The sequence below is a fragment of the Falco cherrug genome, chromosome 4 (genome assembly GCF_023634085.1).
Source record: "Falco cherrug isolate bFalChe1 chromosome 4, bFalChe1.pri, whole genome shotgun sequence".
In the NCBI taxonomy this organism is placed as follows: Eukaryota; Metazoa; Chordata; class Aves; order Falconiformes; family Falconidae; genus Falco; species Falco cherrug.
This window is the reverse complement of record NC_073700.1, coordinates 38,423,426-38,705,325: the sequence shown is the minus strand read 5'-3', so window position 1 is coordinate 38,705,325 and position 281,900 is coordinate 38,423,426. Positions and strand designations below refer to the sequence as shown.

General features: G+C 52.1%; 12 protein-coding genes across 19 annotated transcripts in view; 5 read left to right on the top strand and 7 right to left on the bottom strand.

The window, feature by feature from the left end:
* The window catches only part of ADCY9 (adenylate cyclase 9), a 102,292-nt gene extending 53,524 nt beyond the window's left edge, over positions 1-48,768 (bottom strand). The window contains exons 1-2 of the mRNA XM_055706628.1: positions 46,938-48,768; positions 274-446 (exon numbers count right to left, since the gene is read on the bottom strand). Coding sequence (XP_055562603.1) covers positions 274-446; positions 46,938-48,636 — 1,872 coding nt within the window. The 5' untranslated portion in view covers positions 48,637-48,768. The remainder of the gene's footprint in view (positions 1-273; positions 447-46,937) is intronic.
* Positions 48,769-67,441: 18,673 nt separating this feature from the next.
* On the bottom strand, positions 67,442-91,794 carry SRL (sarcalumenin). The gene is made up of 7 exons (XM_055708778.1): positions 91,734-91,794; positions 81,646-82,761; positions 79,821-79,919; positions 78,911-79,006; positions 70,659-70,775; positions 69,696-69,929; positions 67,442-68,921 (listed from the first exon to the last, which is right to left on the bottom strand). Exons 1-7 carry the CDS (start codon positions 91,792-91,794, stop codon positions 68,110-68,112), a joined length of 2,535 nt encoding a protein of 844 aa, XP_055564753.1. The 3' UTR covers positions 67,442-68,109.
* A 1,440-nt stretch (positions 91,795-93,234) lies between these two features.
* Positions 93,235-102,593, bottom strand: TFAP4 (transcription factor AP-4). The gene is made up of 7 exons (XM_055709739.1): positions 102,276-102,593; positions 98,124-98,289; positions 97,494-97,592; positions 96,787-96,957; positions 96,373-96,510; positions 94,704-94,862; positions 93,235-94,584 (listed from the first exon to the last, which is right to left on the bottom strand). The coding sequence occupies exons 1-7, from the start codon at positions 102,527-102,529 to the stop codon at positions 94,390-94,392; spliced, it is 1,182 nt and encodes a 393-aa protein (XP_055565714.1). The 5' UTR covers positions 102,530-102,593; the 3' UTR covers positions 93,235-94,389.
* Positions 102,594-106,526: 3,933 nt separating this feature from the next.
* On the top strand, positions 106,527-115,602 carry GLIS2 (GLIS family zinc finger 2). The gene is given in 8 exon segments (XM_055707848.1): positions 106,527-106,946; positions 111,116-111,491; positions 111,771-111,947; positions 112,580-112,713; positions 112,977-113,095; positions 113,226-113,863; positions 113,865-113,972; positions 113,974-115,602. Coding segments are annotated over 7 exon segments (1,578 nt in total). The 5' UTR covers positions 106,527-106,946; positions 111,116-111,131; the 3' UTR covers positions 114,016-115,602.
* PAM16 (presequence translocase associated motor 16) lies at positions 115,447-118,086 on the bottom strand. The gene is made up of 6 exons (XM_055707851.1): positions 117,954-118,086; positions 117,537-117,621; positions 116,825-116,964; positions 116,329-116,394; positions 116,058-116,188; positions 115,447-115,819 (listed from the first exon to the last, which is right to left on the bottom strand). Exons 1-5 carry the CDS (start codon positions 117,954-117,956, stop codon positions 116,102-116,104), a joined length of 381 nt encoding a protein of 126 aa, XP_055563826.1. The 5' UTR covers positions 117,957-118,086; the 3' UTR covers positions 115,447-115,819; positions 116,058-116,101.
* A 164-nt stretch (positions 118,087-118,250) lies between these two features.
* CORO7 (coronin 7) lies at positions 118,251-157,027 on the bottom strand. The gene is given in 29 exon segments (XM_055707845.1): positions 118,251-118,448; positions 118,531-118,617; positions 118,709-118,800; positions 118,906-119,041; positions 119,123-119,239; positions 119,340-119,429; positions 119,542-119,683; positions 119,760-119,845; positions 119,974-120,078; positions 120,175-120,317; positions 120,432-120,518; positions 120,620-120,728; positions 120,807-120,982; positions 121,071-121,203; positions 121,309-121,425; positions 121,511-121,606; positions 122,366-122,511; positions 122,608-122,665; positions 122,890-122,944; positions 138,969-139,051; positions 139,298-139,384; positions 148,232-148,282; positions 149,716-149,792; positions 150,443-150,545; positions 150,547-150,627; positions 151,007-151,077; positions 152,846-152,920; positions 153,219-153,315; positions 156,894-157,027. Coding segments are annotated over 29 exon segments (2,766 nt in total). The 5' UTR covers positions 156,954-157,027; the 3' UTR covers positions 118,251-118,442.
* VASN (vasorin) lies at positions 123,823-132,290 on the top strand. Of its 2 annotated transcripts, none has more exons than XM_055707846.1 (2): positions 123,823-124,636; positions 129,585-132,290. In XM_055707846.1, exon 2 carries the CDS (start codon positions 129,595-129,597, stop codon positions 131,605-131,607), a length of 2,013 nt encoding a protein of 670 aa, XP_055563821.1. In that variant the 5' UTR covers positions 123,823-124,636; positions 129,585-129,594; the 3' UTR covers positions 131,608-132,290. The 2 variants fall into 2 exon arrangements, with proteins under 2 accessions (XP_055563821.1, XP_055563822.1); XM_055707847.1 differs by having other exon boundaries at positions 124,582-124,641.
* LOC129735894 (uncharacterized) lies at positions 132,239-138,962 on the bottom strand. Its single transcript, XM_055707849.1, has one exon. The coding sequence runs from the start codon at positions 137,211-137,213 to the stop codon at positions 136,221-136,223; it is 993 nt and encodes a 330-aa protein (XP_055563824.1). The 5' UTR covers positions 137,214-138,962; the 3' UTR covers positions 132,239-136,220.
* Positions 157,028-158,194: 1,167 nt separating the features above from the next.
* Positions 158,195-170,052, top strand: DNAJA3 (DnaJ heat shock protein family (Hsp40) member A3). The gene is made up of 11 exons (XM_055709266.1): positions 158,195-158,398; positions 158,552-158,673; positions 159,050-159,133; positions 159,896-160,102; positions 161,219-161,371; positions 162,399-162,546; positions 163,374-163,438; positions 164,330-164,458; positions 164,916-165,031; positions 165,787-165,884; positions 168,956-170,052. Exons 1-11 carry the CDS (start codon positions 158,218-158,220, stop codon positions 168,976-168,978), a joined length of 1,326 nt encoding a protein of 441 aa, XP_055565241.1. The 5' UTR covers positions 158,195-158,217; the 3' UTR covers positions 168,979-170,052.
* Positions 170,053-175,447: 5,395 nt separating this feature from the next.
* NLRC3 (NLR family CARD domain containing 3) lies at positions 175,448-195,010 on the top strand. 3 transcript variants are annotated; one of them, XM_005436817.3, is made up of 19 exons: positions 175,450-175,811; positions 181,627-181,769; positions 182,259-182,519; positions 183,614-185,357; positions 185,619-185,705; positions 186,401-186,484; positions 186,773-186,856; positions 187,359-187,442; positions 187,537-187,620; positions 188,120-188,203; positions 189,029-189,112; positions 189,555-189,638; positions 189,745-189,828; positions 190,104-190,187; positions 190,464-190,547; positions 190,649-190,732; positions 190,961-191,044; positions 191,251-191,334; positions 191,806-195,010. In XM_005436817.3, exons 2-19 carry the CDS (start codon positions 181,763-181,765, stop codon positions 191,894-191,896), a joined length of 3,282 nt encoding a protein of 1,093 aa, XP_005436874.2. In that variant the 5' UTR covers positions 175,450-175,811; positions 181,627-181,762; the 3' UTR covers positions 191,897-195,010. The 3 variants fall into 3 exon arrangements, with proteins under 3 accessions (XP_055564903.1, XP_005436874.2, XP_055564902.1); XM_055708927.1 differs by lacking the exon at positions 175,450-175,811 and adding an exon at positions 181,286-181,451; XM_055708928.1 differs by lacking the exons at positions 190,961-191,044; positions 191,251-191,334; positions 191,806-195,010 and having other exon boundaries at positions 175,448-175,811; positions 190,471-190,547.
* A 257-nt stretch (positions 195,011-195,267) lies between these two features.
* Positions 195,268-263,999, bottom strand: CLUAP1 (clusterin associated protein 1). 5 transcript variants are annotated; one of them, XM_027801871.2, is made up of 13 exons: positions 263,786-263,995; positions 263,061-263,172; positions 260,981-261,065; positions 257,394-257,573; positions 256,183-256,278; positions 242,033-242,116; positions 239,852-239,985; positions 238,568-238,709; positions 217,104-217,176; positions 208,642-208,749; positions 198,344-198,399; positions 196,100-196,153; positions 195,268-195,574 (listed from the first exon to the last, which is right to left on the bottom strand). In XM_027801871.2, exons 1-13 carry the CDS (start codon positions 263,805-263,807, stop codon positions 195,422-195,424), a joined length of 1,299 nt encoding a protein of 432 aa, XP_027657672.1. In that variant the 5' UTR covers positions 263,808-263,995; the 3' UTR covers positions 195,268-195,421. The 5 variants fall into 5 exon arrangements, with proteins under 5 accessions (XP_027657672.1, XP_027657673.1, XP_027657675.1 ...); XM_027801872.2 differs by lacking the exon at positions 263,786-263,995 and adding an exon at positions 263,261-263,718; XM_027801874.2 differs by lacking the exon at positions 256,183-256,278 and having other exon boundaries at positions 263,786-263,999.
* A 16,443-nt stretch (positions 264,000-280,442) lies between these two features.
* The window catches only part of LOC102049055 (glucagon receptor-like), a 6,779-nt gene continuing 5,321 nt past the window's right edge, over positions 280,443-281,900 (top strand). Inside the window, exons 1-3 of the mRNA XM_055709112.1 lie at positions 280,443-280,546; positions 281,357-281,508; positions 281,744-281,840. Coding sequence (XP_055565087.1) covers positions 281,431-281,508; positions 281,744-281,840 — 175 coding nt within the window. The 5' untranslated portion in view covers positions 280,443-280,546; positions 281,357-281,430. The remainder of the gene's footprint in view (positions 280,547-281,356; positions 281,509-281,743; positions 281,841-281,900) is intronic.

Genomic DNA, 281,900 nt, shown 5'->3' with positions numbered 1-281,900 from the left:
TTGACCTCTCGGTCCTGAAATATAAAAAGGAATTTATTTGAAACCACCATTAAAAAGCATTCACCTTACTTTAGCGATTGCTTGTCAATTGGCAAGGCATTTCATTCTGTAAATTTTTTCATTCCTCAAAATACATGTTGTCACTATATGTATATATACATAAATATATATACAAACATATAAAGCAGTGCAAAAACAAACCTGTAAGCCCATCCACACATCGCTCCCTGGTTTGCACAGTCTATGCTGCTTGGCTTTGAAACAAAAGCTCACCTTAGGTTTTTCTGCATGTTTGAGAGTCTTTGTCAAGTCACCGGCATTCTCGACTGACGATGCTCCCTGTATCCTGGCTCCATCCCCAGACTCCAAGCCAGAAAGTAACGCTTGCGAACAGCTGCAGTGGGGCTCCTTCACCTTCTGACCAGAGATCAGATAGGTCTTCAAACCTACAGAAAAAAAAAAGAGTGAGAACTGCAGAAAGAAAAAACCCCACACTCCCTTGGACTTCTCAGGTATGAAATACAGGAACTATCAAAGCATTATCAAGGCTTGGGAATACAGCACACCGAAAAAGACAGCAGCTGGGAACAATCACCAGGAATACGAAGATGCTCTGTGTAAAGTGGCAATTAGGATTGTCCAGCACCTGCTGTCTCAAACACAAGAGGATACTCTAATACAGAGCAACAGCCAGGACTGACATGTACTTTCTTTATTCCATTTTCACTCATACATTTCTAAAAAATAGAACCAAGACCTTCTGTACTTGCTTCCAAGTTGTAATTTGAGCTCTCATGTTAACTCTTTACTTCTGGAAAGCATTTGCAGCCTGTTTTTCAGTGATACGTGTGTTAATATTCTACTTCTGAAAAATCAGCACATATTCCTCCACTTGCCAGAGAGATGTCGTGAAGATTGCCTAATGCTGGTAGCACATTGAGAAAGGAAGTGTGTTTAAGTGCTAGAAATTCTGATGGGTTTTCATAGTTAGAGCAGACTTCACAATTTTAAAGAACAAAATCAATCTTTCTCTTTTGCACGTACACCCACACACGCCCTCTGCAACTGTTGTATGAATTGAAGCATAATTGGAAAGCAGATCCAATACTAAAGGCCAGGCTGGTAAATACCATGTTGTATCAAGCTGAGCTGTATCAAAAACCTGTTCAAAACATAAAATATCTGAATTTTGTTTAGAATATTGCTTATTTTACTTCCTTGGAACTTTGCGTTATAATGTTCTGGGTTATTTCTAGGCAAAAAGACTAAGAAGGAGCTACTAATCACACTGCTTTCTGCATTCAAAGGAGTTAATTTTATTGCCACTGTATGGGAAATCTCCCACTCAGCAAGGAAGGTCACTGATATGCTCCAAAAAGCGTGGAGGTCAGCTCACAGAACTGGAAAGCCCTTGTTATTTTGTGGTACCAGAGACTGTTGTTCCATGCGATTCTGCAGCCAACCTCTCGCTGCCAGAGACTCACGGGGTGGCTGCTGGCTTTCTATCTGGGTCAGCTGTGCATCACCCCCCTCCCTTTTTCTGATACTTGTCACCAGTTGCAGCCAGACACATGACTGTCACAGCCATCAGCTGTACTCCTTTGCCTCCATCCATTGGACGAAAGCTGCGAAGAAGAATGTCAAGTTGCAGCCGTTGGAAGAGGGCAGGTTTCTGTCCCTTATGGATATGGTCAATGGCTTATAACCTTCTTTACAGAAGGAAAATCATATGCTCTAAACCTTTTTTTGTGTGTCTGTAATATGCAACACAGCCAGTACTTCCAATAAAAATAAGTTAGACACGGTAATAGCGATTTTGCAGTTTCTCTGTTTATTCTACTAGTAACTTAAGCTCCCAAACACTTCTATGACCAACGCAGAAAGCTGCATCCATATCAACCATTTCAACCTTGGGCTCAAAAGCTGCTGGGAAAGCTACAGTGCTCTCACATAGTGCTCCAAACCAGAGTGCTCGCTTGCGTATTTGAGATGTTATGCTATAGCCAATCTTTATTTTTATATCGTTTATAGTAGCGCTTGGATTTTATTTGGCAGTGCTGCTTAATAAAATCCTGAGCTGCTGCTGGCTTCCAGATGTAGGGCTGGTTCTTTAAAACTTATATTGACGAGGGCTATCATTTAAGGAATTCACCACAATCAGCTTACAATTATATGTTTACTGTGGTAAAAGCTGGAACATTAAGTTTACTGCTCCTATTTTTAAAAGCTACCTTAAAGCAATGGGATTATATTATCACTCCTATTATTCCTCTATTTTTTTCCTAAACAAACATTTTCTTTGGGTTTTTTTGTATTTTTGAAAAGGCACTTTTTATATCTTACTGTGCTGTGCAGCATAGTTATTTTGTCGGTCTGTTGCATACAGTAAAATTATCTCCCGTTTGAGCTCCACACTGAGGAAAAAGGGAAAAGGCCACAGTACACCAGTAATTGAAAACGTGTTTGTGAAAGCAGAACGCACCCTCACCCCAACCTGAAAGTGCACCAGGATGCAGCTTCTCCACCCCAGCCCACCCCTCATCCTTCCCATCCATAGCAGACGCCCCAGCCCACCACCACTGCCGCCATCGACAGCCGCTCGCACCTGCTCTGCCCCACAGGCTTGAGCTGCAGGGTTTGCAGTTGGCTAAAACGGCTGGTCGTTGGCACCAAGAACTGTAAAAATCTCCTGATTAACCTCCTCACGCTCGCCAGCCCTGCCACATCCGCTGAACAAGAAGTGTTACTTGAAATGGGTAATTCTAAAGTGGACAAAGAAAAGCCAGTACCCTGCAGATCACAGCACACGTTTAGTAAAAAGTCAGCAGGGCTATTCCTAGCGCTGAATGTAAGGTCAGGGTCTCAGGAGAGTAAATAAGGTTATTTTTGGAAAGTCTTTGGAAATTAGGAGGTGTAAAAAATCTTTCATCTTCACAGAACTTTACTAACGTTGTCTACCTAATACTTTGTTATTAAATCCTTCTCACGACAAGGAAAGTTCGATTTGCTTGAGTATTCCTTGCAACACTCTGACACTTCACAAAGCAACTCCTACGTTCAGTCTGAAATATTTTGGTAAAAAAAAAGGTCATTAATTCAGTAGAAGTGTATCGATGTAACTAAAACGTATTATACAAGTACAGCATTCTTTCTCCTTCTCCATCTCCAGTGAATTAGTATAATCAACACTGTCACTTACCATACAAACGGTGTACGGAGTGAAAAGCATTCACACCACCATGCAGCACGTTTAAATCATTTAAGTAATGCAACAATATGAAATGAATCAGCCAACAATGGAGGAGCTGCTATCTTATGTGAAAACCAGCAAACAGGGTGCAATTTTTGGCGTGTGTTGCTGTGCAACGATGGAACTCGAGACACGGCAATGAGGAAAGTGCTACGAGATGCTTATACTGTTATTTATAAAGGTAAAGCTCTCACCCTTTATTCCCCTCCTGCCATTCTCAGTCTTATACTCACTTCCCCCACATTTATTCAAAATAAATGCTGAAAAATAACACAACCTCAAACTGCCTGATAGCCAGTCTGCACTCTGGCAGGCTTTACCCTGCAGCGCATTTCTGCTTTTCCCAGAGATGGCTCTTGGAAGCAAAGACAGGGAACTGGCTACAACAACCCTCTCCCCAACGTACCAATTTAACATATATGGTATTTTCTGCCCTGGCAAAAAAAGGGGCTACATCGTTTATCTTTGAGAAACACAAGCTACTTCCTTCGCTTGTCTTCAAGTTCTAAAAATCTCTAGGCGCTGTAACAGCTCTTGCACGCTGAGCCAAAACACTCGCTTCTTGAATTCAACCATTTTGAATATTGACATGACAGTGTTGGTAAAGTGTATTTTTGACAAGATATTTGACAGGTAAGATCTTCATGGAACTACAGTGGGTTTATTAGTCCTACCACTGAATTTTAGAAACATTACAACATTTCTGTACTTGGTTCCTTTTTTCAGTTAGCTTTTCCTTTTATCAGTGGCATTTCTCTGAACTCAGGAAAACAGAAAACCATTCCCAACACTAAAAAACACTCCTAATCATAATAATAAAAAAATCATACGCATGCACTCCCACACAAATTATTTTCTGTATGCACAAAAATAAACAAAAGTATAAATAAGGCTGTATATAAACATCCCAGTCTTCAACCTGGGTTTGGTACCGTGAGAAAACCCTGCCGCTGCAGAGCGGGTGGGAAGGTCGGTGTGGCTGGGGCATGCTGCCCCCCTGCCTGTGCCCTGCCAGCCCCCCGGCGGGCAGCCCGCACCGCCTCTGCCGGAGCTGTGTCTGCAGGGAAAAACCTTCTCAGGCAATTAGTGGAAAGCCACTTACTGGGAAGGACTGGAGAAAGGGAGAGAAAAGGTCACCTGGCCCTTCAAGTCCTTATTTATTTATTTCCTTTATTTCAGCTCATTTATCCTCATGATTTCACACAGAAGTTGCTGTTATGCCAATCTAATCCGTATTTTACACTAGTAGAGGGTATTCCTGCATGCATCTTTTAAATATGGGATGTCTTCTCCTACAGAAGATCTCAAGAGATGGGGGATTAATACAAATACTGATAAGCAATTCCTTGGTAAAATAAGATTCCAGTTTTGATTTTTGATGCTTCACCTGTATAGAATTAAAACTTTTTAGCCCACTGTTGATAGCAGACAGGAAAATTACTTTCTCTCTGGTAAACTGAACATGTCATACTTCTCATGTCTCTATTTAATGAACTTCAAATGCTTTCAAAACCCTTTCAGCACTGAGAGACACCAAAACCCGATGGCAATATTTCAGTCGTGGTCTTACTGATTCATTTAATAAAAATATAATCCCAGCCTTATCACAGATCCCTGTTCCTCCCTCCCTGAATTGCTTCCCCTTTTTAGTTGCAGTACAGGGAAACAGCCTTTAACTAACAGGTGACCTTCCTTTTCAGAATAACTGCTTCCCAATATACAGCCCTCTGTTTTGGAAGACTAATAATATTCCTTGCATTGATGTAATAAAATCTAAATGGTACTGATTATGCCCCTTTTACCAAATAGCTTTGTATTAATGCTTTTCACTGTTTATCTTTCCATCATTTCCCTTAGAATCTACACACTTGAATCATTTAATCATATCTCTTTCCAAATAATTAAGTATAGATTTACAAAAGTAATTAAGCTCTATTTTCACAACCTTCTACTTTTGCAGTATCTTACCTCACAAAACTGGAATTTGCATGAAAACCATTTCATCGTGAGAACTGCAGTGACTGTCACTCCCACGTGAGGGCAAGAATTACTTTCTAGCTAGAAAGTGATTTTAATCACCTGCTGTAATTTGCTGTGATGAACAATGTTAGCTATTATCTTTCAATAATTTAATGTTATTTAATTATATAACTCTGATATAAGAAACTGGTAGTGGTATAACAAGGTCTTAAAAAAAAAATCTTTGCAGCTTTGCAGTTCAGGACTGGCTTTAGCTCCTGTCTTTCTGAACTGATGGATGATAACTCACTTTTAGATTATGCTTCTCTGCAATCCATCAGCTCTTGCTTTCTCTTTTTAGAACTACAATAAAAAGCTTTCTCCACGCCTTTTAAAGACATCATCTTTGCACTTTGCCAAAAATCTGGAAGTGAAAATACTGGTATTCAGCCACTGCCACTCCAGGGAAAGGAAACAGAGACTACAGTCAGGTTTCCTCATACAAAAAAATATGCTGCTATACAATTTCAGTAGATCCTGACTTGCTCTGTAAAATAAATTATTAACTGCAATTATTGGAATGTAATATGACAGGTAAATGCCAAAAAAAAAAAAGCAAAAACAAAAAACCACACAAAACAGGGGGGAACACACAACCAGAATTTTTTTTTTACTTCTTTTAACTAGTTTCTTCCTGGCATCTCTCTAGCTTCCCATATTGGTTGGTGGTTTTTTTTTCTCCCTTGTCAAAGCTTAAATAATTTTTCACGTACTAACCTAGCCAAATGTTTATGCAAGAATATAGTATACACCATGATTCCAGGAGCATCGGTATCCTTTGGGTCCAAGTTGTTGCTGAATCTAAAGACAATTTTCAGTAGCAAATACTCTCCCTCATTCTTAAAACTCAATAGTTGCCAAATCTGTATTTATAGGGACTATTTTCTCACTTTATTAGACCCATTCTGATAAAAAAAACCCCAAACCTCAAGACAGCCCATGCAAACCTCTTCCTCCTCCCCAGCGCAACGCTCTCACCTATTGAGCCGGGAACTGGTAGTTCTCACCACAACAAGAAACCTCAGAACCAGAAGAGCGCAGCAGGGCCACCGACTGCCGCAGCACTGCGCGCCGCTCCCCAGAGCGGCAACCGCCCGCAATACACAACTAGCACGTGAAATGCTGCTCAAAATACATAAACATTCTGAAGGACAGAAACTTTCACTTTGTATTTCGCTATTGAGGAAATCTGAAAACGGACGAATTAGAAATTCAAAATCCTTTTCCTAGCTGGACTCCGTAGCTAACATAATACAGATCAACTGAGGCATCCTCAAAGGGGTACTCAGTAACCAAGCTGAATGTGGTGCCAAGAAATGTGCAACTATATGTAAACAGGGGTTGTTACTAGCTGAATGTGGTGCCAAGAAATGTGCAACTATATGTAAACAGGGGTTGTTACTTCCACCATAATAATTTTTTCCCTATTCCGCAACATTTGTCAAAAGATTAGTTACACCTAAAAAATAACTTCAGAAAGTTTTCCCCCTTGAAGCTTTTGATGATTTCATGATTCAAGTACTTGTGTACACAGAAATGAAGAGAGAAGCAAAAACTCAGAGGAACATCCTTACCTGGGCAACAGCACCTGATAAATACAAACTGGATGATCAAAGGGGTTGTGATATCCCTGCAAAACACCTTTCAGTCAAGGGAACTGTCATAGTTGTGACAGCAGAAATGCAATGCTGTAGTCCTCGTCACCACTCAAGGAAGTCCCTCTGACTTTAAAGCTCAGCTTTAGGCTTTTGGCTTTCAGAAATACAGGCATGTAACGGCCTACAGGTACATTTTTAATTTCAAGGAAGCAACTGCATTGTAATTAAGATTGCCTGGAGAGAAAATTACAGTTAAGCATATCCGCAACTGGGATAAAATAGTAATAATAATACAAAAATAATCAATTTCTGCTTGAATCTCTGAAGCAGCCTGGAGGACTCTGCAGTGCCAAAGGCCGTGCTAAGAGGCCACGGACAGGACAACCCCCGAAGAGGCACAGGCGGACAATCAAACATCTGCCTGCCCATGCTGAACAGAGGAGAATGCAGAGCTTCCACGGCAGAACCTTACAGGCTCCCCCCAATGCATCATACCCAGGATGCAGAGTTACTGGCCTGATCTTAACTGCAAGAGGAGAGGCTTTTCCAGCAAGTTTACAAGATGCTCCAAGAGTGGAAACAATTGCCTAACCGAGGCTGCCAGCTGTGCCCGATGGGCTGTGCCAAACAGTGTTTATCTGATTTCCTGAAGGAACTACCAGCAGCTGTGGTTAAACAACAGTAGATGCAGCATCTAAAAACCTGCTGCTCTCCCTCACTCCTCAGGAAAGATCAGAAAGAAAAGAAGGAGCACTTGAGATTTTGTCTTTACATTTAATCTTTCCTCCAGCCGCAAGGCTATAACAGGTCCCACCTCACACATACCCATGGGGCACCACTTTCGCTTGCTTCTGACTACAAACTCACAGTTCCCTCATTTTTACTTTTTCTAGACCTTCTCCTTTTTCACCACCATCCCAGATAAACTAAACAAGATTTCCAGAGAGGAGCAGAACACATTTCCACAACCATGCAGCAAATGCACATTTACTTCATACTTTTAGACAACTTCCCCAGCACAACCGAGAATTACTTCTCTTTCAGGCACAGCATCCCTCTTGCCATCCTTCCTCCGGGTGCTAGGGGCAGCCCGACAGACTGCACCTCATCCCCAGCACACCACTGCAAATCCTGCAGGAAAGGTCAGTGCTGTGAGGTCTATCGGTCACAGGCTTACTCCTTGCGGACCACAGCCAGAGGTGTCCTCCGCTGCACAGGCCCTTTTCCCTTCCCATCCTCACGTCTGAAAGCAATCTGGTCCCTGCAGAGCCAAAGCCAACAGTTTTCTTCACATACAATTAAGGAAGACTTTTCTGTTAATTCTTATAACCCCTACAAAATGCTTGCAAATTTCTACAGCTTCTGCATGATGCATGGTTTATGTGTAACATTATACACCACAGCAGTTTACTGAACACTTCAATATTATGAAATACAATGTAAAGATCCCCACATTATGGTATACATCCTTCCTGAAAAACAGTGGTGGAAGTGCCAGGCAAGTCAGATGCAACACATCCTACCAGTCTGGTAAATGGCTACGTAGAATGACATTAAAAAAAAAAAAAATCATAAGGTTTGGGGTTTTTTTTTTTAAGCCTAAAAATACTCTTAAGTATCATCCTGCTGTTTTCCTGAATTTCAGCTTTTTATCTCCAGGTATTTCAGCAATACAGCTGGAAACCAAAAGCACATCACAGTCTTCTATATCAACAGGCATTTTCTGTCACTCACATTGTAGGACCGTGCAAGACAACACTGGATGACTTTACAAAAAAAAAAAAATCAAAGCAATTTTCTTCAACCTGCAAAGCTGCATTTCTGATGAAGCAAGTCCCCCCCTCTAATCCATACAAACCACTTCCAGCTTAGTGGAAACAAAAGCACATAACTCAAAAAGCCTGGATGCAAATGAACAGCCTACCTGGAAAAGCACTTTGAATGTATGGAGCAACATTTCCTGTGGCTAAAATGAGAAAGGGAATTTACGAGCCAACTTGTTATCTTAGGTCTCTGGAAAGCAGAAACAATGATAATAAGAAACAGAACTTTATAATAAACTGGAAACACAAAAGAAACTCTAAAAAACAAAACCCCAAACCTATCTTTGTAATCTCTAAAGAAGAACTGCAAAAAGCCAGAGAAACCAGAGGCATCTTCTGTATTATGGAAAACCACTGTTTTTCTTATGCCTCCTTTGTCAAGCAAAACACTTACTTTTGATCAGCTAACAGACAACAGTGGGTTTGGAAAATGCTGATCAACAACATATGTGTAATTTTGGTATTCAACATCTGACAGTTTTAAGGGGGAACCCTGTACCCAAACCCACAATCTACATTTACAGCTAAACTGCAGAAATACAGCTGCAGGCTGCTAGTTTACCCTCCTTCGGTCTCTTTCATTTCTTCTCACCTGTATAGGATTAAAAAAAAAGAAAAGAAAAAAAACCCCCAAAAAACAACCAAAAACATGGGGAAGAAAAAGGCCTAGGCAAATCCAGCACAGACACACAGCTCAAACACAAAGGTCTAGCTACCACTGTTAGCTCAGGAATATATTTACATATGTATTTTTAAACTCTACCAGCAAAATAAAAGATGGGCTGATGAGCAATACTGATCCCTATCCTGGGGTTTACAACTACCCTTACTTACTTTCTGCTCCACCAACTTTGCCTGTGTGCCACCGACCGCAGCCTGAGAGCCAGCTGCAGAGAAGCTGTCCTCTGGGATGACTCTCTGGGTTTTGAACTCATTTTTTCCCATCATTACAACTCATGGCTTGACACCTTAATAGGAAAGAAAAGTAGGTTTGAGTCAAAAGGTAAGCCTGGGATTTTTCAGTCTTGCCAGGGGAAACAGCGTGCTCTGCAAGGGAAGCTTGAAGTCCAGCAGATTTATTAACATGCTGCGGATAAAAGATTATCTCTATCCTAAGGGTTCCTCACAAAACCTAAGAGATATATGATGTTCCTACATTTAAAGCAAAAAGAGGGCCTAATTCCACCTCTAGGACATTTGGGATTAACTGGTAAAGATACTCTCTGGCTTTCACTCACACTACTCAATCCATCTGTAAACTCTCCTGCAGTCCTGCTCATGAAAACAAATTCCACGATGCAATTACATGAGTGAAAAAGCATCTGCTATAATCTTATTGCCATTATTTTTCATGTTTATTGACTATCCCTTTGCCCTCTGTGCTAATTTTAACACCTGGGAAGGAATAAGTGTGATGAGAGAAAATGAAATTTTTGAACAATGCAGCTGCCAAAACAAGTCAACCAAGCACATGGGGCACTGCATTTTCAGGGGGTTCAAACATCTTTGAAAATTTTAAGAGTCTTGTCACAGAATACCTTTTCTGGAAATACACCTAAAGAATAACAAATTAGAAATTGACTCTAACTATGAACACAGCCCTTTTAGAAATTCAGATTTGCTTCACTGGCTGGATTGTGAATGAGGTGCCAGCGCTGAAGAAACTGCAGAGGCAGAGGAGTACAAGGGATGCTTTGCAGCAGGCGTGACAACTAAGCAACCCCAGCACCAGAAAAGCCGCTCTCTAGCACTGCCCTGCTCACGACTATACCTGCTGTAAACTGTGAGCTGTGGTATGGAGACACACAGCCTGCTTTGCATGGCTGCAGTGATGTAAAGCAGATACAAATACATTTTTAGATATACAACATGCCTGTTCTGGCATGCTAGGGACTCTGTTCTTTAAAAAAAATTATAAGGTCACAACACTGACATTTGCAGACATCAGAGAGAGATTTCTTCTAGCTTCTTGTTTAGGGTGCAAATGTGGATTTACGTTTTTTTTCCCCACCTTCACAATTGACAAGGAAGTGCCTCGAAGTTCAAGAACAGATGGCTAAACCAATAACCAACCTCAACTTCTGCATAGTCCTCCATTTTAACAAATGCAGGTCCACGTACTGAGACCCAGGGGTTCCTCTGTAATGCACTTAGATTATGTGCATCCCTGTAGTCACACTAAATTACTGCTAGTGGCTGGGCCACAAAAACGGCATGGAAGTTGGCAAGATGATGGAGGAAGCCTTTGGGAGTAGCTTGCTGTACAGTCTTTTCAATCCAAGCTTTCAGTCAGGCATCTGTCGGCATTTCCCTGGTGAATTTGCACACATGGGAAGTTCTGACGTTCTGGATCACTCAAAAAGTACAATGATCCTTTGGGGATATGTAGCATATACTTCCAAAACTTCCTTTTATTATAAACAAAAAAGCGTTTCCAACTTAAAACTACATTTTAATGTGGGAGGGAAACAAGTGATCAGGAAACTGCATAGGGTATACCTCCAAGGCAAGGACTTAAAAAAATCTATTTAAACAACAGCATTATAAAACAGAGATTTATGGATAGGTAGATGTGGATTTTTCAAGAAAAATTCCACTCCTCTAGATGGGACAATTATACAAAGCCACAAGCATTCCAGAAAGACATCCTACATATTAAATTTTCTTCTGCCCACATACTGGCTGGCACCCTCAGGAACTACGGGTAGCCATAGCAGCCTCTGCTAAACACAGGTGGAATTTAATAAATTGGAGAGAGAGGCTCCAAGTGAAAGTTCTGTCAGCTCTAGGCTCTTGGGGAATGCGAATTTATTCCTTTTAAACCAAAAAGGCACGGACAGATTAAAAGCAGTTAGAAGTTTATTAGAAATCCCACCCAGGAAAATTCCACTCAAGACCAGAAGATGCCACCTATCTTTTCGATTGACATTTTAGAAATGATGAATAGCAAGCGTGCAGGATGCACGAAAGGATTCCAATAAAAAACAATAGTCTCATACAACTGGAGCCTGCTCCAGCCCTTGGTAACAGAGTGAGCCATTGTGGCTCTCAGTACTAACATTTTTTTAATAGAATCCAGACAAGAGCACTCACCAATTTAAACAAGACTTCAGAAGTCTATTTTGTTATACTGGTGCAATCTCTTTGTGTTGACAGGACTACAATCAGGCAAATTCTTTCCTTCTTGCATAATGCAGGTAGTCTGGATTTGACATGCTATATCAGCATTTTATTTAAACCTGGGCAATCCCACAGGCTAATTATGCCCTTGCACAGAGCCGTGCAACTGCACTGCTCTCTACGGACTTGCAGCAAGTAAACCTAAATCAGTCAAGAAGTGCGTACAAACCTACTATCAGTTGGTGGGCTCTGCATGCGGAACTTTTTTTGGTTGGTCATTGTTAAAATTCAGTCTGACATTTAAAAGGTAAAGTAAAAAACAGACATCATACTGTCATCAACAGTTTTCAATTGTTTTTTTCCAAGCAACTGATCAGATAATATTGAAAACACACATCACGTCAAAATGAAAATCTCAGGCATCTTTTGACCACATAGAAGAAAACTCTTAAATCACGTTTCCAAATATTCCATCACATACTGGTAAGAGTGACCCTTCTCATTTAACCTTTCCTCGGTATTGGCTAGCCACACGTGTAACTTGTCACCTCTTCCTATTACAAAAAGCAGTAACAAAATAAAAGCAATTATTCGAGAAGGCATGGCAGGGCTTTAGGAAATGCCTGCCACTGGTTCTGCTATCAACTTCACTACAAATCTGGTCAGCTTTGCCCCATGCCTGTTTACTTGCACTGGGGCATCTTTATAAAGATGCACTCTGCAAGTAACCCTAAATACTTAATTAAAAAGAATGAAACAGAAATATTCTCCAGACAACGAGAACGTTTTGTGAAATTTTACCGAAGTACATTCACTGTTACCTCAAGTAACACTTCATTAACTTGATTAGCCCAAGTCATTACTCGGAGAACATAAAATCTTTGTCCTTAAGGGACCAAATTAAAAGAAATAAATTTGCATATCATAGATAGTTCTTGCATCAAAAGTAAGAGTTGTTTTTTTTTTTTAAGTTACATCTCTGTACCAGTTTTCAAAGTAAAGAAAAAGATCATTGGGTTTTTTGCCTGACATCACAGCCTACCAGCACAGTTTGAAAAATTTATGTCAAGTGCTTGTTAAATATATTTTACTATTGTTAAATCAGTTAACAATGGTCTCCCCGGTGCTGGGGAAGGTTCTGGAGCAGATCATCACGAGTGCTGTCACACAGCACATGCAAGACAGCTGGGGGATCAGGCCCAGCCCACGCAGGGTTATGAAAGGCAGGTCCTGCTTGATGGACCTGATTCTCCTTCTACAAGAAGATGACCGACATTGTGGCTGAGGGAAAGGCTGTGGATGGTGCCTACCTGGACCTTGGCAAAGCCTTTGGCACCGTCTCCCACAGCATCTCCTGGAGACACCGGCTGCTCACGGCGGGGCCGGGGGGGCTCTGCGCTGGGTTAGAAGCTGGCTGGGTGCTGAGCCCACAGCGTGGTGGGGGATGGAGTCACATCCCGCCGGTGCCGGGCACACGGGGTGTCCCCAGGGCTCGGTGCTGGGGCCAGCCCTGGGTAACGTCTGTACCGACGGGCTGGGCGAGGGGATCGAGTGCCCCCTCAGTCAGGCTGCAGGTGACCCCCAGCTGGGGGGTGCTGGGGGGCAGGGGGCTCTGCTGGGGGGTCTGGGCAGGCCGGGCCGAGCGGCCGAGGCCACTGAGGTTCAACAGGGCTCAGTGCTGGGAGACGGTTTAGCAGTGGGCTTGGCAGTCCTGGGTTAACAGTTGGACTTGATGATCTCGAAGGTCTCTTCCAACCAAAACGATTCTATGATTATTCCCCCCACCCCCACCCCGCCCCCATCCAAGCTCTGTACTTTTTGGTCTGAGCTTTAGAACTACCTAGTGAGCAAGTACAACTTCCACAGAGCCTGCAAAAAGTGTTGCTCATCACATGGTAGACGGACTGGAGAGGAGCCAGCACATTTCAACAACATGGCAATCCAGCAATCCCCCTACCAGGATCGCTGGCTGCAGTAACCATGCAAACATCAAGATACTTACTCAAATGGGCTACAAGAAACTAGATAAATAGAAATGATATTGCACTACTGAATTCAGTCATTTCACAATTCCCCCAACACTGTGCCTTGTGCAATACAAACAGGCAGTTGTAATTCAAGGTAAGTTGTTATTCATAACTTATGCACCACTTGTTTACATGTGGTTGACAGTTTTAAATGGTTACTAATTCAGTACTGAAAAATAAAACTAATGCAAATAAAACTGCTGCAGGAGGCACTTCAGAATAACAATATATAGTAGTAGTATAAACACTGGTAAGATGGTAAAGGAGAAATTCCCAAGTGCAGCCACCACATAAGTATGCATCACTATACAGCTGTATTTTTAATTGGCAGGCTTCCACCACAGAGTATCTGCAGTGTCTCTAGCACAAAAGAAAGAATAATTCAAGAGCCACTGCTGGGAACAGCTACTGAGTGTTGTGTCTCCCCCAAGCAGAGTATCATTTTTTCAGTTTATATCCCCTCCTTAAGTAAAATATATAAACAAACAATCCCTCCCCAAAATAAAAAGAATCTGAAAGTTGCAAAACAAAGTTAAAAAGGAAATATTTCCAGAACTATGTTTATTCACACAGTCAAAACGTTTCTGAAATTCCTTCCATTCCCTCTGTGTATAACATTCAGACTACCTCTAGTCCTGACACGACACATTAACCATCCCCTTCCTCTTCACATGGCAGCCACAGTTCTGGACGCCAGGTCTTATCCACAGCACGGATCCCTTTTACCTCGGACACAGCACTAAACCCATCATGGAGACCATGTGTTGCTACACATGGAGCAGATCATCGTGGACACTGTGACTCCTGCGATGGCTGGTTGCAGGACGGACCCACCACCCTGCGCAATGGGCACCGTGCTTTTGGCTAGTTACACTGATGAGAAAGACACAGCCAGCTTCTTCCCTGGAAGAGCCTTATCTAACAGCTGATTCAACTGTTTTCAGACTGTGACCCTTAGACTCCGTGAATTTATGGAATAGTTATTATGGATTTGTGAACAAAAAGCAAGGAAACTGAGCCTGCTGAGAGCTGGCTTTGAGTCTCTAAGTATGTCAAAGCACCCATACTCACAGGAGTCTGCAAAGCAGAACAGGTTGAAAACCACCGGTACAAGGGATCTTCTAGGATATCTGCTACTGCCCTCTCCCATTATATCACTGTCCACCGGAGTATGCGGCATCTCTTATTACTAGAAAATAACATGATGGGCAAAAAGGGTGATGACACACATACCCCAATTACAAGGACAGAGAACAAACTGCCACACGAGTAGCTAAGGGTCTTCAGCCCATCACTCAAAGCTCCTAGCATACAGGAGCCAAACACCCAGCTCAGGAGACAGCGACCTCTGGTCCTGTGCATTCACTTCAAATGCTGTATCACTACCCAGTGTAGCAACTTCTACTTTCACCAAATAACGTAACAAAGTAGATTAATCATAACCTAGATGAAACATTCCCATAAAATACAGAATACATGTAATGAATTCTTTCATGTATCCAAATGGTAAACTACCTAGTTGAATGAATATTGAGATTTGTCACTTGTTTCATCATCATGTAATGTCACTAAATTTACTTAATGTAAATGACGTTAATTAACATGCAGTCAAATAAACATTCTCCAGCTGCAAGTCCATTGACAGGTTCCTTTTGTTTGAAATGAGTTAATCCCCATACTACGATCAACAAGTCTTTGCCCTAGGTTTTCAGACTAAAGGAGATACTAACACCACTGTCTGAAAGGAAGTAGAAGTCTTTCAAGTGACATAAAACAGATGCGGGTAAAATTAGCATTTCTGTTCTTTTAAAGTTTGAATATTCCACTAATCATCTATTATTATTCTCTACATTTGGACCAAACCTGGCAGCCTGCTTCATACCAAAGGAAGCCCCCAACAACCAGGTCCTCCGTCCGCTCATGTCCCATATTTGATTTCTTCATCCTTTGCAAAAACATTCTCAGACTTCGTGCTAATAACTAGCTGATTACATTTCAAACTTCCCTCAGGCTAAAAGTTATTACTGGGGAGTACAGGAATGTGTCTGGAATGCAAAAACAACCAGGGTGAAAATCAGTGGGCTCTGAGCTGCTATAAATACATAGTTCACTACAGAAACTCATCTCCTCTCAAAAAAACGAAAACTAGAAGACACTGGCGCACTATCTCCTCTATTTAATCTGCTGGTGAACTGATTCAGCAAGGCTCCTAGCTTCAGGCACAGGCATCTCACATCTATGAAAAATACAATATAAATAAAGTTTCTGTTATGCTTGTATGCTAGATTACTAACTGCCCTGAGTAATCTGTTGATAAACTGATGTAAGAGAGAGTAGTTTCAGGATATGCCAAATACTTCCCATTTTGGAAAAAAACAGGGTGAAAGTCCTTCTTATGGAAGCTTCCTTTACAGTTAAATAATACCACATAACAGGTTTAATGACAGGAAGTTTCTGTTATGCAAACTTAACTTTAGTCCATGCAAATTCCTGTATCACCCTCTACCTTGTAGTACCTGGGCATCTTCAAGCAGAGTATTAAACCATGACACCAGCACACACAGCATGAAGGTCTGTTCTCTTTTCCCAGCCTCTCCGCAAAGGCTGTTAAAGCACATGGCAAGAAAGCAGGTACCTATATAAACGGGTCCACCCAGGTATCTATGGAAATTAGGGTACCGGTCCCGCCAGCTTGATTTCTGGGGCTTTGGGCTGGTGGTGTGCCATACCTGCATAACTGAAATTCCTTCTCATTTAGATGTGGCATGATTCCTAATTGCTTTGAAGTAAAATGTAAAGGACACTGAGAAAAGTAAAGATCACATTTCAGGTCTCCAGAAGAAGTTTCATGTGAAAATGACATTATTTAATTGCAGCCATAACTGCAGAAAAAAAGCTCAAGAAAAAAACCTAAAAAATAAAAATGAAGTGAAAGCACAGAAACCCCCTTCCCCCTCCAAACCCTAAAAAAAAAGGCTCTTGGCTATACTTAGCAAAACTGAAAGAAATCCAACACAGGCTAAATATTTCCCTGACCCCTATATTTGCTTCTGTGCTGCTATTGCCATTTGCTGTCAGAACTCTGTTAGAGTTGGAAGGGGCACCTCCATGGTCCAATTTCTTTGTAAGTCTACCGAATCACTTGCCTAATGAAGTCTTTCATGATTTATTTGAAGATTCAAGTACTCAGAAACAAAATTCCTCAATGAAGAATGAAGTATTTTGTGGGATTACTCTTCCCCTGAGGTTAGGCATCAAGATTTCTGAGAAACTTGATGAATCACAGTGGTTTTAGCTTATTCATCTTAAAATGTGGTGTTTTTTTTAATCTGATAACAAGAAATTCTTTTTACAAAAGTATCTAAGAAACACTATGAGCTTACTTGAATGGGAAACTGAATATGCTTTCTGTTACCCTCACACTTGTATATAACCAACTGCTGAGTATGACTCCAACATAACTAGTATGATCTCTTGCTGGTTTTGAAGCAACAGTGTATGTATAGTATAGCAAGGCAGCTGCAAAACTCAAAGAGATGCACAGGGAGTTTCGAAACAGTAAAACTGACAATGTTAAAAGCGCCCTTCCATTTGCAGTGTCATCCTTCAAGGAAACTGAAATAAAACAACCAACAATGAAATTAAAGGTACTGGTATCATGAAATGATACCCATTTTAAAGAGAGTGCATGACTTACAGGTGAGTTCACAGGTTATTCAGTACATATATTCCCTGTCACTAATACCTAAACTTGCGCCATACAAGTCCACGTCTCAGTTTTCAAAGATTTTTTGTATACAGTGACATCTCTGCTCTTTATGAGCATTTTGCCCTCCTCCTGGGTGCGCACCTGACTGCACTTCACTCTTCCTGTTGCTCTTGCATACCCTCCTTCCTTAAGCAGCAAATACAGAAATTATAGAAGAATTTTATGTCAAAATAAAGATCGCAAATGATTAAATCTAAAAAGCTTTGTTAACTTGCTTTAATAAAACTTTATTTCTTAAAAAAAAATTTAAGGTCTTTTCCAACCTAAAAGATTCTGTGATTCTATGTCAGTGCTGTGGGTATATCATATAGAAGTGAGAGATTCTTCCCCCTTAGAAAGCATCATCATAGGGTATCTTAGAAACACCAGGAAATCGAATTCTAAGTATATTACAATATATACGAGCATGCAAATATACACTGTCAGTACAAGTTTTCCACTAGAGCTTGTGGAATGCTCACTTCTGCAGGAAAAAAAATAAATCAGAAGTTGTATCAAAATGGGCAAGCCAAAATTAATTGCATTATACAGTTAATAATTTTCAAAGAAGGTTTTGCTGATCTCCCAGTGCACAGCTGCAGCTCTCTGCTTAACAGAAAAAGACCCAACACGTTACACACACAGCCAGCAGTATTTGTTCCACTTGAGACACTTCCCTAGGCTGGAAAGCTCCATTCCTGTCTCTTATGAAAATCAAACTTCAAAATGAACACCATTATCCTCCTGCAGAGCACAAAATCCAACCTAAAACAAACTTTTTGCACTAAACCTGTAATTCAATGTCTTTTTTTCCAATTAGCTGCCTAGTCCAAAAAAGGACATTTTAATTTCTCATTGATCCAGGCCACTGGAATTTCATGCAAGAGTTCACTTGGGAAACTCGAACGGGAGCGTATAAACTTACAACTGAGAGAGGAAATACTTTTCTAATAGTTACTGGAGGGCTCCACTGAGTCATAGCCATCTACCAAAGGTATTACACAACAGCTGGGTGTCCTGTTTGTAGAATAATATATAGAATATGGAAATCACATAGTGTTTCTTGAAAAGAATTTTTTATACAAAGCATATACAGTTTTTATTTTTTAAAAAAGTTTAATTTATGAAGCTGCCACAACCTTAAGCAGCAAGCTCTAGTTTCCAAAGGAGGTGTGCTTTTCATCTTTTATGTCAGAAGCATAAAAGATGTTTACTTTAGAGGAAAACATTATTTTAAGTCTGCTCTCCCATTAGCACCCAAGCACAAGCAAAGCATTTGTCTTTTCAGCTGGAGCTGTGCGGAGCACACATCCAGGGTAGCTGCACTTTCTCTCAGAGGCAAACCAGCAGGCACAGAAGCCTGGAGGGTTAAAATAATAATAATAAAAAAATTATTAAAAAAGAGCTGTGCTCAGTGAAGCCTGAATCTGCTCTTTAGGTGTGAAGCCCGTGTTACTTTTAGATTGCCACTTTATCTACTGGAGGGTAGAGGAAGATCAGGAAAAGATTTGCCAACTGAAACAGGGAACTGTTGCCAGGACTATCACAACAGCTACGCTTTGTTCAAGATTAACAAGGTGATTTCAGGAGTTCAGCTGAGGTGCCCGTAGCAACATCAGAAATCAAGGAAGATCTCACCGAAAGAAAAAAAAAGAGCATTTCAGAAAGACACTGAATAGCCTCTGCTCTCAAAAACAAATGAATAAAAACATGGGGAACTGAAGTAAAGCTAAACCCATTTGTGCCCAATACACTAAAAATGCTGGGCAAAGATGTTAATGTCAAAAGAGAGGAGCATGCAATACAGAACCTGCCCTGAGAAACCAACCCTTCTAAAATGCTTCAGTTTATTCCCTCTATTCTAGGAAAGAAACTTAAGGAGGACAACATCTCCTTCTGGGCCAAAACAAAGAATCCACTGACCTCCCCAAAGGCCCTTCGTTGTCTTTATTAGCTGTGACAGAACGCGTAGCGAGAGCGGCACCCCCCCACCATGCCCCCAGCCCAACTCCTCACACCACTGCAGCTCTCACCAGCGCTGCTGCTGCGGCTCAGACCCTCTGGATGGCCACCACCTCCCCAGGCACTGCACGGCTGGACACAGCAGAGGACCACAGGCACAGCTCATGCTGTGCTCACAGTAGTGCCTCCGTGAGGAACCCCCTCGCTGCACTCTTCCAAAATTGAAAACAAAAGATGTTACTTCCCTTGCAACCAAAATGGATCTGCACATCTCTGTATCTGCATGTTTTTATCCTTTCTGTTTCTCTCATTCTAATGAGGAGGAGTCAATCTTGTAATTACATTTTGGAATATTTTTCCTGAAAAAAGGGGGGTAACACCACAGATTTCTGGTAAACTAAGCACAAAGCAGAACTTCCAAGTCTTACGCACACTCAAGAGAGAACGCAAGGCAGGTCCCATGAGAGAAGAGTCAGAATCAAGCTCTAAGCCTGGCAGTTCAAAGGGAACTTCTGGCCAGCTTCCTCCCTGGAGACAGACATGGACCAGCTCAGAACCACCAACAGGTTGGACAGACATCAGGACATGCTTCACAACCAAGAGGCATGAAAGTTCCCTGCTTTGCTGAGTAAGCTCAGCCCACCCTTCCACTGCACAGAGCCCCCAACTGCATCAAATGCAAGAGGTTTTGTGATGAAGTACCCCACCTGCATCCTGGAATCTTTCTCACATGATGAACCAGGTTTCACCAAAACGTAAGGAAGGGTCCAAGTCCTTGCAAAACAGGTAAAATTGCCCACACCATTTGCAGAAAGGGGGCAGGAGACTAACCTTTCCTCTCTCAGCCTCTTTATTATGCTTACCTCCACGGATGAGTTGCAGTGGTTACAGAGAAAGGAGTCCTCTTCTGCTTCTAACTGCCTCAACACAAAAGCAAGGTTTTGAAAGCAAGGTTTGGCTCTTCCCCCTCCCCATCCTGCCGTGCTTTAGAAATGGTCTGTTTTCTTGAAGGTGAAGAGGTAAAATACCAGAGATGTCTCAGATGGAGTTACCTGTCATCTAGTGCTCGTACACAGGTTTGGTCTGCCTCCTCTCTACAAAAAGCATGAACTCCTCCATCTGCAGATCTCACTTTGAGCAAGACAACAATTCTGATACCTTTGAGTTCAAACTGGGGGGGGGGGCAGGTCATGATGTCATGCTTGGATCAGTCAGTAGGCTGGCAGACCATGCAGTGAGACCTCAGTGACAACAGCATACCAGTGAGCACCTGAGATGGCGTTTGGAGAACCATGTTTAGTTTTGGGCTCCCCAAACCAGAGAGACACCTGACGCAGTGCAGATGCCAGGGAAGGCCACCACAATGATTAGGGGGCGAAAGCACACGATGTGCAAGCTGGGGTTCAGCAGCTTTGAGAGAAGACTGCAACTATCTAATGGGAGGGTAGAGAAGACAGACACAGGCTCTTCTCAGAGGTGCGCAGAGACAGGACAAGATACGATGAGGACAAGTTACAGCTGGAATACCAGCTCTAATTAAACCTCTTTTGAGCACGAGTTTGGACAAGACACTTTCAGAGGTTCCCTGAACAACCTAGGTTATTCTGTGAAGCCAAATGGCTGCCACACAGAAAACTATAGGAAAAGTTTTGTCTCAAAGACCTGATGTGTGCCTGTTTGGTTTAGATTTTCCTTGATTCAGCACAAAAATACATAGGCAAGAGGAAACTCCCCAAATTTTTCATATTTGATTTAAAAATTCCTCTTCATGCCCTCATCTTCACAAAGACAGGTCGTGCTAGATACATTTTTTTCAATTCAGGTAGATCTGAATTCATCATGAATTTTGTCTGATTGACTAAAACTGTGGGCAAACCCCGCTCAGTAACCATCATCACTGCTCAGAACAGCAGTCCTATAGATGTCCTGCATCTTCTAGGAAACCTTCAGTGCTGCAATAAGCATTATAGGCCTGTATATTATTAAAAAAAAAATATATATATATTTCAGCTGAGACTTCAACATGTTTCCTTTACATTTTCATCGCTATTTCTTTTGGAAACAACACTGACTAACATCAAGTGTATTAGAAATTCCCACCCTGTTCTCTGACTGAGGAACTTCCACCATAACCTCACAGGGCCTTGGAAAATGCTGACTACATACAATGAAACTGTATTTATGCACTGAAAGCCTCATGAAACATCTTCAGTGAGATGCCTATATGGGGCAAGGCCTTCTAAGTCACTCCTGATGTGCATGGAGAAACCGAATTTCAAGTCCTGTTGTTGAGAGAAGAAAGACTCAAGAGATGAACCAGTTCACCTGACTCAAAGCATGAAAGTTTAATCTGAAAAGTACCAATTTTAAATGCTAAAGTAGTTATTTTTATCACTCCCTCTCATTTAAATTTAAAGCAGGACAGCACAATTGATATTGTTAGGTGCTAGTGTTGTTAAAATGCAATGGGAATCAATAGTTTTTTCAGGACGAGTGAGTGTGGCACGGAGATGAGCAGTTTCAAGTCTCCTTCACCTCTGCCAGCAGCAGCTTCAACCACATCCCGGATACTCAAAACCCAAATTATCTCCAACACCTTACTTCTGCCAAATACACTAATTTTTCTCTCATCATCTAACAAGTCCCTAGCTCTCACATTCTCAACAGCTCTTCCAATACAAGTTAACATGATGAATAAAAAATATGTGGCATATTGAATTAAAAAAATCTGGGAACAGCTCTAACAGCTCTGAATCTGCTGTACAGATTTTATTACTCTTTTGCACAGTGAGGCAGAGCATACTTGCAGCAGCCGCCTACTTTCCAGTTCAAAAGAACACGAAGCTCTTATCAAGCATTACACCACACATTTCCAGGCTGAAGGAGAGTCCAGACCACAGTTTAATGAAACATGATTCCAATTGTCATTCTTCACACGTACCTCCATAAACTTCCCACTAAGGACACACATCACAGCAATATTCTTTCGGTAAACAATTTAGTTCTTATGTTTAAATTGGTTTCCTTTAGAAACTTGCAAAATTCTTGTGCATTGGGGGGGGTGGGGGTGTGTGTGGGAAAAAAGGTTAAAAAACCCCAGGGAACAAGAAAACTGCAAACACTGAAGTCATGTAAAACCTTCATGGCAAAATCATTTTGAATTCAAATTGAATTGGAATATAGCAGCCTAGGAAATTATGGTTCTAAACCACAACAAGCAAGGGAATGTTTAGTAACCCCAAGCAAAAATCCCCTGGCCTCTCTAGCTGCACAGTTCAAGCTTGAAGCTTTACATCTATTTATAGACCTCGGGCACATATCACTACAATAGCTGATTGTGCTTTGCAGCTGTTTTGTATATCTAGAAGGGCAGGAAAGAACAGACTGCACTTTGATCTTTCCCTTTTTTGGAGTATTAAAACAACAACAAAAAATGCCATTAGAAAGGACTCAGTATTTTTGAATCACAAGGGTACATGTTCCAAAAGCCACAGCTTACACTAAACATGTAGGACTTAGAGCTAACATGTTCAATTGTTTACCATTATTATAAACACAGGCTGCAGAAAATATTTATTCTAGAAGCATGCAAAGTACTTCACCTATCATGAAAACATATGCCAAATCTAATTATAGGAGCCTTTACTCCCCAAAGCATCTGTTGTTAAGTGACACACACATAAAATTAAGATTCAACCTGAATGCAACTGCATCATAAATTAGCACTTAGCATTTCTCAGGCAACAAAAGAAATTAAGCATTTTCTGAAGATATCATTGTGGGATAAGAATTAACTACATACAACCTTGTAAAACCTGTTGGTATCAAAACTTTATAAATTACACAAATGTATGGGAGCTAACACCACTAAAGGCAAAAATATGTACTTTTCATGGAAGTCAAATTAGTGATTCCTACCTTATGAAGCGTGCTGGCCCCTTCTGAGCTCTGAGGTTTGGGAAGGATCTATTGGCCACTTACATTCTTATTACACGTATCACTCTAGCATTCAAACAGCTGGATGATGGTCAGTACTACAGTGGGGAAAATCTAGAGGTTTTAGCAATAGAAAGGAAACAAGCCTAAAGCAAGCACCTTCAGAGACCTGACTGTACCATATCTACCCTCCCTGAAGAATATTTTTATTTGATTACTGATAGGATTTACAAAAGGCAATAAAACATAAAATGGGATATAAAAGTGCAGCTCACAACTGCTACCTAAATGAGTTTGAATAGCTCGTTTCCAAACGGCCATGCGAGCTCACGTACATGGGTATGTTTAAAACACAGCAAATGAGGAGCCTGTAGAAGTGATGGGGGAAAACCAAAAAAGCACCATTAGAGAAAAATAGAAAGTAAAAAGAGCTTGTGGTGGGCCCTGTAGTACCACAACCAGACCTTATAGACTGTGCAGTGTGGCTGGGTATCTTCCTGTTGTACAGCAGACTGCAGGCCAACCTCATTCTTCCATGCTTTCCAAATGTTGATTCAGGTATGTCAGAGAGCAAATAAACAAATCACAGAATTAGCGAGATGGAAAAGTAGCAGTAGGCTGCAAGAAATGCAGCAGATCAAATGGAGGAGAAAACAAATCTGTTAGAGGAAAGTTGGCAAGATCAGGCTGCTAAGTGCTGAACAGCCTCAGTTATCTGTATTGCACGATCAGCACAGCACATTTGATGATTATGAACAAAGCTTTTCGACTTTTAAATATATAAGATAGCATATTAGATAGTACATTTTAAAACCTCATTTTAAAAGAAAATATTTAGATATATTTACATCCGGAATACAGACTTATTCCTGCTGTGGCCTGTATCTCTCTGTTGCATCTATCTCATTTATTTAAACCTGAGTTCATCAGAACAGAATAGAGATTTTGGTTTTGTTGGGTTTAGAGCACTTAAGAGAATGTTCTTGATTTTCATTAGCACCATTATATAATTATCTATTAGATTAGACACCGATATATAAAGAATTGATCTAGTAAATTATTATTTTATATTAGGGTAATAATAAAAATGCTACTTTGCCACTCTGATCACTGGTATGGGAGTGGTAGAGCAAGTATTTATTGCTAAGATATAGCTGTGTTTCACTGTATACATCTGAACCACCAATAAATTAAAAAAATTGAGCCTTTTTTCTTTCTTGACCACAAAAGCTTTTACAAACCATCTGGTTTTTGACTGAGTGAGAATTACTGATGCAATTCAGTCAACAAACACCGCAACTACTTGGTGACATGTTTGTGTTGTTCCCAGTTGCCTTTCCTAATGTTACAACAAGCACATGACTTAGCTTAAATGGACACAGTTGCCCTTAATCCTCCTCTTGCTGGACCCAGCTAGCTGACACAAACCCACCCTTGCTATGAATATTACAACCCCATCACAAGGACAGCCTGGTACAAACAGGAGTTGTCCAGCTGCTGTCCCTGTACTGCTATGTGAAACTAATCGTGCATTGAGCTACCTTCAACAGTGACCAAAAATTCCACCCTGCCGTGAAGGCTGCAGGTGGTTCAGGAGGAGGAGAAGGGAAGAGAAGTTACCACCAGAAGAAGCTGCTGCTGGAGGAAGTAATGCAATATAGCGCTTCGCTGGTGGAGAGCTCGTGGTCCTGGAAAGGAGTCTCCAAACCACAACTTCTAAGTATGACTCAGTATTAGCAGGCAGTATTAAAGATAGAATAAACAAGAGAAAGCATGAGCTGACAAAGATAGCCAGCAGCATCTATGGAGACGATGATAATTAACATTTCAAATTGTGCATACCATGGACAAATTTATTAATCTGGTCTGCGCAAGCTATGTTTCAGAAAGGTAAGAAAATACTCTGAAAGGCTCCAGTGTATCCACATTCTGCAGTGCAATCCAAGACTGATTTTTTTCATTTTATACTCAGTATTTTAAGAGCTGGAAAAACTTAAATTTAGAAAGATCTCTCACACTATTCCCTTTTAAAACCTTTCAGTAAGAATACGTTTTACATACCAAATACAAACTTTACAAAGCAGATTTAGCTAGAATTATCAATGGAATTCCAGATGAGTGCTACCTGTTATCATAGTAACTCTTTTTCATAGAGGGATGCCTCCCTATAATATTATTTCTGAAGTAAAACACGTTAAACATTAAGTGCAAATGTCAGGTTGGCTCAGTCTGAGCTAAACTTTAGCTTTGAGTACAGCTGTTGTATAATGTCAAGGCACACTGAAAGCTTCCATCTCACTGGTTTCATGCCCATATGGAACCCATCCAGTCTTGATGACATAGATAGCATACAGTAAAGCTTGTATAATTACTACTAAACACAAGAACTGTGCTAAAACAACACTTACAATCTCCCTTAAGTCCACAAGAACAGGAAATCCAGAGGAGAGTCCCTTAACTGTGGGACAGCCATGGGACAGTATGTACTTCCACATACAAGGTATGATAAATACCCTGTTCTTGCAAAACACAAATGCTCAAGATAAGCTCCAAAGAGAAGGACAAAAACCAAATTCCACTTGCCTGGTGAGATGCCCGAGATGAGAAAAGTTAATTACCAGTATCTGTAAAGGGGCAGCACAAGCACCCCCAAGGAGTGCTGCACACACCAGCAGCCAGGCAGAAGCCCGAACTTCAAGCTGACTCAACGCTGGCATTTGACAAACCCAGCTCCTGCTGCCTGACCATTTTCCGCATTTTTGGATTAGACAGCTCCAAAATACAGCCTGGAATATACGAATAAACCTCTGAGAACGATAAACTTCACTGCCCATCAATTTGCGTTTGCTGACAAGCGGATCAGACCTTCTCAGGAGACAAGTGACAAACGTGTAAGGAATCTGAGGCACCACAGCTGTCAAAGATGTATTTGTCACCCATTTGAGATATACTTTCCAAAATACAAATGTAACTTTTAGAAAACATTACCATTTTAACAAGCAATGGTGCACAGTAACAGACCCCTAGAAATATTTTTACAATTGAAATATTACACACAGTAACTGCTATTTATGCTTCAATATGCCAGCCTTAAATATTTACTTTTCCATTCAGTTTACATGTTATGCCAACAGAGCATTTTCTCACATCATTTAAAGAGCTTATAGAAATTTAAAATTCTCTGAGCAGTAAATGCTATAAAATAATTCAAACTGAATGAAAAAAAATCTTTGATGCTTTTTATCCAAAATTTAATGCAAAGATGCATCATTTTTGCCAATAATGAGTTTGTTTGATATATTCCTCCTGATACAAGACTTTCTAGAAAGGCAAACTGTTTTAACTTTAAACCTCTACATAGGCTTTACATCACCACATGGCAACCATTCATCAGTCCGCAGCATTATGGTACTCCCCTGCCCTATGGATTCTGAAAAGTGAACAATTCTAGTTAAGAGTAAGTATATGTTTATACTTCAAAAGCTGTACCAGCAGAGTTGCTGGGCATTTTCCCCAGATCACAGACAGGCTGGGCAGCTGTATTTTGTTAAGAAATGTTGTTTCTTCTCACGGCCTCCAGAGTCAGTGGCTGTGGTCTGCGCTAGGGGAAGGCAGCGAGCATCCCATGCTTCATCCTATGGGACTGTTATCCCTGGGCAAGCCACTCTTCTCATAGTCATCCCAATTCTTCCCTTCCTAGTACTCTTTTCAAATGCAAAAGAGATGCTCCAGATAAAATATTGTTTTGCCCTATCGTAAATCCCATAAAATCAGTTAAACCTTTTTCAGACCAAGTAGGTAGTTTTATGGGTGCTTCCTAGTCTACCAGACAGGCTCCTTTCCTGCAAAGGAACCAACAAGGCGCTCAGCTACTCTGCCACTTTCTATGCCGTTTGAATCTTTACATTTTCATGTTACAAAAAAAAAACAGCTAAAGCATGTTTCAAAGAATGAATGGCCCAGAGATTCACTGCCAGTTCATCAACACTGAGATTGCACGATGTTCTAGATCACAGCCCATATAAAGTTAAAAGGATGACAATGATCATTTCCAGTCAAGTTTTTGGCTTTTTCTTTGGAAATTCCATGTTGATGGGCACATTAACTGGACAACTGCAAGGAAGGAAAGAAGAGACCAGAGGAAGTGGGAAACCCTTGTAGCAGATCTGCTGCAGACAGATGAGGAATGCTTGTCCAGTCAGCAGATGAACTGCACAGGTTTCCAATCAGCCTACCCCAGCCACTTACTCCCATTACTTCATTTACTCCCTTTGCTTCAGCACATCACTCCAGTTGCACCCAGTACTGAATGAGCCCTTTCTTGGGGCTTCAATCTCAGAGCAGAAACCTGGAAGGAAGGACTGGAAGGAAGGAAAGGGGCATGGGGAAAAATAGGAAGCTGGAGGTGGGGAAGGAAAACATTTCTATGATTTTACTAAAGAAGGTAAAACAAGTTTTCCAAACAGCAACTGTAAGTTCAGCAATTCTAGTTTACATGGAGGGGGGGAGGCCAAGAACCCATGCAGCCACATGAATACTGTCTGCCTCTCGTTACAAGCAGCAAAGCCTCATTACCTCCCCCCAAAAGCCCTTAACTTGCTTCTGCCCCGTCCCAAAACAAAGCAAAAGCTGAAATTTTGTATGAAGGCAAACTCCAAGCAGCACTTAACAACAAACTCTGCACTAGCAGAGAACCACCAGCCTCTTAAAATGTATGCATTTTCAGTTGTGTTTCCTTAACTTAATTTGAAGAAAAGTTACACTAATGGGGGGGGGGGGGGGGGGGGGGGGGAGCGCGGAGGGATGGCAAAGAAGGGGGCGGAAAGCCCACAGTGCAAGCAAGCAGCAGCAACCAAGGGACAGCGCCTGAGAAGCATTAACGCCAAGCCTGGAGGTCAATTTGTAGGGATGCATCCTTGCTGGTTAGGTATTTGCACAAGCTTATGGACATGGGAAAACTGCAGAACATTGGCAGGAAACACCTAACCTCCTGTAATAGAAAATCCTGCAGAGAAACACATCTTGGCCACTGCCAGCACCAGCTGAGCACCAGCCCTGTAGACATTCTCTTGTCCTTCAGCAAACAACGTCCAACTCCACAAATGCTGAAAAAAATGCATTTGGCAACTGGATGGAGGAGTTTAAAAACCTGTCTCCTTTCTGTCAATGGGCATGATTTAGAATACTGGACTAAATCTCAGATCTATCCCAATTACATCAATCCCATACAAGCGGGAGACTGGAGCAACAGGCAACCAGTTTGCCCTGACATTTCTTTGGAACGCACTGTATCGTACCAAGTAAGGGCTTCAAACTGCTCAGCAAAGCTTCTTCTCTAGTAAAACAGCCCCAGTGAGACCTGTGAAATATATTTATACTTTGCTTTTTTCCCCTCACCAGTTTAAAACTTGCTTTTCACAACCTGTAGATGGATAGATAAAAATGAGTTAGGGACATAGCTCCCACTGTAATTCGAAATTGCAAATTAAATGCAAGGTATAGCCTGGACAAGTCCAGGACTTGTGAAATTTCAATGTTGCAGAAAATGTTTAAATTGTAAGCAGGTTACAATGAGAAATTTACATAATTAGATCTGGCACTGTTACGTCAGACTTGAACAAAACGAATGACTCAAGTTTCAAACTCAAAAGAGAGAACAAATGATTGAGGAAACTGGATACAAACACACATTGGCAGCCCTTCTGTACTAAACACGGCCCTGTGCAATTTAGCAAGAAAGTTAAAGAGAGATAAAAATTGATAAAACAGATGCAAAGAAATCCTTAGGCAAGAGACCTGGTATAAATTGATTAATATAAATAACACAATCCTCTAAAACTTCTAAGACCCTTAAGAATATAGTACTTCAAGACAACAATTCTCCTGATTATGAAAATAAACAGAACTGATTTTAAAAAACCCAAAAAGCCAGACAAACCACAGAACACCAAAAAACCCCTAACCAAAGCACCATACAAAACCAAGCTGGGGCAGTGGTGGTGGAGACGGTCTCAAGTTTTAAGTACCTAAAAACAGCGCTTGAAGAGATCCTCCCCTAAGGATATTTTGATCTCAGTCACATGTTTTTTCTAAGGTATTTTTATTTAGTCTCCCTGTAGATAACTGCAAGGAGAGAACTGCTAACATGGTATTAAATTATATGATGTCTCCCCTCATAGCTCAGAGAGGCATTAAGGCTGAAATATTACCAATAAAAGCATTAGGCTCACTGACCTCAGAGAATGTTCTCACATACAAATATTGTTTCCATCACTTGCCAACTCTGCCTCAATCAAAAAATCAAGTTTAATTTTCTTAAGTTTTGATATAAGTACTTTGATACCTAGCTACCTATCAGTAAGCAAGCCTATTCAATTGTACCAGTAGATAAGAAAAAAAAAAAAAAAAAAAAGAGAGAGAAAATATTTGAGCACATTTCATGATACACGTGTGCTCTTGTTTACACAAAGCAGAAAGGAAGTGGATCTTTTACTATTTGCGGCTCATACTTTCACCCAAATCACCTATTTTTTCACTTTCATCATCCTGTTTGCAATTTAAATTTAGAAAATATACAGAAAGAACAGCTCACACAACAACCTTTCCAAATAGTTACATCTGGTTTGTTTTTGCAAGTTTAGACAGCATGAGTGAAGTTTCCAGTTAAACAGACCTGGAAATGTTACGGCAAGGCTGGCAGACCAGCACAGAATAAATTCCAACAACAAATACATTCGCAATCACAAAACCTTATCATAGAAGTGTACCCACAACAATAACACCTTCAGACCAAGAATCACCGGTGCTGCAAACCGAGGCCTGGCTAACCAACGTGGAATTGGACTCGGCTGGCCAAGGCAAACATAGATAAGCACAGAAAGAAAAGACACAACAGCCCAACTTGCTCACACATAGGCAACACTGACCCAGGCTGCCACATCTACCTGCCAGGGACACCGGCTGCCCCTGTCACAGCAGCACCACTTCACTGACAGCTAGAACCTATAAGAGATATCCAGCTCCTAGCCTGGCATTTTATATGGCTGGAGCATCCAAAGGTTTTCACATTAAAGCAAAACAAACTCCCTAAACATTAGTTTGCAATGTATTTTTTCAGTTCTGAATCAATGCATTTATTTGTATACCTACACCAGTGCATAGAAAGATAACAATTACTATCATTGCATGTTGAATTTCTACCAACAGGAAAAACTTCAGTAATGAGAAGAAGAGAGTGACCAAGTGTTGAAAAAGACAATAAAAAAAAAGGACCCTACGAAGCACCTTCAGTTCAGCAGCTGTCATTAGGAGGTAGGGCAAGTGTACAATTATCTGTTCAACACTATGTTTTCATTCCAGAAATGAGTACCACAGTATCAACATGCATCTGGGTCACCATCCTGCGACCTGTGTGGGCAAACCTGCACCTGTGTGCACCCCCGGGCTCCTCTGGGAACACGCAACTGGGCCAGATACTAAACTCTGGCAGAAAGGAAAGGCATAGCTTTAGCATTACATTACAACTCCTTGTTGTTTTTGATGAGAGCAAAGATCATCTCTATTCACTTCAAGTGGAGCGATTCTCTTTTATTCTATGTCCTGGACAAGCCAGACAGTTCACGATACAAAAAACCCAAAACAATCTCCCCCCTCTCCCCCCAGTGAATCAGTGACAGCTCTATGCCAAATCATTCAAAAAGAGGATTAAAATTCTTTTAATGCCATCGCGCTGAAATACTGCATCTTTATTTACAGTGGCATGGCTAAGCTGCTATAGCAGCAATCCATCACTCCTCACAGCTTTCTGATACTTTCTAGAAGGTGGTAAGTTACCTTCAGAGAAGTAATAAATGGTAAGGCTGAAAGGACTGCTGACCAGTCCAGCACGCACCTCCCCAAGGCCAGACGTCCAAAGCAGTCCCTACGGGTAATTCCTTAAATTCTGCTTAAGCTGTTGCTCTCCCCAGCCTGACACACCGAGGGCTTTCACAGCAACAGTACAGGGCTTATCGCTCTGCCTCCTTCCCTCTTCACCAGCAGCCTGCACCATGGCTGAAGACCACATCCATCTCTCCCACCCAGCTTTTTCCTCCAGACTAAAACTGCAGTTCCTTTGCTCTTTTCTAGACACCCATCTTGGTCACTTCTCTTATGGACTCCCTCCGTTTGGTTCCTATCTTTTTTTGCTTGTATTTCTGCTATTACTGAAACAAAATTCATGAGATTGAAGGACTAAACAAGAAACAGTCCACAAAAAGTGATTCAGGTTAGTTTTCTACAGATTTCAACTTCTTATAATCTCTTCCCTCACACTGTCACCCAACATCCTTTTTTTTCCTATTTCCCCACTGCCTCCCAGTTTTTCCAAATGCCACCACAAAATTCCTCTCTAATTTACTTCTCAGAAGATACAATCTAATGGGTAATTAAAAATACAAAAGAATATTTAGGAATTACTATTTTCCCTTAACAGCTTTCATCCCATTAAAATATTTTACTGCTATAATGCCTGCAGCTTATCTTCAGTTGCATGAGAACAAAGAAAACAAACACTGAAAATTTATCTAAATAAGCCACAATATTTTGAGAAAAGCTACCATGGTGCTATGAGACCTTGGAAATTTGCACAAAATATGTGAGATATTGCTCTGAATTAAGTTTTGTTCTTCAATTCTATGGCTAGGAACCACAATAATAACAGCATCTGTAAATCCTACCTTTCCTATCTCACATCAGCAAATTGCATTGGAAACACTATTACAACTCCCACCTCAAAAGTCTACCACTACCTCCAGTTGTTTGTGCTTTTGAATTATTAGCAAGCAAATATTAAAGAACATTAAAGTAAATAAAAAGGGGGAAATAAACTACAGCGTTAACATATGATCAACTACATTAAATTGTACACAAAAGTACAGAGTCATTTTTAGGGGGGGGGGGGGGCAGGGACTGCTAAGTGTTTATAAAGGAGTCTGGTTCTCTTCCAAGTTTCACATTCCAGCCTGAAAATAACTTCTTAAAACAGCTGTCAAGTTTAGTTGTTTGGTTTTTTGGGGGTTTTGTTGGGGTTTTTTTTGGGGGGGTGGGGGGGTGGGGGGTGGGGTGGAGGCAGAATGATCTACCAGCAAATACCATCTTTCTTTAGAACCACACAAGTTATCATTGGTAGCAGCTTGTGCTTCACTGAGAAAATTCAACTCCTATGCAGCTCCTAAAATCTGCAGTCAAGAATGTAAAAGAGCATCCAAAAAGAAAAACAGAGACTGCAGTATATGAGCTCACGAAATAGAGAAGCACCATCATCTCCGTGCTCAGAAGACCATGAGAACTAATCACCTCCCCACTGGACCAAAAGTCAGCCAGTAATCTTCCCTTCACTTCAGGTTCTTTTAAAACATTTCTTTTTCCCCCCAACTAACTTCTTAGTTAAGTAGATTTTTTTTTAATTAGTATTTTAAAATTAAAAACTGCAACATATTTAAAAATTAAGTAATTAAAGCTCCAAATCTAACAATAGTATATCTCAAAGGCAAACATGAAGGACCTCAGCAACCTACTGTAAACATTCACATCAGTGTTTACCTTTCAGACTTTCATGTATTATATACACTTGGTCTCTGCTGTCTTGGCTGATAAAACTGCAACTAAAAATTTGTAATTGTTTTTTGTACCATGTACACCGTTAATTCAAAAACTCCAATTTCTCCACACACGGAGACCCATTCACAACAGAAGCAGTATTCACTGAAATAGTCATGCTATGCAGTATCTCTATTCAAAACAGTCAAATACTAGCTGGATACATTTACTGATTCAATTGCTTCTACTCAGGGGACAAGTAGAGCCTCCTCCATGTTTTAAGTGTCTTGGAAATTACTTTGGGGACAGCTTATTAAAAACTAACAACAAAAACCATCTTGGCTATACTGTTGCTACTGCAGTATGCTTTTTCAGTCTCCAACATCCAAAAAGCTAAATTCTGTTTCAGGAAACAGCATGAATTGCCCCAAATGCTAAGCAGCATGAGAAAACTTCAACACCATTAAAGAATCACTTCCTTCCTCCCAAATAAATGTCACTTCAAACTCCTCTCTCTTCTAGAGCTACTGCAACATTGCAGTAAGGAAGATATATCATTGTCTGGTTTGTACTGAAGAAAAAAACAACCTACTGTAAAATACAGTTCATGACAACTTCTTTCTAGGTCTTGAGGCACCACACTCGGCCCCAACCACCAGTGCAGGAACTGAAAACCAAACAAAAAGATGCAGAGAAGCAACTGGGCAAACATCACTGATGTGTACCTGCCACCCTGGCACAGAAAACCAAAACAAGCACCAGGCTGCATGGTGAGAACATGCTGAAAAGATGAAGTGGACATTCTTCCTTACAAATACCACACCTACCCATTGCAGCGAAGAGATTTCAAATGCTGCTGGGCTGAACCTGCAATTTCTTCATCCTGTTTTTGAAACTATGATGCCTGGTATCTCCACAGTCCCCCTCTCACTTCTCACTTTAACGTCCTAATACAGATTTACCTTTTTAAGACCTCAAATTATTCATATTGCCATACTAAAAAAGGAAAGCAAACTTCTCCCCTATATTCCCCCTTACTTCAACATGGGGAGGAAAATGCTATAGGTAGAAAATGTGTGACTGTGATGGAATGTAAGAAAATATTGCCGTCTCAGCACAAAAAGAGTATTTGCAGAGAAATCGTGTCCAAGACAGAATTATCAATACACCCTGTGTCCCACGGAACAATACTACTAATTTTAACTACTTGCTATTTAGTCTATTTAATTCTGCTACAGTCGCAAGCACCTGGATTTCTGGACAAACCTTAAGTACAACATTCTGGGAATCACTGTCAATAAAGCATTAGCACAGCTTCTGATCAATAAATGAGCTCATTACCCTACCTCGGCACATACCAGCACGTCGCATTGCTCATTCTGCCACAAATACGTTTTAGAAGTGAACACATGTATGACTGCTAGGGATTTAAACCTGGTTTTAGGAGCCACACGGTAGAACTCTCAGTTACAGTAAGCCAACGCTTCATTGTCACATTCTCAGGATGTGTCTGGTAGGTTTCACATAAAAAACCCCCAACTTCCATAGCAGTACTTAAACTTCACAGAACAGGAAACTGAAATAAAACCATTCCAGAAGCTTTATTAGAGCAAGCAGGAACAGCACAGAACACAAATGTCAAGACACCTGACAACAGCTATAACTGGAGTTTGACTGGGGATGACTTACCTCCTCTGGCAGATTATTGAACAGGCACATCAGAAAAATAATGCATTCAGACAGTCAAATGTCTAGACAACTATTTTTCAGGAATGGGCTACACAGCTACAGACGAGGAGCTTATTCATTAAGAAACTCAAGATAGGGACTCCAGAGTTTTCAAAGCAAGCACTTGGCTCACTCTTACCATGGTATCCACATACCAGTAACACACACTTAACCCACACTAGTTATTCAAATACGCAGTGGTCTTTCCTGTTTGTGTACTGTGCCTATGCGGTAGATTTTTATCCCTTTTGAGTTCAAAAGCTCAAGCATATGGACGGGATCCTTGCTGGTTTTGTGCAATGTCGGCCCATCACTGAATTCAAGCTGCCATCCCTTCTTTCCTCGCTTCCCTAATGCACCTCCCCTCTGCCACGCGCAGCAGGACAGCACATCAGGCGTATGCTACTGGCTCACTGCTTTCTGCCTCCACTGGACGAGTGCACCTCGCCAGGGCTCAGCACCACCGGCTCCTCACCAACTGAGAAGCGCAGGTAGCAGCACAGACTTCTTAATTAATTCAATACCGCTTCGTGTCTGAGAAGTGCCTCATTCTATAAATAAAGATCAAAGGATGAACTGCTTCAATGACCATCTAATAACAGCTACGCTTCACTGGCTAATTTGTAAGATTGTTTTCTAGTAGTCAGCCAAGTTGTAATTTTACATATGCATTGAAAGGGCCATAAAAACTCCTATAAATACTCCAGGTGATCCTTCTGAACCCAAAGTCTGTGCTTATAGCTGTAACTCTTGTACTTTGTGTTCATTTTATACTGAATCACCTAAATACAGCAGCAAGGACTTTTAGAACACCATTCTGCTTTACTTGTATTTGTGAAAGTCACTTGCTACATTTAAAGTTGTCTTATTTAGATAAACTGTAACATACTCCATGTGTATTAAACGCAGCTCCCAAATTATGTATTTCCCCAGCACCGACTGCTGTGTTACCATAACATCCTGAAGATCACGTTTAACACACATGCACACGCAATCACATTATTTCCGCAAATCGATAATTTGGTTATTAAAAACAACCGGCTCTTCTTTGCAACAAAGCAATTATAACTGCAAACTTTAACAAAGACTGCCATTTGAATTAGGAGGATTTAGTGTTTAAAAAGCTGCACTAAACATCGGTGGGGCATGGTCCAACTCTTGCTCTAAGCAGTGCAAGAATTAACAAATCTTTTGCTCCAAACAGGTTAGACAAATAACGCACTGTCAGCACCATCTAATGCCACAAAGCCTTCTCCATTAGAGCACCAGCAGAACAACTCACACAAATTTATGACTGTATTGGCTGCACACTTGTCTATGGCTGATATTAGGCTCAAACATAATCTATAATGCAGTTTATTTATGTGCTTATCAAATACCCTACTTCAAAGAACCACTGGTAAGTGCAGAATCCTAGCAAGCAAATACCCTAACTTGGGAAAAAATCTTCATCTAAATTTTAAGACAATTTCCAACTTTGTCACCTCCTGAAATCTTGGAAAGAATTAAATGCTTAACAGATGTACTACATTTTAAATATAGCCACATCACGCACGCATTTTTTTATAACACTTAGAAAACACTGTGCCTGATCAAAAATGTCTTCCGTATGGTCTGATTCACTTTCAGTACCCAATTACTGACAGAAAACCATTACCAGCTCCTGAAGAGCAGCCATCACCAAACTGCCTCTATCTCTTAGCAGGGGAAAGCGACAAAGCACAATGGCCATCCCAGTGCTTCACCGGGGCTCAGGACCCAGCTCGGTAGCCTTACCTGCACATTTGAAAAAAATTACATCCTTTACCTCCTTTTTCCCTATTCCCTGCATCAGACAAAGCAAGAGGTCACGGGCTCAGTTACCGTGAGCACGCAGATCGTATCCAAACGCACCTCCACCACAGCAGCAAGCACCTTCCACTTCAGAGCCGGTCTCCTGCGTGCCGTGCTGCAGAGCTGGCCAGAGCCCACACCGTACCAACGCAATCGCAGCTAGAGACAAGTGCACTCTGAAAACCTCTCTTAGATGTGGCTCCCACCTTCTGTTATCAACAGGTAGGTTTTGTGATGCTCCCTAGTAAATACAGATAGCTAAGCAAAACTTATTAAAAAAAATCCACCCATTTGATGAACATTAGTCATCCATGCTACAAGAATTAAGCACACTTCCCAAGCTGATTAAACACAATTCAAGCATCTGATTATTCAGATATAATGGACTGCAAAGACAACTCCAAGTATTTTCACTTAAGAAACATCCTAAGGATGCACACAGTTACTGAAATGCTATATACACACATATATACGTATGTATAAAAAGCAAATAACTCAACAGCTTCATGTAATTAAGATTTTTGGACTCATTTGTGGAAAACTATCATTTAATACCAAATTGAAGTATCTGACACAGGTAAGAAAACATGACTTCAGTGAAGACTAGCAGATCTTTTGTTTACCTCTGTATCCACAGCAAATTCCAGCAGCAGCAACATTTCATAACCAAAGACGTATATGTTATTTTAACATCCTCAGCAGAAAAAATCAGTTACCGATCATTATGTATTCCAGAACCTCGGGTGAGGCATGGGGTGTGTGTGTTTCTCTGAAATGGTTTATTGGGATTATGAAACAATTAATAAATTTTCTCATCCTCACGTGGTATTTTTAAGAATGCTGTCTGCTTCTAGTTGATGCCACATTGCCAAGCAGCAAGTAAAACATTAAATATTATTCATATTGTCTCATCAGTAACTTATATGTACATAAAGATAGAATCTCTCTCACAACCTGCACCTTAGTAGCAAGGTCAGTCCCAAAGAGGTACTCAGAGCAAAATCCTTTTACGTTCCTACAACCTGTTGTCAAGTAAGAATCAAATTTTAAAAACTGGAAATAGATAGGAAAGGCTACAAAAGCCTTGGATCAACGTCTGATTATCTGCTGGTGTAACGTGGGTATGTGTGACACTACAGTCTCCATCTTTCTCCTGGAAGCTTGTGGCCATTTCTTCTCTTAATGCAGTCCAAACACAGAGCTCTTAGAAACCCAGACAGCTCTTACTAAGTATCACGCTATCTAAACAAAGGAAATTTGGAGCTAATGTTGTACCTGGTCTCTTTGCAAATAATGCCCTACAGGAACATTTCCTCATTACATCCTGTCTTTAACACCAGTCCCGTCAGGCCCTGAGCATTTCCAAAAGATTTATCTGTTGTACTTTCATCCAAATTGGCCAGAGGTTAAAGATACTTAGTACCTTACAGGATGGACTTCATATGTCCATTAAACAAGAGTTAAAGAATGCAAGAATTTGATTCCAAGGACTACTGGGAACAGCTATGCAAAAGCTTCCCAGGGAGGTCTTTTCAAAATAACATACCTAATGTAATACCCTGTAAACAAAAAAAAAGTAACTTCTATTCCACGTATTAGACACATGCACCTAAGTCAAACATCAAAGCTGCACATTTAAAAAATAAAAAATTCCATTTCTGACTCAAACATCATTGTTTATCTAATGGTAATGTAAAGAAATAAGCATCCAATATCAGAAGTTTTTCTACGCTTCTTGTGGGCTGAATCAACGTTTCATAGTGTGTTTTACTTCAATTTTAGAAATTGTTTTTGTCTTTTTTTTATTCTTATTGTGCAGTTGAGCACAGTCAACCAAACTATCACCATTTTGGCTCTTAAAACATACAAATAGCTTTTAGTATCATTGGTACCAGTTATCAATTGGCTTTGCCTTCCACTTTCTCCTCCTCCCTCTGTCTTGAGGAGGAAAGAGAGGAATTTTTCCATTAAGGCCTATAAATTAACAAGACTGAAAGGAAACTAAGTTTTATAGACAGCTGGATTTGGACGCTTTTTGGCTGTCTTTCCACGTGGCCCCTCTTCTCCCCTTGCAAGGGCAGGACTTCTGGTTCAAGGAAACACATGGCCAGCACAAGCTCCTGGACCTCCAGCCCATGACAACATCCACACAAATGGATTGGAGTTAACTTCAGCTGACAGCTGGAGGAAAAAAAAAAGCAAAAGGAAAGCAAACTGCTCTTTCACTAGTAGATAATCAAGATGTTACACATACAGCAAAAGACGTTTTCCTTTGCATGTTTCTGCATACGTTAAGCAGCAAGCAGAAGGAAAGGTCCCATTAGCAAGCTAGTGGACTTTTCTGCCAGTTCCTCTTGCACTGTGCCGATTCTGGAGATTTTATAAGTAATGCTATTTTATTACAATAACCTGATTTCTAGATTTATCAAATCAAGTTGAAGCAAACAGCTTTAGAGATGCAACATGAGGAACAGTAAGTGCCATCAGTGAAATAAAGACTTGCAATATAATCATTGTTATCTACACTGTTTGCAAAGAATTCCCATATGAAGTTACTGTAGCAAACAAACACAAAAAGTTTTCAGGCAATTTTAAGGGGCATTTTGAGTCCAAGGGATGTTAGCTGAAGAAATATATCCAGAACGCTTTGGTCCTCACAAAGTAATTTCAGAACCATGAAAAATATCTATCCCTAAAGCCTTATATCTAGTAGGCTTATGGCTGTACGTGAGAACAATCGGGGGTGGGGTGGGGTGAATGAAAGATAACATTCATTTGATGAAAACCATTTGGCTTGGAAGGGGGCTGCAGAGATTTCTGCTACAGTCCAACCCTGACAAATGCCCAGCAAGGTAAGTTAACCAGCCAAATCTGCCCTATTGCCTAAGACAGTACCAGTGCCCAGATGTGATGTCTCCATAAAGAAAAAGCTGTTACACTGTGGTACAATTGCCAGTCCATACTTCCTTCCCAACTGCCAGTTCGTATTTTCACAAATAATTACTTGGGAGCAAGCAGCTATACTTTCAAAACCTGCATGGCTTTGCTTTAAATCGAGTTCCAACAATCGCCTACAAACCTATGAAAGCACCATCACAATAACGCAAGCTTATATAACAGAACCTGTTAAAATGTGTTAATGAGACTATATTGACTAGCCGGCTTCTTTGCAATGGCAACTCCCACTGGAAATTAAAAATTAAAGGCTAGGGATTTTTTTTTCTTTCTTTCTTTTCAAAGGACAGAAATGAGATTGAAAATCATCTAAAAATAGCAGAGAATTTTCAAGTGTCAGCTGTAACGGAAAGAGGAATGGCTGTCTCTCCTTACAGAGCCAGGATGGATGGAGCGAGCTTGTGATTCAGAATCAAGAGAAAGACAGCTTACACACAAACTGTAGATGGGAGAAAATAATTATAATTTACTAATTTTAGTAATATTCCAGGACAATCTACAGCAACTCCAAATCCAATGAAATTGTACTTTATCTTAGTGGTGAATGTAAAGTCTTACATACTTCACCTGCCAGAAGGAAAAGTGAAGTACATATTGTGAAATAACTCCAAAAAGGGTTTTAAACAACCCATTGAAATCAGGCATCCTCCTCATGACAGAAGATGAATATAAATTACATGTCTTTGACTTTGTTTTGTCTTTTCCATCAATCTTTTTCCCCAAAAAGCCACTATGTCAAGGCTTTTATTTAAAGAAGTTGTCTTGCATTTAAATAGTCCCTCACCTACCTCTGAAGATTTACTGATGTGAACGGGTAGAAGGAAGAAGAGAGCTCAGATTTGTTATTTGTAGGGTACCTGTTTACACTGCAGCACCTGTATTTTGGGTAGCCAAAGAGAGAAACATAAATTAAAAACTCTGTAGATGATGGTCACAGAATGCAGTAGAAGCCATGGTGTTCCCCCAGTGCACCAGGGCCTCGGATTTCAGCACCCATCTTTCCCATGTTCTAGAATAAAGCTCCACTCCTGCCATGCTCACTTCAGCTCCTGTAGTATGTAAATATCTTAAGGGCTATTAAAACTTCTACTCCACTGTACAGTGCTTATATAGGGGTTAAACAGGCAGAGCTGCAACCAGACTGCCAATACTGTGTTAACTTATTTGTTAATTAGCATCAGGGCACGCTGTTAATTGAAACTGGAGCCCGTACTTGTTTAACAAAGTATATGGTTAGAAACAATCTCCATCCCGTACAAAGTGGAAAATCTTACATAGGTACGAACTAGGCTTATAAATTCTTTTTCACTGTACGCAGTAAAATTAGCCCTTAAGTATGTTATCAAAACTCAAAGCCTCAAAAGCCAACATCCAAGTTCCCTTAAATAACAAAAACAGCTTAAGTGTGAATATTTTTAAATTGAGATATTTTTCTGCTTGGTCTTGCACAAATAAAACCAAGAGCAAGTCAACAAATCTTCCTCAAAATTTGGAAAACTGTGACCTTCCTGAAGAGGTCACAAAACCTGCCTGGTAGTAAAGCTGATCAAGTACTAATGCACTAATACATAGGTTTACTTTCAGAAAAAGTTGTCATTGCATCATGTAAAATATTTGGAAAGCTGAACAATCACCAGGTTTTCTTACAAGTTTCCTTCTTTTGTTTACAGTGATGAAACACAACTTCACTATGTGAAGACAAGAACCAGTCTGAACAACTACATTCACTAATTACCTCCTCTTCTTTTTGCTATTACATGATAAAATTACAGATCACGTCAAAATGTTAAATTAATGTAGAATTTACTTCTTCCTGGCAATATGCCTTCATGCAAATTACCTCTAATTTGTTACCTGTCACTGAATACTTTTCATTTTTTAAATACAGGAGTCAAGTCAACCTGTGTATGGTATTTTATTTTCAATCTCACAATTGAAAATAAGATCATGAACCACTACCACAGTAACAACAGTTAATAGGTCAGGTTATATAAAACTGATAAACTGACTAGTCACTAAAATTTTATGCCTCAGTCAGCACTTAGGATTTTGGTTTGTGGGAAAGTGGAAATACATACACATGTAGACTTCATTACCACTTAAAAGAGACATTTGTTCATCTATCCAATGTTGCCTGACCGCCAGATCAGTATCAGAACACATGAAATCCAGAATTACAATGCCTGTCACAAATGAGTTCAATAAATATAAAAAGCCAGTATCTAAAGATTTACATTTATTGAACATGATGAAACTAGAGGCTGAGCAGGAAGACACGTAGTGCAGCTGGCAAGACACAACACAATCACCCCAACCTCCTGCACTCACCCCAAAAACACTCACTAGAGACTCAAGCTGCCCTTAGCCAAGCCACGGAGCAAAACTGAATCTGTGCAGAGCTGTCCTGCTGGCACAAGCACAAGCCCTCTAGATTTACACTATGCCCAGCAGGCTGGCCTCAAAAAGTTAAGGAAAACTTTCATCTTATCTTTCATCTACCTATGAACTTCCAGCAGCACGTTTCAGCTACAGGTCCTCTGTGCGCAGGGCTGGGAAAAGACAGAAAGACGAGGCGGGCAGGGAAGCCTTCACCACCATCACAGTGTAATTGTAGTCTCTCCCTGATCGGCCACAGAGGTGAGGAAGGGAAGAAAAAGTCAATGACTTTTCTCTTCATAACCTTATCTAAGGCTTTTGTCTGGCAGGAACACCCGCCCTGTGCTCCCTGTAAGCCAAACCTGAAGCAGCAGCAGAGTACCAAGTCACCCAGCAGAGCCGTATCCCATGGTCTGCCAAGGGAAAAGCATCCCGTGCGTCACAGGTTGCCACCATGTGAAGAGCTAAGCTATTTATGGAGAAATAATTGCCTTACATTATGTGAAGAGGTTTCAATATCAGGCAAAACACTGACTTTTATTACTGATTTGCTTTATTAAAAAAATGTTTACAAGTAAAGCAGATATTAAAAGAAACCTGGAGAACAGTGAAAGACAGTAAGCTGCAGATCTGTGATACGCTTTATCAGGAACAGCCACCAGTCGCCACAGGTGAACTGGTGGATGTTCGGGCAGTAAGCACTGTGAAAGCTGACCTCCCTCCGAAGCCATCAGCAACACGGTTTGGTTAGCCAGGTGACACACCACACAAGCTTACGTTTTTTTCCATAACGAAACAAACACCAAAAAGTCAGACAGAAAAGAGTATCTGTATCTTCCAAGGGCTTCTAACAGAAATTCCACAGAAAAGCCATTCCTTGAGGCAAACTGAACACAGAGGTGCCTTGCTGCAGAAAGTTCAGGAATTCTTTTAACAGGAACTTCAGTAACATTGATTCTCATTAGAGTATCAGCATACATACAAACGCCCCTGATGAAATCATGGTTCCACTGTGCTATGCTCTATAAACACAGAGAAAGCATTCTTGCCCCAACATGCTTATGTATTTTGAGCACTCAAAAAAAGGTGCTGGTGACCCTGGTATTTATGGAAGAGTTGCTGGCTGGCAAATAGCAATATTGTGACCTCCTCGGTAACAAGAAAGAGAAATCCAAACCACCAAGAACAGAACAACCCAAAAATATTTCCGTAAGCTGAACTTTTTATATCCTGAGTAGAGATCTCTGACTCTAGGGTTCAGAAGGGATGCATTAATGTGCGTTATGTGACTCAGTATCTCATAGTCTTCAAGTATCTCATAGTCTGCTAGGAAGCTCAGCAAGAAAAAGTGCATTGCCTCAAATTCCATGGCAAAATTATTACCGAAGATGCAACTGAACTGATGTCTAGGGGTTTATCTGTGGACCTCAAAAAAAACACCGCAACATTCCTCTGCCATGTTCCCTCCACATCCAAGGGGATCAGGTGCAGTGAAAACAGACAGCATAAGCAAGCAGTCAGAAGCAGGTAAAAATGCTCTAAGGTCACCAATGGCTCGCTCTCTTTGCTGATCTATTTTAGATGCCATCTACTTAATTCAGAAGTCAGAAACAGGAGGGAACACACCAGGGCCCCACTCCTTGCAATAAGGAGCCAAGGAAACAAAGGAGGAAGAAAAGATATTTCCATCCTAAGCTTTCAGCAAATCACAAAACAGCAAAGGGAAAGAAAAACTTAGTTTTGCCTCGTCTATTCCAAAAACCAAGGAGAACAGCACTCAGACAACTCAGGGTACATCTAGACTAGTATTTCAAATGGAATGGTAAGCACGGTTTTGAAGCAGTTTGCCCAATTCACTCCTACTTACCCTGCTCTGGTGCACACTGTAGAGTTGTACCTGGATTCCTTCTGGGTGAACCAAGCCAAGCGACTCGCTCCAGGAGCATGCCTGATGTGCTCCAACCACAGAGGTACTTTGGTTGAAAGACCCAGTCCAGAACCAGTCTTCGGCAGAAGTCCTAAGACATGCGTAATGTGGACACCGAGTCCTCGGCACCTCCCGTTTTGCTCTGTGAATGGTTTACTTCACCACATTGACTTAGCCTACAGAAAGATTGCTACGACTACTGCAGCAGCCCAGACAATTAAGAGATAACATACTAGATATACAACATAAAAAATAGGATATCATTAAGATATCAAGGCTTGAAAGGAAGCTGAGAAGCAAAGTGCTGGTAGGGAAACAAAGCTTATGTCTGTTATCTCTGCAGCACTTTCATAATTGAAAAGAATGAGACATATAACATAATTAAACAACCACAACAAACTTCCTCTTCTCTATCACTACTATCAACAAATTCTCAGGGAAAATAGCAGAGCGAAGCTTTGTAACAGCACCTCCGTTCACAAAACTGAGCAGTTGCTTGGCAGAGAACAATTAATTAAGAGGTGAAATCTCAGTTTATTCTATTAAATCTCAGAGCTGCTACTTAACAAAACCCTCCCCTGCAGCAGGTTCTAGATGCCAGCCTGTGGGCACTGCTGTTAAGAGTGCTTTTATCATTGCTTTTTTTTTTTTTTTTTTTTTTTTGCCCCTGCTGCCATTTACCTATCAGCCAAGTGATCTGACTGCGGAACAAAGTACTGAGGATACAGGAAAAAACGGGCATCTGCAGCATCCACATTTCCCTGAGGGTCTGGGCACGGGACGGACAAGAGACCATGTGTGCCACAGACCTTTGGATAAAGGCAGGTGTGGTAGAGGTCTGCTTGGTTTAAAAGTACACACAGACTCCTATTTCTATAACTATGTAAGACATTGATAAGAAATGGAAGCTAATTACAGTTCCACAACAAAATACAGAAGGGAAAGGGGAAAAATACCAGCCCAACCCACACTCCTTGTTAAAGCAATTCTTACCACATACTCCGGTTGCTTTCATAGCTAGGTTTCAGGGTAAGAAGAGACCATTAAAATATCAGTCTTCAAAGCATACTTCATCTTACCTAGACTGCATTTCAGTTTGTTCATCTGTAGCGCCCTGGCTAAAGCAGGACCTGTGAAAGGCATTCAGAGCTGCAAAACCTGAACCACCGTACTGATGAGACACAGCAGCCCATGCCCTCTCACAATAGATGTAACCAAGGACAGCACAGAAGTCTGAGAAAGACCATGAAAAAAATACTCCTGACATGGGGTATAATTGCGCTAGAGAGTGCTCTTGTGATCTACCAAATATAAAAAATAAATAAACAAAAATATTTAAGAGCAGTAACATCAGTCTCCACAAGTAAGTTCATGTCATTTTGTAATTAATGATATAGAGTACAGTTACAAATTCAGCAAAAATACTTAATTTAATTTGTTGCTACAATACAGCCTTCACACTGCATCTGGCTGTAAAGGTAGGTGGAAGAGAGAAATGCTGCAGGGTAGTTTCTCTACAACTATTCAATTTATTTTTCTCCAGAATGGCAAGATTCAACTTAAGAGTAATGGAGAGATTACATCTGATCCTTTTTTCTTGAAAGCACACTTCCACTGAAATAGATCAGTGTCAACAGTATTCAAAGAAATTAACTCAATTTGTATTTTTAGAAGCTGAACAGAAAGCCAAAGCCCAGGGACACACATCTGCTTCAGTTCTATGGCTTCCAGCCACCAATGTCACTGTCGATATTCTCCCTCCCCGTAAGCCTCTCATTTCAGCCCCACTGCCATATGCACGCAGACAGCTAGCTCACCAAAAATAAGTATTTGTGTCACATCAAAATAAGCACCTGCCACAGGCAAGCGGCCTGCCGTTACTGCTTCCACCACTGTTTTGCAATACTCTCCCCACCGTCCTTACTCACTGACCTTTCTACAGCCACCCTGGCCTTGTTTTGTATTTGTTGCAACAAATATCTCCTTCCTCCATCACAACGCTGTCCTACGACTCCTTCAGTTTCTTCCACTGTTTTCCACGCTTACTTTATAAAAATGGGTACATTTAGAAACAGAGCAAATAAAATCAGATAGCATAAAAGGGTTTGCAACGTATTCCACTCCCGTTTTGATCCATCTGCTCCCCACCTTGGGCTACAAGCACTGCAGCCAACCATACCTCCATGAGACAAAGGCACAGCACTAAAGCGACACAGCTCTTAATAAAGAGACAATTAAACCTCAGCATGTATGAGCCTCCTGCACACGCCTGTAAGTGCTGCTAGAAAGCAGTCAAAGGCTTCATTTCAAAATGAATACTCTAGAAAAACGAAAAATGGATCCTCAGCCAAGCCATAAAGGGGAACCGAAGAATCCCTCATTTTCTTTTCCTAAAGGCAAATCTGCAGTTTTATCCCCAAATCCTTAGAGCTGCAGAAATGAGAGCATCTGCCAGCTCACTGAACCACCTGAGTAACTTTTTCCAGCCTAACTTCGAACTACAGCAACTTGCTGTATCAAACTGCCAAATCTACAGTGCTCATTCCTTTCTGTGAATCCAGCTGTCATTTTTCCCAAATGCCTTCACAGTCCCAACTCTCCCAATGCCAAAAAAAACTTTTCACAGATATACATAATTTTGCAAAACACATATGCTCTATGTATGGCACATGAAGTCAATTAACAAGTTTACTTACTGAATTAAAGGATGACACACAACAGTAAAACAAAAACCTCTTGCAGACAGCAAACACACTAACCTTCTCCTCCCTACAATGTGATACTCTCACAAGAAGCGCTAAGGCGTTTTGAAGCCTATGCACATTTGGAGTACCCCAGGAGATCTTTCATGCTTATCTCCTTGGCATCTTTTATTCCGTAATCCCCATGGTGTTTGTAATCACCAGCACGTGGAGTTAAAATGTAGAACGTGTTCAATTTGCAAGTCAGCAAGCACAGAATATGCACTAGGGAAAATACATTCCCTCATACGAGAGAGGGAGGGAAAAAAAAAAAAAAGAAAAAAAAAAGACAGAGCACAATATAGAAGCACATACCTTTTAACTGGTCGGCTACCACACTCTGACCAACTCGCTCAATCACCTTTCCATCCTCCATTTCATAACGATCATCCAAGTATTTCGCAGTAGCTTCCGAAATATGGACTTTTCCAGCTACCCCAAGCTGCTCCATCAGATTGGCCAAATTGACATCATTGGACCACACATCAAACTTGAATCTTCTCATGCCCAAAATGCCACAGAGGACTGTCCCCGTATGAACACCAACTCTCATGTTTACCATTTCTTTTTTCTCTTGACAAAACTGCTCAATGGCTTTAATCATACCCAAGCCCATCTCAATGCAGCAGTAAGCATGATCTGCCCGGGGCTCTGGGCAGCCGGCTACGCAGTAGTAGCAGTCTCCCAAAGTGCTTATCTTCTCGCATTTAGTGTCCTCGCACAGACGGTCAAAACGTCCAAAGAGGTCGTTCAGGAGTCCCACCAGAGCATGGGCAGATTTATTGGCACTCATTTTCGTGAAGCCCACAATGTCTGCAAACAAAATGCTCACTTGCTCTATCTGCTGCATTTTAAAAGGACGGAATATTATGGGGGTTTTCTGTATGGAGGGTTTCTTCTTCCTGTTTTTGGGGCTTGAGGTGGAATGACGTTTGATGGAGTTTTCACTTTCATCATCCCCCTGCTTCATTAAGTCATCGGCTATTATTCTTGGCATAACAGAATGAATCATCCTCTCTTTCAGGGCTTTTTCCACTTCTAAGTCCTTTCCATGCATGATGGACTGCCCCACTTTCAGGAATGTGCTTCTCGATCTGACTTCGGACATGATAAATAAATGAATACCGATGGCGTGGATGCAGATGTGCAGGAAGGCTTTGCTCAACAGCTCCCAGTAAACCGCACCAGCTCCTAGAGGTGTAAAACAGTTCTCGTCGCGGAAGTGATAACCAAAGGTCTCGAAGAGGACTGAGTACGACAGTCCCAGGAACAAGCTTAAATACAAGGGTAAGTGCATCACCGTGTAAAGCAACAAGAGCACTTCAATACACATAGAAAAACTGCCTACTTGAGAAAGACAAGTGTCTGTGGGATCTGCCAGGGGAGTCCGATTGGACATGTCACCACTTCCTGAGATAGGTTTCAGAGCCTGGAACTGCGGAGCCAGAGTCAAAGCAAAGACCAGGAGGGTGAGTATCAGCGAAGTCCATACGTAATGGCGGGCATAAGTCTTGGTGAAAGTGAACACAAAAAAAGCTACACATACCAAGAGGAAGCACAAAGCCGGCACCATGAAAACAATCTGTTTCTCTCTCATGTGTATGCCGAAGTAGATGCCCCAGAGAAGGCAGGCCACGCCGATGTAGAAGAGGGCATAGCGAAACCTGCGCTGGGTCTGCGGGAAGCATCTCTCCATGCAAGCCTCCTCCAGGTTATTAGAGTCGAACTTGGGGTTCCACCACTTGGAAGAGGCCCTCTCGAAGAGCTGTGGCAGCTTCTTCTGCCGGCGGAGGCCGGGGCCGCCGGGGCCACCGCCGCCGGCTCGGCGGGTGCCCCCCGACTCCCCCGAGCTGCAGCTGGAGGAGATGCTGTACTTGCAGTGCTTGGCGGAGGAGCAGCCCTGGTGCTGCTTGGGGTTGATTTTCACCGTCACGCTGTTGCTGTCCCCGCTGGAGTCGCAGCTCACCTCGGTGCTGTGGTGATGCAGCAGCTGCTGGTGCGGTGGGGAAGCCATGTTGTCAATTCCTCCCGAAGAGCCCGCTCAGGAGTTGGGTCTCTCGGGCCGGGAAAGGCACCGGGGCTCCTGGCAGCGGCGCCTCTAGTCTCCTCCCGCCGCCGGCGCGGGGGGGGCGGCCGGGCAGCGCCGCGGCGCTGCGCCGCTCGCCGGGCTGGGCACACAGGGCGCTGGGACGCGGGCAGCCCCGCATATTCCCCCCGCCTCGCCCGCCTCCGCCGGCCGGGCAGGGCCGGGGCTGCCGCCCGCCGCCGGCCCCGCTCCCGCAGCCCCGCCGAGGCTCAGCCCCGCGGAGGGGACGCCGGGCCCCCGCCGGGAGGGGACCGCTCCTCCATGTCGCCTGCAGCTGGCCGCGGCTTCCTCCCCGCGCCCGCCGGGCAGCGCTCCCCTCGCGGCCGCCGCCAAGGGGCCGGCTCCAGCCGCCCGCCCGCCTCCCTCGCCCGCCCAGCCGGGACGGCACCGGCGGCCGCCCCCCGCCGGCCTGCGCGGCCCTCCCCGCCGCTCCCCGCCAACGGGGCCTTGGGCCCGCGGCCGCCCGCGCCCTGCCGGCGCCGCGGGCAGCGCCCGGGCGAGAGAGCGAGTGCCCCCGCGGCGTTCCTCAGCCGCGGCGCGGGGCTCGGCCGCCTCCGTCTCCTCGCCCGCCGCGGGGCCCGGCGGCGCTGGTCCCGTCACCCTCCCGGTGGGGTGGTGCCGCGCCGCCGCGGGGAGCTCCGTGCCCTGGCGGGGGCCGGCCCGCCCGCCTGCGCGCCGCCGTGCGAGGGGAGGGGAGCGACGCGGCGGGGGCGCGCTCAGGCCGCCGCCACCATCTTCCTCACGGGGGGATTTGGGACGGGGAAGGGGGGGGGCTGCGGGTGCGCGCTCCCGCTGGCCAATGGGGCGCGGCGCCGCGGCGGGAGCGCGCAGTCCCCCCCGCCCCGTTCCCGCCCCCCCTCTTCCCGGCCTGAGGGGCGCGGGGAGGGGGCGGCCCCCGCGGGCACTCGCGGCCCCGTCCCCTCCGCGGCGGCAGGGGGTCTGTCCCTCCGTGAGGCAGCGGCCGGGGAAGGGCTGACAGGGACGGGACGGCGCGGGATGACCCGCAGCCGGGCGGGTCCCTCAGAGTGGCCCCCCGCCCCGCGGCTTCTCCCGGGCGCTGCCCCCCCCGGTCCGCCGGCGGGTCCCGCTGCCGCCCTGAGGGCCCTGGTTGTTCCCGGGGGGGCCGGGGAGCCGCCGCTGGCACGGCTGACATTTGCCATGCGCAAACAACATGCACTCCAGCAAACAATTCAGCCGTTCCGCATCCCGCCGGACACTCGCGGGCTGCTTTTTCCTCCTCTTCCCCCCTGTTTTTTTTCCTCGCTTGTTTATAACTGACGCGATCCCGCCTGCCGCCTCCCTCAACGTTATTATCTCTTCCTCCCAGGCGGCCCGTATCTCCCTCCCTCGCAGGGTCCCTCCGCGGTCGCCTCAGCCTCTTCCCGCCCTCCGTCCCTCCCCCGGGCTCAGGGTGCTGCCCCCCCATCCCCCCGGACCCTGAGGCGTGGGCACGGCCGGGCCGCCCGGGACCCCCCCGGGTGCCGCCCCCCCGCCTGCAGCAGCGCTCCGCAGCAGCGAGCCCCTCCGCTGAAGACGGCAGCGTTCGGTAAAATACACTTTTTTCTTTTTTTTCTTAAATAGTACTAGAAAATACGTGGCCACACGGTTACTGGAACTGAAACCTGTAATTTTTTCCATTTCTTTTGTAAAGGTATCACTGCTCTGTAACCATGCCGAAAAATGTGTTGGTTTTTATTATCATTGTTATGATGAAGAAGACGACTAAGAAGAAATTTGCATTTCCTGAGGTATTTGATACCAAAATAATCTGTAATAAAAAAAGTCTTTTAGCAATAATTGTTTTGGTTGTGCTGTGACGTACCAGTCTCTTAAATTGCAACTACTGACTCATCTGATCAATATTTCATCGGGAACGCTGCTCGCCATGCCGCTTTTCCATAGGGATCGTTAGGGAGGAGGAAATCCCTGAGCTGACGGGGCAGAAGGTATGGATGGCCTCCCAGGCTTGCCTATTAATTGATACATTTACTAAGACATCTTTGCGACCTTTTTATTGATTATCTTAAGTGCACTTTACGTTACGTTTTTACTTCATAAAGGATGACGGATTTATTTAATTTGGAGGATTAAATGTGACAACTTCCAAGGACTCAAAGACACTGTAGAAACTTGGTGGAAAGAGGATAAAAGTTTATGTCTATGGCAAAGAATTTAAGGTGAAACTACCTGTGTTTTTAACTTTTTTTATGTAAACCTGTAAGATTTATCTTGTTGTAGAGGTTGGGTGATTTGAACAGAAGAGGTACTGAAATTCCAGCATCAATTTTTTTAGCCTTGCTTTATGATAGCACTAAATTATTATTATTGCTTATGACAGCCTTACTCCACAGCCACTCTGGGTCAGCTGCATTTCCTTAACACCCTTCCAAAAACTGTAGAAACTACAAAGAGCTAAAATGGGGGCAGGGAGGAGGGTAAACAGGAAATAATTTAAGCCCTTATTATTTCTAAGTAAATCAGGATGTCATTGAAAAGAACACCAGAGTACATTTTCCTCCAGTTGAAGATGTGAGTTTTCCCTCTAGTATGAACAAAGTCATGATTTCATTCAGTTCCTTTGGTCCAGAGTGATTAAGAGTGCATGGGCAGTAAATAAATAAATCATTGTTTGCCTAGAGTGTAGTAAAAGTTGAGGGCCTTCAAATTGGTGTTTATTACTGAAACTTGCTTGGATAGTCTTTAATTCAATTTTCACCTAAAATAAAGATGTGGGATTGTACCTTCGTTCAAATTAAAACTGTTAGGCAGCGGTGTGTACAGTTGTACGGAAGCGTGCAAGGAGGTGGCAGCTCAGGTGTGCGGGTGCTGCACAGAAAGAGTTCACGTGCACAAGTGTGCACACACAGTCAGAGGAGAGAGCCCACTCGTGTGCATCTCCCCTGTTTGCACATGGAAGATACCGACGCTTCGGGCACAGAGATACATGAACGCGGGAGGCAGAGGACCCGCAGAAGCAAAGCTCAGGCTGAGAAGTGAGAGAAGTGTGCCTTGTTCCCCCTGTGCTCAATAAAGCAGGACTTTGTGTGTTCTTAGAAGCAACAGAATCACATCAAAGATACTGGCTGCATCACAAGCTTTGACTGAGTGACCCACATGATCCCAAATTTTGTCTGGCTACTGGTCAGACACAGCTTTTGATCTCTGCTAATGAAGTAGTCTCCTCTTTCCCAGCTTTCATTTACTGGTTCGAAGGACAGTGGAATGGGACTGAAGAAGACATCCGACTTGTCAAACCCCTCCTTTGGTAAGCTTCAGATTGTGATTTTGAGATTGTTCAGAATCCTTGCTCTTCCAAGGAAGCTCCCACTAGGTTTGTTACCCATAGACTTCCACCCCACTCCTCCTCTTGATCTTTTGGGTGATAATGTCACCCAACATTCACCAGCCCAGCTGTTCCCCAGCTTCCTCTATCATGTTCTGTGGAAATGTATGCTGTGTATGCAGCAGGGAGAACAGTTATCTTGTGTTAGCTCTGTACTGGCTGGGAAAGACCTAATGCTACCTCCCAAAAGACTGAATTTTTTAAACTGAGCGTTATGTCACTGGCACTATTCTTTCACTTTGTTTGTATTGTGAAGATTTTTCTCCATTGAATTAAAGCAGCAGATTAAATACATGTAAGCAGTAATCAAGAAACACCGGTGATGCTTCTATTTATTTCAAGTCTGACTAATATTTGTCTCGGAGGGTGAGAAGTGGTTTGAACTTGTATCCATTACTTCCCCCCTGCCTTCTGGTTTGTTTTTGTCCAGGAGGAGTGTAACCCCATGGAATATAATGCAGTCAGCATGTCCCTCTGTGGCAGCATCTGAGGGGGTAATGTTTGTAGCATCTGTTAAGGAAGATGCTTCCTCTTGGTCACTTTCTTAGCAACTATGGTTAGCGCATCTCAGAAGAGCTGGCAGCTACCACATGGTATTGATGTTGAGTCCCAGGTTCATTTTGAGTGTCTGGTAGTTCTGGGTTGTGCTGTTGTCCTGCAGAGCACTCTGGTTATTTTCCAAAATATTGTGAGTGGTTTTGTTTCTCAGAGACCAGAGTTAGAGGAAATATTTTACAGAGCAATAGCTGGGCAAACGCATATCCTACTTGCGCATTTCTTTTAACTTCATGCCACTAAATATACATATTTAGTCTATAGAACTGAATTTACTTCCCTTCTCAGAGGCACAGCTTTGTCAGCTCTAATGATTGGCTTTTGTTTGATGTTCATAATATTGTACTTCACTGCTTATCTGATGGAGCTGTGCGAAACTATTTAGGGGGGTTCTGAAATGTGACAACCCACATGATGCTTTTTTAGACTTCACAAACCGCCTTCATGAGGCAGAAGAATATGACATGGGAACTGCTGGCTGGAACAACAGTGTATATTAATGCCAGTATAGTTGGTGTAGCTGGGGAGGAGGAATGCCATTTAGAAGTTTGTGGCTTTTATTGTATGCTGTCAAAGGCAAACTTAACAGCCTGAAAGAAAAGGCATCATGGATGCCATGGGTGGAGACTACTGATCCTGCCTGCCTCTGGAAACTGCATAAACATGGGAGGAAAAGGTGTTAAAACCCGTTTGGTCCATCCACAGACAGAAAGACTCAAGGGAGACACCCCAGATGCCCCGTTCCCTATGTTGTTACCTTAACGAATAGCAGGATCCCACCTTCTGACAGACTTCTGCATCTGCATCCTTCTGGCGTGTGCAGCATTCATTGTGAGTTTTTGTTTTGAATCCTGGTTATCTCTAGGTAAAAAAATTCATGTTATGGGTTTAAAAAAAATACAAATTTTCTGACTGCTGTTCACAGACTAACAGGCAAACATTAGAAAATATTTTGGAGGATTGTTACTCCATGATTTTTAAAATTAGAGAAGTATCACGATGTTTATTTCCCTTTTCCATAAAGGGGCACAAGAGTTACCTTTTGACATCTTTTCCTCATGAAGCTACAGAAGCTGGGTGAGTGGTGTGTTCTCCTCACTTCCATGGGGTAGCCAGCTTAGTTTTGCATTCTGTATTTTCATCCTTCTGAAACTGCAGTTTGGGATGTTAGCGTTACTGACATGATTTCACATCCCAGAGGAGATGCACAGATAAAATAAGTGAGTAAGCAGTAGAAGACCTTTTTATGTGACTTGGACCTCAAGAGGGAAGATAAAACCTGGTCCAGCTGAGTGGGAATCACCAGCTCCCATAGGACCAGGATTTTACTTGCAGGCTTTATGGTTCCCTCATTTGTGTAGCCTTCTACACTGAAAGCCATGCAGATTATACTGCTTCTTTGCCAGAACGTCTGCCACCAGGAGGTGGCTTCAGTCAAATATACATTTCTGTAAGATGAAGACAAACTTAAAATTTATTGCTCATTCCATTCATAACCAGAAGTTCTCCTGGCTTGCCAAGCTGCTGAATCGACTTGGGTACCTCACCCTTGAGTCAGAAAAGCCCAAAATAGAAACTTGCTCCATTTCCAAAGAGATGAAGTACCACTGTTATCTGCAAATACAGCCACATCTAACATGCTTTTGTAACTACAAACACTCGGTGGAGGAACCCAAGTGACACTCCGCTTCTTTAAAAAAATAAATTAAAAAGGGGGGGAAAAGGTATTTTCTTATTTGAAATAGGAGTGGTAAGATTGCTATGAATGGGACTGTCTGGGTGCGGAAGCACCAAGAAATCAGCAGCAGGAGAAGGACCGTGCAAGCGGCAGTCACTGATGTCACCTAGACCAGCCCAGCATCTAGTTCCCACTCCATCTACTCACAGCTTCTCAGGATGTCCAGGTTAGGGAGACAAGGGACAGACTACAGCCAGAGTACAGCAAAGTTTTGAGCCATTAAGGAATGACAGCAAGAAGATGAGGTAGAAGCTGTAGAACACCGGTTGGAGCTACAGCAATGCTCATCCAGGATTCACAAAGTAGAGTCAAGTCATTCTCTCTCCTGTGCCGTAACTCTGCTTTATAGCACAGCATAAAATAGCCAAAACCAGTGAAAGTGACCAACAGTTGCAGTCAAACAGAAGGAAGTGACATTGTAAAGTCACCAGCAGGACTTCTGCGAGTAGGTGGAAGGCAGTGAAAAGGCATGTAAAGATAGTCCCTATGTGATATAAATTAAGGGGTTTCTGTGGCGCCAACTCAGACCAACAAGTAGAAAAATAACCATAGCGTTAATTCACTGGATCTCCCCTTCTCACGTTGTTAGCTTATGATCTTGCAGATGTAGCATCAGTAATTTTTAGCATCCTACAAAAGGATGCCTGTCGCAGTACTACCAAAACTAGCCAGCTGCCACAAGGCTTTTACCACCCCGTAGCAGGTTAACTTCAATAAGTAGTTTCTGCACCTTGCCCCGGCACAGCCACCAATCCCCCACAAGGTTTCAACAGTTCATCTACTGTTTGTGCTGTTTCTTCGTATTCTTCAGGCCAGGCCACGCTGCTTCTCGCCTCTGCTGCATCCTTCTCCTTGTCTCTTCTACCTCCAGGGCACTCTCACCTCCCTCTGCTTCTTCCAAGTCTCTCTCCAGTCACTGCTCCTCTCTCCTACCCCTTACAGCTATTTAACTACTTAGCAGGAACCAGCCACAGCTGCACCTTATCCACACCAGCCAACCCACCGCCCCAAGCCAGCCCACAGCTGTATGTTATCAATGTTAATTAACCCAGCTTCATTCCTCTACAGACACCCACTAAAAAGAAAGTTTCTGAGGGCTGTCAAGCAGATGCTTGCTGTGTGCCACCTTCCTGTGAGCGCTCCTGGGTTTCCCTTCAGGTGTGCTGCAGGCTGGTCTCGCTCTCTTCCTGCTCCAAGCAAAACAATCTTCTGAACTGCCTTTCTTTCCCATAAAGAGCAGGCAAACAAGAATCCAGTAACCCCTTTTGAACCCTGAACAGATGAGATACACAACCATTACTGGGCTGAGGAAAAAAAAAAAACCAAAAAACAAACACCTTTGCCTTGGGGAAAGTCCAGATGTATTTTCTTTTCTCTGGAAACTTTTCCTCCATCTCCTCCAAAAGAAGGGCTGGATGCCTGAGTGCTGTTCTCCTGTGCCCCCCTGCAACCGGCTCCCCTCTAGTTGTGAAGATCTTGTATGTGCTCCTTTACCTGTATAACATCACAGCTTATGTGATCTTGCAAAATACAGTTTATGAAGCCAACACCGTAGAGAAACAGAAGATAAAACCTTTTCTTAGACAACATGTCTTCGTAGCAGTTTCTGTGGGAAGATCCTGATGGATGGGGCAGTTCTCTTTTACGGGAGCAACAAAAGCATGTTCAGAACTAAATTATTCTCAACTAGTCTAACTATTCAGAACTAAACTAGTCTAAACTATTCATGTAACCTGGCAGGCAAGTTTCCTCCTAGGGTGATCTTTGGTACCCCTGGAAAGGGTAGCAGAGAACATTCTTCTCAGCTGTACTGAGATACACTTCACACAGGTGAAGTGGTTGCGACTTGATGCGCCTAGGAATGTAGCTGACCCCCACTAGTCCAACTGGAGCAGATATATCCGAGCAATTTAGCAGTGATGTGACAAGTGTGAAATGGAAGATGTTGAGAAAGTATTACATCAATTTTTAGTTTGTGTTGAAGAGGGTTTCTATGCAGTTGTGTTCTACAAGATCAGAAAAAATACACTTCAGTCTGCAAACACAAGAACCAGTCATTATTTCAATTTTTTGCCATGCTGTTAGGATTAAGACTTTGATGAAACAAAAGAAAATTATACAGGGCAGTTTGACCCCTGTTATTGTTAGTGTGGTGACTGAAATTGGGGCAGCCCAATGCAGTCCACTGATTCTACTGCTATACGATATATTTAATGTTTGTATTGATTAAAAACTGATTTAATTCTAAACAAATCACTGCTGCACTTCACACTTTATGACTTAAAGATTTTATTTACACTGCACAAAGACTGTGTAAAATGTTATTGTTGAGGCTTCCAAATCAAGCACTTAAAAAATACGAGAAGATTTTTGCATTTTGACACTCTCAATATCCATGGAGTGCTTGATGCTCTCTGAATATTCGGGACATTTGCAGGGCTATTGATGGACCGCGAGTGCAAAAAGAGCAGTGAACACCTTCCAAACAATCCTGCGTAAAACTGAGGGTGAATGCGTGTTTCTGCCATCGTTCCGTTTCCAGGGAACAAGGCAGGAAGCAAATGGTGCCGAACACACTAACACAGAGATGGTTATTGCAGCTCCTAGTCGTTTTTACCTGTGTTGCTGCCCTGACAACTGCGGTATATTATGGAAATAAAACACAAAGTCACTTGGTTCTGAGCTATTGAAAACACAGCAAATATTTGTTCAAAAGAGGAGCTGGGGGGCAAAATAAAGTGGCATATAGAATGCAATGAAACATCACGGAGGGAGAATTTATATGGTCCAGCAATTACTGGCTAGATGCAATCGAGATTCATGAATGGGGCTCTAATCCTTTTATAAACCGGGAATCTGCTTGAATTGGGTGATGGGGGTGCTGACAGTCACACCTGATAAGCAAAAATCAAATAACCTTGGTGCTTCACAGCACGTCCTAAACCCTGAATGACAGGCAAAAAATCACCTGTCATGGGCTTTTCTGTAATTTCCCACCAAAGGTTTCTTTTGCAACTTTCAGAGGCTCCGCATGATATTTACCTGCGAGATCTGCTCAGAGGTTATGTCTCAGAAGATTTAGACAGATGACACGTATGGAAGGAGATCTCAAAAAGGAAATTTGGTGCAGACTGACTTGGCTGCTGTGCTGCTATGTGTGACCCCATCTTGTCGCTGCATGCCTGAAACTGTCCCACATATTGTCTGTTAGTTTGGTAAATTATTTCCTAGAACACTGAGAAAACAAAAGAAGGAGCTGAAATTGCCTGTCAGTATTTCTTCAGTGCAAACAAACAAGCAGATTGTGCATCTTATGTGTCTAGTCAAAACATCTCAGTTATTAATATTAAACTTCCTGGAGAACCTGCTCCTGAACAAGCTACAGAGCTGAAGCATGGCTGAAAATACTTTTAAAAAAAAATATTCCACCATCTTCAGCTGATGTTTCTGCAAGATGGCAAGAACAAGCCCCCCTCCGCCCCGTAACGAGGGGGTGTGCAGCAAGGCGGCGGAGGTGTGCATTGCACTGGTGTGTGCAAACATGCGGTGCCAGCTGCCAGTGTCTGCGCTCGCACCTCCTCGAGGGCTCTGTTGCTCACAGCCAGGCTGCCTGCTGCTCTGCCAGGGCCGCTGGAGGATGCTACACCCTCCTGCAAATCACTGAGGTGCTTTTGGGAGGCAAAGACGTGCGGCCGTAGAGAGAGAAGAGGCTCTGGCCGTAAACCAGGAAAGCGGGGGCTGAGAAGCAGATTTATTGCGCTAAGTGGTTTTTTCCTGTCTGCTCATTTCTTCTCTTTTACCATCCTCAAATCAGTTCTTTCCTTGGTTTTGGCTCCATGGAGAGCAGGGAAAATATTCTATTGCCCTTTCATGGTCATAACACATATCTATTAAATCCCATTTTATTGTAACACAAATAATGACAGCCATGCTTTATTTTTTATCTGGACCATTTAAGCTCTCAGTGAAGGATTTGCACTTAATCTGGATCTCTTGCTTCCTTTTCTCGCTGTGTTTGGTTCAAAGTCAAGGCACATGCTGTGTTCCTTTAGAGGCAGTTTGTCTTGAATAGAGGTGTGTTGATTTTTAACCAGATTTTTCATTCTGCCCTGTCTTACCTTCACAGCCACGCTGCTTAGACCAGGAGGCACCGAGTTTGTCACTTTGCTACAGCCCCAAACTTCTTACAATCCAGAAATTTGGGCAGGGCTCTTGGAGAGATTATCATCTTCCTAACCTCAGCCAGACTGCAAAGGTGCCCGTCTTCCCCTAGATGAGCAGTGTGCTTCGCTAACCACGGAAACATGGATGGAGTTGCTGCCTTGATTTGTTCCCAGCAAGTCAATGCGTAGCAGCAACGATTTAGTGGGTGGACATCTTTCCCTGTTACAGAACAGAGCTTCAGGTGGTCTCTGCCCAGAGCCCACCACTCCTAGCTGCTCAGCATCCTAGGAGAGGATAAACATGTAGAGTTTTTAGGCGGAGGTCTTTTAAGTTGTATGTTAGGCTGAAAAATGAACACCCTGTATTATAGGAATCAAGGATGCTCCCAGTGTGTACTGGTGCTGCAGTGGCGCGGGGCTGACAGCTGGGATGTTCTGGGCTGGCCAGGCTGCCCATGCATCTCCTGCTGCGCAGCATCTCAAGGCAAAGAGCTGGCAAACGCTGTGGTCCGAAAGATTTCCCTATCTTAAAGCCTGAAATCTTCCAGAAAGTGAGGAGATACAAGCAGGGCTGAAGAAACCTCTTAGCAGGCTGTAAATGTATTTAGTGTTTCTGCAGTGTAGGGAGAGCTCGAAGCTTTATTTAGCAAAAACAGCTAAATCTACTGTACTGTGGTGTTGGAGGAGTTTTTATGTATAGCAAATAATAACTGTTTTTAATTAGCTTTATTTACACAGTAGACGCCAATGGTGAGCTCTAAATTAAAAGGGCAGAATGTCCTTGCTGGGAAATGTGATTTTTGAAGCCCAACAACTGAAAAGCAGTGGGAAGGTTTTTGCTCGGACTGCCTGGGGAGAAAAATCACCTTTGGCTCAACAAAACCGGAAGGTTTGCAAGCCCACAGCAGAAGTTTTTCAAGAAACTAATGAAAATGGAGGATTATAGTTTAAACTGTTTTGCAATCACTGGCCTCAGTCCTGGAGACACTTTTCATACATGCTTAACTTCATATATCCTGATAGTTTTGCTGACCTGCCTGGGGTTATTCACACCTGTACACAGAAGTGCCGGAGTGTTTACGGAACGGAGTTTAAACTATAGCATTTGTTCCCAAAATAATGACGTTATGCAAGATCTCTATAACTGGCTCACTGAGATTCTTTATGTCAGGAAAAACAAAAAGGCTGAGAAATTCAGGAATTAAGATTCCTGAGGCGGTCTCAGATCTGCTGCCTCGTGTGAATAGGATCTTTTGTTGTGCTGGATCACAGCACTGGGCCACGGAACTTATTTAGCAGCTATTAAAAAAAACTCCACCTTGATACAGTTTGAATCTACTGCTTACAGGAAGATATTGTCTGCATTTCTTTCCACTCTCTGATGTATATCAAAGCTTAAAAAAGTACGTTTGGCCACTAGCTGCGACTGAAAGGTTTCCCCTCATTGATGGCAAGCAACTAATTGAAATATTTATAATTATGGTGATAGTATTTATAATTTTTTTTAATATTTTTTCTTTTTATAACATGGGAGTATATTCTGCCTGCCATGAAGGAACTTGTTGAAACCCCTGAACAGGAATAAATCACCTCTGCAAACTGTAGTTCTGCCGTTTATCGGCTTGTTTCTCTGCAGAAGCCAAACTGCCATTAAGCTGACTCACATTTTGGCATTTTGTGTTTATATACAAGATGACGATGTTTGCAAGCAGTGGGGGGGGGGCAAAAACCCTCATTCGTCAGCGCTGTGGTCCCAGCAGAACCTTTCCCTTCTCTGCTGCGTCGGCAGAGCCTGGGGACATGGCTGGAGCCCCGCTGCGGCATGGGAACTGTTGCCGTCGCTTTTTGCCATCCAGCACTGAGTGAAGTCGGGGCGTTCCTGCAATCCTCTGCATTGTGTCCCAGACCCATTGCTCAGCCATCACCACCTGCTGTGTCCGCAGCCAGCCAGGCTCAGGGGCTGCTGGAGTCCCAGATCTACCTGAATTCTGGCACATCTGGTGCCCCTCCGTCCCTCCCCATCCGTCTTCACCCCCCCGACTGACCCTGTGCGACTCTGCCAGCATCCTTCGTGGTGCTGAAAAGCCAGCTTCAGTTCTCAGGACACTTTTCATGGGATCTTTATCACACACAAAATTTTCAATGTAGTATTCCTGGTGCCAGTATTGTACTTGCCACAGGATTTTTACCTCCACCTCCCTTGCCCTAAGTCTTACCTTGTTTTCTTTGCCTTTCCCCAGCCAACGCCAGGGGTGTGAGGACCTGCTGTGGAAGGGATGGGGACACCAGCCACACTGTCACTAATTTACCGTGGCATGGCATAGTGGCTTTATGTTGCTGCCACTCCCACCGGTCTCTCCTGGCATTCCCTAGATTTTAACCACAGCTCCTGGCCATGTTGCAGCCCTGCCAGTCACTGGGGAGAGGCAGAGGAGGGTCCCCCTTCCCCCCCCCCGCCCCCGCCAACGTGCCTCCTCTCAGTGTCCCCTGGCGAAGGCTTGACTCACCACCACCAGCCTCACATCCCACCCTGCAGCATCCTGCCTCGTCCTTTGCCAGGGGAGAACCGCAGCCGGAATAAACCAGGCAGACAACACCATGGGAAAACCCTGTCCTGCCCTGCCATGTACCCCCTGCCCGTCCTGCTCTGTCCCATGGTCACGCGTGTCAGCACAGCGCGGCTCTGCCGCACGCCTGGGGCTGTGCCGGGCCCGGTGGGATCGATAGCTGGGCTGGCTCTCCGGGAGCGCTCGGCTGAAGCCAGCCAGCGCTGACTGAGGCAGGAGCAGCAGTTCTCAGCTGCTGAAAATCCCACCCAGATCTGCTGCAAGGTGGAAGTCATGCAGCAGAAAGCACCAAGCGTTCGGATTTCTGCCGATGGAGAGGAAGGGGACTCTGCAGGCACCCCCAGAGTTTCTAAATGCTTTGAAAACTCTTCCAACAAAAAGATTTGTTGAAGCAGGGTGAGGTCTTTTTTCTGGGGGTGCTGGCAAGCACAGTGTGCGGCAGTGCTGCCTATTCCCGGTATCCCCAGGGGATTCAGGGTCCAGTGGCACCTCCTGGCTGTGCCGTGTCCTCTGGCTGACAGAGCCGATGGGGCTGACAGACAGTGCCTGGATGTACAGTGCCAGCAGGGAGCTGGGCACCTCTCCTGCATTTCCCGAGGTCCCAGATCTCCCACCGTGGCAGGTACAGAGAGCACCCCGCACCTGATGGGCTGAGGAGCCCATCTCTGTTTCACTCCTGATTTTGCTGGGGTGCACTGTGCTTGTGTGCCTGGCTTTGCTGATGAGTCTCCTCCCTGGCAGAGCTTTAGCATTTCGCTTTGACTGAGTACAGCTTGCACTGTGCCTTGGCACCAGCTTCAGAAGAGCAAAGAGAGCATCAGGGACCAACTAGGTGAGCACGTACCCAGGGCACAGGCTTGAATTTGGCCAGGGCTGAGGCTGCAGCTGCAGCTGACATGAAATTTCCACCCATTGCAATGGGTCAGAGGCAGCTGGGGCTCCTTTCCTCCCTGCTCAAGCCTCCGCTGTTTGGGGCTGTGGGCAGGATTAAGAAGAAAAAGCAATGTATGGGTCATGGGAAGAGGGAAAACAGAAGCAGCTCAGCCAGCCGAAGAGGAAACGGTGGGACACAGATGTCCATGGAAAGCTGAAACCACTTACAGAGGATGCGTTTACTCGTATTTCCTTCCACTACGGCTTAATTGCGATGTTTTTTAATGACAGGTAGGACAGGAGCTGGGCTTCTGCCTAAGCACTTCTCCATCCTGCATAAAAACGCTGAATTTAATATTAACAACAATTAATCACAGCTACCAGGAAGCACCCGGCAGCATTCCCCACCCCTGGGAGCACTCGGTTTGCATGCTCAGCCCCATTAATTCCCATCTCCAGGCAAATGGCACCGGAAAGTCGCAAGGAAGCAAGGGGGCTGCCCTATGCCGCTGCATTTAGATCCAGAGCTGAAGCAGTAGCAGCACTGGTACCCCCTTCCCATCCCCTCTGCCAGCCTTTGCTCAGAATACGGGTGGTTGGGGCCGCCCCGTGTCGCTCCCGTGGGTAGGAAATGGCTGCTCGCTGCCAGCTCACCCACCCGCGTTTCATTTTCATTCCATGTGCCCTGAAAGGCCGCTGGGATCATTCCAGGTCATGGCTGGCCGGCTGAGTTTGCCCGGAGCTCAGGTTTGCCAGGACGTTGCTGTATTTTTCCTGTTGTTGGTCCTGTGACTACCTCTGTCATTAGAAGCACTAATTGCTCATTGCATATTTTGCATATGTATATTGGTATTTTGGAACAGCTCGTTTTTGCATCCTGTAATTAAATGACCGCTAATGAACGCGTTACAAAGGAGCGGCCAAACGAGATAACCCATGCAGGAGTGCTGGGCAGACGTATGCAGTGACCACATGGGAATTCGCTCCAGCGTAGCACCGGCTGCCTCCCGCGCTGCGCAGGCTCCGGGCCGGGAGGAGGCAGTGGGTGAGCACCCTGCAATGCCTCCGGTCCCACCTCTGCTTCAAGGCTTCCCCCAGGTCCTGGCCCACCACTCACCTCCTTCTTACCTCTTTCGCTTCCAGCATCCAAGCGAGCTGCTCAGTTGAGCCGCCCCACCACCAGCCCTCCATCCCCCCATCTTGCAGGGGTTACATTTGCTGGACACTCCGTGGGGTGAAAATAACCTTCCCAGGGTGCCAGGCTGCCCTGGCTCCTCTGCCTCTTGCCCTGAATGCCACCCAGGTGTGCTAAAGCCGCGTTCCCCAGACGTGGTTGCTGGTACCAAAGGCTGGTGCTCTGCCATGGGCTGGTTCTGTCTGCGGAGTTGCGGAGTTTGGCTCATTACCGCGGGGAGCTCTGACCTCAAGCTCGGAGTGGGAAACCCCGATCTGCTCAGGTACCCTCTCCTCTCTCCCTGCAACGGGCAGTGTGATGCCTGTACAAACCCGGGAAACGAATCAACATCGTTGCAGCAAGCCCCTGGGGTATGGGATATTTTCATCCATGAAATGCAGAGATGCCGCTGAGGGGTTGAGGTTGTGTAGGCTGACCAAAGGGGACTGTAATCCCCTTGGCTTGTGTTTGAATATTGGCAGTGCCACTGCTGGGCTTTGGGAGACCTTTGGGAAACCTGCTTGGGGCTCCTTTTGGTGGGAGCACTGCGGGCACAGGCAGGATCCTGCCGGCACCAGGCTCTCAGCAGCACCAGCAGCTCTTCCCCAGCGGTGCCTCTAAGACAAATGTTTGTCTTTTCCGTCCAAGAGATACAGCAAAGCCACTGCCAGCACCACGTCTCAGTGGAATTGGTTTTCGTTCTGCCAGGAGCATTACCGGCTCATGATTCACATCTTCGCAGCAGCTTTGGAAGGAAAATGTGCTTCTCGCTGGGCAGACCTTCACGCATGTCAATATACCACAGTTTTTCCAGACTTTCCAAAGGAGGCCATGGCCAAGTGAGACATTCCTACTCCTCTTCCAGCTTTCTTGGAACAACCTTCTTTGATTAGCGAGTAAGACAGATAGTTGGAAAGACAGACAGTCAGACAGGCCAGGCAGTAGGGTTATAATCAGCAGTTTGCATGAGCCCCAGCCTCCGGTGGGACGGTGCCTCCATCCGCCTCTCGCTGGGTGGCTGGTGGGAGCCCCTGCTGTTTGCCGGGGTCCCCGACCCCCTGTCCTCCTCCATGGCCCCTGCCCCGCTGCCCTCTGCTGGGGTCCTCAACCTCTGCCTGGTCCCTGACCCCTGCCTTTGCCCACCGTGGTCCTGGGGCAGGGTGGTGTACAGGCTGCGGTTTGCAGCACGGCTCCTGCCTGGCTGCCTGCACCTTTGACACCAAGGAGAGGCCAGAGGCCGCGTCCAGCACCGGCAGGGCTCAGCCAGGGTGTCCCTGCGGGGCTCTCCGCAAGACAGCGGCCAGGGCAGGTGGGATGCCAGCGGGATGCTGGAGGGAGGGAGGCAGCCGCTGTCAGAGCATCCCTGCGTGCAGCCAGCCCACCCTGCCGCCGAAGTGGGTGAGCCATGCGCGGCACCGCTGGCGAGGCTGAGTCACGGGGTGGTGTGCCTGCTGCGGCACGTGTGGGCCCACGGCCATGACTCAGCCTCGTGGCTGCCAGCGCTCAACGCCAGCCCCGCAGCTCCTGCTTCTCCCCGGGGCTTTGTGCCGAAGCCCCTGTGGGTGAATCAGCCAGTTTTGTGCCAGGCCCTGGGGACCAGGTCCCCGGGTGCAGGGGACTGCTAGCACGGAGGGGACCTCTGCCAGGGGAGGGGGAAGAGGGGGATCACACATAAAGGGGGCTTAAAGAGCATCTCCTGGTGCGGGTGGGAGCAAGGATCTGTCCCACCAGGGAGGGAAGTGCTGCCCTGAAGCACAAAACAAAGGAGCCGGGTTTTGCTTTGCCCGTTTGTGCCCACGGCACGGGAAGCCAGGTTGGAAAAAGCAACCAAATGGCTCAGGCATGGCTGGCGGGTCTGGTGCGATGGATGGGTATGAGGCCGGGTGTGAGGAAGAGGATGGGACCTCCTGCCTCACTCCCTGCAGCTGCAACCCCTCAGCCACCCCAGCCCCAGCACTTGCACCGCACTGGCAGGAGAAACAAAACAAACATCTCCAGGGAGTGTGTTTGGAAAATACCAGGTTTTATTAGACAGGCTGATGTTCAAGCTGACGGTTTTATCCCAATGCACACAATCACGGGCATCTACATGGGCCTGTGTCCCAGCTCCCTCCCTCCTGCCATGCTCTTGGGTGAGATGCCCCGGCCCCCCCCACCCCCAGCACTGCAGACCTGAGGGCTTGGGGTTTCTTGGCAAAATGAAAAGATCTCCCTGCTCCCCATTTCCACTGCCAGATTCCCAGAGCCCTCCTAAGAAAGATGGGAGAGAGCTGGGCTGGGGACTGCAAGTCCCAAGAGGACTGAAAGCCACTTGGATCCATGGGAGAGGGAGCATCTCCCCAGGCCAGCACGGAGCCGAGTCAGCGTGCATCACAGGGAGCAGGACACAGCCCCAGCTTCACACCACTGCTCCCATCGCTTCGGGAAGGGATCCCTAACATACAATATCGGGGTGGGGGTGGGGGTGGCTGTCACAGGGGGAGCCCCATCCAGGACATAGGCAGCAGGGCTTTGCACAGAGTGTGCAGGTGCTGAAGGGAAGGGAAGGGGGGGTGAGGAGGCAACAAGAGGTGGAGGATGAAGGAAAAGGAAACAGAGAAGGGATGGGGGGAATGACGGGAGCGGCCTGAGAGCAGAGCAACAGTGCCTTCAAGTTCATAAGGGAGAGTCAGAGCTCCTTCCTGGAATGGGGGGCCTTTCCCTGGGTACCCCAGAGCCCATGGGTTCTGCAAGAGCAGCAAGGGCAGCAAGGAAAGAGGTGGCACAATACAGCGCTTGTTCCGTTTTGTGCCAAATAAAATAGAAACGTTTGATGGCCTTTGCTTGCCATGACAGTGACATGCAGTGTGACAGCAGGCACAAAGACAATATTAGCCTGTTTCTGTTGGTGTTTCTATTCCATTAGCTCTTAAGAAAACCATGCAGACTAGCCCAGCGGAGGGGAGTGAGAGGCAAGGAGGAGTGGGTGAGACAGAGAGGGATGCTGATGAGCAACAGGATCGTAGACAAGAAAGAAGGAACGGCAGTGGAGGTGGGCAGCAGCTCTGGGGCAGGTTTGAGACCTCATGGCACTGACTCATGAGCACAACCCTTCTCTCCGAGCTGTTCTGGCTGCCGCTTTCTGACACGCTGCTTGCCTTCCCAAGGACCTCCAGTCCCCTCTGCGCTCGGGCAAAACCCCTCTGCCTGAGCCATGCCCCTTCCCACGCTTGGGCGTAGATTTGGGTCTCGTCTTCATTAGTTCAAATGCAGAGTCCTACCTCAAAGCAGAGGCAGGGAGCAAGTCCCTGGGGCAGCATCCCCCCACACTCACCTCGACTCGAGGGGATCTCTTCTTCGCACTGCCTGGCTTCAGTACCAGGGGATGTGGAGCTGCCATGGACCTTCTACCTTAGCTCACATCCTGTTGGGCATGTGGAGACGAGGAGCGCTGCCCTTCACAGCCTTCCCATCACAACAGAGCCTTCCATTCCCAGCTTTCTCTTTCATTCCTGTTGCCTTTTGCTGGCCTCATACGGCACTTTCACGTCTTCTTGTTCCTGTCAAAGGCAAGTCCCTCTGCTCCCGAGTTTCCTGGAGAGCAGCACTAGCTGTGGTTGTTTGGCAGGAGGAAGGAGAAAGGACGTGCGGCAGGTCCTTGGTGGACTTGAAGGCACCAGTCCCCATCCAGCACAACATCTACCTCTCGGTCGGTCTGTGCTCAGCTCCGCAGCCAGCCATGCTGTCCATGAGGGCCAAGTGATGAGGCCACCTCTAATGCCCTGGCTTCCACTGACAGGCATCAAGGTTGGCTGTCCATGGGGAGCCTCACCCTGCTCAGCTGCTCCCGAGGCAATACTCCTCCTCCCAGGGCTGGGCACTGATGCGCGGAGATGAGCCAACAAATGGCTAAAATGGGGGAAGCTTGGCAAACACGCCACAGAAACCTGCCTGGATTGTCCTAGTGAGAACAGACCAGCAGATGGGCAAAAACGTTGTGGCTGGTGACCCCCCCGTTTCTGCCTCCCTCCACAGAGTGCAAAAACAGGGGGGTCTGACTGAGAAAACAGCCACATGGACTTGAACAAGGTCTTGAACTTGAACTGCCAAACCTTTAACCCTCAGAGCCCTGCTGCTCCACAGGCTTGACTTGCCAGCATGGGGGGGTTGGGGTTAATGGCACACGCAGGCAAAAAATGCCCCCTCCCTGTACTGGCCCAGGGCGAGGAAAACCTGCTCAAGGCTCTTTGCGGGTTAGGGTGCTGGCCCTCCTCCTCCAGCACAGCTCAGCCAGTGCTGGCAGCTCCTTTCTAGCCCACTTCTTCCTCTGACACAGACTTGCAAATCCTATCACAGCTACCTGTCTGGAGCTACAAATGCCCCTGCAAAAGACCCCTCTTAAGGCAAACACCCAGGTGAAGGCTGCAGAAGTTCAACTCAGCTGTGAAATGAAAGGAGAACTCACTGGGTGACCTAAATTTCTTGGAAAGGAAAACAATATCAGTATTTGAAGAGGTCTGTAGGATGTTTGTGCTTGAAAACAACAGCTGGGACTTGGCCTCTCTTTTCTTGCCCAGCACTTTTCCCTGGGGCTCCCGGTGATGCCCCAGGTTAGTGTGTCTCCCCTGTGCTCTCATGTTGTGCCCTCATTCTCACTCTCTGCTGGCTTCGGGGACACGGAGGCTGAAATTCCTCTTCATGCACTCTTGGCACCAGTGAAAAAGCAGCTACAGTTCTAGCTCACCGTGCATTGCTCATATTTACAGCTTAAACATTGCCTTCTACTCGAAAGAACAAAGATAAAATGTCAGGAATTCACAGTTTTTATTCTCTTTCTTATGCCCACCCATCTTCCCCTGCCATCGATGTCAATGACTCAAAGTCCTCATCGTACAGTAGCCTTTGCCAGTGTGGCACTCAAAGGGTTAACAAACCACGGCTTCTTGGACAGATAAGACATAAGCTCATTCACTGGTAGGAACACATGGACGGTTACATTACAGAACACCTTAGGGTTTCCTGTAGCGATTCTTTGGGGTTTCGCCACAGCCAGTGACGTCGCAGGAGAGAATGTTGGGCTTCTTTCCCAAGCCGATGCTTCCCAAGAGATCGGGAAGCTCACGAGTGATGGCCTTCTCGATCTTCTCTAGGAAACACCCTCCCATGTAGGAACACTGCTGAGACAGCAGCTTAAAACTGGTGATGGGGTTGATGCCAAAGAAGTCCTTGTAAGCCTCGCGGTTGGGGAGGTCAAATTTGCTGACATTGGTCTTTGCCAGAATGGACTTAAAGATATAGAATTTGTCAGGATCTTCCACAATGTCCCTGAACACCAGTTCTCCATCACTAAAGAAGGTCATTTTGTCCTTGTAGGTCTGTAGATAGCGATCGACCAAAAGGGCGTGGATGCGCACCCGGATGGCGTGCTGGCGTATGAAGGCAATCTTATTTTCCATCCTGTTCTCGATCACCTGGTTGAGATCTTCCAGGAGCGATATCTCTTCTTTGAGGAACAGGTCTTTGTGGGTATCTGGATGGTACTCCTGGGGCCAGAAAGAGCTGACGTACACCCTGGGCGGCTCTGTGACATTGATGAGAGGAGCCAGGCTCCAGAACAAGGCACCGTAGACTCTCATGAGCTCCTGGGTGGCCAGGCTGTCGGCTTTGTTCAAGATGATTCGGATCTGAGACTCACGGCCCTTCAGCTGGCGAAAGAGCATCTCCAGCTCCAAGCCCACATCCAGCTTTGTAGGGTCAAAGACAACAAAGATGAGATCAGCTCTGTCAATGAACCACTGGCACACGTCATTGAACGGGTAACCTTGAGGAGAGGAAAGAGAGAAATCCAGCAGAAATGGCCAGCACAGGATGAGTGCCTTCAGGTCAAGGGCTAGATAAACCTTGAGCCTGCCATGCCTCATGCCCTGTCTGGGTTGGACAGGGTGTGGGACACAGCAGTCTTCCCATGCAGCCTAGAACCTGTTTCTCATGTGTGAAAAACACTTCAGTGTTTCTTGGCATGAAAACCCATCCCTGTGTGTCTGGGCCTGCGACTGCCTGTCTCCCTCAGCCTCTCCTCCCAGCCTTCCTTCTCCCTGCTGCTGGCCACGGATTCCTGCTGCTTCTGTGAGCTGCTGTTGGCTGCATCACGGCTTTTCCCAGTGGGCACCAAGGGCTTGTCTGTCCTGGCATCCCAGGTGCTGTGGGAATGGACTGGTGCTTCTCTGGGCACTGCTATAGCACCAGCCATTGGCAAAACCTCGCTCTGAGGGTGACACGCAGGGCATTATATGCTGAGCTGAGTCAGACAATCAACGGCCTGAGGAGTTTCCAGGAAACACCTTGCCAAGACGCCTGTCTGTCACACCTCCAAACAGCAGAAATGGCTGCTCTAGCTGATGACACTGGGGTATGTTCCCCAGGTCCCAGCTGCTGCCACCACAGCCATGGGCAGACAAACATCACCATCCCCTTCAATGCAAGACCCCGTTTGTAGCCCAGGGCTCGTCCCTGTTGTGCTTCAGCCATCTTTCTTGTCTCACATTGTTACAGCATCTTTTCTGGAGTCCCTTATATGAGCCCAGTAAACCCCTACCTCGTTCTTGCTGCTTGCGGTTTTCAATGATGCCCGGCGTGTCCACGAAGGTGACTCGCTCCAGCAGTTTGTGGGGCACCTCGATCCCTATCAGCTTCTCCAAGAAGTTCTGCCCAAACTTCTCCAGGGGTGAGAAGGAGCGGGCGCTGTCAGCAGCCATCACGATGCCCTCGATGGTCTTCAGCTTGGGGCCGTGCATGATGACAGTGAATTCGGAGGTGGTGGGTTCTGCCCCTGCCCAGCAGAGAGGAGCAGCAGAGCTGTGAAATCCATGCCGGGCAATGGGCACGACAGGGCTGGCCTGAGAGTAGCTGGGGAGCTCAGGAGCATCACTCGCTTGCCAAGAGATGCTGGGGGAAGGCAAGCAGTGGGGCTACAAAATTCTTGCCAAACCTCTTGAGAAAATGCCAGCAGGGCTGTTTTCTGCAGGGACTGGTTATTCTGGAAGAGGCCTGACTGCACAAGGCACCCTGGAGAACCACCTCCCGGGAGCCCTCATTACCGTGGCACAGAGCTGCCCACAGACATCTGCCCTCAGCTGCGAGATGACATCCGTGGGAGCAGGGAGGAGGGAAGGGGAATGGCTTTTCTCCTGGGAGGGTGAATTAATTGGCTCCGCATGAGGAGGGAAGGGCAGAAGACAAAGGCGAGTTGCCCTTGTGACGTGACTGCTGCTCTCGCAGTCAGGGTTGGAGGTGGTGAACCCTGTGCTGTGGGACGGGGATGCTGTGGGGACGGATACCCTCCTGCTCCTGGGGGAGGGTGGACAGGGCCTGAGCTGTGGTGGGGGACCTCTCCCTCCGCATGGCACTGCAGCCAGGTGGCACGGACCAGTTCACAACCCTTCTGCTGTAACGAGGGGGATCGAAGAAATGTGACCAGGAGCCGCTGACCACACGGATGCAGAAATGCAGGTGCCAGCATGCCCCTGGCAGAGCAGGGAGGGAGCGGTGAGTGTGCTACCTGTGTAGAGCTGGTAGGGAGTGTCGTCCAGCCCGAGGAGGTAGTTTATCATGGAGGATTTGCCAACGCTCCACGGTCCCAGGAATAGCACCATTGGCTTGGAAGTGATCTCCCCATCTGCGGAGAGGGGAAATAACAGGAGGAAGTGAAGAAACAATAGCCGCCACCACGCGATTAACTCCCCGCTGTAATGAGCATCCCATCTGAGCAGCGCGGTGATGCTGCCGGGGAAACAGCCACCCTTTTTGGGCTGCCAGCCATTCACGAGCCAAGGCATCACCCAGCGACGGGCCCCAGCATCTGCAGGAGCGGGACATCACCGTGCTCTGTGGGATGCCCCACCTCACTTGTCTGATGTCCTCTGAAGTGTGGCCCTTCCTAGGCTACGGGAGGACATGAAGGTCTTTTAAATCTTGTCTGGGTTTGGTGCTGGTTTAGCCAGGGTAATTCTGGGGCTGGCTGTGGGGGCGATTGTTGTTTAAAGGCAGCCGCCGCAAAGCACAGGACATGCGAAGGAGGTGGCCATGCCGCAACCAGGCGAATGCCTCGTGCAAAGGGAACTGCTGTGGTTTAAGGAGCAACACCAGCGCGGTGCTTGGCAAGCGTGGTGCGAGCCTCGTGCCAGCTGCCTGCAAGCCTTTCTACCATAGCCTCGCAGGGATCTGCCCCCGGGTCGTGGCTCCCAGCCCTCCCATTGAGCAGAAGGTCCTTGCCTACGTGAGCTGGCTGCCAGGCTCCAGCCCAGCACAGGGATGGCAGGTTGGGCAAACAGTCCTGCCACAGGCGTGGCGAAAGGCAGGAGCAGAACGAACTACAGTCACCATCCCACACTCTTCAAGTCTGGAGTTTGCTAAGGGCTCACGGAGGTGATGGGCCCACAGGGACCTGTCCCAGTGCCGCACAATTGGTCTGGGAGCACAGAGTTCCCTGGGCACATGCAGCCACGGCCCCCAGGAGCAATCCCTGCTCCAGCAGGACCCTGCAATCAGCCTGTGCCCGCTCTGCTCAACCCCTCCAGTCTCCCGGCCACTGGGCAGGCAGCCGGCAGAGCCAGAGGAGCCCCTGCTCCATGCCAGCCCCAGGCTGTGCCCAGGACAGCCAGCACCCTGCTAGTCAACACAAGCCCAAGTCAGGCCAGAAATGGAAGTGAAAACTGGACAAGTGAGTTCCTGTTGGTAGAAAACTTCCCCGTCCCCATCCTGCGCTCCAGGTGGGAAAGGGTCCGTCCCACTGCCACCAGCAGAAGCCCAGCCAGGGGAGGGGCTGGATGCCACTGGAGGCACTGGGAGCTGTTCTGTCTCAGCCAGAGCTAAGCCTTCCCCTTTGGCCCAGAGTGAGGAGATGTCTTTGGGGGACCCACGCTGCCCTCAGCACCCTCTCTTCAGCCCCACGCCTAAGGCAGAGCTATTTTCCCTACAGTGTCTGAGACCCCACTGCTCCATGGCTGCTGCCCATGCAGGAGCCAGCAGCTTTCCAGCTGGGGATCCATCTCCAAGGTGGGAGGAGCCGCAAAGCCCACATGGTGCTGAGCTCCCACTCCCGAGGGTGCCAGAGGGCACTGCATGGCAGCTCTGCAGTGAGCCCACCTGACCACGGGTGCAGGAGTTGGGCAGAGTGTGCCAGCCTCCTCCTGCCTGCATCTTCCCATTGTAGGGACACCATGTCACCCCTGGGGAAGGGCATGGGCTGGGGACATCTCTCCATGGGGCACAGAGCATCCATGCAGCTCAACCCTCCTTCCCAAGGCAGGGCAGCCACATCCGAAGCAGGGAGATGGCCCTGCCCGCTGCCTGCTCCCTGCCTGCGAGCCACAGGGATCCAGCGTTGTCTCCTCACCCAGGACAAAAACAAATGTTGAAACCTCCGACTTTTGTTTTTCATCATTCCTCTGTGCCACTCTATCGCTGCCGCTCTGTTAGCTTGCTGGCTTTAATTGGGTTTCGGATTATCATTAGTATTATTATTATTATCCCCTGTGATGTTGTGCCAGAGGTTTGAGGCGGGTCCCGGCGTGCTCTTTTGTAAGCCGTTCCCAGCCAGGTGTGGCTGTGTGAACGCAGGCAGCCCTGCGCCCCGGCCCTGCTTCACTGCCCACCTCCGCCCCACTCTGCTGAGGCAGGCAGCGATGCAGGCAGCCCCCCTGCCAGGTCACCGACACCTCGTACAGCCCATCTCTACCCCTTGCTTTGGGAGCGGGGTGCTGGCACCCCATGGGCTTTGGGGGCAGTGCCAGGCACGGGATCCTTGTGGCCCTCCAGGTAGGACAGCAGCTCCAAGGACGTGAGGCCGTGCATGGGTCCTCCTTGCTGCTGCCCAGCGTCTGGGAGAGCAGTGAGCATCTCCCACCCAGGAGGGTGCTGGCCTTGCACCTGTCCCTGCTATGTCCCCCTACCATGTCTGCCAGCACCGATTTGGGTCACCTTGATGGTCCGGCCAGGGGAAGAGCCAGTCCTTGCCGGCTGCAGGGCAGGGATGGCAGCAGCTCCACCACAGCGGCTCTCTCCAGCCACCCTGTGGCTGCTCACTCCCAGCCCAGCCTGCCTCACTCCCAGCTCCACCTCATCCCAGCTCCAGCCAGGCATGGCCTGGTGGCACTTGCAGCAGCAGTCGCATGCCGGTGCGTGATCATCGGGCCCTGCCTGCGAACAGGGGGGTCCTCAAACCTTGCACTCCCTCGTCTGTGGGCCTGCTTAAAACACAGCAGCTTAAAACGCAGCTTCTCTAAGCTGCAGAGCATGCTGCCATCCTGCACAGCACCTGGCAAACAAGGCCAGGAAAGTCACGTCTCTGTCCGCAGAGCCAGCATTTGTCTTGGACTGTTCAGCTCTGGGGGTAGGAGCAATTTGGATGTCTACATCATTATTTTTCCCTAAAGCAGTGGCTTTCCAGGAGGTTTTTCCATGTTGCTTGCAATGCCAGGCTGCCCTGGGGTGGGAGTGCTGCTGCTCTGGGGCTGGGATTAACATGAGGCCGGGTCTTCTCCCCCCTTGTCCTCAAGCCCAGCAGAAGTGCCTGGTGTCAGCCCACCCCTCGTGGTGCAAGTCTGTCCTGGGGATGCTGGCAGCAAAAGTCCTTCCTCTCCTGGTTCAGGCTGAGCCACAGGCACGAAGCTCCTGCTCTGTCTTCAAACCACCCAGGCAAGCTAAAACACCTGGAGAGACTCCCCCAGCAGTGCCCATGCTGCCACCCCATCCCTGTACCGCAGCCGCCACTGGCCACTCTGCCTGTGGCATAGGTGCACGGCCCGGCAGCCCTTGGAGGGCTAGCCAGCTTGCTCCCACAGCCTCAAAAGCCACAAATACCCACACAGCACGTGTGCCCACAAATGGAGGGACGAGCCACACGTGGCTGCAGGGTGCCCGCGCCTGCCTCCACGCTGCGCTGCCCGTGTACGTACGCCCACACAAGCGGCACACGTGTGTGTGCCTGCAGCTAGAGATGCAGATAAGGCAGCTATCGGAATATGCTATATATATCCACAACCCTCCCCGCTGCCGGCGCTCAGGCACCACAGGGAGCCAGGGACCCAGCAGGCACTGGCAGGGCTCTGCCATGTCTGGGGCTGGGCTGTGGAGATGCCCCTTTCGGCAGGCGCCAGCAGCGGGGGCCATGGGGGAGGACACGAGAACTAGAAGATAGCAGCAGGGACATTGTCCCCATGGCCCAGCACGCCATACCCAGGGGAAGGGCTGGGTGTTGGCTGGCATTTCTTGGCCTGTATCCCATCTCCTCCTTCTCAGGGGGGGGACCTGGCAGCACAACCCGAGCAGGACAGGCAGGGAGAGGAGCCAGCTCTGGCTCCTGAGGGGGCTGAGGCCGCCTCTCAGGGGCCAGCCTGTGTTACTGGGACAGCTGCTGCGGGCTCATCGGCTTAAACTGCAGCTGGAGGGGGATCAAGGGTGGACATTCACGAAAGTTTCAGCATGTCGGAGGCTGAAGGGTGGGAAGAGCTCTCCTCTGTAGCGTGGGCTATCTGCTGGGCTCCTCCAGTTCATGCCATGGGTGAAAGATCAACCCGCAGGTCCACCACAAATGCCTTTGAACCATGGCTAGAGGAATACACAGCCTCTTGAGTCTTAACCCAGGAGGGAAAGCTGCTAAAGCCTGGGCGAGGTGCAGGTTTCAGGAAGGAGGGGGCTGTCGGGACCCAGAGTCAGGCCTGGGACAGGGTGCAGTGACACACGTGCCGAGCTATGGAAGGGCTGGAAACACTGGTCCTGGAGGGTGCCATGGGATGCTGGGTACAAGGGTCTGCTCCGTGCCTGGGAAGTGTGGCTCTGTTGGGACAGGTGAATAGGAAAGCTGGAGGCCAGCAAAGAGCTTAGGCAGCGCTGGCAGCATGCAGGCAGCAGGCAGCAATACCAACCTGTGGCGGAGGAGCCCAGGGTGCGTCCGGGATAAGCTGTTAGCAGGGGACACGGGGAGAGAGAAAAGGTACCGTGAGTCGAAGGAGGGACGCAGCTGCCCGGGTCTGGCCCAGGCCGAGGAGGGAGCTGAAGACTGACCCTGGCCTTCTTGTGGGCAGGAAAAGCCAGCGACCGCCACATTCCCAGCAGGAGAGAAGGAGTTACAGTCTGTGAGCAACGAGACCCGCAGCTACCAGGACAAGCAGTAAACCCCAGTCTGCCCTGCGCTCCGGGGATGTGGCTTGGGGGAGCAGGCCCAGGAGAGCTGCCGCATCTGGGATGGCAGCTCAGCAGAGCTATGGCCTTCCCCAGCAACATTCACCGAGCAAACGGAGCCCGACAAGCCTTTGTTAGGACAGCAACCAACCCCAACAAGTGTCCTGACCACCCCAGTGGTGTGGTTACCGGTATCCACCCCTAGGGCAGCTGGGAGGTCATTCCTGATATGGGGACACTTGCTAATTGGCACATATACAGCAATTAGGGTCACCAGCACGCATTGCAAACTGGCATGACTTCACAGCAAGCTTCCCATCACTGGACTGGGAGAGTCCCTTACCCCTGAGCTAGGGACAGTCCCTAGATGGTGGCCACGCCGTGACCAAGCACACAGTGGGCCCAGCCAGAGCGTGCCTGCATCCACGTGGGATGGCAGAGCAGAGACGCAGGAGGGTGGCAGGCAGGGAAATGGAGATGGCACCTTCCAGGTTTAAACATGCTGTAAGCAGAGGGTGTGGGGGGAATTTTCTGGGATGCACCCCGATAATTCAGAGTCTTAGGCTGATGGCGGCAGTCACAGGTCCCCCAGGACAGGTAACAGCTCAACTACAGGGGTGTTTGTGGGAGCTGTGGGGAGCAGAGAGGCTCCTTGGATTACACCAGCTCCTGCGTGCAAGCAGAGTCGATGGCAAGGGAGACAAAATGGAGGGCTGCCGTGTAATGGAGGGGTGAAGGTGCTTGCGATGGCACCCCTCTATATTGGCTTACACCTCCAAAGGTCACACATATTCCATGACAGGCTTGCCCCGCCACTCTCCCAGCTGTCCCGCTCCTCCTGGCCAGCTGAACGGCAGCTCTGTGCCCTCCAGCCTCCCGCCTGCCGCAGGGGTGGGCACAGGGGGAGAGGCTGGGGGCATCTCCCAGCTTGCAGGGACACCACCAATGCAACGAACCCACTCCGGACAGGGACACCATGCAGAGGAAGCAGCTGAGAAAGCTCTCTCAATCCCATTATGCCCTCACCTGCTTTAGAAGGTCAGAAGGGTTCCCTGGGCCAACCCACTAACTTATTTGCAGGTTTCTCTAATTACACTGCTAATGAGGGATTGGGAAAAGCTGGATCTGTGAGTATTAAAGGCAAACTGCTGAGCTTCAGGTTTCTGGAATGGGATTGTATGTGCCAGGATGCAGTTAGGGTGTTGGAGATGCTTCAACAAGTTTGGCGGCAGGAGGAATATTTCTGAGAGGAGCATGGTCAGGGTCTCTCATGGCTGAGCCAAGGGCCACAGGCAATGCGGCATCCCTGGGCCCTTCCCTTGGGGCTGGGAGGCTGTGATTGTGTGACCAGCACTGGGATTGCATTGGCATAGCTGGGAGAGTGCCATGTAGGACGCAACAGGGTGTGCTGGGAGCTGACCTGGGGCACTGTCAGCCTGAGGGGGGGTTGTTCCTCATGGTAAAGTGGAACAGCCCCTGGAGTGTTGTGAGATGAGGCTGTGAGGAGCACCAGGACCTGCTGTCTGTGGTGGCTCCTGCTCAGGAGCTGGGATTGAGAGGGTCTTGGGCTGGGAAAACACAAGGGTTAGTGGTTTTTTTTCCTCAGAAGCTGGAGGGGAAGAAGCCAGCAGGGGCCTGAGAAACACTTGCTTCCTCCAAAAAAAGGGAGCAGGATCTTGGGCACGGGATGGCTGGAAGGCAGCGTGGGATGTTCTGAGCAAGGAAATGGGTTGTGGGCTGAGAACTGAGGCTGGGGACTGCATCCTCTGGCAGTGAACAGTGAAGTGAGTGTTAGGGGCTGGGAGCCCACCAGCTTCCCCTGTAACCCCAACTGTTCTCCTGAAGTGTTCTGGGTTGAGCTGACAGTAAAAGCAGATGCTTGCACTGCCACCAACACAGACCAAAGCAGCTTGGAGAAGAGGCTGGGGTGTTGCTGAACCTGTGAGCTCCAGGATGGAGTCAGCTGGGACAGGGCATGGCTGGGCCACCCTTGCTGCATGGCCCCACTGCTGGGGAGGCTGTGGGGATGCACACCGGGGTGCCAACCCTCCAGCTCCCAGTGCTTCTTTCCCAGGCACGCAGCAGTGCTGTGCTGGCTGTGTACGGGAAGGGACAGGCCAGCATGCTGGGTGGGTGGCAGCAGCTGTGGGGTGACGGTCTGTAGGGTGCTCCTCCCATGCTGCCTGCAGCATCGTGTGTGGCTGAGACCCCCTGTTACACTCCCACATAGCAAGCGGATCGTGGCCCCCAGCTGCTGGTGAGCAGCACGGAGCGAGGCAGGCAAAGGCAGCAACATGGAACTGGGTGTGGGAGGCAGCTAGGCACGGCTCGTGTTTTATGACACCCACAAATGCCCCCTCCAGAACCCCTGTGGGAGGGTGGTGGATGATGTCCAGGGTGCTCTGTGTCTTGAGAGGGCAGGACCTGTGCTGGTGATGAAGACTCTCCAGCCCTGCCCCATGGGTGGCAGCTGGAGGTGGGCTGGCTGGATATGGAGCTGTTCAAGCCTGCTTACAGAATGTCTGACACAGATTTAGGAGTTGCAGTGGGGCTGCCTGTAAAACAGGCGTTCCGCTCTAAGGAGATGCGTCCCCAGGCTTTACCCAAATGAACACGGGACCCCTGCACTGGCGGAGCAGAGTCCAGCTGCAAAAGGAGGGTCTGTGTGGAGGGTGTATCTAAGTTCTGCCTCACCAGGAGGGAGAGCATGGCTCCAGGGTGTGTGAGGCTTGGAGATGTGGGAAGGGAAGGGGGCGGAACTTCAGGACAAGGAGGGACCCTGTTAGGAGGCTGATGTGGGCAGGCAGCCCTGGGACACAGGCAGCAGGGACTCCAGCATCCCCTGCCTGCCCAGCCAAGGCACAGGGGGCATCTGGCCCTGACTCAGGACAGGGCTTGAGGTAGGGGTTCACAGGAGAGTTACCCCAATGAACAGGGACCTCGGACTTGGGCTTGAGCCATCTGTGCTTGGAAAATGAGGCTGCTTGTGTCATATGGGTCACAACAGCTTCCTGTAGTTTTGAGTGTCCTGGGGCCAGGGCTGTACTTTCCTCTTCTGGAGGGACACGTGTGCTGCCGGGGCTCAGCCCAAGCCAATGCCCATGGCCACAGGGACCTGCTCACCTGAACCAATGTGTCTGTAACTGCCAAGAGGTGGAAACTCTAACTCCCAGGATGAATGAAGGCTGCCGAGCTTGAGGGATACCCTGCCCACATGACAGTGTCCTGTACTGAGCAGGAAGGATGCCAGCTCCAGCCACCCCCAGGAAGCTCATCCCCAGCCTTGAGAGGTCCTAAGCTTCCTTGCCAAGCCTGTTTCGTTGGGCCGTGATCTCCGCTTGGCAGCGGTACAGGGCATTGATGTTGAGCAGGTGGAGGACCCGAAGCAGGCAGGGTTCAATGCTCAGCCTACACAGATGGTCCTGACAGCAGATGGGCTAAGGCAGATGCAGGAATGCCTGCCACTGGGTTCACTAGGGCATGTCCTCTAAGCCCAGCATGTCCATGGCCTTCTTGAGAAGCTGCAAAGGAAGACAAATTCTCCAAGCCTTTCCATGATCTGCTCTCTGCGCTGTTATCTGCATTCCAATGACCTGATGGTGCCGGAGACCCCAGTGCCCGTGGCATTACCTGTGATCTCATGCTGCCTCAGCTCGTTGTATCTGTAGGACTGCTCCAGGGGCTTGATGGAGGAGTGGTAGATCTTCCTCAGCCGCTGCAGTACTCCTGTGGGAGCAGAAGCATGCGAATGGGTGAAAAGGCAAACCCCAGCATGCTGATTGAGTCCCTCCTGGGTAAGCTGCTGGGCATTCCCTGCAGATCTTGAGGGTGATTCAGCCATGGATCAAGGGACTTGGCTTACAGTTGAAATCTTGGCAAAACTGATCCCAGTCATACATTTTGATGCTGCTCCCCTGCTAATGTTTCCTGCTGGGCACTGTCCCCATCCACTGCCAGTCTTGCACATGCCAGCAGCTGATGGAAGGAACACCTCTCATTAATATTTAGTACTCAACACCCATGATCTCAAAAAGCCCTGCACCATGGTGCCAGGGACCCCTGGCACAGCCCCTAAGCTGCTTGCTAGAAGAAGGAACTTTTTCCGTAGCAGCTTTTATACTTTTCTTTCCAGTCCAGACTGCCCAGGGGCCAGCAGAAATAAACCTTGTAAGAGCAAAACCCAATGAATAATTGGAATAAAAATCCCAACTCTTTTTTACAAGTTGCCCCTGGGTGCTGTGGGCAGGGATGTGGCTGCCTTGGGCTGACTGCAGATAGCCATCTGCATCTTCCAGCTTCTCTGCTCTCCTAATCCTTGTATGTCCTTGGGGCTGTCTTTAAAATAATTAAAATATGTTAACCCAAGAGCAGCAAAAGGGCTGTTATGGAAGACATGGTGTCGCTAGACCTACAACAAGTAAGGTTAAAACCAGAACACCCGAGGGAAGGAAAAGCCCATCCACACTCTTGGTGCAGCAGAACAGTGAGGAGCCTGTCCTGCAGGGATTGCACAGCTTGGTGCCAACCCAGGCCCCCTCACCTGAGAAATCATCAGCAGGTTTGTCCTCATTCAGCTTGAGAGTGTTCTCCAAGTGGGACCGGTCGCGCTTGGTCGGTTCGCTGGTATCTTCAACCTCTTCTGGAGGAAAAAGGCAAGGAGACCTGTTACTGCTGCAGAGGGGTATCCACACAGAAGCTCACACAAGCTGCCAGGGAGAGGGCGTGGGGGAGCACAGACGCCCCAAAGCCTGCAGACCTGCTCTGTGCCTCAGCAGCCACTGTCACCTTTGGTACACCACATGGTTTCTTTTTTGCAAAGGCTCCTGGAGGCTTGGCAGAGGCTGCCAGGGCTGCAGCTGCTGGGGGAAGCGTCGTGGGCAACTGCTTGGCTCCGAGGAGGGGCTGGTGAGGGAGGCACGCCATGTCTCCTGGGGGGAGCGAGGGCTGGCCGCTCAGGGAGAATGCGAAGGACGTGCCTGGAAGGGGCTCCTCGGGCTGGGGCATCATGCGAGCACGCGCGGCACCTGCCGCCTGACGGGGCCCCAGCGCTTCCCCCAGCAGCTGCGGCTCCTCCAGGGCTAAGCCCCCACTGCAGGAGCACTCTGCTCTGCCTCTCTGTCCGCTCCCAAAAACCCTTACGCATCGAGCCAGAGACATGAGAATGTGTGAGGTTGAGGCTGGCTCTTGAGAAACCAGCCAACCTCACCCATCCTGGCTTCCTCGCCTTTGCCAACAGGGTTGTTCCCTCCCACCTCTGCCCCTGTATCAGACTGGAGCCCTCTGCATGGGGCTGTGGCTTGGGCTGGCCCGGGGGACCCCATGGCTCTGTGCTAGGCCCAGGGAGCACGAAGCAGCTGCTGCCGCTGGGGGTAGGCACCCCAGTGTCCCCAGGCAGTGTCCCCAGGGAGACAGAGGTGTCCTTGCCCTGCCCTGGAGGTGCTGGCACACCAAGGACCCCGTGCAGCTCCAGGTGCTTTGTCAGGAGCTGGCTGGGTTGGGCTTTAGAGGGGGTCTGGGGACAGGTCTGGGGACAGGTGTGTGCTGGCTGGCTGGGCTGGGGGTGCCTGGGCCAAGTGGGGCACTTGCCGAGCCCTGGGACTGTGCTGTCTACCGAGTGTTGGGCTGAGGAAGACCTTTTGACTTGCCAAGTAAAGCCACAGAGACCAAACTGGGTTTCCATTTCAGTACAAATGGGAACTATTTGAGCTGGGACATTACAGTTGAAAGCAGAAAAAAACTCAGCTGGATCTGAAGATTGCTGCCCAAACTGTGGGCCAAAGTCCACAAGTGTTTCCAGGAAATCATGGCGGGGGGGGAGTCCCTTTTCCTTAGCTAGCCTTTCACTGACTGAACACAGCCAGAGCTGGTGCTTCAGCAACTCATCGGTCTGAATTACCTCTTCACGCCTTCCCTACGAGGCAAGAGCTGGTGGACAAGAGACCCACCAGCCCGGGCAAGCATCTTGCCCTTGTACCAAGAAAACTGGGGATCCAGAGGACTTTTGGGGAGGAGGAGCCTTTAAGAGGTCTGCAGGTACTGAAAGGGGCCTGGGTGTTAAAAATCTTATCCATGTCCACAGCCCAGAGGAGAAACCATAGGTTTAAAGTGCAGCAAGGGAAATGTTGGCCAGCTTTGGCATCGCTGTGGCAAGTGCCTGCATCACAGGCGTCCGTGGGCTCCTGCCTGCGCCCTCGATGCCCGCAGCCGGCCCAGCCGTGCAGCGGTTAGGGGCAGGCGTGGGAAGCAGAAGCGTTAGGAGAGGGCCATGCACTAGGTGCGGTTTAATGTGCCAAGCTCAGCTCCGCCGGGGGTTGATAGTAGGTCACTCTCGCCGCTACAGCACACCAACAAGAAAAGACTCCAACCTCTCTGGCTGTGCTGGAGCTCGGCGGCAGCGGTGTAGGTGCTGTGGCTGGGTGGGCTCTCTGTTTCTGCCAGCGATGGCTTGTCTGCAGGGGGGTCTTCCACCGCTGCTGGCAGGTCTGCTGCTGCTGGGGGGTCTTCCACCGCTGCTGGTGGGTCTTCTGTTGCTGGGGGGTCTTCCACCGCTGCTGGTGGGTCTTCTGTTGCTGGGGGGTCTTCCACCACTGCTGGTGGGTCTTCTGTTGCTGGAGGGTCTTCCACTGCTGCTGACGGGTCTTCTGCTGGTGGGTGGTCTTTCACTGCTGCTGGTGGGTCTTCTGCTGCTGGCGGGTCTTCCGATGCTGCTGGGGGGTCTTCTGCTACAGCCCCACAGGGTGGGTGATGGCAGATGACAGGGCCGTCCCTGGCTTCTCCCTTGCTGGCAGCTGCTGGTTTGCCATTGCCCTTTTTGCTGGAAGTGCTAGCCGCTTTCTTGCCACTCTCTTCAGCTCCATTCTTTGGCCCCGCTGGCCTGGCACCATCTTCCTCAGACTCTCCCTCTTCCTTGGACTCTCCTTCCTCCTCGGACTCTTCCTTGCCTCCATCTTCCTCAGACTCCCCTTGCTCGTCTTCTTCCTCTGAGCTCTGCTCATCCCCTTCCTCTCCCCCCTTACAAGCAGACACTGATCTTGGCTTCTCCATTTTCTCTTCCCCAGGCTGCCCTTGCTTCTCAGAGGCTCCTTTCTTGGCGCTGGGCTCCTCGCCCTCCTGGGCATGGAAGACATTTTGTGGGCCAGGCCCGTGATTCCCTTCCTGGTGCGCAGCCTCAGGAGTGCCCAACATGGCACCCTCCCCTGGGCCCTGTGCCTCGCCGGGCCCCTCCTGGCTCTTCTCTTTGGTGGTCTCCTCTGTCTGTCCGTGCCCTGGCCCCAGGTCCCCGCTCAGGCCACCCACCGGCTCTTCCTGCCCCTCTCCAGGGCCCTCCTCAGTGGCACCAAGCAAGGAGGTGTTGGCGGGGCCACCATCTTTGTTCTCCTCAGGGCTGCCATCGTCTGCCTTCTCCTCCAGCCTGGGCTCTGCAGCTGGCAAGGGGCTTTCGGCAGCACCACCAACATGGTCCATGCCAGGGGTGCGTGGCTCTAAACGATGAGAACAGCTCAGTCAGTCTTACCCGCGCTGGCCCACGACTACCGGGGCACCCACTGGCCACCCATCAGCGTCGGAGGGGGCCCTGAGGGACACTTTGTGGCTGTTACAAAGAGGTTTAAACTCTCTCCTAAACCTTCTCTAGTTCCAGCTCAATTGTCTGTCCCTGTGGCAAGAAGCTGGGTGCAAAGAGGTGTTTGAGGGGGCAGCAAAGCCGATGCAAGAGGGGGGCCCTACGGCTGCCCCAGCCATGGCTGCCTGGGGCTGCGACTGCCACCCGCCATGGAGCACTGCAGGAAGGCCGCAAAGCAGCCCTAAAAACTGCGGGTGAGGGGGAGAAAGGAACAACAAAAAGCATAGTTCGAGGGGCCGTGGGCACTTGGCATGTTAAAAGGGTCCTTCCCCAGCCCTGCCTCAGGAGAGCGTTTCACCAGCCATGGCGGGTGGCGGGGCGAGGGGAGGAGGACGAGGAAGGCTGCCCGGCATGGGGCACGGGCAGGGGCAGCAGGGCTCGGAGCTATTTATTGTGAGCATCCCTTCACTAGGAAAGCATTTGCTGCACTGTGCGGCTGGTGGGGACACAATGAGTTTGTTCGGCAGCCCGGGAGCAGCCATCCGGACTTTCCACAGACCAACTGCAATTTCACATTAGGCAGCGGGTGCCAAAAATAAAAGATCACCAGCTATACTGTCTCCGTTACAAACAGTTGCTGCTAGTCTAAATAATCCCCTGAAACGTCTAATGCCTGCATACCAGGGAAGCGTTTCAGAGGAAAATAATTCCTTTGTACTCCAGCTGGCAACCAGATGCCAACCAGGGGAAAATGCCACCTCCACCTCGGCTGCAGGGAGGCAAGCGGGCAGCACGGGCATGGGCAGCCAGCCCCTCTCCCCCAGCTCCCGTGCCGCATCCGTGCTGGCGAGCCGCGGAGCACCGGCAGGGCCTCTGCAAAGCTGTGGCACTGCAGCTCACTGGGCTTGGCTGCTGGGGACCGTGGTAGCCGAGCACTGCAGGAGCTGAGCCAAGACCAGCCCCAGATCGTTCAAGCTGGTTTGTTGTCGCCAGGGATGCTGGGCACTGGTTGCATCTCTATCAGCTCTGGTACCGGTACCGGTGGTGCTGTTAACCACGAGGCAGGTGGGAGCCTGCTCGTGCTGGGGAAGAGCCACACTGGTGGCAGGCGGCTGGGAGGGACAGGCTGCACCTCCGCCTGCCAGGGCTTCCAGTGGCTCTCATGTGCAGCCTGGCACGGTGGAGCTGCCGCCGTCACCGCGGCCCCTTGCCCTGCCGAAACCGGATGCGTGGGTCACCCCAGCTCTGCCCTCGCCGACCTGCCCCGTCCTTTGCTGGCACGTGGCTCAGGGGTGCCTGCGGGCTCCCGACACAGCTCCCAGCCCGAGGCAGAGAGGTCATGGGAAGCTCCCACCCGCCTCTCTCCCAGCCAGAGCACCCATCCCCTTTGGGTCACCTTCCCATGGGACCCCTCAGGGTGCCCAGCCTGCCAGGAGCGACTTGAAGGGGAATGTACTATGCCTGACCGGCAGAGCCCCAGGTGGCTGGGGGCCAGCACGCCCCTACCTGGCCCTGGTGGCCTGGAGACCAGCCTGGGTCTCCTGAGGGTCCCCTTGGCTGACAGAGTTAGAGATATTCTCAGTTTGGCCCCAAAATAGCTGGTGACCTGGAGGGCCGGGAGGGGAGTTTGGGTCCTCGGGCGGGTGTCTGGGGAGGGTCAAGGTGGTAGAGGGGGGGAGCAGGACCATGTGGAGGAGACCCTGCATGCCCCAAGGGCTTTGTCTGGGGTCCGTGTGTCCCCTCTAATCCAATGCAGGGGGACAGAGGAGCTGTCACCCACCATGGCAGGGCAGAACAACAACCCCAGTGCCCGCCGTGAGCCATCCCTTACGGGAAAAGGGAAATACTCCCCAGGTGCTCAAACTGGGATGTTCCTGCTGGTGTTCTGGTCACGGGCTTTATTTCCTGTGACCTTCAAGGTCTCATACAAAGTCCCTCTCCCCTCTCCACCTCCTTGTCCCTCCTGTTTCCCCTACATGGTCTCCAAATCCATCACAGGGCGAATTGTGCTGATCTGCAGATGGCCAGCCGATGAGCAGCGAAATGGACTGAAGGTTATGGGCTTAACACCCTCCGTGCATCCACCAGAGGCTAAAAATATGGCCCAGCAACTGTACGGGGGACTCAGAAGGAGCAGCTCGGCAGGCTGCGGACGGCAAAGCCCCAGCCCCTCGGCCGCTGGCCCCAGCCCCTCACCCTGCTGCCAGCCAAGGGTGACGTCTGCACCTGGGTCCCGTCCTGCGGGTCCCCGTGGGCTCCGGGAGGGAGCGGGGACAGCCACGATGTAAAGTGACACCGGGGCTCCCCTTGTTCGCACCCTGCCTTGTGCCAAGCGGCCGGGTGGCACCGGAGAAGAGCCCCTGCCCTGCTCCCCTGGGGGAGCTGCTCTCCCGGAGGGTGCCCGGCTTGCGCTGCCCCTGCCCACCCCGAATCTCACACCCGTCCGCAGGGGCTGGCAGGGCTGGCAGCTCCCTAGGGACCCTTTGCCCCACGGTGACAGCACCCTGGGGAACAGCTGCAGGGATGGAGAGCTCACAGAGAGGCTCTGTCTGCCACAGGATGCCTCGGCTGGTTTGCCCCAGGGAAAAGCCTGTGTGGACAGGCTAGGGATGGCTGCCAGAGGCTGAACGTGACCCTGCCACGGTGTTCCCCCCCATCCCCACACAGGGCCGCGTGGAACAGCAATGCCTTCATGCCCAAATGGGTCCTCCAGGAGGGACAGCCTCTGAGCTCTGAGGACAGCACTGGGGCTGGGGCAGGGGCTGGCCGGGAGGGACAGATGGGCACAGGTGGCCCTGGGAGGGATGCTCTCCCCCTCCAGCAGAAATAGGAGCCCCAAGCGTGGGGCCAGCGATGCGCAGCACTGTGGGGATGGCTTTTTGCACGCCCCCTTCCCCTGCTCGGATCCTGGCCCCAGCAGCACCCAGGGGAGTTATCCACTGGCTCCCGCGGGTCCTGCCCTCCCCTTGTGCTGCCAGTGGGGTTTCAGGACAAGCTTGCACCCCAAACGTCTGTCCCTTCTTTTTCAGGGAAAGGCAAGGCTGTGCTTTGCTCTGATGAAGCCCTTTAAAATCTCGCAGAAAATGGCTGCACCCAAAGGAGCTGTCCGGGACTTCCCCGGGATTTTCCATGGAAGACACCAGCTGTGCTGCTGGACCCGCTGCAGACCCCTCTTTCCTGCGAGACTCACCCCCATTTCATGGTCATGTCTCTGCTCACTGGGCTCTGTGGGGTCCCCACAGCCTCTGCTCAGGGACGTACCCTGGGTGCTGCTCCAGCCCTGACAGCCCGGGACTCAGCCTGGCTGGGGACCTGACACAAGTTTGCCAGGTCTCTGGTGCTCAAGCCACAGCCCTGGGACACTTGCCCCTGCCCTCGGAGAAGCAGTGCAGCTCCCGGGATTACGATGCTCTGCACTGCTGTCAGCCAGCACCCTGGCTTCTGGAAAAAGCTGAGGCGGATTAGACCTATGAACCTGACCTTTCTGCAACCAGTAACCCCTCACAAGTTGGGAGCGGGACCAGGGGAGCCCAAAGCTGGGGCTGTGCCCCTCATCCAGCTCAGGCCTGGGCATCCCAGCCTTGCACGCCCACCCCTGGGTGCTTGGACAGAGCGCAGCAGAGGACGGCATCTCCTCCCTGCTCTTCCCATGCCTCAGTTTCCCACTCTGCACCATGCCTGTGGAGCCCGGTGCCACTGCTGAGCTCTGCAGATGAAGTCCTGGTGTTTTATTGCCCACATGTCACGCAGCAGCCAGGGCAGGTGGGAGCTTGGCTCCAGCACCAGTTTGGAGCTGATGAGGCAAACACCTTCACCAGCTGGCAGACAGCCCAAGAATCCCAGAGGACACAGGCATGAGGGCAGCCAAGGGTGGGCTTGGCTCTCCAGACCCTTGCGCACCCCAAAGCCCAGGATGCCCAGCCACAGCATCCCATCCCAGGGGCTTCATGATCCCAAAGCACCAGCAAAAAGCAAATATTTTCCAGTTATTCAGTGCAGAGCCCATCAGGGCTATAGGAACCAGCTTTGTCAGCCTAACTTGACCTCATTTGTGGAGGAGATTTTAAGTTTATTTGAAAAAAAAATAAAAATAGATTTGATTTCTATAAATAGTTGGCTAGAACTGCATGATGTTTTGATTAAGAAAGGGTAAAGAAACCTCACCAGGATGCTCCAAAGGGATTAAAACCAGGCTTGGAGCTTTCTAAATATAGAGATGAAAACAGGGAATCACTTCTGCGGAGTGTTTTTTCAACTGTCTCCCCACAGGGCACCCACTCTAAAGATTTGGAAGAAAACCTGCACTCCTGACTTGCAGAAAATCCAAAGATCAGGACGGTGGAAGATGAAGCAGCCACCACTCATGGCCAGAGGAGCTCTGGGTCTGCAAGTGAGCAGAGAGCGAGAAAATGGCATTTTGGCACAGGCAGATGTCACACTGTACATCAAGGAACACCTACCCGTGGTGTGCCTTGTGGGATCCACAGCCCAGGGGGATGCTGAAGGACCTGGGTAGAAGTGCTGTGGTGTGGCTGGGGCTGGAGAATCCCCTTCCTTGAGCACAGGGGGTCATGCTGGTGGTGTCCCTGAGCCTCCAGTGACGGGAGGCTGTACCAGCCCACCCCAGGGCCTCCCCAGGTCCCCAAGGGACATCTTTCATGCAGTCATTGTGAGTCTTCCTGGGTGAAGACCCCCCATCCCTCTTCTTTGCTCATTCCAAGGATTCCTGGTCACCTGGGCAGGTCAGGGAGAGCCCCTGGACTTGTCAACCTGGATTTTAATGCCTGATGATTCATTGCCCCACAAAATGCTCAAATCCATGGGAATGGCCGGGCAGAGATGCTGCCTGGCTGTGCCAAGCAGTGGCACCCAGCCCCAGGGGTCTCACCCATACCCCCAGCAGAAGGACAGGGGAACCCAGCTCAGCTGTCACACAGGGATGGGGCCACGCAGCTCCAAGCCCCTTTCCACGGCACGCCCCCACGAGTGGGGAGGTGGGCAGGGTTGAGCCACGCACCCGACTGGCACCAGGGCTGTGCTGCTGCTGCCAACACCCCGGCCTGGCTCGGGGTGCCCAGTGGAGACTCCCCGGCCCCTCTGCCAGCCCCCACCAGCACACGAGCTTGACGGCTTCCTCAGGCTATCGCTTACAAGGGGAATGTCCCCACGGGCTGAAAATAGCCCAGTGGAGCCCTGCCAAGGCAGCAGGGCCCACTGTTATTCCTGCAGCACCTGGGGAACGGGAATTTTATGAGCAGTTTGGTCACCCTTGGACCCACCGGCCAGACTGGAGTTCCAACACCTTGGCAAGCCTGCGCTCCAGGCACAGGAATGTGGACCTGCATGGGGCTAGCAGAGCGATGAGTGGGGATGCAGCAGGTATATGGCAAGAGCACAGACCACTGAGCATTGTCCCCAGGCACAGCACAGCCCTTCCAGCCCAGTGCCATCTCACACGGACCCACTGGTGCCCCTGTGCCACCAGCGCCATGCACGAGCAAGGTGTCCCAGCCATCCTGCCTGGCTGACTGTCACCTACACACCAGGACAGGGATGGCTGATGGGAGAGGTTGTCACAGCACAGCCAACCTGCCCGACATCTGCCTTGCGTTGCTCAGCCAACAGTATGGGAGAGAGATGGGGCAGCCGTCAGGGCTGGGATCTCCTCCAGGCAAGGCACCAGGGGTGTGACAGCCATGTAGGTGGTACAAGCAACCAAGATCTGTGGGTGCCCTTGCCTCACTGTGGCCACCCTGCACCCAATGGCAGTGGTGCCTGCGGCCCTGCTGCTGCTGAGGGAGGGTAGAGTGAGTCCTGATGGGTGTCAGTGCGAGACAGCAGTCCCCCACCTCTGAAGAAGCTGGGTACCCTGGGGGGCACTTGCCTGGGACAGTCAGGGTGGGGAGTCCCCATGGGTGCTGTGTCCTACAACCTGAGCCCACCCGAGGTGACACAACCCACGTGGTGGAGCCCACACCAAGATGTTCTGTCTGGGGAGATCGAGCCCACCCCAAAGTGACATATTTCAGGTGATGAAGCCCATGCCAGGGTGACATGTCCTGGGTGATGGGGAACACCCCAAGGTGCCCTGAGGACACAGTGATGGAGCCCATCCTGAGGCACCATCTCCCAGGCTGAGGCAGGATGAGGAGTCCCAGGGGTGGTGGCCCGTGCTCGCTGTCACCAGGAGAGGTCTGTGCCAGCCCTGTTGTGCCCTCTGCATGTGCTGCAGGAGGATGCCAGCAAGCGAGGGTGTTCCTCAGCTCCCCGCCCAGCTCAGAGGTGGTGATGGCATGGCACAGCACAGCCCTCCACTCAAATCCCTGAGGGCTGGTGGGGGGCAAGGGCTCCCCAGACAAAGCTGCCAAGTCCAGTGGCTGGGCACTGCCCTGCCAGTGTCCCCGTGGCCCATTCCCGGTGGCCACAGGGACCCACTACGGCCACCCAGCCTGGAAGGGATGGCTGGGCTCTGCCCAAGGTGCAAGTGCAGGGAGAAGACCTTCCCCTGGGCAGGAGCCAGGATGGCACAGCGGGCAAGTGTCCTTGCCCTGAGCCATCGCCCAGCCCCACGGTGGGTGCTGGCCCCTGCCGGGGCTCCCGGCCACACTGGGGAGCTTTGCCAGCCGTGGCCACGTGGGCCATGGACTGTTTTGGCTGGGGCTGCACGACTGCCGGCACAGGGCACTTCCCACCGCCGGAGCAGTGACAGGGTCCCAGCAGCCCCAGGCGTCACCGAACCCTGCCCTCAGCCCGAGCACCACACCTCTGACGCATTGGCGAAGCCCCTGGTTCCCCACTGGGCTCCCCCCGCCTTCTCCTCACCAAAGTAGAGTTAAATGGGAAGACAACCCCCAAAACTGGGAAAACAACCCCCCAAGCCACCTTCTGCACCCCAAAGAAGCCCAGCGCCAAGAGCCCGGCTTGGCATCAAAAGAAAAGCAAAACTCATTGCGCAAACCCCACCGGTCCCTGCAGAGCAGAACCAGGGGCAGGAGCTGTGCCAGTGCTTATAGTTTTTCCCAAACCTACAGCTCCAGGGTGAAATATGCCCCCCACCCCCACCCCAATAAGCAGGAGACACCGAGGATGGGGTCTCTGGGGGGGCCTCAGCCAGCCATCAGGGCTGGCTCTGGGCTGCAGACCCCAACGCACCTCCTGGCCCCAGAGCCTCCTCTGCGACAGGGGACCCCGGCGCTGGGCTGAGCAGGGTGCTGGTGGCAAGGTGCCCAGCACCGTGCCCAGCCCCATGGCATTGCCCAGCCTGCTCCCTCACTGTCTGCCACAGCTGGGGACGTGCTGGCCTCTGTGCCAGCCTCAGCACAACCAAGAGGCGAGCCGGTGGTCACCCACATTGGTGACAAACCCCTGACATCCCACAAGGCCACCAGCCCAGCCTGGGGAGGGCACCAGCCACCGGCCATGCCCATAGAGGACCTTGACAAACCCCTTATCCCCAGACGTGACCTGCGGCCCCGTGGAGGTCACCCCACCACTGGCGGGGTGCATTGCTGGCCCCAAAACCCGTTTATTCACAAGAATGGTCCAAGATGCCCTTAAAAGGCCAAAACTCAGCGGGGCCAGGGGTGCCGGGTGCTGGAAGGCGGCAGCTGCGGGTGCCCGCGCGCGGGGCCGCAGCGGCACAGGGCAGGGGGGGCCGGCGGCCGTGGGGGCCAGGGCTGCTGCAGGGACTGCAGTGTCCCCTTACACGGCTGTTTCCATACTTAGCCGCCCCCCTCCCAGCAGCGTGGCCGCCGGAGCCCAGCCAGGCAGAGAACCAGCCCAAATTAACTCAAGGGCAAGCAAGGGTACCAGCGATGCCGCCCCACTGCACGGCCCCAGGGGACGCCCAGCTGAGGACAGGGGTGCTGAGCGGGTATGGGATGGCCCAGGGAAAGGGGTCGGGGGTCACCCAAAGTGCTCTCTTGCTTGGCAGGTCCTTAGGGGTGGGGGGACCCCCAGGACAAACAGCCTAGCCCACCCTGCCCTGACTATGGGGTGCCCCGGCACCCTGGCAGCTCCCCCCAAATCCTCACTGCCCGAAACTGAGACACCTTGGCACCCGTGGGTGACACTGACCCTGGGCGTGCTGGCAGCAGCACAGCCCCTGCGCCCACCCTGGCTGCAGAGGGGGGACCCCAGCCTGCACCCTGCTGCCAGCCCCTCCCGGCCACGGCCACCTGTGCTCCCGTGCACATTTTGGGGTGACTCTGCAGCCCTGGCAGAGCTGCCGGGGAGCCCAGATGGCTGTACCCCTGCCACCCTGTCCTGCTCCTGGCACCCACCACGTCCTGGGACACAGGCTGGGCTCACTAGGCACCCCAGAAACTCACCGGCACCCACAGCCCCACAGGCACCTGCAGCCCTGCAGGGCACCCACAGCCCCATGGGCACCCATAGACCTGATGAGCACCCACACAGCCCCACAGGTACTTGCAGCCCCACAGGCACCCACAGCCCCAGCGAGCACCCACAACCCACAGGAACCCATGGCCCCACAGGCGCTCCCAGCCCCATGGGTGCCCACAGCCCCATAGGTACCTGCAGCCCCACGGGGACCTGCAGTCTCCTTGGGGACCCAGAACCCCATTGAGCACCCACAGCCCCATGGGGACACCACAGCACTGTGGGGCCCTGCAGCCCCATGGGGACCCACAGCCCCATGGGGCCCCTGCCACCCTGCAGGTACCCACAGCCCCCTGAGGACCCACAGCCCCATGGGGCCCCTGCCACCCTGCAGGTACCCACAGCCCCATGGGGACCCACAGCCCCACAGGCACCCACAGCCCCCTGGGGACCCACAGCCCCACAGGGTCCCTACCACCCTGCAGGTACCCACAGCCCCACAGGCACCCACAGCCCCACAGGCACCCACAGCCCAGTGGGCAGCCGTACCTGCAGTGCTGAGGAGCAGGAGCGAGGCCACGCAGCAGCAGAGCAGGTTGAGGCCCTTCATGGTGGCTGCCAGGAGCTCCCTGCCGCTCACTGCCTCTATTTATACAGTGCCGGCAGGCGCGGGGCAGGGCAGGCAGGCAGGCAGCTGCCGGCACGGCCAGCACAGATGCTGCCACCGCAGTTCTTCAGCTCCCAGGGGGCCCTGGGGATGGGGACGGGGACAGGGACGGGGCACAGCAGCAGTGCTGCAGCACCAGGAAAGGCCCGTGTCAGGGACATGATGGCATAGGACACTTCCTGGCATGGGGTCCCTGGGTGGCACTGCCCATGTGGGGTCACCATTGCCATCACAGCATCCCGCTGCCATGGGGCAGTGGATCTCCTTGGGCTGCCTCAAGTTCCTGCAGCCCCTTTTTGGCTGGAGCAGGACTTCACGGAGAGGACAAGCTGAGCATCACGGCACCGTGGTGTCCCCCATGTGTCCCCAAAGGTCAGTGGCCCCGGGCATGTCCTCCTGGGCTGATGTAGGGCCACCACAGGTCACCAACTCCAGGCGATGCCATGCACCCTGTAGGCAAAAGCCCATGTCCCCCTCCACCCTGGGCATGCCCCCATTGTCGCCAGCAGCATGGCATGGGGGATGGCAGCAGGTGGAGGTGCAGGGTCACCAGCTTCTGTCACGCTCACTTGCAGGGGATAGACACCCAGTGCTGTCCCCAGAGCCTGGCTGTAGCAGTGGCCCTGGGCTCCAGCACTGGAGAAGCCACTTTTGTGGGGGCAGGCATGAGCCAGCTTTTTCTTGGGAAAGGGGCCAAACTGGGAGGAAAAGAAGAGGCCTGAGCCCAGCTCCCCCTGCAAGCATGGGAGACCCCAGCCCTAAGGTGGGGTTGGGGGGAAGGGGCAACGGTGAGGAGCAGAGAGGGGCTGGCCCTCAGCCAGGCACCATGGAGGGCCATGGTGTGGAGGGGGAGTGGGAGAGACCCACAGCTGTGGGGGGATGGTCAGAGGTGGATGCCCCTCTCCAAAAAGCCATGGAGAGACATGCATCCCCATGCCGACAGATCCACAAGGCACAGCAGCAGCCCCACGGAGAGCCATGCAGAAACAGGGGACCATGGGGACACACCATCCTGGGGGACCACAGGTGCCACCCCCAGGACAGGGGGACAGAGAGGCTGACGCCACCCTCCCCCCAGCCCAGCAGCCTCACTAAACCAGCGGGGCACCCCTGCTCGATCTCAACAGTGAGCTGAGCCCTGACACGCTCATAGCACACGGGGCAGCCCTGCCAAGGCTGAGCCTTTAAATATGACCCGGCCACTCAGCGGCGAACCTCACTGCAGCCGGCATCCTTCTGCCTTTGCCTGGAATCCCCAGCGCAGGCAGCGCTCCCCTGCCCTCCCCGCGAGCCCTGCATCCCTGGAGAGGGATCGGTGTCCCACAGGGGCCAGATCTGTCCCTGTCCCCATCTCCCCCACAAACACGAACGCCAGGACCAAGCTTCTAAAAAACCAAGTACAAACTTTATTTTGTTTCTTTACAAAGGCACGAGCCTCTTTTTTTTTTTTCCACTTTCTTAACAAAATAGAATAGCTTCTCAATCAACACAGACCTGAAAATCGTAAAAAAAATACAAAAAAAAAAAAATAGGAAAAGGAACCAAGAAACAGCTGCAGCTGGGGGGGAACCTACCAAATACCACCAAGGCTCTACACACAACTGGCCTAAAACCCTACAGCCGGGTGGGGGGTGGCGAGGGCGAGGGGGGGGAACACACAAAAATGGAGATACCCACCACCCCCCCCGCCCGCCATGACAGACCCAAGCGACACAATCACGAAATAGAAAAGCTCTTCGGAGCTGACAGACCCCGCAAACCGGATTAAGTGCTTAAAGGAGGGATGGGAGAAGGGTGGGGGGGACAGGGATGGGGACAGAGACTTGGGGCGGGGAGTAAAATCAGCCCCCAAACTGCCATCCCCATGCCGAGAAGGTGGGTGTTGGGAACGCCGGGGGGGTGTCACATGCCGGCCCTCCTGCCTGTGCTCCGATGGCATCATCTCAGGAATTTTTAATCTCCAAAGGGTTTTTCACTGCCCGGTGCAGGAGCTGTGGTGGGGCTGGTTGTACCCCGAAGCCAGGGGACCCTGTCCCACCTTTGCTGCCGTGTCACTTGGCATCTCCCCCTGCTTAAAAATGAACACTTAATTAAAAGAAAAAAAGAAAAACCACAAAAGAGGAGGAAAAAACAAATTAAGATCCCAACCGAAGGCCCTGTCCCAAGGGAACACCATCAGGAACACCGGGGCTGCTGCTAGCTTGGCAGGATTCCCTGCGAGACGGTGGGGGGAGGGGGGACAGTGATAAAATGGGGTGGGGGGGCTGCAAACCCCTGTCCCTAAAATCCCACCCCACCCCTTGCCATCCCACTGCACCCCGTGCCCCCCCCCCTTCCCGCTGTGGCCGCCCTCAAGCGCCCACCACCCCCCAGGCTGAAGGGTGACCTTTGCCTGCTTCTAGCGCTCTGCTTTACAGTATTGGAAAAAGGTCATAAAAGAGACCCAAATCATGTTGTATTTTTTAAAAATTTCAGCATATTCTCTGACGTTTCCCGCCCCCGCCCCATCTCCCCTCCCCAGCTGCCGGCCAGGGGGTGTCAGGGCAGTTCCCCGTCCCCCGAGGGCTCTTCTTTGCTCTGGTCCATGGAGTCACTGTCGTTGCCCTCGGTGTCAGAGGCGGTGTCGGAGGCAGAGGGCTCAGGGCAGGCGCGTGCCGGTGTCACAATGACGGCGCGTCTCTGCTCCTCTTCCTGCAGCTGCTTCTCCTGCGTTCCCTCGATGTGTTGGATCGCCTGCCGATGACAACCACCGGCCGTCAGGACACCGTGTCCCAGCTTCTGATGCACCCCGGGGGGGGCTGGGATTCCCCCAAAGCCCCCCCGCCACTGGCCTCCCCAATTACCCCCCTTACCTGAACGATGGTGTCCAGGTTTTGCCGGGATGTGGAGACTGTGTTGATGACTGAGGATGGGCCCATGGTGACCACGGTGACGTGATGGGAGGGAGGCGGCGCTGGAACAATCACGGTGGGGTGGTGGGTGGGTGCTGGGGGAGCATGTGATGGCAGGAGCTGGGGAGAGAAGCAAAAACCCCCAACCCGGTCAGCAGGGACCTGGGCACAGCAGCGATGGGGAGTGCATCATGCTTGTTTGTGGAATCCAAACTCCTTCCAGAGCCTGAAAAAGCTGAAGCAGCAGCTCAGCTGCACCAGTTCACCCATCCCGGATGGACGCGACAGGATGCCAGCTAAAAGCTGCCGTTAGCTTTGGCAGAGCAGAACATGAAGGATTCCCTGTATCCCAAAGGGGGAAAAATCTGGGCTTATAAACCAGGTGAGACAAGCGCCAGCCCTCCCCATCACCCCGACCTGTGCAGCTGGGAACCCACCACACCCCTCAGAGATCCTCGCTAAAACAGTGGATGGGAAGATCCACCCTAGCAGGAGGCTAAGGAGAGTTCACCTAAAAATAGGCTGAACTTCCCCAGGAGGTGGCCGGCAGGAATCCTGCGGGATGCAGCTCTGCAGAAGCCAAAGGAGGGAAGAAGCTGGTTTCTCCCCCTCCCTTAGAAGCTGCTCAGACTGGCACGTCCCCAGGCTGAGCTCGAGGGCAGCAGTGAGCAAGGACCGGGTAGCAGCACTGCGCTGCCTCCTCACCGCACCAGGCTGGCGTAAGGCTCCCCCCACTGTTGGCAAATCCAACTGTGCCAGGGAAAAAGGCTGAAGGCTCCTGCCCCGCTGTCCTGCCACGCCTGCCCTGCAGCGCCGCCTGCCAGCTCGCCCGCTCCCCTTTCCCAGCCTGGCAGGTGGCAGGGAGCGATGTGGGGGTCCCCAAAACTCATCAGGGGTCACCCAGCGAGAGGTGAACCCCAGAGATGGGGCTGGCCTCCGTGCCACTGCAAGCCACCCATGCCAGCACAGAGAGCATGACCTGCATCAGCTGCCGGCCGTGGTGCCATCATGACTTGCTGGCATCACCCACGGATGGGATAGGTGCCCATTTATCACCCATGAGGGTGAGGAAACACGCCCGGTGTGAGGTGGAGCAGGACCCACAGCTCACCGGAGCGGGAGCTGCTCTCCACCCATGCCTGGTGGGGAGGACCTAGGAGGGAGGGACACAGCACTGGGGTGGGATGAGTTGTGGGTGGCTGCATCCAGCACCTCCCAGCACAGCCTTGGAAAGCCATGGGCTCGCTCACGCCAAGCTGAATCCCTGACGCCAGAAAGCGACCTTCCCCATAAAAAACCCTCTGCACTGGGGAACAGAGCCACCTGCAAGCTGCCTCAGCATGGTCCAAGCCATGGATCCCCCCCCGCCCCTAAAACAGGGGTGCCTGCAAGCGCAGCCCACCCGAGCACTGTGGGAGGCTCTTCCAGTTCCCCAAGAACAAGCGCTTTGCTGGGACGTTGCTGTCCGACCCAGCCAGCTCACGAGAAAGCACATCACTGAACCATCCCGTCCCTCTGTATTTCACCAGCTGAGCACCTGGCTGCACCGCTCAGGGGGTGGAAGGCTACCAGGGGGTCCCCACAGGTGGGCTACGGCCAGGGTGGGCTGGGATGGCATCTGCACACTCACCTGGGTTCGGATCTGCTGCTCACGCTCTAGCTTCTCCTGGTGCAGCAACCTCACCTGTTCCTGTTGCTGCTGGAGCTGCACTTGCTGAGCGATCACCTTCAGCTTCTCGGGGTACATGTGGGCCTCCAGGGAGCGAACCTGCCAGCCGAGAGCACCCCAGCATCAGTGGGGAGCCCAGCCCGCTCCCGGCACGGCACCCTCCCCACCCCCAGCCACGGGCTGCCCCCCTCTGTGGGGTGGACGCAGCAGAAGCAGGGAGCCCACGGCCAAGCATGGAGCAGAGGTGGCCAGGGCAGCAGCCGCGCTGGCAGCACCGGCGTCCCTGGGGGGCTCCGGGCCGGGCGCGGCACAGCCCGCTAGAGGGCGAGCCCACCCCGCGCACGGCCGGCCGGGCCCGGCCCTGCGCGCCCTCACCTGCTCCTCCAGCATCATGCGGACCGAGCGCTCCTTGTCCAGCTGCTGCCGGAGCTCAATCATCTCCCGCCGCAGATCCTCAGCCTTCTCGTCCTCCCAGATGTCTGGCGAGCCGATCCCCTCATCTTTGTCCTCTGCCCGTCGCCGTTTCGGGGAGGAGCCGCTGAACTCCTGCACGGGGACAAAGTGTCAGGGGGGTGGGGACCAGCCCCGATGCTCTCCCCACCATCCAGATCACACTGGGGTGATGCCATCCCCTCAGCTGCCCCCCAGCACAGCTCCCGGCAGGGGTTCTCCCTGAGGATGGGGGCAACGCCTGGGGACAGATGGGCTCCTGCACCCTGCACGTGCCCATCCTCCTGGTCCTCACCACCCCACAGCCTCGTGCAAACCTGCTTCTCACACTGACACCCAGGACAGCTCAACCGGGCCACCTCAGAGGGGGAACTGCCACGGGGCTGTACCCTGATACCCCAAATGGAAAAATGGGACCCCAGCCCTTCTCCCCCTGCCAGGTAAGGGATGCTGGGTTGAACAGGGCTCCTCCATCCTGCCAGGAGGGTGCGAACCATCTCAATTCCCTGGCTTATTAGGGCAGAAGGTCTCACCCTGACCCCAAGGAACAGGCGATGACATCCCCTCCCCAGCCAGCTGGGACTGTCCTGTCCCATCCCATCCCATCCCTGGGGTGTGCAGGCAGGTGCTACCTGGATGAACCGCTTGAGCTGGGTGTTCTGCTGCAGTAGCCGAGTCTTCTCCTGCTCCAAGGAGAAGATGTACTCGGCCGTCTGCTGGAGGATGGCCGCCTGCAGGAGAGCCAGGAGGGGCACGCTGAGGCAGGAGAGACTCCGGTGTCCCCACAAGAAGCCCCCCCTCCTGCTGAGCTCCCTCCCTGCCCAGGAGGCAGCAGCACCACCACTCCTTGCTCAGCCCCGACATCTCCATCCAGGGTCTGCTTCACCCCCAGGTCTTCCCTGGGCTTTCCACCATGGTGAACCTCCAGTTCACCCATCTCAGGAACCCGACCAGCTGCCAAGCACCAGCTCCTCTGCAGCAGGACCATCTCCTCACCCAGGCACATGCCACCCTGCTCCTGGGGTGCTGGGTGCTGTCACACACACACCCAGACCACTCCAGGACACCAGGTCTGCATCACACGCTCGCTCCCACCAAAGAAACCTCCCCAGGAGAGACCCCCATCACTGATTTAACATATGCAAATACCCCAAATTACTCTTACAACCCTGTTCTGCCCAACACGCAATGCCAAAAACTTCCACGTGCAGGACTGGCATCTGCATCCCACATTGCCGCAGCCCCAGTGATGTCCCACTCACCTTGCTGAGCTTCTCCCCATCCGTGTGTGGGATGAGGGTTTTCAGAGACTGGAAGCCAGCATTGATGCTCTGCATCCGCCTTCTCTCGTTGCTGTTGGCGATTTCCCTGCGTATCCGCCGCTCCTGGTCCCGCTGGGTCTCCGGAGTCAACGGGATGTTAGCCAAGCTACAAGAGAGGTTTGGGGTTAGGGACAAGGGGACTGTACCCCTGCTGCCAGCTCGCCCCCGCCATGTCCCCCCCTCTCTCCACAATGACAATGCCAAGATGCCAAAGGGATGGGAAACACTGATGGATGCCGATGGCTGCGGCACTGGTGCGCATGAAAGCGGGTGGGTGGGTTTCTCCAGCCCCGTACTCAAAGCTCTGGAGGGTGCATCGCCCCACTGCAGCCCCCCAGGTCCACCAGGCTCAGACACAGGCTGCCCAATGCCAGCGCTGGCGGCCAGCCTGGGCGAGGGGAGGGCAGGGCACGGTGGGGACCCCCAGGCGGGCGAGGGAGGCTGCGGGCCGGCCGGCTGCGTCCCCACGGGGCTGGCCAGCGTGTGTGGCCCCGGGAAGGCGGCTCCTTCCCTCCCGCCCCGCTGATGGCTTCCAGATGACAGCTCCCAGCAGAGAAGCCCCCGTCCCCACCCCAAGCCGCAGCTCCTGCCTGCTTCCTGCCACTGCCTCCTCGCCCCCCACGCCCTCGCCCCACAGATGGCCCGGGAAATGCCTCCCAGCGCCGGCAATGCCGCTGGCAGCAAGTGGGGATGGTGGCAACGAGGGCTCTGGCCAGCCAAGGCCATCACCGATGGGCCCAGGGCACAAGCCCCCCAAGCAAAGCCCACCACCGTGGGCATCCAGCTCCTTCACCTACACCTCGCTTCTTCCCCAAAACACCCCAGGGAGCAGGGCGACTGGGTCCCAGCAAGGATTTTGGACGGCAGGGACGCCGAGCCTGTCGGGCAGTGGCTGGCACTGGCAATTAACACGCTGAGCACAGGGCAATGGTTGGCCACTACACCAAACCAACGCGACTGGCAGCCCCTGCCACGCCATTTCGCCTCCCCACTGCTGCCGGCAGCAGCGCCTGCCAGGGTGCCAGCAAGCACCCAGCACCCACCACCCGCCCGCCAGGCTGCCAGCACCAGGGGTGCTGCAGGGCACTGAAGACTAAACACAAGGGTTGGGGCAAGATAAGACAGGCTTCAGCCTCCCACTCGGGTGCCCATCGGCTCCAGGACAGGGAGACAGGACTGTCCCACCCAATGCCTTGCCAACACCGGGCTGGAAATCAAAGCCCGGCAGCCCTCCCACCTTCCCGGCGAGGCCACAGCAGAACTGTGGAGGTTTGGGAGCCCAGAGCAAAGCCAAGCCCTGCTCACAGCACCACTGTGTGCCCACACAGTGCCTGCAGGCTCCCAAGCCACCCATCGCCTGTTGTGACCAGAGAACACGCTGCCACTGCTCCGAGTACATGGGGACAGGGAAGGGGACCCCAGCTCAGCCCAGGGGGACAGGAATTTGTTTGTCCCCAACCACTGAGGCAGCATCCTGGTGCAGGCTGGCACCAGGTGCCAACTGCCCGCTGAACTGGTTGGTTCGCTCCCATGCAGCTCCCAGTGGGCGTCCTGGGGGGTGTGGAACTGGTATGGGTGCCTGGGGGTCTGCCCCACTCGCAGGCAGCAGCCGTCAGCCACATGAACCAAGAGCTGCCTGCGGACCATGGCACAGGGCTCCCACTTGCCTCCCTGCTCCTGCCAAAAACCAGCCCCAAGCTCATCCCCAAAACATGCCAAACCCCAGCTGGTCTCGGGGACATCATCCCTCTGTACAGGCAGTCTGTCCCCTGTCTCCCTGCAGCGATGCCTGGTAAGGTCGGGGAGGCGGCCAAAGCGCTGCTCTGGGATGTCGGACTGCCAGCTGCGGCCGTGCAAGGGGAATGGGATGGAGAGGCCCAGGACCGGGCAGCACGGAAGCGGTTTCTTAAATACCGGGGAAGGAGGAAGAGCCTGCTTCCTCACCGGCAGACCCCCCGCAACCTGCCCCAGCTGCTCTTCCTGGGAAGAGACCTGAGAAGTGACAGCAAAATATGGAAAGGAGGGAAAAAACCCACGGGTTCAGAAGCCTGCCAGGCACCCAGCACCACCAGGGATGGGGCAAGACAGAGGCAGGGGGAGCAGGTGGCACCCACCACAGCCCTAGCACCGGCGAGCAGCCCCCAGGGTGTCCCCAGCCTGGTGCCAGTGCCGTGGGGTTTGGGTTGGGCAAGTAGAATTTGGTGCTTCCCACCTCAGTAGCACAGCAGCCCCCAGTAAAGCCCAGCAGGGACATCGCACTCGCCCAGACCTCGAGGGAAACAAACCCACGGGGGTGTCTGAGCCGGCCACTGCCGCAGCACTGCCCTGGCCTGGCACAGAGACCTGGAGCTTGGCAGGCCCGTGGCAGATGCCCCACTCCGCCTGCTCACATCTGCAACTCGTGCTGCGGTGTGCACTGGTGCGCCAGGGAGGCACAGCCATGCAGGCAGGGACTCGCCAAGCTCCCCGAGGTCACAGGCAGGGTGTCCCCCAATTCAGAAGCAAGAGTATCCCCACGCCTGCAGGAAGGGCATCCCCAAGCTCACTAAGCTTGCAGGCAGCCTGCCCCTGAGGTTGCAAGCAGGGTGCACCTGAGCTGGCAGGCAGGGTGTCCCCAGGATCACAGGCAGGGCATCCCCGAGTGCCGGGAGCTGGCAGGCAGGGTGTCCCCAGGATCACAGGCAGGGCATCCCCAGGCTGCTGGAGCCCGAAGGCAGGGTGTCCCCAAGCTTGCACAAAGGGCATCCCCGAGCTCACTAAGCTTTTCAGGCAGGCTGTCCGAGGTTACAAGCAGGGTGCCCCCCCGCACCCCCCCCCCCGCACCCCCAGCTTGCAGGCAGGGCATCCCCCTGCACCACCAGCCCCCCAGGCAGGGCGTCCCCAGCTCGGGGCAGTGCAAAGGCAGCGAGGCTCCCCCAGAGCTCTGCCCCATGCCGGACCAGGTGTGGGGCCACGCAGACCCCGGGCCCCGGGCAGGACGGCTGCATTTCCCACCCCACACAGCCGCCCCTCCACCCCGGCCACGGGCCCACAGCCCCCTGCAGTCACCCAGGTGGGGGACCCCGGTGCAACCACCCCACAGCCCCGCACCCCTGCCCCACAGCCGCACCCCCGGGGCCTGAGGGGTGGGCACCCCCCGAGCATCCCCGGGACACAACCCCCCACCGCGGGTGGGCCCGTGGGGCAGGGCTGCCCCATGGGGGGAGCGTGCGGCAGCCGGGGCAAGGCTGCCCCACGGCAGGGCCGGGCCTGCCCCACACGTGCAGCGGGGCCTGGCTGCCCCACGGCCGGGCTGGGCCCCACGGGCCCGGACTGCCCCACAGGGCCCCACGCCGCCCCCCAGGCGCGGCAGGCCCGGCCGCTCAGGCCCGCCTCACGGCGGGGCAAGGCCCGCGGGGGCGGCGGGGGGGTCCCTGTACCCCCCCCGGGGCCCGGAGCGCCGCGGGCCGCCCCGCGTGGCCCCGAGGGGCCTGTGCCGCCCCCCACGCGTGGCGGGGCCCCGCCGGCCGCCGCCTCCCCGCCAGGCCCCGCCGGCGCGGAGCAGTCCCGGGGCTCCGGCCCCGATGCGGGGCCGGGGAGGGGGGGGGGGACGGGCAGCCGGGGGTGCGGGTCCCCGATCCCCCGGGGCTCCGCCGGCGCGTCCCGGGCTTTGTGCCGCCGCCTCCCCGCACTACATGTCCCGGCAGCCCCGGGCACGACCCGCCTCCTCCGGGAGGGCTGCAGAGTCACGGCCAGGCCCGGCAGTAAACACACCCCCCCCGCGCACACCCCGCCGGACCCCCCCCCACCCCCCCGCACACACCCCCGGCCCCCCACCCCCGCAGCCCCCCCCCAGCCCCGCGGCGGGGGCGGCCGGGCGGCGCCTCCCGCTCCCGGCCACGCGTGGCCGCCCGGCCCCATGTGCGCGGCCGGGACCACGTGCGGGCGGTGGGGCTGCGGCGGCCGCGCCGCGCTCCCCCCCGGCAACGCGCCCCCTCCCCTCCGCCGCCAAAAAAAAACCCTAAAAACGTGTGGTTTTTTTTTTTATTGCTGCTCCCCCCCCCTCCCGCCCCTCCGCCGCCGGGGGTCCCCCCGCCTCCCCCGCGCCCCCACCTGCAGAGCCCGCCGATGACCTCCTTCTCGGATTTCCTGAAGTGTTGCAGGGACGGCACCTTCTGGGCCGGCACCATGAAGTACTCCATGCCGGGGGGGCGGCGGGGGGCGCCCGGGCCCGGCTCCGGCTCCGGCTCCGGCGGCCTCTGCCTGCGGCTCAAGGCGGGAAACAGCTGGTGCGAGCGCGGCTCCCGCCCGCCGCCTGCCCCCGCCCGCCGCCCCCGCGGCGCCGCCCCCGCCCGCCACCGGCCCATGTAAACAAAGGACGGCGCGGGGCGGGGGCGGGGGAGCGGGCCCGGCACCACCTCCCGCGCCGGGCTCGGGGCTCCGGGGCTCGGCCCGGCCCGGCCCGGCCACCCTCCCTGCCCTGCCCTGCCCCGGCCCTGCCCTGCCCTGCCCTGCCCCGGCCCGGCCCGGCCCGACCCCGGCCCATCCCATCCTATCCTATCCTATCCTGCCCTCGCCCCCCCCCCCCCGATCCTGTCCATCCCATCCATCACATCCCGATCTGACCTGTCCCTGTCCCACCTCATCCCATCCTGCCCTAATCCCATCCTATCCCATCCCATCCTAACCTGTCTCATCCCCATCCCGACCTGACCCCATCCCATCCTTCCCTAGCTCCTCTGATCCTATCCTATCCCATCCCATCCTGCCCTGTCCCTATCCCACTTCATCCCATCCTGCCCTAGTCCCATCCTATCCCATCCTGACCTGTCTTGTCCCCATCCTGACCTGACCCCATCCCATCCTGCCCTAGCCCCTCTGATCCCATCCCATCCTATCCCATCCTGACCTGTCTTGCCCCCATCCCATCTCACCCCGCCCTGCCCTAGTCCTGTCCAATCCCAGCCCATCCTATCCGATCCCATCCTGCCCTAGCCCCTCCAATCCTATCCATCCTATCCTATCCCATCCCATCCTGACCTGTCCCCATCCCACCTCACCCTATCTTGCTCTAGTCTCATCCAATCCTATCCTATCCCATCCTGACCTATCTTGTCCTCATCTCATCCTGACCTGACCCCATACCATCCTATCGTGCCCTAGCCCCTCCAATCCTACCCATCCCACCCTATCCTATCCCATCCTGATCTGTCCCCATCCCACCTCACCCCATCCTGCCCTAGCCCTCTCCTCTCCTGTCTCATCACATCCCACCCATCCTGACCTGTGTTGTCCCTATCCTGTCCCATTCTGACCTGTGCTATCCCTATCCCATCCCATCCTGTTCTGTCCCCATCCCACCTCATCCCATCCTTCCCTAGCTCTATCCAGTCACATCCACCCTATCCCATCCTATCCTGTTCTGTCCTGAGACCATCCCATCCTATCTGGCACTATCTCCATTCAATCCTATCCTGTCTGTCCCCAGCCTGTCCTGCCCTGCCCTAACCTACCCTATCCTGACCTGTGTGGTCCCTATATCATCCCATCCTGACCTGACCCCATCCTACCTCATCCCATCCTGCCCTAACCCCACCCAATCCTACCCATCCTATCCCATTCTGTCCTGAGACCATCCCATCCCATCCAGCTCTTTCTCTATCCCACCTTATCCTGTCCTGTACTGTCTTCATCCCATCCTCCCCTAGCACTATCCTATCCTAACCTACCCTGTCCTGACCTCTCTTGTTCCTATCCCATCCCTATCCCTTCCTGACCTGACTCCATCCCACCTCATCCCATCCTGCTTTAGCCCCATCCGATCCTATCCATCCTATCCCATCCCATCCCAACCAGTCTTGTTCCAATCCCATCCTACACCACCCCATCCAACCTCATCTGATCCTGTCCCATCCCACGCTGTCCTGTTCCCATCCTATCCTGCCTTATCCCTATCCTGTCCTATCTCATCCTGCCCTATCCCCATCCCATACTATCCTATCCTTCCTTATAGCATCCCATCCTATCCTACACCATCCTGTCTCGACCTGTCTTGTCCCCATTGCATCCTATCCTGTTCCATCCCATCCTGTGCCACCTTATCCTGCCCCATTCCATCCTGTCCCCATCCTATCCTGTGCCATCCTGTCCAACCTCATCTGATCCTGTCCCATCCCATTGTATCCCACACTATCCCATCCTATCCTGCCATATTTCCATCACAGCCTATCCCATACCATCCTGTCCTACCCCATCCCATCTTGTCCTGCTGCATCCTATATTATTCCATCCCATCCTATCCTACCCCATCCTGGCCTGACCTTGTCCCATCCTGTTCCACCCCACCTGATCCTATGCCCGTCCCGTCCCATCCCATCCTACTGTATCCCATCCCAACCTATCCCATCCCACCTCACTCCCTCCCATCCTGTGTCATCCCAGCCCATCCCATTCCATCCCACCCTACCCCATCCCACCTCAACCCATCCCATCCTGTCCCATCCCACCTGGTTCCCACAGGACCCGCCAGCCCCCATTCCCTCCGCCCCATGGCTCTGCCCCATAGTGTGCCAGCAGGGCTCGGGGACAGGGCCGGGGGCTGCTGGGGGGCAGGGGTGTCACAGGAGATTTTGGGGGCTGCCAGGCACCAGGGGGGTTCACAGCAGCCGCGGGGCTGCCAGGGGGCTCAGGGGTTTGGGAGTGACGTGGCTGGCAGGGGCTGTGGGGGCGCCCAGCACCAGCAAAGGCTGTGCAGGACCCCAGGGGAACCCGCAGACATCGCAGGGGCCAGGTGACCTCCCCGCACCTGCACCTAAAGCCCCTCCAGCACTGCCTGCGGGGGGCAAAGCACAGGGGGCGCAGGGGGGCCGAGATGGCCTTGCACAGCCGGGTGGGTGCCCCCCCACCAAGCCCCCAGCCCTTCGGAGCTGGCAGGACAGGTTCCGCCTGTCCCTGCCCGCAGGCCCCCTGCCCATCCCTCCCCCCACTATGGCCACCCCTGGCTGGCTGGGGCCAGGAGCGGGGCGGGGGAGCACAGGGACCCCCAGTCTGTGCTTTCCCACCAGCCCCACAGCGCCCCATTCCGCTGCCAAGCCAGGGGGGTCCCCAAAATTGTGCTGGTGGCTGTCCCTGCCGGCCCCCTGCCTGTGTGTGCAGGGGAGGGGGCGTCCCGGGGGAAGCCATGGCCCCCATCTGGGGGGACATGGTGCCAGTGGCCCACAGGGAAGCCAGGCGGGGAACATCGAGCCACCCCAGTGTCACCACAGATCCCCACCAGGGCCACCACCGCCATGGGGGGCTTCGCAGTCACACACAACCCCCCCCCGCTTTCACACACACACACCCCCCCCCCCCCCAAGATGCAGCTCAGCCCGTTGGTAGGTTTGGGGGGAGCAGAGACAGCGGGGTCTCCTCCCCCCCAACCGTTTTGGGGGGAAAAACCTCAAAAAAGGGAAAACGTGATGGAAAAGTGGCAGCGGCCCCGCGGCCACCAGCCCAGGGAGGAGGGGGGCACCGCCGGGGGGACAGCAGCTCCCCCCCCCCAGTAAACCCACGGGTGGGGTGTGATTGCAGCCACCTGCGTGGGTCAGTGGTGCCCCCCGCGTCTGCCCCCATTTGGGGGGGGCTGTTGGGGGCACAGTTGCTGCATCCCCCCCCCCCAAAAAAAAAAACCACACGGGTGGGGTGTGGCTTCGCCCAACCGCGTGGGACAGTGCCGCGCCCCCCCCCACGTGTCACCCCCCTTTTGTGGGAGGGGTGTCAGGGACACAGCAGTGGGGGGAGCGTCCCCCCAAAAAATAACCCACAGGGGGATGTAACCCCGGCCAACGGTGTGGGACAGCGCTGCCCCCCCATGTCCCCCCTCTGGCGGCGGGGACACCCCAGCTGCGCCCCCCCCCGCCGACCACCCGCGGGGGGGGCGTGCCGCGGCCACCCGCTGGGCCGGTGCCCCCCCGCGGGCCCCGGGGAGGGAGATCCCCCCCCGGTGAGGGCTGCAGCATCCGGGCCGGCCCCGCCACATCCTGCCGCCGGAAGGAGCCGCGGCCCCGGCGCCCCGGGACAACCCCCCCGGGGGTGACGTCATGCGGAGGCCCCCGCCAGGCGTGACGCCAGCCGCGCTCTGTGACGTCACGCGGCGGGCGGGCGGGCGGCACCGCTCCTGCGGGGAGGGGGATCCCCCCCACCCCGGTGTACCCCGCCACCCGTAGTCCCCGGTGCGGGGCAGGGGGGGGCGCTCTGGTGGGCGCCGCCCCCCGCTTCCTGCGCCGCCACCGCGGGGGTCCCCCCCCGCCCCGCCACGTCCCCGAGGGGGGGACAGGGACACACCCGGGGGGGCCTCGGCTCTGCCGCAGCGCCCCAGTGACCTTGCGCGGGGGGGAGCGCGCGCGCGGGGGGGGGGTGTCCCCGCGTGTCCGCGCGCGCCCCCGTCCCGTCCCCCCCACGGGGCGGGGCTCCCCCCGGTGCCCCCCGGTGCCCCCCGCGGCGGGGAGGGGCCGGGCCCCGGCCCCCGCCCAGCTCCCGCCCGCAGCCGGGGCCGGGCCGGTCGGTGCGGGGCGGCCATAAATCACGGCGGGCAGAGCCCCCGCCCCGCCGCCGCCCTCCGCCGCCGCCGCCCGGGGGGACCGGGGAGGGGGGGGGGCGCAGAGCCCCGCCGCCGCCCCCGCCCCCAGCCCCTGCAGATGTGGCGGAGCGGCCCGGCGGCCCGGCAGCGGGGGGGCCCGCTCCGCCAAGCCCCGCTCCCCGCCCCGCTCCCCGCCCGCCGCCGGCGCTGAGCCCCCGCCGCAGGTACGATCGCGCACCGGGGACCGGCGCTTTGTCGCGCCGCCGCGCCCGGGGTGGGGGAGAGAAGGAGGATGAGGATGCTGCCACCGCGGGGGGCGGGTGAACAACAGCCTCCTTGGGAAGCCCCTTCCCCGCCCCGCGGGGGCCCCTGCCCGGGGGGTGCGGGGGGGTCCCTTGGCTCGGCACCTGCAGCCCCCCCGCCGCGGGCAGCGCGGGGGGGGCGCGCACGGACGTGGCCCCGCTGCAGCCCCGGGGCGCAGGAGGGGAGTGAGGGGAGGGCGGCCGGGGCGAGGGGCTCCCCGGGGGGGTACGCGGGGTGGGTGGGGGAAGAGGACCCCCAGCACTGCCCAGTGGGTGCCAGGGGGGTGCCTGTCACCCGTGGTTCCCCCGCGCCCGGGGCCGGTGTCCTGACCTTGGCCGTGGGGCGGGGGCTGCGGCGGGACGTGCTCGGTGGCTCTGCCCGGCTGCGGCCACCCCCGGGGACCCACCGGTGTGTCCCCACCGCGCGGGGAGGGCAAAGCGGGGGGGGGGGGGGGGCTTCGGCCGGGGGCCACTGCTCACCCCCTGGTGCCCGTCATGGGGGGCTGGCGGCCCTCGGGGGGCCGAGGCGTGGGGTGGCAGAGCCCAGGCTGCGCTGGCACGGAGGGGGCTTGGGGAGTCGGCTGGGGTGACCCCCTCCCTGAGGTGCCAGCAGCAGGGGCCGAGGGCTGCCACAGCTTGTCCCCAGGCGCTGCTGCAGGGGCTCATCCCCTGCCCCGCCTGGAGAAACCCCTCTGCAAGTGGCCACCTCCTCTTCCCAGCACCTTTGTGTCACCCTGCTGTTACCACGTCCCCGTAATCCGGGGTCCCTGTGTGTCCCCCAGCCCCGTGCTGCTGCCGCGCCCCAGGGTCCAATCTGCTGGGTGACAGGGGACCAGCCCAGCTCCTGTCCCTGCATGGCCCGGCTGCGTCCCCAGGCAGAGGTGGCAGGGTGTGTGCTGCTGGTGGCCCTGCCGTGGGGCTGTCCCACAGGGGGAGCGGGCTGGCCTCAGCCCCCCACTGGGATCCCCACAGCCGCCACGCACCCAGGAAGGGGGGACCACGGTACCAGCTTGGCTCAGGGACCAGGGCCACAGCCACTCCTGGGGACAGTTACCAGCCTGGGTGTCATGGGGTGGTGGGTGCTGGGGGGTTGGTGACAAGCCAGAACCACCAGCAGGATGTGGCCCCCTGGGCTCCACTGAGGGGTAGCAGTGCTAGTGCTGCCCACAGTGGGACAAGGTGGGCAAGTGGGTCCCACGGTGGCCCATCTCCTCCTGCCACCATCTGTGGGCACGGTGACCGGGGCAGCAGCGGCGGCACAGAGCCTGGCAGTGGGGCTGGGTTCTGCCAACCCACCCACACCACCCCGGCATGGCGGGGGGGGCTCCCAGGGCTGCCCGACCTTTGCGGCGGTGCCAGCATGCCGCTGCCAGCCCTGCCAAGTGCCACCACGGCGAGGGGGGGGGCGAGCTCTGCCTGCCCACAGTGCTGGCACTGCGCCTGGGGTCACCATCGCCCCTGGGGTGGCGCAGGCCTGGCCTTGGCATCCCTTGCCATCGCCAAGCCCACTGTGCCACCGGGAAGTCTCTGCCCCGCAGCCCCCCCAGCTCGCGCTATTCCTGGTGGGTTTTGTGCCGCAGCTGGGGCTGTGGGGTGGGGGCTGTGGGGGGTGACAACGCGGCCATGCCAGCAGCGGGGTGGCCCGGAGACCTGGCACCCCGCCAGCTGCACTGGGGTCACCCCGGGTCCCCCAGCCGTGCTGGGTAGCGGGGGGGGGTGGGTCTCGGGGGACCTCAGCTCAGCTGGGGGTGGGTGGAGGGGTGTCCCCCAATGCCTAGGCTCTGTCCTAGTGGCCCCCGCCTGGACTGGGAAGCCCCTGGGTCCAGTGCCGCGTTGGACTGGTTTGAACTGGTGCGGTGTGGGGGGGGCTTGCTGGGCGGCCGGAGGGGAAGCCGGGCTGGCAGCGCCTGGCGCGGGCAGGAGAGGCCGGGGGGGGGGGGAGCAGGGGCCTCACGCGGGGGCCGCAGGTGCCGGGGCGGGCAGCCAGGCCACCGTGGGGGCTCGTCCCCGCGCCCCCCGCCCGGCGCGGCCCCCCCCCCCCCGCCCGAGCGGGGCCGGTTCCCAGGAGCCCCGGCGGCCGCGTGGTTTGGCAGCCGCCTGCCCGCCCGCCCGCGGCCGCGCCGGGAGCCATGGCGTCAGCGGCTGGAGGCCCCTTCCCACCCGCCCCGCCCGGCCGGCCTGCGCCCCCGCCTGCGCCGCCACCCCCCGGACGCAGGACCCTAGGGATGTGGGGACAGGGCCACCCTGGGGCAACCGGCCCCGATGCCTGGTCCAGCCCCCTGCGTGGCCCCCACCTTTGGGGGGCTGCCAGAGTGCTGTCCCGCTTGCGTGGGGGGGGGGGGTCCCGCCCCAGCTGCCCCAGCCCCCTGGCTGTGGGGTCCTGCCCCCGTCCCTCTGTCCTCAAGCTGTGCCACCGGGCTGTGGGGCACGTGGCGGGTGGCCAGAGCCTCAGAGCCACGGGGGGGCTCTGGGTGGGGACACCCTGTGGGGCAGGTCCGGCTGTGGGTACAGGGTGAGGACCCCCGGTGGGCTGGGACCCCCGCTGCGGGGCAGCCCGCATGGCTGTGGGCACACAGGAGGGTGGCTCTGCCACAGGGCATGGGACCCTGCTATGGGGCAGGCCCCACAGCTATGGGAGGAGGTGGAGGCTCAGCCAGGGGACCCTCCCCCCCATTGGAGAGGAGGGACCCCCACTATGGGGCAGGCCCCATGGCCACTGGGGGGGGGGCTTAGGGATATAGCCCCCCTGCAGGGCAGGGGAGCCTGCTATGGGGCACCATGGGAACTTGGGACAGGGGTCCCCCAATGGGGCCAGCCCCATGGGCAGGCTGGGGGCACCGATGCCGTAGGGGGGTGCAGGCGGGGGGTCCCCTGCCCCGCCAGCCAGGCCCCCAGCCCCCCGCAGCTCCTCCGCATTCCTCAGCGTCTGAGCTGGGCTGGACCCCCGCCAGCGCAGGGGGGCCCTGCCGGCAGGGCGGGGGCCGGGCCCCCCGGGGTGGGGTGGGGATGGGGGGGCCCCCACTGCCACGTGTACTGGGTGCGCAGTGCCCCCCAGCATGGCCCCTCGGCTGCCCCCACCCTGCCCTGGGCAATGCGGGTGGCCGGGGGGGCGGCCCACAGGCAGGGGACCGGATCCGTGCTGGTGGCTCAGGCTGGGGCGCTCACTCCTGCGCTGAGCTGCCCGTTCTCGGCTGCTGCTGCACGTGTGGCCGCTGAGCCGAGGTGGGGGGCGATCAGCGGGGACACAGGGTGGGTTGGTGCCGTGGAGCTGTCACCCTGGGGACAGTGGCACTAGGGGGGGTCAGGGTCCCCCTTTATGTCCTGGGAAGTGGGGGGTGCTTGCAGGCCGCGCCCTTGCTGACTGTGCCGTGCCGTGCCACGCTGTGCCATGCTGCACTGTGCCGCACCACACTGTGCCACACAGTGCCGTGCCGGGCCATGCCACGCCGTGCCGGGCCATGCCACACCGTGCCATGCCAGGCCGTGCCGCGCCATGCGGCAGGCAGCCCCTGCCCGGCCCCGGCAGGCAGCAGCGTTGGCCGGCGGGGAAGGGGCCCCGGCGGGGGAGGAAGCTCTGCCGCCTCCGGGGCTGGGGCCAGCGGGCTTGGCCGCCCGGGTCACTGCCGGGCTGGTGGCCGCCACCGCCCGCCCCTGCCGCTGGGAAAGGCCTGGCTGGGGCAGGCCCGTGGGGATGGACGGATGGACGCCGGGGGTGCGGAACGGGGACACCGCAGCTCCGGGGCCGCCGGTGCCCGGGAGACTTGGCAGTCCTTGGCAAGGTTTGGTCATCGGCCAAGGGGCTGCGCCGGCCCCGGGGTTGGCGACGCAGGGAGGACGCTATGGGGACACCGAGGGGCCGCTGGGGGCCCCCCTGTGCCTTGCCCTGCCCTTTGCCCGCTGCAGGAGGGGGCCGCAGCAGGGTGGTCGGAAGGGACGGCACAGTCCCCATTGCCAGCACCACAGTCACCAGCGCCTGCTCGGCCTCCGGCCCAGAGCAGAGATGGGCATCGCCATGGGGCTGGGATGGGGCGATGCTTCAAGTGGCACCAGTGCCCCCCATCCCCACGGTGACCCCTGTGTGTCCCCTGCAGCGCCCGCCCTGGCACCATGCATTCGTTGGAGGAGCCACTGGACCTCAAGCTGAGCATCTCCAAGCTGCGAGCGGCCCGGGAGAAGCGGGGTCCCCCTGGTCTCCGACCCCGTGCTCCCCAGCGCCCAGACACCCCGCCGGCCGGGGATGGCCGAGGGGGGAGCCGGGGGGGTCGCCGGGCCATGCCGGCCTCGCCATCCCCTGGTCTTCTGGCGCATTCCAGGCTGGTGGAGGCACAGGACGGGCGATTTTCCACAGCGCCGGTGGTGGACCTCAGCCTCTCGCCCCGCTCTGGTGGGGAGTCTCCGGCTGGCAGCGCCTCGCTCTCCCCCGAGCGCCAGGGCAGCGGGGACCTGCCAGGTCCCCTCACCCCCCACGTAAGTACGGCTGTGCCCCCCACCCTGTGAGGTGTCCCCAGCAGTGGGGACTGTGCCTGGGACAGCGCTCCTGACCTTGGCAGCGTGCCTGGTGCTGCCGGTGACGCAGCCCCCCTACCGCCGTGTGTACATACGCTTTGGGGCCAGTGTCCTGTCTGGCCCCCTCTGTGCCCCTCGACCCCAGTGGCATCCCCAGGGTGGTTCCTGAGGGGGAGCTATGGGTGGTTCTGGGGTCTCTATCCATCCCCCACCACCCCCTCCCCTCCGTCTCTGTTCCAGGATTTCCAGTCCCTGCGCTACATCGATGGCCTCCCCAGCTCCTTCCAGTTCTTCCTGCCTCTGGGGGCAGGAGGGGCCCTGCATCTGCCCCCCACCGCCTTCCTGCCCCCCAGCAAGGAGAAACGCCTCCCCCCCGAGCTGCCTCTGCCCAAGCAGCTTGTCTGCCGCTGGTCCAAGGTCAGCGGGGGGGGCAGGGGGGGCTGTGTGGAAGTTTTGTGGCGCTGGGGATCATGATGGGGGGCTTGGAGACAGCACAGGGGCATTGCAAGAGTTGGGGGGGGGGAAGTGGGGGGTCCCACACAGGGGCATTTTGGAGCTGGAGAAGGGATGCAGGGTTGGAAGGCCATGGCAGAGCTCTGGGGCTGGGGGGGGGTGGAATGTGGGGGTGATGTGGAGCTGGGGATTTGATGTGGGGGTGGGGTCGTCCAGATGCTTTATGGGGCTGGGGGTGGGTATAAAGGGCTGGCATGGGGGCACACAGGGGCATGTGGGGCTAGAAGGCCATGGCAGAGCTTTATGGGGCTGGTGGGGGGGCTGTGTGAGGCTGGAGGGGACAAGCAGGGACAGTTTGGGGCTGGAGGGGGGGCGATGGGAAGCTGGGGGCTGTGCAGAGATGCTGGGGGGTGACACGGGGCTGGGGGGCATCATTCAAAGGGCTGTTTCCATGTCCCCAGATGCTGGTGCTGCTGCGCATGGGATACGGGTGGGAGCTGGGGGGGTGAGAGGCAGGGGCTGGCCCTGGTGGGTGTCCTGGCCCCCCCTGGTGCTCCCCCCACCAGGTCACCTCACCCCCGGCCTCCTGCCCACAGTGCAACCAGTTCTTTGATCTCCTGCAAGACCTGGTGGACCACGTCAACGACTTCCATGTCAAACCTGAGAAGGACGCGGGCTACTGCTGCCACTGGGAGGGCTGCGCCCGCCACGGCAGGGGCTTCAACGCCAGGTGGGCAGGGGGGGCTCCGGGCACCGGGAGGGGGCTGCTCTGAATTACCATGGGGAGACAGGAGCCCAGCACTGGGGGCGGTGCAGAGGGAGGTCTCCATCCATCCATCCAGCCAGCCAGCCCTCTGGCTGCAAGGTCCTGGGGGCCTGGATGACCACGCTGGATGTCCCTGTCCCCCCCTCATAGCCAGGGCATGGGGACAAGGAGATGTGCTAGGGCTCCAGGACTGATCCTCCCCTGGGATGTCCCCCCAACGCTGGCAGGTACAAGATGCTGATCCACATCCGGACACACACCAACGAGAAGCCACATCGCTGTCCCACCTGCAACAAGAGCTTCTCGCGCCTGGAGAACCTGAAAATCCACAACCGCTCTCACACAGGTCAGCGCAGGCCGCCATGCTTGTCTGGGGGAGCAGGGAGGCTTGGGGCGGGGGGGGGGTGGGGGGGCACAGGGGACCCAGCAGGGCTGGCTGTGCCCTCCGGCAGACCTGGTGATGTGCTGTCCTGCAGGCGAGAAGCCCTACATCTGCCCCTACGAAGGCTGCAACAAGCGTTACTCCAACTCCAGTGACCGCTTCAAGCACACCCGCACCCACTACGTGGAGAAGCCCTACTCCTGCAAGATGCCGGGCTGCCACAAGCGCTACACCGACCCCAGCTCCCTCCGCAAGCATATCAAAGCCCACGGCCATTTTGTCTCCCCCGAGCACCCGGAGATGCTCAAGGTCCACCCGCCTCCCAAAACGCCCCTGGGCTCAGCAGAGGTGCCCTACGTTAACGGGGCGCAGCTCGTGATCCCCAACCCCGCCGCCCTCTTCGCTCCGCCGGGGCTGCCGGCGTTGCCCATCCCTTTGGTGCCGGCACCGCTCGACCTCAGCGCCTTGGGCTGCGGGGCTGCGGGTGCCCTGCCCGCTCCACCGGGCCCCGTCCTGCCGCTCAACGGCGGCGCCTTGAACTTGGCCAAGAGCCCGCTGCTGCCCTCGCCCTTCGCAGCGGGGCTGGGGCTGCCCATCATGTCGCTGCTGGCCGGCGGGGCCAAGGCCGAGGGGGAGAAGGGCAGCGGGGCTGAGGGGCGGCCGCCCAAGGTGGGCAAGGGGCCGGAGAGTCGGAAGGAGAGGGGCGAAAGGACGGAGCTGGGGCGGCCGCGGGCCCCCCCCCGAGAGCCTGGCGCTGCTGCCGGGGGCCGTGCTCGACCTCTCGGCTGGAGTCGGTGCGGGGGGAAGCCCCGAGGCGCTGCCCCCCGGCTGGGTGCTCATCCCCCCCCGGCTCCCTGCTGCTCAAACCCGCCGCCGTGAATTGAGGGGTCCGACGATGCCCACGGCCAGCCACTGGCCGGCGGGCAGATCCCGCTCCCTAGGGATGGGGGGGGGTGTCTCACCCCCTCCTCCCCTCCACAGCCCCCCCCAGCCCCGGTGGGGCCTCGTTCGTGCTTTTAACCATCACGAAAGAAGAACAGACTCTTCTGAGAAAAGCAATAATCCCTCGGTGGCCGGAGCCAGCTGCAACCCCGTGCCAGGGGTGGCCCTGGGGCAGGTGGGGGGGTACAAGGCGGGGGTTCCCCCTGCACCCCCCTGGCCTGGGCAGCTGGATACGCCGCTATTTATTTCTTGACCAGCCCCCTGCTCTGCCAGGGTCCCGCTTGGGTTCATCTGCTGCCACTGACTTGGCGTCTCCCTGCCCGAGGCCTTGGCACCGCCAGTGGCGGTTTAGGGGGGCCACAGCCCCCGGCCTCCCACCACGCGGACAGAGGGGTGACAGCTCGGGGACCAACCGCTCCCACAGCCCTGAGCTGTGCCTGGCTGTGCCATCCAATCCTGCCTGGCTGGCACAGCCACAGGCAGCGCCGTGGCCACTGCACCTCTGCGCCAGGCCCAGCTGGCTGGGCACATGCCGGCCCGGTGCCCAACTGCATCCCTCCCGCTCTGCGGCCACCCTCATCCCCTGCCGCCTCCCCGGCCCTCCCCGTGACAAGGCACACGGCCGCGTGTGCTGCTCGCCGTGCCGGCTCCGCGCCGGGGCAGAGCCACCCTGTTTAGCTACGTTCATACCTAACCACGTACCGCGAGCGCATGCGGGCAGCGGGCAGCGCGGGCAGGACTCCAGGCACCAGCGGAGCTGCTGCCGGTGGCGCGTTGGCACCAGCTGGCAGGGCACCTGCTCCTCCGGACATGCCGAAGGGATGTTTCCAGGTGAGCCCCCCCCAGGCCACAGGGCAGCGTTGGGGCAGGCAGGATGCTGCTGCCATGCCAGGAGTGGGCAGCATGCTCAGCACCTCTCCCAGCACGTGCAGGGGGGGGTCCCCATGTACCTCCTGCTGCCGAGCAGGACCCCCAGCCCATGGCTTTCTCCAAACCAGGGCAGTGGGGCCCTCCCCGGTCCTTCTCCCTCCCCGCTGGAAGGAGCCCCCAGCTGCGTGTGCCCTGCGGGGAGCAGGTCTCCCTGCCCTCACCCTCCTCGGGCTGGGGTGCAGCGGCTGCCCGGCGCTGCCACAGCCCCGGCATGGCCGCGGGTCATCGACCAGGCCGCCCCGGCCAGTGTACGTCTCCTCGCTCCTTTGTTGGTTTGTTGTTGCACATTCCAGGACATCAGTATTTTAACGGTCTCGAAGTGCCTTTCTATCGTAGTTTCTGGGTTGTTTTTATTTTCCTCCTGTTGGGCTCCATCGCTGTTAGCATAGCGTTTAAGGACTGCAGAAGTAAGAGATAAGCTAACGACTATAACACTATATTCGTCCAGGGGAGAGGAAGTTTATTAAGAAAACAATAAAGTGAAGTTGAAGTAAGTTCCTGTTTCAGTCCGCGACTGGCAGTGGTGGCGAGGAGCCCATGGTGGGGACAGAGGGGTGCTGGAGATGATGGGTGCGACCTCGGGGGCATGGCCAGCTCTACCGAACGTCATGGTGGGTCCCCGCCCTCCCAGTCACGCAGCCTCAGTGCCAGTGAAGCCCTGCCAGGGTCTGCAGGGCAAGCCGCGGGTGGGGGCAGCCGCAGCGTCCCCCCACAGCCCCTCAGCCCGACCCAGCAGCTGTCCCAGCTGCCTGCCGTGGTGGGAGAAGGGTAACAGCACTCCCGTGGTACAGAGCCAGAGGCCAAGAGCATCTGAACCTGCCAAGAAAATAGCTTCTGCAGCCTCCCTGCGTGCCACTTGAGCCCTGGCAGCCCTCGGTGCCTTGGGGACACCCCTTCTTCCCCAGCTGCCTCCCTCCTCCTCCCCAGAGCAAACTCCAGCCCCTCACAGGGGCTGATCCCCACTGGAGCAGTGGGCAGAGGCGGGCAAGTCCCCTCTCCCCAGAGCACAGAGCAACCAGGCCAGGTGCTGGGGGACATGGCATTTATTGGCTACCTATAAGTTAAGGGTGAGGGACATGGGGTGCGGGGTGGCAGGAGTCACGTCTCAGCCTTCCACCCCTTCTCCTTCTCGTCCTTGGCCTGGATGCGGAGCTCCTCATCCAGTCGCTCCTTGGCTCTCACCACCTGAGGGACACGGAGGGACCGGGTGACGCGGAGGGATGGGGCTGCCCCCACCCCTCCCACCCTTGCCCGAGGTGACACTCAGGCTCTGCCTCCTCCAAATCCCAGGCAGGAGAAGGTGCTGGGGGCCAGTGCTTTCTCACCTTCGACTGCAGGTAGAAGGAGCCGCCCACCGACTTGTCATTCACCTTGAACAAGTGGTCGTAGTTCTGCCAAAGAGAAGCTCCCCATCAGATTTACCTCCTCCACCCTCCCTGGCCTGAACCCCGGTGGCCTCCCACTCTTTGCAGTGGTGCTGGAGGTGACAAGCATGACCTTGGGGACATGGCTGGCTCTGCCCGACCCTGCAGTGGGTCCCCACACTTCTGGTCAGGCATCTCTGGGGAGACCACATCCCCTTCCTTGAGCAGCACTGCCAGGCAAACGCAGGGGCCATGCCTGGCAATCTGCTAATGCCCGCAGGCTGCCAGCCTGCTTCTCCAGCTAGGGTAAGGAAACCTCAAACTGGGATTAACTGGGCCCAGGACAGCACCCACACTTCCTGCAGGGACCAGTCGTCACCCCCACGCCAGGCAGCAGCTGTGGCGAGGGCAGGACCCTGCCAGCACCATCCCTTCCCAGCTCCGAAGGACCCTCTACCTTCTGGATCTCCTCTGGGTTGAGGTTTGAGACATTGAGGATCTGCTGAGCTTCCTGGAGGCTGATGCCAATGATCCTGGAGGCGGCAGCGGACTGGGGCCTCTCCGAGCGCCCTCGCGCGTCTGCTGCTGCTCGGCTCGCTGCCCGGAGACACCGAGGGTGTGAGTCCCCGCAGCGCTGCACCCCCCGGGGACCCCTAGGCCTTGGGCAGGGGCCAGGCATCAAAGCCCGTGAGCTCTGAGGTGCTCAGATCCCAGTTTCACTCCTCTGCCCTCCTCACGTTGCTTCCAGCCCACGGGGGTCACCTGCAGAGGTCCCCGGTGCTGGGGAGGTGGCAGGAACTCGGGGGGGCACCCGTCTGCTGTCAGTGCCCACAGCGAGCTCTGCTGTTCGCAGGCAGGGCTGGGGCTACCATGTCCAAGAGGACCATCCCGCTGCGCCCTTTGGGGCTGCTGGGATGTCCTGGAGCCAGGCAGTGGTGCCGGCTCCATACCGGTGCCTGGGTCCAGCTGCTAGGAGCCTGGGACGAGCTGAAATGCCACTAGGCTGGCACCAGGACATGGGTGCTGACCGTCACCCTGCGACAAGCCAGGCAAGGGCCCCCTCCAGGCACAGCCCCGGGGCCGGGAGCGGCGGGGTGCCCGGGGAAGGCAGGGGACACTCTGCACGCAGAGTGGCATCCCCGTGCCAGGGCCGGCAGCGCGGCTCCTACCTGCGAACTCCTGGCGCAGCGCCCGCATGAAGGCCCGTCCGACCACCTGGGCCCCCACCAGAATGATCTGCGCCAGGTACTTGGCCTGCGGGGACACCCTGCTGTCACCCCGCTGTCACAGCTGCCCCGGGCCCTGCCCCCAGCCCTGGCAAAGCCCTGGCACCTCCCCTCGGGCCCTGCGCAGCCCCGACCCGGTCCCCCCTCCCCGTCCCCTGTCCCCCGGGGCCCGGCCCTGCCCCTCCCCGGTGCTGTCACACCGTGGCTCGGCGCAGCCCCGGCCCGCTCCCCCCTCCCCAGGCCCTGTCCCCCCAGAACCGGCGTCCTCGCCCCGCCCCGGGCCCCAGGCCCCGCCCCGAGCCCTGTCCCTCCACCCTCGGGCCTCGTCCCGGCGCCGCCGCCTCCACCGTCCCCTCTCACCATGTCCCTGCCGCCGCTTCCGCCCCCCGCGGTCACGGGGTCAGAGAGCGAAGGTCGCGGCGGCCACCGAGACGGCGGCGGCGGCGCAGAGCGGCCACACCGGCCCTCCCTCGGCGGGCACCGCGCCCCCTGGCGGCCGCGCCGAGCGGGAGGGCCCGGCGGGCCCGGCGCTGCGCCTGCGCAATGGGCGGCCTCATCCGGGCGGCGGGCGAGGCCCGCCTCGCGGCCTGTTGCCGTCCCCTCCCGGTCCCGTGTACGTGTCCCCGGCACCGGCCCGCAATCACGGCAGGACACGGCTGCTGGTGCAGCGGCTTTAATAGCGGGGCCTGCCCGCGTCGGGCCCGGGGCTGCTGCCTGGCCTGGTGCAGCGCCTGGGCCTAGGCCTTGTTGTGCCTCCCCTCAGCTGGGTCGGCCCTGCGGCTGCTGCTCCTGCTCCTGATCCTCCTCTTCATCCTCCCCGCCGAGCCCGGGCGGGTGCGGAGGCCCGGCCTAGTCCTGTGAGAAGCCCGGTGCGGGTGAGGGGCATGGCCGGAGTGACCCCAGAGGTCATGTGTGTCGTGTCCCCCCCAACACCTACCCACTCATCCTCGTCCACCCCCTCGAAGGAGTCCTGGGGCAGTGGGTCATCCCGGTTGCCCAGCCGGGCCACCATGGCACTCAGGAGCTGCAGGGAGGCAGGGCAGAGCCGTGGGCCGGTGGCATTGCCCCCGGCCCAGGCCCCCAGCAGGGTGGCCTCGGGGTGCCCCAGCACCCACCTCCTCCTTCTTCTGCTCGTCAGACTTCTCCTCCAGGTACACGGACGCAGGGACGAACTTCCGCGCCGGAGCCTCTTTTGGTGCCTCACTCACTGGGAGAGCGGTGTTGCCATAGGGCAGGAGGGCTTTGCCCCACGGCTGACCCACACACCCGTCTTCGTGGGCCTGGGGTCCTTACCCTGTGCCCCTGCACCCACCTGGCATCATGTCGGCCGGCCGCAGGCTGGCATGGCGCTGCTGCCCATCCTGCCCTGCCAGCCAGGCGCTGCTGCTGAGGGCCGGCTCCCACCAGACACGGGTCGGTGGGTAGATATCATCCTGGAAATACTCCTTCTGCAGGGGCAAGGGGCACTGAGGAGGGGTCCCCTGCTTCCTATCCCTCCCTCCAAAACATGGCTTGGCCCTGCCACCCACCTTGACGCGTGGCACATGGAAAGCCACCGGCTCCAGAGTGCTCTGCCCAAGGCGCAGTGCTCGGGCGAACTCCACCTCCCGCACCTCACACACCGTTTTGGGCAGGAAGACAAAGCCCTGATGGGGCAGAAGCATGAGCAGGGCCTGCCACGGGTCTGGCAGCACAGGCAGAGGGGTCAGGGACAGGCAGCACGGCCCCGGAGGACCCCCCCTTTACCTTGTGGGGTTCATTGGTGGTGAAGCTGTTACACTCGAGGAAATAGGGGGGCTCAGGTGTCACCTCGTAGAGGAAGACTCTGGTGTCACCCTGGGGATGAAGTGAGATGGCAGCTGGCAGTGGGGTGCATAGAGGGTCCCTCCGCACTGTTGGGGTGCTGTAGGCAGGTAGCCCCCTGTTTTTTGGGGGGGCAAGCCCTCACCTTGCCAGTGAGGAACACAACACCAGTATCCTCATCATAGAAGGGCAGGAGGGTGGAAGGGGCCACGTCAAGCCCAAGGACAGACAAGGGTCCCTCAGGCAGAGCCTGTGCCCGGTACAGGAGGATCCTCCTCTCACTGCGGCTGCAAGGAGGTGACAATGTGGGGGGGCACAGTGTCCCTTGGGGAACCCTGCCCCGGTGTGTGTCCCCTGCTTTACCTATCAAAGCCAGACACCAGGAGGTAGTCGCCACTGCAAACCCAAACCAGGCGTGCTCCACGGCTCCCTTCGGGACCTGGACCCTCCTGTGTGGGGTGAAGGTTACCCTGCCTGCTTGGAGAGAGCTGGGGGTGCAGGCAGGTGCCCGTGGTGGGGGCAGAGGTCCCTGCCTGCACCCCAGCTCTCCAGCCCATCCCCACTACCGTGCTCATACCTGTAGAGGCTGAGGGCTGTGCCGGGGCTCATACAGCCGTAACCGGCCATCTTTGCTCACTGTTGCCAGCTTCTTCCCATCAGGGCTCCAAGCCAGGCTGAAGATCTGGGGAGATGGATGTTGTGTGTGTGTTTGTATGCCCCATGTGCCCTGCCTGACCAAACACAACCCTCGGGTGTCCCCACATGTGTCATCCCTTACCTGATCGCCGTGTCCCCGCAGGCACAAGGCTTCCCGCCCGGAGCTCAGCTCCCAGATCCGTACCGTCATGTCGTAGGAGGAGGAAACCAGGACATCAGATGCCACGGGGTGGAAGCGGATGGAGTAGATCTTCTCCGTGTGACCTGGTAAGGTTGAGTGATGCGTGGAAATCCCCACCTGTGCCAGGATGTGGACACCACTGGGCTGGCTTTTCCCCAGCGTGGTGAGCTCGGTGTGCCTCCACACATGCCTCTCACCTTGGAGGACAACTTCGGGCTCCTGCAGTGTCTCCCGCAGCCCTCCTTCAGGGATCCGCCACAGCCGGATCTTGGCATCTTCACCCGCTACGGCACCAGAACGAATGGGCAGGGGTTAATATGGCGATCTGGCATGCCTGGTGCTTTGGGGCTAGCCCAGTGCCCTCCCCAGGGGATGGCACACATACCAACAGCGAGGCGCCGTGGGTCAAAGGGGTCCCAGGAGAGGTCGGCCACCGCCACGCTGTTCTGGATGGTGGGCACAGCCGTGTCAGGGAGACGGCCAGGCTTGGAGAGCTGCGGGAGAGAGCCAGGGGCATCACCTGCGCTGCACCGGCTGGCGCCACGCCGGCCACTGTGCCGTGCCAGGGGTACCTCGAGGATGGCGATCTGCCCGCCGGCGGAGAGCAGGGGGAGGGCGACGAGCTGGTGGTTGGCGCAGAAGCCGTCGCACTCGCCCGGTGTGGTGAGGCTGAGCCCCCGCAGGTTGGTGAGGTGGGTGTCGCGGTGCAGCACCCTGCCCTGCGCGTGCCGGAAGCGGGAGCTGGGCCCTGGTGCAGGCGGGGTACAGGTGAGCGCCCCGGGTCCCCCCAGCGCAGCCCCCCCGGGCACACCGAGCCCACCGCACCGCTCGCTCACCCAAAATGCTCTGCAGTGACTTCTGGCTGGGGCTGCTGGCAAAGCCGCTAGAGGGGCCGGTGCTGGCTGAGAGGGAGGTGGTGGCGCTGCCCGGTGAGGCCAGTGAGGATGGCGAGGAGTAGCCACTGCCCTCCTACAGGAGGGAAAGCAGGTGGGCAGGGGGTGCCAGTGTCCCAGCCCTGCTGAGCCCCCCAATGCCTCGGCACCCCCGGCACACCCCCCAGCACCCCATGCTCACGCTGCGGTCGGCGTCGGTGGGGCTGCTGTCGGCCGCCTGCAGCTGGGTGCAGGCGATGACGGGGGAGGTGAAGGTCTCCGTGGGCCTTCGTGCAGGGTGCAGGCTCACCCTCCGCACCTGAGGGGGGGCAGAACGGTGGGCGAGGGGCAGTGGCAGCCCCTGGCAATGCCACCAGCAAGGACACCCCCTGGGTGACACTGACCTGCTGGCTGTCCCCTGCCCACCAGGCCTGGGCGGTGGTGGCTGGCACTGTCCCAGCGCAGTCAGGGAACAGATCCTCATGGAAGTCCTGGATGGACTGTGGGAGAGGGGATGGGGCAAAGTGGGTGTCCCCAAAACCCCACAGCCCCCATCCTGCTGCCAGCTGGCACCCTCTGGGCTGCAGCTCCCCCTGGACCCCCCCTGCCACCCCAGACCCTCCGGCCATGGAGCCCCTGTCCCTGCACGCTGTGCGCCGAAGCCTGTACGTGTCAGATGCTGCCCGGTGTCGGGCTGCCTTGCACACCTCTGAGTGCAGCCAGCCTCTGAGACAGCACCCACACCCCAACATCACCCCTTACAGGACCCAGCACCCCACTTCCAGCACCAGCCCTAGCACCCAGCCTCCAGCTGTCACCCAGAGTCCTGCCTCCAGCACTCAAGACTCCACTACCCAGCACCCAAATTTCAACCGCTTTAAGCACCAGGCATTCCGGACCTGGCACTCAGCACCCAGGAGGCAGCACCCAGCTTTCAGGATCCACTCTCCAGCACCCAGCATCTTCCATGAAGCACTGGGCTTCCCAAATCTAGCACCCAGCAAACCCAGACTCTGTTACCCACTATCAGCACCCAGGTTTCAGCCTGAGCACCGCAGCACCCACCCTCCAGCCTTACTGCCCACCATCAGCACCCAGGTTTCAGCACCCAGCTTTTACCTCTTCTCCTGCTCTCCCCAGGCTGGGAACCAGGGTCCCCCAGCACCTGGGTGCCCTTTGTCACCCAGCACCAGTGAGGTGTCACCCATGAGATGGCACCAGGCACCTGTGATGTGGTGCCGCCTGCAGCCTCCCCTTACCTTGCGTGGCACCAGGTAGCTGACAGGGATGAGGGCGGTGTCAGTGAGCTGCAGGACACGGAGCACCTCGCAGGCCATGACGTCCAGGGCCAGGCGTGGCACAGCGGCCAGGCCCCACGTGCTGCCCTCCGTCCGGCACTGGGTCACTGGGGCACAGGCAGGGTGGCTGTAGGGCAGGCAGTGCAAGCCGGGCCGAGACCCCGGGGGTTCCGGGAGCCTGGCACAGGATGTACCCTGCTTACCCTGGGTGAGCGCCGGCTGCGCGGGTGCCACCTCGAAGCAGTACAGGAGGTTTTCTCCCTGGAAAAGAGGCAGAGGGGATGGGGCTTGAGTGGGGCCGTGGGGGGCAGCCCTCCGCACCCCCCTGCATCCTTCTACACCCCAGTGCACCCATGTGCACCCTGCTGCACCTCACTGCACCCCCCTGCATCCTTCTACACCCACATGCACCTTGCTGCACCCTTCTGCATCTGTCTGCACCCCACCGCACCCCCTGCACCCCGCTGTACCCCATGGGACCTCACCTTCCCTGCCAGCACCAGCAGCCCCGTGTCGGCATCATACAGCGGGATGGTCGCCCTGCAAGGGAATGGAGGGTGCTGAGCGGGGGGCAGCCCTCAGCACAGCACCCTGACAGCCACGGGGCTGGATCTTGCACTGTCCCCCACTGCTGCAGGCCCCGAACTCCGTCCTGGGGACATGCAGGCAGGATCAGGCCTGCAGCAGCACCTGGGTGCCCTCAGCGTGCCAGGCTGCTCCCCTGCCTTACAGCGCCTCACGGCGCGACCCTCGCTGTCCCACCCCGGGGTGGCAGGGTGGCAGTGGGATGGTGCTGCCGGCACTGCTGGCTGCTCCCAGCCCTGGCTGCACGGTGTCTGCCACCAAGCCGTGCCCAGCCATGGGGTATCCGGCTCCCAGCCACAGGGTATCCTGCTCCCAGCCCTGTGCCCTGTGCCCAGCGATGGCAGCCTGCCCTGCCCAGGGAAGCCACCAGCACCTGCACGGGAGCCCTGGGGCCGGCCGGGCCGGCTCGGGCAGTTCAGAGCAGGCGCATGGCACACCCCGGCACGCCGCACACCTCACCTGGCACCTGCCGTGCCACCAACCCCGGAGCGCCCTGCGGTCAGGGCAGTGCCAGCTGGAGCGTGTCCCTGCGCCATGGCCATGTCCTGCACCCTGTCCCAGCCTGCGGCCCAGGGGGTGCTCGGTGGCTGCAGGGGACCATGGCTGGGGGAGCGCTCAGTGAGCGGAGGGACAATGACCGCGGGGATGCTCGGAGGGGACTGTGACAGGGAATGCTTGGTGGCTGCAGGGGCTGGTGGTGACGAGGAGCACGGAGCCGCCACTGCCTTCCCTGGCAGGGCCGGAGGGAGCTCGGCAGGCAGAGAACAAAGGGACAATCTGTTACTTTTGACATTTCTGTGGCCTTGCTGAGGGGAGAGAGCTGTGCCGTGCCGTGCCGTGCCAGCCCTTTACACCATACAGTGAAAACAAGGTTGTGCCATGCTCCTGCCCCAGCAGGTCCCCATGGCAGGGACACCCCGGTGGTGCCACAGGATGGCACAGGGGACAGCCCCAGCTGGTGCAGCACAGTCCTGCCCTGGGACTGTTGGCACGATGTAGGCAAAGATTGCCGGGGCAGGGTTCCCTGCCCAGCTGCGGTCACCGTCACCAGCACTTCCACTACCGCTGGGGCCTAGGGCTGGGACAAGGACACCCTGGGTGTCTGGCTGTCCCCGTGCTGTCCCCATGGTGCCGAACCGGGACTGCTGTCCTGCAGCACAGCTCTGCCATCACCGGGCCATGGGGGCAGCCCTGCGAGGGCCCCCCGCTGTCCCCCCTGCCCCCAGCAGGTGGTGGCAGGGGTTCTGCGGATGCCGGGGCACACTGGGGCTGGGGTCCCCCGCACACTGGGTATGGGGGTCCCAGGGGGTGCCTAGGGCACCCAGCCCCTGGTGTTACGGCGGTGCCAGGGGCGCTGTGCATACGAGGGAGATACCTACAGGGCCCCCACAGGCGCAGCAGGGGCGCTGGGACGCTGGGGGTCCCGGGGGTCCCGCCCCGTGTCGGGCCCCAGGTGCGCGGGGGGGCGGAGCCTCCGGGGCAGCCGCGCCCCACCCCTCCTCCCCCACAGCCAATAGGAAGGCGGCGGGAGCTCAGGCTCCGCCCCACCGCTTTAAAGCCGCCCCCCGCGCCCGGCGCCGGCAGAGGGGAGCGTCTGCCCGGCCGCTGGCTGCTGCCGCCATGGACTGACCGCCCCGGCCCGGCCCGGCCCGGTGAGTCCCGCGGTACCGGGCGCCGGTGCCCGTGCCCGTGCCCTGCCCTCCCCACGGGGCCGGGGGCTCGGGGGGCGGCGGCCTACGGGCGGGAGTGAGCTCTGCTGGGCCCCCCGGGGGGATTCGGGGCGGTGGTGGGGCTTGAGGGGCCCGGAGGGCCTCGGCTGAGCAGCGGGGCACCGGGGCTGGCAGCCCCCCGCGGGTGGCAAGGTGGCACCCGGGGCTTGGCTGCAGGCAGGGCACCCGGGGCCAGTGCCTTGCTTGCAGGCCTCGGTGAGGGTCGTGCTGTGCTCCCTGCCAGGCCTTGGCCGGGCCATGGGGCACCTGCTGTTCCCTGCCCAGGCTGGTGGCAACTTGGCTGGGGTGGTGAGGGTGTGGGCAGGGACCCTGGTCCCCTGTCCCCTGCCTGTGCCTGTTATGCCATGGGATGTGCTGGGGTCTGGCCTGGGGACCTTGGCCTGGTGCTGCTGCTGTCCCAGGAATGGGAGGGGATGTGGCTGGGGGTAATGTGGAGCTCAGCTCCTTCCAGCTGTGGCTGCGTGGCTGTGACCCACCCTGGCAGCAGGAGGGCTGCAGGACCCCGCTGTGGTCCTGGGCCCATCCTGTGCTTGGCCTGCCCTGGCAGACGTGGCGGCAGGGCTCGCCCTGTGGGGTCAGGCAGAGGTGGGAGCTGCTGGCAGCCGTGTCCACCACCCTCATCGGCAGAGGGCTCGGCTGGGGTGGGGTTTGGCTGCCTTCACCCTGCCTGTCCTCAAGGGCCAGCATCCCGGGTCACTGACCTGCCGTGGTGCTGAGCAGAGTCCCCGGGCGGTGCCAGCAAGGGTTTTCCCCCCAGCTGGCACAGAGGGACGGGTGCCAGCAGGGCCACCGGCCAGCCTGGCTGCTGGCTGGCAGGGATACCCCACCTCTTCTCCTGCTGCCAGCAGTGCTCCCTGTGTGCTTCATTGTCACCTGGCATGTGCTGAGGGGGTGCCAGCTGCTGTCACCCTCTCTAGGTGTGACTTGGGCCACGGTGGGGTAAGTGACCCTTTCCATGCCCAGCTCCCCTCCTGGGTCGGCAGCTGTCACAAGAGCCAGCACATCCCAGCAGAGATGCCTCAGTTCCAAGACCCCTTTCCCCAACCAAAAACCCCCACTCATGTCATGTCCCCCCCATACAGGCTCTTGCCAACGTGCCCCATGCTGGCAGGTCTCATCCTGCTGGGACCGGGGCAGCTGGACTGGCCTGACCCAGCCGGGGCCATGCTGCTGCCCACACGGTGCTGGGCAGTGCCGCCGTCAAGGATGACAATAATGACTGTTTTTCCCTGTGCCACGCCAAGGCCGGCTGGCCTGCCCGGGTGGCCCTGACGCAAGCGCTGCTTGCCCGGCTGGCTCTGCCGGTGGGACGCGGCAGGAGGAAACGCTCGGGGACAGCCGCGACCGCCTCAGTCACGCCGTAGGAATCTGCCTGTGCTGCCGGGGCCACGCGTGGCACCATCGCCGGCCTCCTCCCAACCTCTGCTGGGGTTCGGGCTCCTCCGGAGGCGGTTTGGCTGCCAGTAAAGCAGCTCTGCTGGTTTTTCCTCCTTGCCGGCACCTGAGCCGGGGAGCGCGGCCGGGTCAAAGGGGCAGGAGTGTTCCAGAGGGGCTGGCGAGTGCCCTGGGGAATGCAATAACCAGGCCTGCATTCCTCCGGGGCTGCTGCGGAAACTTTAATTAAATAGGGAGGGGAGCCCAGGAGGAGGTGGGAGCTGCGGTGGTGCAGGGTGGGTTGAAGGGGAGGAGGATTAAGGGCTTAATCCTGCATCCCCCTGGTTGGGTCTTGGGGACATGTGCTGACATGGGTTTGGTTGGGGGGGGGCGTAAGGGAGGGGAGCAGTGCCTGCATCCCGCCCGGTGAAGACACAGTGTCCCTCCCTGTGGTGACAGGAACACACGCAGGGTCCAGCTTCGTGCAGGGCCCCTGTCCTGCCCGCACTGGTGCCCGCCGGCTGAGGAGGCAGCCTACCGGCCTGCCGGCAACAACGGTGGCTTTGTTCGGCTGCAGAGCCTTGCTTGCCGGTGCGGGAAGGGACATCCTGGCTGTGCTGCGTTCCCTGGGGGGAGCAGCCATGTCCCTGAGCAGCGCGGAAAGGCAGGGACCCCTGGGAGGGCTCCTCTGGCCCGTCCTGCACAGGTGTCACCCTGTGGCATAGGGACAGCATTGGCCTCGTCCATAAAACGTGTGGCAGGTGTGAAGTGGGGTGTCCCTGGCAGAGTCCCTCACCCTGGGCAGGCAGTGGTACAGCCTGGCCAGGGGGCTGCAGGCAGGGAGGGGGGGGACACACAACACTCCCACCCCAGCAGGCTGGCAGGGAAAGGCTGAGCTGGGACTGGGGGAATCTGAGCCCAGATCCTCCCCGCAGCCGGAAAATATGAATAATTCGGCAAATATCTGCGGTGCAGGCGCGGGGGAGCCCAGCCAAGGCAGCAGCAGGCCGCTGGCAGGGCGGTCCCAACACCTCCAGCAGAACTGGGGGCCCCTCTCCACCCTCGGGGACCCCCCCTGGATGCGGGGAAGCTGTTCCCCTGTCCCCCCTGTTTCAGAGGGGTGAGCACCCCAGCGAGCTGGGGCTGGGTTAACCCTTACAACGGTGTCAGCAGGGAGGCGGTGCGCGGGCGGGATGCTGGCGTGTGCCGGCGGAGCGGGGTGATGCCGAGGGAGAGGTGGCGGAGGCGTGCGGGTGGAGCAACCGTGCCAGCCTGCCCGGCGCTCGTGGCGAGGCGGGGATGCATGGCCATGGCTGGGCCGGCCGAACCTGCCCAAAGCGGGGAGCCTGGCAGGCGGGGAGGAAATGCCAGTATAATTAAAGGGACTGGAGAGACTTGGAGTCAGCAGCTGGTTGCGGCACGGGACACGTCAGCGAAACCCGACCCTGGCATTGCAAAACCAGCCCTGGCCTCGCCAGCCTCCCGCAGGCCTGGCCACGCTCCGGCACTGCTCACCCGGGTGGCCTGGCACTGCTGGTACACCGGCACCCTGCGCCCTGGCAGCCTTTGCCTGCCAGCCAGCATCCTCTGGCTGCCGGAGCCACCTGGAGCGCTGGCGGGGTGGCGGGGGGTGCCAGGGCTGCCCCCAGCCCCCTGAGCCCCACAAAGTGCTCCGTGAGCTCTCCATGATGCTTTCTTGGCTCTACTCTGTCCTCATCCCGGGCACCGACAGCCTGGCCATGATGTGGGGGTGCAGCAGGACCTAGCGGTGGTTGGGGGCTGAGCTGGGGGTGCCAGGGAGGGGACTGGGTGGCGGTGACCCCCTGGATACAGCGCAGCTCCTCAGCACTGGGGGGGTGGGGGGCTGACGGCACAGGTCACGGCAGGGCAGGGCCACGCGGGCCAAGTGACTCAGTCAGTTGTGGTGACCCTGCCCAGCAGCAAGGGCGCACCCCACCCTCGGGTGCACCCCACCCTGGGGGGGCTGCCCGGGGAAGAGGCAAGGTCAGAACCTGCCGCTGCGTTAACCCCATCGGGCTGTGGGTGGGCACCGGTGCCCCCGAGGCACGGGGGGCTCTGCTGGCCTGGGGCACAGAACGGGTCCAGACCCTCCTGGTGCAGGACTTGGTGTCCTGTCACCGCCGGTGTGACCGGGACAGGGCCCCCCACAGCGGAGGGGTGGCCAGGGCAGGCAGCACGTGCGACCCAGCAGCCCCTCGCACACGGTGGAGGCCCCTGTGAGCCGCAGGGAGGGTGTTTGCCTGCAGCCACGAACCAGCCCTGAGCCGGGGAGGAGGTGGCGGGGCTGGGGCTGGGGAAGGGGCTAGCGGAGCGGGATGCCGGCAGCACCCCCACCTCGGGCAGCCTGGTGGGGTTTGCCTCTTCCCTGCCTGGGGACCCAGCTCCGCCACCCCCACATCCCCTGAGATGGGGTGGCAGGAGATGGCTGGTCCTCGGCCCAGCCTGTGCTAATTAGGAGTGTCATTAAAAGGGCTGAAGGGGTTGAGAGAGGAGCCAGCCCTGTGGGGCACAGCCAGCTGTGACGGCGGCGGGGGTCACCCTGGTGAGCCTTGCTCACCCCAAGAGCATCCCCCCTTCCATCCCCACTGTCCCCAAGGGACAAGGACGCAGCCCAGCGTGCTGTGCAAAGTCCCCAGGGTGCCAGCATTGGCAGGGAACAGCAAGGTGACCCACGGATCTCAGGGGACAGGAGCCAGCTCAGGGGTGAGTACGAGCCCCCTGGACTCTGTGGGACACTGCGGGGCACAGGGGCGACCCATGGGGCAGGGAGCACCCAGCTCCTTTGGTCCTGCAGCCTGTGCTCGGGCACCCCATGGTGGGGACCACGCCGTGTGCCCCCATCCCCGAGCGGGATCGCTGCTGCCGGCGATCCGATCCGGGCAGGAGCAGACGCTGTGCCGGGACGGCGGCACCAGCAAAGGGTTAAGCCGAGCTGGGAGCTCGGGAAGGCCGGCCAGGCTCCCACCCCCTCCCCGGGCTCCTAGGCAGAGCCACGCTCCCTCTGCATCCCTGTGTTTGACTTGCACCCTGCCGAGAGCCGCCGGGAGGTACTGGGGGTCTCGGTGCCCCACCGCAGGTAGCCCCGAGAGACCTGGCCAAAGCTGGCGGGACACGTCTGGTGGCAGAGCCTGGGGTGCGCAAAGGTACCACGTCCCTATATCTTGGGGGTCCAGGGAGGGAGAGAGCGTGGAGCTGGGGTGGGCAGCCGGCGTGGGGCTTCCCTGTCACCAGCTCTGTTGCAGGCTGTGGCAGCGCAGAGGAGGCAGGAATGTGGTGGGGACTCTCCCACTCCCTGGGCAGTCCCCCCGGGGCTGGAGGGTCCCAGGCAGGGCACGGGGAGATGGCTCTCCCCCCAGCAGGGGTGCAGCGGTAGCAGCTGGGGGTCTGAGGCACCCCACAGCCCTGCCCGCCCAGAGCTCCCCCCTGCTGGGCCCTGCCCCTGACCCTGGCTGGGTTTCTCTCTTCCGCAGAGCTGACACCATGAACCAGCTGATCCTTTGCACGCTGCTTCTCTTGGCCCCCAGGGAGCTGGCTGGGGCATGTCCCGCAGGCTGCCAGTGCCAAGACCCCAAGACCATCCTGTGCGCGGCCAGACGGGGCCAGACCGTGCCCCAGGGGCTGCCCCCCAACACCCTCTCCCTCTATGTCTTTGAGAATGGCATCACGATGCTCAGTGAGGACAGCTTTGCGGGCCTGCCCACCCTCCAGCTCTTGGACCTCTCACAAAACAAGATCACCAGCATCCAGAAAAACATCTTCCAGCCCCTGACGGAGCTTGTCAACTTGGACCTGTCCTCCAACCAGCTGCAGGAGATCACTAACGAGACCTTCCATGGGCTGCGGCTGCTGGAGCGGCTCTACCTGCAGAAGAACAGGATCCAGCACATCCATGCTGCTGCCTTTGACACACTGGAGAACCTGCTGGAGCTGAAGCTGCAGAACAACCAGCTCTGGGCCGTGCCACCCCTCGACCTGCCCAACCTCCTGCTGCTGGACATCAGCTGGAACAAGATCCCCACTATTGCACCAGGGGCCTTCCATGCTGTCAACATTGAGTCCCTGAAGATTGCAGGTCTGGGCCTGACGAGCTTAAACGAGGAGCTCTTCCAGGCCCAGAACAACCTCCACGAGCTGGATGTCTCCGACAACCTGCTGGAGCGTGTCCCGGCGGTGCTGCGGCGGCTGGGGAGCCTCACCAAGCTCAGCCTGGCTGGCAATGCCCGCATCTCCCAGCTGCCAGCAGAGGACTTCCACAACCTTCACAACCTCCAGGAGCTGGACATCAGCAACCTCAACATCAACACCATCCCTCGGGATTTCTCCAGATTCTTCCCCAGGCTGCGGACCGTGACAGCCGCCGGCAACCCCTTCAACTGCATCTGCCAGATGAGCTGGCTGGTGCAGTGGGTCAATGCCAGCAGCGTGGTCCTCCGGCGGCCTGAGGAGACACGCTGCCACTTCCCCCCAAAAAACTCTGGCAAGCTCCTCCACCACCTGCAGTACGCTGACTTTGGCTGCCCCACCACCACCACCCCCCCCACCACGCCACGCACCACCACGCTGCCGCCACCTGTGCCGCTCCCCACCAGCAGCCGCCTGGCACCGCAGCCCAGCACTGCCGCTCCCACCCCGGGGGCCAGGGCTCCCCAGGGCAGCTCCACGCCGGTGCCCTTCAGCGGCACCCTGGCCCCCACCAGCCCCCTGCCGCCCATCTGTCCCCCTCGCACGTGTCTGAACGGCGGCACCTGCCACCTGGGTGCCCTAAACTACCTGCAGTGCCTGTGCCCGGTGGGCTTCGCCGGGGTGTACTGCGAGGTGGAGGTGAGGGGGACGACGCCAGCCCCAAACACGCCGGCCCCGCCACCCAGCCGGCGGATCAGCATCGCGCAGGTCAGCAGCACCTCCCTTAAAGTCGACCTGCAGAACTACGTCCAGTCCAAAGCGCAGCTGAAGGGCATCCGCTTGAGCTACCGAAACCTCTCCGGGCTGGACAAGCGGCCGGTGATGCTGCGTTTGCCGGCTTCGCTCTCTGAGTACACAGTGCGGGCGCTGAAGCCCAACTGCACCTACCGCATCTGCATCGGGCCCCTGGGGGAGAAGGTCTCCAAGGAGGAGCACTGCGCCGAGGTGCAGACCTTGCCAGTGAGCCACCAGCAGCACTCCCCCGTCACCCAGAGCAAGGACAGCAACCTCACCCTGATGATTGTCCCCGCACTGGCCGCTGTGCTGCTGCTGGTGGTGGTGGTGACCGTTGGCATGTACTACCGCCGGCACCGCCGGGCGAAGGCGCACACTGGCACTGGCGTGGATGCCAGCCCACTGGAGCTGGAAGGGGTAAAAGCCTGCCTGGAAAATGGGGATTTGAACAGCCACGGCCACAAGGTGCCAGAGGCAGCAATGCTTTCTGGTGGCTCCGAGTGCGAGGTCCCACTCATGCAGTCGCACTACCCCAGCAACAACAACACCCCGGGGCTCAAACCCTCCTATTTCTGAGCCAGGCATGACAGGGCTGCGGGGCAAGGGGAGCCCCAGACAGACAAGGGTTAAGACAAGGGTCAAGCTCCAACGGCAGCGCTGGGGCGAGGAAGGTGAGGAGTTAACTGAATTAAGGCAGAAAAACCCCAAACCCATAACGTGCAATTTCTGAGAGACTGCCACGCTTCGGGAGGAGACACTAATTTTACCGTTCAGTGCCTTGATTTCTGTGACTCTGCGTAGAACGTGGGTAGTGAGAGAGAGGGGTTGGGTTTTTAATTTGGGGTTTGGGTGGGCTTTTTTTAGCCACTGCTAAAAAGAAAGCTGCCAGTGACTCGGCTAAGGGATGTCCACGTGCTGGTAACAAGGGTCCTTTAGCAGAGCATGGCCCGTGACTCTCGACTCCCTGGAAGCTGATGTGAGGAATAAGGCCCGGCCGAGGTTCTGGGACCCTCGGGACCCCTGGGCCGAAGGAAGCGCCAAGCAGGCAAACCGGGAATTGAAGCTTTAAGAACTCGAAGAGAATATTTATACACGGTTATTTCCCATTTCTTCTGGGAAAACATTTTTGTTTTTTTTTCCTAGTACAGGTTTGTGTACATCTCTTTTGTAAGGCAGACCAGAAGGGTGTCTTTTTGTAACAAAAAAAAAAAAAAAAAAAAAAAAAACAACCCCAAAAAAATAACAACAATGAAAACCTCTGCACAGCCTTGAGCGCTTTTGCAGGCACTGCCCATCTCACCCCGGGGTGCGGGCAGCTCGGCCTGTTCCCTGTGGAGGAGCGGGAAGGCCAGCCGTGTCCTCCCGTTGTTGTTGGCGAGCGCCGGGATGAGTCAGGGCGATGGAGGGGGGAGTTTTCCTGACTCTGGGCAGCGGCGCAGGGGAGGCATCACCCCCACAGCGCTGTCCCCCACCGCGGGCGCTGAGGAGGTGTTCCCAAAACAGGCCACGGGTTTCCAATCAGCCCCTGCCCTGCACATCATCCAGCCTTACTTCATCCCTCCCTGCCTGCCAGATGGCTCCGGGGCCAGCTGCGGGACAAACAGCCCAGCCCAACCTCCGTAACCTCCGAATGTCACCCCCGGTGGCACTGGGACCCCTGAAGGGCCCGTGGTAAGTGTCAGCCAGCTTGCTTCCCCCCAGATTGGGGGGGGGGGGGGGGCGCTGCAGCCAGAGCCAAGGCTTGGGGCCCCCGCACTGAGCCCCCCACCACCCAGCCCCAGGAACAGCCGATTTCATGCGCTGGCCCCGGCGGGGAGGGCTGGGAGCCGGCGCTCGGCAGATTCCTGCTGCCAAGTAGTTTCTGCTCCAACCCTCTGGTTTTAATCGTTTTCCAATCCTTTATCTTTTGGGCTGGAATTTTCCAGGTTGGGGCCCTGCCCGCTGAGGTATGTTTGATTTGGAGAGAATGAGCAAAAGCGGGCTGAAGCGCGGCGGCTGCCGCCAGCAGAGCCGAGGGTCACCGCCATGCCGTGCTGGCCACGCCGGCCCTGGCAGCCCGGCGGGAGGCACCGCTCGGCCGCAGGGTACGGCCCTGACCCCACCAGCGCCCGGGTCCCGCTCGCCCGGGGCTGCTGGCGGGAGCGAGCGGCTCTGGATGCAATTAGGGGCATGGGGCGGCAGTGGGGGCCGTCTGGCGCAGCCCCCCGGCTCCCAGGTGGGCTTCCGGCAGGGCTGGCTCCCATTAGGGCCGGCGCAGTGGCAGGAGGGGCCCCTTGCCGGCGCGGGCGGGTCGGTGCGATGGCCACGCTTGCCCACTCAAAGGGCCCATTGTGGTCCTCTCCCCACAGATTTTTCAAATTAACATCCCAAATTCCTCTAAAAATTGCTGCTGTGTAAATATTTTCACTGCGAGCTTTGTATATTTTCCAGCCCCGCGAGGAGGAGAGAAGAAAAGTCCCCGGCGGAGCTGCGGCCTCGTGCTGGGTGCCTCTGGCCGGCGGCTGCTGTAGCCCCCAAGCCTGGCTGGGCATGGGGTCAGTCCTTGCGTGTCCCCTCGCCGCCGGCACTGGGCAGCAGGGACCTTGCAAGGGCACTTAAGCCCCCTCCTGGCCCCTCGCTTTCCCTCCTGCTGCTTGGCTTCATGATGTGCCCTTCCCTTTGTTAGCAAAGGTGTTTTCCCCACTTGCAAACTGGAGGTTTGCAGGGAGCCCCCCACGCGCCAGGTGGGTGCCCAGGGCCCCCACGACCCCTCAGCACATCACGTCGCTCCTGGGGGACTTCCAGCAGCTCCAAAGTGACCACATCTGCGTTAGAGATGCCACACTGGCTGCCCCGGCACGGCAGGAGCAAAGCAGGGGCTCGGCTTTGGCAGGTGCAGCGCAGCCGGGGAGCCCTGTGCCAGGGTTCTCGTGGTGGCACGGCAGGGCCAGGTGCCAGCCGGGAGATGTGGGGAGGGGGCCAGGCTGGGGCTGGGCTGCTGCCAACTGCAGCCACATGGGGAGGGGGCTGCAGCAGCACAAAGGGGCAGCGGGGCTCAGCCTTGGCACGGAGGGGTTTGGGGATGCTGTGGCCAGTGCTTGGCATCCTTTGGGGCTCGACACCCACAGCTGCACCCAGGTGGCTCTGCAGGAGCTTGGCCGTGGCCAAAAAGTGCCCTTCCAGCCCCCACACTTCCCAAACCCAAGCGCAAAAGTCCCTGTGGCCACCGCCAGCCCCGGCGCGCACCAGGAGCTGCTCCGAGCGGCACATCATGCGGCGCTGCTAATTCCTCCCCGCTGAATCAGCTCTGGGGAAGGATTGCAAAACCCCCTGAAATGAACTCAAAAAAATAACCCTCTCACTATGCAGCCTGGCGGGGCTGGTAACCGAGAGCCCCGGCCAGAAGCCGCTGGCAGGATGGGGGGTCTCGGTGGGAAGCTGCAACAAGGAGCCACCGGCTTCACCAGGGCAAGTCCTGCTGCCCCAGCACTGGCCCAGCCCTGCCCAGCACGGGCACCATCTTGCCTGCACCACGACGGCTGCAAGTCTGGAGGTCTCTGGCCTTCAGAGAAACACCCCCAGCCCCACCATGGAAACCAACGCCTGGTCCCCGGGGTCCCCCAGGCCCCCACAGCCAGAGCAGAGCCCCAGGGGGACGCGCTGCCTCGGTGCAGGATGCCGAGGGTCCCCATCCCCGCTCCCCTGGGGCAAGGCAGGCGTGTGCCCGTCCCGCAGCCCCACACGCTGCCGCGAAGCATCTCGGCTGCCAGGAAGAGCTTGTGGAGAGGCAGAAATCCCGCCGGCTTCCTGGAAAGCTGGGAGGCTGGGGCCGGGAGCGCCGGCTGGCTGCAGAGCTGCTGGTGGGCCAAGGCCGTGGCCCATCTGGGAGCGATTTCGGCGCTGCAGCCGCTCGCTGCCTTCCCACCCCAGCACCCCGTGTGTGCACAGAGCTATTTTTACACGGCGTAATTACCGGGGCAGGCGGCGGGGCTGGGTGGCCACCCTGGCGTTAACTCCTTCGTACGGCTGCCCATGAGCATCTCACCCCACGGGGATGGGTCCCACTGTGGGGGTGGCACCTGATGGGGTGGTCTCTCCCCCTCCTCGTGTCTGAGGTTGGCAGCCAAGTGGGAGCAGCAGGAAAAGGCCCTGCCCCGCTTATGGCAAGCAGCCACCGGCCTGGACACCTGTGGGAGGAGGGGGTGAGGGCAGGGGTCTGCAGGGGGATGGGCATGGGCCAGTGCTGCTCAGGGCTCTGCCATGGAGACCTGACCACTAGGGTGGGTGTTGCCAGAGACCCCCAAAACACCCAGCATGACCCAAAAGGGCTGCTAAGTCCCAGGAAGAAGCAGTGCACTGGCGTCGGGGCCAGGCGGGATGGGAGCAGGACTGGCCATCAAGGCCCCATTACAGGTGGTGACTGAGAAGAGGTGGCAGGATGACAGCGGGGACACGTGCCTTGGTGGGGTCCTGTGCCTTGGTGCCCTTGAGAGCTGGGGCTGAAGCCCAGCCCCCACGAGCCATCTCAGCCACAGGGCTTGGCTGGGGCAGGGGCAGTGGCCAGCGGGCAGCTGAGCATCCCTGGGCAGCATCCCTGGGGAACCACCCAGGCCCCTCCAGGCCCTGCTCCAGCGCTGGGGGAGCCAAACAGCCCCAAATTCCTCCACAAACATCCTGGCGTGCTGGCTGCCCGCTGCCGGCAGGTCCTGGCTTCAGCACCTCCCAGCTCTGGTGGACTTTGCACCGTGAAGGGCGGAGGGCACCTGGCCATCCCCACCACTGTCCTGCCCTGTGGAGACCTGCCCTGCGCTGGCACATGCCACAGGGACATGGCTCCCCAGGACATCTGCAGACACAGTGCCCTCAGCCCTGCCAACCCACCCTCAGCCTTGAGCCAGCCGTGGCATGGGCAGGAGGCTGCCCGCCCCCCTGCTCGGTGAGTGTGCACCCCCAGCCTCCATGGGGACATTTTTGGGACACCAAAAGACATGGTGACACAAGGGAGCTGCTGTTCTCACCAGCCCTGGCATGGTGACGGCCCCATCCCTGGGCAGCGCGGCGCTGGCTGCCGGGCGCACGGCAGTGGGGTCTGGTCGCTGACCCCGAGTTGGAGCCAGTAACCCAACCCCGCCGGTGCTGGTTGCAATTTAGGGCAACAATAACCTATTGAGGCCCCTTCCTGGCTCCTGCCCTGCTGCTCCTTGATCTAATTAAAGGGGGCCAGGGAGGAAGACAAAACCTGGATTGAAGGGAACGGCAGGTACCCGAAGGCGGCATGCTGAGGACCATGGCACAGAGAGGCTGGGGACACCTGCGCCTCCTGCCACCCGCTCCCTCAGGGGTTTGGGCACTGGCCGGGGATCAGCTCCTGAGCACAGCCCCGGCACAACCGGGGTGCTTTGAAAATCAGGTTTATGTGGTCGCAAAGATCTTGCCTGCTCAGGATTTGGGATGGGGGACCCCCAAAATGCACTTTCTGATGTGGGGGTGAATGGCACATCCCTGTCCTCTCCCTCCATGGATGCTGGGCCGGGGTGCAGCCACCCCATGGGATATGGTGCACGCTGGGGGTGTCCCCCACCTTGGGGCATGCCACGGCCCCACTCCGGGGTGCCACATGGTGCCTGGGACACATGGCCATCTTGGTGGGCATGGGCCCCCGTGGCAGGGCGTGGTGGGGATGCGGTGCGGACACGGTGGGGACGGGGGTCCCCTTCCTGCCGGCCGGGTGTCAGTAATGAATGGTATGAGTTTCCTGCCCGCCCACTGATTGCTTCCTCAAAGAGCCTCAATGAGCTGCTGCCGCTGTGCCCAGCTCCCCACGCGCGGTTCGCAGCATGGCCTGCACCGCACCGCTGCACTGCTGCACAGTCCCCCATGCCCCATGCTGGGCTCCCACCGCCACACCGGAGATCCACGACGAGCACCCCCAGCTGCTCCACCATCCCTGGGGTGCCAGACTGCTGTTCCTGCAGCAGCAGCACCCAGCAACCCCCCTGCACCAGCAGCTCAGTTCGGGCACTGCCTCTGGGGGGACCTGGTCCCCCCCAACACTGCGCCCCTGCCCTAGCCACAGCACCGGGGCTCCCGAGCACCGCACCCCGCTGGCCCCCGGTCAGGACGGCTTTGCCGCAGGGAGAGCACAGCCCCCACTCGGCACCGCTGCTGGGAGCCAGCCCAAATCCCCCTCCACCATTTGTCATCTTTGTGAGATTTATGGTGGGGAGTGGTTGGGGCTGGAAGCGCAGCCATTCCTGGCCTAAAAAAAGCACCTCCTGCTCCTTGGCGGCTCCCCGGCACAGGGGGGTTCCCGCTCACCCCCCTGCCCCCAGCCCCTCTCCGTATCGCCACGCAGCCGCAAGCCGGCAGAGGCCCAGCGTGACGTGCAGGCAGCGCCCGCCAGCCGCATTCCTGGCGGCCGATAAACCCAGCAGCCAAAATAACTCCAGCCTGCGCAGAGGGGGCTGAGCACAGCCTGGCGTCTGCATCCAATTTAGCCGGGCTGGCTCGCCCCGGCCCAGCGCCGGCGGGGAGGCCCATGCACGCAGGGTGCATGAAGCAGCAGGATTTGGGGTAATTCCCACTGGATTCTCCTCTGGCAGCAATAAGGGACCCCCAAAGTGTCCCCTTGCAGCATGCTGTGTGCCCTGGCCTCCTTTGGGAGTGTTCACTCTGGACTCTAATGATGGCTGGTCGCTGAGGCTGGACATGGCCACCCGGCGGCTCCCTTTGCCCTTTGTGCCGGCAGGGCTGGCGAGCAGGAGAGCCGCGGGCTGCTCACCCCGGGAGTTCACAAGAGGGTGAGGGATGCTGCGGCAGCTTCCCTGCCTGCTCCCACCTGGGGCTGCTCCCCCGGCCACCGTGCCAGCACCTCCCCACCATCCCCGCAGCCGATGCTCTCCCCTCCTGTCAGCCCCGGCTGCCGGCTCAGAGCTGACACGGTGGCGCAGGGGCAGCCGGCACGGTGGCCAAGGGCTGGCCCCGCTGTCACGGCTCACTCAGCTCCTTGCCAGAGGCCTCGTATCGGCACCCAGCGGCTGCCGACCACCCAGCCTGCTCCAGCATGCTGGCCCACCACAGAGCCTGCCCGGCGTGCAGCGAGGCTCCCGGTGTCCCTGTGCTTTGCCAGCAGCTCTGGGGAGAGCCGGCAGCTTCCAGCACAGCCCGGCAAGGGCCTTGCCCCAAACCCCCATCACCCTGGTGGGATGAAGGCACTGCCTCCTCCTCCCTGTCCTGTTGCCTTGTCCGCACCGCAACACTAAGCCAGCTCGCGGGGCAGCATGGGAGAGGCCAGGCTGGGTCTGACCAGAGCGTTCCCCACCTCTGCCGTGCCCTGCAGATGGGAGACAGCTCCATCGCGCCTTACCAAGGGGCGCTGACCCTTTACAGCTGCAGAAGCTCCTCTTCCACTTCCCCAAGGGAGGCCCGGTGAGCCTGGCTCTGCCGCCGGCCTGGCCGCGGCTGGCTGGGCAGCCGCCACAGCACCATGGCACAAATCACCGCGGCGCCACCAGGAGCGGGTGGTTGGGGCTGAGCTGCTCCAGCACATGGGCAGAGCCGAAGGGATTGGCTCACACATAGCGTCTTGTGCTACCCCAGTGCACGCACCCTCCCAGCTTACAGCCACCTCAGACACTGCTGTGCTGTCCCCAGCAGTGCCAGCACCCGTCACAGTGCCACAGAGCACCCGTCCCACCTCAGTGCTGCTGGGGACACCTCCGCACCATCCCCAGCACTGCCACCACCCCATGGCACCCAAATAGTGCCGGGGATGTGACCATGCCATCCCCAGCCTTGTCCCCAGCTCTGTGGCTGAGCAGTGCCGGTGCCAGGAGCTCTCCGCCGCCTCCTGCTCTGCCACTGTGCTCCACGTGGGTGTCTGACCACGGCGTCCCTGCTGCACCACCCTGTGTCCCCACTGCCCGTCCTCCTGCCTTGTGGTGAGTCCCCATCCCTACCCGGGTGAGGTGTCCAGTGCCATGGTGAGCATCGCCTCGCCGAACCGCCGTGTGTCCCACAGCTTCACCTCCCGCTCCCGCATCTGCAGGGGCACAGACACAACGTTGGTGGCACCAGGGCTGCCCGGCCAGCCCTGCAGCACCACCTCCTTCACCAGCCAGCCTCCCTCCATCCCCAGCAAGGGCCAGGTCACTTGTGGAGGGGACCGCCTGCTTTCATGGGGGACAGGCCATCCAAAAAGCACCTTGGGTCCTGGCACAGCTGCCACAGGGAGTGGGGCTGGGACATCCCGGTGGTGCCAGGGCCACCTTCCGGGTGAGGACTGTACCTGGCTGAACCCGATGGAGATGAGGCAATTGCTGGAGCCCATCCAGAGCAGCCGGGAGTCCTTGTTGTTCTTGTGTCCCAGGACACTCTGCAAGGCACAGGAGACACAGCTGTCAGCATTGCCACCAGCCATGCCAGGCATGCCACGTGGGATGCACATTTCACCGGCAGTGGCTGTGAACCACCCTGGGGCCAAGCACACGGAGCCAAGTGCTGGCTCCCAACTCCGCTGAGAGATGCCCACGGTGACAGTGCAGTGGGGACAGCCTGCAAGCGGTGACAGTCCTCAGCCCCAATCCTGTGCCGGTGTGGTTGCATTGTGGAGCGGCTGGCCTGGCTCCCGGCGAGGAGCGGAGGGTGACAGCAAGTAACGTGAGCGTGAAGGGGCACAGGACAGCTCCCTGGCCCCTCAGGGCTCTCCCCACACCCTGTGAGGGGGCTCGGGGGCCATTGTGCTGCGAGGAAGCTGTTCCGTGCTGGCAGGCACGGGAAGAGGCTTGGCCGTGGCCATAGTGACAGAGGGACTTACTTCCCTGGCTGCATCCCCAGGCTCTCAATCCGTGCTGAATCCCGGCTGCAGGAGCTGTGTGTCCGGATGCTACCAAAACACATGGCAAACTGAGCCCAGCTGCGCTCCCCACACTGCCCTGAGCCCCTGCAGTCCTGCTCCACCTCTGCCCTGGGCTCCCCCCGGGGCTGGGACGCCCCCAGCCCACATCAGCGCCTCGACCTGCCCACCATCTCCAGGCTGGTCTCCCCACAGGCCCTGGTGCCGCTCTGCCCAGGATGGGAGGGAAAGAGTCACCATGGGGCTGGTGGCAGCTCCTTGCCGGTTCCCACGTGGCCCCCAGATGCGTCCTGTGGTTCCCAGCATCCCAGTGGGAGCCGGCAGCCAGCACTCACCCCACGGCGCAGGCAGTGCTCGCAGCCCCCTCGCTCTTGTTTGCAAAGCACCAATAAAAGACTGCTAACGATTTCAGAGCTGGCATGGAAAAGCAGAGGACTCTGCCAGAGCTAAACGCAGCGTGGCGCTTCCGGCACCTCCGTGCAGGGCAGCTGGACTTGGCGTGGGGGCAGGAGGGATGGGGTGGGCACAGGAGGGTGCCCACATGTCCACAGCCCCCCGGGTTGGCACGTCCATGCTGACGCGGTGCCGGAGGAGCTGTGTCCCGTGAGCTGCATCCCCCTTGGTGTGAACACTGCGCACCACCGGGTCACAACTACACTGTGCCTGCCAGCGAGGCTCTGCCACCACGGCGGGCTGGCGAGGGTCTGTAGAGGTGCTGTACCTCCCACTCTCCCACCAGAGACACCCCACTGGGAGCAGCCTCTTCCAGTACTGGCCACCAGACCCAGAGGGATGCCTGCTCTCCGGAGAGACCCACAGCCAGGGCGGGAGAAGGCACACGGTGCCAAGCTCATCCTCCCCCTGGCTCCAGCACGCACGTCTCCCTGCCAGCACAAACACGGCACTCTCCAGCCAGCGCAGCTCATTTGGAAGCAGCAATGCTGGCCAAGCCGAGCCCAGCGCTCCCAGCCGCGGGGCAGGATGTGGGGCAGGAGGGGCCCGTCCCCCACCTCCAACACACTAACACAGGAGCTGGCTCCTGGGGAGGGGGAGGGCCTGGAGAAGGGAACACATCCCATGATCGGTGCCAAGAGGGATGGAAACCCCAGGAGCCGAGGCCAGCCTGCTTGTCGGCCAGAAGAGTACTTCTGCACCTGAGCCATGCGGCCGTGGCATCCAAAACTCAACAGCTGGGGATTCGATAGCCAGCGGCGCCAGCTCCACCGCCTCCCGTGCACGGCTGGTCCCCTGGGCCACCCAGCACAGCACCCCAGAGGTGGTGGCGAGTGGCAGACCCCAGGGCGGGCGGCACGGCTGGCAGAGGGCAGGGCAATGCTGCTGTTGCTCCCAGCCCACGTTGTGCTGGCTGCGGCGCATGGGCCATGTTTTCCGCATTAGTTCCATCCTGGCTGAGCAGTACGTATGGCAGCAAGTATGTGGGGAGGCCAGGGCTGGGGCTGGGCTGCTCCGCTTTTGGTGGTGGCTCAGGCACCCGGCTGTGTCAACGTTGCCAGAGGCGAGTGTATGGGCCCAGATGGCAGTCAGACCTGGCAGGGGGGTTGGTCCCTGAGGACCTCCCACACCGTGTCCTCTCCCTCGGTGCTGAGAGTCTTGGCAGAGATGGGGCTGTGTGACCTGGCACCAACAGTAGACACTGGTGTGGTTCGGTCAGCAGGGAGCCCCGGGGCAGCCGTGGGGCTGCTGCGGGTCCCTGGGGCTGGGCACAGACTCTGGCATCCAGCCTGGGGTGATGCTGGGACCCCACCGTGCCCCTGGAGCCGGGGACCAGCAGCAGCCTGAGGGCCAGGCATCCCTCCTGAGCTGCTCACCCCCCTGGCAGGCTGAGCAGAGCCCACCAGTGCCAGGCCAGCACATGGGGAGCCGAGGAGGCCTCCCAGCTCCCCAGCCACGCCAGACGAGGCAGCCCAGCCTCCTCCAGCCCATTGCACGGGTGCAGCCCAGCTGGTTTCAGGCAGCCCAGGCTGGAGGGAGCTCGTGCTCCCTCCTCAGAGCTGGATCAGCTGCATGGGGAGGGTTTCCCAGCGCTGTCCCTCTCCCCATCTCAACACATCCCTCCCAGCACAGGCTGGGTACAGCACCAGTACGCACAGCGCTCCCCGTGCAGCCCGGAGCACTCGGCTGCAGGACGCAGGGGGCTGCGGGGGGGCTGGCCCGTCGGACACAGCTGTTGGCAGCGATGCTGCGGCAGGGCTGGGTGAGCTGGTAACAGCTGCCCACGGGGAGCAACCGCCTTCAGCTCCTCGGCTGCCTGGGAGAGCCCAACACAAAGCAAATACTGCTGCGGTGCCGGGGTGATCCCTGGTGATCCCTGGCTCCGTGGGAGCCGCTACCCTCAGCCAGGATGCACAGCAAGGCGAGCTGGAGGTGGGGAGCCCAGGGCAGAGCCGTGGGGCTGGATGGGTGGGAGGTGGCTGCAGGGGTCACAGCTCTGCCCTTGGCAGAGACCCTGTGGCTGGCAGGGGCCAGGACAGCTCAGCCCTGCCTGTGGCTAGCAGACCATGAGCATGGCTAGCAGACCACAAGAATCTTACCCCTGTGGAAAGCAACCCCAGCAGAGGGTCCTGCGTGGGCACAGGAGGCACCAGGGCCAGGTTGAGCCATCCGTCTGCTGGTGGGTGCCAGGGCAGGAGGGAGGGGGTCCCCCCAGACCGGGGCACTGCCATGGGCTCTGGGGACAGACGCCTCCTCCCTGTACCAAAGGCACGGGTCCATGCACATGGGGGAAGCCGTGGCTCCCTCCAAACCCCATAAAGTTGCAGAGGGCAGGAAGAACGGCTCCCTGGGGAGCCGAGGGGGCTAACCATGGCACCGCATCCTGCTCTGGCACCAGAACGTGAACGATCTCCCTCCATTGCCAAATCTCAGTTACTCCAGAGGTGGTCAGGAGAGCAGAGCAGCCTCTTCCAAGCCAACCCTGCTCCTGATCTCTGCTCAGAACTCGGGGAGACCAGGAGCTGCCACCTGTCCCCAGGGATCCCAGCCACCACACATGGCAGTGGCGATGCTCTGGTAGCCATCACGCTGCCAGCACTGGCCCCTGCCCACTGCTGGGTGTGAGGCATCTGTGTCATGGTGGGGCAGAGCAGGGTGAGCCCCCTCCTGCCTGTGCTGCCTTCCTGATCCCAGGGACAGGGCAGCATCACTGCAGTGCCCCTGGGGAGCTGGGCACCATCAGTGCCGTGCAGGCTCTGCCTCTCCCTCCCCCCCACCAGCACAGCCCCCAGCCTAGGTCCGGCCTCTCCTGCCCTTGATGAGGCCAGTGTGATGTCCCAGGGGATCCAGGCCCTCCTGCCCTCGACGAGGCCAGTGCGATGTCCCAGGGGATGCTGCTGGCCCAGCAAGGGCAGGAAGGGGAGCGGGTTCCCACCGGGACAGCCCTATGGCTGCGGAGGCTCCCACCTCAGCACTGATGCCCCGGCATGGGGTCGGGCTGGGAGCACAGCTCCCTCCCCGGGGAAGGCGAGGGGAGACTCGCTGGCCACACGGGCTGGTCAGACTGCAGCACCCATCAGCACCCATTCCTCCTCTCCCACATCTCTTCTTGCAGCCACTGTCCCTGCAAGCTCTGCCATGAGGCCGTTACCAAATCCCCAAAACGCCTTTGCCCTCTTGAGCATGAGCCTCCCCGGCACCCCAGGTTGGGCAGCAAGCTGAGGGCTCCTGCAGTGCCGTGCTGGAGCCCCAGGTGAGCGAGGCAGGGACCTGCACCCTGCTGCGCCAGCAGGGCTGTCCCCAGTGCGAGGGAAGGGCACCCAGGTGAGGGCAAGCCGGTGCCCCTGTGCACCCGCATCCCTTGCGATGCTGCTGGCTCATCCCGAATCCTCCTTGACTTCCCCATGTCTGCCATACCAAGCGGCATTCCTGGGAAGGACGGCCGAGGGGGAAGCAGAGCAGAGGAAATATAAACAGTCCCGTGCAGCTACGCTGGGGAACAGAAGCATGAGAGCGCCGAGCGCACGGTGCTATAAATAGGCAGCCCAGAGCCAGGCCAACTTTTTCAAAGCTTCCCACGGTCTCCTTGGGAATGTGGGATGCTGCAGACCTTCCCCCAGCCTGGAGGAAGCCGCTGCTGAGGCTGGGAGTCAGGTACCCCCGGGGTGACCCCAGCGTGGGATACCACGCTGATGGGGTGGGGGGGAAGAAGGCTAAAAGTCTCTCTATGTCCTGATGCGCCTTCCCCCAGCAAGCAGTCCCCAGCCAGCCCCAGACTGGCAGCCAGATACTGGGCAGAGGTGACACGTAGGGATTCGTGGGGTCCTAGCTGTGGGTATGGATGGGTCACTCCAGCCTGGATATCGCCCTTACCACAGCATCACCCCGCTACCACGGCCATGCTTCCCATGGAGACCCTCTCCCTGCCATACTCTCCCACCGCGGCAGGGGTTGATGTGGCCCATGGGATGGTGGCTACAGCTTGGGAGAGGGGCTGGAGTCCCTCTCCTACCCCTGGGGCCACAGGCAGGGCTGGGGCACCCCCAGCCTCAGCGGGACAGCACAGTCCTGCCCCACACTGGGTGTGCTTGCAGGGCTGTGAGCCCCATGTGCTCCCAGGCCCTGAGCTCTGCCCCAGCATAGCCCACCAGGTGGAGGGACAAACCCACAGCAGGGCCAAACCCATGGGGACACCCTCCTGGCTGTCCCCAGGCACCCTCAGCTCCGGTCCCACCACTAAACCAGAGTTCATTAAAACGTGAGCAGAGGCGTGCACTCGCCCGGTGCGCGTGGCCGTTCCCTCGCCCCCGGTCCTGCTGAAATGCCGGCGGAGGAAGTTTCTCGTGAGAACGAAGCCAGCTCTCCTCCATCCCACACTGGCCGCGCTCGGCGGCAGCCCCGCAGCCCAGCGCCGACGGCACCCACCCCGGCCCTGTAATGGGAGCCAGGTGCCGGCCAGATGCACGCAGCGTGCGGGGGCGGGATGTGGCCCATCGGCTCCGCATGCTGCCGGCTGGGAGTGATGCCGTGTCCGCTGGACACAGCTCTGCTGCACCAAACTGGGGCACAAGCACACGTGCAGCCACGCTGCCCGCACAGCGCAGGACAGTCCCTCCCATGTAGCAGCTTTCTGCCCCCATGAGCCACCAGCTTCTTTCCAGCAGTGTCTGCAAGTGTTTTTGATTGCACATGCCTGTCAGTAAATATTTTTGAGGATGCACCCCCAGCAGATATAGGTTGATTGATGCATACAATGATATGCATGTACAGCTGAAGGTCTAGTATTTTCTCCCTGCACCCTCATGGGTTGCCGTGTGCACCTCGCTTTGGAGAGCACTGCTTGAGAGGACATGCAAGACCCCGGCCCACTGTGCAGGCAGTGTTTTGCCCCTGCCAGCCTCAGGGAGGGGAAGCTCAGGACCCAGAGGAGAGGCTGGCCAGGGGCGTGGGCAAGCAGAGATGCCATCCTAGTAACCCATGCCATACCCAAATCCCTGCCCTGCACTGGTCCTGGTGACCCACGTGGGGCATCAGCCGGGGTATGGGCACCCTCCCAGTGCCCCGACCCCCCTGCTCAGTACTCTGTCCCCTGTCCCCTCACGCCAGTGCATGATGCACCCCAAGGGCACGTCCCAGGGGGATGTGGGAGGGAAGTTTTGTGGGGTTTGCCCCACATTGCAGGGTGGGTGAGGGCGGGAGCAGCAAAGCACTGAGCCCTGGCAGAGCCAAAGCCATGAGGAAGAGGATGTGACTCGCTTCCAGCAAGAGAGTCAAGGCAAGGAGGGCGAGCATCAGCAGCCATGGGAGGGGAGGGCAGGCTGCAGCCAGGGCAGTGCGGCCTTGGGAGGGGATGAGGCAGAGATTGGGACTCACAGGACCCCTCCAGGACAGCAGCACTCAGCCCCAGCCCCAGCCAGGCAGGGGGAGTTGCAGCTGCACAGGGAGGCACAGCAGGACCCGCTGCAGCAAAGGGGTGGCTCCGGCATCTCCACTGCCAGTTTAGGGGCACCAAGGAGGCACACTGAGCAGCAATGGGGTGCAAGCACAGCCCTAATGCTCGCAAAGGGGCTGCTGAAGTTGCAGCTCCCTGCTCCAGTCCAGACGCAGCAATGAGAGGCTGGGGGTGAAGCAGGATGAGGCCACTGCTCTCCCAAGGGAAACCATGGCCTTGTGTACGTACTGGGCACCCTGTGGGGTCAGCCAGACCCCAGCCCTGCCACTCTTGCTGTGTCATGTGATCCTGCCTACTACTGGATGTGCTCAAAATAGCTGCCACGGACATAGCTGGGACTGGGGGGCTCAGGCCCCCGCCAGGGGCACTGCCACGGAGTGCAGGCAGCCTGCCAGTTACCCTCCTTGCCACCCGTCCTCGGTCCCCAGCCCCATGTGTGCTGCATCCGTGAGACCTGACAGCAGCATCAAACATCACTTGGTGACCCCTCCTCCCCGAGGCTCTTATTTTAGCTCCTTTTCACCCTTCTCCCCCTGCTCTAAAAGAAGGAATGGCTTAATGAAGCAGGTGTGGCAAATTAAGAAAACCAGCCAGAGAAACAGCTTTCTGTCGAAGCTGGCTTCGGCACCGTGTGCTGCAAAGGGACTGGGGTGAGCCAGCAGCAGTGCCGAGCCTGAGCCCAAGACCTTGGCCTGCTGCTGAGGAAACCCAGCCCGCGGTGCTGCAGGGGCCAGCCCAGCTGGAAAACTCATCGCGCTGCTCACCTTGCTCACTGCTGTGAAAAACTAGGCAACTTCAAAGCCAGGAGCTCACGAGGTGCTGGCACTGCACGGCGGCCCCAGCATCACCCGGTTTTGTAACTACGCTGGCCCAGGGGAGAAGGAGCCTTTCCAAATAACCCGGCCCTCCAGCAGCCGGGGAAAAAAGAAAAAACAGAACACGGGAGTGCTATTCCTCTTGGCTAAGCAAGCCCTGCACAAACTTCTAGAGGATTTATGGCATTTTAAAGTTTTCCCCTTCAGCACAGTACTTCTCCAAGACTAAACATCTTCATCAATTCTCAGCCGGCTGGGGTTAGGGCTACGGCACGGCAGTGCTCGGCCGCGGCAGAGAAGGTGCATATTTCTCTTGGCAAACCCCGAATGCTGGCCCCGGGCTGGATCAGACGGCAGTGGAGGGAAGTGAGCTGCCTGCTTTGAACAGCCACCATCATTCACACGTTATTTTTAATAGCTCAGCGAGACAGAGTCCACCCTCCCCAGGAGACTTGGCTCGAGCCCATCGCGCTCACAGCTTTGCCGAAACGCCATTATACAAGCTGACAGGTCTGGCAGGGGGAGAAGCAGGGGGCAGGCGGGGAAGGGAGCAGCGCCTGGGGCTGTCGGTGGATAGGCGCAGGATGAATTTGGGAGCAGACACTGGTACCTTCCATCCACACCAAGTGGCACCCAGAGCAGGGGAACGTCACAGGGGCCACTTGAGGGCTGGGAGCCCTTTGCCCTGGCTTGTTTGCACGTGCATCCGTTGGGTTTATATTTATATGTTGTGGTGCTGTATTTATAAGGCTGCCTGAAAGGTCAGGGCACCACACGTACCTGCAGAAAGCACCTTACAGGAGCTCAGCACCTGGGCTCCATGCAGAGGCAACTGGAGGGTCCCAATGCAGCATACTGCCAAGAGCACCAGCTCCTCCGGTCACTGCCCAGGGCTACTGCTGTGCCTGAGCACAGGCACCACAGGCCATCAGTGCCTGGAGCCCATGGGTATGTGCACACCGGTGGCAAGAGAGGCACAAGGAGCAGCAGAGCTCACTGCAGCCATCTCGCCCTGCTCTCCGCTGCATCCCTCCCCTCCCAAAGGCTTCCAGCCCCTTCTGCAGTGACGGCTGGCAGTCGCCGGCAGCCAGAGCCCTCAAGCCACAGGAAACCTCTAATAAGAGGCTGTTTAAACTCGATGTCAAGGCTTAAGTCCTCTACTTATTTCCTAATGGCTGCTATTTGCTGAGCTGTGCGGATCCAGCCACCCAGCCATCACCCTTTGCAGGTCCTCATCCCCAAGAGCCTTTTGCCCAGCTCCCACACAGTGGCACGGAGCCCGGGAGCCTGCAGCCCCACCGCAGCCCTCCTGCCCATGGTGCTTGGGATCACCGCCTGCAGGGTGCTGGATCACTGCCCGCAGGCAGACAGCCCCAGCAGCAGCATGCCACTGCACTGGGGGAGCTCGCCAACCTGGGGGGAGGGCAGAGGTATCCAATGCTGAAGCCCACCGGGGTGTAGGATGAGGCAGCCCTGTTCCCCCTGCCCTCAGCCCCTCCACCGCGTTGCCGCTGGGGCCTCTCCCAAGCCGTGCTAGGGCTGGGACAGTTTGGAGCTCCAAAGCCCACCCCACAGCAGGCAGTGGGCACCCTGGCTGGGCAGGGCTGCCTGCACCATGGCACCCAGCACACCCGGGAGGGACAGTACCTGGGAGGCAGTTGGGCTGGCTCGAGGGTCAAAGATCCGCAGATTCTTGTCCTTTTGAGATAAAAAGAAAACAGAGGAGGGTTAAGGACCCTGTGGCTAGTGGGATGTCAGGCTGTATTTGGCAGAAAACTGGAGCAAGCAGCCCCCCTCCTTGCTGCCCATCACTCTCCTGCCTGCAGTGCCCGCCCCTATGGAAGGCTTTCAGTGTCCTCTAGGTCCTGCCCCACATTGCTGGCAGGGGTGCAGCCCCAGGACCCCCACAGCCTCACCAGGACCCCCACACCCTCAAAACTGCTCCCAGAGAAGGGGAAAACAGAGCCAGAGCTGGAGCCTGACCGTTGGTTACCATCCTGCCAGCACTCCAGCAACCCATGGGCAGGGGAGGGAGCCTCTCTTCTGTCTGGTACCCCACAGCCAAACAGGGTGCGGGGTGCCCTTCGGCAAGGGCAGTCTGGGACACAGAGGCAGCACGGAGGTGCCCCAGTGCCAGCCTTGCTGCCAGGGTGCTATTTGGTGAGCGCACGTTGTGCCAGCTAGACCCCCATGGCACGGCACGGTATTGTACCGGGCCTCATTGGCCACACGGCACAGCTCGGAGGCAGACCCGCACCCCAGATGGCATGGCTTGGGGTTACAGCCCCTGCGCTCAGCCTGCACACTTGGTACGGGCTCCAATCGCTCGCTTCGCCTGCACACCCAGCCTGCACGCTCCATCTTGGGCCCACCTGCTCGCTCAGCCTCCGCCCTCCGCACAGGGGGCCGAGGGCTCCTCCACCCGTGGGCTTGGGCTGCTTGCCCAGCTGGGCTGGCACGCTGGGTCCCGGCCCCCCGGCCCCTGTGCGCTGCCTGGGGGCCTGGCAGGTGCTGCGCTGCACGCTTGGCCCCGCACACCTGGCGCCGAGGGGAGGCCGCTTGCTCAGGCCGTACGCCCGCACTGCCCACACTGGGCGCGGAGGCCCGCCTGCCGCCCGGCCTGCCCGCTGAGCTGGCCCGCTGGGCCACCCCGCCGCTCGCCCTGCCTGCCCGCTGAGCTGGCCCGCTGGGCCACCCCGCCGCTCGCCCTGCCTGCCTGCTGAGCCGGCCCGCTGGGCCACCCCGCCGCTCGCCCTCCCTGCCCGCTGGGCCACCCCGCCGCTCGCCCTGCCTGCCCGCTGAGCCGGCCCGCTGGGCCACCCCGCCGCTCGCCCTGCCTGCCCGCTGAGCCGGCCCGCTGGGCCACCCCGCCGCTCGCCCTCCCTGCCCGCTGAGCCGGCCCGCTGGCCCAGCCCGGCCCGCCCGCCATGCTGCCTGCACCGCCGGCTGCCGGGCGCCAGGCGCCATCTAGTGCTGCCGCCCTCCGCGGCTCCGGCGCCGCGCGCTGACCCCATTCCTGCCTTTTTCTCGCCAAAACGGGGTCACCGCGTGACCCGCGCCCCCTCCCCCCCCCTCAGGAGCAGGGTGCCGCCCGGCCGTGCCGCAGCCAGGCCGGCCATTGAGCCGCTCACCTTGCAGGAGGTGCCGAGGAGCCGGCCGTCTCGCTTCCAGGCCAGGCTCTGCAGCTGGTCCCCGTGGGAGTCCAGGGCTGCGGGCGGAAAGCAGGCTCAGGACCGCGATAAGCGGGGTCCCTCCCGTGGACGAGGCAGGTGTACCGGCAGGAGCCATTGCTCTCCCTCCCTCCCGTGAGCGCTTCCTCACGGAGCAGCGATCTGGCCTTTCCAAAGGGCTGGCAGCAGCCAGAGCAGAGGCCATGGGCCCACCGGGACGCTGCTACGTCCGTGCAGGGAGCATCCCCACACCGCTGGCAGCTCCATACAAAGGGCAGGAGCCCTGGGAAAGCCACAGGGCACTTACACCCCTGTGCTGCTGCCCAGCCTCCTCTCCCCATCACGTTACCTGAGGTCTGGGCAACGCTGGTCAGCAACAGCCCACAGCACCCACATCTACCTGTGCACTGGGACATGCAGGGAGAAGGACCTGCCACCCCAGGGGATCCCCAGCAAAGCTGCTACAGACACCCTGGGCAGTACAGGAGCCTTTTACACCACTACGTCAGGGCACAGGGGAGCCCATGCACGTGCACAAGGGGCTGCAGTGCCCCCTGCCCAAAAAGCCACCTGGGCTGCCTGCACAGTGGCACCGAGGTCCGGACCTGAGCCCGTTGCTTGAGCCCAGGCACCAGCACAGCAGAGATACACATTGCGGGCAGAAGCTGGCAGGCACAGCCATGCCTACCTGTCAGCGGCTGCTGCTGCCCAACGTCCCAGACGGTGACTTGCTTCCCTGCGCCACTGGCCAGGATGCCGTCCGCTGTGGGGTGGAACTGCAGCATGTCCACTGGCCCCCCCCCCGGGCCCCAGGGTCAGCCCCGCACCACCAGGCATGTCCTGGCTGCTCTCAGGCAGGCGCCACACCTTCACCTGCAGCCCCAAGGAGAGGTGGGTCAGTCTCCGCGCAGGTGAGAGGGACCCGGCTGGGTGCCGGCAGCACTCGACCTGGGCTTGCTGCTTTTCCAGGCTTTGGTCCCTAAAGGTACCCAGCAATCCCTCATTGCTGCTCGGTGGAATCAGAGCTCCAGGCATCTCAGGTGGGAGAGGGATGATCCCCAGCCAACACCATCTACCTTGTCCCCTACAACCTGGGGACATCCCATACCGCTCCCCAAGGCTGGCACCCTCCTCCCCAGGCTCCTCTTATTCCCGTCACTCTGGCTCCATCTCCCCCGGGCTCTACAGTGAATCCCAGACATAGCTGAGCACACAGGGTGCCCCCTTGGGATCCCCGGCACCGAGCACTCACCGTCTCGTCAGCAGAGCCCGTAGCCAGCAGGAGCTGATCAAAGGGTGAGAAGTCAAAGTCTGTCACCACATCTGGAAGGAGAAGGGCAGAAGTTCAGACTCACCTCACCCCTGCAGACAGCATGTCTGCCTACCTTTTCTCTTCCCCAGCCTCGGATTCTTTTCATACACACACAGGTACAGGCAGGCGCGGGCAGCTGGGGTCAGATCCAGCCCTACCAAGGCACTTTGGAGCAGCTCAGCTTTGCTGCGAGAGCTTGAGCCGCTCCACGCTGTCTGTCCGTCAGGGTCTTTCACCCCTTCATCGGGCAACCGGAGCCATGAAGGGTAGCACTGTGCAATTGCATCTCCCGGTCTAACCCACCGCCACCCAGGTTTGGCTCCAATTTCAGGTCGGACATCCCCAGGAGGCAGAGGGAGAACCACAAACAGCACAAGGGCATCTGTGCCAGCCTGGATGCCGGCTCGCCGCAGCCAGCTGGGGCCGTGCTGGTAACAAGGCTCCCTTTGTAACGCCCCGGCTCAGTGTGCCGGCAGCAGGGACGCTCCTCATGGCTCCAGTGGTGGGGCCCCGTGGGAGAAAGGCTGGTACTGTCAGCAGCAGCCCCTCAGATGCATTTGGCACACTCAGGAAAGTAGGTCACTGTGTACTTTTCCGCTTCCAGGAGGCTGCCGAGAGACGGGCCCAGGAGGCACGAAAAGCGAGCAGCTTGCTCTGCTGCATTTGCCCCAGGAGGAAAGAAAAATCTTTTCCCCGCTTTGGAGGCGTTGCTCTGGCACAGCCAGCTTCAAAGGGCTCGTGCTAAATCTCATTAAGAAGCCATTAATGTTGTGCTGACTGCCAGTGCACCCCTCCAGAGCTCTCCTGGGAGCAGCAGAGCTCGTGGCCCGCCTGCGAGTGCAGTGCAGCTCCCCGTGCCCAGCCCCGTGCCACTGGGGCAGGGACAGAGCTGGGCGGAGGTGGCACAGCCTGGGCACGCCACGCAGCCCTGCAGTGATGCCAAGGCACCACACGCAGTAAGGCGGTGCTGGGACTGGCTCCTCTCTGGCTACTCTGGCGCAGTTTTTAGGAAATGGGGTGTCAGTGCCCCCAGGCTGGCACTGCTGCTCTGACACCAGGAGAGGGGTACCCTGAGCTCCCCACCACTCACTCCCCATGCCTGGACAGGAGGCAGAGCCCTCCACCCCCACGGCACATGCTCCTCTGCCACTGGCAATGCTGCCAGCTGCCTCTTCCGCTGCAGCACTCATTCTGCCCACGTCAGGGCTGCTCAGGGCCATGTAGCCACCGGTCCAGCCTGTTCCTCCCGTTGCTGAAGCCAGGTACACCCCGTGCTGATGCCATCCCCAGCTCCTCCAGCAGCCTGGCACTGCACGTACTGGGAATTTCAGGGCATGCAATGAGTAACATGGGAAGAGGGTGCTAGAGGAAGAGTGTGAGCAAGAGCTACACATCCAGACCTCCCTGCAGCTCGAGAGATGAAGGGTTGTGGATCAATTCAGCTCCTTAGCAAAAGCCCAGCCTGACAAGAGCCCCGTGTGCTCAGCACGGCTGCAGTTGGCTTGTGCTTCGTACACAAGGGAGACATGTCAGGGCCACCTTGCCTGTGTGTGATGGTCCCTGGGGAGTCCAGCAGCTTTCTCAGCCCCTTGCCTCGGAGACAGGCCATCATGACATGCCAGGCTGGGACTCAGCACCTGAGCCCCTCCGCACAGCCCATGCAGGACCAAATGCCTGCTGTGGAGGTGGCAGGTGGTACCCGACTCCTTGGTGCCCTGGTGCACAGCACGGTGAAGGTACAGGACAAGCCAGACTGGGACCGACAGACACCCAGCTCACCTGAGTGGCAGCAGAGCTGAGCCACGGTCCTCTTGCCTCCATCTTTGCACTCCAGTGGCACGACACCCAGCACACCTGCAGGAGAGGACACAGAAGCAGGTCACCAGCTGCCCACCAGCCTACCCATCACCCAGAAGAAGCTCCCAGGAACCCCCACAGCCTGGGATGCAGCAGGGTGTACCCAGCTTTGCAATGCAAGCTAAGAGGTGTGAGATTGTCAGCACCTTTAGGAGAACTTGGGGAGAGCCTCCTCCACTCACCCTCGTGCCTTCTGGGGTCCATGGGGCTGACACACCACCCAGCCCCACAGGGACCACAGGGGCAAATCCATGCCCCACCAGCTGCACCCAGCATCCCTTCCCTTGTGCCTCACCTGTTGCCTCGGCATTGAACACGATCCAGTGACAGCTGGCCTTCACATGGTTCCCACAGGATGCAACAGAGCCTGCTCGGATGCCCCCGATCCAGGCCTGGGATGGAGAAGGAAAACTCATGTCAGGAGATGCATCTGTTTTAGAGGGGCCCAATGTTGTGGCCAGAGCATGGCTGGAGGGGACACAACAAAGCATTGCCACAGCATTGACAGAGACCCTCAGCCCCAACGGAGCTCCCATGCCGGTGGACCTGGCACTACCTGGAGGCTGCCAACACCAACTGGATCGTACTGGAGGCACATTTGCAGGGCCCCATCCTCTAGGAGGGCTGGGCAATGTGGCTGCTCGTGGTCCCTGGGTAAAAGCGTAGCCCCTCACTGGGGTGGGAGGCTTCAGGGCCAGCTTTGCCAGCAATGGGAGACAGCACTGCCTCTCCCTGAAACTGTCCCAGGCCTGGGCTCTCCCATGGTGGGAAGGGCTCAGAGGACTTTGCGATAAACCAGTGTCAGGGAATTTGGGGCAGGACAGAGGGTCTTGGGCTATGAAGCACCACAGGGTTGGGCTGTGGCTGACCAAGGCAGATAAACACCTCCATCAGCATGCTTCCCACATGGACGTGCAGCGAAGGAAATTCATTACAGCTCCAAAACCAAATCCCCACTTTGCAGTGTTTCCCACCACTACTCCACAGCCGAGCACTGCACCTGTGGGGCACTGGGATGCCCTGCATCAGCCAGACCCGCTCTGGGTGACACAGACACCCAACCTCAAGTGGGCACCAGGATCAGGAGCTACTTGGCACACCCAGGGCCAAGTCCAGCCCTGAAGCAAAGGTGACAGCGGGTGTTTTGCAGCTGCCATCATGCCTATATGCCTACCAGTGGCCACAGGGCATCGCAAAGAGCTGCAGTGGGTGTCCGCAGCGCTGGATACCCCACACACAAGGCAGAGCCTTTTGCAGGGAAGCGAGCTGTGTGTGCAGCCCCAAAAGGACAAGCCCTGGGTTTCCTCTCCTTGCACAGTTTCCTTTTGAGGCCTGACAGAGAGCAGCAGTTCCTGCAGAACTTCCTCTGGTCCTTGTCACAGCAGCCTGCTCGGTGGCAGACCTGTTAACCCTTCTCCTGCCGAACGCAAGTTCCTCTCCCTGCACCCAGCAGGTGCGCAGGGGGCTGAAGCGGAGATGGGGAACAAGTCTGGAGCATGAGCAAGACCCAGGAGGAAGGGCCCCACAATCTGTGTCCTATCACCCCGCACTGGTCTCTCAGTGAGGGGAGACACCAGCCACATCTGGCCCTCAGCATCTGGGGGTGCCAGGCAGGACCCCTGCAGTGAGATTTTACAGGGGGACAGCTGAGCGGGTCCATCCTGGCCCTGCAACATCCCCACATGCAGCCAGGAGCCCTGGGGGAAGCAATCCTTCACACAGCGTGCCAGGGAGGCTGGTAAAGCATATGGTACCATCCTGGCTACGTCCTTAAAACAAACGGCAAGCTTTCAGGGCGCCTCTGCCAGCACAGCCCTGCAGACACAGCCTGAAGGGGAGAAGCAACTCAGATGTGATCCTTGGTGCTTACACTGCACTTCCTGATCTGGCCAGGTCAAGTGTCTGCCTTCACCTCCACAAACAGGCTGCTCAGCTGGGGACACGAGCAGCAGTTTCCCGCTGTGACACCTGAGATGGGTTTGGAGATGAGATGTCCATCTCCCACCTCCTGCCTCGCAAAGCTGGGTGATGTGGTCTTGCTTCCCAGGGACACATTTCATGCCTGGATGGGAAATGCCTTTCAGAAAGGCCACCTCCCACGTGCCGAGCCTGGTGTGGGCTGATGGAGGCAGAGCAGATGCCTGCCCACACACTGGGGTGAGAGCATGCTGCCCTTCGGTGTCCAGCAGACCTCCCCCACCATGGGAACAGACACTAGGGCAGCGGTGATGGGAATGTCCCTGCCTGCAGGGACCCTCCGATGGCCAGGCATCTCAGCACCCACACTGCACAAACACACACGCTCCCCAGGCTGGCTGTTGGCAGCAGCTCATCTGCACCCTGAGGTTTGCAGCCATATGCTCAGCCAGCTGAGATGTCAGTGACCTGCCACCTGCTCTGCAAATGCACTGAGGCTGGCATGCCGAGGGGTGGTGAGATGCTAGAGGCTGGGAACAGCGGCGGGGGCCACCATGTCCCCTCCTACAGCTGAGGCTCAGGAGGATGTTTCAGGTGCTTGCTGGGTCTGCAGAAGCACGTGAGTGCAGGACAGGCCAGCCTGGCACAAGGACAGCTTTGCTGGGAAGTTACAGGGAAGTAGAGTGCTGATGACGAAGGGCTGGGCCACAAACATTTTGGTGGCCCTGGGGCCCCCAAATTCTTTTCAAAAGCAGCAAGATGCAATGATTTTTAGCAGCAGCACCCATCCAGCCTGGGCCCTCCACTTCTGGCCACATGGTGTAAGCCAAAGCTTCCCATACCCCCGCGTCACCCCGGCACGACTGGTAACCAGAGCAGCCTATGCCACACAACTGGCCCATGCTGTCCCTTCCCCACAGGGGACTGTCCCTGGCAGGGACTCTGCTCCAGCTGTGCCAGCTCCTGCCTGCTGGGAGCCATCCAGGTAGAACCCCACCATCCGCCTCCACTGTGGCAGAGCCGCAGCAGCCTTGCTCACAGTGCTGCAGAGATGCTGGGTGAAAGGTGTCTGGCTCTGGGGAGCCCCAGAAGTGCTACGTGCCCTGGTAACACTTTCTGACATGGCTCACCTGGCACAATCCTGCCCTGACCCCGTACCTCTGCCCCTGCCCTGCCAAACCTGCAGGGGACAGGGATCTGGGGGAGCACCCCGGCCAAGCTCCGCAGCCTGGGATAAAGCAGGACAAGGCTACCTGCTGCTGACACCATGCACCAAAATGGATTACGATGCTCAGCACAATTGGGGCTGGTCATACATGGAGCAGAGGCCAGAGCTGGGCACCACATGGCTCTGTGCTGCCCAGTGAGACCCACCAGACCACTTGGCCCCAGCGGTGCCAAGCTCCACAGCTTGTGGGCAGGGTGATGGAGCTCAGCACTGTCCCACAGGGCCCCAATGCTTCCTCTTTGCCTGCGGAAGCAGGGTGGCAGGAGTGGGGCCCAGCATTTCACGCTCAGGGTGCATGCTTGCCCAGCTGGCACAGGCAAGCCACCCGGGGAGGGTCGAGCAGAGGGGGAGCACCAAGCCGAACTGGAATGGCAGCAGCACGAACCACCTGTGCCCAGCCACGGCCTGGCGGCAGACGCGGTGCAGCCTGGCTCCCTGCCGCCACGGGACGGGTGTCCCAAGCCGGCTGCACCGGCACAGCTCCCAGCCGGGGGGGCTGCACCACCCCAGGACAGAGCTGGGGTTCCCCACTGGCGCCCGGCGGCAGAGGACCCTGCGGCAGTGAAGCCCCCGCGGACACGGCGGTGGGAAGTGGCGGGTGCCAAGGAGGGGCCGCACGGGCGATGCTGCCGCACCGCGGCCCGGCACCGGGCGGGGGACCCGGGCACGGCCCCGCCACACCGGCGATGCCGCCGCAGCGGGACCCAGAGCCGCCCCGCCGCCGCTGCGGGGCCGGTCCTACCGTCTGCCCACAGGGAGCCCCGGCCCCGCCGCGCCCGCGCTCCCCCCGGTCCCGAACGGCGGGGAGCATCCCGCGGCGCTCACCTCCCTGCGGGGCAGCCGGGCCTCGGTGTGCCGGAACTTGGACGCCTTGAAGCGGTTCATGGTGCTCCGGCCGCACCGAGCCGCACCGAGCCGAGCCCAGCCGCGCCCGGCCCGGCCCCGCCCCCGGCGCTCGGCCCCGCCCCTCCGCGCTGGGCACACCCTCGGCCCCTCCCCCCACGCGTGGCCTGTGCCCCCGGCTGCCCCCAGCGCGGGCACCGCGAGCGGGGCACAGACCCCAGCCCCGGCTCCTCGGGACCCTCCTCCTGCCCTCAGGGCCGACCCCGGCGCCGGAGCCGCTCGGCTCCTGGGGGTCCCGCGGCGTGCAGCCACATTGCCTTTCTGCCGCAGGGATTCGGGGTCACCAGCTCGCGGCTGCCTGCCCTCGGGCACCCGGGGCCGCCACCCCTGCCTGTCGCCGAATTCCCTGCTGGAGACAGGGGCAGCTGTTCCCTCGGGCTCCGGGCAGAAAGCATGGAGGTTTCCGGTCCCTTGTCCCCTGCCCGGCCTTGCAGCTGCTGGTGAAGAGCAAGCTTTGTGTGCAGACAGCTGCCAAGGAAGGGCAGGGACAAGAGAGCTGGATCCCAGCACCCTCGAGCCCACCGGGGCATCACCCACCCCCGGCAGAGCCCAGGTCTCCTTCCCTCCAGCCGGGCTGCAACACCCGTGTGTGTGCACAGCAGGAGCAGGCAGGACCCGACACATCCTCTCCGCCGCTCGGCCCTGCCGCCATGTCCCCCCACGCACCCCAGGGCCGAACACCCCTGCTAACGGGTGTTTCATGGCGGCAGCGCCGGTAACGAAGGCAGGCCGGCAGCGGGCTGGGCAGCAGCGAGCCTGAGGAGAGCAGCGCCGTGCCGGCGCAGCCCTGCCGGGCCTTCGCTCCAGCTCTGCCCGCGTTCCACCCGCCCAGGCGCTGGGGCGGCAGCACAGGCCCTGAGCGCTGAGCCAGCCCCGCTGCGGGAGGCCCGGCCGCCCCAGCCCCCCGGAGGCGGGTGTCGCAGCGGGGCGCGGGGCCTGGCTGGGGACGAGCTCATCCTGAGGGGGTCCCGCCCGCAGCCCCTTCCCCGGGCCTCCCCCAGAGGGAGCTGGAGCCGCCTCCTGCCCCGCACCGCCGCCCCGAGGCCCTCACGGGGGCTCTCTCAGTACCGGGCCTCGGGGGGGGGTCCCCGCTGGCAGCGGGGCCGGGGCGGGCTGCGGGCGCGGGGTGACACGGCGGCCCCGCGCATGCGCAGCGACGGGCCCTGTCCCGGCGCGGGGCTCTCGCGCAGGCGCGGCCCCTCCTCCCCCGCCGGCGGCGCAGGCGCAGCGCTGCGCGCGGGCCAAGATGGCGGCCAGGAGCTCGTCGCGCTGGCTCGGGGCGGCCGCCGCCGTGGCCGCTGCTAGGAGCCGCGCGCCGGGGGACGGGCGGCTGCCGCTCGTCTGGCTCGTCCGGCGCCTCAGCGGCCCGCCGCCGTCCGCCGCCGTCCGCCGCCTCCTGCCGCTGCGCGCCGGGCTGTGCGCCGCGGGTGAGCGGGGCCGGGGCCTCAGCGGGGCCGGGGCGGCGGGCGGCGGGACCGTCGCGGCGGGACCGGGCCCATTCCCCCGGCCTTGTCCCGCCGCCTGCCTTCCGCGGCGCAGGCCCGGCCCTCACCCGGCCCCTTTGCCCTCCTCCCCCGCAGGGACGAAGCACGCCGCCGCCTTCCACAGCAGCGCGGCGGCCCGCGCCAAGGAGGACTATTACCAGGTGCTGGGGGTGCCGCGCTCCGCCACCCAGAAGGAGATCAAGAAGGCCTACTACCAGGCACGTGCTGCCGCCGGCCGGGGGGCCCCGCGGCGGGGGGCGGCCGCCGGGGGGGCCGGGGCCTGCCCCGGGGGGCATGGAGCCCTCCCGCCCCTAAGGCTGCGGTGTCTGGGCCCGCTGCGGGCCGGGGCCGGGGGGCTGGTCAGCGGCGCGGGCCGGGGTGCCGTGACTCGGGTCTCCCTCCAGAAGGCCCTGGGGTTGCTGAGGGGTTCGGGAGCAGCTTCTGTAGTTCTTTATATTGGGTCGACAGCGGGAAATGAAGGCTTTAGTTCCCTTAAATACAGATAGTGAATACCAAGCTCTGCCTAGTGTGTTTTTCCTGGCGTGTGAGATATAAAGTACTTCTACCCGTCTCTCATTCCTTTTTGTTGTTTAGTTGGCAAAGAAATATCACCCTGATACAAATAAGGATGACCCTAAAGCTAAAGAGAAGTTCTCTCAGCTGGCAGAAGCCTATGAGGTAATGTGTGCGATTTTGCTGTGATGAAAACGAGGAAAGGTCAGAGGGTAGATGGTGGGGGGGAAGCATTTCCTCTGTGTTTCCTCTAAAACCATGGCTCTTTTTTGATGTCTTGCACTTCAGGCTTGAGTGCCTTTGTCCTAATGGTGTCTCCAGCAAATTACTTAGCCCAAGTGGCTGATTTACCTGTATATGTTTTGGGCTCTTCCAGTTTGTGCTCTTTCTTAGCACTGAGTGACTGGCATGGATGCAGTGGTTGCTGCTGTGGAATTATTGGTTAGCTTAAATAACAAACAGAAAAACCTGTCAGCAGGTACTAGCTGCTGGAGACAGGTATCTTGCACTGTGCTCCCCCAGCCCCATTTCTTCCCATTCTTCAGATTGTTCAGAAATCTTGTGCTGGTTTTTGCTTTCATGGCTTTTCACATTACCCCAGCACCCTTACCACCAGCTTTCTCCCGGTATATTAATGATCAACTATATAGTGTAAGGCATTCTTGCTCATTATAAATCAGTAAGATCTTGTCGTTTTCCTGATGATGAGCTGAGAGATACCAGGGAAGAAGCAGCTTCTCAATAATTCATATGCTGCTGAGAGCTGGGGTAGCCCTCCTGATGACAAGAAGGTTTGGGAACATGGGCTTGTGGCGGCAACGCCAGTAGACCTGAAGTCTCCTGAGAGACGCTGCTTTGCAGATGCGGGCGGCCCTGTTGCTTGGGATCTGTACAGTGTCCTGACGACATTGTTCTTTTGTCTCAAAGGTATTAAGTGATGAAGTGAAGCGGAAACAATACGATGCGTATGGCACAGCTAGTTTTGATGCTGGCGCAGCAGGTGCTGGCGCTGGGAGGCAGTACTGGAGTAGTGGTCCATCGATTGATCCAGAGGAGCTTTTCAGAAAAATCTTCGGAGAGTTTTCGGGATCCCCTTTTGGTGATTTTCAGAATGTCTTTGACCAGCCACAGGAGGTATGAAGTGCATTTATTTTTTGAGTAATGAAATGAAAATGAGAAATGGAAAACTCAAAACCTGGAGAGGGACTCTAGTCTGGCCCAGATCTCTCTGGGAGCGAGCTTAAGCGCAGAACTTCCTTCTGGGAGTGTCAGCATGTGAGTGTCCCATTATATGGGTGGGAGAGTCACATATTTTTGATAACCTGTGTAGATACCTTCTCCACAGCTCCAGACAGAATGTTTTCTGGACTTCAGCTACTTCATCTGGTGTTTACTGACACCAGTTGGTGCTGCTAAACAATTCCATCATTGTAGAGGCATCTTCTGGGACGTATGTTGATTTACATATGTATGCTTTGATCTATAATGCTGAAAACCACAGAATAACTTTTTAACTGTAAAACAAGCCTTCCAGCGTTAGGTTTGACTGCTTAATTGGCTTAATTTTGCAACTTAATGGGCTTAACTTTGCAGTGGAGCCCATAATAAAACAAAACCTGTGTCTTGTCTTTTGTACTGCAGCTAAATGCTCTTTTAAGTGTTGATGGTGTTGGCTCATGTGCTGCCTTCAGAAATGCTTGGTATCTGGTACTTCTGGCTTTACTAAAAATTACCTTTTTATTATAAGCAGAATTTTGTATTTTGTGCAGTCATCTTTGTTGATGACTTCCCTTGGTAAATATTGAGTAAGAGCAGATAGTGTCTTTGGGGCTGAAAACCTTCAGCCTCACCTGTTGCTGCATTCCCATTAAACCAAACCTTTAGAAATATTAAGGGTTTTCCTCAGAGCAGAAAAATGTTTGAATTGTATTTTTTACTTCCTTCTTTTCTATTTTTAAATCTTATTTCTGCTACACAACTGCTTATCAGACTGTAATCATTGTTCCTGTAATGCCTGCGATCCTTTCGTACCCCTTTTTATTTATATGAGATGTATTTATATGAGACAGAAATTGCTTCCTCAAATGAGGCAAACCCTTCTGAATGAGTTTTGCATCCATCCATTTCTTCTCCCTCTCTATTACCTGGATGTATTTAAGCATTGTTTAATATTAGACCTAAAACAATTTCGGTCTGCTTAAGACCCCGTTGCACATCAGTTGTAGATCGATGTCCATGTTTCCTGTACAGTATATCATGGAACTGACATTCACTCAAGCTGCGAAAGGTGTTAACAAGGAGATTGTGGTGAACATCAATGACGCCTGTGAGCGATGCAATGGTAAAGGACACGAACCCGGTACCAAAGTGCAGCGCTGTCACTACTGCAGTGGCACTGGCATGGTAAGCACTTTTTAAGATGAGTTTTGCTGTGCTTCTCCTTGTAGGGGCAAATCAGTCCCTCCTGCAGTGAAAAATTCTCACTGCAGTTATCAGCTTATCTTGAGTGAAGCAAAGTTAATGTGGACTGGGTGTTAATAGGCTAGGAAGATTTTCTTTGTACTAAAGAGCTCTGCCCAGCTAAAAGCACTAGCCTTCAGGGCCAGATCATCTGGTGTGGTAATCCAGTAAACCATATTTATATAATGTAACAGTTCTGAAATTACTTAACTGTATTTATATAATGTAACAGTTCTGAAATTACTTGGGCATTAAGTGGCATACTTTAAATTGAGGAGTGGAGGGAGGAGGAAGGTGAGAATAGCCAAGGGTAATCATGAAACAAGAAGATGCATTTTACTTACAGTAAGTAATGATCAACGTTCAGGCTTTCAACTTCCACGCATCAAACTGGGTACTGGCAGTCAGTCTGTGACCAGAACATTGTGTAGTTGATCAGAGGAGGCTGCAAGCTCTTCCCACTCCTTCCTCGTGTGCTTCAATCTGGCAGGTGGCTTTCACAGTTCAGCCCATAGCTTAGTCTCCATAACGTTTTCCTGGACACTGGCAGTAATTTATGCAAGTGAATTGTCCTTGGATTCCTCAGAATACAGATGTTTGTAGTTCCTTGTGAAATAGCACTGTAAGAAGCTTTGTCCCTTCTTGCACACTAAAGCCTACAGATGGAAAGCATTGGGTTTCCTTTCTCCTTGCCATGAGGCACTTGCTCATAGTAGTGATGGTTTTCAGTGGAAATCAGAGGGCAATGGCAACTGAATCCGATCCAGCTTCTCAAAAGCAGCATCTTCTTTGGATTTCTGAGTCAGTTTTCTACTCCACCCCTTGCTAAAGGGTATCACTGTCCCTGTCGGGTTGCATGTGCAGTTAGGAGGACTCGGATGTGCTGGGCCAGTTACTGGCAGTGTTTTGTGGAAGTGAAAAGTACCATCTTGGTACTAAATATTTGTATGATCTGTTTTCTCCTCACTAGGAGACAATAAATACCGGCCCTTTTGTAATGCGATCTACGTGCCGACGATGCGGCGGTCGTGGTTCCATCATAACAACACCATGCGTAGTATGTCGAGGAACGGGGCAAACGAAACAAAAGAAGACAGTGATGGTTCCTGTGCCAGCTGGTTAGTGTACCTGTGGGCTGCTCTTTGTTAAATAACTATAGTTATTTGCTTCCACTTGGCCAACAGCAAGGGACTGGCTGTCAAAGCACAGCTGGTCCCTGCCAGGTACAAGTGTGAGAGCAATGTAAGAAGTCTTGCTGCAGAGAAGTGATCTTAAGAGCAAAGCAGGTTGATGGCTTGGCAGTTGAATGGGCTAGTAATGAGAGGAACTTTCTGGCCACAGATACAAATGTTTGCTTTGCCCTTCCTGAGCTGAGGTTTTGGTTCTTGCATGGATCCTTCTAGGCAGGTTTTGAAGAGTGAAATCGTCAAAAGGTTTTGCTGCCTTGGGTCTTTTCATTTGTCCTTGGTGAAGCCTGGGGAGAGGGTGGGAATTTTGAAAGCCTTAGCTTGCTCAGGAAAGTGTGCTGATGACCTTCCTCACCAGAGAGAATAAAATGATTGGTGGGGCTGAAGACTTGCTTCTTGGAGACCGCCCCGGGTGAATAATACGTAATTTTCTTGCAGCCTTGTGGAGGCTGCAGTGTTCCTTAACCTGATGCATTTCCTAAAGCATTCTGTAGGGACTGAGGTAACAAGCCTGCTCGGGGCATAGTGATCACCTCAGAGGTATGAGCATGTGCTGACACCTTGTTCCTTTGGCCGCAGCTCCTGGGCTCCCGCGAAGAGCGTTACTGTGCTGCCCGCTGGTAGGTCTTGTGCCTCGTGCTCCTGCATGTGCGGGTGCTGCTGTGGTGGCCGGCTTTTGAGGATGGCAGGAGCTGTAGGTATACAGGTAACACGTGGATTATAACGCAAGGTAACCTTCCCTCTTCTTTTGCTTGCAGGCGTTGAGGATGGGCAGACAGTTCGGATGCCTGTGGGGAAGAAAGAAATTTTCATTACATTCAGGGTATGTATCATAAACTGCTTTCGTTATTTAATTTGGTTGCTTGTTCCCTTTGTGACTGCCTGGGAAGTGACTGCTGGAATGGGGGATGGAGGAGGAACAGCGAGTGATCCTTTGAAACAGCTGAGGTAACATGATCCACGTGAACTTTCTGAGATAGCTGGAGATCTGCATTGTAACAAGCGGTGTAATGTTAAGTCTGCTCATGAAGAATCCCAGGACAAGGCCCTTAGGGTAGTGTGCATCAAAATGCAGAGCGGGTTCTTGATGCCTTGAGTGTTTGACTTGGAAATGTGAAGGCGCTGTCTGCTTGCACAGGTGGGAGGGCTGCAGGAATGCCTGTGAGAGGCTGGCCGGTCCAGTGTCCTTTTGCGGATATATCTTAAGTGCTGGTTTACACTTTTTTAGCTGAGGCCCTCTTCTCCTATAGGCATCCGGTCATAGGCATCTCTGTCAAGGAAAAGGTTTTTTTTCAGTGCCTTTTTACTGGTGCAGGAGGATTTAATTCTCTTCCAGCTTGTGAGGCTGCTGCAGAGGTGCTTGCCTCCCTCTTCTCTTCTGGCTTTCACCTGTTCAGGGTACAGGACAAGGCAGTGTCTTCTCTGTTTCCACAGAATCATGCTGACACTGATAAATTAACAACAGGATTAGGGGAGGGAGTTGCCGAGATAGGAAGCAGGCATCCTCCTAAGCCTCTGGCTAATTATGATTATGTCAAGGTCAATGTTTTTCTAGAAGACTGAACATTGACTTACACTTCTTAGCCCTGCAGTTGGTGGGTGGTAAAGGGTCTGACTACAGCATTCTGGTATGTTTTCTTTTGAGAATCTTCAAAGCAGTTTACCATGAGGACTTTGTGGTGGTGTGCTCATTTTTGGGCCTGCCTCCTTTTAGGTTCAGAAAAGTTCTGTGTTCAGAAGAAACGGAGCAGATATCCATTCGGACCTCCTTATTTCAATAGCACAGGCTGTTCTGGGAGGCACGGCCAGGTGTCAAGGCTTGTATGAGACAATCAATATCACAGTAAGTACCGTTAATGTGGAAAAGCTTGGGCATGAATTGATGTGGGACAGCAGAGACTTATCCTTTGCTTCAAAGGTGGTGCAAATCTCCTAAGTCTGTCAGTATCATGTTTCGGACTTCTTCAGGATTGAGTGTCAGGTAGTTTGTGCTCTGCTTGGTCACGTGTCCTTTCCTATCACTCTGTAGGGACAGGGAAAAGGGAAGGGCTAGGTGGACTTCTGGACAGATCCCATCCAAGGTCTATGGACTGTGCAAGTTTCTTTACTCGTTCCTTCAAAAGTTTTTCTGTCATTATTGACTTAGCTTCTGAACGTGTCCAGGTGCACGAATGTATCAGATGTTTCCCATGCTGCTTTGAAGCTTGCTGGAGAAGTACTTAATTTTCATAGACACGTAATGTAATTGCTATATAAATGGGTAAACTAGAATATTAAACATGACACCTCTGTGTTCATAGATACCCCCTGGTATTCAGCCAGACCAGAGAATTCGAATGAGTGGGAAAGGCATTCCCAAGGTTAACAGTTATGGCTATGGAGACCACTACATTCACATAAAGATAAAAGTTCCTCAGTAAGTACAGCTAATACAAATTTCTGTGAAATTTCGAGCTTGTTGCAAAAAATGTTGTTCAGAAAGATTTTATGAAAATTCTGTACTGCTTTATCAAGATCACCAATATTCTACTCTGCTTTTAATTCTAATGTGAGGTAGATTTTTTATTTTTTTTTTAATAATAGTATTATTCGGCAATTCAGCTGTTAAAATACCAAACCCTGGAAATACATCAGTACTTCTTCACCTGCGTATTTGCCTGGCTATCTGAGATTCTGTCTGGATCCTGGTTACATAATTTCAGTCTTCTGGCTTACAGCGCGCCTGTGCTCTCACACCTCCTGCTCAAAGGAACTGAACTTGGCAGTTGCTCTTCAGACTGCTTGGCCACCCTTGGCTCCTGTGGTGAAGGAAACTTTTTAGCTTGTATCGCTGCACTCGACAAGGGAGTTAATTTCCTGAGGGCTCCCTGCCAGATGTGTGTTGTCTTACAGCTCCGCACAGTTCTTCTCAGCACTTCAAAATATTCCAGTTTTTCACTGCACTTCGGTGAAATGCAGTGGGTCATATCTCTCCTCTTTCATTAGGACTTATTCTTTATAGATTGCTCATTTTAAGAGCACCACAGGGACTCTCTGTGCATGCCAGGTGTATTCATCTTGTACTTCCAGTAGCTGCCTCTCGTGTGTGCAGCTGGAGAAGGTTAAGGAGGTCTGTAGATACAAGTGTCCCTAAAGACAGCTGTAACCAACACCTCTGTCTTGGATGTGCAGGAGGCTGACGGATCGCCAGAGAGCCTTAATGATGAGCTATGCTGAGGACGAGGCAGATGTGGACGGCACGGTGAACGGGGTCACAAATACAGCATCAGGTGAGCGGTGGGAATTAGTGCTCCTTCCTCATGGAGTTGGTGTGGGAGTGCAGAGTGCTTCCTGAGGGTTCCTGGGGAGGAAGGTGAGCCAGGATCACCTTGAAACAGCGTGTCAGCACAACCTGCCAAGCGTGTTATTTTGGAAATAATTTTCATACGATGTTAATAGGCTGTAGCACAAAGCAAGGAGGTAGCCTCTTTGCAGAAGGCTTCACTTAAATACTTACTGGGCAAATCTGTGCATGAATAGAGAGGTATTTGATACTCCAGGGTCCTGACAAGTTGTGGTGAGTTTCGCTGCGGTGGTGAATGCCTTCGGCTCCCTGCTTCTGCCCCTGTGCCAGAAGTAACTTGTCTTAGTAGCAGAGGCAGAAAAAGAGAATGTGCTTCAGGCAAGTTTCTGTATGAGCTAATCTGTTGTGCTTCTGACTGCAGTGGGGACCTTTCTCCTTGAAAGTTGAAGAGGGAGGACTGCTGTCAAGGCTGCTGTGAGCCGTACCCTGTACATTTGGGGAACCTCAGACAGGAATGTTGATTGGTGCTGAGTGTTGGCTCCAGTCAGCACACAGCATCCAGCGTGATGGAGGGAGCGAAGTCAGCTGTGAGCTTTGTAAAGCTCCTCTTTCAGCTTCAGGTTAAAATTTTTGATTCAGCAATTCTGTGTTGTAAGTTTCAGGGGGTGAGGTACCTGGCAGCAGCTAAAGGTAAAACGTATGGTAAAATAGTAAGGCAAGGACTTTGTCTTTTGTTACTGGAAAATAATTTTTTCTTTGCTTATATTGGAACAGTGAGCTGTTTCAAGCCAGTTGGATTTCTTTTTATGTTTGAAACCAGAAAGGGCATTTATGACTGCGTATGGCTAGGCAAAGGTTGGAGCCTTTCAAAGCTGCTAAATGATCCCAGGAACTTGGGTCGTCTTTACTACACATGCCAAAACCTGAGGAATATAGGCTGAAGTTCAGGATATTGGAAGGCAGCAGCTGCCAAATACTTACCAATGTTATGTTTTATAGTGCTTTCATAACACACAAGTTATGTCTTTATGCTGAGGGTAAGCATTAAAGGTCAGCCTTGGGAGAGATCTCTAAACAGAAAACTTTCATTCTAGCTTTTTAATGGAATTTATGTGCCGAAGATTAAAAAAAGCTCTCCAAATTCATTTTTTAAAAAGCAAACCTGCCAGTTTGTACCACAGTTAAACAGCAAGGTGGATTAAAAATCCCAGTAGTTTGCAATATAGGGACAGGCTGTTGCTGAAAGTGTGTTCTTGCTCTTGGAAGCTGAATTCTGCCACAGGCCTCAGTATTTCATAGCATTGCATCAGTCTGAGCTTGGCGGTCAGCTGTGGGAGGATGGGGAGGACTGGACTTTGTGTTCTCTGTGCCCATAGAAAGCTCAAGGAGGATTTGGGGGTCGTCTTACTGATGGTTTTACTGTGGAAAAAGTAGGTTAGCAGAGGTCTCCTTTGTCCTTGCTGTAGCCACTTCTGGATGGACAACAACTTCTCAGGACATGTTTATACAGGAAAATTATGCTCGTTGCTGCCAGTAAGATTCCTTATCTGGACAGTTGTTCTGCAATACTGTAGTCTTTTCCATTCTAGCCCTGGTTCATTTTCTCCTTGATACTGCTTGTCTGAGCATTGCTTGAAATTACATGAAGCAGGCTCCTGATACGGTTTTGCATGGCTTTGCTCTAAAGGGTCATGACATGACCATGAAACAGGAAGAGAAATTGTTCCAGGGACCACCAGTACAGCTTTCTTTTCCTGTAAAGTCATGGCTGGCTGTGGTCAAGTTAACAACTTGTTTTTAGTGGCAGACTCTCAATTCCAAGTGCTTGTTACCAAAGCCTGTGGGGTCCCTGACTTGATTATGTAGCATGAGAATGCCCTCACCAGTTGGAGGGCTGGGGAGAGGGGAAGGGAATGGTGTTACCTGGGCTCACAGTCATCTTTTCCACTTCTGGGGTCTGGGCTTTCCAGTGCTTTCACTGCAAGCGGTCCAGTACCGTGGCCTGCAGCCAGGTACAGCCCTGTATGTGAGGATGCAGGCAAAACCAGCTGCCTTGACTTGACCCTTCCCTATCCAAAATAATTCTCTCGCTTTGTTAATGGTGCTGGCTACTGGTGGGAGATGTGTCTGACTGCAGCCCTTTGCTGTTTGTGTCCAGGTGGCAGGGCCACGGCTAGTGCTGACGCAGGCGGGGATAGGCCTGAGGCTGAGGAGAACAAGGAGGGATTCCTTTCCAAACTTAAGAAAATGTTTAGTTCCTGACACCCCACCTGAGGTAGGAGGCCTCTTGTGTTTTATTGTCCTCTTTCCCCCACACTAAGCAGAACTTGCACTTCTTGGGAGGTAGAAGCAGCAAAAGCACAGCATTGCTTCTCACTTAGCCTCAGGCCTTCCAGCCACTGGTGTGAAAAGCCCTAGCTGTCCCCTGTGACCTGGAGCAAAAAGCCAGAGACTGCTTTTTGCTGTAGCAACAATTCAATTCAGCAAAAATGCTGGGTACGTCTTCAGGCAGGTTGCTGGCCTCCCCTGCAGCTCTGCTTCCCTGTCCCCTCAGTAGCTGTACCTGATTCAAAGCATCGAGGGTGTTCCCGTTAGCTGGTAAAGCTGGGACTGAGTAGTTGAGCTGCCACTGCAAAGCCCGGGCTTGCCGGGAGGCGCAGGTGCGCCTGCAGAGCCTCCGGTGCCGGTACGCTCAGGCTGGACTCAGCCCTCCCATGGGCTTCCAGTACTGAGAAGGAATCAGTCGTTGTCATGAAGCAGAGCAAAGCCCTCGCCACACAAAGAGTACAGTGTTAGAACTCAGGGTGCCATTTAGTTGGTGTTGCAGAGGGAGCGCTGCAGACTTGACATCGTCTGTGGCAGGCACTGCTGTCTTGGATTCCAGGAGCTCAGCTGCCTGTCACCACAGGCTTTGAGCTCATCTGTTCTGCATGGCTGACAAAGTGTGACAGCAGGTCAGGAGGGGAGGTGCGCTTGCAGAGTAGGGAGCGGGGCCTGCTGCGCACTGAGGCCAATTCAGTCGGAAAGCACTAAACTTTTCTCTCGCTTCAACTGCAGGGAAGCGTTCTACTGGAAACTAAGAGCCAGCAGCAGCAGATCATCTTTGCAGTTGGGGATGAATCTTTCGGGCAGTGGGCTCTGGAGAGCGAAGGACATCAGTCGGCAGCACAGTGAGAATCCCAGCTGGAGAGGCTACAAACCACCGAGGCACCAATGATCATCACGATACAAAACCCACCCACCATCCTAGGGACTGGTAATGAAGGAAAATGCAGAAATGCAGCGCTCTCTTGAGGTTGCTTCACATCCCCTACTGCTGCTGGAAGCTTATTTGGTAAAAATTAAAGTTGAAATACTATTTAGAATCCAAAACAGTGAAAATGTGAAATAAAAAAATAATCCTTCCAGCACAGAGTGGAGCAGTATGCTGTACAGAGTCCAAGATGGCTGCTGCTCACCTCAGGTGCCCTTCTGAATGCTAGATGTGCTTTGTGAACTTATCACCGCTTATCTTCTCCCAGGAGACTTGGTGGCTTAGTGAGTTTTAACGCTGTCTCATGACAGCCCTCCTAGCTGTCCCATACATCTCTGTGGGAAGGCTCCCTGTGGCTGGGACTCCTCAGAGCCCAGCTACCCCAGCTCCCTCAGCAGCTGTGGGTTTCTTAGTCCTGCTGATTCCCTGCACAAAGAGCAGTGATGGAATCTGCACTTTGCCTCAGGTTGCTCCACCCTGCCACCTATAACTAAAGTTACAACACAAATGCTGTTGCTTCTGAATGGGTACAATTCTATCACCAAGCCCTTTGCCAGTTTGGGACAAGTCTTTTATTACATTAGCCAACACCTGTAGCATAAATGATTGGTCAAAGAGTCGTCGTTCCTATGTGTGTGAGAATGCAAGTGAAGTGGATCACTCCTTCCAGGTGGAGTTAAGCTCTTGCAGTGAGTATTTTCATGGTTCTGTAGCCCACTGTTAGTTATACCATGCAGGTACCATCAGCCCACATACTAATCGACCAGTTAAACAAGGACATGTCATAGTCTTGCCCTTAATTTGCTGAAATAAAGCACGTGTTGCCTCCTGATTAAACTTTCTGTAAAGTGATTCTGTATCCATGTAAATAAGATTGACTTCATAAAGATATTTAACATGTGCTGTGCCTCACTGCCTTGTCTACTCTTCCAACCTTGCCTGTCATCCGCTTTCCCTCCCCCAGTAACAGGAATGAAGGTCTTCTCTTGGACAAGGAGCAGATGTGGTGAGATCTCTTGAGCATCTCTCCAGTGCTGCAACTGACTTCAAGCACAGGCAGACTGCCAAATCCCAGAGCTCTTATCTGAGCAGTACCTTAAGCATACGGTGGTGTGGGGGAAGGAGCTGTTTAAGCGACGCTTAAATCCTAAGGATAACAGTCTTGCACAGGTTTTACTCTGCTTGTGGGGGCAGTGACTGAAATGAGCTCTAGGAGCCCAGAGGCCAGGCCATGGCTGAGAGGTGTCTGACTTGAGGAACTGAGCTCAGCGTTCGTGTTATGCAGCGTGGGAAGTCACTGCACACTCCCCTTTTGCTGGGGTGGTGCCAACACGTGCTCAGTCTCTCCAGGTGTGCTGCTCTGTGGCTGGCTCACCTGAACCTGGTCCACAGCGAAACCCCAGTGTTCTCTGTCTGCTTAGGAGCCTGCAGCTGTGCTGGTTGTGGGCCTGCTGTGTGGGGCCTGCAGTGGTTGCAGAGTAGGTGGTGCCGCTCGGGGGCTGGAGGTACGATGCGTTCAGCCTACAGTAGTGGTGCTGTACACGCAGAGCTGCCTAGGAATGAGGGTGATCTGGGAAAAAGAGCCACTGCCACCAGTGTTTCACACCTGTGAAAAAAACATACGCACCTCCCTGAAGGCAGCATGCAAAGGTAGAGCTGCTCCCACCTGTCTGCCTGCAACGGTACAGCCTTTCCTCTCATTCTAGTTGCACTGGTCTAAATAGTCTCAACCAAGCTGGGGGAGAGCCCTGGAGCACGTGTGTGGACTAAAGCTCTTCCCAGCTCTGGCAGGGTCAGCCCTTCACCAGGGCGCTAGCGGAAAGGCAGCGTGGCTCAGCGCAGCTCACCTTGGCCAGATCCTGCTACCTCCTGCAGAGGCTCAGGTGGAAGAGGAGGCAGGGCTGAAGGTGGCTTTATTGTCTGCCACTCACTGAGGGAAGGTGCAGGCCTTGGGGCTGAGTTTCATGGTCAGGTCCACACTACAGTCTGGTTTCAGGGTGTAGAAATGACGTAGCGGCTGTTTCCTTGGCCCCAGTGGAGCTATGTTTCTCATACTCCCCTGGTTGATCTGCAAAAAGAATTGGGGAAAAACAGTGGTGGTGTCACAGGGCAGAGGCTGCTGGGGCTTTCCCTTAGACCGTGTTAGGGAAGCTGAAGAGAGCTGCACTAGAGCAGCCCGCCACGTTATTTCCACTGGCAAGGAGGGCTCTGCTGCAAGTCACTCTGGTTGGGGTTGTGTAAAGGAAGCAGCAGCCCTCCATCACGAGGTCAAGGCAGAGGAAAGCCTTCACCAGAGTGTGCTGGTGGAAGGCAGGATGAAGTCCTGACCCAGGAGTTCCCCCCCCAGTCACCTTTCCTCCAGGCGTAGCATGAAAAAGGGTCAAGGTGGTGGTGGGAAAATCATGCCTTACAGATGCTGGGGAGCTTGTTCTGGATCTGTCCCAAGCCAGCTGCCCCCTGAAGCTACGCGATCAGTGTCAGGGCAGTGCCACTGAGCACCCTGCAGCCCTGCCTGGCAGGGAACAGCACCCAGCTCCGGCATGCAGCCGGCCTGGGGTGGGCCAAGGCACGCAACCTGCTCTCCCTGGGGGCAGAGGCCTGGAGCAGCCAGGAGGGAGCCCTTCCCTGCACTGGGGCACAAGCTGTGCCTGAGGGGTTCAGGAGAACCTGAGCATCCCAGGCTGCCACCTGGCACCCCAGCATGTGCCTTCCCTGCCTGAATCAAAGGGTGCACCACTCTGCTTCTGCACTGCGCTGGGGCCCTGGGAAGAAAAGAGCTTCTTATTTGTCCCTAGGAGCACAAACAAAAAAAATAGTCATGGGACAAGGAGAAGCCAGGAGCACTGTAACAGTGACTGCAAGGCCCTCGGGGAAGATGTGCTGAAGGGAGAGGCACGCAACAGAGACCTGTAAGTGCCCAGCCCTACTAGCTACAACAGGGACCTGGTTTGTTGTGAGGCCTCGGGACTGTTCTGGACTAGCCACTTAAACCATCAGGGCTGGCAAGGCTGCACTAAGAGTTGAACCGTGCCCTGCCAGCTCCTGATGCCACACAGCTGTTCCTTGATCTGCCCCTCCCAGGCCATTCCACATATGGTCTCAGTTAAAGCAATCAGCAGTACCTGCATGATTTCCTTCTCTTTGCTGCAGTGCTCCCAGAATTTGGTTACAACAAAGGCTTCCTAAGCAGCTGCCAAGGCCAGCTCCAGCGATGATGGCTTATAGTCCTGTTCTGCCTTCATGACCTCAGCTCCCCTCTGCTTCAGCTCCTCAGCCTCCTTCGTGGGGCTCCGCATCACCATGTGGACCTTGAAGTTTTGATCTCCTAGCAAACCCCAGGCCGCGTTGCCCCTGTAAGTGCAGACCTGTTCAGAGCCTCAGCTTCCCATAGGGCTCTGCTCATAGAGAGAGCTGGGACTGTGAGATGGGGCTGCTCGACCCCTGGGACACCAGGACCAAGTCCCTCCATACCACCGCCTGCTCCCTGTGCCGCCGCTCCAGCCCGGTGGGCGCTTTCCAGACCCCCTGAACCTCCACAGGCCCCCAGAGCTCGGGCGTTCTGGCAGCTACCGATGCCTCCGCCTTGTGCTGGGGGAGCCGAAGCACCTCTCCCCCGGGCCGCAGGGCTGGGCACGGCGGCACGGCCCAGCGCCCCGGGGCTCTCGGAGGTGCGGCGGCCCCCCCGGGCCTTCCCCGAGCGTCCACCGGTTGCTCCGAGCGCCACGGTGGGTTTCCTCCAGCCGTGAGGCGGCGCGGGCGGGCTTCCCCCGGCGGGGAGGGCACGGGGCGGCTGCCGGGCTCCACCACCGGGCTCGGCGGGCAGCCGGGGCGGCGCGGAGCCGCGGCCTCTCACACGGGCGGGCGTCGTCGCGGGTCTCCTCAGCCCGGCTGCGTTCGGTTCGGTCCGGTTCGGCTGGACCCGGCTGTGGTCGACTCGGCTCGGCTCCGTTCGGTTCGGCTCGGTTCGGCTGGACCCGATCGCGTTCGAATCGACTCGGTTCGGCTGGACCCGATCGCGTTCGAATCGACTCGGTTCGGTTCGGTTCGGCTGGACCCGATCGCGTTCGAATCGACTCGGTTCGGTTCGGCTCCGTCCGCTTCTGCTCACCCCGACCCGGCTCCGCTCGGCCGTGTCCGGCGGGGCGGCCTCGCTGGTCCGTACTCCGCTGCGGGCCGGCCGTGGCGGCGTGTCCCGGGCCCCGGCCACCCGCTCCGTTCGCAGGCGCTGCCCGCCGAGAGCCGCTGCGTACCCGCGGGGGGTCCTTGGGGGCTGTGCCCCTTCCACCCTGCGGCCCCGCCGCCTGCCGGGCTGGCAGAGCCCCCCGCTGCAGAGGCAGGGGGCTGCGAGCCCTCCGGTAACCCGCTGCCCACCGGCCGGCCCGGCGGCGGCCCCTGCCCGCTCAGGAGACTGGACGGTCTGTCGTCAACAGGCAAATGACTTCTGCGTGGGGCTGAGCTCGGGGAACGGGCCCCGAGTCCCCTTTGCTCGGGGGGCTCACCGGGGGGGCTCTGCGGCCTTTCCCACCACCCTGGCGGGTTCTGCATCACCTCAGTGCTTCGGGGGGGGGGGGGGGCTGGAGACCCCTGGCAGCCGCTGTGGTCACTCGGCCTGCTGGCATCTCCATAGGCTGAACTTCGTGAATACGCTGGGGAATCTGGGTTTGAATCAAGTAAACGGCACAGAACCTGAGGAATGTGCTATATACCATGGCAAAGAAATAATTCAGATGCATTAATTACCATAAATGAATAATCGTGAAAGCAGGAGGTACACCCCCGACTGGGGCTTCTGCACAGTCATTTTTGGTGTGAGGGACCTTTAGCTACAGCTTTTCGGGAAGGTGACAGCTGATGGGACTTCCCAGATGCCATCTCCTTTTGAAACCAGCCTCCTGACAGGGTAGGAAATTACCAACAGACCTAACACTTGCCAGAGGAAGGGTCTTACCTAAGCCCTTAGCAGGTGCAGCCCTAGGACAGGTGGGGAGCAAGGCTTGTGCCCGGAGCAATCCCTGGGACACAGCCCAGAGGAGTGGCTGAAGATCCAAACTCCTGCTTGCCCCCATCTCTCCTCCCCAAACAGGGTTCACCATGTGCAGCCAGTCTGGCCACGAGCCCACCCTGACCTCCACCAGCTCTGCACCATGAGAGCTCCATCATCCACCATCATCTCTACCATCAGTCATGGGTGACCTCTCAGTTAGACTTGATGAAGAGAAAGATGTATGATTACAAATTTAGATGCAGTTTAATTGGAGCTGCCTGCTAGAACAGACCCTGCCAGGGCAGGTCTCCTAACAGGACATGCTATTTTCATCTGTTTTCCTCATTGACTTCTGCTTACTCTTGACCATTCCAGCAGCAGGAACTTTGGGGCCAAAATACAAGCCACTGGGCATAAAGCAGGCAGCAAGCTCCACCGTGGCTTGTGATTATCCCATGATTTTGGTGAGATCCACTTCCCCTTCTCTGGGCACTGCTGCTCTGCCCCAGAACTCACAGAAAGTGGAGTTATTTGCCTTGGGTCTCAATGATGCTGGGTCACCCTGCCCACCTGCCTTCAGGGAACTTCTCTGCTCAATATTGCAGAATTAATAGCATTTGCCTAAAAGCCAACAAAACCAGTTACACGATTTACAAATGAACGTTTTTGCAGAACAAAAATGCAAAATAATGATCAGCCCCACTTGAGTGAGCAGAGCTGGGGAGGAAAGATCCGCCGGTCCCACTGCTGCGGTGGCTCTGACTCCTCAGGTGTGGATGCAGCACTCCTTGGTGTGAAGCGATCTACCCCTTCATAGATAAACCCCATAATTCAAGAAAGCATTCATCACTGGCAGAAAAATGGCTTTGGAGGAAGGGGAGTTCGTTCCTACTCTTATTCTGCTCTTTCAAGAGACAACTTGAATGTACTTGTGGAAATGGTTCTGTGTATGGCGCAGCAAAGGGCAGAGCTGCTGTGACACCGGCCTCTCCTGGGATCTCCTCAGTGTTCCTGGCTAGCGAGGGGGTTACGTAGCAAAAACTCTCAGCTCTGCCAGACCTGGGCGAGCTCCTGGTTTTACTTCGAGGGAATTCATTGCAATTTGGATGTTGTTAAGTCTGGTTTTGTGGCTCTTCTAGGAGAAAGCAGCTGTGGCTGGGGAAATGGCTGTGCATTGAGCATCCCAGCAGGACAGACCCCACTGTCACTGTTCAGCTGTGGTAGTTACTGTATGCTGCTGTTCCTTAGCAGATAACTTTCATCGATTTGCATAGGCGGCAGCCCTGCGCTGACAGGAAGGAAGATTGAGTGAGACCCGTGGCACAGGAAGGGGTGAGGAACAAACTGAAAGAGAGAAAAAGTCACCGGGCTGGAACTGGTGGCAGAGGGTGGCTGGGGAAGCCAGACCCACTTTCCTTGGGTGCTGCCCTGAGCATTGCCCTGGCTGCCAGGTCCCATCGCCTTCGCGGGTCCCCCAGGGGCAGAGGCCACCAACCAGAGGGATTGGCTTCCGTTTTCTACCTTGAACTTGAGCATCCAGGCGAGGAAGAAGCAAGGCTCTAGGGATAAAGGGCTGAGCAGGGGCACAGAGGAACTGCATCCTCCTGCCACAACGAGGATGTGTTCTCTGCTCTTCTGCTCCCACACAGACCTTGGGAAGACAGCACAAGGCTGAGGTAAGGTTTTGATGGGGCTTTGGAGGAGTATGGGGAGAAGGGAGGTGTTGCTTGGCCCCCCTCTATGGGGACAAGCTGCTGCAGACCTCTTGCTCTGATGGCCATGTGAAATGGAGTCGCTGGACCAATGTGGCAGGGCCAGGAGCTGTTGGGTAGAAGTCCCTGGGAGGGGCAAGATGTGACTGACTGCCTGCAGTGCCCAGCGTAGCAGCCTGGTGTGGCACCGCCACCGGTGCTGGCAGGACTGGGTGCAGTGGTGCATGGCACTGAGCCCTGAGTGGTGGAGATGAGCATGGGACCTCCTGGGAGACCTGGCACTTGTCACAAATTCTGTCCCCTTGCCTGCTACCACCTGCCCAGACATGAAGGCAGCTTCGGCCAGGCTGCCTTGCCCGTGCAAAACCTTGTGCAGTATCAGCTTTTGCCCCCATGTTAACATTACTTACTGAATTCATTCCACTTCAAAACCATCCAAAAAAATCCTCAATGTGTACTGCAAATAGAAAAGTAGGAGATTAATGACATAGTTGCCCATGGCACAGTGCAAAATCACACCAAAGAGTGAGGCAGGGCCCTGGGTCTGTGGGCAGTCCAAGACCAATGGACCTTGAAGCCCAGAGCTGCACCCCTGTGTCCCCCTTTGGCAAACGGGCTCAGCACTCCTTCCTGGAGCTCAGCCAGAGGGAACAGCCACACCAAGGTCTCCAAAGGTGCAGCTGGTACCTTCTTCGGGCCTTTTCACTGTGGAGGATCCCCCAGTACAGTGTAGGACCCAGAAACACAGGGAGCAGGTCTAGGTGATGGAGCTCAGCAGGGACATGTGGCCATGCCTAGTGGCTGTGCGTGCAGGTGGGCACAGTGCCTGAGGCACGCTGGACTGCGCTGTCAGTGCATTAGGCTTAATCCTGCTGTCACTTAGGCACTCTTAAGGTCGTTAGGGGCACTATGTATCCTCTAAGTATGGGACTGCTGTGGAGAGGAGCAGCTGGAGCATAGGCTGCGTGCTGTCACTTGCTGAGATGTCACTGGCACCTGGGGCTTGGCCGCCACATGAAAGGGTTATCCAAGGCGAGAGGTATGTCGTTTGAGGCAGCCTGGGCAGAGCTTGCACAAAGGATATCCATGTTGCACAAAAATTTCTTTCTGGAGAACTCGTGGCCACTTTTTGTGATGCTCTGTAAGCCCAGAAAGCTGGGGCTGGCCCTGCACATCAAAACCCAGCAGGGTGCTGAGGTGGGGTACCGCATCTGTTGGCATCCCTGCATCCTCCAAGGCCGGCCCATCCGCCTCGTTGTTGACGGAGACAGGCTGGCAGCTTGTGCACGATTTTCACACCGACGTCCTGAGATCCTATAGGTGAGGAGGGAAGAAGCAGTTTGTGAGGAGGGGATCTGCTGTGTGTGTGTCCATGGTGAAGTGTCCTAGCGGCAGCTCAGCAAATGCATCGTTCTTCATTTTGCAGCTTGTGAGGTGTTGCAGTACCCTGCAGAATACTTCCTGTCTGAAATTAGCTTCATTTTTAGCTGTTTGGAATTACCCATAGATTAGTTTTTGCTTTTTTTCTGGTGAGATTTGTTGTTGGGACTGCTTGGCATTCAGCCTAGGGGTCCTTCATGGCTTCTCACCTCCGTGACTCACCAACTCCCACTGTGTCTGGGCCTTGTTGTTCTGGTTGGGGTTTCAGAAAAAAACACCAAACAACAAACCTGGTAGGGGTTAGATTTGGCATAGGGCATCACTCTGTAAGTGCAATACATTTTGCTAGCATTCAATCAAGACCAAAAAAAGTAAGACTGCATCTGGATGTCCTATTTAAGCTTAGATAACCTGCAAACCTGGAAGTTTCATAATTGGGTAGAATGCAGAAGATACTTAGTCGCTTTGCCTAATTGACATAAATAATGTGAAATCTTTTCAGTTCTGCCAAAAGGTGGCAGCCTGCAACCTGGCTTTAGGATTTGCTCACCTGAGTGGGAATGGCTGGAGGTGTTGGCTTGGCAAATGTGTGCAGCTCACTGACTTCCAAAATAGGATCAGTTCAAGGTGGATATATCACAGGAGAAATAAATAAAAAGCTCTGAAGGTGTGAGGGTAAAGGAGCCTGAGATATGCTGGAGGAAACCCGGTGCGCCAGGAAGTGGTGGGAAGGTCTCACGGGGTTGGTTTCTCTCTGCTCCCATGTCTGGGGGAGGGAGAGCAGCAGTCAGATGGGTGCTGTGCTGCTGGGGTTTGAGCTGCACCGAGACACGTCACCCCAAACTGGAGATCTTTGAGGAATCGGCTGCACAGACAAACCCTGTAGTGACGGGACAAGGAGAAGGCAGCAGCTGGGCTGAGCGTTTCTGGATGTTTGGGGGCATGGAGTTGCACTGGAGCGGGCATTTCTCTGTTCCTTCAGGTGCTTGGCTAATGATGCAATTATTAGCTCAGATAAAAAGCTTTGTAATGTACTTAAATACTGCAGGTCAGCCCATTTTCTGATGTTTTCCATATGTGGGTCCCTGCAGCCATCCAGGAGCTCTTGCCCAGCACTTTGGTGCCCATTCTAGACTAGGCACCCTTCAGCCCTGTCCCCAGCCCACGGCAGCAGGTTGGCCCCCAGGGCTCTGCTAGCTGGAAAGCCCCGCTTGAGGTGCCAACCAGCATTCCCTGACACTGCCAGTGGCTCTGCCCACAAGCTCCTGCCAGGTGACAACTACAGATTTTAGGCTGCTGAGCATCGCAGCCTGATGCAGGTCCGGTGCTGCTGGTGGCTGCTGCAATGGCTCCTGGCATAGGATGGTCCCAGGTCCTCAGCAGATTTTCAAAGTACAGGGTAATGGATCTGTCCAGTGGGGAGTGGCTGCTGTATGAAAGCCAAAGCCACCTCCTGGAGGATGAGGATCTGAGAGGCTGGATAGAGCAGAGGAGGCAGTAAGGAGCTGTTGTCTCCAGACACCTTCATGCTGTGGCCATCCCAGGACTGTTCTTTCCTCTTGGATCCCCTGGCAAGCTGCTTTTGGTCTGTGTTGGACTTCCAGGAGCCAGAGATGAGCAGAAGCAGCTATGTCTAGGTCTGTGTTTTCTGGTGTTGATGCCAGGCAGTTTGAATTCTGGAACAGGATGCACATAGTGAAAAATGCGGTGGCTGTTTGGTAGAGGGTTGTCTGTGCACGTGGCCAGGGACCTTCCAGCATGGTGGTTGTGGCTCCAAGGCACTGATGGGTTTTGGGCAGGGACCCTCTGCTAACAGGCATGGTGGGACATGGGGATGGTGTGGCATGGGATTGAAACTGCTGGAAGAACACATCAGTGTTGACTGGACATCCTCAGATGGGAGGATTTTCCCTTGGGCTGGGCTCTTGGACCACACCAGGCAAAAAAAGCCTTTAGCACCAAGTTCTTGCCGACGAAATCCTTCATTTCCCTCCCTGGGCCTTGCAGACACCATTCAACGGTTTGGCTGGGCAGCCTCCTGCCCTCCAGCTTCTTATCCCAGTGCCCCTATGGACACAGACGTCAAGGCAGGGGAGACACAAACCATCGCTGGATCACTGCTTCCCCAGCTGCCGGTGGGGCAGGGATGGGCACTTGTCCCTGCTTTATTCTGACGAAGCGATAGCCGCAAACCCGGGGCTTAGCTCTGTGCACGCAGGATGGACATGGACACTGCTTTCCAGCCTCCGGCGTGGGGGAGTGCAGCACTTCCAGAAGACGACTCATCCCAGCAGCCTTGGCATGGGCTGAGTTGCATCTTGGAAACACCCTGGACCTCTGTCAGGGTTACAGAGATTGGCTTTGACTGGCCTCTGCCCTTCAGACAGCTCTTGTAAGAGCAGAGAGTGCCCTTCACCCTCCTAGGAGGCAGCCTCCAGCATCACTTGGTGGTCCTAGAGCTGCACCTGAAACTTTTCTACTGGAAGCAGAAAAAAAATCACAGCTGCTAAATTATTTCTTCTGCTGCTTTATTCTCCCGGTTAGGTGCCTTTGCATGAGCTGACCCACGGCTGCTGGTTTCTAGCAGTGGGATCACATTTGGAAACCGCACCAGAGGACACCATCAAATAACCTCTGGTGTTAGAGCAGGCTTCCTCCCATCAAAGGGCCTTTTCTCACCAGACAGCTTTCAGAGGAAGGGCTGCAGGGAACATCGCTGCAAGCAACAAAACCCCCTTTCATTTTGGCTTTGTTCTTGGTTGCATGGTAAAGATGAGAGACCTGGGGACTGCTGTGTGCAAAGACCTAACTGAACTTTCCAGGCCAGTTAGAGACATGATGACAGCAAAGGGTGAAAATCTCACTGTGAATTGCCCCTTGATGGTATCTTAACTGACCAAGCCACTGTCTGGTGGGGCCGGGGGGCGGGGGAAGAGGTGAAGAGCAAGGCGAGCTGCTGCCACAGCCCTGCTGCTCCCTGTATGGAGAAAAGGGCTTTGCTGTGGGGCAACTGTCACTGCTGGGGGAGCATGGGACCTCTGCCACCTCTGAAACCAGGGGTCAGAGCTGGGCAGCTGAGGAAGAGCAGAAGGACTTCCCTCCTGGAGGGAAATGTGGGTTCAGGCCCAGCTACAACAGCACCCCACACCACTACCAGAGCTATCAAAGCTGTGCGTGAAGCCACATGGGCAGGTGGCAGTGGGCTGGTGCTTTGCCACCCAGCACCTCTCGGACACTTATTCCACTTCCTAGGATGTGCTGCAAAGGGGTCTTGATGAGAGATCCAGCTGGTGGGGTCTGTGAGGGACTCTGCTCTGGGAGATGCCGAGTCTGGTCTTTCCTCCTGCAGCCCAGACACTGTCTGTGCAGCTGGGCTGCTGCTGGTGGCTAAGCCCTTATGTTTTCTGGTGGGAGAAATAAACCCCAGCATGGATCTCCTGGCAGGAGGATGAATGGAAAAGAGATGTTCCAAGCACCTTAACCTTGCACCATGGACCAGCAACTCTACCCAGTTTCCCCCATCAAGCTACATTTGTGCTTTCTCCCTGGAAAAGGTCAGGTTTGACCAAAGGGAGTGAGTGTAGCTGTACCTCTTGGCAAGGCTGCGCTGAAGCCAAGTCCCACTCAGGAGTGGGTCTGGGCAAAGACAACGCTGCCTGTGGGCAGGGAGCTCCTTGCAGTGCTTCTGCCTGGCACGTGGGGGTGATTGCATGGATCTAGAGCATCCTGTAGGCCGGGTGGAGGTGAGGAAGGGATTCAATGCGAGGAAATGGCCAGGGCACCAGGACACTTGTGTTTGCATCGCTGCTGTGATCAGACAGCCCCTAGGGCTGAGCAGTTCCCACCTAGACAGGGCCAGCTCCTGCACATGACTCTAGTGCTGCTGAAAATGGAGTAACTACAGAGCTCTGCAACAGGATGTGGTGTTGGCCATGCTCAGCAAACCCTGACAGAGGCTCTGGACGGCGGTGAGGTGGGTTCGAAACTGAAACGGGCCCTTTATCACTTTGCTTATTGCCCCACGACTTCCTTCACAACACAGAGAAGGAAGACACATGAGCAGTTAGCAGCCCTGCCATCGCTCTGGTAACAGTGGTGGCACTCAGGCTCTCGCCAGGTGACCTGCGGATGGCATGAGGGGATCGTCACTCTGCTCCAGAAAGGTTCTGGCATCAGCAATGGTGGTGAAGGCACCGAGTTGTGGCACATAAGATCTCAGCAAAGGTGCTGCAGCATGATGGTCCTGGCTCTGCCCCTGCCAGGTCCACAGCTCTAGGGATGCTGGTCTTAGCCAAAAGCTGATGAATGGACCCTTGGCTCGATCACGGTCAGTACGACGTTAGCTCGAGGTGGGCTCCCTCGCACAGCGCTCCTGATGCTTTTCTTCTTCTTCCACCAGGAACATGGATAAAGGCTGAGGAGCCTCAACTAACACTGAGCCAGCCAGGGGACGTGGGGCTGTCCATGGGACGGCTGTGCTGCTGCCAACACAGTGCTCCTTGCCCAGGGATTACCCATGTCACGGGAGGCCTCTGATGGAAGGTGAGTGGTGGCTGGGCAGCCAGAGATCCATTGTCTTGGTGGAGTTTCGGATTCAATAATGGGACAAGGTGGGGCAGCAAGGAATGAGGGTTGACAGCATTTCCTAGTCTAAGAGCTTGGAGACCGCTGTGCTGGCACTGGGGAACGGCTGTCTCCAAAGATAAATGACCTCACTTAGACTGTTATCTCTGCATGGGCTCGGTTTTCAAGAGGAAGTGTCATTTCATGATTGTGTTCTTCTGTTTCTTTGACTCTAATTTTGATAGCTGCTGCTTTGACCAAGCAGCTCCTAACAAAACAGCCTGCCACAGCTTTGGGATAGCATCATCTCAAGGAGGACTTTGGCAGGTAGCTCTGGAGGGCTCTAGTTTACTCCCTGCTATGTTCAGAGTCAGTCGGGGTGCTCAGTTGCTGCCTTTCCCCATCACTCCTGAGCAACCTGCTCAGGGCTTGTTCAAGACCCAGCTCTCCCGCTCTCCCCCCCCACAGAGGTTTGGATCAATCGCTACCGCAAGCAGCTGGTGAGGTCCATCTCACCGCAGTTCCTGGAGGAGATCATCTGCTACCTGCGGAGGCTGGACCTCCTGACAGCAGAGGAGGCCAGCAGGGCACAGGAGGCGAGCTCCCTGCCTGAGCAGGTGAGGGCAGTGGTGGACATCCTGGCTGGCAAGGGCAGCTATGCCTCCCAGTCCCTGCAGACCTTCATCGAGACCAGCAATTCCCAGCTGTACCTTCACATCACTGTCTATGGTAGGTAGTCCGCTTTGGACCCAGTGAAGGGTGTCTGCCCATATTTCCCAGCTGCAGGTGCTTGCTGGAGCACATCAGGATGTGCACAGAGCTGGGCAGCATTGGCAGCTCCCGTGGGAGCAGCCATGCAAGTGACAGTGCCATCTCAGGGTGTCTGCTGGGGAAGGACAGAGCTGGGGGTGATGAGGGCTCTCTGCCAGGTCTGAGGGGGACCTTCCTCCAGGCCCCTTGCTGCCCTCAGCACGCCTCTCTGGGCAGCCTGAGGAGTCTTTAATGTCTTCAGTGTCCAGGTCACACCAGGCACTCCCAGCAGCTGGGCTGGGAACAGGGGGACAGTGGGAGGAGGACAGTTGGGCATCCCTGACCCCATCTGTTGGTGGGTGGCTGCCCCAGCTTCAGGCTCTCCTTGCAACCCTCTTGCCAGGAGACGTTTCCCTGGTTTTCCTTCTGGTTGGAAGGCTCCAACCGTGGCTGGTGTCTGCTCTGAATCTCTCACAGCACCATCTCCTGCTTGTCCAGCCTTTGCTGGAGGGTTTAAATACCCTGTACCAGGGCTGTGGTGCTGGAGCCAGGTGAGCCTGACAGGTCCAGAGATGGTCATCAGGTTCAGCCAAGAGTCCAACTCATCAGACAAGTCCATGGTGATGAGGCAGGGCTGAGGTCAAGCTGGAAAGCCAATCCAGAGGTCAGGATCAGGTCCAGCCAGGGCAACCAGGTTCAGACACAGTCCAGTGGTTACCAGGCAAGTGCAGAGCAACGAGGTCCAAGATCAAGGTGCGGATCAGTATGGTCCATAGCAGACACAGGTGTGATGGTGCTGCAGACGAGTGTTCCCACGACATAGCTTAGGCAGGGGCTGAAGGCCCAGGGCTGAGCTTAAATGGCCTCCTGGACCAATGGGTGAGGCTGGTCAGGGCCATTTAAGGCTATTAGTGCCCTCCAGGCCCTGGCACACACCTTCCTGCCCAGACGTAAGGGCTCTGTGTGGTTTCCCCTCTGCATGGGCATGTCAGAAAAGTGAAGCAGCATCTCTCATTTGCACTTGTGGCTACCATCCTCCTTCTCACCCCCCTGTTGCATTTCTCTCTGTGCAGAACCCATGGTGCAGAAGCACCTGGAGAGCCTCCAAAGCTACTATGGGAATGGCTTGGAGATGGGTCCCCTCCAGCGACTCACAAACTTGCTGCTGGTGGAAGGCTTGACTGATATCCAGCAGAAGGAGCATGACATCCTGCAGATTGAAGCCACCAAAGGCCTACGAGATGTAGCCAAGAGCATCCCTCTGGAGAAGCTCTTCCTGCCTCTCTCCAAGGTTAGCATTCCACCTCGGATCTCTGTCACCATCGGAGTGGCCGGGATTGGCAAAAGCACACTGGTGAAGCTGTTCGTCTACACCTGGGCAAAGGGGGAGATCAACAAGGACATCATCTTTGTGCTGCCCCTCACCTTCCGGGAACTCAACACTTACGAGAAACTCTCTGCTGAAAGGCTCATCTGCTTGGCATTCCCTCACATCACCGAGCCTAACTGCATCTCGGCAGGAGCTGCCAGGACCCTACTGATCCTTGACGGCTTGGATGAGTTCAAGACACCTTTGGATTTCTCCAACACGGTAGTGTGCACCGATCCCAAAAAGGAGATCCAAGTGGACAACCTGATCACCAACATTATACGTGGCAACCTGCTGCAGGAGGCTTCTGTCTGGGTCACGTCACGGCCGACAGCAGCCAGCCAAATCCCTGGCGGGCTTGTTGACCGGATGACGGAAATACGAGGTTTTGGAGCTGCAGAGATGAAGGACTTCTTGGACCAGATGTTCCTTGACAATAGAGACCTATCCAGCCAAGTCCTGCATCACATCAGGGCTAACAGGTCGTTACATGTCCTGTGCACTGTTCCTGGCTTTTGCTGGATTTCTGGCTCCTCAATTGGTTATTACCTAAAAAATAGTACCAATAAATCCCAAGAAACAACTGTCGTCCCCAAGACCCTATCAGAAATCTACTGCTATTATTTTAAAATGGCCCTGAGCAGTGAGTGGCCAGAAAAGCCAAGAGAAACTCTAAGGATCGAGCAGGCTGTGAACAACAGCAAGAAGATAGTGGGCAGCCTGGGCAGACTGGCTTTCTACGGGCTGCTCAAAAAGAGATATGTATTTTATGAGCAGGACATGAAGGCATATGGCATTGACCTTGCTTTGCTGCAGAGCAGCTTGTGCAGTCGACTCCTACTCAAAGAAGAGATGCAGTCCTTCACAGCCTACTACTTCTCCCACTTAACCCTACAGGAGTTTCTAGCAGCTATTTATTATTACACGGCTGCCAAGCGGGCAATATTTGACCTCTTCACGGAGAGCGGGATGTCCTGGCCCAAGCTGGGTTTCCTCAACCACTTCAAGAGCGCTGTTCAGAGGTCACTGCAGGCAGAGGACAGGCAGCTGGACATCTTTGTGCGTTTTCTCTCTGGGCTTCTCTCCCCACAGGTGAACAAGCTGCTCTCTGGGTGGCTTCTGGTGAAGGATGAGCACAACAGCTTCAGGAGCCAAGCGATCAGCTTCCTCCAGGGCTGCCTGAACACTGACTATGTCATCTCCTCACGGACAGTCAACACTATGCACTGCCTGCATGAAATTCAGCACACAGAGATCGCTAAGACTGTGGAAGAAGCAATGAAGAATGAGAGCTTGGCTGGGATGCTCAGCCCCATGAACTGCTCTGCCCTGGCTTATCTCCTGCAGGTCTCTGATGTCTGTGTGGAGGAGACGAACCTCTCCAACTGCCTCACCTACAACGTCTGTAAGAGCCTGCTCTCCCAGCTCCTCTTCTGCCACAGCCTCAGGTGAGTCCCAGTTGGATTGCACTAGGAGAAGCAAGCAGGGACGTGGGGCCGTGACTCAAAATCCGGGGTGTCAATGGGAGATACGGGTCCCACCAACATTGTCCGTCAGCAGAGAGCTGCCCTGGGGACAGCACTGGGTCAGCTCTGCTGCTGTGCTTGAGTTTTATCACCTGTGGTGGGGCAGATGTCACAGGAGGGTAGACCTTTCTCCACTTTGTTCTCCAAACGCTTGCTTTTGCTTGTTCCTTGTATCTTCTCCAGGCTGGACAATAACCAGTTTAAGGACAACGTGATGGAGCTTCTGGGCAGCGTGCTGAGTGTGAAGGACTGCCAGATCCAGAAGCTCAGGTAGGACCTGGCCCAGGGCAGGCAGGCTGTTTATGGGGGTACAGAGCAGAGCTGGGGACACCTCAAAATCAGGGTGAGGGTCCTCCAGGAACATCCCTCCCACTGGCTCTCCAAGGTGTCTAGTGACAAGGACAGCCCCACATGATGTCCTGCGCCCAGGCATGGTGACCTTAATCCGCTGTGTCCTTGCAATGGCTCGCCCAGCCTTCCTGGGACCGCTGCCTCCTCATTCCAAAAAATGTGTGTAGAAATCCCTGGGTTATCCCAACAAACTGCTTCCCAAGGTCATGGCTGTTTGTTGGACATCCAAGGCTCTGCACAGAGCACCTGGACACCAGGCAGGGAGATGCCTTGCCCCAGACAGATGTGTCCCCACTTTCCCCTGCTCCCTGCCCTTCTTTGTGGCTCTGCATAAAGTCCCCCATGCTGTGATCTGAGCTCTCTTTTCATGGCACAGATTAATTTTAAGTCTAGAAACTCCCCTTCCACCCTGTCCTTGCAATTGCCTGCCTGGTGTCCACCCCGGGAGAGCAGACCTAGGAGTGTCCACCACTTTGCATCATTGTACCATGAGCCAAGTGTTCCCCATGGCTTTCCTCCACTCACCCATCCCAGCTGTGTCCTGGGACATGCCAGGGGCTGCAAAAGCCTCTTTCTCTCCCTGAAAAACACCTGGTTTTTCTTTTTCTGGGCAGCTTGGCAGAAAATCAGATCAGCAACAAGGGAGCCAAGGCTCTGGCCAGGTCACTGCTGGTGAACAGGAGCCTGACAGCACTGGAGTAAGTGTTCCCCCTTTACCAGCTCCTGTCACGCATGTGTTCCCCGCCGGGAACCATTCCCATGGCTGCAGCAGGCCCAGATCCCTCCTGGCCTCACTGAGCTGGGGAGGGTCTCCAGCCCCCAAAGGCACAACCACTTAAGAGGTGAAGGTAACTCTCGCGAGCTGCTGGCCTGATGTCCCACCTTAGTGGTGCCTGAGATTGTACCACACAGAGACATTTGGCTTAAACTGGGCACATGCCACTCTGGCTTTGCTAACCTTGGCTGTCCTGCCTGTCTTGCCCCAGCCTTCGGAGCAACGCCATCGGCCCCACTGGAGCAAAAGCACTGGCCGACGCGCTGAAAAAAAATCAAGTCCTGCTCTCTCTGAAGTAAGTCTTGACTCCTGTAGTACCTCTGGGAGAACATCTCCATCCAGGAGAAGCCCTCTGCACCCTTCTCCTGTCCCATCGAGGTTCTGCCCACCTCAAGGGGCAGCGTGTGGGGAGACCCTGGACGTAACCTGGTTTGGTTGTGCGGGGCAGTGAGCACCAGTGCAGCCAGCAGAGACCTGGTGACCAGGGCAGCCCTGGGCCAGAGATGTTGGGATCCTCCTGCCTCTCAGCTTCAGTGGGTCCAGAATGAGGTCAAGGTCCAGGTCCGTCCTTTGTGCAGGAGCTCACAGGGTGCTGGTGCATGGAAGGAGGCATCTCCTGTGGGAGAGGAGGGAGGGAGGGCCCTGGGCAGTGATGCTTGGGGGCCAGATGCCTTTCTCATGCCAGGGACGAGGGCAAGCAAAGGCCAGGGCAGGCAGCCACTGCCCTGCACCCCTGCATGGTCCCTTGCCCTGCTGTGGAAGCAGCCATGCATGGCTTCACTCCTTTCTCCTTGCAGCCTGCAGCACAACACCATCAAGGAGGATGGTGCCACCTTCCTGGCCGAGGCCCTGCTGACCAACCACAGGCTGACAACCCTACAGTGAGTGACCAGGACCTGCTGTCCCCGCAGACCGACATGCCATCGATGGGGATGTGGCACCTGACATTCACAGCTGCCTTCCTCTCCTTTGCAGCCTGCAGAAAAACGCCATCGGAGCCCACGGTGCCAGGAAAATAGCAGAGGCACTGAAACAGAACTGCAGCCTGAAGGAGCTGACGTAAGAGCAGCACAAGGCAGAGGGATGCGATGCCAGTGCCGTGTCTCCTGGGATCTGCGGGCAGGGGTGGTGGGCAGAGGTGGTGGGCAGGGGCTGGGCCATGCAGCACAGGCAGGACGGACTCTGCTGGCTTTGCCCCAGGAGATTGGCGTGGGTGGAGTGGGGCAAGGACGGCAGTGCTGCTTTCGGAGTGACCCTGTGGAGATGCTCTCCGTATCTCTGGGATGTGGGGTGCCACGTAAAGAACCGAGAGGCCAAGCCTTCCCTCCAGCAGAGGCGAGCGGCAGGTCTTCAGGTCCTGCGATACATTAAAAGCTATTTCAGCCCAAACCCCAACATACAAGAACAGGGGTGTACGTAGGCTGGGAACGAGACTGCAGCAACTTCGTGCTTACTGCTGGAGCAGAAAGAGCCTGGGGGAGATGATTCCTTTGCTGGCAGATCTAACCTGGCTGCAGCATGGCTGCCGGTAACACCTGCCCTTCCTCTTGTGTTTTAGACTCTCCAGCAACTCAGTAGGAGACAACGGCTCAGTTGCCTTGGCTGAAGCTCTGAAGGTGAACCACAGTCTGCAAAGCCTCGAGTAAGTCCCCTCTCTGTGCGTAGGCTCCTACTTGCCCAACAGAGCCCAGCCTCCTCACTCCAGCAACACCTCCCACCCCTCAGAGCTGCTCATTCCACCCCTGACCCTCCCCACATCCCTCCCACCACACATCCCCTGGAGGGGCATTGGGCTGTGGGTGCTCTGTGCAGGCTGGAGCACCACGTAGCAGCTGCCAGCAACGCCAGCGGCAGCTGGGCTGGTCCTGCCTTCACCAGAGGAGCACTAAAGGAGTTAATTCTCAACCAAGATGATTTATTTTTTTGCTTTTGGAGGATACTAGTAGCTTTGGGTCTTCTTGCTCTCAAAAGTGATGGGAATTGGCTAATGAGGGAGGGAACGGACTGGGGCCTGGCAGAGTCAGGGTGAGATGGTCCAACCTTCATTCCCCTTGGGAACGGCAGTCAGAGAGGACTGCTCCTCCCACCTGGCTGGAGCGGAGGCCTGATGGCTCCTGGGGATGAACTGCTGTGCCTTGGGTCTGTTGCCAACAAAGACCCAAGAACTGCAGGACCCACATGCCCAACTGAGCCAGCAGCTGAGGTGATGGCCAGACAGGGACAAGACTGCCCTGAAGTGGAGGCAAATCCTGTCACCTGTGCTCAGTGGGGCTGGTGAGCAGAAGATGCTCATTCTGGCCTGGCTGCTTCCAAAGCTGGTCCATTAGGCCTGGCTCCCTGGCCTCCTGTGGCTGAGAGATGCCCATTTCTCCGTGAAATGGGGCACTTTTCATCCCAAGCACAACCCCACAGCCTACCTGCAATGCCGGCGCTGGCACGTACTCATGCCTTCCCCTGTTTGTCTCAGTCTCCAGAGCAACTCCATCAGCAGCGCTGGGGTCACTGCGCTGACAGCAGCTCTCTGCTCCAACAAGGGACTCGTCAACCTCAAGTAAGTGACGACCCCTCTGGCCATCCTGGCCAAAATCTGCTGCTGGGATGCAGGAACTTTTTGGAAATCTGAGCTGTTGCCTGTTTGTTTCCACAAGCACTCTGGGATGCTGAAAGCAGCCTCTGTCCCTCCTGTGTCTGCAAGCATCTTATCTCCATTGTTAGCTTTCTTCCCTTGGGACAGTATCTGAGCATCCCTTCAGCCGTGTCTCACAATGAAACGACAGCAGCAGTGACAGGAGGCTGGGAAAAAGCCCTGATGGGCCATCAGTGCCCACAGCTGCAGGATGCACAGGGAATGGAGGTGTAGATGGTGGTGGAGATGCAACTCAGACAGGCTGCCCTCACAGTAGATGGTCTCGGCCCAGGAGCGAGGGGTGCTGTGTGGGAGCCACCAATGCCCTGCCTCGGCCACTCCTCCACAGCCCTGTCTCTTTCCCCAGCCTGCGGGAGAATTCCATCAGCAAGGAGGGGGGCCCTGCCATCGCCCACGCCCTGCGGACCAATGGCAGCCTCAGGAAGCTGGAGTAAGTCCCATGGGCCCCAGGAGGGCTCCCATGCTGCTGCGCAGTGTCGCTGGAGTTGTCCCAAACGCTGCATGTGTGACTTGTGCCCTCTCTTTCCGGCTTCTAGCTTAGCAGCGAACCTGCTGTACGATGAAGGCGTCAAGGCCATCGCTTTAGCGATGAAGGAGAACCGCGCGCTCACGTCCCTCCAGTGAGTTTCCCCTTGGCCCTGCCTTGGTTTGAAGCCCCTCGCATAGATGTGGGGCAGGGACGGTGCCCCTGGGCCTCAGCCTCTCCAGGCTGTGGGACTCGAGGTTGGCCTTCCGCACGATTTGTGCTGTGCCATCACAGATGGACCCACCGCGTCTTGCACCTGTGTCACCTCCCAGCCTCCGCCTCGCTGGATGGGAGCCCATGGGTGCTGAGCGTGGAGGGATGGAGGCATCCTCCTGTCAGGCTTCACCTCCTGTCTTCTCCTGTTTGCAGCTTGCAGTGGAACTTCATCCAGGCAAAAGCTGCCACGGCCCTGGCACAAGCACTACAGTCCAACGGCAGCCTGGTCAGCCTCGAGTAAGTGGGGACATGGGTGGACAGGTCCTGGGCAGCGTCTTCTACTGGGACCTGCCCCAGGGCTCTGGCCTCAGGCCGCACCAGGGGAGGTGGCTTTGCCTGCTGCCTCCTCAGTGTCCCCATCACCTGTCCCTGGCTGGGGGTGCTCGAAGTGCATGGTGGCTCAGGGGCCCCCCAGGCCACCTGTGGAAGCCTGGCACGCTGTGCCCCGTGCTCGCTGCCCTCCTGCTCCTGGGCGCCTGGGCCGTGGGCAGGCGCAGCACTCAGGTGTCTTAGCTTGCAGGAGAATGCCATTGGAGATGAGGGAATGACTGCCCTCGCTGCCGCGCTGAAGGTCAACACAACCCTGGCAGATCTCCAGTGAGTATCCAGGCTGCAGCATCACAGCCTAATTAGCTTGTCTAATTAGCACACCATAGCCACCTCACAACATGCACTGAAGGGTCCTTGTTCTGCTGCAGCCTGCAGGTGGCTTCAGTTGGTGCAGCTGGTGCCAAAGCCCTGGCAGAAGCCTTGATGGTCAACAAGAGCCTGCAGATCCTGGAGTAAGTGTTCGCTGGGGCCACCAAGTCCCCATGGCTGTGACACCACTCCCTGGGGATGTCAAAGACCCTCATCCTTAGCTTGGCACCACTTCCACCCTTGCATCATGTCCTACCAGACGTGGCTCGCCCATTCCTTGACTCACTGGTGTGGGGCCACCTCCTCCTCACCCACGGAGAGTGCGGGGCTGTCCCACGCTGTCCTTCCTCACCACCAGCCTTTCTTTGCAGCTTGCGAGGAAACTCCATCGGCGTGGCCGGGGCCAAGGCAATGGCCAACGCGCTGAAGGTGAACCGCAGCCTCCACTGGCTCAAGTAAGTATCCTGCTGCCCGGGGTGAGCCAGAGCGAGCCTTTCCCAACCTTCCCGGAGGGAGCAGTGAGGGGACGGCCAGGCCAGCAGGTCTCAGCCAGGCAAACTGAGCTGGTGGCTTTTCCCAATGTCCACACCCATGGCATGCGTTCCCTCCTGGTGGCCACATCTCCCTGGCTGGTGTTTTCTGACCCTCCCACCTCCCGCAGCCTGCAGGAGAACTCCCTGGGCATGGACGGAGCCATCTGCATCGCCACCGCTCTGAAGGGCAACCACGGCCTCACGTACGTGAAGTAAGTGGCTGCTGCACTGGGTGGTAAGGCAGGGATGGGGGACACCATGAGATCCATCAAGGGACCTTCCCCACCACTGACACTGCCCATTCCTGGCTGCCTTGCAGGGACCTCCCAAGGGGGACAGGGGGAAGGGCACGCTGTGCTCCTCCCGGCGTGGCAGCCACCATACCCACATGGCTCCAGACCTCGCAGCTCCTCTCTGGGGCAAAGAACCACCTCAAAAGCCAAATACTCTCCAAAATATCCCAGGGAGGGGCTGGCTCAGCCCCTCAGCTCCCCAGGGGCTTTCTCCAGCTTTTCACCTGGCTCCCTCTGGGCTCTCAAACCCGGAATCCCCTGGCACTGGATGTGTGGAGGGTGCAGGTGATCCTGGATGCTGGTGCACAGTTGGGGAACATCTTTTGTACCCACCAAGGACCCTGCTCTACCTCTTGTCCAAGCCTGAGCTCCTCTTCTCTTTGCTCCCAGCCTGCAGGGGAATCGCATCGGCCAGTCGGGAGCCAAGATGATCTCTGACGCTATCCGGACAAGCTCACCCGACTGTGTTGTGGATGTGTGAGGGTGCCTGGCTGCTGTGAGAGGTGGCCCAGTGGGTCCCTCTGGCCAGCGTGCCTCCGCAGGGAGCTGCTTGGCCTGCTGCCCGCCCGTCTCGGGGAGGAGAACCAGGGCAGGGAGGGCTCCTGAGCTCCCTGGCACAGCCCAGGAGGACCTAGGGCCTCCAGAGCAGCAGTGCAGGGGGGTCAGAACTCGCCAGTGTTGAAAGGTGGGGGACGTACACCCATCTCCCTCTTCATTCAGGCCCTGGGGGAGCTTTGAGGAATGGGTGACATGCAAAAAGGAGGGAGGAGGGGGCAGATCCCACGTGCCAGCCCTCCTCATTTGTGTGGGTGACTTTTACCTGCTGCAGCCAGTGGCAGCAATCCCTCCTGTGATCTCCGTGGGGTTACAGACCCTCAGACCCTGCCCCAGACCAGGCACATCACAACCACCCCGGGGCTCTGCTCCCAGTGCCAGCTCTTCTCCATCTTCTTCTGGCAGGGATCCCAGGTGAAACAGGGGCAGGGTTCCCAGCCGCCCCTTCTCACCTGGCTGAACACAGCGGCGTCCCGCAGGCTCCCCTGGAAGTCCCAGAGAGAGGCGGAGGGTTGCTGTTGTGCTTTGGAGCTGGGCGCACCAGAGCAGGGTCCCCAGCAGCGAGTGCAGCCTGTGCTGTTTGCCATCCCTCAGCAACAGGTCGGTGCTGCCCAGCGTGCCTGAAGTGTTCGGCAGTGCTGTTCCCGATCGGAGATGGGCAGCCCCAGGCATAGGGGTGGAACCATCTAGAAAGACCTTGGAAAATGAAGAGCTCTCAGGCTGATGGGAGGAGGAGTGTAAGAGGATGGGCCGCTGTCAGCACACACGTGTGGGTACCACACAGGGATGGCCTTATCATGGAGTTCTGCCTCGACTTCTTGGGGCTCCTGCTCTTGTCATCAGTGACGAGTTGTGTGACCTTGGGACACGTCTTCCCCATGTCCCAGCTGCAGGCAGGGGCTGGCCCTAGCAGGTCACCTTTTGGGCAGGTGGCTGCTGAACGCAGAGGTGCCAGGTGCTGCCTTTGTGCGCATGACAGCGACCCAGTGACTCTCTAAGAAGGTTTGCAGGTGGACCAGTAGCCAATCCATGTGCCGCACGCCCCCCTGGCTCTCTCCAGCCACCGCCCCCTTGCCCCCCCCTCCACCCCAGCCAGAGCCCGCACCGATGCGCTGCTGTCCCAGGGCAGTACGTGACTGCTTCAGGGGCCTGACCTGGAGAAACAGCGGGCTGAGCTGTGCAGTATGTACATACCTGGAAATAAAGTGGTTCCCAGCCGAGGTGGTGCCTTGGGCAGCCTTCTGCTCTTGCCTGACGTTACACTCGGGTGCACTGCGCCGCTGCCCCAGCTGCGGACCCCAGCGCCTGTCCCGGTGTGATGAGGGCTCGTGGCATTTCCATGAGGCGCAGGGGCTGGTGCATGGTCACCACCAGGACGCAGTAATGCTGGGTGGTGTAAGCCCTGCCTCTTCCACCGTGATTGCAGGGCAGATTGAGGCTCAGGTCCAGCTCTGCCCAAAGCCCGTGCCTAACCCTGTGCTGAAACATTACCCAAAACACCACGGAGAGCATGACCAACAGCCCCAAGCTGGCTCCTGTGCCCTGCAGCACCAGGCAACAGGGAGATAACAACAATTTGAAATATTATTTAATTGCACATATGTAGCAATGCACGAATGCTTCTGAATGCTCAGGTGTGCAGAGGGCACAGTTGCACTGCCCCCCCGCTGCTGACGGCACTGCTGGTCAAGCCTGGTGCGAGAAGCTGCAAGGCAACGTGTGGCCACCCTGGAACCCGCAAGCTTGGTGGCAGTGCTGCCCCAGCGGGTCTGTGTCTGCACACCAGGGATGCAGCCCGCCCCCCGTGTCGGCTACAACGCAGGAAATAACAGAGAAATCTGTAACTCTGAAACCGCAGCCCAGACTCGGGGACTGGGCCCAGTCTCACGGCAGATCCCCCTCACGGGTCAGACGTACCTTGGCACATGGGGAGGACCCAGGACGGATTCCATGTGTAACATGGAAAAATGTTTTTGGAATGGATCCTAAAATCGGGACATTCTCATCCCGTGGGAGAGAGATGTGGTGACCACATGCACCTTCTCACCGGCTCTCACCCCCACAGCTCTGCAGCAGGCATCGCGCACTGAGAACGCCGACTTCTGTCTCTGCTCCCTTTGAAATGAGGTGCAAAAGGCCAATTAACTTCCTGGTGTGCCAGGAAGCGTCTCACCTGCCAGGCAGCTCAGCCCAAGCCTGTGTGACCATGTGTGTTTCAGCGCGGCACTGCACCCACACGTGCCCCGTCGCTACACGAGAACCGCGCCGTGTTCACCTGCAAACTTTTGTCCCACCTTGACGTGACATTTCAAGCCCTGAGCTCTGCTGATGGGGAGCTGCCTTGGGTGTGACTGTTCCACCCTTGGGGTCAGAGATGCAGAGAGATGAAAAAGCTCTCGGTTTTCAAGTAACTCACGTGTATTCCCTTCTCCAGCACAGTAATGGAGGGGCTGGATCCGACCCCAGACTTCAGATGAGGGAGCAGAGCAAAGTACTTCACTGATGTAAAGAAAGGGAAGAACAGAACAGCTGGGCCTCTCACCTGCCCTGATGAACACACACCAAAATGAACTCTTCTAATCAAGCACTGATTTCTGCTCCCGTAAAGACAAACCGTGATGCTAAAGCAGAGCTGAAAGGAAAGAGGCAACACACCAAACTCCAGCTTCTGCCTTCACCTGAACATGCCTTCACTGATGGCATCAGCGCAACTTACCGAACAGAGCCCAGTTTTTCACCCATTTGAGTGCTTAAATCCGAGTCCTCCCCAGAAGTACCAGTATAACTAAAGGGCTAATTTCCTACAGGTTTAGTCACGGCACAGTCCTGCACTGCTGCTCTCAGGACACTCAAGGACTGCCCACTGAAATCTGAGAACGCTGGCGCAGCTGAAATACCAAGTGGTGCTGCACTGAAGGTGGTCTTTGAGGACCCTTTCACTAGTTTCCCAGTTTTAGCTTCACTGCTTTAGTCTAACTGGTGCTGCTCTTTGTGGACACAAGCCCTTGATTAAGTAAAGGATATGTTTAGGATAAGTAGATTTAAGCCAGATTTAAAATCAATTTAAATGTGCTCCCAGAGCAGCTTTTCATCCAGTTTTATTAAGCCAAAAAAATCTGTTTGGACATAATAAAATGCAGGGAAATCGAGCACACGAAGCTCACTGGAGTGAGACTTTTGGCACTGCAGTGCATGAGAGCCAGTTCTAATGCAATTATGGAAATAACCGCACTCCATATTACTGTGATTTTCATTATGGATACACTGCTCGTGCTTTGAGAGTCACAAGACTGGCAATCCAAGTTTAATTTTCAAGTTTAATGAACGTTATTTGCTGACTCCTGAATTCATGCTGACAAGCATTTTTCAGATGGCAGGGTATGAACTCCCGGCCTGCACACTCTCCAAAATTTGTATTTCAAGATGCTTCCTGGTCCTGCTACTAAAAGGGTCAGAAGTCATTATCGCTTTCCTCTAGTGGCTCCGGCTTCCTTGCTCGGTGACCAGATTTGCTTGGGGAGATTTCCATGCTGTCATCTTCCATTTCATCCTCCTCCTCCTCTTCATCTTCATCCAGGTCAATCTCACTATCCCCCGAGTCCTCCTGAAGGAAAGCAAGCACAGTTCATAACCAGTGCGGTGCTCAGATGGCAAGGCATCTGTGCCAGCTCAAACGCAAGGGATGGCGTTAAGATGCTCCTGCCCCCGCATACGTGCAATCACACACCTGGGGCTGGGAGGGCTGTTTGTCTGCACTTGTACGGGCCCAGATTTGGACTTGCTCTGGGGAGCAGCAGCAGATTCTGTAAGAGGTTTTGTTCCCACTCAGGCTGCTGTGCTGCTGGCCTTCCAAAATAATGACAAACCCGAGCCAGCCGCCTCTGGGAGCTAATGGCCTACATCGCTTTCACCAGCAGCTCTCCACTTTGCTAGGCAGTGGCTGCTCCGTTCCATTTATTGCAAACCTCCTTTCCCACTTCATGGGGCTGACAAACATGGACCGCCTGACATCTGCTGAACCTGTGCTATTAAAAGCCTTGCAGGGTGTTTGACTTTAAAAGTAATACCTGTTGTGAGACCAGTAATCAAAACACAGTGGAAGAAAATTAACTGCAGGAAAGAAACCCACCTGTGCCTCAGCGATGACCTCGCGCGTGCCTGGCCGTGCTGGGGCAGATCTCCCCTTGGAGAGCCACGGTGGAAAGAACAGGAGAGGCAGAGCAGGGGGGAAAAAAACCCAACAAAAAAACAACATAAAAGAAAACAAAGTAACCAGGATAGGAGCAGGGGAGAGGGCAGCAAAGCCAGTTACAGCTTAGGCATCATGTGCCACAGCAGCAAGTGCAGAGGTTGCGCATACAGCTGCTGCAGCTGCAGCCGCAGCCCACTTCTCAACTGTATAACCCCATTAACCCTTTGCGGGGTTCTAACCAGCCTCACTAATTTCCTTCCCCGATCTCAGACAGGGCCCCTAGGCAAGCCTCTCAGCCCTGGTGCTGGCTCAGCTGCTCTGTTAAGGGGGCAGAGCCATGAGACAACTGAAGTGGCTTCAGCTGACGGCAGGAAGAGGCTGAAGGCCTTGGCTTGCCACACCTGGATCTGCTGGGGCTGTGCCAGCAGGGAGACAAGGGAGAAAGCTGTGAACAGGAAGGTCCAAAGGGAAGAGAAATTGCAGAGGACAACTGTCCAAACCTGGCAAGAACCCAGTCAAGGCCAATCAGGCAGCACTGTGACCAAGACCACAATGTCTTTGTCTACAGCGCTGGCACTCCTGACCCTACCCAGAAACGAGTCTGAACACCAAGGGCGTAAATCATTCCCCAGAAGGCAACAAAGAGCCTTAACCACATCCAGTCGGGCAGAAGCGAACAGCAGAGCAAGGTCTGCAAGCTCCTTTCCAGCAAAACGGTGAGGATGGTCAGAAAGAAGGGCAGCTCATCCCTCTCCAGCAAGAGACTTCACTTCCTTATTGCTACAGTGCCTCCTGGTCTCCGCAATGAACGCCTGACAGCAGTGGTATTTTCTCTCTTCTGCAGGAGAAACAGCCCACCTGGAGCTCTGCAGCGTTGCACAGCGAACGGCTCTTGTATGTGGTGGCAAACATTGGGAGTGTCCTACTGCTCTTGTGTCCTGTGGAGGTGCATTTCCCCATCCGCTTCCCTCCCATCGCAAACCCTCTCCCTGGGGCCACGCCAGCTCACCACGCGCCCGCCCGCCTCGCTGCCTGACCCAAGCCAGGCTGCACCCCCAGGGTCTGCTGTCTGCAACTGCCTCGGGTGAAGGGATTTCTGAAAAGCAAATTATTTGTTTCAGAGAGGCTTAACTTCTGTGCCACGAAGGCAGCGAAGGGCAGGGCAGTACTGAAGGGCAGACAATCCCCCAGCAGCACAGGGCTTCTTGCTGGCTGCAGAGACCATCCTCCTCAGCCAGACAGGAAGGCTGCAGCTACGCTAGGGGATCAACAGACAGCACAGGTTCACACACAAATTCACAGTCCTGGCAGTTTTTAAGTGTTTGCACTATTTCCTAGTACAGTTTTGGCCTGTGCCAACTAGCACTCTGCAAAACAATATTCCAGCACCACGTGGGGAACTCATGTTCCCTGCTCCTGGCTGGCAGCTGTGATGCCAGGCGCCTTTTTGGGGTGGTGGGGAGAGCTTACTGTATGGATGCCGACCATACTGCAGCTGGTTGCAGCTTCCTAGTACAGATGTAGCACTTAGGAGTGCCCAGACACACAGACAAACTGCCCACACGTGCTGAAGGCCGAGCACGGCGGTCAGAACAAGTGCCTGCTGTACGAACCGTGTGTACCTGCTCGGACACGGCTCGTTCAGGTGCAAACCAGGTGCAAAGCCAGTCGCTACGGAGCAGCTTTATCTGCAAAGCAGGGATCCCAAGGGGCACAGCTCACAGTTCCGCTCTCATCCCCATCCCATCACCTGGAGGACTAAAGGACCGGTGCTGTCAGTGCAGGCCATTGGGAGGGCTCTGAGGAGTGTGTTTTTAAAGCAACATAAGGGATTTATATCCACGCATCTAACCGCTGCTACACTGCACTGATCCCCTCTTCCCAACAGTCTGCCCCAACAGCTTCACAACACAGCTTCCCTGCAGTCCATGTGCCACTAGTTACACACTGCAGGCTGAGGCTGAAGTGCAGGGCAGTGCACAGAGATTCCCAAGAGCAAAAGAAAAATAGGAAAATATGCATCTAGGCAGATGAGAGAGCAGTCAGCTGGAGGAGAAGGAAGGGAAAAGCAGGCCTGGGGCATGAAGGTTCAGCAGGTAAAAAGGTGTTTCACAGAGTGGAGGACTGTCACTCTCAAGCACTGTCAGAGAAGCTCTACAGGCACACGGGATGGTTACTTACATCTTCCTCCGTGTCTCCACCTTGCATTGTTCCCACGATCCGTGCGCCAGCTCTTCCTGCAAGAGCAAAGAGAACTGTCATAAAGCCTGTCTTATGGTTAACACCGAAGGAGAACAAATAATAAAGTTCAGAGTTTACATTTTAGAGGACTAGTCAAACGGCAGTGAGAGGATGAGATCCCGATGCACGCAAGGTTCCCCCTGTTAAGACCTAGAGCTCAGGAGAAGGTAGAGGAGGGTAAGGCTGACAGTCATTCTAGTCAGGATGGCATTTCCACAGCCACCTTGTGCCGGTATGACAGTTCTGACAGGATAAGAGGCAACAGACACATTAAGAAACGGGATATTCTACGCAAGCACAAGAAACCACTTTTTTTTTCTTACCGTGAGGGTAGTCAATCACTGCAACAATGTTGCCAAGAGAAATTGTGGAGTCTCCATCCATGGAGATATTCAAAACCCATCTGGATACGGTCCTGGACAAACCTCGTGTTTGAGCGGAGGGGTTGGACTAGATGATCTCGAGAGGTCCCTTCCAACCTCAACAATTCTGTGAGCTGGCATATTCCTTCCTCTGCTTTGGTACACAGAGAACAAAAGCCCATCTCTTCCACGTGGTGAACCTCCCATCCTTTAGAGAGCTCCCTATGCCCGGATCCTTTCTGGTACCCCAGTAGGGACTGGCAGCTCCCAGGAATCCTAGGCAGTGCCAAGGCAAACCTCAAGAACTTCTGTTGAGAGTTGGATGTGTAAGTCTCAGGAAGCAGGTGGGGATCTCAGGGTTGCAGGGAGTTCACTGCAAAGGGAGAACGCACTTGTGCCTTCCTTTGTTACTTTTGGCTACGTAGAGGCCATATGAAACAGGGAAGGTGCTAGCACGGTCTGCTTTGCTGGGAAGGCTGCCCAGAAGGTGCTGGGAGTGGGTACTGCAGAGTTGTGACTGGGGAAATTCTGCGTGTGGGCTGACTGGGTGACTCAGCCCTGCTTCCCGGAGCCACCAGAAGTCACTCAGCACTAACCAGATGCCTGTTCAACAGTCCTGCTGTGATCATCACACTTCACCACCCGTTTATCTCCTGTCATGACTAATTTTCTCTATGCCAAATACGGATTTTTCCAATCTAGAAAAAATCTATTTTACTTCTTTTTTACCATGAAAACAAAGCAACTTCAAAATATATGCTGTCAAAGCCCTTTTGTACACCCCAAAGTACAAAACAATACAGGTCCCTGTCGACCCCTTTGCAGATTGATTTGGATTAGTTGTAGCAAAAAGCTGGCTAATTGTCCAGAAGTCACCAAAACCCCTTGTTGCGCCAAGGCAGGTAATTTAAAGGATCTCTTGTCTTTAAATAAAAAGGTTAGGTGTCCTCTAACCATCAGGTTGCTGATAACACAGGCAGTGGAGATGGAATCATAATAAGATTTCTGGACAGATCTCTCTTCAAGCTCTCTTCAGAGACTTTTGCTCTAATTGACACTACACTAAACACTCAATTTGGAGATGATTACAACTGACCTTGTTAGGTGCCAATGGAACCACATTTTTGCCCAGCCTACAGATGGCTCCAAGAGTTCAACTGCAATTTTGCCGTGTAGAGGCTCAGCATGAAGCGTTAGATAGGGAATTATTACCTCAAAGGGAGAAAGCAGCAGGGAGCTCCTAAAACTGACTGGTAAGACAAAGCTGAGAGAGATCCTGAATATAAGAGAATTAAGATATTATGTAAGGAGAGCTGATGAAATAGGACAGTTCAAAAATGCCAAGGGAAGGGCTTAGAGAATGCTGACAGAAGGCCTACAGGGTGCTGGGTGCTGCTCTTCCATCAATGGAAACAGTAAGGACATCTCATGGGCATCTAACTTCTCACATTTGGAGGAAGACAAGAATCAGGGACTGCCCAGACTTTGATCCCTACATTGCTGAAGCCAGCAGCACCTCTGAACTAGAGACTGTGGGACCAGCAGGATTAGGTCCTGCAGCCCAATCCTAGGACACTTGCAGGAGACACCCCAGGTTGCAGAGTGGCTGGAGTTTGTGCACTGAGCTGTAGACTGAAAAGGAGAGAGAGCAGATTTTCCACATTGGTTGAAGAGCTTCCGTGACAAAGGCGGGAGTGTTATTTTAGCTTTCAGATCATAACCCCCCAAAGTTTCCGTGTGTGGGAGCAAGGAGTGGCAGATGCCATGGTGCATTTCCATGTGTACTGGGGGAGGCAGGAAACAGAGGAGTCGCCTGCACAGGACAGGGAGAGCTGGCAGGTATGGGAGCTGTTTGTCACCTGACTTTTTCTGGGTTCAATTTAGCTGGGCTCAGCTTGCTGCAGCATTAGTGCTGCACCACTCTGGCCACAGAGGCTCATGCAGCTTCCGAGCAGGTGAGAGCTTGTTATGTTTACGTACGGATAATGTGAATTCAGCTGGGACAGGCTGTACAAAGTGATAATTAGGTAAAATGTTAGTAATGAACAGACTGCAATTCACTGCACCTTTGGATTCAAATCTAATCTCTGCGCACCACCATGGTTTATAGCCACTAAGCCATCAAAAATCAGAAGCGAATGGGCATCCATGATTTTAAGCCTGTGAGCATTTGCCGTTTCTCCTCCGCGCGTGATGCTTGCCATTGTACTACCCCATGCAGCTGCCCACAATAGATCCACAGGACTAGAATTATTTACATGTTCTTACCCAGCAGTGGGTATATGTTAACCCTATGCCTGACAGCAAGAAGCGACGCTCAACCTGAGAGTTAGGGCAACCCGCCCATGAGGGGAAGGGAGATTTGCAGCTGAAACATTTCGCTCCCAGTTTAGAGATCTGCATTCAGTCTCCAACTCTTAATGCACATTCACAGCATGAGCTCAGATAAGACACCTCCCTTCCCTCTGCATCACCTCCACACGCAGAAAATTGGGATAAATCTTTTGCCTGATCTTCCTGATCCGTGTGCCCGCTGGGCACTGTGTTCGGAAGTGTGAGTGTAGCCCCTAGCACAAGGCCCTGATCTCAGCAGTTTCTAGGCATTGCTAAAGTACAATGATTAATGAAGCACACTACAGCAGCTGCCCAGGGCGGGCACACTTCTATTTATTTCTTGCTCCTCCACAAAAAGGAAATTCACTTGGAAGCGAGTGACATGTATCCCACTATTTCAGGCCTACAATCTCTCCTCCTTCTCCACTGGTCCAGTGTGGCACTGGCCATAATCCAGGCTGGAAGCATACAGAAATATCTCCTCTTCCTCAGGAGCACCCAGCTTTGCTGACACAAAACATACAGCCAAAGACAGTTCTTTTGGGAGCAGATGCTGAGATGGTGGGAGGAAGCTCTATTTCCAGTTAAGACATTCATTTCTCTGAATTCCAATTGCAGCCCTTGTTTTGGTGCTTCCAAACACACTTGATTACCCCCCTTTTCCCAGCTCCATCAGCCTGGTAATATTGTCCAGCAGCCACTGTATCAGGAGACTAAAGACTTTGCAGACTCTTATCTGAGGGACAGGAATCTGCAGAGATCCACACAGAAATTCATGAAAATGAGAAGAGCAGCTGTGTTAGCTTTCTCCCTCCCAGGTTAATTTCCTTTGAGCCCTGTTAGCCAGATCCAGTGGCTCAAACAGAGTGTTGACTGTTTTTTCCCTCCTGCTTGACTTACAGAGGCAAGGAAGAAGAGACTAATCTGACTCTACAAAATGCTTTTATAAAGTTTACAATTAGGACTTAATTTGCTTTACTAGAAAAATATATTCACTCCAGGAGCACAGCCACAAGGACCCACTGTACGCCACGTGTACAGAGCCCCAGTCACAGTAAAACTGCACTTGGTGAAGTTCACAGGGAAGGAATTTATTTTTAAAAGCTCATGGAGAGCAACATCAGTTTGGTAGAGTCCTCTGAGGTGCTCTGAGAGCAGGTGCATTTATGAAATTTTCCCCCTTGACTTCACACATCAAACAGCTGGAGAACTTGAGTCCTGCTAATTCACAGCCAAACACCTTTCTGCCAGACCCAGGCCTTATGCCTCAGCCTTCTCCCGCTGCCACCACCACGGTGCCTGTGACATCCAGACCCAACCTCCTCACTTTGACAGGCTTTGAATCAAGGCAAACACATGCAACAAGAAGCCTGCAAACCCCAGGGTTCAGGAAGAACCATCAAGAAGGGAGCAGCCTGGCCAGGTTAGAAGAGATTTTTGTTTCTGTTGCTCTGTACTTCTTGTTATCTGCCAAGAAAGCAGATGGGGATTTTCAGAGGAGCTCCGGGGTTACAAACAATAATCACAAACCCCACACAGACAGGAAAGGTAAGAAGAATTTGGCGCCCAGCAGAGCCTGTGGCAAGGCTGCTGTTGGTATCTGACTCACCGCTGCCCACCTGACGCCACATCAGGTTGATAGCTCGCCCTCGCCCTTCTGTGCAGACATCAAAATCTATTTTGGCCTCTGAAAGCACGAGATACAGAGCACCTGCAAGCCCCATTGAGTATGTGAGCTGCAGATTCCTGGTATTTTTGAGAATCAGGCCTTGCCATGCTGGAACTGCTGGGACATCAGGAGGATGCTGACAGTTTCTCCACACCCCTGGCAAATCCTCCCTAATGGCACTTGAGTTATCAAGCCTGGCATGACTCTGAACAAGACACTTTCTTCTGGGTTTTTGGGGGTTTTTTTCTTCCCCAAAACCACAAGCTCCAGGTACTCGGATTGCAGCAGTGGGACAACCCTGCTCTCCATTTCTCAAGGGTTTCTGAACAGACTGGCTGTGGGGAATGGCCTGGGAACACATCCTGCACTAAGTTGCGTGCCAGTAAAAGGCAGCTGTCCCTGCGGATGAAGCTGAGAGATCAGGGATGGGATTGCACTGCATTTGAATGATGCCTAGACAACTGCAGTGGGCTTCAGTGTGTTTTTCTTATCAAGACGCATTTCCACAACAGAGGAGAACGCAGCATTTTCAGAAAGCCTGCTAATTTTGTTACCATCTTGGTTTTGCAAACATAAATGCACTTGCATACATTTCTTGGTCTTGGACTCAGAGATGTCATTTCCTTTAGGAACCACAGTGAAGGGAAGAAATAGACTAATTATTTAACATGTGTTTTTAAAAATTAAGCAGGTGACAGCCACAGGAACTCAATGTGAACAAGACATCCAACAAGGAGCAGACAGCTGTTGCTCATTCCTAGTTTAATCCCTCCACTCCCCTGCATACTGATGACACACCTGCAGTTTCTACACACCTGGGGAGGTTAGAGGGAAGGAAAACATTCTAGAAATTCAGCAGCCGAAATCTGAAAGCGGCCACAAGCAGGGAAGAGAATTGCCACAAGTGGAATCTGACTATTTCCACTGAGAACAGGACTTTTCTACTTTTCAGCTTGCGTGCTGTACAGAGGGATTTGGAAACAGGACCATGTAAGCTCACCTGAGAAGATTTCTTGCTACTAAGTCAAAACTCCCATTCTCCCTACAGGACTACAAAAACCCAAGGGCTAATTCAGCCTCCGCAGCCTTTCCCCCAGCACGCATGGTACCTCTGGCCCTTTCCTAATGTCTTGCTAGCTGGCTCCTACTTATTAATCACAAGCTCAAGTTTAAGAAGGAAACAAGACAGGGAGGCTAAACATCATCATCTCAAAACACTGTCTGCCACCACAGCATCATCAGCATGCTCTGGGTGTGTGCTGCTCCGCGCCGCTGCCTCTGTGAGATGCATCTGTACAGGAGTGGGGATCCCCACAGGCCTGGCTACAGCATGGGAACAGCTGGTGCTGGCAAGCCAGCCCGCGTCCACCGAGACACGGGACCACACTCTCTCTGCCCCCAGACTCATGTCCGGTTTGACTGTTGCGTACTTGGTCCCATTTCCTCCAACGAGGTACACTCTGCTTTCTTAACCAGCCCTTTATTGTCATCTGCTGCATCCAGAGACACGTTTGTTCTTGCTATGTTAAACAGTGCAGGCTTTCACAGGCAAAAACGTTATCTATTCAGTAGCAAGTAGGCTCGCTACCTGGCTGCCAGCACGTCATTACCACATTGATCCTCTGGGTCAGTTCTGCAAAGGCAAAAGGCTCTGAGAGCGCTGCTCTCTCACTGTTTGACTTTGGAGTGATTGTTTGCTGAAAAACATTCAGAGTTTTATAAAGCTGTCTTCTTACAACAAAGCAAAACGTGGCTGAAGTTGTTACTGTCTCAGCAGTGAAATGGTCTCTGTGCTCCAAACAGTGTAAAACCACCCCTTAATGCCAACATGATAATAAAAAACCATAACAGCTAAAGCATTCAGATAATTGGTTTACAGGAGCTGAGAGATCCTGGCAGTGTGGAATAGAGGGTGATTTACTGCAGATAAGCACAGTTCCACAGTTCTGCAAGTGTGGATCATTTCTGCTTCATTCAGTTGCATTTCCACTGCCTACCTTGTCACAGGCACGGTGGGTGCCAGCCTGCCATGGCCAATCCTATCAGCCAGCGCCACCACTGGGAAGTGAAGACACCCTCGCGATGCTAAAATGCATGAGACTGGGAAGACGGATATACACATGTAATAACATCACTTCAAAATCTGCCACTTTTGACAGCACGGATGAAAAAAATCCACTTTAATTCATGGGGAGACTGGACAGGTTCTTAGGGAAAAAAAATAAATCTACTGAGGGTTAGACTAAAGCCGTGGAAACCACATCCAGCTCAGGAAATCCTGATGGGGGTTGAAATGGTTTGAGAGCAGGAGGGAACGTGAAGGAAGTTCCCACACTTTTCCCCAGGCATTTTCTTTCAGCCGGTGCTGGAGACAGACCTTGCACCTGACCCGACACAGCAGCTTCTGTGTTCCTAGGGCAAGGCTTTGCTCTCCTCATCCTGATCCCCACCTCATCTGCATGCGAACAGCCATTCTGCTGCAAACTACGGGTTTATGGCCTGTTTCAGGCAAAGGGCAGATTGTTAAGACCTTCAACATTGCAAGAATTGCTTTTTCTTTGGCTCTCTGACAAAACAAGAGCCTTATTCTCTAGCATCACTAACTCATGGTTTAACCTCAGGGAAGTCCAAGCATCTATTTTATTTGCATAACAGCCTCACTTACCTATTGCCAGACAGTTTAACAGCGCATGTGAATCTTTATTCACGTTGACAATATTAAAATTAAAAGTTATAGACGATAAATCAATTCTCTAAGTTACAAAAGCAAATGATTAGAGACATATGGATTTATGATAATAAGCCCCAACAAGGAGGAGACTTGCCTGTAATCATGGCGTTGTGATGACAAAACAGGTTGTAGTTTCACAAACCCAGTAAGCCAGCATCCGTCAGCTTGGTGCCTGTCCTCCAATAAATGCCTGCCATTTATTTTCACTCTCACGCCTGCTCCCTCCTCGAACAGAAGCCTTCCCAGCTTCCTAAAGCCGGGTTTGCTGTCTTGTTGAACCAGAAACATTGAGCTCAGAGGAGACAGAAGCTCCACAGTGCGTGACAGCTTCCTTCTTAACCTGCTACTGCCTACTCCTCTTTGTACCTGGAGAATAAGCGTTTGATTTTCTCTCTGTACCACAACAGCTAGCAGCCTGGCATGTCTCCCCCAGTTAACACTCTTTTCTGCTCCATGGGAGACTAAATCCGATACCTTCAAGTTTTTTAATTGGCTAAAAGAATAAAACCAGGAGCAGCAATATTGTCAAAGCTGCATTTAGTTTGAATTTTGCTGCATCTAGACAAACCTGAAGAAAGGACTCTTGAGGGTGAAAGTGTGTTGATTTTTCTCAATTATACCAAGTGGCCTAATAAGAGAGATTATCTCTCCCTGAGAACCTTGCCTTTATAATGGCAAAACACACTGGAATACCTGCCCACCTATTACAGACAGAGGGGGAAGTCTTATCTTACAATACTAATAACCTGGAAATTAGAGATGTAAAACTGAATCACAGCAGCTACAGGAATTGACCACTGTGGACCATTTCTCCTTAGTCTGAGAGCAAACATGGCTTAGAAGCACCACCATGTAAGATGACACAAAGCTTCAAAAGAAAGTGATTGAAATATCTTGATTTAAGTCAAGGAAAAATGCAGTAATTAATACAAATAATGTTCTTGTTATGCTGCCTTATTTATTAAGTGCATTTTAAATGCAAACTACCTGTGCCGAAGAACATGTACAGATTCTTGGTGTGTTTAATGACAAATAGCCAGCGAATGTTCAGGCCTGGTTTTCTAAAGAAGGTGATGCACCTGACGTTTATCTCAGACCTTGACATATCTCCGGAACTTCAGCTGATGAGGGTCAGGCAGTCAAATATACCACCTGTTGATGAGGGACCTGGACCAAAGGGGCCCCTTTACCCAGACAGAGAGGTGCAGATCTGAGCCTGCTTGTCACAGAAGCACGCACTCTGGATCAGGCTGGAGCTCCCAAAGGCAAGCTTTGACCTGACTGGTGTGTCTTGATACAGTCCAAGCTTTTGCTCCTATGTTCTGGATGGATAAGAATGGGCAGGGCTGAGCGAGCTCACTCTAACACGAGCAGCAGAGTTGTTAGCGTTAGAAAACTCAAGTTTTCCTAAACAAAAAGTATAGACTTTTTGAACCAGCGGTACGGACAGAGAGCCTGTTATTAATCTCACAGTGTAGCTACAGCTAGAGCAACTGGGCAACTTGCCCAAAATGATGATGCATAACCTCAGCAAAGCAGAAATGTGAGCCACAATCCTTCCCTTAAGAGTCTTAACAATGTTTGTATCCACTTCTGCCAGCAGAGCACTGTAGGACTGCAGCGCTGTGAGTTAGGATGGGGAACACAACCTCAGTCCCTCTGGGTAGGTAAGGACCTCAGGGGCCGTTTAACATACCTGGAGCTCCTTCAGTAGTTCACGGCAGGCAAGAGGCAAAAAGAGTAGAGAGTGCTAAGGGACACTTCTGACTTACACAGAGATAAGGAGAGTGAAGATTGGGATGGCAGATGTGTGGTTAGCAAACAGCACACTCAGAGGATGTAGAAGTCAGAGGATAATTATCTGCCAGAGGTAGTTTACTAAAAACTGGAAGAGACCTACACAGCAGAGGAAACATCTCAGGGATTTGAACTGCTTGCTTCAGTCTGACAAGCTAATGCTGAATCTCCAGGAAGTGTAATTAATGATAACAAAGCTCTTCCTAGAAAAAATTCTACTTGCAACAAAATCTACAATTTCTATAATAAAGCTTTTCACTCCTAAAACTGGTATTAAGAGCTAACTCTGACTGCAGCCTGTACCCACATCATTAGGTTATGACGCCCTCTGAGATGAACCATCACAGACAGTTACGCAGTCATTTCCAAAGCTCTAAAAACTCTGTCCAAACCTTTCCTTGAGAAATGGCAATGTAAAACCCTTAGGGAATAAAACCCTTAGGGAATATTAGCATTTCTAGCACTTATCAAGGATTTTGAAGATTTATGAAAAACAGAAGAACTGGGGATAAAAATGCTTGAATTATATTGACTTGAGAACTTCAGATTCTTGCTTTGGTATCAGTCAGAGGAGAGAGCAGAATTCAACTCAGAAAAAACACATATTTGCGGTTTAGCTAAGTAACAGGTTCCAACAGAAGTAGCAGCACATGAAATTACCCGCACAGGCACTTCATCCAGATCCCAGAGAGGCTTTTGCTGATGGTCAGAACCACTCACTGCTAACAAGAACACCAAGAAGAACTAATCTGATTTCGTTGTCATTTTGCTTGACTACGGACTAAGCAGAAGGTTTCTTTTTCCACCTAAGCGAAACACAGACCCTCAGACAGTAAATCTCCGAGTTGCTTCTGACCAGGGCTCTAGTGGAATCAGCAGCCAGAAGCTGCAGTCCTGCTCCACAAAAACAGTGGCAGAAGCCAGATGTCCTTCCCTGAAAGAAATAACTCAGGTGTGCACACCCACGACTGTGTCAGTGCGGGTGGCTTTATAGACTTGCTCAAGGTCTCCTTTTGAGGAAGGCTCTACTAGAATGAGCGTCAGCAGCTAAAGGGAAATAAATGCTTTGCAAGGAGAAATGGTATTCCTTCTCCACAGCTTTGTATAAAGCTACTTGAAGAATCTGTAAGGCAATACCAAAGCACATTCTACTTTTTTCAGTATAATCCTTAATTTGCTCCCCCCAAAGTACTGCTTTCTCCACAAGACACTGTCCTCTTACAGCTCATGAGAACTCAGCAGAGCCAATATCCTTGAATGACAGCTGGGTCTTCTTACATTTAAGGTTACTCAGATAATTCCAGCACATCCTTCTGAATACAGGCAACTGAGGAAAGGTTGATACCTTGCAGTAGTGTTTGCATGGTGGTGCGCCGCTTCATGATTTGCCTGTCTTCCACTTCACTGTCAGATCCTTCATCCTCTTGAATCTCTACATCGGAATCATCATTATCTGGTTAAAACAAAAACAGTGGATAAATATCACTGAAACCAACCCACAACTCCGAACAGCAGCTGGCACAAGAGACGCTAGCAGTCTCTACCTTTGTGAAGTCCAAGATTAATTAAAAATGCAGCCTCAGACAGAGCATTGGCTCTACTGATGAGCACAGGGAAACAAGTAACACCCACATCCTAAGTAAGGCATCCTTCTACACACAAGTGCCAAAGAAGCAAACAATATAAACAATTGTCTTGGGACAACGCTCAGGCTGTACTGTAAAGGTACTGTTCTAAACACACTCTCTGGGCACGGAGCGTGTGTACAGTCAGAAGGTGCTATTTCAGCAACTGATTTAAAAAGAATCTTTTAAAAGCATTTGGAAAGTGTGGTCGTATTTAATATATCTCCTAGTCTTTTACCCTGACATAAACAATATAAAAAACTGTCCCCTTAGACTGTTTGCCTTTCATTTAATCGTAGCTGTTAGAAGAGCACAGTGAGACACTCCCAGACAAACAAAAGCAGTTACAGGCAAACCCAAGACACCTGGAGAGACAGGAAAGCTTCCCAACATGCAGGAACTTCAAGTATTTTCATAATCTGCCTTTGTTTTCTTCTTTCTATCCAAACTAAAGCCTGTTTAGTTCCTTACTCCCAGTTCCCCAGTCACCAAATCTGAACAAACCTGAAGGACTTGGATAGGTCCTTCCGATGTTTGAAAGGATGACAAAACTCTTCAGATACTTAGTGCCTGCAAAGAAAAGGGCAGGCTGTTCTCCGTGCCAGCTGTACAAGTCCTGCCTTGAGGGTCACATCCATGATCAACCAAACTGATTCTCCTTTGAGCCTATTCTGAAGTAGAACAGCGGGTGGAAAGTTTGGAGCAGGCTCTGCTCTGCTCAAGTGTTCTTCTGCCCCACGATCCTTCTATCCCTGTCTCCTTGGTCATGGAGCCTGCTTGCATGCCAGCCTCCTTGGCTCACCGAGACCAAGCTCCGCTTCCCACCTACTGCCCGCTGGTGACTATTTACTTCCCTCTTCCAACATTCAATCCGTGAGCCAGATCCTCAGCTCCTGTCACCCTGTGACCTCTTCTCGCTCGAGGAGAGATGAGCCCCCCTACACCAGCTGATCTTCCAGCTCAGAGCTGACGCTGCGTGGTGCCCGCCCTGCAGGAGTTCACAGGGCTGTGACAAAGCCAGCAGGTCCCCGCAACGAGGTCAGCACCCAGCACAGCCACAATGGCTGCTCATTACTTAGAGAAAATAGGCGATTCTTTCCCAGGTACATTTAATTACACATGTCTGAGCTGAAAACGGAAATAACTGCTTTAATTATGATTAGTAATGAGCTGACACATCTTTGCAATATTTGATTATCAGACAATATACAAATATTAGACATTTCTCCATCAACTTTTTCATTGCAATATTAAGTTAATGACAAAATATAATGGCAAGGGATGTATTTGATACCCTGGCAAGATTACCTGGCTCCAGCAATCTTAGCCACAATTTCTATTTGTGTTGCACTTTCTTCTTTGGCAAGCAAAGGAATCGCTCACTGCTGTGTGACCCGAATACTGTCTCTGTTCATCTGGTTTTCAGGAAAGTGAGGTTTTGTTCAGCCTTTGCCCAGGAGAACTCCTTGGGAAGAGCCACATGGAGCCTAAATAAATGATCCAGGTTTGTGCTCTGTATGTTAAAGAACAAGACTATCTCATCTGCAGTGGCTCTCGCTGCTACCACTAAATGCCCTCATACTTATTTTGTGGGGGTTTTGTTCTTTTTTTATATATAATATATACATTTTTTCAGCAGCATTTCCTCCCTTTCAGGGTTTGTCTTCTGTGCTTAGTATCAGCATAAAGCAACGAAAAAAATAAAGCATATTACTACAAATTCCCACGTACTAGTACACAGAGTACAGAACACATTTTAATGGACCTGGCTTATGAGATTTGCATGGGTTTACATGAAGATTATTTGACTTTTTGCAACAAACTGCTACTCAGCAATCCATGTGCCCAAATTTAGGCCAACACCGGCAGCTTACTGGAGCTTAAGGCTGGTATTTTAACAAGCTCCTGTATTTTTATTATGAAAAGGTAATCAGCAGAACAACTCTATAAACTCTGGCCCATTTTCCCCCTGCTGTGATTTACTCTACCGCACGGAGAATACTGGCAAAGTCTCAGACTACCTGACAGAGAATACACTGGTATTTCAGACTCCACTTGCCTTATGTTTCAACATTTCCATTTCATAAAGGTGGGTTTCAGTCAACTAAATTAGTTTCATTTAAAGCAGTTGGGCCACAAAATGTACATCCTGGTTACAACTGAAAAACACTGCTCTCAGAACACGCGTTGTTTGTTCCAAAGCACACCTACTGTTTCCAGCAAAAGCCAGAGCAGATACCTGGACCGATAATGCTGTATTTAAATGATTTTATTTTTGGTAATTTGCAACGCTTGAAGGACCAGCACAATTTAATAACTTACCAGTGATTTCATTACAGATTTGTTAGTTTGCATAAATATTCAAGTAAATGTATCCAACTGTAAAATAAGAAGTTACTGTGGTGAAGATAATGAGCACAAAGGACATCGTTTATTGATATGCTTCAGAATTAGATGTAAGTGTGGTTCAGCATGTTCAATTTCATAATAAAACCCACTGCTCTGAAAACACAGGCACTGGCTCCACAGCAATTACTGGATTCAGCAGGATGTTGGTTTTGGCAAAAAAAATGATCAAAAAAGTCAAGTGGGCAACTGACAGCCACTTGATCCAAAATAAAATCCATTTAATAAATAGCATGAAATTTTAGAACAGGAGAAAAACAGGGGGTGGATTGGCATTTTAATGTGACCAAAGGGAGAGTGAAGTTCAGTGCCCACTTGAAAGCCTCAGTTCTACCAAATCCATACTCTTGTCTCACCAAATTCAAGAGCATCAGGCTGTATATCTGCCTGAACGCTATGTATTTGCAGCTCTGCAATCTGATGAGAAAGAAAAGCTTTGATATATAAATTTCACTAGGGAACATCCCTTGTCTTTAGCACAAAACTGAGATGCTTTGTCTGACCTCTACAAACACAATTCATCCTGGTACTGAGAGCTATTGATCGAGGTCCGGATACTTGTGGCTCCTGCCAAACCTCAGCAGAAAGCCTGGATCTTCAGGCCTGGGTATACTAAACATGGGCATATATATTTGTATACCAACAAACATCAGCCAGCAGGTCGCAGAGGTAGGTCTAAGCGCACCTTCTTACCTCGCTTGGTCATTTTAAAATGGTTTATTGCTACAGTATCCAAGCTCACATTTTTAATAGTAAGGATGATTAACTACAGCCCAGGGGAACAACAGGTCTCTGTCACTTGAAACAATTAAAAATAACTCGTGATGACAAGCTCCATTTAGACTGGGATTTGTAGTCTTGGCACAGGAATAAGTAGTGATTTTTTGGCCTATTTTGTAGAGAGGTCCTACTTGGCGACCATAACTATTTCTAATGATCATAAAAGCCAAGAATCCATTAAAGTACTATTAAATTAGGACATGAATTTGCCATTATTTAGCAAGCAAAACACAAGACCATTGTGGACGAGTTCCAAGTGTCTGTAACAAGAAGATGGATGGCCTGAGCATTCTGCGGGTGACAGTGCTGAGCATTAGCAATACCATCCAGGCATCTCACCCTAGTGGGAATTGCCCAGTGATTCACTGCTACATTTCAAATGCCACAGTTGTTGCAATGGGGCTTTTTGTTTATCTGCTGTCAGATTTTAAGGCATCAATTCTGAAGCAGAAAGGGTATAAGAGATTCACTGCAGCAGCGTCATGCAATTTGCTATCCAAAGCACGTTATTTGCTCTGTTTAATTGAGCAAGATGGTAAGAGCTAAGCACATTTTGCTTGGCTGTCAGAAAAGAGTGAGTTAGCTTGGCAAGTAAAACTGGCCAAGGAAACACTTTAGTTGTGTATCAAGCAGAACTGAAGCTCTCCAGGAACATCAGTTAATCCTGTTGCTATTGCTGAACAATACTGAAGTAGCGCACATTTCAAATTGCTGTGTAACGTGGATGTTTATTCATTTCACAGACCAAGCAGGAGTATGCAGGGTGGGCTGACCAGAGTAGCACACCAGAAAGTGGGACAGTTAACAAAAAAATGTGGTTTTACAGCAAATATTTTCACAAACTGAACTCAAATCCTGAGCATAGCATTATCCCAAAGAAATACAATAAATATTCTGAAAAATTTAAAGTATTTATCTTTAGATTTTCAAAACAAAATATTTTACTTATTTTTAACTATATTGTCTGCTTTTAAATTGACCAAAAAAACCCCAAATTAAAAAGAAAGTGAGTAAAAGCAAATGAAAAAGCGTGTAAAAAAGTGAGAAAGAAATATCTGGAAGTGTAATGAGCTGATTAGTCTGAAAAAATGTATTACAGTCTAGAAACCTTTCCACTTGTTACTTTTTTCTCAGCAAATGTGTTTTTTCAACTTTGTATGAACCTGAAAAAACATGTTGAATTTTTGCTGTGGCCAGTGAACTTCCTAGCCTTCTCCTCTCACATCGAACTATTATCAGAGCAGCTCTTCACATATCTACACCTGACAATAGTTCTATCAACAGCCTTCACAGTGCTCATCCCTGTGCCGTTAACCACAAGGAAACCAAGCCCCGAGTTTCAGTCAATTGGCATTTGGTACCTTGCACCAGCCTTGGATGCGGCACAAGGGCAGCATGCTATGTGAAAAACACCACACTGTATATTGGTTTCTCTGAGAGCATCTTATGTAAAATAAAGATTACAAAAATAACAGCAATTTACTTACTGTAAACATAACTGTCATCAGAAAAAAATTTCTGTACTGCTGCAAGTACTTAATTGCATATATTTTCATCATGCAAATAATACTCAAAGCTTGATCTGTATCTAGAATTCAACATCTTTACTTAATTTAGGAATGGTTTTTCATATAAATTAGTGTTAGCTTTTTTTTTTTTAGTGCAGTGGTTTTATGGATATGCTCTGTCAGAAATAAAAGATGATTTGCAAAATAGGCTAGCAAAAGAATAAACCAGGCTGTCTCTGAATGATACTAAAATTTTTGCAAATTTTATGCAAGTACCATGACATATCTACGGGTTTTCTGTATCCTTAACACAGACCTGCACAGTTCAACCTACATTCCACAGCTCTTCTTTGCAAGAAACAAGATTTAGGATTCTCTGGCATTAGTTCAGCCTGAAACTCAACTGAGAGCTGTCCAGAATTCCTGCTGCAGAGAAATGAATTGTTAATTTGCAACCCTTCTTACCAAATTAGCAGGAGATAAGGTCAAAGGATCCAGACAATAAGAGAACCACATCAATTAGGAAGGTACGCAAAGGTAAGAGTGCTTACATGGATGCTGACTTTTATCAGTTAACGGTAACAAATTTATCACCAGATTCCAGCCTCTGCTGTTAGAAAAGCCTCATTAATTGTTTTGCAGCTCTCAGGGGCAAAGTGTAACAAGAGTTGGGGAACCTTCCCTTTCCCTAGCAGGAGGTGCTGGCCCTGTGCTACCCCTCTATGTAGGAAAGCAATGAATCTGTTCAAACAAAGCTCATTCCACCACCCCGGACCTTCAAGATTCATCCAGAGGGTCTTAGGACACTGGGAGATGCCAGGCCAGCCTGCCCACCTTCCGCTGAGCCGAGCTGCAAGGGGAAGAAGCTAATCCCTTTGTCTCCAGAACCTGCTGCATGAGCAAGACCAAGTCAGAGCAGGGTCTACTTCGCCAGTCCTGCGAGCAGGCACAATGCATTTGTTGGGTTGAAGGCCCAGACAACAGAGTCCTACATTCTTTTGACAAACTGAAGATAGAAGAAAACTTAGGATAAAAGCATTTTGTTGTGTGTGTGGAGCATTACTCAAAAATGCAAGTGGAATAAGGAAGTATTTCTTCCTCCCAAAACCTACTTCAGAAAGATGTTTCTGATGGTGAAGAAAAGCCCTTGTTTACTCTTCCTTAAGCCTATCCCATTAATGGCACATTCTGTCCTAGAGGGAGGATTTAGCATGTAGAATCTCCAGACATTGGTGAAAGGTTTAAGTGCTCATGCCTGTAGCACTTTATGCCATTTCCCCACAACACACACAATGCTCACAGTACTCGTTGACAAAAATCACGAACTGCCAGACCAGGGCTGGAGGGCTCTTGGGAATCCCCTGCAGCAGAAACTCCATCTCATATCGCGCTTCGTATTTCTAGTGTGAATTTCACTACTAACCTTTGGAGGGATTTGGGCAGGCAAAGCTGTTCAGCGATGCTGCACCATTTCTGCTGCTGTTCCTTTGTTTCCTTTCAAGCAAAAAAATGTCTTTTTCTTGTGACTAGAATCCCGGGATTAATGTAACCATTCTGTAAACATATCCCCAGTAGGGCACTATGCCATTTAAGTCACCAACCTCTGCATTCTCTTACCAAAGCAAATCTCTTGGTTTTGAATTGTATGAAGTGCATAATTTAACTAAAAATGAGAGGAGGAGAGTGGGGTCTGGTCTGAGGGGAAAGCAGAGTCTGGTACCTGATCATTTTATGTTAGCAAACCGTGGTCTCAGAGAGCTTTATAACATAAAAGAAATTAACCTTACAGCATGCAGTAATGAAGCTGTGCTCCATGCTCGTGACTGGGGAAACAGCCTCCGAGAACCAAATTTATTGTCTCAGTTACACCTCTGCAACTCTGCAGACTTCCACGCTGCGTACAGATAAAGGCAGACTGGAGCCAACAAAGATGACTTGATTTTCCAGGGTTATGGGACAGTCAATAAATGAGCCAGCACTGAAAACAAGGATCCTGGTGCTCTTATCACTAGAATAATTACTAATTATGACACTAAGTACTTGAATAAAAATGTATTATGTTAATATTAGAGGTCATTAGAGGATATAATCATGTGTGCTGAGGTGGCAGTTAAATCACTCAGTAAAAGGCAAGGTTCATATTATTTCAGAGATGCAAAATGACAGAATAGTTTTCCAAGCTGAGCTATACTTCACACTGCTAATTACTGATGATAGCTGTTCATCTCCTCTTGAACTTAATTTATCCTGGAAACTGTCAGATAGCAGGACCTGGACTTTTTCACTCAAGTACATCCTTGAAACAATTCCACATTCTTGCAGTTTATATTAAAAACCCTATGCTTCAACTAAAGACTCTTTACTTTTTACTGCATCGACATAAGGAGATCAAAGATGGGCAGCTCACCTCACGAGCTTGCTCTGAAAATCTCTGCCAGCAAACAAACTGTGAAATGCAACTTTTATGTCTTTACTCAATTTCAGCTTTCATGAACTCTCCCCTCTGATCCTGCGAATTAGCTTTCAATCTATTTTCTCCTACCACCATATAAAAATGCACATATTGCAATATTAAATTCACAGAGGTAATTAATGAGGAAGTTTTTGCTGATGCTTGGCTCAAAAGGAGCAAAATCTGGTTTGCTTTCTACAAAAATCTCAAGAGGTTATTATTCCCTCCTGATCCTCAGCTAGAACCCTAATTAATTAAGAGTAAGTTTAGAAAAAAAAAGAAAAGCACCCAAAATTTTAATTGCATTCACATTTTGCAGGTACACTAAAATCAAGCAAATGCAAGCAGGCAAACATGGATCCCACTTTGAAGACCAGTGATATTAAAGAGGATTTCAAGCTGAGAGATTTTCATCTGTGAAAGTTATGATCTGATAGACACATCACAAAGAATTAGTCTGAACGCAGAACCAAACTCCACACCACACAATGCGGCAGGCTAACTGCTGAAGACAGAAATTACACTCCAGTTTTGCAAGGCACACCAGCACATGTGTAATATGAGGCAGCCGAGCGGTCCCACAAACCGATGAGGCTACTCACCTACACACAAGCATTTTGCTGAGAAGAATCACCTAACCAAGTTTGTTTGCAAACCATCCTTTCATCAGCAATCCCATTGTGCTGGGAAAAGTGCTGTATCCACAGGGAACCCATACAGGTTGTTGATAATAGTAAAATGAAGCCTAAAATCTGCTCACTGCAATTGCACAGCGTGTTTAGTGGATGACTGTTTCCATCCCTCGGCACCGCAGGTAAAATTTACAAGGCAGAGGAGCATTTCACAGAGGTTAGGTTCCCTATTTCACTGTTTTCCTTTTCATGTTATTATAATTCCACTTTTTCTAATATAGCCTGTTGACGCCGTCATCTGTCCCGTGTCCCCTCAGCTTCATGCGTGTAAGCGGATACTTAAACGTGAAGCAGCCAGTACTTAATTTCTCTGCTAATAGAAGTAGTGAAGAAATGCCACTTACTTCCACTCTTAAGCAGGTGCTGTTCCTCTTCCTTCAGCCTGTTCTGGGTGAGACGTAGCATGTTTGCTGCTTCCTGTAAGAGGTGAAAACAACTGAATTAGGAAAGCTGCCACACTGCCCAGTCAAGTAGCTAATTGAAGGGTTTTCACAACAGTTGAGGGCACTCACAGGTAGAATGAGAATCGAAAATGTCATCATTGAAATATTTTATGAAAAAAAGGTCTTAATTGAATTATGGGAGCTCCTACTTTGCCCACGAGGGTCAGGATAGAAAGCATATACTCAGGTAAAACAGTGCACTGAAAATCAACCAAACATTCCCACTGGCTGAAACCTCACTTATCACATAGAAAATGAGTTCATTTGTCTTCATCCCACAGAAAATTACCGCTGTTACAGGATGCAAGTAGCTTTCTTTGGAAAGTAGTCTTTGGTAGTTGTTTTCAACCAATACTCCACTAAACACCAGAAGTGGTTTGTGAAATGACTGCAGCCTCGTAACACACAAACCAAATCAGAATAAATTCACACATTTCCAAGCATGCAAACAAAATAGGAGCAAAAAGCCTTATCAATAAGCTGGAGAAGTAGAGCCATACACCGCACTATAGTATTCGGGTGCAAAGCAGAACCGTGACAGTAAGACGTCACAAGGCATTTTGTTAATTTTCTTTTTTGGAATATAGCAGGTTGTTAGATAAAAACATGCTGAGAAGCACTACTGTAATGACAGCATGATAAAGTTATGACAAATGCAGTCCAGAGCAAAGGGGGAAAAGACAGACAGAGTAGTGGTCGCTGTGCTGAGAACAGAAGCAAATCACAAGTCTCAACCCATTCAAAAGAAGGCCAATGGTAACAGAAAATGTTACAAAAAGGCCCACAAGGACTTCAAAAACCTAAGAACTGCGCAGTCAACCGAGTAAGAAGCCTGACAGCCCAGAAGGGAAGAAGCAAGCTGATGGCAGCAGGGCAGTGGCAGTTAAGACAGACATTCTCATTTCAGCAAAATGGATTAGTAAGAAAACATGGCTAGCTCTGCAGACAGTAACTGATGAGAGTAATTTTAATCTTCTAGCACGCATACACTTGCAGAACATCACAGATGAGGTAGACTAAAGGACTATTTGATTGCTGAACACCACAAAGCAATTGGTTCACTGAGTTCATGAAGTCCTCCACCCAGTTAGGAATAAAATCTAGCAAACTTACCATGAGACCGAACTTTAGGAGCTAAAGTTCACTATTCCAATAGCAGCATCAGACATAAAAATATCTTTTTAATGTCAGCTAGTTTAAATTTGGGTAATGTTAATGGTGAATAGCAAACTAAACATGATGGAGAGGGTAAGATATGAACGCATACAATCAGATTCAGATAGAACCAACAATACTAAACAGGTGGCAAACTACTGATGGAAGGATTTAGCCACACATTTTCCTAATTTTAGTGTCTTCAATTCCAGTCAAGCACGATGAGTAGATGGGAAAGTTAATTAACTGTGGATTGAACTAGGATTTTTCTGAGTCGTTAATATTTCTATGTAAAATATGCTTATAATTAAAACCATCAGTTGCTATGACATAGTAAAATCTGCACATTTACAGTGCATTTGCAGAAAGGAAACATGGACTTAGTCTGAATATCCATGGGACAGAGGGAAGAAAGTAAGAAGAGCATCTGAAAATGGTTGAATGGTGGGCAAGCTTTTCACACTTCCAGGTGGAAATGTGTACCCATACGTATGGCAATAGTGCACTAGCTGAGAAGGGACGATCTCCTCCCACCAACCTCTAAGTAGCAGCGAGCCACCAAGTCCCACCCAACACACAAGGAAGTTGCTGGAAACAGAGGCCTGGAGGCTGGGTGAGGATGCCCCACAACTTGGCATAAACATCTATGTCTTGGGAGTTGAAATTCATGCTGAAAAAGGTTGCAGAGAAGATGCTTACAGGTGGTAAGGGGAAGTGATATGTCACCTGTACCTGGTGAGAAAACCCGCTCGGTGCCTCTCAAGGCCACAGAGTGAATAACTTCTGATCCAAAAATCTGCTTTGGACAATCATGCAAATTGTCTGCTGTACAAACTCTCCAGTACTAATAGAGACAAGGGCTCCATGGATGCTAGGAAGACTGCTAACGATTGCTTGGGACTGTAAAAATAACACTGTAAAACTGAAGCAGGCATGGCAGCTTCCAGGGCTATAAAGCAGAAAGGTCATGATGCAAAATCATACTGAATGACACACTCCAGCCACAACTTGCAACAATATAAACTTGAAATCTCTGAAACCATAGATAGATGTTTCTGTAGGGAGAAGCTAATTCCATCTGCAAGAACAAGGAAGGAAAAGGCACAAGCATGTCTTAATAACGTTTCATATAGATACAGAACATTTTTAACACCCTATTTAGGAAACTGCCCTTCTTTTGTAATTACTTCTGTAAGGAACAAATGACAGAAAAGTGTGACCAAAGATGAAAGAGAAGATGCAAGGATGCTGAGGATGGTGCGGTTATGGTAAGTGGGCCAATAAAGGTTACCTGCCTCCTCTTGGTCCATGCTGTTGACCGTGATACAAGTGATCTCCACATAGCAACAACTCATCTGCACGCCGCCTGCAAATCTGCACAGCTCAGTTCAACTGAGAAGGGGAACTACTGCAATGATTAACATTCTCCATCCTCCTCAGTGTTAGCAAAGCTTTTTTAAAGACTGATGACAGTCAAAATGAATGTGGACATGAGGCAAAATTTTCAGAGGTTCCTAGCTACCAGTGTTTCCCTTGGTCTCTGTAGCACATGCCCGTCCCAAGACCTCCCTCTCTAACAGTGGGTCCCAACATTTTCTGACTGAGCCTCACAGCTGCATATTCTTTTCCTACCTTGTCCTCCCTATCTGGTTTCTTGGTTTCTCCCAGTCAGTCTTAAGATTTAAAGATGGTCAGTGGTTTAAACAAGTCTTGCCCCTGCCCCAGCAAGCATTTATGACACAGCCTCCCCATTGCTATGTCTTTGGAACAATGGAGTAAGGAAGGGATCAATCAGCCATCTGAATTTCAACCTCACTGGCTGTTGCAGCCTACACAGTGCATATGGCAAAGAAAATCTACAGGGAGGAAAAAAAAAAAAAAAAGACATCTACCAAATGTCATGGGGACAAATTCATAAACTCATGTCCTGGTTTTAGCTGGGATAAAGTTAATTTTCTTCTTAGTAGTTAGTATAGTGCTGTGTTTTGGCTCTGATGTGAGAACAATGTTGACAATGCACTGATGGTTTTAGTTGTTGCTGGGTGATGTTTATACTAAATCAAGGACTTTTCAGTTCCTTGGGCCCTGCCAGCCAGAGGGCTGGGGGAGCACAGGAAATTGGGAGGGGACACGGCCAGTACAGGTGACCCAAGCTAGCCAAAAAGTTATTCCATACCATATGACATCATGCTGAGTATATAAACTGGGGGAAGAAGAAGGAAGGGGGGGACATTTGGCATTATGGCATTTGTCTTCCCCAGTAACCATTACATGTGATGGAGCCCTGCTTCCCTGGGGACAGCTGAACACCTGCCTGCCCATGGGAAGTGGGGAATTAATTCCTTGCTTTGCTTTGCTTGTGCATGCAGCTTTTGCTTTACCTATTAAATTGTTCTTATCTCAACCCTGGAGTTTTACATTCCTTTCTGATCCTTCTCCCCATCCCTCTGGGTGAGGGGGAGTGAGCAAGCAGCTGTTTGGTGCTGGGTTGCCGGCTGGGGTTAAACCACAGCAACTCAGAAAATGTCCACAGATCAGTGAAATAATGGGTACAGATATAATCATTGCCTGATACTGTGATTACAGGCACAAGTTAAGACAGCTGTAGCTGGCAATTCAAAGTCAGTCAAATAAGCAGTCACCCTGCGCTGCACCCCGGGCCGCTCGCTCCTTCCCTTTTTTCACTCTCTCACTCTGGTGCAAGCATTTGTGCAGCGACACATAAGAAACCTGGTGAAAACTAATCCATCAAAACAAAATTAAGCCAGGCAAACTCCTTGTTGCAGTTCAGCATGCGGCTACACAAATTCTTGACAGGCACAGTGGAGGATAAGATGTTGCAGTTGTGGGAAAAACAGCAGGGGTAGGAAGATGGGGTACTGTTTGTTTCAGCTTCAGTGCTGGTTTATGAACTCAAAATACAAGATAAATGAAGTCTAAGAAAATGGTTTAACCATACATACGAGCCACTTCTCCCCCTTTCCTCTAGCCTCTTACTTGTGCTGCTGTCAGCAGCTCAGCTGATGTTGTAGCAAGCCAGCCCAGAGACTTAACTGGCAGGAAAAAGTTGGTTTTCTACTGGTTTATGTTTCTGAATCACTCAATGCACACTCAGTCAAACGCTGCTGTCAGCCCAAGGGAGTTGCTGGACTGTACATTGTCCCTTTCAAGAGTAGCCCATCACTCCATCAGTTCAGCTGTGCTGCCAAACTACACCCTGCAAAAGCTTATCAAAACCTGCAGCAACAAAAACTTTCAAAAGGGCAGCCTCAGACCAGTTGGAACCAGGATAGCATCAGTTAAGTTCGGTTTACAGTCCTTAACAAGCAAGATCTTCAAAGAAGGGGGCAGAAGCGATGGGCAGATCATATATCTAGAAAGTAAATGGAATTTATCATGTAATTTTTTAAAGTTACATATTTACTTAAAAGAATCCATGGCGAAATCTTAGCTCTGTTAAATTAGTGAAAGAATTATAACAGCTTTATTGGTTTAAGATTTTGGGTGTAAAACCAATGACAACTTATAAACAGCGGAGTCAGTGGTAGCTTCAGCTTCTCTTTCTACCTGCTGCTTTTAATGACTGCTGTCATCAGGCTGCAGCTTTTGGCCTCAGCGGCTTCCACCTTCACTGCAGACACCACTCCCCACACTTCACATTATTCACACTTAACAGCCACGATTTATATCAGCTCAGTGAAAACAAGACCATGCTGATCAGAGATGCTGTTCTGTTTTAGGCTGGCCACCTCTGTGTGACCCAGGGCTTCTCAAATGTGACAAGGGAGAGAAGCTAAGGGCGTGACGGACCGTAACACCATAGATACTCTTTCAACACATACACGTCGTACAACGGACTAGCACTCCACACAGGACAACAGTCCAGCTTTCTGCGCGGAGTGGCAGAGTGACAGCTCCATGAAACAAGAGGTGTAGCCTTGACCTCGTGAAGCACCTGCAGGGAACAGCCTGGGCACCTCGGGATGCTGTACGAGCCGGAGCCAACATTTAGGTGCCCTGTTCAGTCTCTCCAGTAAACAAACAAGGCTGAAATGCTGCAGGCAAACGCTGCATGTATCTTACTCTACAAGTAAACTTTACCCAAATTAAAGTGGCCGCATACACTGTGGAATCACAGTATCAAATTAATGCAATTAAAGTGCCAATTAGCACAACCCAGACCCAACCTGCCCTGTCAGAGGGAGCTCCCAGACCTTTCAGGACAGCAGAGATCACTGAGGCTGAAAATCCTGCTTTAGAGGCAGAGATGGAACTTTTCCTTCTCTCTCTCATACATTATGCAGCGTTTTCTAGGTGTAAATCTGCCCTTCAATGAGTAATCAAATCAATCACTTTGCAAACTCAAAGCAGACAGCTTAGTGAAATGGGCAGCAAGGCAGGACTGTGTTGCTAATGCTTAGAACAACCCCAGCTCCAAGGGACCTTCAGAAGCCACCAGCCCAACCTTCTGCTTGAAGAAGGATCAGACCAGAGTGGCTCAGGGCTTGAGCTCGTTGGATCTTAAAAACATCCAAGGAGAGAGAGACCTATCAACTTGTCTGGGCAACCTGTTCCAATACCTGACTATCCAAATGGTGAAAAAGTTTCCTTATATCAAGTCAGAACTATTTTTCATTCCTAGTAACTTATTCATGTCTTTTAGAATCAGGGCTCAGTTCACCTTAGTCACCTGTCATGTCACCAGCCTCCCTCAGCAGGCACCTTATATTGTGACACAGAAGCAAACGGTCTATACAGAGACAGCAGCAACAGGAAATAAAGAATACTTTTGTTGAAATACTAGGACAAACAAAGGCTTTTAAAACAAGTAAGTTTCACCTATGTTTACAATCAACTGTGCTTTTTTCATGCCCAATTCAGCAAGAAAGTTACCGGTCTTCTACAGCACACTGAATGCACTAAAGACAAATGTATATTTTTTGCAGAACAGAGTCTGAACGAGAACAATACAGATATTCTGTATCTCAGTCTACTTTAATTGGCAAGGCAGATGGCTTTCCATCTCACATCTGACTATGAAAGTCTTTGGCATTCCAAACAGCAATAGAACAAAACACATGGCTGTTTGGCAGAATGTTTTAATATAATCTAACCTATTGCTCTTCAGACAAATAAAACGTCAATTGTGAGTTCCTGCAGCAGGGTAAATGGAAGCTGACTCTGAAAATATTTTTTTACAGAAAACTATGGAAAAGCAGAGCCTGAGAAATGCTTTTTCATTTATTGACTATGCTTTCTAATTTCTTTAAGAGAAAGATTACTGAACAGCATGCAATTACAACGACATGCAAACTACACACAACCTTGTGCAGGGTCTGGGATGGGGGAGATTGGTTGGGGCTTTTTTGTTTTTAATCAGAGGCCAATATACCACCATGGAGAATATTCTCCAGCAGCAGCCTCACAGACAACTAGCTCTGCCACTGACCCGGTGCTTGCCTTGAGGCAAGCGATCCAGGATTTCAATAAGCCACATGGTTTCTTGCCTGCCAGTCCCTTACGATACCCCTAATGCTGCTAAGTATTGGCTTAATAACATCAAGCTGCTGAAATCAGGAGATAGAAGACAACTCTGCCCCTGCAGATTGCAAAGCAGCAAGTCTAAAAGGCTCAAGATCAGAAAGAATAAAATGACGCAGTATATGATCATTTGAAACATGTCAGCTGTTTCTAAGTTAAACTCAAACTTCTGTTGGGAAGGTTGTGCAGAAAACAGTACCAGGATTTTGAATATAAAGAATCTGTGCCCTGCAGCCAGCTGCCAGACAACATGGTTACCACTAAGGAGAAAGAAAAGGGAAAGAAGTGGGGAAAAATAGGAAGGGGGTAGGTATAGAAGAATGGGACAATTGCAGCTCGCTCTTTTTTTGTTTGGATGCTGGCATTTTAATTTTTGCCTAGGCTATGCCTTCTGTTCTCAGGCATCATCCCAATCCCAGAAATCTATGCTCTATGTATAACCTTTTCATCTTAGTAAGGGAAAACAATGTTTCCTTCTGCGGTTTTTTTTTTTCCTTGTGATTTGCCAGAGAATAGCAGTAAACCTATTGCTCTATAGTACACTTAAAGCGAACCATTTTGATGATGGATTGAACCACCTCATCTTCACCTTGCCTATTAATCTCAGCAGCTGCTTCTTGCTTTGTTATAGAACAAAGCGGCTGAGAATAGCTCTTGGTACACGCACACAATGACATTTGTTTTTCATAATAGAGTGTTGCCACTCATTCAGCAGGGGTGAGATATAAGGAAGAGGAGAAATTGTGCAGTGCCTGAACAGAGAATGTGACAGCACTTTTAATAAGAGGAAGCCTGCTAGCTACAACAGAAAGGTAAGTGAACACATCACTGAGGTTGCACAGCTAAGGTTCACGATAGCATGAGGTACCAACTAACCTGGAACTGTTCTTAAAGAATAGTAGATGACACTTCCTATCATGCTGAACTACTACTAAATACCTCGCTCTACATTCCCGTCCAGTTTTATTATTTGAATTGGAACATGGCTATAGTTATGCCTGACTAAAAGTGACTGCAATGCTATGGGGTTTGTTCCTTTTTATTCTGTTGAGGAATGAAGATTATGGGAAAGAGAGAAGATCTATCTGAAAAAGTGGGACAGAAGACTCTTTACCAACAGGCTCACTAACCTATGAGGAGGGCTTCAGACTAGGTCTGTCAGGGAATAATGATGATAGTGATAGCCTGACCAGAAACAGGGGCACTGTGAACAGTGAAGGGGAAGCTCTGGTATGTTCCGTGTGATGGCAGCGCAAGTGGGATCCCACTCAAATGCCCCAACACAAGTACATACAATCAGGAAACAAAACAGGGGGAGTTAGAAGATGCATAGGTGCATAGCTTTGATCCCATCAGGATTACAGAAATGTGGTGAGACAGCTTTCATGTTTGGACGATTGCACTAGGTGAATATAGGTGCTCTAGAAAGGACAGGCTGGGAGATGAGGAGGGGTTGCTCCCTCTGCAAAGCATTCTGAATGTGCGGAACATTGCCTTCTGATAGGTGATGAGCCCTTTGAGAGTTGGTGGTTAAGGATCAGAAGTCAAACTGCTGACCTATGAAACAACACAGATCACACTGCATAAACTAATATTCATTTTAACCTTGAACTTTTAAATGCTTATTGTTAACAGACCATCCCACTTCAGTAAAAAAGACAAAACCAAGTCACAGCTGGCAATATGACCAGAGTGGTCTTTTGGTTTCCCATCTCTTGTCTACAGTCTTTTGACTGGGACTTTTGTTTTCCTACAAAAGTTACCAAAACTTAAAATTAAAGATTTCCTTTCCATATCACATGACGTTGCACACACTAAACAGTGTAGAACCACAGAGAAGCTGGCTTGCAGCTACTTAGAGCCAGCAACAAAGTGGGACTCTGGCTTTCTGGCACTGAGATAGATTTTGCATCTAGAGGTTATTCTTCTTTACCTGATGACACCACCTCAGTAATTATGAAGTGCTGTCTCTGTGACAGAGCTCTCTGACGAACACAGAAGCAGCAGACTCCCTCAAACCCCCAGTATTAGGTGAAGTACAGTGCTTTAGAGAATGTGGTCTTCAAACAAATGCTGCTCCAAATAGAGTTCTGCCCCAGAAAAGAAAACATGACCTTGTTCTAGCAGATTCTCTGGATCCCTCATTAATGTTCATGCTAATGAATACTTAGCTTTTACAGACATTTATGCATCCTTGCCATTTTGGCCTGGCCTGAGGAGCATCTGAAAGCCATCACCACTGGCCATTTAAACTTTTATAGAGGTCATCCTTCCAGTGGATGAACACACATTTAATGAATTGAAAATCATCAACACCTATTATAAGACCATCTGTCTCCTTATTCTCATTACTCCCATTTTTCCCCTCCCTTCAATGTGCTGAAACAGTTATTGCCTCTCATCATTAATAGTAATTTTGCAGTAATAATTTCCACTGAAACACATCTAAAGCATACTTGAGTATTTTATACACTTAACTGATACCAGAAATTCATCAACTGTTATCATAATACTGGCACCACCACTGCCAGTTGAAGGAGACTGGATTAATCTCTGCTGTAGTGTCATTATTTTAAATTAATAATTTGATTCATTTTCCTTCTTCAGAAAAAGCTGGGTTTCTCTAATGTTGAAACTTCTTCTGCCCCCGCTAAACATTACCTGTCATTGATATCTATTTTCAGAAGAATCAAATTATTTTGAAAAATTGCAAAACTTACACTACTTCACAATGTGACTCTGTCTTTCTAGGTTATTCTTTTCCTGCTTTAAGCCCTGCTAACCTTGCATTTTGCTGCTTCTTGTGGAAGAATTGTTCACTAAGAGTACTGTACTAGATACAGTAAAAGTACTTCAATAAATGGGGCAAAATATTAGTCAAGCTGACAGAATAGCACTTATCCAAGTGAAACACCAAATCCAACTTGGCAGGCTCAGTAGATAGAGACCAAAGAGCGCTCATGTTGGTCCATTCAAAGTACACAGGTGCCACAGAACATATCATCCTCCCCCAAGAAATTGTGACACACCAACTCCAGTGATCACATTAACCAAAATTAACAATTAGCTCCGTTAGATAACTACTGAAGTGCACTTCCATCAACAGAAGTCACAAAAATACCTCCAAAGTTTATTGAAAGGTCTATCTTCTTAAGGAAAAGCATGTTAATTAACTTAACTTCATTCATGCAATCATAAAAATTAGGAGAAAAGCTAAAATGTTTTCTAGTGTAAATGAAATGAATCATAAAGGAAAGCTATCATAGTAAAAAAAAATAAATCTAGCATGGGCTCTTACGGTGATTTTGTTTTAGGGAATAGTCTTTAGGAAGGTAACTGCTATCGGGGATCTGTGGGAAAAAGGAGAAAGGAACAGGGTGCCCAGCTGAGCCTTTGCATGGGGTCATGTGAGTAGCAGAAGGCAGAGACAGGAAAAGATGCAATTTATGGCTTAGGGTACCTACAATGACCCTATTCTAAGGCAGCGGCTCTTAATGATACTGTGCTCAGGCTACACAAAACCAGACAGTGACGTGTACTCAAAAAACGCGCTTAAGGTAACAGGATGTAACGCAATCCTCAACAAGTATTTTAAAATTAGATTGGTTTAATATGCATCTCATACACTTTTTTCTACAGATTCCAAAAGAACTTCGCAAGTTCTGACTTCAGCACATCCAGCTCAAATGCTGCAATAACCACTTTGCAAAGTAGATAAATTGGAGTTGAAGTGAACAGCACACTTAACATGAAGTTGCGAGGTAGCGTCCTGAGACTTAAGGCAGAGCAGTTACTGTTCCTCTTGAAGAAGCAGACCATGCATGAAGGTCTCACCTAGACATTAATACCTTCCCTTTGGGAACTCAAAAGGAAGGAACTAAACAGAAAGAGCAAATGAGCTCAGAGGGACAAATTCTAGCACGCTAATTGTTTATTTTTGCACTATGGAATGGGGTTTCTGACCTGCCTATAGACTAGGATGTCATACTAATGCTTTGTATGAACTCTCTTTGCATCTCTCTGCAGCTTTGCCCTCATTCTCATACAGTAAATAAGTAAGTCTCCTAGTAGCATGTTTCTTGAGCAACTTTTGATGCAATATAAAAGCTTTCTGCACAGGTTAGTCCACTTTTTTCTGTGACTACACATTACACGTTTTTCCTTAGAACAGTGGAATAGCGAACAGCTTGCCCAAAGAGGCTGCACAGTCTCTGTCCTTGGAGGCTTTCAAGACTGGGCTGGACAAAATCTTGAGCAATGTTGTCTGATGCTATAGCAAACTTTGCTTTGAAAAGAATTAATCGGTGAATCAGTGACCAAGAAAGCAGGTTTAAAAGTTATTTAGGTATTTTGACTGGTTTTCTATTAAAATAAACCAACAAACCCACCCAAAACTTTCCACCTCAAATACTCCTCTCCACTGCTGTACTCTACTTGTTTTGGGCTATATATTAGGATGCATGGCAATTCAAGGAATTTGACATAAGCTACATGAAAGCTCACAGAAAGGATACCAGTCCAGCTCTGTGCAACCTCATCCCCTTCATTATGAGCTCTGCCAATTCCGGAGTCAACAAGGCTTCAAATCTTCCTTTACTCCATGACCCACCGCTCCTCCCTCTTTCCGAAGCTCTGATGATTAGGATCCCTTCTTGCATGCACACATGCCCCCTATTTCCATTACTTCTTGGGCCAGCCAGCTCTCCCCACACCTTCATGTGCATTTTGCACAGTATGGATCACTTCTTTTCAGACTGATGTACCTTTTCCCTTGACTAGCTCCATTTGCTCAACAGCAACGAGAAAAAGGCACCATAAATATGGAGAAGCCTTTCCAAAAAACCAGACAACATATACCAAATGCTTCTGCTGAACTGCTTTCTCAACACAGCTCCTACAGCATGCTTTGCTGCACCACCGACAAGAGCTGCCTCATTATTCACATAAATTGGGTCATTTTGAGCGCAAGGAGTTTTGTGCTGTCATGATTCACCAAAACAAGCACCACCATAAACGCCTGTTTCGGTTGGTTAAAGCAGCACAGGAATCCTGCCTACAGGCACATCTAGCATGATTACACTAGGTTAAGGTTTTCCTTTCAGATTCAGCAAGATACAGATTCAATAAAGCTGGCTAAAGGCTTGAAGTCAAAGGTCCCAAGGGGATGTAAGAAATACTCTTGAACCATACAGGAACCACAGGTCAGAGCTAAGGAAACATTAGAGGAAACACAGCACTGAGCACACCGCTGAGGATTTACGTGACCATTTACGACAGGGCATGGCTCGAGAGGATGGAGGATGGTGAAGAGACAGAAGACAAAAGCATTGATAAGGCACTGACAGAGATTGCAACACAAGGCTAGTTGAGATCACAGGCCTTTAAATCATCTGCCAGCACTGAGAGAAATCTAAACAGAATGAAGAAAAAAAGAAGCAACAACAACAAAAAAAAGACCCAGACTAACACTTTCTGCTCAGAATTTTCCAGTTAAAGTACTTTCATACAAGAAGCTTCAAGTCAGCAAAAAAACGCAGGAATTCACTACTGCCTAAAATCACATGACAGAGGATGGACTTTAACCTGTGAATCAAATTTATTCATCATTAGATACAATGCAAGTTTACCATAATGACAAGTCCTCTCCATTTTCCTATTTGCTTTTGTGGAAGGTATGAATTATAGTAACTCAATAACAGCTCATTGAGCATTCACTTCATGTCTTCCATTTTTATTGTATCAAGCTTACAAGCAATATTGGTTGGATATGGGATTTATTTGAATTAATGTACAATTCTGTAATGTAAACCTGAGGTCAGTTTGCAGTGACTGAAGAAATTATCATCCAAATTAATATTGATTGGAAGTTAGTAGTCACAGCTGTGTCTTGTTCACCACCATAAAGCAGTCACTGCCACATCACTGCTAGAATCTAATATCAGAATTATCCTCTCCCTGTGTCACTGATAGCACAAACCCTTGTCGGGATTATTGGCTCTTTTCAAGGAGAGAATTTATTAAAGAGTAGTTTTCTTGGTGAATTTCATGGTTCCAGGAATTGATAATGGAATCTGTTGCCTTCCATCTTGAGATCAATTACCTCCAATACAGCCCATGTTTCTTATACCAAAGAATCTCTTCAACAGGGGGCTGACACACACTTCACTTTATTTCTTATTTCCCACCAGTCAAATCCCAAATCAAGAGGCAGCACCAGCAAGCCCCTTCCTAACAGTCTTTTGTTAGAGCCCTAGCACAGGAATTAGAGACCTGGTTTTTATGATTTCTCTGGCTTGAAAACACTTGTACTCCTAGTTCCTGCTCACCAGGACAGTGCTCTAGCTACTAGCTTAAAAGACTAGGATAAAACTATTTTTAAATACCTCATTGTGGTGGGTTAGAGTAGAAGAAAGTAAAGATAAAGTAATGGTGCAGACAAATCTCTCTTTTGAAAGGGGATAGCAAGCACTGTTTCTAGGACTGTTCACATGCATCAGGCTATGATCCTTTAACACAAAACCTCTGCACAACCAGCATCAGGTTTCACCTGACACATCCTTCTTTCTAGTTTAAATCACTCTGTGTTCTTCTGCAAGAAATCCGAACTGCAACACAGGAAATTCCATCTGAATATGAAGAAAAAACTTTACTGTGAAGGTGACAGAGTCCTGGAATAGGGTGCCCAGAGAGGCTGTGCAGTCTCCTTCTCTGGAGACATTCAAAACCTGCCTGGATGTGATTCTGTGCAACCGGCTCTAGGAGACCCTGCTTCAGCAGGCGGTTGGACTAGATGATTCCCAGAGGTCTCTTCCAACCTCGACCATTCCGTGATTCTTCTAACCACTCAGCTCAAGTAGTAGGATACAGGATAGCTTCATTCCAGCCTACTCTACAGATTAAAAACCAGGAGCTGTTGGTTTAAAAATCTTTGTGGCCGAGCAGGAACTGAGCTGCAGGATGCTATATATGAAGCCCTTGTTTCTTGTTAAAACGTGGCCACTAGCAGGTATTTGAGGTGAATGCAGCACTGCCAAAATGAGTTAGACCCTGCTTAACAGGCCAGGCTCTGACCAGGTCAGGTTTGTCTTCAGTCCTCTCAAAGATGCAACAAAGCTTGAGTAGGAGGCAGGCATATAGCCCTCCAAGTCAACAAATTTTTAAAAAGGAGAGTCTCAGAATGTAGTGGCCTAAAATGGAGATTTCCGTTGATTTCAGAACTACATCGAGCTCAAGGTAAGCCCAAATGAGAATGTAAATGGATTTCTAGCAAAACAAATGTGACTCTCAATTCCCAGGCAGAAAGGTATACTGCTTGCCCTAGGATTTCTTACTTTTCCTTAGTCCTGATGTTTGACCCTGCTGCAATGCTTCTGAAATGGTATGGCTCACAATTTGGCCCACTGGTTATCTCAATATCAGAATCATCTTCAAAGAATCCCGACAGTATTCTGGAGCTCTCAGAGGAGAGGGCAATGACTGTGCAAGGTGCAGTAACTCGCACTGCAGCCTGGGCTATAGGTGGGTGTTAGACAAGGGTTCTGCCAGGACACCTGTCCAAGAGGTCTACTGTTCATACGTGCATAGTATTTAATTTTCACATTTCACAGCACTGAACTAGACATTGTTTCTACACAGCCAGAAACCCAAAAATTATTTTACTTTTTAAACATTTAAAACCTCAAACCTTACTGTTTTGCACATTATGAGATTATGCACGGCTGTGCGAATCAAAATGCTAGTCTCATAGCTACTTTTCTCTGCAGCTAAGTACCAGTAGCAGAGCATAAACCTCCTAAATTTCATACACGTCATTTTAACATTACCTACTTAGGTCATTTGGTGCAAACCACTTGCAAAACATCAGCCCCAAAATAAGAGTTATTTTAACTTTTTCTTTTGATCAAGTCCTTGGTTTCTAATCACCTATTAAAAGGTTTCTTATAATGATTTTTATGTGTTGATCCATGGGGGAGAAAAAATTGATCTGCTTGATCAGAGTTGCTTCAAGTGATCTGACTGTTTCCTATTCTGAGTGAATGTCAAGCTAGATTTCTGTTACATAATTCACACATCTAAAGTAGTTGGGAATATTCAAAAGCGTAATGCAGGCTGACAGGGAAGGCAGAAAGACTATAAGATGAACAATCCACTTACTCTATCTTCTTACCAAATACAACTGGATAAAGAGAATGCTTAAAACCTAAAAGGGAGTACATTCAAAATGCGGTAAATAAAGATTGTTTTTACGCAGTGTTTCTTCTGGAGTAGAATTGCTGCAGAAGAAATTCAGTCAGGCAACCTAAGATCTAAAAGTATTAGAGATCAGACTGTCTGATTTCTATTTGTGAAAAGCATTTATGGGTTTCCAAGCTACACCACTGATGAGAGTCATTACATCTCATACTTCACAGAAGCAACTGACAAACTCACCCTGACTTCGTACACTGCAAAACTGAGTAGATACTCTCCCCGAGTTCTTTCCCCAACTGCAGAGCATTTAATATACAACAGAATTAGCACAATTTTACAATAGCAGCAAGAATGAACCATACTGAGTAGCCTATGTAGGGGGTTTATACCCAGGCATAGCACAGAGCCCTGATGCACAAGGAACCTCTTCACCTCTTCTGCTAAGGAGTTCATGGGCTGCTGAAGGCAGGATATGAATGTTTTCATTGCTCAGAAAAGCCTACAAGTGATGATTAGAGTTTTAATAATTTCTTGTTTGATCTCTAGGTCTGTGAAAAAATAAGTTCTAGAGTCTGTCAGACATTAAGAACTTGAAGCTGTGAGTCAAATGACCCCAAATTTGGGATCCTAGGACAAGTTTGTTCACCCACCTGGCACATCAGCTGTCTGGATAATCTTGATGATCCTGAGTGGATATTCAAGCACTGAGTTGGTTGATCTGATTGAGATCAATTCAGCTGATCTCAATTGTTTTCATTTCCCAGAAAGTTTTCCTATAGCTTTTAACAGGAGACTGTATCAATAAAGCACCAGGAGCTTAGAGAGTATATATAATAAAGCACCCAAGTACTTCAGGGCATTTAGAGGTACCTTTGAGAGTCTAGATCTAGTCACTGTGGTATTGGCAGGGGATTGCAGATTTTTGCTTCAGTAGAATGAATGCACATAGCAACCCTTCCATCTTTTCTACCATGCTTTTCACATGCCCTCCTACATGTTCTCTATCTCCATCTTCTCCTTTGGGTGACCATCATTTCTCAGGCCACCAATTTCCTTGTTCTTTTCTCCTGTGCTTCATTGCCCCTACTGTCTCCCTATGCATTCCCTTCCTCCTCCTCTATTCTTTCCCCACATTTTTCCATTATGGGATTTGTGTGTCTCAGTGCACCAATAACGCCATACTTGTACACCAGACTAAATGGCAAAATAGAAGCAATCAACAATTAAGATGCCTGTGCTTACTTTTACATCTGATATTCAACATAATTCAGCAACACTGGACCAGGAGTGCTCTCCTGGTACCTATAAAAATGTTACCAGTCATAATTCAAATGCACATTAGCTAGAAAATTAAAGACTGTAACCAACGGCTTCTCATATTAACCTTCTGTCTGGCTATTTCAGCAAGAAGACATTGCAATGGGAATGTTTAGATTTAATATTTCATGTGGGACAGCTCAATGCAAAAAGACATGAAAAGCAGCAGAACCAAGGAGTATCTCACAGTGCAGCAGAAGTCAGATATCCCTATTAAATGCATATTCAGAATAAAGCGCCTGCTTCAGGTATGCAGCTCTGATAAAAACCCCATATAAGTTTAATGAAGAAGGGATTTTATTGGGGCAGAGTGGGTCGCAAAGGGAAAGTCACAATTATGTTTATGTTACAGTCTGTTTATGTGGCTTTTCTTTGCTTAATCATGATGGACTGGTTACTGATAGTGTACTGATAGATAATATCATAATAATGAAAAGAAAAACAGTTTAAGCAATCCCAAACCAAAGATAATGACTGCGTGGCTTAGAACAACCTCTTCTATGTGCCCACCACTCCATGGTATTCCCTAGTTGAGATTTCACAGCACTAGCACAAAACAGTCTTAAAATACCTTAGGTGAAAGTAGCTGAAAAAAGAAAGTACTTCAGAGATGTCCTCTGAGAAGCACAACAAAGAATAAGCATATTGTGTCTAGAGAAAAGGCAAATGCTAAAGGATATTGCCAAGTTACTCTGGCATTACACAAGCCAGCTTCAAAACCACCTTTTTGAACTGCATTAGCCTGCGTTGTCCTTTAAGAGAGGCATTCATGTATAGTCTATAGAAAATTTCAACCCCCAAATCTGAAAAACCCTAAAACTGATTTTTAGGGCATCCAAAGTTCTAATAGCTTTCATGTCTAAACATGAGAAACAATTCCATCTTAAAAACAGGATAAAAATTAATGAAGCCTGAATATTTTACAAAGTAGAGAAATGAGGACAAATCTTTGAGGAGACATGGCACATAAATCCCTGCTTCTGCACAGAAATGCAAGAAGATGGATTAAGTCCACGAGCAGCACAAGAGAACAGAAACAGAATAAACGAAGTGGCTGAAAATGAGAAAAGGCTAAGGAAACTGCAAAGACAAAAGGCCCTTGTTTAAATTCCTCAGATCCGATAATAAGTAGCGCATGACAGTTTGTCAGTAAGTGTGAGAAACTCACTCAAAGGAGGAGTCATGTGAGGACTTCTGACATCTCCACAAATGAGAGTTGATAACAGAAAAATGATTTCGTATTTTTCATACATTTCAAAGGGCTCCCACATCAAACAGGCAGGTGCTTTGCAGGTGGTAATTTCATCATCAATTAACTGTTTAGTTCTTGCAATTCATTCAGTTCAGACTCAAAACCAAGCCTTTAAGTTTGTTTTAACAGAGAGAGAGATTTCTCAGCCCAGCACCTGGCAGGAGACTCCTGCCAATTGCTCACCAACCACTGCTCCATATTATTACGGACACAGAGAGGAAAAGGGAACAGCAAGCTCAAAACAACAGGAGCTACAGTTGCATGGAGAGGAGCGCCCTGTGCACCTACCACATGAAAGAACAAACAAAAAAAATCCACACAAACCACCAGCACTGCAGTCTGGAGAGGCTGGAGTGCTTCAGCTGCTCAATGTTACTTAATTAAAACCGTGTGCTTGGGTACAATCTTTAAATCACTTTTCTAATTAGGAAACGCACTCTGGTCCAGGTCATTAGCTGTGCAACGTCAGCAGGGTACCGAAACAGCTCTAAGTCTAACTGCACTAGAGATTAGTCTTGTTATTCAGCAACATTCTCTCAATCAGAACAAAAATTCCCCCTAAAAACATGCACCTAGTCAAGAAAAGGGGTCTGGAAATCAGTCCTCAGTACTGAACAGCACACGGAGGACTGGATTAATCTAATTACATTCCTGTTGCTTTTCTCTGACAAGCTACTTAACAAAATACACACCAATGATAAAAGAATTGACTCTCACTTCTACTACAGAAGATAATTAAGATTTGTTTGGTGGAACAAAAAACAAATCAAGGTTGGAAAAAATCAACATCATTTTCAGTGTTTTTTGGCAGCTGGAGAGAGTGTGTATTAAAATGGATTAAATGTAATTACCCTTGTTACTTTTTCCACAGTTGATTTTGAAAAAGACACAAGATGATAAACTTTAGGACAACATGCAGCATCATTTTGGAGCAGACTGCTTTTTTTTTTTCCAAGCTTGTAATAAACGACCCACAGTTTTGCTTCACCAACAAGTAGCCAAAGTCGATGAAGTATCACCTGAAAAGCAGATCAAGACTGACAGAAGTGCAAGAAACACTCTGGTGTTCCAGGTTGGCAAGAGACTAATCTGAAATGGATTAAACAGTGTGCCATCTTTTAAAAATAGAAAATAAAATAATTGCCTCACTGGTTTGGAAATAGGACTTGCGCCAAGGCAAGTCTCTTGGCTCAGTTGGGACCCACATTCATCTTCTTTCACTTACCAAGTCCTGGAGCCTTATTTTGAGCACTGACATTTCATAATTACTTCAAATAATAGTTTGGACTCCATCACTCCTGAAAATCTGGCTTAAGAGACACATACACACGAAGCCTCTTCTGCTACCAAAGCAACAGCTTCTACAACAAAGCAGTCACAGCTACTTGAGCCACTGTATTGCTGCCCACAAAGAGATGGTTAGAGTCTCAACCTTTAAATATTTGAAGTATTTTTAGATACTTCAATTTTTTGTTCTTGATCCCCATGGTCCTCTATCCAGTTCTGAACAGCAACTGTAAAATGCATTTCCCCCCCCCCCCCCCCCTTTTTAGTTTTGGTCTTCCCTAACACTCTTCAGTGAAAAGATTAACAGACTAATATATAGGAAGTGAAATAAAATGATCTCGGGGTACTTTCAAGGTTAAGCTCAAGTTATAGAACCAGACTTGACAGGTAAGCTTCATGCTGGTTTAAGCTAACACAAAGTATTTAACAGAAACAGGATTCAGCAAGTAACTGGATCACTTGAGGCCATAGTTAAGAGACACTGAAGCACAGACCACCAGACATGGCAAGAACGCATTGCAAATGCAGACGACCTGATGACAATTTGCTTTTAGCATAAGGTGCAACTTAAAAATGTTGCCAGTTCTGATGCCTGCTAATACAGACTGCATACAACAAGTGACAGAAGGGTGCAGAGAAAAACCACATCTTTTTGTCACAAGCTTTAATACTCTTTAATTTTGTACAATGCTGAAGCACTGTTACGTGATTATCCTAGTAAATGAAAAGCCAAACCATATGGGTAGATTTCCAGGTGTCTCAGAGAAAGAAGGAGACAAAGGAAAATAAAAAGTGTTCTCCACATTCTAAGCACAGCCACAGCCCTGAATTGCACAGGTTTTTTCTTTGTCTTATTATCTTTTAACAAAAATCCCCTGAACAAGCTGTACACCAACTCATTACTAACTTCCGTGCATGAATTTATAAAAAGTTTCAGGTAGCTCTGTTCAAAACATTTCTACTTTTGGTATTAAGTCTCTATGGCATTTGAACAGAAGGGAAAAAATCAGATTGTAGGCTTCATTTCAAGATTATGATTTAATTGAGGACATTTTTATTTTTTTTTGGCCAGAGATGTGGGGAAGAACTAGAACATTATAAAACAAGACACATGAAAATACCAAGCTGGCTACAGATTAGAAATACGTGGAATAACGTCCAGAAAGACAGTGCTTATAAAAAGGGAGGTTAATGGGAAATTGGTTCACAATGATTAAAAAGTCAAAATCCCATGTTATCTTCTTAAAAGACAGGTTATTTTATCCCTCAAGCAAATAATGCAGCAAAATATTTGAGGCTTCTCAAAAGAACACAGCATGTCTTTTCCTACATCCAAAAGGTGACGGAAATTACCATATTTTCTCCAGACTGCAGAACAGCCTGAAGCCTGGTTATGAAGGCACCTGTACATTGTACTGTGTGGCTTAGACATGCAGGAACAGAGTGTGGGCAATCATGAAAGGATTCTTCTCTAGAACAACAAGGCTTTCCAAGAAGATATCTCACAGATGCAAGAGAGACAGCTAATAGGAGAAGGGGGACTATAAAGTTACTGAGCCTTATTTGCAGCTGAAGCACAGGTCACAAAATTTTACTGTAACTAAACACAGGTATGAGTCCTTTAAAGGAGAAGACTGAAAAACTTGGGGTCAAATGACTTTTTTTTCACATCAGTAGACATAGAGACACAGCAAAAGCAAAACAGGCAGTCATAGCTAGGCAGAAGGAACATCATGCACAGCTCTCCCACATTTCTGCCAGGAACAAGAGTAAGTTGTGTTGACAAAATAAAACATGATCTGCATTTGAAAGATAGGACAATCCAGAAAGAGGAAGCATTGGTTAACTGAAGGTATAGCACACCCACCAGTATTAAGGTCCAAGGGGAGATCATTCACTGAAACATGTTTTCAGTGAAGAACAGAAGATACACTGGGTAATGACTGTGAGAAGGACGAAAAGCCAAACAAGTAAAACATGAAGCTACAGGAAGCTGAATGAGAGGTTGGCTGAAAGCGCTGTAGTCCAATAAACACAAAAAAGAAAAGCATGGAGCAAGACAAGATAGAGATGCAGATTATCCAGCAGGATACAAAATGCAGAACTACACTGAGCCGATACAATTCAGCAAGTCAACAGAAATAAGAATTTACATCAAACAAAGCTGAAGTCTATGTGAGAGAGGATTCCAGTATATCAGACCTTTCCACTGATACTCTTTGCTGTTTTCATTGAAGAGGACTACTACGAGGAAATTGAAGAGCCTTGTGCTGAGGCACCCTTACACAGTTGTTGGCAGATGATAACAATAAGGAAGATTAGAAATGTTGAAAGCATTCTTCATGAACAAAAAACATCAACGGAAAATGAGTCGGGGGAGTCAGAGACTGGAAAGTGGCATCGCTACACTGGTTTAACTTCACTAACTCAAAAAATAAAGCTGTTTTATGCTCGTCCAAGAGCAGTCACACTTACTGAATTGTCAGTAGACTGCCTGTCACTCAGAGCTGACTCTACAATGTGTAATGTGATGCTTTGGCAAAAAGCTATTAAAACATTTTCTGTTGTAAGGCCGAGAACTACAAGATATACAGTCTTGCTGAGCATTTCTAAGCTGTCTTACCTCAAACATCTCTTGCTCTGTCCGTCGATGATCATCCAGGAGCTGCTCCATGTAGGTCAGATTACGGAATTTTTCTAGGTAACTACTGTATTGTTTCTGCAGTTGCTCCTCAATCTTCTCATACTCATCCATGAAAGCAGGACTGGAGAGAACAAGCACAAACTAATCAGCAAAATATTGACCTGTATATGCAGAATTCTGAAAGAAGCATTTTTGGTTTTGCAGCTTCCTTTTCACATCTACTAAACCAATCTAAAAGGACCTTTTGTTTTAAGGTTCCACACTACTTCAGAGACTAAAAGCATAAGACACAAAAACTCATTAAACCATCCTGCAAAAATTACATATAGCAAAGGAAAGGTTATTGTGTACCCACTACCGTTTCCTTTCAAACAGGCAGAAAGGCAACATTTTGGTCCCTTTAGAAGCAAATCTAACTTAATTATCCTGCTGTTCCATGAGTTAAAAAACCTAGCTTGTAGCATGGCTGGAGACTTATTTGCTACAAAACTGCTGAGACTAGACACCAGTAAGGGCCAATGTCCCGATACAACAGAGCTAACCGTTGCACCCCAAAGAACACTGCTGCTGTCAATGATTCACGCCTACCCAGTGCACTTCCTCCAAAGTGTTACTGATCAAAATGCCTATATGAATCAATGTCATCCCTTCCACGACTCATTTTTTGAATTATTTTTTTTTCTTTTCCCCCATATTAGGTCAAAAATAGAGCATGATCTTGTAGATTGTATAAACCTGAAGTTTAATTAAGGGCAAGAAATCAACCCAAACTGTGAACCTGAAGATCTTGATTTTACAGCGGGCTGTATCACTGCCTAGAGGAACTGATCCTAAAAAAAGATGCATAATGCACTTTTTCTGTTGGTGGCCAAGAACGCTAGAAGCCTCTGGGATCCGAGGGAATGTTTGTACCAGTTGCTGCTTTCAGGAGAACTACCTGACACAATCTATGTTTAATGACAAAGGAAAAGAAAAGACATACTACCTGACCATTTTGTACAGCTCAAGCAGGAATTAAGCAACTCCAACAAATAATATTCTGGCCATTTTTAACAGTCTGAAATTCTGATTTATAATACATGAAAAATCAACAGTCACAATCCAGACTGGGTATTTCCAGAGAAAAGAATCTGTTTTCCACAGGCCATCATCTCAGCCTCATTACAGGCTCCCTCCTCGCTGCTCTAAGCATTAACAATGCACAGTTCCACCATTTATGCTAACACTCATTTATGCAGTAGATAATCAGTTCATAATCTTTACCGAACACTTTGTAGAGTCTGTAGCCTCTTCTGGCTTCTTTCCAGTTCCAATTTTCGTTTTTCAATCTTGGCTTCCAAATTGGCTTCATCCAAAGCCACATTACTCAACATGTCTTTAGTCTTCTGGACTTGTTCCTAAAGGAGAAGGATGGTGAACCATGGCTTGCATTGAAATAATTAGAATTTTCTTTCAGATGCTGAACATTGTTCCATATAATCTCGCATCTCACGTTATCAAACAACATTACAACCATGAGCTAAAACGTAAAATGGCTAGGCAATGAAAATTAAAAAGTTCTTTGTGGTGAGGATAGTGAACTAACTGGGCATTTACAAATTTAAAATACCTGATTTTTTCCAGACATTCTTAAAGAAGAAAGAAGAAAACCCCACAGCTCGCCCTGAGCATTAACATTATTTTTCCTTCCCACTGGAAAAAAGCAGTAAAAGATAGGAAGAAGCGTCCCCCAAAATATCTAACAGGATACATAAGGACATGTCCTGACATGTAAGTATCTGGATAAACTCAGATGAGAAATGCAATTATTTTTGGTACTATTTTAGGGAATTGTAGTTTCCATCTTTTTCTTTTTTCCTCTTTAAGATAATGGTCTGTTTTATAAAGAACTTACTCTATCCAAATATCTTCATCCTTTTCTAAGTCTTGCTTTATGCATCTTTTCAAAATCTGGGAAGCATCCTGAACATTAGAATATGTGCCACAGGAACCAGAAGGGAAAAGTGTGAATATTCCAGTTTATTAAAATGAGCTGAGGACATTCAGTGTGCTCATGCTCAGGGAACTGTGAGTGCCTTTTGAGTGAGAGAGGGCTTCACATTTGCTGAAATTCCAGCAGTAACTGTCAGGTGCTGTTCAGCTATAATAGGTCATTTCATTAACTGGTCCAGAACTAAACCAGCTGAGGTGCATTACTGCTGTTTCCCAAGAAGCCAATTGCTCTACTATGCTGCTGTTAGTTTATTAGCTCTACTGCACAGAATAACAATGCATATTAACCACATTTAGAATTCATATAGACTGAGTAGAGCAGAAACATAAGGAAAGATCGCTTGAAGTATTTATTGATTATGCATTGGCTGTTTAAACCTGGAACTCCACTCCTTGTAATTATACAATTGGACTGGATACAGTCTGCATTTAAATAACTTACAGTAATCACTAGGATTTAATTAACCACCATACTTGCACAGTGGCTGTGAGTGCAGCAAATGGTTCAGAAATACAGGAACCCAAGCACTGGAGCAAGGACAGTGTTGTGGAGACTGGGACAGACAAAAGGTCTGCCAAAACCAGACTAACAACGACGCACTGGCATGGCACCAATTAGCACAGAACCAGTTCTTCTCCCTCCCTGGGCAGCCCAGCTATCCTGCTTCCCAAGCCCAACTTCACAACTCCAGAGGTACCAGCACATCCTGAGTTACCAAGTACACCCCTTGCAGCCTTGACTGCAAAGTTTACGTGGCTTAGACAATGTAGATGGGATGGAGATTTCTGTGCTGCTTTAGGCAATTTTTATCCCTCCTGTAGAGCTTCTGGGGTTACCACTGAGCTCCTATCAAAGGCAGGGAATATCACTAAAATGCGTTTTCTCCCGAGAGAGGCCAAGTGCAGTTCTTTGATGCACCTACTGGAGGAATGTTTCTGCACACTGAACCAATGCAGTTACACAGTGCAACAATGACAGCAGAATGGTCTTAATGTGCTCTCCTAGGTGCTGCTGCTAGCATAGTTTACCCTTTCTGCTGCAGGCTGTGATTTCTGACTGCCAGCTCACCATCATCAATGTGCCAACACCTCATTCACTCTGTCAGGAAAACCAGCAGTTTCAATTAAAATGCTTGTTCACTTTGAACACAGCAGATTTCCCAAATAAACCATAAGGATCATCAGTGACCGTACTCATTACCATGACACAAGGAGTCATCACAGCCTGACCTCTGCCTGGATGAACTTCTGTTCAACATTTGATGTTACCTAAAGACCAACGTCTGCATTAGCCATTAAAGTTCAACATTAGCCATTAACTAACCACGTGCAGCAGCGGTCCACCAGCTGAAGGTGATGGGTGCTTTGGCACTCTTAACTCTAGCCTGCTGATAAAAGAGCTATGTTATCCTTGCAGGAGAGGAATGATATAATAAATACCATTTTGCTTACCAGAACACAGTCAATGGCAACTTTCATCATCTTCTCAGCCTCATTTATCTCCAAAGGTCTGGCAATAGATTCTGTTCTTGCTTCCTATGAAATAAAAATATACCAGTACATTTAAACACTATACAAAGGAACTGATATATGCAGAACTGAGGGTGGTCAAGCAATAATGACATGATCATCTGCATAATTAATGGAATAGGATTTAGTGTTTATTCACCAAGGCTCAGATGATTTAAAGAACAGGAGATGATGAAAAAGTCAGTTAAGTGAGGCTAAAGATTAACACTGAGGAATTAAGGCATCTTTTCAAAACAAAGTAAGTGCTATTGTCTGAACTGCAAGTATTCTTGAATGCAGATCTTTGGAAACTGCACTGGTTATTACATGTTGAGCAAGGTATGCAACATAGCACAGAAGATTTCATCACCTTTACACCATGACCTGTGAAAACAATAGTGTAGGTAGATGAGCATGGTGTCACAAAAATTATGGAGTAACAAGCACTATGAACCCATCTAACTCTGCCAGGCAGCTGCAACAGGCAGCAAGTGCCTCCAAAACCCATATGAAAATCAGATGATGCAGATGTATGGACTTCTCTGATTTTGATAAATAAGTGGTTCAGAAAAACAAACCCAAGTGATCCTTGTTTATATTCCAAAGGATGAAATAACCTCTTCCACTCTCAGCAGTTTTGGGGATGGGCTTATCGGTATTTAGTGTGCACCTGTCTGTATGATGTCTTACAACACTGACCTGGTCATTAAATGAAAACACTGCATTACTTGTTTGCTACTGGGAGGAGAGGAGGGAGATTTTTGCAGCTCAATGTCCTTAAAATCATCTTATGTTGGCAAACCATTTGGTAACAGGTGGATAAAGATGGAAATAGCATCTCTCTAGAGAACATCTGACTAAGAATCTAAAAATGCTTTAAACACATTGCAACAAGCTGTACCCAGCCTACTACAAGATGAATTCTGGAAGCAGATACAATCACTTTGTTAAGCTACCATGCCAGACACTCCAGATTGCCTAAGTAAGTACCAGCACAGGCAGCCTAGCTCCCTCCCTACCAAATGAAGTTCAGGGAGTTGCATGGTGAACCCAGCCAGGGAGCTCATCCTGCCAAGAAATGATTTTTGTGCTGAGCTTATTCCTCCACTGGATCAGTCCTCTGAATAAGCCTGCCACATGCTGCAAGAAGGCTTTTTTTCCTGGCACAAGAAAAGAAATAGAAGAAATATTATGTTGGGGAGAGTGACAGGAGTTACATCTGTTGGTGGCAGTGACAGCTTACACTGCCTAAAGCGCTTGTGAACACTCCCTGTCCACACCGAAATACAAGCTCCAAGCAACAGAAAGTTAATTTCAGTGAAAATAAGGTACAAAGGGTCTGCACAATACATATTCCTGAATAACTGTACAGGTAGACACTCCTGGAGGAAGACCAAACAAGAATAATGTAGCTCAGTAGCAATTCTGAGAACATCATGCATTTAACCAGCTCACCAAAATGCCTATTTATTTGTGAGGACTTTGCTTGAACTGAAATGGCAGCTAGGATCAGCCTGCTGAAGACACTGCCCTGCCAACTGTACTCAGTTCTTCTGACAGAAACATCTCTGCTACAGAACTAACATATTTAATAAAAAAAAAAAAGTTGATCATTCAGCAGGGCGGAGGAAATTATTTTCCTTCCTGCTTTCTAAAGAGATAAAAGAAATAGCAAGGACCTTAGTTTTTAATTATAAACAACTCCCTTACCAATTTCCTTTCAGTAGTCAAGTAAAACACCCACAGAACACGCACAAGTCACTGCAGTGTGTATCAGGTCAGGGTAACTGATGGGGTTTAGATACACGGCTGAGGATCTACCCTTTTAAGTTGGAAAAATTGACACAAGTTTAATGTCTTTTCTTCTTCACCTTCCCTCTACTACCCATGGAATTTTCATGTACAAAACACAGTCTTCATGCAAGAATCCACATAATTTTCTACAAGGTTCAGTCCTACATTAACACCTGCTTAGAAGAATTTGTCAGGCCAATGAAGAGTAGTGTAAAGACAAGAAACTTGTATTTTCAGACTGTGGAATCAGGGTTAAACTGGAAAAGAAGAAGGTCAGGGCAATTAAACTCCTCCCACCCCAACAGATGGGCAGGATGATCCAAGTGGACCATTATAGCTTCTGTACATACACGGCTCTCCCCTCTAAGACCCTGCATTTGTACATACATTTTTCACTTCACCATTACAAACAGTGCCATTAACCTAATTTTGACACTTTAGAGTTGTAAACTTAAGTGAAAAAATATAGTAAATATAATGGAAAAAACAGTAATATATAATGGAAATACAATGGAAAAATAAATATATTTTGAGACTATCGAGAGCTGTACACAAATTTTTTAATGGATGTTTGTAACAGCTTCCCTGGGTACCCTTCACTGGGCCATTTCTTGTTATCCTATGAAAACTTCCAAAGAGAAAACTTTTATTTTTAATATCTCTTTTCAGGAAGGACCCTGCAACTGGCCATACAGAAGAGGATGAAAAGGCAGGCAGCTCACATTAATATGCTGGGATAAAAATAAACACCCCACAAAGATTACAGAGACGTTAGGAAAAGCATCTACTTTAAAATACCAAAGTTGGTAAATTTAAATGTTTTTAAGCCATTAGAAAATTAAAGAAATTAATTTAACACAACCACTTTGACTATCTCTGACTCCCTGCATAAGCAAGTACAGCACATTTTCCTTCCAGCCCAACTCACCCTTACTGGTATTTCTTACCGAATATAAAATATGCAGTAACATGACAACTGAGACTTTTAAAGCCTGGCTTTACACAAAGGCTCATCTGTTTGTGCCTCAATCTGTGGCTACACATAGGCTGTATACTTGAAAGCAAAATCAATTTTCTAAATTTCTCCACATACCAGATATTACATTTCCACTGGCTATACTCACAATTCCTTGTACTCAAAAAGTGTGCAAACAGAACTGAGCTGAAAAACATGGCCTCATTCATTTTCTTTTAAAGTAATGTACTCTTTGCAATTAGGTGTACTAATCAGAATACACATTCTAATACTCAAGAGATTTCCTTTAAATTAACCATTAAAAATAGAGTTCTCAGGAGAGATTAAAAATATAGAAAAAATTATCAAGGCAAGAGGAAGTGAGAAGCAGAACAATTTAGGGCTATGCCTGGTAATTACAACTTGAGAAAACAAACATACCCAAAAACATAGAGGTATTCATGAACAAGCTGATTGTTTACCATTTACAAGTGCTTCCTGTTCAAAGTGTCCAAGAGCTCCCTGGCTATAGTCTTACATAATAAATACTAATTAAAAATCAGGGAAGCCAAGTGTAAAATTATTTCTGATGAACTAAATCTGACAATTATTAAAGAAAACACACAAAGGCACACAAGAGACACCATTTGCTGGCATTATTTATCCTGGTTTGACTCATATTTGGTGCTGCATGGAAGGACTGAGACTTTAATTCTTCAAGTTTTGAATCTCAATTTGGCTAAAGCCAATTGGAAGTACTAATAAATTAGTTGGCTGGTTTACACTTGAAAACTTCATTTTCTTTGGAAATGAGAATTTCATTAAAGTAAGAAATATTTCTAATCACAGGCTAGCTGACTGCCCAATCAAGCAGAACAGAGCACAGCCTGACAAGACATTCCCCACAGGACAATGGAAAGTTAGTACTGAAGCCAGCTTTGCCCAAATTGCACATTTTGGCATAAAAGGTGAAGATAAATTTCCTTTGAGCAAAACTATACTGCAGTCATTTCAGGAAATAACACTGATCTTAAAGCCTTCAAAACTCCATCTGCCTAAAGAATTTACTTGTCTCAAATCCGCATCCTCACTGAGCAATGGTCCCCTGGGTCAAACACCAGCGAGGGAGAAGGCCACTGCAGATCTTCAGAGCAGTTCTGTCCACAGGACTCAGATCAGCAGCCAGCCTTCTGGAAAAGGTACTGAGCTGCAGTTCTGGCTGTCTGCTGCAGCAACCAGCTTTTGGTGGAGAAGTCAGCCTGACACAGGACTGTGAGTTACCATCACTCTCAACGCTCAGGTTAGTGTCACACTACAGCTTCTTTCTGCTGAAAGATAACAAAGCAACTGGTTCATCTAACCAGGAGTTACCTCGCTCAGCAAAAAAACATCCTGTAGGATACAAATACAGAGGTAGTAACTTTATGAAACCTTCTTGCAGCTTCACTGTCAAACATCTAGATAAATATAAAAACGCTGTTGGAAATATAAAATGCAGAAAAGCAGCACAGGATTTGCCTTTCCTGTCACTAAAGACCTGTTCCACAAAGCTCTGCAGCCTTAAGTTTTCTGGATGTGGAAACAAGTGGATCTCTCTGCCCTTCCAGGATCATTAGGGAATACCTATCTTTCATTGAAAGTATAGTACCTTTTAGGGTATGTACACAAATCTCTGAAATACATGGTAACATGCAAATGACTCCGCTGCCTGAACAGATGTGTCTACCGTCATCTTCCAGGTAGACCCTAAGTCCGTATTATATTTGCCATCTCTCTTCAAATGTCTTGGACACCCTCAGACATCTGAGGTGAGACTAGACGCCTATATTGTGCCTGTATCGCAGATTTAAAAAGCACAGTATGGGTCTGCCATCTTCCTGAATAATAGAAAAAAAAAGGCAACTTACCACCAACGACAAAAAAACCCAAACCAAAAACAGGGACAAAAGCTCCTGAAAGTTTGATTTCAGCCCACTTGCATGTCAAATATAAGACAAGAAATATTCTATACTAACAATTAAAATTGTTGAGAAGCTAAGACAAAACTCTCCAAAAGCATCAGGAATTAGCAGTAAATACGACAGAGGGAACTGGTATGTTGTCAAGTGTTATATGGGCTCCACAGACCAAGTACTGGCAGAGGGTCAAGATAGAGCTCCTAGGATCTTCTGACCTTAGCAGAAACTGGTGACAGCGAACAGCACTTTGTAAGTACATTGCACCCTTCCATCATGTGCAAGGTGTTACAGTCTGATTCAGAATCCTGATATGAAAGAGAACATGGTGAGTCCATTCTGAAATCTAGAAGCACCTTCATGGACTCGGTCGCAGCTTGGCTCATTTAGCTCAGAAGTCAGATCTAGAATGGGAAATAGCTGTACTGCCACTTGGCCTTCTACTGAAACCTGAAGAGCTTCTCTAAAAGTCAGCTGACTGTCAAGGTAGCAGCAGCAATGCCAGCACTTGTCTATATGTGGAGGTTCCTGCACAGTGAATGAAGGTGCAAATTTTGAGTGCACTTGCTACTTTGCATTGTCTTGTTGACAAAACATGTTAATGTGCAACAGGTAATCCATTCAGCTTCACAGAAAACCACAGAATGAGTTGAGCCGGAACGGACCTCTAAAGGCCATCTAGTCCAACCTCCCAGCCATGAGCAAGGACATCTTCAACTAGATCAGGTTCCTCAGAGCCCTGTCCAGCCTGACCCAGAATGTTTCCAGTGATGGGGCATCTACCACCTCCCTGGGCAGCCTGTGCCAGTGTTTCGTCACCTTCATCACAAAAAATTTCTTCCTTATATCTCATCTGAAACTCCATTACACCCCTGTTGATACTCCCGTCTCCCTGGGTGCTGCAGTATTAATATGGAACACTGAAGCCATCCTAAATTCACACACTCCCGTGCTGCTCAGTAATGTCACCACGCAGAAAGCCAAATGCACTTACTAGCCATAAAAAGCAGGGGCAGAAGGATGCTACTACTATCTCTGCAGATGTGCCCCACCACTTCCCTCACTGAGAATTTCCCCCCAGGAGCTTTATACTCGGTTGACAATGAAGATCCACTATTACAAAAACCATCCTGCAAATATGCCCAGTGAAGCATTTTCAACTGGTAATGGTTTTCCATCACTACACATCAAAAACTGATAAAACACCTTCCTACATACTTGGTGTATGGATAAATTGATGCACACATCCTCTGAACTGCAGTAAGAACCCAAGGCAAGTAATTAAGCATGACCAGTGCACAAGTCAGTCACAATAAATGTGGCATAATATACATATATGCTGATGTGCTCAAGGTCTAGCAGAGGTTTCTAAACATCTTTTTTTATCATTCATATATATGTGTGTATATATATATATATATATATATTTGTGATAAGGACAGAAAAGAAAGCTTTTTTTCTAACACACCAGTCTTGCACCAAACCTTTTTTGACCACAGGTTAAATCCTTCCTCATTTCTCAGAAGTGTGTAAGCCTGATACACGCAAGTTACCCCCTCACTGCTACTGTTGCCTTCAGTCTTAGTCCGGAAAGCATTACATCCCCTACTCCCTGCAAATAAGGGTTTTGCAACTACTGCTGTCTATGCAGGCAATCAAGCTTTCCTTTTGAAAAGTTTATTATTCAGGGAATTTACTAACACACACTGTGATCACATTTGGCCAATATAGGGAATGGATCATTAGGGACCATTATATATGAACAGGAAGGTACAGGAGGGACATTAAAAATAATCCAGACCTTCTGAAGTAATCTTATACTTCCTAACAGCCTATCTTCCTCCTCAAGAGATTAAAGGTCAAGATAATTGAGAATTTTGCTGCTTCCAGGCTATGGTGTTCTCTTGTATGCTTGTCTCAGCAGTCCACAAAGGGAATCCACAGAGACATTTCTCAACTCAGCAATGCAGAGCCCTCAATCAAACAGTATCCGACCCCCCCCCGGCTATCCCAATGCGCAAAAAGCATACCATTCTGAGATCTTAGAAGAGCTGAGATGAAGAACTAACTGGAAAGCACAATTTTTCTCCAGACCAAAAAGAATCAGAAGGCCTGCCTAGCCAAATAAGAAGTAATCTGAACATATGCTTTGTGACAGAAGAAACCCCTTACAAATGTTGGCATACAGACTGCTGAGGCAAGAAAAATGGAACTTCAAACCTTTCTGACAGGCACAAAGTTAGGCTGCTCTGTTCCCTCCCCACACACCCCTCCAGGTCCACCTGTCTTCTGGTTTAAGAGCCGATTCCACCGAATTACCCTCAGCTCACAAACCCCAGCACGTGCTTACTACATCCTTACTAAATCTTTAAAACTACATCTCCTACATCCTTAAAAACTTCACCTCTAATTTACTTTATGTAAGGTTTCATGACACGCTGCACTGGTAAAGCTTGGATTAGTCCACAGGACTACAGGGTGTCACTTAATGGATCTTTAATCAGGAGGTAGCTTGTGATGTCTCTGGCAAGAGTCTGGCAAGATCACAAGGAACATAGCTCCTCCAGCAGAGCAAAAGCTAGGTTTGTGAGTGAATTTCCTAATATAAACAAATAGAAATGTCCTTGGATAGCACTAACAGGTGGATTTCTTTTTTAAAGGGAAAAAGACCAGGGTCATCAAAAAGGCAAGACACCCAGTCGGGCAAAAATCTTTTCAGTTTCTCCTTTTTATCTACATTCTTCTGTAACAAAATTAGCAATTGAATGCCCTTTCCTTATAGATAACATATAAGAAAACTTCAGGAAGGGTTATGATTTTCTTAGGGAAAAAAAGCAACAAAAAGGAGTATGTCTTCCAGCAGCACCTTTCAGACCTCAAAGATACATGAAGATGTCATGCAAAGTTGCAGCAAAGGTAGGAGCAGGCATTGTGTATGCAGCAATACCACCTACCCAAAGAAGTGAATTAAAAGTTTAAACTACATCGAGCCTTTGACTTCAGTAAACATTGCCATACAACTCGGGTTTCCATTCTCAGCAAAGCTTAACCAGCAGTAAGTGGAGTGGCTGGTGTATTCTTGCAACAGAAGTACCGGGGGGCTCTCTTTGGGCAGGAACAAAGGCATTTTAAATAATTAAAAACAGCTACAATCACTGTCCTTATGTTTAAGCCCATTTTCCTCTTATGTAATTAAAATTTTGACATGGCTGTATTCTGTGTCTCACAAAGGAAGGTTGGGAATAATGAACAAGCAAAACCTCACCAGATATTCAGAAGACAGCGTTTCTGATTCTGCCCAGTTAAGCGGAACTTGGTGCAGAGTCACAGGTTTTGACAAATGCTGTGACATACAAAAGATGGTTCAAATGCGATTTTCTTCGCTGCCAAACTAGAATGTTTTTTCAAAACAGTCTAGAACTGAGCTACAAGAATTCAGATCTTCCAACGAGCTGACCAAATTATCAATGCACTGACATAACTGGTCCACAAACTGCAAGGAGAAACGTGCCATCAATTTATAGCTGATGCTATGCCTTCAAGCCAAATACTCCCAGGAAGTTCATTACAAAATCATTTCTTACATAAAACACACCCACAAATACTATATCCACGCAGCACACAACCACAGTTATGATTGAAGCAATCTAACACACAAGACGGTATTGATCCAACTATATCTTACAGATGCAAGGATTAATTTTGGCTTCCCACTTTGCAATAAACGCTTTTCCTTAAACCTGATAGGTTAGGTTTTGGTTAGAAGCAGGTCAGTTAAAAAAAAAAATGAAGCAAACTAGATAATTCTCCAGAGTTCTGGCAATTTCAAGTTACTTATTTCCACTAGAAATTGTAAGTGGCAACTTTGTAACCAAAGCACAGGAAATGAGAGAAATTAGTTTATCAGCCTCCCCCAGGCAGTATCTCACGCCCAGAACTAACATTTGGCAGATAGAAAATGTTTCCAACACTACAAATAAAATATTTTTTGTAGTTAACTTTCAAAGAGTACTGAACAATGCAGCTGTCACTCAAATCAGATCTGCCTCTCTACAGAAAGAGTAGGTGGCAAGCCACACCACCGTGAGCCGGGGGAGGCAAGGAGGAAGGGTTCTTTAATCAAAAAGCTGCCAATAAAGAGATCCAAGTTAAATGTCCTTAGTGGCAACTCTTTTTGTTGTAACTAATAGTGTCTCAGTTCCACAGCTGGATCTAAATGCCTTTGGCACTCCTAAGAGAAGTGTTTCACAAACTGAAGTCAGTAAAGAGATTCTTAATGACTTCCATCAATTTTGGAACAAGCTTATACTATGCGCATACATAACAATAACACTCACAGCAATACCCTGTACTTAGAAATTCATTCTCCATAGATTGGGAACACTTTATATGGCTGTTAAAAGCTTTAATCTACAAAATTACAGAAATTATTTACACAAGAGGATACATGGGGAATAAACAGTTTGTTCAAGGTCAGATGGAGTAAGCGCCAAGAGGAGCGTTAGAAAACAGACCCACTGTGTTGCTCATCTTCAGCACAAGCTAAGGACATTTAAAAAAAGGTTATTTTCATCTTTCTTCAGTTTTACGTGGCTTAGAGCTTACTAAGAGGCAAAGAAAATAAAAACAACCTTTTCAGAAGGTCAGAAATATTTATGCCTGCCATCAACACAGAGGAAGTTTTATTCTTGAATTTTTTGCTTCATTATCTTACTGTGTCTAATAATTTGGCAAGGCTAAGCAAGGCAGCTTCTTGACAGGCTCCTGCTAATGTGTCCACAGGACCTCTGGCAGATGCAAAGTGGCAGGCACTCAGAGCCAGTCAGCTTTGCTGAGGTGTTATAAATGCCCTGGATTTTTCGTTTTGGATTTTGGATGGTCGACGTATGAGAACTCTGGAGCATCCTTCCTCAACTAATCACAACTGGCCTTGACAGTCATTACTGCTTTATTTTGTGCTAAAGAATTATTTGGATTACCTCATCACCCCACCCTCCCCCCAAAGATTTATCTTGCCATTTTCCCCATGAATGACTGATCGCCAGCTGCTATAGGGTATAGCAGACCACTGACTTTCCTAACATCTTTTGGCCATTTACAAGACCTGAGCAGTTAGCTGTGTAGGTCCAGAGGCAGCCACCACGCGTGGAACCCAGAGTGAATGCATAGTAAAGTGGTGCTGCATTTTGCCTGAATACTGACATTAATTTTGTTGCTGCTTTTCTTGATTTTGGGCTTGACAGGCTTAATCACAGCACTGGTATTTTCAATTTCTACTTCTTTTAATCATCCTAAGTACTAGTATAGCATATGAAGAAAGAAATCCAAACAAATTCTCCCATCCCCACCTGAAATCCAAATCAACCTCCACCTTCGCCATAAAAAAAAAAAAGTAGAAAACAGATTGACGAAAACCAGAACTCAAAGTGCCTAGTTACTCTTCCAAAACTAGCTATAAACATTCTGAAAAGGAAGGCTACATCACAATGCAATGCAGAGAAAGTCCCCCTGGCAGTAAAGGAAACAATGAAGACGAAGACATATGTCTCCATGCACAGAATTTTCTTTTCATCTAGGGATCTCATGGTGTTGTAGCAAAATTCATTCATCAATTCCACTACACACTACAAATTTCAACTTAGCAATTTCTGTGCGCCAAGACTTGAACCAGTAATGGAAACTGTAAACTATTTCGCAATATTTATTGTATTTATTTAGTAAGGGTTAAATGCATTTTAAAATAAAAATTCTGTGTGTCTACCATTTTGCTGCAACAGGACATCAATAACTTATGCTGTGCTCATCCACAGTTGGTCTACAAACAACAGAGCTTCAGTGTGTTGAAGAATTCAACATTTAGCTCCAAAGATCCTCTAACCAAGTAAGAGCTTTCATCCCTTTTCCCCTTAGTGCTGAATTGCTCCCCAGAGTTAACAGGGCCAAGCTCCCGTTGAACAGTTACCTGACAGTGCAGGTGACACAGCCACAGCACCACACATGCCTCGCCTGTACTTCTCCCCCTTCCCACCTGGTGCTCCACAACCCACTGCACAAGCTGGGATCCACTGGCAGCGGGATAGGAATCTCTTTACACATCTGCAGGGCTGGAACCAAATAGCTCCTCTTCACATTTAAGCTTCCTGCTGCTTTAGGATTGTTAATCAGGAAATGCCTTCCTCTTCTATTTACAATATAAAATGTGATTTCTTTTTTAAACCAAAAATGACAATTGTGATTTTCATCTGATAAAAGTATATCTTTTGAGTTGTCTTTTTTTTTCCCAAAGTCTTAACTAACAGCATCATAGTCTGAATTCAGCAAATGAATGCCTGTAGGTTTTGTTTCTTGCTCTGTTCTTAAATTAAAGTTTTCTCTACATCATAAATTAACTTTGAAAGCAGTTTACATATACATAAGAACTATATATTCAGTCAGGAAATAATGTATTTGCAAAAGCATCAGAAAGGCACAGTACCACATTTCCAAGAAAGAAATACAGACTTAAACTCTTCCCAATAAATACACATGTACATTTACATCACTGTTTATTTACAATACATCTAACAGAACCAGTCCCTTAATAAAGCCTTCTCTAGCTGAAATTTGTTTTCCATTCAGAAAGTAATTTATAAAAAAAAAAAGTGTTCCATGACCTGGAGCAATAAAATTTTTCTAATGTATAAGGCTTTTCTACACTGTTTCTATACAAATTACATGCAAAAAGAACTTCAATAAAGAAAGTAAGGGTTGTGACACAAATTAGAGTCAACATTTCTAAAAGAAGTAATGAGTTTTACTTCACCTTTTTCCCAATGATCTTTCCCAAAAAGCTGCTCAGACTAAGAGAACAGACCTAGTCAACCCATTAGTGCCAAACACTGGCATTTCTTTTACAATTACCAGAAAATGAAGCAGTCTTCACTCTGGATAGAAACAAGAATTATCATCAGGCTGTCTAAGTCTAGGTAGGAAGATCCTTCATTTATATATATGGAAATGGATGGATTAGAAAAAGAAAAAAAGTTTCAGGGAACATAAAACTACCATGTTTTCAAATTCATTAAAACAGTATCACAGCTGTGATTTATGCAACAGGTTTCAGGACATAAAATGTAATGAAAAAATAAACCATACTGCTCTCCTACCGCCCTTTAATAGTGCAATCCCTTTGCCAGTGCAATTTATTGTGTGCATTACTTAGCCATGCAATGTCAAAAGAGAGTAAGCAATGGAGATCAATGTCTTCACACTAAAAAAATAATAAAAATAACCTTAGATTAATGGCAACTCATTTGATATCTACAAAGCTCCAATTCCCCACACAAAGCCAGAATTAACTGCACTTCTACTTCTGCCCACCAGGAATCGGGTGGGAAGGGCAGGCAGAGGATGCCATCCCTATGACCTTCTGAGCACCTCACCAACTCTGTGAAGAATGCAGGGAAGATGTGGCAAATGAAGAAGGGCGATTCCTTACTGCCCTCAACACTGGCTACTTAGCAAGAACTGCAGCTCCGCTGACTTCTGTGGGCATTACCAAACCTAAGAGCGATGGAAGAAAACAGCAGCATTTGGCTCTGATGAGCACGCTTCATACTTCAAGTGAAAGGCAGAGTTGCGTGCTTATAATTAAAAAAGGAAAACTTCACAAATTCCACTGACCACGTGGTTACTGCAACCTCATGGCTTTTAACCTGAAACCTATTTGCTTTGCTACAGGCTCAAGGCCTCAAACTTGTCATGCGCTTATGTACTGAACTTGGCATTTAATACACAAGTCAAAAATGGGTTCTTTGGGTTTAACAGATCACTGAAGATGGCTGGAACCAGTCACAAATCATAAGGAACAGAGCATGAAAGTCTCTTCTGCTGCTCTCTGAGGGTTCTCGCTGCGCTGTCATAGTGTCACCTTGTACTTTTAGGATATAAACTCAGAGCTAATGAGACTGAACCAAAGGTCACCTTTCCTAAGGCAGGATTTCTTAAAGACTACATGTTCCATCTGTCAAACCTTTTTGTAAAATATAAACTGTGTACCTATGTAGGATTAGTTAGTCCCATCTTGCGCACTCAGTCATTACGCCACGACAAACATGCTCACTACTGCATATAAGTACCATCCTTTTAGAAATTGCACCTTCAAATAGCCTTCCATTGAAGATATCTTAATGGACCCAATGAGAAGTGGCTGTACTGAAGCACTTACTCTTCTCTCGATGTTTCATTTCATGCTTTCAGCACACCGCACTTGCACAAGTCCCTCTTCTAGGGCCCAGTTCTAAAGTCAGTTGGACTCCTAAAAGCCTTGATTTAAAGTCATTAAATGCCCAATTTCAAACCAATACTTTTTAAAAACGTTGGCTTATATTGACCTGTACTTGACTTTTTAAGTGGAGTTCTTAGGGATGCTGTACACAGGAAAAAGGGCTTTAATGCTCCGAAGCACGTATTAACACCCTGGGTAGCATTCATGTGAAAATTCTTTCAAAGCCAAGAAATTAAGCAAAGAATGCAATATGAGAAGTAACTGATTAACTGTTTTGTGACAATTGTGTATGTTGAATTAAACTGGCTTATCACTTCCCTCTCCCTTTTGAAATATTAATGCCTTTCACACTACTGCATACCATGCGGACTTACATATCAAGTAGAAAAGGCAATGTTCCCATAGATAGACTTCTCCGTATATCACCTACTCTTTGAAAGACATACTCCACCAAACAAGGATCGGGGAGCATTAATTGTCAAGGTACAGTCTATGGCTTTTACAGGATGCACCTCCAACAGCTCGGATACTGCAAATTTGAAGATCACCAAAACCAGCACTAGAACAGTCAGGGTTTCCCTTCTTTACATGTCTATTTTCAGAAAATTAATAACCCCCAGCATTGCAGATAAATGCATTTAAGAAAATAATTGGAAGACTTATTGGTAGTGTTTCAGGACACTCTCCTGACTTCATGCACCAGTTTGTGATTTTACAACTAAGCTGAAGAATATGTACCCTGCAGACTTGCGAGCTCTTCAATTACTGTAACAGAAATAATGAGCCTTGCACTTGGAAAACTAATGGCATTAATCATTTATCTTTTAGGATATATCTATCCCCACCACTAACAAGCATATACAAAGTTAGTATCTCCAAACGGTTCTACAGAGAGTATTCCAGTTTCCTGCTGAAGAGAAAATGCCAAACTCTTCTCTCAGGCCTACTGCAACCCAAGTATAAGTGGAAAGGAAATGCAAACTTTCAGACCCCTTCCTTCAAAGTCACAGAACACTCATTTTAGATGCAGCTGTTAAGACGAAGTACTGATGCTTTCATTACCCTTTTCCTTTGCAGCACCCAGTGAAGACAAGTTCTCATACACTCTCCAGTATATACTTACCCTTAGTTCAACTTCTTTGCCAAGTAAGTCATACAGACTTGCTCCTTTGGAGGTGATTTCAGAAGCAAGCTGTCTAGCTGCCTTCAAGTCAGCAATCTGGAAACACAGCAACAGTGCTGAATAGCAAAAGAGAATCCCCAGTATCACAAAGAATCTGTCCATGACAGACTTTTTTCCATTTTGAGGTTAAAATTGGATAGAAGGTTGACACAGTGGCCGAAACTCTACTACAGTACTGAAGAAATTGTCCACTGGAATCAGAGTGAGCCTGTCTCTTGCCTTTAAAATGGTCTAGATGGGGCACCATTTAGAAATAGGCTTCTAGGTGAAACCCCAGCCACTTCAGGCCAAAAAACCCCACCAACCACCTCCTCAAAACTGTGACTCAGCCAGTTGTTGGTTCATGTGCTGCCCAAGGCAAAGGGAAGCATCATCTTTTTCATATGCAAAAGTATATATACCAAAAGGTACATGACTAGCACATTGCGTAGGTAATTAATATTGAACACCTACAAGTGTTTTTTCATTATTTCTTCAGGTGCTTTCTTCAGAGAGACACACCAGACTTATACAGAGGAATAACCACCTGTGATTCTGCCTTTTTTTTTTTGAGAATAGTAGTAGAATTATTGTCTAACAAGCAAGCATGACATAGTACAAGTATAAAAGCATCAAAGACTAAAAATATTAGAATATAGAAGAGGTGCTAAAACTAACAAAAAGCAGTAAGAGGAATTCCTCTTATTTAGGAGAGTGTTGGGTTTTTTTTTAATATGTAGGGATGGTACTTATTTTAAGGGCTTTAACAGCTTGATGTCTGTTTAGGGTAACACGATCCCTTTCCTTTAATGCAAATGGGCTGAAAACCAACTTTCAGTCAGTATTTCACAAGCTCTTCCTGTTGCAACAGGGTTAATAGAAAGTAGTCTTTTATTCCAGCCTACTCCAATATTTCTAGGATTTCAACAGTCCAAACCGCAGGTAATCAAATTTGTGCCACTGTTGCCTTGTATTATGCTTCTGGTTGAGAATTCACAGACATTAAAACAAATTGTAGCACATAACTTCAGCTATAGTAAGTATGAGTTAAAACCATACCCACTCCCCTGCAAGAATATTCTCTCTACTTAAGTTTCAGATAGAAAGAGGATTTAGTTTTTGTAAGTTAAGACAAAACCCCTGCCCCAGACAAGAGCACAGGCTTTCCTTACTTTTGAGCCAAGATCAAACTTGAACTTGCTGCTGTCTTCCTCACTCACGTCTGCACGTTCCACACCCTTGGTATTCATAGCACCATAAAGCACAGAGGTGACCTTCAGCAGTTCCTTCACTGCATAGCCATCTGCCTGGTAAAGCCTCTTAGTGTTGAGCTTTATGTGAGCTTTGGTAGCCTTTGGGAAGAAAGGATGAATTCATCACGTCAACAAAGAACAAAATCCTTATTTACCTCTTCACACTTCGCGCAAAAGCTCTTTTTGCGGGCACCATGCTTTGCTTTACGGAAATAAATCTTCCTGTTTGGAAATACAAGTTTGCCTCATCATATTACTGATGTTTCTAGAAGAAATTTTTCTGAAACATGCGCACTTTGTGCATGTCAGAACATTTGCAGATAACTGTCAGAATGAAAATACTCAAACTATCCATTAATTCTTCCCTGCATGAAGATCAGCAAAACCCCTGTGCACCACTTAAATTCAAATTTAGTTTAAGTGGAATCTAAGTGCTGCCCAGGTCTTGTGATGATGCGCTGCAGAGAGGTAAATTTCACCCTTAATGAGTTACAAGAATAAGATCAATTATCCCAATTTAACTGTCTTCTCTTCCAGCAGTACCTTCAGAATATTTTACTGTTTCTCTCAAATTTTTCCCTGCTACGATATAAGTGATTTTATTCCCTTGTCTTCCATCTCTGAAAAGTACAGACAGACCAGTAAGGAAGAACCTATTTAAAAATGTAATATTATCTTTTTATACTTCAAAATAATAACGGGGAAAAAAGAACATAATAGCAATAATACATCCGTCACAGAAAGAACACAAATGTTCTTGAAAATCCTGGCAAGATTATATTTTAAACGAATAGCCACAAGGAACCAAGACAAAACTTCAGGTAAAATTTTGAGGCAGTCTTCTTGCTGGTGACTAAACAAGCAAGCAAACAAAACCTGATCCTCAGTTATGAATACAAAAATTAAGCATCCAAATGACAACATCATCTTTTCACGATGAAACTTCTGCTAAAATGTCTATCCTTTGGGAATACTGTGGGGCAGAAAGAATCTATCCACAATTCACTTGTGGTATCACACAACTTTGGTAATACAGTGTTACTGTTAAGCAATTCACTCGCCCTGAGGGCTCTGACAGTGCAAGACGTTCAATCTGGGGTAAAACACCCAAACATTAAAATGGTTGGTACAAGTTTTGCCAGCTCTGCACTGAGCTTCACTGAATAACTGACTGCAGGAAAATTTCCTGTGAGACTAAAGAGAGAAAGGACCACATCTCAAACCATGGATTTAGCTCTGCTTTTCAAAGAACAAAGGAAACAATGCATATAGTTGTTGGCCCATGTTTCTTTGCATGCATCTTGTCAGACTTCGTGACTTTACAATCAGATTTGCATCGCCAATAAATGTTTACATCTTGCACCTCTCCTCCCAAAATCTCAACCCAGCAGAGGAAACTGACTCTACACCTGCTTCCTGCTGGCAGGAACTCAGCTGAAAGGTGAAGTCAAAACCTCCAGGGTAGGTTACTGATGCTGTATACCTAAACTGGGGGAATATGAGACTTATGGTACAAAATTTCGACCCGTGTGACCTCAAATGAGCCAATACACAAAGCAGGAAGCCAGGTATGTTCTCCTTCCTTCCCCTTCAGGATAAGGAATCTAAAAATCTAATCATAGAAACAGTAGGTACTAAATTTTAAGAGAAGCAGGTCATTAAACTGACAAAATCTATTAACCATCCCCTACACAAAGACAACTAATTCGCCACATCATAAAGGATGTTGTTAGAGACAGGAATTCCAATTCAATCCCAAGAGAGAAAAATCAATGTCTAGTAAAAGGGGAAAATAAAATGTTTTTTCACTCAAAACTACTTAAACTTAAACTACTGTTTCTCCCATCACTCTTTAAAAACAAATATGTCTGCCTCTTGCAAAAAGTTTGGTACCTTGCTTGGCTAAGTAAGTTTTCATGAATGTATTTCTATGAGGCTAAACTCATTAGAGGCTTTTTGCTGCACTCCAAATTTGGATCCAAGCAGGCTTGAGTAGGAGTCAGGTATTGAGCCACACAGGCTAGGGCAGTTCTAGGTGGGCAAATGATTTAAAAAAACACTGGTTTTTTAAGTTCTCAAACTACCAGTAACACAGAGCAATATATAATTTGTTTTAAAAATTAACACATCTTTACTCCATGTTCAGTAAAGGAGAGCAATACTGTAGTTATATTTCATGATGATTAATCTATCCTGATATTCTCTTCTGAGACAAATCTGTCTCCATCAAATCTCACCTCTGGCTACAGATGCATAAAGCTATTAGCTACTGGAGAAGATAACTGTGGATTCCATGGACAGTGAATTATTACGGAAATGTCTGCAAGCTTTTCTCATTCTGAAAATGCTGAAAACCTACAATAATCCCCATATTATCTTGTAATATTAACTACAGGATGATTACTCATTTCATTTTCTGAATCACATTATGTAATTCTTCAAAACCCTTGGGATCTCAAAAATTACATGAAATCAGCTATTAAAAGGAAAATGTATGCAGATTATTTCTACTTCCATATTTGTCCTTTTAAAACATGTTTAATTTGAAGGGGGAAATCTCTCCAAACAAAATAGATCTGTTCACTACATCTTAGGATGCTCCAAGCCTCAAAAGTGCATTTTAGTATGTATGGAAGTATACCATGATCTGAACATAGCAAAATTAGAAAATTAAGAAAATTTATGGTGGACATCATCACAAATCAGAAGGGAAAAGCTGGCTTGGTTATAAAGTCATTTTAATGTATTTTTAAAATTCAAAAATGTATTCTAAGAAATTAATCTTTGGTATAGCATAAAAGTCTTCCATTGCTTCCAGACTCACCCGCAGCCCATTAAGTTTTTTCCACCTGATTAAGAGTGCTGTTGTAAGTGTGTCACAACAGCAAAGGCTCATGCTGTATCACAATACCAAGAATGATATGAAGCACAATGTTATTTTATTCCATGAGACTAAAAAAGTTGATGGCCCAATTTAAGTAAGGTCATGCCTAATGGATAAAAGGTTTGATCTGAGAAAAATATGACTTGATCTGGTGAGAAGGCTTATACAACAGAATACCAATGTATGATTCTATATCATAATGAAATTATCAGATGTGACTATCCAGCCATGCAAAAAGAATTAGGCATCCAAGTTAGCAATAAACACAGGATCTCTTCTGAACCCATTTAAAGGGCTTCGAAGAATTTCTTACCTACATAGTCTTCCACTATTACCTTTTTATAAATATGAAGTGATAAGGATGAATACTGTTTTAGATGTTTAGATCTCAGTTCTGCAAAGAGATATACACAACTCTACGTGATTTCAGTAACAGCACGCCCTGGTCTGTTCAAGTTCACAACAGCACAAGATGCGTAATACCCCACAAGAACGCAACACATTCTCAGCTACACACTGCAAGGAAATTGTAAGGGGTTAAGAGATAAAGTGATAAAGCATTAAAGCTAACATGGAACCAGTATGTCAATATGCTTAAGCACGACCCCTTAGGCAGACTTACCATGAACTGAGCCACTGCCTTAATGAAGAAAACCCGGTCCTGTTCTGTCTCCACATCAGGAGGAATATCAGTCTGAGGTTCATACCTGTGGAAAGAAGCATACATACCTTCTGACAAGGAACACGCGTGCAGTATTAGAGAGACCGGTTCATTTGTGAGGCAAAAATCAAACAAAACAAGCATGTATAAGACTGGAAAATAAATCTTTAGCTCCCACTGCAGACTGGAGCATCCCAACCCTGGAATGCATACAATGGGTTTGTTTACAAACTGCAAAAGCTGTAAAACCTGAGACACTTCTCCAGGAGGATTTGTTACTGTGGGGTCATGAATACATCTTTTCAGGCAGCTGGCTCAATCAAGTCTGTGGAATACTTATTTTCAGAAGTAATTTACTACTTAAACCACAAGCTGCTTATATAAATCAAACTAAATCATGTGTGGCTTCACAATTTAAAACACCAGGCATACGACTGAGGTAATGCTCCCAGTCTTTCCAGCAATACGTTAAAATGACTTGTACTAGATTACTGTTGTTGGTAATAACAGAAACAGCCACCTTGTCCTCTAAAATGTTATGACACTTTTCCACACTCTCAAAATACACAAGAAAAGTTCACACTCAGACATCATTTCAAACATATGACATTCAAAAGTAACAACTTTTGGAAAAGCAAATTGAAAGATTGTGAAATGCTTTTAAAAAACCCTCAGTGAAACGCAGAAACTTCTGGAAGTCACGTGCCTACAGGAACCAGGGAAGAAAAAAAGAAAATTCCCCATCTCAGAATTTCAGCATTCAGACAGGCAAAAAAGCATCTTCACTTTCAAATCACATTTTAAAATATAAGCAAGGTACATGCAAAGTAGCCTCTCTGCTTTAAAGTGTAATTAAAAGGCTTCTAGAAGCTGGAAAAGCTTTCTGCCTGTGTCAGGTGTCACTCTGACCCGTAACAGTGCTATCTGGTCCAGTACACCAGTTGCTATTTGGTCTGAAAGTGAAGCACCTCACTATTAGGCATAGAGTTCCCAGTAATCTTGTAACACAGAAGTTTAAGCTTTTAGAAGTGTTCAGGTTCATTAAAGAACATATTTTTTAAATAATATTTTTGTTTTCTTTCAAATGCTTTGTTATTTTACTGTTACATATGAGGAGGGGGACACTGATTTATGGTTTTACACGAAAACAACCAGTAATTTAGACCCCCGGTGCAACAGCAGTATTTTAAAGAATATTTAGGTAACTTAATCCAAGTAATTTTGACTGGTTGTAAGTATTTTCCTATTTTAGTACAGTTTCAACAATATTCAACAAATTTCTAACAACTCAGTAATTAAACTGAACAGGTACTTATTACAAACCCAGGCCAAAAAATAGCAATTAGGCAAATGGGTCACTGTCATATTTCCAATTATAATATTCTACCTTATGAGAAGCCTAAAAAACTTAGTTTATTTTTTCAGTTATATGGGAGAAAGAATAGAATGTATAATTTGATTAGCACCTCGAGATCCATCTATATTTAAACAAGTCTGTCAATGGGTTAAGCGGGTATAAAACCACAACCGAGTAGTAGTAGCTTAGTACTGTATCATTTTATTTTTTTAAAAACATGGCATGGATGCCAGACAATACCAGGTTGAATCAGTAACAATTGTAGCAACAAGATAAGAACTAAATGTATCTTGGTAAGTTCTCACTATGTATCACCGTGTTTGGGTTACAAGGTCAATTACAGGCAGAACGGTAATGGAGGTTGTAGAATATGTGAAAGGGATAAGGCTACTATTGAGTAAGTACGTTCACCTTCAGCATGCAATTGCTGCCAGGACTGTGTCATTGTATTTCCTGCTTCAGCTACAAAAACACTTTGTTGTTGTTGTATAATTAAACCAAAACCCTGAAAACTTAACTACCACATTTTCTACCTGATATTTAGAAGAGTAGATCTCAAAAGAATGACTAAGTATCATCATGTTCCTCTTTAAAATTAATACACTTCCACAACAAAACATCAGCGCCAAGCATACATATCGCAGCCCAGCATCGGCCCCAAGGTCCACCAGCCTAATCACCAACCTTTTCACCAGCCAGAGGAGCACTTCTGAAACAAGCATAAAGTTTGGGGTATGGAAATTCTCCATAGATATCAGTCGGGGATACCCCAGTGCCCTCATCATCTCAGTGAAATCTGAAAAACGAGCAAGAGCAGGGATTCCTTACACACCAACACAGACACTGCCAAGAACTCCGGCTCCCACAGCACGCTGCTCATTTACCATTAGATACGCCCTGTCAAAGTACTGGTGAAAAAAAACACCTGCAAGGATTAATTTTTAAAAAATAATAATTTCAACAGAAAACATGCCTGAGTAAAAAAAAATAAATAAATAACTTTTTAACGAGAGATTCACGGGGCAGAAACAACGTTAAAGTAGCTTCTCTCTGCAAAATACACCATTTAAATGGAGCTACCCAGGGACTGCGGTGAGGCCCAGTATGCAGAGGCTGTGCTACCCCAGCCCTGGCCCGTTGCTAAGCCCGGTTACAGCCAGCCAGCAATTTAAACAAAGGCTCCAACGCTGCGGCCTCGCCTGAGGCGCCGGCCCGAGCCCGGGCGCCCCTCGCCCGCCTCCCGCGTCCCCCCGTGAACCCACAGGGCAAAGCCCAAAGGAAAAGCAGGAGCCGCCGAGGCACCCAGCGGGCCCGGAGCTGCTCTGCGGGCCCTGGGGGACCGACCCCGGGGGCTGCCGCGTCCCCGTCCCCCCCGCCCCAGCCCCGCGCCACTCAGGGGGGCTCCTCACTGCGGAGGTCGCGGAACGACATGGCCGGGAGCCCGCGCACCACCGCCGCGCTAGGCCGCGCCGCCCGTCTCTATGGCAACCGCCCTACGGCGCGGCGGCCGGGCCACACTGCGGCGGAAAGCGGAGCGCCGCGGCGGCGGGCCGGGCCTGGCAGCCCGGGCGGGGGGCTCGGGGCTCGGCCGGCCTGCCCCTCGCTCGGTGGGGCGGGCTGGCGGGGTGGCTGGCCGCGCCCCGAGCTGGGATGCGCCGCTGGTTGCCTCAGCGCCGGGGGCGGCTCCCTGCTGAGGCGACACCCCGCTGAGACAGGGGCTCTGCTGAGCCTGGCTGCCGTGTGCGACTGAGGCAGCAGGGGCGAGGGCCAGCAGCCATCACCGGCTGTTTGCAGAGAAGGCCCGGTAGTGCCTGTGCCGCCTCAAACCGTGGCCGCTGTAGTTCGAGGAGAAGGCCGTGCTCCCCATGGGCCGGCACAGGGGTCACCAGGGATGTCACAGCATCACAGAACAGATTGGGTTGGAAGGGACCTTCAAGATCACCCGGTTCCAGCCCCCTGCCACGGGCAGGGACACCTTCCACCAGACCAGGTTGCTCCCAGCCCCGTCCAGCCTGGCCTTGGGCACTGCCAGGGATGGGGCACCCACAGCTGCTCTGGGCAGCCTGGGCCAGCACCTCGCCACCCTCACCGGGAAGAATTTCTTCCTAATAGCTCATCTAAATCTGCCCTCTTCTAGCTGCAAACCATGTCCTCACCTCTCCTGAGTGGACACAAACACACCACTGCTGCACCCCGGGGTGCTGAGTCTCCAGCTCTCGGTCCTGTTGGAGTCAGCGCACCCACCTCCCACCCACTCCGGGAGGAGGACGCTGATCCAGAGCTCTCTGAGACAGGAGCTCCTGAGACAGGAGCCCGGCACGCAGCTCTGCCCATGTGCTCAACCATCGCAGGCTGAGCTCAAGGGGGAGCAGAGGACAAGGACCAGTGGGAAGGCAGGTGGGAAAACCTTCCTCTCTACAGTCACACATTTCTGATGGGCACCCGGGGTGCCACAGCCACGCAGGCAGCTCCTGCAGTATGTGGAGCACTCGCTGAAATGCACAGGGGGTCTTTGGTGCAGCTCAGACTGCACGTGGCTGCCCGGTGGCAGAGCCAGACCCCTGTGCATTCATTGTCCATCCCCAGAGACACCCACAGATACCAGTGTCCCCCAGGCCAGCCAACACTGCTTCTTGCAACCTCTCAGCTCCTGTCCACAGCTGACACTGACTGATCCTGTCAGCAGTTTCATAACAAACTTCTTAAAGATGCCTGGTGTCCTGAGTTTGCCCCTATGGACAAAACCAACAGCAGTTTTCATGTTGATGCATCAAGAAAGAATGGCATGACAGCTCCTCCACTGACACTCGGTGGCTTCAGATGTCCGGAAGGAACAGGAGCTCTGACCATGAGACTCTGCAGAAACACTGGACAGAACGGCCACAGCTCTCACTGACAGAGTCATCAATATCACGGGGTGGAATGAGTTGAAAATAATCTAGATGTCAGGCTGATCTATGGATGTCTCAGGACATTCTGTGGAGCAGTCTGCAGTTTTCCACTTCTAACTACCCAAGCATATACAAGACACACATACATGGGCTCTATGTTGAGCAGTATCCTATCCACATGTTTGGAAAAGTAATCAAAAGCAAGGAAATAGCAGTAAATCCTAGAAAGAATAAATATTGAAATGAAGTAGCTACATTAGAAAATAGGAGACGTGATTAGAGACTGGGTTTCACATGCCAGAAAGCCATGAGATAGCAAACCTTAAATAATTCACTACTTCAAGAGTGTATGAGCCATCCAATAACTTGGGCAGGGGGAGCAGAGAAGGAATGAAACAGTCCCCTGCCCTACTGCTGTGTTACAGTGACTGGCAGCCAAAAGGCAGGTGGGATGAAACACGTGAGGAAAAGCCAAAGCTGTAAAAAAAATGAAATATATTGTTGGTGTACTGTTTACCTCAGCTCTTCACTTTATATAAATATCATTAATATTTATATATTTGGCAGCAAAAATGTGCCGCTGGAGATGGAGTGGGTGTAGCTTTGAAATAAACAGGGGCCCAAAGAGGAGCAAACTGCAGCATATGACCGTGGCAGGAGCTCACACCACATCCACGAGGAGTAAGCCTTTCTCCCTGCCACCTCCCCACCTCTAAAAACCCACACCTAAAGGAAAAAATGCTACACGTTTCTGCTTATTCCCTAGACACATGAACTAACCTCCATGGAAACTGGTCCCCATTCAACAGCCCAGTTCACACTTTTGAGGACTTTTTTTTACCCCTTTCATCACTACAAAAGCTGGAAATCTTGTTGGAAATGAAATAAAATTAAATTTTTGGCACAGGTTTCTGTGGCAATGGGTGAGCTATCAGATGACATTGCAGGCTTCTGAGTACAGATGGTAATATCTTCACTGCACATCTGCAGTGCCTGGTCCCTATCCAAACTTCTAATTTTGTTTAGATGAAATTTCATTTCTTTAGGGCTGTAGGAAGCCACAACTGCTGCTGCAGGGCTGGTAGAGGTGCAGGAGAACCCAGCCAGGGGTAGCAAACCCTGTCCAAGGAGTGTGTAAGCATCCAAGGGCATAAACTGCCTCCCAGACTGGTTTCTAGCAGAAGGTGGTGAACCCACCTTGCAGCCTGACAGCTTTGCTGTGAAACACAGTTGGGGTGACAGCAGCAACAGCTATTACTTAGCACCTCATGGAAAATTTATCCTCTTCTGCCTGTTTCATATGCTGTGCATGGGAATTTGGGGGCTTCCCAAATCACTTTAGGGGTGACAAATGCTACGTATGCTGCAAGTGGGGCCAGGCAAACCCTTCCACACCCCAGGCCATCAGCATCATCTCGTCCTATTTTCTGCTTCCATTCTGCCTTCAGGACTTCGCTAACCCCTTTTAGCCCCTCTCTCTGGCTCCCACCTGTCCCCAAACTCACTGCTGAAGTCGAGTAGTCCTTTGGCTCATGAGCACCCATTAATCAAAGACTTCACTGAGAAACCATTGACCGGGGCAGCTGAACATCATTGATCCAGGTTACATGTCATCAGGCCCCTTTTGGCTGCTGCAAGCGTGGTTAGCACAATGTGCTTTTAAATAGCCCATCATTCAGATACCCTGTCACACAGCCTGATGTGTCTGTGTCAGCTCCCAGTTTAGCAAGAACCGTGCCCAGGTTTGCTGTGCACAGCCTCTCCGTGCACTGGGAGAGCCTCAGTGTCTGGAACAAGGCAGGAGATGAGCTCTGCAATCAAAGAAATATGGGAAAGAGAAACTATCTTGCTGCAAGGGTGACCAGACCTTGTAGCACCCCACCAGCCTCCTCTGCCTGTAAGACAAACTGATCTCTTTTTGCAGGTAGAAAGAACAATTTGGTAACATTTGCCCACACAAGGTACCCCCCCCCCTCCATCTATGGAGCTCAACCATACAACCTCCATGCACGTTTTCTGCTGCTTCACCTCATTATTGCCATTTTAGGATCAGCAAAATAAATCTAATGATTTGCCGGTTGAGACCCCTTTCCTCGCTGTGTTCACCAAACACTCTTTACATCCAAAACAGAGTGATCGATCTCACAGCCAGAGCCTCCTGGCCAACTGCCAGCTTTTTTTCCTTTCTCCCCATCTCGTCTCCGCAGTGCTGGTTGCACCCTTCAGCAGCTGCTCCCCGTCTCGGGCTGCGTGCGACCCCATCCCTTCAGGACATTCCCCCTCCCACCCAGTATCTGTCAGGTTCTCAACATAGAAATAATCAGCTCTATTAATCCTTCCCTCTGTTGGTGCTTTCATCCGTCGGAACTCTTGTTGCCGTCTTCCTGCAGATGGCAGGGCAAGGGTGGTGTGGTTTGGCAAAATATATATATATATATATATATTTAGTGTTCTACAGTTCTCTTTCCCCTGGTTGTTTTTTTGGTGAGGCTTGGTATTAAAGTTGCTATCACAAGTTTTTAAGTCAAATTCTCACATCTTTACATTACAGTACCTGGCAGATTGGCCTAAAACCTTTGTTTCCTCTGGTAACAAGGTACTATGCTTTTTGAATAGTTGTTGTTTCACGGTATTCCCATGGGACAAACAGTTACATGGGGTCTGGCTGACCCTTGGAAAGGGTCCGTGCTCAGGGATGTGGCAGGCAGATAAGTACCATGGGCCTGTTGTGAAGAAGGAGCAGCTGTGGTGCCTCTGCCACTTAATTGGAAAGGAGATTTTTTTTTTTCATGCCTCGAGTTTCAGAAAGAAACAGCGCAGTGGTCGGCGAGCCGTGCTGGGGGGGAGTTGGGGAAGAGGGGGTGTGAGGGCAGGTGGTGGCATGACCACTGCAGCCACCAGCATCTTCCCAGGGACAGCCTGCATCACCAGAGCAGGAGGAAAACTGCATCCCTGTCACACGCCTGGACACCCCCCTGTGCCTCTGCTTCAGCTGCACGCTTCCAGCAATGGCTCTGCTATAGGCATGTCACAAGTAAACTGCTATTCTTCCCCCTGTCCCACCACCTGGTTTCCCATGTGTTAGGAGAGCAGCTACGTTTGATTTTGCTCTCAAAGATGCAGAATCACCTGGTTTCTAACAGGTCCACACAACAGGGCAGATAACTGAACTTTTCTGAGGCTGGGCTTTGTCCCCAAGCCAGTGTCACAGGCACCAGGCTACCCAGCTCCCAAACCAGTTCCTGCTGGGGTACTTGAACAGCCTGTAGCCTCATTTCATTCAAAGCTGGACCCTGGTATCTGTCTAGAAATCCACGTGTCTAAAAAAACAACAAAAAAAAGAGCTTTTTCTAGCTAAAACAATCTTTCTGGCAGCCTGAGCGGAGCCCCCACAGCAGCACAGCCCCGGGGCTGGGGAAAGCTGTGCTGGAGGGAGGACTGACCAGCAGACCAGACTCCTGGCATGGTCAGACATTCCTCCAGCAGCACCCAATTCCCTTCGTTTCCCGGTGCCCTTCTGTAAAATGACCTGCACAGTAAAGAAAAAGAGTTTCAGGATTTTCCTGATTTTCTGATGTCGTCTTACCTGGTTATTCTCGCACTGCAAATTCAGTCCTCGATCTCAGGGATGGCAGGACTGGAGCTCTTGGCAGGGTGAGGACATAACGTGCTGTTCAAGTAAGAAAGCAAGTAATTTTTATGCCAATTTCTCTAACGTTCTTCAAATCAGGAATAAAAAAATTGAGACGATTAGGCATTCTTCAAATTCCTCAAGCACAAATTACAAAACACTCATCTGCACCCTCCCTGTTGGGAAAAAGGGGTAAAAAGGCCCCAGGCTTCTTTTGCATTGAAGGAGACTCCTACAAAGTTGCTGTATGCTTCAACAAACAAGTCACCTTTCATTCACTGTGAAAAAAAAATATGAAAATGTGGTCATCTTGATGGTGGAGAAAATAAAAACTATTTTTGCTGTGCTGATTTCCAAGCTACCTGTTAGATAAAAGCTGCAGGAGGGTATTAGCTTTGCAGATACCCTTTATAGCTTGAGAGACTGGGAAGGGAACCTGCCTGAGGAATCTGCTCAGAGAAGGGCTGGTGGAAAAAAAAAAAAAAAAAAGTAGGAAATGATGAGGTTTTCATTTGCCTGGTATATGGAAGTGTCATACAGACACTTCATGTTCAGTTTTTTGCATCCACTTTCTGCTTTTCCTTGCAAGTTGGGCATCAGGTTTTGCTCTTCTAATCAGAGCCTCCCCTATTACCTGCTGGGACAGATTAATTTTCACCTAAAGGTTGTTTTCAACCCTGGGCTGCAATATTTGCTGGCCCCATCCACACAATCTGAAGTTTCTGTTTGCTGCTGAGGGCTGGCTCAGCTTGCAGACTCCTTGGTGTTGGCATGGAAGAGAGTTTCACAAGCAGACTTCTTCCTCCTCACTTTATTTAACATTACCCTCATCACTCCAGAAGCGAGGAAGGGAAGGTAACCGCTACCAGCGGGAGAGGAAATGGCTGGGGGTCGCTGGTGGGAGGTGAAGTGATATTTGTGCTGAGGAACCGAGGGAAATGTGGAGCCCTTGTGTCTGGGGAAGGAAAATATCCAGGAATGTCACGTTCCCTGTAATTACACTGCAGAGCAGCTCCCTCCCTGTTAATGTGCTGGCATTAGGGAAGGGCTCTGAGAGCCGAGTGGCTACCCAGGATAAGCAGCAGCCCATGTATCAAGCAGAAGGGGTAATAAATCAACAGGCTCCGTCTGATCACTCAGCAGATAAGCAAGAGAAGCTACTTAGGATGAAAAAACATCCCTGAGCAAGTAGATTTCCAGATCCATCTCAGACTTCGTCTGACAGGTCAGGAGAGGAGAGGCTGGGTTCTCATTTATATGCAGTGAAAAACAAGATTATATTTCCACTCTCCATTAGCTCCCTGCAAAGCAGAGTGCCATTTGGCCTGCCTGAAGCCAGCGCTAATTGCCGGTTTCCCAGAATCTGCCTGACTTCTGGGTGTCCAATTTAAGATGGCATGGCACAGCTTGATTTACAGATGACACGGCGCTCCCTGCATCCCTGGGAGCTGAAAGTCCCCATCACCTTCACTGTGAGGCAAAGGAAACCAAAAGTTATTTTCTCATGAGAAGTTTTGATGTGTCTTTCCTGCAACGCCAACATTTTGGCTCCTGACCTACCTGGAGGGAAGGGTACGGAGAGCAACCAGCAAAGGTGACAAGGAGGAAGAGTCAAAGTGGGCTTGGAAGGACACTACCCAGTTTGCCCTGTTTGATGAGGATCACCAAGCAAAGCACTGCTTTCCCAGGGGAGCAGTACAAGCCCTGCCCAGTGCAAGGGTGAAACAAGCCCTCCTGGGCAAGGTCCTTTTCTCCAGGCTCAGGTTTTGGCACAGCTACGTTAGTTAACTAACTGCAGTCACCATTTGAGCACCACCGTCAAAACTAGAGACACAAATAAGTGGAAATGAGAGCTCTTCCAGGATTATCCCAAATAGTCCTTACCTGTGGATGTGCCACCTTTGCCCAGTTTTCGCCCCAAGTGAGGCTTTCCATCCTCCCCTGTTGCTATCAGGGTGCTGCTTTCTGGGAGCAGCTGGTGGAATCGTGGAGGTCTGCACCCTCAGCCCCCACCATGCAGCCTCAGGTGGGCTTGGGGACCACTGCCACCAGAGAAGCCACATGATGGAGAGCCAGCATCAGGGCAGGAGGAGCCCTGCCGATAGCTCGATAGCTCCGGTGGGACAGGGATGGAGCCCTGTCCTCCAAAAAAGAAAGAGCTCAAAGGGAAATGCAGACATAAAATTAGCATTTAAACACTTAGCAGCTGCTTCAGGGCACAACCTTTTATGCTGCCAGGAGAAGAAACAGCCCGCTTAAAAACCTTTTGGATTTATCAAACTGCAGTGAAAGTTTTGAAGTGCTTCGAGCTGGCTTTGTCCTCTGTTCCCAGCTCTGCTAAACCCTCTGTTCCCTCTGTTAAACCACCGCCGGCTGAAAGAGCCGCGCCGGGGTCTGGGATAAACCAACCTTGGGGCTGAGCCAGGCCAGCAATTTTACATCCCTGTGCTGGCAGAAACCTGTGATCTCAGCAGCAGAATTAAGTGTTGCTCTGTTAAGAGGTGAGGGCAGCTGGTTTAAATCTAAAAATAGGTTTTTGACAAGGAATGTTTGGAGCGGAAGCGATGGAGAGGGTTCAGGCAGAGGATGGGGCACAGCCAGAGTGGTGCAAGGCAAAGTGAGAGATCACTGGGGTGGCACTGGGCACAGCAGGGGTAGCAGAATTTTTTCTTTTTGGTGGCTTTTAGGTACCTCACCTGCAGATGGGTGGGTGACAGTGCCCAGGGAGGGGCTGGCACTGCTGAGCCCTCCTGCAGGACCCTGGCTCTTGGCAAAGCCGAAGGGATGTCAGCACCCAGCTTCACTATCTGCCAGACCAAGCCAGGCACGACCGCAAGAGCAGCAGCAACAGCAGGGACATGCCTCACCTGGAACTAACCCCTTTCTTGTAACTACCTTTTTCTACTGCAAAAATACACTCAGCTGTGAAATTGAGCCTAGAGGAAGCTATTCCTTCTAGACAAATTCAGCATCGCTCCCAGCAGCTGCCTGCATTGCGGCTGTGTCACCCGCCTGTCTGGAGCATACGGCAGGTGTAAGGAAACCTTATAACCTCTCTGCTGTTGAAGCTAAAGCTATTGCACTGCAGATTTTATGGGATTTGGGGAATGATTATCCCACCTCAGTTAGCTAATGAGGATGTTTGGCTCCCTGGGAAAGAGTTAGATTGTTTTCTCTTCAGACTGGGTGTCGTCATCAGCCGTTAAGCTGTTGGAAGATCTCTGGTCACAACAGAAATTTCACAGTGAGAATGTCTGTACATCTTTATGAGCAGAGGTGATATGTACATCCAAAAATCTCACTTTACTGGAGCGTCAGAAAATACATCACGTTGCCAGTGAACCCAGGACCTGGCTCCAGGCTTCATTAACTAAAAGAGGAGTGAATACCCCTCAGAACTTAGCCCAAAGCCTGTTGAGTCGCAGGAGGATGGCCTCCAGGGTGGAAAAGCTGCAGAGCAGGAATCTGGGGTCATGCCTGCCTGCACCTCATCAGCAAGGGGTTTGCTAATCCCCCATCGCTACATATGAGTGCTCTGCTGTGCACAGCGCTCCTGAGCATCGTTCAGGCCCCTGGTGCTGGTGATGCCCAGCAGGAAGGAGCCCAGCCAGCACCCAAGTGCTAAAAATCTTAAATGGGGAAGCAAAACTCCTTGAAGACAGAAATTGCTGAGGCAGAAGGCATGGAGTCCATACTGCTGCTCCTGGAGAGCTTCCCTGCAGCAGCAGAAATGGAGCGAGTGGGGAAGGAGCAATAGCCAGGGACTACACAGCCTTGACTTTTTACAGCAATTAATTGGCCCCTCTATCATCAGAGGGAAAGTCACACACAAGCAACCTTGGCTAACGCATAAAAGTCCAAGGGGCTGTTTTCAGCGTGGCTCATGGCATCTATTGGTACATTTAGATACACTTTTCCTAAACCCCTACATTTTTGTAAGGATTTTGTGCACACACAGGAATCCAACACCAGAAAGAGCCCAGAACAACAGCGCGTGCCAAGCTGCCTGGGCTTTTCATGTTTGAGCCTCAAAGGAGAGCTGCATTTGAGCAGAGGAGTCAGCTCCCTGCAAACAGCAAGAGAAGCAAAGAGCTGCTCCACTAACCCCAGTCTCAGATCTGCCCACTCCACCAGCTACTTCGGAAGCTCATGCAGTAACGCATGGAAGGAACTGTTAAGAAACCAGCAAGTTGCTTTCTTACTTCATTTTCCCCAAAGCAAGGAGAAGGAGGGAGTTTTCCCAGCAAGTTCAAGTTAAACAGCCCAGCGTGCCACGATACAGCACCGTGCCCAGCAGGCTAGAGCATCCCGAACTTGAGGGCTGGGGGCAATTCCCACCAAACACTGGAGGAGATGCATCCTGACATCTCCTCTGGTTAGCTGGGCTTCCAGGGTCCATCAGTCTCACCTCAGGTGACCTGCCCCATGACATAGCACAGCATTTACTGGCTCAGTGCCTCTGTTTCCCCAGCTATAAGCTATGTTACATATCACAAGCAGGGTTAGCAGCCTTGTGATAGTTTTTTTTGAAGCCCTTTCAGATCTGCTGGCAATACAGAAAAGCAGAGCATGCCTCTCACCCGGCAGGTCCAAGTGACTTCAACGCTTTACTGGGCATAACAGTCATGCAGATTACAGTCCTGGGTAAAAATATGTTTTCTTCCATCATAGAACACCATAAGGTGGCAAGCAGCTAACATCAGTGACAGCTGGAAGGCTAGGAAGGACTCAGAACACATTGCAAGACAAGGCAGCTTCTTAAACCCCTACTTATTTGTCTCTGTTTTGCAAAATAGGATGTCAAAGCTATAGAAAACACCTCTGTCCTCAAAACAGCTGAGGGTCAGCAGCACTTTTGGGGCATGCACAGGTTACCCAGCCACAGCAGCCCATGCAGCATGCCCACCTTCACTCCTCTGCTTACACAGGGGGCTTCAGAACCCCCGCCCAGGCTGGGGGGAGCCAGGCAGCAGCCACCCATGGATCTTCACAGGCAGGACCAAGCCACAGCAAAGGCATTTTGGCGAGGAATAAAAGAGATCTTCCAGGCTGCCCAGCCTCCCCTTGAACATTTTGGAAAACAATCTAACTCCTCCTGACTCTGCCCTGACAAAGCACTGCTCTCCCCCTGCGGAGCCTGTAAATAGTCAATGGGACGCTCTGATGAAGATGCCCTTGAGAGATTACACCTGGGGTTAGCCCAGACCCTGCCCAGTTTAACAGCAATTAGGCTAAATGATGTTAAGTAGCAGTTTCACCTGGAGCAGGGTGGGAAAGGATGGAGGTTGAAGACACAGGTCATTGCTATGACCAGGCCCCATGGTAGCTGCAGGGGACAGTCCCTGCCAGAGCCACCACTGCAAGCAGCACAGCTCTGTCTTTGCTGAGCAGCCATACCCTGTCCACAGGGCATGGAGGGAGGCCATGCCTGTGTCCCAAGGATGACAAAAATACTGCCCCTTGCTCAAAGAGGGGGACAAAGGGATTTTTTTGCCAAAGGGATTTTTCCAAAGTCACCTTCAGGGCTCTGTTTTACCTTTGGAAAGTCATCTGTATGTCCACCCCAGGGCTGTGGATGCAGCTGGGTGCAAAGCAAAGCAGAGTTCCATCCCCATGTACATCACACCCATGCAGGAAGGTGGCCAGCACCCTTATTTCCACACCGGTGGGTGAGAAGGACATGCTGCTCCCCCTGGATGTGGCTACACTGCCAGTCTGGCCAGGAAGAGAAGACAGGCAAGAGACAGATCAGGCACAGTTCTGCTTAAACAGGTGGTAATAGAAGAAGTTGCAACCAGGCGAAAAGGCAATAAAATATGCAGCCTCTTATCTGCTCCTCGAATTCCTGATGCCGGGGGTATATCGGCCCTGACATGGAATATGGATGCTGCGCTGCCTGCCAAGGCTTTACATATGGAAGAGGGCAAGCTGTGCCCTTCAGCAGAGGACAGGTACAAAGAGTCCAGCTCCAGGGCAGGATGTGAATATAGATGATTTTCAGCAAAGTTCTTGATCTTATCGTTTAAGCCTTCCTGCTTGGAGGCAAGGAACACGATGAAAGCTAAGGAGGCTTGGTCAGCTTTGAATCCAGACCTGGCAGCCCGTGCACCCGGGGGCTCACCGGAAGGACGGCATCTGCGGAGGGTTTCTCTGAGTAACTGCTAAATTCAATAGTGCCTTTATGAGCTGGGAACAGTCATTTGTCACAGGCACGTGGCAGCACTGCGCTGAAATGCTGGCTTGGAAATGACCTTTGCTGTGAAACCGTGGATGGAGTGGGATCCCTGGGCTGTCATCGCCCAAGGGGATGGAAATGGGATGCTCCCATCATGCAAATGCTGTGCAAAACTCCGAGCTCTGAGCTCTGGGTCTTGTACAACCCCTCCAAGGTGCTGGGCCGCAGCACCTTCCAAGGCATCTCTTCCTTCTCTACTCAAAAGAGCATCTCTCTCTGTCCTTCCAAAGTTCTTTGTCCCCCAGTATCTCTCGAAACCAGCATTTATCAGGAACAAATGTCCAAGCAGCTGATTCTCTACAAAATCCCCTAACTGCTCTTAAATGGGTGGGATGGCAGTGGTGTTTGCCTGATTTCTGGCTATAGGCAGGTTGACATGTTACCAATCTCTTTGTAATCATGTCCTAACAAAAACCATAACCATCAGGCAAATGCTCAAGCATATAATATAGTATTAAGTGTTACATTTCTCACAGTCTTTGCAGGAATAAGCCCCAAAGTAGCGAATCTCCCGGAGCTGAGGTGCCATGGTCCAGCCCCGTGGCAATGCCCTCGCTGCTGGAGTGACTCGATGTCTCCCAGAAGGTATTTAAGCTGTTGCTCTGTATCAGAGGTCAAACTCAGCCCAAAACACTGCCCTGCAGGAAGAGGAAGCACTTTGCAGCTGGGCAAAGCCTGGGATCATTTCTCTCCTGCATCAGAGATGTTCAAGCAAGAAACAGCTTTTGCTCAGTTACAGGCTGAAGCTTCCAAAAAGAGCAAACCCCAGGGCAAGCAGCTCCACACTGGTGGGGGTCTGCCTCTCCATCTCATCGGGCTGCACTTTTGCAGCTATCTTTAATAGCACCATCTGCTGATATTAAAAATACTTTGCTCTTTAGCACATACGAAAGCTTTTGGTGCACCTGAGCTTCCAGCAGCTTCCCAAGTCCAGCAGCAAGTGGTGCAGAATTGATCAGCTGCGATGAGTACTGTCTCTCCTCGTGTGGTTTCAGGGGCATTCACATGCTGCTGAATTTCTCTACCTGGTAACAGTCCGGCAGGCTTTTCTGAGAAGTTCACTGAATAATTGGAAGCCAGGATGTGTTGATTAGCATTTCTGTTCTGCAAATTGCTTCTGTATGGGAAGCAAAGCAGCATGATTATCAAAGGCTACAACAATACACATGTATGAATTTCCCTGCCAATAACAGCTAAATAAAATGACACCTGTTTTCAGGACGTGTTTCTGCTGGCAAGCAGGGTGACAGTCCTTGGAGAAAGAGCCTTAGCCCTGCATGGTTGTCTGGTTCAGCATCTAGCCCGTGGTGACACTGATGGAGGATGCTGGAGGATGCTCTCCCCTTCCTGAGCACCCCTGCAGCTCTCAGGTTGCCCAAGAGGCACCAACACCTTGTCTCCTCGGTGAAAGCCATGCAGCATAGCCAGCATCCCAAACCCCCCCGCAGCGTGTCAGCAGCTGTTGGAGAGCAGGATAGCGGTGGTCTTGCAGGGTCTTACCCATTGCACAAGGGATTGGGAAGGTGTTTCAAACTGCTGCCTGTCTTGCAGAGCTGCTGGGGCCTGGCCAAGCGCAGAGCGAGGTGCTGGAATGGCCATCACATGCTGATGGGCTGCCAGGACCACAGCCAAGAGGAGGATGTGGATGCACATGGTCTGACTGCAAAACCGCCGATGGGAAATGCCCGTGCATCTCCCCCAGATGCAGGACAGCAGTGAGGGGTTGTCCCTGGGCAGGGGTGGGGGACATGGCTGTCCTGAGGGTGGGCACATCAGCCCTAGGGGATGGAGTGCCAGGCTCCAGCACCACATCCATCCCAGCGATGCCTGGACTTGGGCGCTGTCCCAGCCACTCTCCCCATGCCTACAACTGGCTCTGCAGCACCCCACAGGTCAGGATCCAGCCCCGGCTGAGCCACAAGAACTGCAGTCGCTATAGAGACCCTGCCTGAGATGCATCAATATGGAGAGGAACAGCCTGTTCCTCACGTCCCTAATTCAAAGAACGGGTGAGCAAATCCCCTCCAGATGGGCCCTCCATCATGGTGCGGTCCCTGCCGACCCTGCAGAGTCCTTTGGGCTCTGCAGGGTCAGTGGGGACCATGCTGGGCAACGATGCCAGGAGATTTGTTGTCCCTTTTCAGGGAATCACAGCTCCAGCTCCCCCACCTGCATGCTGGAGCTCTGGGCTGTCCTCCAAATTCAGCATTGCTATGGTATGAGCCCACCCCAAGCTCCTGCTGGCATTAGATGGGTTCACGCAGGGAGGTCTGTGGGGCAAATCCATAGGGTGCCCAGGTCTGGGGAGGGGGACGTGATTGCAAGCACCTTCCATAGGTGCCCCAGGACCATGTTATGGTTGCATGGGGCAGGATGCGACCCTGGGAAAGCCAACACCAGCTCTGGCCCCATGGCACGGTGATGTATAGGAGCAGTGGAGGAGCTCCTCACACAATTCCCCCCTTGTGACAGGACTCTTTATCCCTTCAGGAGACCTCGTACAGGAGCTTTCTGACCTCTGAGCATCCTCCTTGCTCCACATCCATTTGCAGAGGCTGGCGCACAGCAGCTGAGATGCTGTGTCCCCACTTTCCCCATCCACACCAAAGCCACCACGTGGCAATGCCAGCCCATAGAGAGAGGCACAGCCAGGGCGTCCAGCCACAGCCCGGTGTGCGATGCCCGCTGCCTGCCTGGGGGGAACAGGTAGGACGAGAGGTGGAGGAGAAGGAGGAGAATCAGTTCTTTACCTGGAGTGACAAGCAGCTGGGGGGGGCATGAGCCAGGCTGCGAGCGGCAGTGAGACAGCAGCTACCCGGGGTGGGGGGAGCCGGGGAGACCATCTGGAGCCTGGTCTGCAAAATGAGCAGCTGAGCTCCAGTGAGTCACGCCCTGCTGCCGATGATGATGCCGGCAGTGGGATGTGGGGGGGGGTGGAATCACAGAAGAAAAGCAGAGTTTAAGTGCCACCAAGTGCAAGGAGCACCCCTGGCAAGGCAGTATGGGTAGGATCGGTCAGGGCTCGGGTCCTCATCCTCTTTCTTCCCACAGGTGATGCAGACGGTTCGAAGTCACCCAGCAAAGTTGCTTTACAGCAAAAAAGCACATCATGGGCTCATGGACCCCCAGCACGAGCCCTGCCTGCTCTGGGAGGACACTGTCCCCGGCAAGCACAGCAGCAGCAGCATCCCTGCTGAATGGGTCTGCTGGCCTGGGCACAGGGCAGTTGGGGGCTCGGCCAGGGGTGTCACCCCGGCAGCAGCAGGACAGGTTTGGGCTGTGCCACAGCCGAGCCGAGGATGTGTCCACTGCACACCCAGGCACACGGGCTTGCTCCCACAGGAGAACTGGCACCAGGCGCTTGTGAGTTACGTGCTTTCCTCACACAGAGGCTGCTCAAAACCTGCCAGAAAACCGATTTATTCCCCCAGCCTCCCCCTGGAAATGCCCAAGAGGTGCATTCCCTGCCTGCACCTAGTGAGCATCTTCCTTCCCAGTGTCTGCCCCTCGCCCCTTGCCCCAGTGGTGGGGACCCTCGGTGGTGTCTGAGCTTTGGCTCCCAGCTCCACCATGCTGGAAGGTGGGAGGGCAGCCAGTGCCGAGCCCAACAGCGGCTTTGCAGGGGAGATACAGCCCAGCATCACCCCAGCACCTGCCTCCCAGCATGAGCCTGTGCCACGGAGAGCACACCAGTGCCTGGCTGGGGTGCAGACACCCACACCGCTCTGGCGCACCCTGGAGACCCCCCAAGGGTGGGTGAAGGACCACAGGAGCTCACGGCTGTTTTCCAGCTCAGCTTCCCAGGCGGGAGGAGCTGGAAGGACTTGCTCCCCACGTACGAGGCCAGAGCCTCATACCGCCGTGATGCTTGGAGGCGAGCAAGGGTCCAACTCACCCTCAAACACTGTCCCCCGGCTTACCTCCCCTCCCTTTCTAGGGCTCTGGGACCCTGCAGATGGCCCGAGCCCCCAGCATAAGGGAGCCTCAGTGTGGGCACATCTGGCCAAAGGCCACCCCTTAAATCTCAAGCCCATTAGTTTTAGTTTCCATCTGTATGTGAGCAGACACAAAAGCGCTATCATCTGCTGATAAGCAAACACAGGGGGTAGAGAGGCCCCGGCATCATCGTGTGTGGAGAAGGGCACCCAAGGGCTTGGCTTCCCCAGCCCAGCCACCCGTTACCACCGGCTGCTCCGTCACGTGTCATTTTTCATTTGGAATAACCGGACACTCACTAGAGCAACACATGCAACTCCTCATCCATCCGAATCACTGTATCTGCTCCAAGCCTACTGGAATCATTAGAGGGCAAACATCATATTTTTGCAAAAGAATTGCAGTTTCTGATGCATTCCGTTTTAGGGTGTAAACCCAGCCGGGCCAGCACCGGCTTCCCGGCACACAGTGGCTCCAAGCCACACTAGATGGGAGGTGGGAGTCTGGAGGGGCTCTGCTGGCCTGCGGAGGGTCCCCAGGGGCTTTCCAGGGGGGGCTCAGCCATCCTTTAAACCTCCTCCGCCTGCTCCACCGATAGGAACCCCCTTCACCCGCCCTTCCTCAGGCTGGTGGGTCAGCACAGCTCCCCTCCCCCCCCCCGCTGTGAGGACCTGGGGCAGCTGGGGAGGCAGCATGACCAGGGCCACCGGGCTTGTCCCATGGCTTGTCCCTGCCCTTCTGGTTTCCCCACTGCTGGGGCTGCATGATGGAACTCCAGTCATGGGCTGTGTCCCTGTGCCCCATCCAGCATTGTCCTCAGGGGAGGGTGGCCCCCAGATGCCCACGCTGCCTGGTGAGGGGCTGCCACCATGCCGGCACCCCACAGCATCCAGCCCAGGGGACAGTCATCAGGGTGCCAAACCTGGAAAGTGAAGGATGCCAGAGACTCTCCCTAGGGCTGTGGAGGCAGGTGGGGGGGCCCTCTGGGGGACACCGAGGGGGTCTGGACCCATGTTCCTATCCCTGTGACCCACAGTTTGAGGACTGGACACCCATCCCCATCCTTGTGTCACCCAGCCAGGGACCCCCAGCAGGGCTGGACTCAGACCCCGTCCCCATTTGACACAGCCAGGGACCCCTGGTGGAGCTGGACCTGGACCCCCCTCATCCCAGTGTGACCCAGCCGGGGGTCCCCGCGGGGGCCGTGCCGGAGCTCGGCGGGGGGCGGGGAGCAGCCGTGCCCGGGACCCGCCGGGGCGGCCCGAGCCCCGGGAGGCGGTGCCGCCCCTCCAAGCCCCCCCGTCGGGGCACGGCGCTGGCGGGAGGCGGCCGCGCCGCAGAAACCGCTCGCTCTCCGCCGCGCTCACGTCGCGGAGCCGGGGCTGCCGGTGGTACCGGGGCTGCCGGTCGTGCCGAGGCTGCCGGTCGTGCCGGTGGTACCGGCGGTGCCGGGGCTGCGGGGCCGTCGCCGCGCAAGGTAAGCGGGCGGGGGGCGCGGGCGGCAGAGCCCGGGCGGAGCGGGACCGCTGCGGGCACCGAGCAGCCGGGGAGCCCCGGGGGGGCCGGCACCGAGGGGGGCCATGCTGGGACGGGGAGCACGGGTGGGCACAGCCCGGGGCGGGGCATGCTGGGGCCGTCCAACCTGGAGCGATGTGGAGCCCCGGGGGTCCCTGGGTTGAGGCTGTCGGTGCTGGCCGGGGACCCCCGGGGGACTGTGTGGGGCGGGGGGCTGTGCAGGCAGTCTCTGCCGGCAGGAACGGGGCTGGGAGGGGGATGGGGCACAGGGGATGGGGGGGGTCCCATCCTGGCTGGTGGGCAGCAGGGCGAGGGGAGGCACAGCAGGTCCCAGGGGAGCCCCCGGAGATCCCTTCGCCTTCCCCTGGGCTTGTCCCTGCGGCCCTGGCCCCTTCCCGGGGCTGACTGGCAACAGGCCACCCGTGGGGTGCCAGCCGCCTGCCGGGTTCAGCAGCGGGGGCACCGGGGCTGTCACATCGGTTACCGGGATGGCTTTTGCTTTCCTCCCACTTCAGCATCGCGGCCGCCTGGCTTGCCAGCCGCTGGAGCGGGAGCTGGCAAGGCTTGGCCGAGAGGTGTGATCTAGTGCTCCTGCCTGATGCTCCCTGAGGTTTTGGCTCCGGCGGGGCAGTGACGGGGCTGTGGCAGCCCAGGACGTGCTGCGGCTGCCCCTCACACCCTGCTTCTCTGCTGCCTCAGCGAGTTCCTCTCCTCATCCGCACGGATGCGGGTGATGGGCAGAGCTGTCCTCAGTCCTCCGCCTCTCACCCAGGATCCGGATCCTCAGCTCAGCCCAAGGCGCATTCCGGTGCTGGGAGCAGTGGCCACGGGCCGGTGAGGGCAGCCATGAGGGACATGCCCAGGTCTGGCTACCAGCGGAGCCTTGTCCATCTCACCTGGATGTACCTGTTCTCCTCCATGCCAGTAAGGAGCAAGCTGGGGCTGGCCCATGGGGCAGCAGGATTGGCGCTGCTGGGCTTTGACCCACTGAGAGCAGGCTCAGTCTGGGCGTCATCGCATGGTGCTGCCCAGGCTGAGGGTGCTGGCACGTGGCAGTGTGGTGGGGGGCTGCAGGCAGCCGGCTGGGGGGCTGCCATGGTGGGGCAGGCAGGCCAGTGGGCAGCCGGCCCCAGGCTCTGACCTGGCTCTGGACTTGCAGCATGGTGGGGCCAGGGTGCTGGAGAAGACCTTCGAGGAGTGGATGCGGTACCGTGATGAGTGCTTGAGGAGGATGGCGAGCGAGCCCTACCCAGCAGGTACGGGGCTGTGCCCTGTCTCAGGGTCAGATGTGGGCGCACGTGGATCTAGGCGACAGC

Excerpts from the sequence above, each read along its gene's own strand:
- PAM16 (XM_055707851.1), bottom strand. Across the intron at positions 116,395-116,824 it reads ACCCAGAGGAGATCCAGAAG|AACTACGACCACTTGTTCAA; the intron begins GTAGAGGGTCCT and ends TCTCTTTGGCAG. Across the intron at positions 116,189-116,328 it reads CCTTCTACCTGCAGTCGAAG|GTGGTGAGAGCCAAGGAGCG; the intron begins GTGAGAAAGCAC and ends CGTGTCCCTCAG.
- VASN (XM_055707846.1), top strand. The coding sequence starts at position 129,595 with ATGAACCAGCTGATCCTTTGCACGCTGCTTCTCTTGGCCCCCAGGGAG.
- CLUAP1 (XM_027801871.2), bottom strand. The coding sequence starts at position 263,807 with ATGTCGTTCCGCGACCTCCGCA. Across the intron at positions 257,574-260,980 it reads AGGCAGTGGCTCAGTTCATG|GCTACCAAAGCTCACATAAA; the intron begins GTAAGTCTGCCT and ends TTCTTCCCAAAG. Across the intron at positions 196,154-198,343 it reads GTGGAGACACGGAGGAAGAT|GGGAGATCTGCCCCAGCACG; the intron begins GTAAGTAACCAT and ends TGGCTCTCCAAG.
- TFAP4 (XM_055709739.1), bottom strand. The coding sequence starts at position 102,529 with ATGGGCCGGTGGCGGGCGGGGGCGGCGCCGCGGGGGCGGCGGGCGGGG. Across the intron at positions 98,290-102,275 it reads GTCATCGGCGGGCTCTGCAG|CTTGGCTAACATCCCGTTGA; the intron begins GTGGGGGCGCGG and ends CCTCTCTTGTAG. Across the intron at positions 97,593-98,123 it reads ATGGGGAGAAGCTCAGCAAG|GCGGCCATCCTCCAGCAGAC; the intron begins GTGAGTGGGACA and ends GCTCTCCTGCAG.
- LOC129735894 (XM_055707849.1), bottom strand. The coding sequence starts at position 137,213 with ATGACAAATGGTGGAGGGGGATTTGGGCTGGCTCCCAGCAGCGGTGCC.
- NLRC3 (XM_005436817.3), top strand. Across the intron at positions 185,358-185,618 it reads CTCTTCTGCCACAGCCTCAG|GCTGGACAATAACCAGTTTA; the intron begins GTGAGTCCCAGT and ends TATCTTCTCCAG. Across the intron at positions 189,639-189,744 it reads GGCAGCCTCAGGAAGCTGGA|CTTAGCAGCGAACCTGCTGT; the intron begins GTAAGTCCCATG and ends TCCGGCTTCTAG.
- DNAJA3 (XM_055709266.1), top strand. The coding sequence starts at position 158,218 with ATGGCGGCCAGGAGCTCGTCGCGCTGGCTCGGGGCGGCCGCCGCCGTG. Across the intron at positions 160,103-161,218 it reads TCTTTGACCAGCCACAGGAG|TATATCATGGAACTGACATT; the intron begins GTATGAAGTGCA and ends TTTCCTGTACAG. Across the intron at positions 165,885-168,955 it reads GGTCACAAATACAGCATCAG|GGAAGCGTTCTACTGGAAAC; the intron begins GTGAGCGGTGGG and ends CTTCAACTGCAG.
- SRL (XM_055708778.1), bottom strand. The coding sequence starts at position 91,794 with ATGAAGGGCCTCAACCTGCTCTGCTGCTGCGTGGCCTCGCTCCTGCTC. Across the intron at positions 70,776-78,910 it reads GAGGCAGCATGAGATCACAG|ATGGGGAGATCACTTCCAAG; the intron begins GTAATGCCACGG and ends CCCTCTCCGCAG. Across the intron at positions 69,930-70,658 it reads TCCCTACCAGCTCTACACAG|GGGCAGAACCCACCACCTCC; the intron begins GTAGCACACTCA and ends TCTGCTGGGCAG.